The sequence below is a fragment of the Schistocerca piceifrons genome, chromosome 4 (genome assembly GCF_021461385.2).
Source record: "Schistocerca piceifrons isolate TAMUIC-IGC-003096 chromosome 4, iqSchPice1.1, whole genome shotgun sequence".
Lineage (NCBI taxonomy): Eukaryota > Metazoa > Arthropoda > Insecta > Orthoptera > Acrididae > Schistocerca > Schistocerca piceifrons.
Genome location: NC_060141.1, coordinates 425,514,416 through 425,802,773, shown reverse-complemented (window position 1 = coordinate 425,802,773; position 288,358 = coordinate 425,514,416). Strand labels below are relative to the sequence as shown.

The 288,358-nt window shown below is 42.6% G+C and overlaps 1 protein-coding gene across 1 annotated transcript; it reads right to left on the bottom strand.

The window, feature by feature from the left end:
- Positions 1-53,188: 53,188 nt before the first annotated feature.
- Positions 53,189-170,645, bottom strand: LOC124795889 (synaptotagmin-5). The gene is made up of 10 exons (XM_047259969.1): positions 170,470-170,645; positions 137,203-137,315; positions 117,427-117,509; positions 117,250-117,366; positions 109,354-109,464; positions 98,009-98,129; positions 82,623-82,822; positions 66,141-66,258; positions 61,126-61,280; positions 53,189-53,628 (listed from the first exon to the last, which is right to left on the bottom strand). The coding sequence occupies exons 1-10, from the start codon at positions 170,631-170,633 to the stop codon at positions 53,473-53,475; spliced, it is 1,338 nt and encodes a 445-aa protein (XP_047115925.1). The 5' UTR covers positions 170,634-170,645; the 3' UTR covers positions 53,189-53,472.
- Between the last annotated feature and the right edge of the window lie 117,713 nt (positions 170,646-288,358).

Sequence of the window (288,358 nt, the reverse complement as noted above, 5' to 3'; positions counted from 1 at the left end):
GATTTTTACCCTCTGTGCTGCCCTCCAGTACTAAATTGGTGATCCCTTAATGCCTCAAAATATGTCCTACCAACCGATCCCTTCTTCTAGTCAAGTTGTGCCACAAATTTCTCTTCTCCCCAGTTCTAGTCAATACCTCCTCATTAGTTATGTGATCTACCCATCTAAACTCCAGCATTCTTCTGTAGCACCACATTTCGAAAGCTTTTATTCTCTTTTTGTCTAAACTATTTATCGTCCACGTTTCACTTCCATACATGGCTACACTCCATACAAATACTTTAAGAAAAGACTTCCTGACACTTAAATCTACACTGGACATTAACAAATTTCTCTTCTTCAGAAACGCTTTCCTTGCCAATGCCAGTCTACGTTTTATATCCTCTCTACTTCGACCATCATCAGTTATTTTGCTCCCCAAATAGCAAAACTCCTTTACTACTTTAAGTGTATTATGTCCTAATCTAATTCCCTCAGCATCATCCGATTTAATTCGACTACATTCCATTATCCTCGTTTTGCTTTTGTTGATGTTCATCTTGTATCCTCCTTTCAAGACTCTGTCCATTCCGTTCAACTGCTCTTCCAGGTCCTTTGCTGTCTCTGACAGAATTACAATGTCATAGGCAAACCTCAAAGTTTTAATTTCTTCTCCATGGATTTTAATACCTACTCCGAATTTTTCTTTGTTACCTTTACTGCTTGCTCAATAGACAGATGGAATAACATTGGGGATAGGCTACAACCCTCTCTTACTCCGTTCCTAACCACTGCTTCCCTTTCATACCCCTCGACTCTTATAACTGCCATCTGGTTTCTGTACAAATTGTAAATAGCCTTTCGCTCCCTGTATTTTACTCCTGCCATCTTCAGAATTTGAGAGTATTCCAGTCAACATTGTCAAAAGCTTTCTCTAAGTCTACAAATGCTAGAAACGTAGGTTTGCCTTTCCTTAATCTATTTTCTAAGATCAGTCGTAGTGTCAATATTGCCTCACGTGTTTCAACATTTCTACGGAATCCAAACTGATCTTCCCCGAGGATGGCTTCTACCAGTTTTTCCGTTCGTCTGTAATGAATTCGTGTTAATATTCTCCAGCCGTGGCTTATTAAACTGATAGTTCGGTAATTTTCACATCTGTCAACACCTGCTTCCTTTGGGATTGGAGTTATTATATTCTTCTTGAAGTCTGAGGGTATTTCGCCTGTTTCATACATTTTGCTCACCATATGGTTGAGTTTTCTCAGGGCTGGCCCTCCCAAAGCTATCAGTAGTTCTAATGGAATGTTGTCTACTCCCGGGGCCTTGTTTCGACTTATGAAATGATAATTCATTAAGTATTTACATGAGAGCGCTGTAAGAGCGGCTACTTGTCTTTTTGACAACATTGCCAGTCTCTGAGCATGCGCACAAAATATATTAGTTGGCTGTGCAAGAGCCGTCAATGTTCTACGTATTATTGTCTACGATCGTTCGGGCTTCCACTCGCGCTTTTAGTGTCGTTTTCACACTAAGTACCGTACTATCCGTCGAATAATTTGCTGTGGCGTTGTTTTCCATCGTGAGTGCGGTGCATGTGCGTTTACTCTTCAAAAACCGATGCTGTTGCAGATAATTCACCTTGGATACAGCCCGAGATGAAATCTTCTCCGTCGCATCCACGTTTTCAATGGAGTGAATATTGCACATCAACACCTGACGTTGAGCTAAGTTTTGCTTGCACAGTTGTAGTTTGCTGATTAATATATCAGACATTGAGTAGCATAATATTACCAAAATTGTTTCGCTGCACTATCGCACACGCGTTTGGATGCCACTATATGTTTCGTCGTTCACTTTGTCGTGAGAATTGTTTTAGTCTTCGAGGTTTTGTTGGTTTTTCAAGTTCATCTTTTCCAGATGGCTCGATATACACTTAAAATTCATATAAACATTTTGACATAACAATCCATATTACAGTGGCTTACATCTAAAGCTGACATTCCACCCATTATTTGTATTAAACGTAGAAAATTATTAAATACTAAAACATTACAAAATTCCATTCTCAGTTACGTTTACTGGTTGATATAGTTTGTTAATTCAAAAAAAAAAATCCTTCATATATAAATACATATAACTTATTTATATTTCATGATATTGTGTTACTATATATGCATGTAGTGCATCCACATTTTATTTTGCAGTCATGCATATATCAGTTATGAGAGTTTAATATTTTCCTAGGGAGAAATAGAGAAAAACTTTTACATTGGGATTCTACATTGCACGTTGCTGGCTTAATTACACTTCGGCACTGCCTCCTTCGTTGAGGAGGGAATAAGGAATATTATTGTACAGGTTTATGGATTACTAAGGAAATGCTATTCATCCTTTCTTAAATCACTTATCAAGGAACTCCTTTTTCATGGAACCGAAATGTATTAACGACTCATGTACTATATACCATAGTGTTGCTTATATTTGTTTACATGTAGCCTTTTGTTTGTAACACAGAAGTTTTTGCGTTACCTCATGTTTATCTCTGTACAACTAGGCTACGTTTATATTCACATGTGACGCGGTAGGAATTGATTGGTATTATTTGAGGTCACATGCCTCCGTGTTTATGTGCACTTCGGAGTCTGTAGTTACGGGTAAATGTTTTGTAGTCGCACTGCGAAGATGTATATTCTTATTCTTCCTTTGTTTGATGACCAAGATATACACATAGACATACTAATAGCTAAATCATTTCTTTGAGGTGCAGCCCGTTTTTTTCATTTGATACCTATAACACCGGTCATAAATCTCTTCTTCTGTGCCATGCCGATGCACTGGTCGCTGCAATATAAAAAAACTTACAACCAGCTTAAAAACTAATTGTGTTTCATAGCTCATAGGCCACTAATACACTTGGTCATCACATTCGTTCACAGACGTTTTTCATATTTTCTTCTTATTTGTTTATATATTTATTCACTTGCATTTTCATACCTTTTATTCATTTACCCTGCAAAGTAAGTTACTTTGACATCTCCTACAGTATCTTATCTTTTGTTAGCTAACATGGCCTGTATGTTTGGTTGTAATGATTTCTTTTAATTCTTGTTACAATGTATGTATCTTAGTATTGACGCAACCTCACATGTTGATACAATATTATATTCTTTCGTTCCCTGATAGTGAATATAGTTGTTACGTGTTATTATTTATTTTGAAATTGAGTTTGATACTTGTGCAGCTTCGCAATTCTATTTGGTTGCGCCGTGAGTTAGCCTGTTGTGCTTGCACAAGGTCAATGTCTTTCCTAGTACTGACGTAAGCATGCATTGTTGAGCACACACAGCTGAGTCGTACACTGCTCCAGTTTGCATTTTGATTCACGTGAAGCTGTGATTTTACAGTTCCTTCTTGTCAAATGTTTGTCTTTGCTTACAAAACAAGAAAATTACTTAAGTTTATACATATTTCATTCAAAAATACACATAATAATTTTTTTTATAAAATTATGAAATTACTTATGAATATATTTTATGACATCTTGGGTTGTCGGGTGTTCTGCCGGATATCAGCGTCGTACTTGCACGATATTTCGGTCACGTAGCTCGAGACCTTCATCAGGTGCGACCTGAGACTGCACCTCGAGTGGACCTGGTCCAGTATTTATGCCTATGGCCTTCCCCCTCCACCAACGGCTGCAGGCGCTTCCTCTGTGGTCCGCGCCCATTGCCTGTGACCTGCTGGAGCGTTGCTGCTCCGTTTTCCGTCCGCTGCGGTTCTAGGTGTTCCCTCTGCGGTCCGCGCCCACCAAACCCGCTCCTGGGGGTTTCATCTACGGCCTGGAGTACCAGGCGTTCCCCCTGCGGTCCGCGCCCGCTCACCACGACCTGTTGGAGCGTTGCCGCTCCGTTTTTCGTCTGCTGCGGCTCTGGATGTTCCCTCTGCGGTCCGCGCCCACCAGTCCCACTTCTGGGTGTTCCATCTTCGGTCTGGTGCTCCTGGCAGTCTGTCAGGGGCTCGTTTACCATCTCCATGTCTCTGGTTCTTCTGTTTGTGTAGTGTTGCAGCTGGCCCCGTTGCTCCTTTAACAATTCCAGAGCCGGATCCCAGGCTCTGCTTAGCTGGTACCCTGTGTCACGATTCATAAGATCTTCAGCCATTTTAATCTCAATCGATTCTCTTATAACACTGTCCCAAAATCTGGGTGTTTGTGCTAGAATCTTGGTATCCTCATACTTCATGGCATGATCTAGTTCTAGACAGTGTTCAGCAATGGCTGACTTAGTCACCTGTCTTAATCTAGTGTGCCTCTGATGTTCTTTGCACCTGATCTCTACAGTTCTTGTCGTCTGGCCAATGTAGGACATGCCACATTGACAAGGTATATTGTAAATCCCTGGTTTTCGTAACCCCAGGTCGTCTTTGACACTCCCCAACAGTCCCCCGATCTTGTTGGATGGACAGAAAACACACTTGATATTGTGTTTACGCAGGATCCTACTGATTCTGGCAGAAATAGAGCCAACATAGGGCAGATATGCCACCTTCCTTGCATCATCTTGGTCTTCTTCAGGAACCTGTGGTATAGTGGCTGGTTGGAGTGCCCTCTCAATTTGTCTGTCCCTGTATCCATTCTTGGAGAAAACTGTTTTGAGACGTTCTATCTCTATGGGTAGATTCTCTTGGTCTGATAGGGCACGTGCTCTGTGGACCAAAGTCTTCAGAACCCCATTCTTCTGTGTAGGGTGGTGACAACTGCTGGCCTGCAGATATAAATCAGTGTGTGTAGGTTTTCGGTACACACTGTGGCCAATTGATCCATCTGCTTTCCTCTGGATTAGTACATCCAGAAATGACAGCTGGCCATTCTTCTCCATTTCCATGGTGAACTTGATATTAGGGTGGCATGAGTTAAGATGTTCAAGAACCTCATTGAGCCTGTCCATCCCATGTGGCCAGATCACGAAGGTGTCATCCACATACCTAAAGAAGCATGTGGGTTTAAATGTGGCTGTCTCCAATGCCTTCTCCTCAAAACTCTCCATAAACATGTTGGCAACTACAGGGGACAGTGGGCTGCCCATAGCTACACCTTCAGTTTGCTCGTAATATTGGTTTCTGTACAGGAAATACGTGGATGTCAGTGTATGACTGAACATGTCCAACAGAGCACCATCAAATTTCTCTGCAATCAGTTCTAGTGAGTCCTTCAGTGGGACCCTGGTGAACAGCGATACCACATCAAAACTAACCATGATGTCCGAATCTGTGATGTGCAGTTGTTTGAGGCGTTGCAGGAAATCTTCTGAGTTGCGGATGTGGTGAATACATTTCCCCACATATGGAGCCAGGAGACCTTTCAAGTACTTGGCTGTTGTGTACGTAGGTGCCCCAATATTACTGACAATAGGACGTAGGGGCACACCCTCCTTGTGTATTTTTGGCAGACCATACAGTCTAGGTGGCACTGGCGCTTTTTCCCGTAGTTGTCTGATGATCTTAACGGGCATCCCTGTTTCCTTCAAGAGAGCACTAGCCTTCTTGGCCACCTTGTCCATGGGGTCACACTCCAGAATTCTGTATGCAGGGTCCTCCAGAAGTTGGCGTACTTTCTCATCATAATCCACTCGCTGCAAGATGACAGTGGAGTTTCCTTTGTCTGCTGGCAGTACCACAATGCTGATGTCTTCCCGTAGTTTCTTGAGTGCAAGCCTCTCCTCGGTTGTGATGTTCGATTTCGGCGGCCTGGCCTTGGTGAGGGCCCTGCAGGTCTCTCGGCGGACTTCCTCTGCCACATTAGGTGAAAGTGTGGCTGCAACTTGCTCTACTGCACTGACGAAACCTGAAATGGGTACGTTTCTGGGGGTCGTAGCAAAGTTGAGACCCCTGCTGAGTACCTTTAAGGTTGTATCATCAAACTGTATGCCACTCAGATTCGTCACCGTGCGTGTCTCTTCCATCTGCTGTATCAGAATATCAAGAAGCTGGACAAGCTACGGCAGAACAAAGGGAAGATGCTGAGTTCTCTCAGTTTTTTGCTGAGGTGTCGAGATGGAGAAGTGGTACCAGTATTTGCCAGAATTAAACATCACATCAACTCCAGAGCGGCAAACAAGATAAAACGCAGTGCTAGCATGGCACTGGTGAGAGAGAGGATTCGAGATATGCGCCACAGATTAGATGTTGTGACCAGGGAGCTGTTACACATTCATCTGTACATGGCAGCCTCCTTAACAAGAGAAGATTGGGATTGGGTAGACCGTGCCTCCTGGTCTTTAGCTGAGTGTGCTAGAAGGAATGCCTCATCTTGCCAATCTGCAAAGTTTGACCGCATGAGCAAGAAAGCACAGCAGATGGAAGAGACACGCACGGTAACGAATCTGAGTGGCATACAGTTTGATGATACAACCTTAAAGGTACTCAGCAGGGGTCTCAACTTTGCTACGACCCCCAGAAACGTACCCATATCAGGTTTCGTCAGTGCAGTAGAGGAAGTTGCAGCCACACTTCCACCTAATGTGGCAGAGGAAGTCCGCCGAGAGACCTGCAGGGCCCTCACCAAGGCCAGGCCGCCGAAATCGAACATCACAACCGAGGAGAGGCTTGCACTCAAAAAACTACGGGAAGACAACAGCATTGTGGCACTGCCAGCAGACAAAGGGAACTCCACTGTCATCTTGCAGCGAGTGGATTATGATGAGAAAGTACGCCAACTTCTGGAGGACCCTGCATACAGAATTCTGGAGTGTGACCCCACGGACAAGGTGGCCAAGAAGACTAGTGCTCTCTTGAAGGAAACAGGGATGCCCGATAAGATCATCAGACAACTACGGGAAAAAGCGCCAGTGCCACCTAGACTGTATGGTCTGCCAAAAATACACAAGGAGGGTGTGCCCCTACGTCCTATTGTCAGTAATATTGGGGCACCTACGTACACAACAGCCAAGTACTTGAAAGGTCTCCTGGCTCCATATGTGGGGAAATGTATTCACCACATCCGCAACTCAGAAGATTTCCTGCAACGCCTCAAGCAACTGCACATCACAGATTCGGACATCATGGTTAGTTTTGATGTGGTATCGCTGTTCACCAGGGTCCCACTGAAGGGCTCACTAGAACTGATTGCAGAGAAATTTGATGGTGCTCTGTTGGACATGTTCAGTCATACACTGACATCCACGTATTTCCTGTACAGAAACCAATATTACGAGCAAACTGAAGGCGTAGCTATGGGCAGCCCACTGTCCCCTGTGGTTGCCAACATGTTTATGGAGAGTTTTGAGGAGAAGGCATTGGAGACAGCCACATTTAAACCCACATGCTTCTTTAGGTATGTGGATGACACCTTCGTGATCTGGCCACATGGGATGGACAGGCTCAATGAGTTTCTTGAACATCTTAACTCATGCCACCCTAATATCAAGTTCACCATGGAAATGGAGAAGAATGGCCAGCTGTCATTTCTGGATGTAATAGTCCAGAGGAAAGCAGATGGATCAATTGGCCACAGTGTGTACCGAAAACCTACACACACTGATTTATATTTGCAGGCCAGCAGTTGTCACCACCCTGCACAGAAGAATGGGGTTCTGAAGACTTTGGTCCACAGAGCACGTGCCCTATCAGACCAAGAGAATCTACCCATAGAGATAGAACGTCTCAAAACAGTTTTCTCCAAGAATGGATACAGGGACAGACAAATTGAGAGGGCACTCCGACCAGCCACTATACCACAGGTTCCTGAAGAAGACCAAGATGAAGCAAGGAAGGTGGCATATCTGCCCTATGTTGGCTCTATTTCTGCCAGAATCAGTAGGATCCTGCGTAAACACAATATCAAGTGTGTTTTCTGTCCATCCAACAAGATCGGGGGACTGTTGGGGAGTGTCAAAGACGACCTGGGGTTACGAAAACCAGGGATTTACAACATACCTTGTCAATGTGGCATGTCCTACATTGGCCAGACGACAAGAACTGTGGAGATCAGGTGCAAAGAACATCAGAGGCACACTAGATTAAGACAGGTGACTAAGTCAGCCATTGCTGAACACTGTCTAGAACTAGATCATGCCATGAAGTATGAGGATACCAAGATTCTGGCACAAACACCCAGATTTTGGGACAGTGTTATAAGAGAATCGATTGAGATTAAAATGGCTGAAGATCTTATGAATCGTGACACAGGGTACCAGCTAAGCAGAGCCTGGGATCCTGCTCTGGAATTGTTAAAGGAGCAATGGGGCCAGCTGCAACACTACACAAACAGAAGAACCAGAGACATGGAGATGGTAAACGAGCCCCTGACGGACTGCCAGGAGCACCAGACCGAAGATGGAACACCCAGAAGTGGGACTGGTGGGCGCGGACCGCAGAGGGAAAATCCAGAGCCGCAGCAGACGAAAAACGGAGCGGCACGCACGCACGCTTCTTCCTTACGAGTCTGCCCTGACCCGTGCAGGAGCAGGCTAAGCAGTCTTCTGCTATTCCTGCGTAAACCTTACATATTGGAACTACAGCCTCTCTTCATGGATTGGCCTCTAGGTATTCCTGGATGCGGATGTCCTGTCTCTGTTGCGGAAGTTTTCACTCCCGCAGCAGGTCAGGCCAACGTGTTGTTGGCCTGTGGTGTGCAGGGTGGCCCAGATCCCTGATGAGCCGGTTTTCGGACCGTTCGGTCCGCTCGTAGAACGTCCGCGCCGATTGCTTGAAGCGGTCGCGGAGGAGGGGGATTCCAGTCTGCTCGTGTAGCCGAGCGGTCGAATATAACCTCGGCAGGCGCAGAGCGAGCTTGAGCGCCCTGTTCTGCACCCTCTGCAGCTTGCTGATGTGTGTTTCGGCCGCGTTGCCCCACACCACAGCCGCATATTCCAGCACTGGACGTACCAGCGCCAGGTAAGCGTGATGCCGTGGTGGGGTGGCAGCGCAGACGAGGGATTGAGCAGAGGGGACAGGACGCGTAGGCGCCCTATTGCTCTGCCCCTGACGTCCTCGATGTGCGGCTTCCACGTCAGCTTATGGTCCAATGTGACCCCCAGGTAGCGGCCAGTCTTGCTCCATGGAACGGGGCTGCCCATGATGGTGACTGGTGGAAGATCAGGCGGCAGTGGTCTTCTCGTGAAGACCACCGCCTGGCTCTTCGCCGCGTTTTGCTTGAGGCGCCACTTGGTTGACCAGGCGCCAAGGGCCTCGCAACCTCTTTGGAGAAGACGGCGCATCTCGACCGCCTTCATGCTCCGCACGAACAGCGCAGTGTCGTCGGCATATAGTGCCAACTTCACCAGCGTCACGCGCGGAGCGTCGGCGGTGTATAGAGAGTACAATAAGGGCCCAAGGACGGACCCCTGCGGCACTCCAGCACGGATGTGTCGATGGGTGGATGTCCCATCGTCCAGTCTGACGTGGAAGGACCGCTCGGCTAGGTATGAGCGGAGGAGGACCCCGTGCGACGTCGGGACCCCGTGCACAAAAAGTTTGTACACGAGGCCGTCGTGCCACACGGAGTCGAATGCCCTGGAGACGTCCAGGAACACCGCCCCAAGGTATTCCCGAGTCTCCAGGGCGTGCATGGCTTCTTCTACCAGCCGCATCAGCTGGTGGACGGTGGAATGGCCCCTCCTAAAGCCGAACTGCTCATCGGGTATGATGCCTTCCGCAGACACGTGGCGGAGTAGTCATCTGGCGTACAGGCGCTCGAACACCTTCGAGAGCGCCGGCAGCAGGCTGATGGGCCTGTAGTTGGCGGCGTCCCATGGGTCCTTGTTCGCCTTGGGGATTGCCACCACCTCTGCATGTTTCCATACAGTGGGGTAGACCCCAGAGCGAAGGACCTGATTGAAGATGCCCGCCAGGAACGGGTATGCACCCGCCGGCAGGCTCCTCAGCAGATGGTTGGTGACGCCGTCAGCACCGCCAGCCTTCTTAGTGTTGAGCGCTGTAATCTGCGCGGCCACCTCCTCGTCGGAGATGGGGTCGATACCGTCCGCGTCGTCCCTGGCTTCCAGGAACACAGGGAGCTGCTCCTCAACCCGGTGGAGGTGTTCTTCGTCTACGTTGTCATCCACCGGGGTGAATGACAGCTCGAAGTGGTCCGCCAGGGCGCCTGCTTTGCCGTCCGGGTTGCAGACGACGTCTTATCCGACGAGCAGAGGCGGGACGCCGCTGCCTTCTGTGTAGAAAGGACTTCACAGTCCGCCACGCGCTGCCGTCCTCAGGGTTTAGGGAGGCGACGAAGTCCGCCCAGACGTTGTTCCTGTGCGCCTCAGCCGCCGTTTTGATGTGTCTCCGCATGCGGTTGAGGCGTCTTTTCGTTGCTGGTTGGCGGGTGAGCTGCCACTCCCTGAAGAGGCGGTTCTTCTCCCGTATTGTGTCCCGGATGGGAGGCGGCAGGTTACGGGAGAAGTCCCTGGTACGCTGTGGAGGGGGAGGGGAGGCCGCGTCGGCTGCTTGCAGCAGCTGGCGGGTGAAGAATTGAAGGGCGGCATCCGCCCCTACTGCCGCGGGGTCGGGTGACTCCGCCAGCGATGCCAGGACATTGTCCTGGAATTGGTCGCAATCCAGGCGCCGGTACGTCCGCCGACGTGGCGGGAGCGTGGCTCCAGCGATGTCGATTTCGTAGACCACCGGCAGGTGGTCGGACGACAACGCGCACTGCGTGGTGGCGGTCGTATGATGCCCGATTCCCTTGATAACAGCCACGTCGAGCACGTCAGACCGCCCCCTGGCCGGGAAGATGGTGTGTTCCCGTGGGCCCAGGACCAGGGCGCCATTCCTCTGGGCAGCGCGAAGAAGTCGGCGGCCACTGATGTTCGTGAGGCGGGAGTTCCATTCCGGGTGTTTCACGTTGAAGTCACCCGCAATGAAGGCCCTTCCCCCAAACGTCAGCAGCTCGTCGATGTCCGCCTCCTGGAGGTGTCCGCGCGGCGGCCTGTATGCGGCCACGAAGGTTATTTGCCCCGCAGCCGTGGTGACGTTCAGCCCAGTGGCTTCCAGGGTGGCCATGGCTGGGAGCTGTACCTGGTGGTGCCGGAGTGAGGCGCGGACATAGATGGCGGTACCCCCGCCCGCTGTCGGCCTGTCGTTCCGGTAGCAAACATAGTTTGCTACCTTCACGTGAACTCCTGGCTTGAGGTGAGTTTCGCAGATCAGACACAGGTCGATAGCCTCGTCCTGCATGAACTGACGAAACTCACCTTGTTGCGGAAACAGGCTGTTGGCGTTGAAGCCACAGATGGTCAGGCCACGGATAAGCGCATTATCCATGGTGTGGCTTCGCGGCGACGGTAGCGGTCTGGAGGGCCCCCGTTACGGCGGTGACGAGCACCGGCAGTTGTTGTAGCAAGGCAGAGAGGGAGCTCAACATTGCTCCCAGGTCTGCTGCTTCCAGTCCTGGTGTGGCAGCTGGAGACGCCGCACTCGCGGGTGCGAGGGCGGCGGGGCGTGGAGGAGTAGTCGCGTCCGACTGCCGGGCCGCATGCCTGGCAGCTTGAGGCGTGGCTGTGGTGGGGGGACGGGTTTGCCGTCCGCCCTGGTGTTGGTCGTCCTGGGTGCCGGCTGCCAGGTTAGGCGCCGTGATGGCCGGAAATTCCGCCTGCCGCCCCCTGAGGGCGTCAGAAGACTCCCCCTTGGTGGCAGAGGCAAAGCTGGTGCCTGGTTGCACCTTTCGTGCGGGTGCCGCACGTCCTTGCTGCCGTGGGCGACGCTTGAAGGCGGCGCAGCCTCTGTAGCTCGCCACATGTGGCTCGCTACAGTTGCAGCACTTGGGCGCCTCCTCCCTCTTCTTCGTGCAGTCCCGACTCTGGTGGGAGTCGGCGCACTTGACGCAGCGGGCCAGCATCGTGCAGTAGCGCGCCACGTGGTCAAGGCCTTGGCAGGAGAAGCACTGGGCGCGCCTCCCCTTGGCCTTGAGCGGCTCCACTTCCACACCGATCCTGGCCACCATCTGCAACTGAAAAATCTTCCGGTTTTCGAAGTTGTCCGGAAGGACAACCAAGAACAGCGGCATGGGTCTCCTCGTCCTGGGAGACTTCATGAGAGTGACCGAGCTGGCCATGTAGCCCAGCCCGGCTAGTTCTCTCTTGAGGTGCTCGGTCTCCATTTTCAGCGGAAGGTGACAGAAAACCACCTTCAGCTGCTTCACTGGCTCAGCATTGTGGGTGAAGCAGTGAAGCTTCTCTTCCTCAATGAGCCGCATGGCAGCTCGGTACTCCTCCATTGAGCTGATCGAGACTTTGTACAACTCCCGACCAGCACATTTGATCTTGGCGGAGGACACCGCCTTGAACTTCTCGAGGAAGGACTTGTACGTGTCCTTCCACGACACGGGTGCCCACCTCTTGGGTGCTTCAGTAGCATCCATGGCCTCTTGCTCGTCCGGTATGTCGACGAATGTGTTCGCTGTTGGCAGCGGTTGCACAGTCTCAAGCCGTGTGGCCCGAGCAGTGTGCCGCCGCTTTGGGACAACGAAGCCGTCGTTGGTCACCTGCTCTGCCTCAGAGGGGGCAGGTGCTTCCGGCATCTTCTTCTTCTGACTCCGCCTGAAAGCAGAATCAGAGATTGCGGAGGACTCGTCCTCCTCCGACGCTGCTGGCCTCTTTCTAGAGGGCTGCGTTGTGTCCATGTCTGTCACCTCGATCAGGTCGCCCAGGTTAGCCTCTGGGATCATGCTGTCACGTGGCAGGACGGTGACGTCTTCTGTCGTCACGCCTGGGGTACAGCGATCGGTGTATCTGTGGTCTCTTCACTGGAAGAGACTGGAGTGGCAGTCAGCAGTGCACCAGTTTCTTCTGTAACTGGGCCTGGTGGCGCAACACTCAACAGGGCCGCCGCTGGCAGAACAGTGTCGTCTTCCTTAGACACGGCTGGCAGGGCTCCCGTCGGTACTCTCTCCTCTTCGAATTCCACGTAACCGATTGACATCAGATGCTGTTGGAACCGGCGGTATGCTCGTTCGTAGAGATCGTGTTTGGGATGATTCCCGCCCTCCGATATTCCCTTCATAACGACGTACAGCTGCTCCGCCGTGAGCGGGCTAGTGCGCCTTGGGTGTGCCGTTGCGTAGTCACTCGTCGGTTGCTGCGTCGTCGTACGTGGGGGGCCGGACGGGGCCGCCGACGGGGCTGGCTCGGTCGCCCGGGCCAGTCCCGCCGGGCAGCGGTCCGCCGCACCCTGCGCCTGAGTAGCGTGGTCCTGCTCGCACGGTATGCTAACTCGGAATGCGTGACGGAGCGGCAACGCTCCAACAGGTCGTGGTGAGCGGGCGCGGACCGCAGGGGGAACGCCTGGTACCCCAGACCGTAGATGAAACCCCCAGGAGCGGGTTTGGTGGGCGCGGACCGCAGAGGGAACACCTAGAACCGCAACGGACGGAAAACGGAGCAGCAACGCTCCAGCAGGTCACAGGCAATGGGCGCGGACCACAGAGGAAGCGCCTGCAGCCGTTGGTGGAGGGAGAAGGCCATAGGCATAAATACTGGACCAGGTCCACTCGAGGAGCAGTCTCAGGTCGCACCTGATGAAGGTCTCCAGCTACGTGACCGAAATATCGTGCAAGTACGACGCTGATATCCGGCAGAACACCCGACAACCCAAGATGTCATTAGATCGCCGGGAAAGCCTGAAGAGTTACAATATATTTTATGACAAGAAAACTGCTGTGATATCGTGTCACTATTCGTGAAAAGCTTTTAAGTCTTTATGAGGGTGGAGACCTTTGTCTCTCCCTGTTCTTTCATATACCAACCTATAAGTTACAGGATAAGGTATCTTTGCAATATGATGTGGCCCTAAGTAAAGTAACTGCCAATTTTTATTTAACTTATCGATCTTCGTCGATTTGGGATGTGTTCTCAAGAGGACTCTTTGCCCTTCAAAAAACTGTGTAATTCGTTTTAATTTATATTCTCTTTCTGTATTCTGCTCTATTTTCCAGTGTAATTACTGCTTGTTATATTTTATCCTGTAAAGTTAACTCTTTAGTAGGTAATTTTGGTATGGGGGTTTCCCATTCGTCAGTCGGCTTTGTATTAAACATCAGTTCATTAGGAGTGAAACGTGTGGAAGAGTGGGGGAGATAGTTTACTATTTGCATAATTTGAGTCATGTATTTGATCCATCGTGAATGCTTAAGAGCGTATGTGCTCATAAATCTACTGAATTATTTAAACATCCTCTCCACGGGACTTGCTTCTGGGTGGAAAAAACTTATCAAGATGTGTTTAATGCCCTGTGCATTCATGAATTGCTCCCATTTTCTTCCTATGAAATAGGCTGCGTTGTCTGTTAATATTACTTTGGGTTTCCCTACCCTTCATAAGTAATCCCCTTCAATTTTCTTTATGATGCTACTGGCTGTCGTGGTTTTGATAGCATAACGTTTGATGCATTTTGTGAAAATATCATAAAGAGCTATTATGTATTTGACACCTTTTCCTCTGGGATATGGGCTTGCGATATCCAGAGAAACCATTTCCAGTGGAGGTTTGATTAATATGGGGTGTAGTTCTGTTACCTTTGACATATTGGATTGTTTTGTTCTTTGGCAAATAGCAAACTTTCTTAATATTTGTAAAACATGTCTTCGTAAATTAGGAAAGTAACAAAGTTTGGAAATCTTGTCTGTACATTTAGTTACTGCGTAGTGTCCCCATACTTCATGTGTATGTTTGATAAATTCGTCGATATATTCCTCTGGAAGGCATACACACCACTGGTTAGAACTTTCATGCTTCCGGTGAAACAAAACGCCTTTGTATAACTGATACCATTTACTTACCTTATGGTTTATATTCTGGTTAAGATTTTGTGTTACCTTTTTCCACCTATTGTCTTGATGTTGTATCGTTCCCATCTGTTTACAAAATTTTGTGTGGTCTGGTTTTTGTGTATTACTTTGCATCAGTTATGTTCGGATTTCTGAATCGTCTTCAGACAGTTCATTGAACTCGTCTAGTCCCAGCAGTAATCTGGATAGTGCATCTGCGATAATATTCTGACTGCCTTTTATGTATATTATTTTAAAATTGAATTCGTGTAGGTACAAACACCATCTCGCTAGTCTTCAGTGTGATAGGTTTCATGTTAAGAGAAAAGGTAATGACTGGTGATCACAATAGACTTTAGTGTTCTTACCCCAAAGAAAATACTCGAATTTCTTAAACGCCCAAATTACTGCTAAATTTTCCAGTTCTGATGCGGAATATGATCTTTCTGCCTCTTATAAAGTTCTGCTGGCAAAGCTAATGACTTTGGGTACCGTTTTTCCTTCTTCTTCTTGTATCTGGAACAAACATGCCCCCAGCCCTGAGATGAGGCGTCCGTACTTAAACAAAAATCCTGAGACATGTCACGGTGATTCAAAATGTTTGCTGGTATTAACGCATTTTTAATTTGGGTAAAGTCTTCCTGGTATCTCACATTCCATAGCCAAGGCTTATTTTTTTCTCAACATGCTAAGTATGGCATCGCTATTCATATGTTGCTGTGGTATAAATTTTCGAAAAAAAGAGGTTAATCCTAGACAAGCTTTCAATTGTTTTTTGTTCCTTGGGGGTGGGCAATTACGTATGGCATATAGTTTTTTTGAGTCTGGTCTGTTTTGATACTTGCTTTTTTTTCCAAAGTGAGGCCTAGATTTTTTAAGATTTGCTGTTACTTTGTAGTCTGTAAATCTCTGAAATACTTTTTCCATTACACTTATGTGTTCTGCCCACGTTGATGTGGCTCTTAACATATCGTCAACCTTACTGAGCAATTCTGGTCCTAAGACCCTGTCCAAAGCTGATATAAATATGTGTGCACTAATGTTTAAGCCAAAGGGCAGAGCTTGAAATTCATACCTCCTGCCATTGCAGACAATGCTGTGTATTTTCTACCCTCTTCACGTAACTTTATTTACCAGTAGGATTTTTTAAGATCGAGGGTGCTGAAATATTTGGTGTTATGAAATTTTAGTAAGTGTTCATCTAAATTATCTGGTTTTGTTCTTATTGGTACTAGGATTTTGATTATGCCTCTAGCGTCTAAAACTAGTCATATGATCCATCAGGTTTGCTAACTGGTGGTATTCAATATGGTGAAAATGATGGCTGTATGATTCCCCATTTACACATCCGACTGAGTTCCTGCTTAACTGCTTCACGCTTTGTTCACGGTATGGTGTAAGACATAACACAAAATGTTTCATGAGGATAGACATTAAGTTTATGTTCATAATCTTTGATTACTCCTGGATTCTTATTAAAATCATTTGCATATTTAAAAAGTAAGTCAGAAAGTTCTTGTCGTTGTGTAGTATCTAGATTTTGTTCTACTAATTCATGGTTAACTTCAGTGTCGGTATCGTGTTCGTTATCACATTTGTTCAAAAAATACATGGTGGGATATGAATACTGTACAGTGACATTGGGGCCTGGGTTTACTTTGACATACCTCTCTGGTGTGGTTATCAGGCTGATAGAAAATCTTTGGTCTTTCACAAAGAAATGGCACTTACCATTACCTATGTCTATTTGAGTTTTGTAAGTTCTAAATGTGTCCATGCCTATCAGGCAGTTGACTATAAGTTTGTCTACTATTATAAAATGACACTTCACATAAAATTGATCAGTTTGCACTGTGATAAGAGCTTGGTGTTTTACTAGTCTGGTTTTTCCTGCCAGTAGCAGTTTGTGCTTTGCAATTTTGTACTGGAGAAACAAGAAATTTATTCCGCCTTTTTAATTCAGTGAAAATTGCATCAGACATTAAATTAGTCGTGGATCCTGTATCAAGTATTAACTGTGTGTCTGTACCAAAAATTTTCACCCTGACTACTGCTTGCACTTGTTCTTCTGGTGTATTTTTCGTCGATTCTATTTCATGTTGGTACAGATCGTCTTTTATGTCTCCTTGCTCATCGAATCGTACGAAACATGTTTGAAAATCTGATTTGCCCCTACCTCTCGTAAAGTCAATAGTACGGGGCTCAACTATGACCGATTCAGGTTTTTCTGTAGTGTAGTCTGATCTACATCTGTGCATGGAACAATGTTCGTCAGTTGTACTATGTGATTGTTTCTCCAGTTTGTATCATTACCAGCTTGCGACATACTTTTTCGAGTGTTCACATGGCTGTTGTGAAATGTTGCTGTATTGTGATTTTGTTTGGCAAAGGTTGGCTGCGATATGGCATGTGGCATATTATTGTTGTTGCCGCGCGCCGGCCCTTATATACGTATACTGCGCTAGCCACCAAGCGGTGTTTGGTCCTTGGTGCGGCTGACTGTTTTTATTTACACGCACTGCATAGTTTTGAAAGGAGGGATTGAAATTAGCTTATGGCTGATAATCGTTCCTGTTATACAGAAAGTTTTGTTTAAATCTTTTGTTCCTGCCTTTTCCATTCCCACATTCCCATACCCATTACCGCGGTTAATGTATGCTTGTGGTTGCGCCTACCAACTTTGCTGTATGTTCGCGTCTGGCCTTTGTATTGACTATTCGAGTTATGTTGTTGTGGTGTTTGGCTGTCTGGCGCTCTATTTCTTATTACTCTCTCCTCATATATTAGGTCGATTGAGTCTAAAATGGATAGAAAATATTCTGTGTCGTGCTAAGGTGTAGTAACTAATTTTTCACGAATGTGTGATGGTAAAAGACTTTTTAAAATTTTTAAAACATGAGAAATAGGATTCGTCCAACAATGTGTTTTATTGAGATACTGCTCAAAATTCCCTCTCGAGCTACCATATTTGCTATTAAAAGGGACAGAGTTAAATACAACAGGATTCATCCTGTTACCTTCAATTGTAAACGTTGGAAATTGACAGTGTCTTAACAGACCTTACTCAGCAAATATAGTGCACAAGCTGTTTGCATTTTGTGCTGTGTTTACATAGTCGTCATAATTATTTACATTTCTCGTAGGTACTGGTTCTGGTGTTATGCCATTTAAACTTACTGTGTGATCTGTCATTACTACTGGCATTGTTTGTAGGATTTGCAATGATATGTGTGCATGCATTACTTTATGTTGTTGTCGCTGGCACTTTGTTTATGTGTACAGCTTGTGTCTCTGTAACACTTCCACCTAACTAGTTGCGTATCCTGTCCTCTGCAGCTTGCAAATTGGTGTTTACTTTGTCGATAATGTCATTTCTCTTTGCTGAATAACTTTTTCAACTACATCAGTGATTAATCTACATTTATTCACTGCCTTTCCCGCTACAGTACTGGTTTTGTCCAAAATAAAGTAAAGCAAAGTAAAGCTTGTGAAATTACATCAGATAGATTCTCACTAATTTTGTCTCTCATTTTTGGCACAGACTGATTCGATTTCAAGTGATTGAACTTTTAAAGTGAGTTCTTCAATTGCTGTTGGTATATTTTCGTAATCCTTATGCAGTTTGTTCACTATGGTAGTGATGTTCTTTACTATGGAGGTTCATTGTTTGTGTAGCTTCCGAGTTTGTGTGTGTGTGTGTCTTTAATAGTTTTTATTTGCTACTCTACTGTATCATTTTGCTCGTTAAGAGTCTAATTTATGTTTTATTTCCGCAATGTCATTGTTTACTTCGGAAAGTACATCTTGCTTTAGCTGTTTTTCCATGTCTTTAAATTTTACATTCATTTCCTCGTGAAAATTCTTTGTCAAATCTCTGAGCTGTTGTGTGACTGTATCCTGAAAATCTTTTAAAACTTGTGTCTGCTCTTGTTTTATGTTGTTTGTCTTGAGTGACTATGGTAAGGTTTTGCGACAAACTGTCAAATTTTGTATTTATGTCCGTACGCAAATTGGTGTTTGTATTTTTTGTTTCGGTTCTCAAGCTATCGAGTTTTTGAAGTATCACGGCAAGTGTGCTATTTTGGTTGCTATCTAAAGTACTTTGGTTGTTAACAACTGTACTTTGTAAATTAACATTCGGATTTCGTATGATGGGTGACGACAAAGTGTCGTCAAAAATCATGTTATCTTCGCTTTCTATGTTTTCCTGTGCGAGCAGAATGTTGCTTGAGGAGATACGTGATGTAGTTTCGTCTGTTGTCATCAACGTATCGTCAAAGTTAGAACTCTGTGAAAGCTCGTTAGCACTTGTTATTTCGGTTATGTTCAACTATTTAATACTTCTGAGTGTGGAAGACATGGCGCTGGTATTTCATACGTTCTGTCTTGCAATTGTACGCCACCTTGGTTCATTGCCTTTTCGCCATTGTAAACAATAATGGAAACTGATTTTTGTGCCATTTTGACTGAACATTAAAATTAAAAATTTGAAAAATAGGTAATTGAAATATATTACTTTTGGAAATTAAAAAAATACGATTTACGTGTCGTCAATTAATTCGCTACTTCTATGACGCACGAAATGTTATGACACAAATACTTCAAACTTCTCTCTCGCTAATCATTACCTAAAAATTCCTGAAAAATTCTCTACAATACATTTAGAAAGGAAAATTAGGGAAAAGGATGTCTAACTACGCAGGAGACGCTACCAAGCATAGCTAACCAAGCTGTTGCGTAGCGGTCCTACCTTTGCTGCGATGAAACAAGCAGCGTATTTTCAAAATTTTCCGTAAATTCCTGTTTCAGTTTTGATTCCCTTTTGAATTGGTTACTTTATCCACAAGAATTTTTGGTTCTGGTTGTTTTGTTCCTAGTCGTGATGTTGCACATGAAAATTTAAAAATAATTAGTACATGCAAAAAATTTCATACAATGTTATGAATAATTTTAAACAATTTACTTTATACGCGACTGGTTTCATGGCTTTCTCAATGTCATGCCAGTTGTGCAAATATATATTATTATTGTTATTGTTAATCGAATTAACGACAATATTATGAGATTTGGTGTGATATAAAATTTGAAATGAATAAATTGTCTTTTTGTCTCCATTTACAAATCTTGTAGATTGTAAGTCATTAGTGGCATGAACTTAAGTCGATTTTTGCGTTCTCTACGCCGTTGAGATTCACGCAGTTTAGCTATATGCGTCTTCTTCTGCCACAAGTACTTCTCATTTTTGACTGTGAATACAATACTGATTTGTATCGGACTTCCTCTTCAGATGCAGGCAGCTACAGTGACATGACGTTAGCATAAGACGTGGGAGAAAATAAAAACTTTCGTAGTTTTGCACTAGTAAGAATCCTTACACTTCATACTTTCACAAAAATTATTATTCAGATAACGCGATGTCTTCTACACGCTTCTCACAAGAATACGTCTTCTCCCTACCAGAACTAAAGACAGAGTCTTGTAAAAAATTGAAAAAAATTGCCATCATTAGTCATTCGCCTTCCGGAGTAGCAAAATACATCTTTGCCGACGCTTACAGTGGCCGCGCTAGTGTTTATTGTCATTGATTTTTTTTTTACTTTTATCGTAGCGTGTCGGGGCTTTTCCTTTCTACCTATACAGGGCTCCACGTCTTTTTACAAAAATTGTCCAATTCATAAACTGATGTTCAAACAGGGTTCAGAAAGTGAACTAGTTTCTTAAGCCCGGTCCACACGCAACGATCTGTCTGCGCAGACATCGGTGCAGATGTCTGTACATGCAAAAGATCGCTGCAAATGTGGTGTGTTCACACGACACAAACCCCAATCTACTACTCGCCCGCCATCTGCCGGTGTAGAAAAGAAATATCAGTGGCAAGCGACTACGCTTCCCGTAAACGTCAAACATTTAATTCAGTTATTTTGAAATATAGAAATGGAGGAAGTTCTGTTGTGGTCTGTGTTCGCAACTTGTGTTGCAAAAAACATTCAGACCAACCGCAGGAAACAGAGAAAGCGGGCAAAATGGTGTAGACAGTGGCTGCTAAAGCGAAAGCAGTTTTCTCACGTAAATTTACTGAGAGAGTTGCAGGACGAACCTAACGACTGGCGAAATTATTTGCGGATGGATGTCGAAACTTATAATTATCTCTTAAAGCTTGTAACCCTTCATATTATGAAAAAAAAAATACTTGTATGAGAAGGGCAATTTCTCCTCATGAACGGCTGGCGGTAACATTGACACTCCAATTTCATCTTCAATTGTACTCCTGCTTGGTCTTGGCGTTTCTTGATCACTAAGAAAGCCAAGCAGATCAAAATACCATAACGTTGGCTGGTATACTTGATCTACTCCTACAGCAGATCTAGATTTCTGAACTTTGGATAACTCAATTAGAGCATTGTGTGCTGCAGTCTTTTTGTCTCGGTCACTATATTCTTTACTTTTAATCTTCCACAAACATGGGTGGTTTCTACATATTTCAGTGAATTCACTTACAAACTCTCGAGAACACTGACGAGTATCAGCCAATTTAATGCCCTGTGCACACAAACACTAGACTGAGCAAACAGCTGTTTCGCGCCAGATTTGCGACGATCTCCTGTCCACACGCTCCAACTTGTCTGCGCAGATGTGGTTTGAACCCACAGATTTGAGAGGTTTCGCTCAAACCTCCAACTTCCAGGTTTGCACACACCTCAGGTTGGTGCAAATCTTCTGTCCACACGCAACGATCTGTCTGCGCAGATGTGTTGTGCGCAGACATTTGCGCAGACAGATCGTAACGTGTGGACGGGCCTTTAGCATTCAGGTCTTCAGCAGATGCAACACAGCTGTTGCTGCTAACGGGGAGACCAACCTATTCTCTAGTTGCATCAGCAGGACCCAAAGACACAGTGCCAAGTCCTAGGCTCTCAGGTTCTCAACTTTGTGTGATACTGAGAAGAGCCTTGCAGACCAGATCTGTCTTATGAGGTCGCACCAGCAGGTTGCAGCAGGCATGGTACTGTTGTGGTGAACCATCAGCTACCTAAATCCGCTGCAGCTGTGTGTGGTATGGCATTGTGTGTTGCGATTCCAGTTCATAGCAGCTGCAGATCGATAATGGTCACATTTCAAGAGATTTCAGCTGAAATCATGTTGGGCCAGTAGACCAATGTGGCCTAAATACAGCATGCAGGAGGCAAGATCAGCATCATTCAATGGACGACGTCTTGCTACTAACAAGGGAACCTCCCCATCGCACCCCCCTCAGATTTAGTTATAAGTTGGCACAGTGGATAGGCCTTGATAAACTGAACACAGATCAATTGAGAAAACAGGAAGAAGTTGTGTGGAACTATGAAAAAATAAGCAAAATATACAAACTGAGTAGTCCATGAGCGACATAGGCAATATGATGGAAACCATCAGCTCACGAGCGCCGTGGTCTCGTGGTAGCGTGAGCAGCTGCAGAATGAGAGGTCCATGGTTCAAGTCTTCCCTCGAGTGAAAGTTTTACTTTCTTTATTTTTGCATAGTTATTATCTGTCCGTTCGTTCATTGACATCTCTGTTCACTGTAATAAGTTTAGTGTCTGTGTTTTGCGACCGCACCACAAAACCGTGAGATTAGTATACGAAAGGACGTGCCTCTCCAATGGGAACCGAGAACATTTGATCACAAGGTCATAGCTCAACCGATTCCTCCACAGGGAAACACGTCTGATATATTCTATACGACACTGGTGACGGGATGTGCGTCACATGACAGGAATATGTTGTCGACCCACCTAACTTGTACACATGGCGAATGGGTAAAAAGATTCTTCTGCCTTGCCCGATTTAGGTTTTCTTGTGAATGTGGTAATCACTCCCAAAAAAGTGATGAAAACATAAGAGTTTGTCACTAAACTTTTCGCTCGATGGAAGATTTGAACCAAGGACCTTTCGTTCCGCAGCTGCTCACGTTACCACGAGACCACGGCGCTCCTGCATTTCCAGTGTCCTTGATGTTCCCTATCTTCCCATGAACTACTCAGTTTGTATATTTTGATAATTTTTTCACAGTTCCACACAACTTCTTCCTGTTTTCTCAATTGATCTGTGTTCAGTTTTTCAAGGCCTATCCACTGTGCCAACTTATAACTAAATCTGAGGGGGGTGCGATGGGGAGTATGGTACTATTACACCAGGAATTTGGATCAAAAATGTGTTTTCATTGTGGTGGTGGTCTGAAGGACTGGCATGGGACAGCATTCATGTGGTTTCAGTTAAAAAATGCAGACAAAAGTAATTTTAGATTTCACTATCATTGTTTATATACCCAATTGCTAACTACATGGTGAAGTGGATCATACATGTATGTAAATAAGTGAAGCATCAGTACAGTGAATGACCAAAATATGTTAGCAACATTTAAATTCATTTTCTTGCTGAGTAATTAAGGTCTTTCATAAAACATTGTTATTGCAATACAATCTCATATTTTCTGAATGAATCTTCTTTTACTATTCAGTTACTCAGAAACGTTAATTTTTAATTTTAATTTGTGAAAATCTATACAACTACAATAGCTAACTTTAGTTTAATTATTGTGAACCTATAAAAGAATGGTGCTGGAAGACATTTTAAGCCAGTGTGTGGAAATGTGGGTAAATAAACCACAGACAATGTTGTATAAATTACAAGTTAGAAACTGTACTGAGTCTTGTCTAAATTTTGCATCCAAGAGATTACTCAGTGACTCAGTGTCTGCTTTTAAAATTGACTGTGACGTTCTAACTACTCTCATCAACAGTGTTAATCTTCTGTATTGTATTGTATTTTTATTGATCCAGGCAATCATAGTATTGTACAGTTGTACATATGATATTGGACAGGTCAAGAGAACATATTTGCAAGTAATTTTTAATAAATTGATTTTACATTATTTTGAAATGAGTAAGCTAGCTATCTTTAATAAAATGGTAAATACAAATGTTGTATAATAAAATACAAACAGCCAATACAAATGTAATAGTGAAATAATCCAGTATATTTCATAGGCATGCACAGTATATAATAATCCGGTATATTTCATAGACATGCACAGTATATAATTTTCAGACCTGTTGTTTACAATTTTAACCCCTTTCAAAAAAATGATCAACTGCATAAAAGCAATGGTCCAAGAGATATTTTTTTAACTTATATGTGAAGGTTCTTGGGTTCTTTGTTGCTTTGATTTCATTTGGTAAATTATTTTACATTTGTATCCCAACATTTAAAACACTTTTTTGGTAGCAGGTAGTTCTGGACTAAATCATATGTAGGTCAGATTGCAGCTTTGTTGCATAGTTATGAATATCTCCATGGAATTTTAATGTGCAGTCATTGTTTAACAGGTATGACTTGACAAATGAGACGATATTATAAATGTAAGCAGAGGGCAGTGTTATAATGCCATTTGTTTTGAAATGTTGTCTGCATGATTCATTATGTCTTAGGTTACATATTATGTGTATTGACTTGTTTTGCATTTTGAAAATATATCTACCTCCAGGTGAGTTCCCCCAAAATATGATTCCATACTGTAATGTAGAGTGGAAGTAAGCATAATATACATGTATGAGAACAGATTTTGTGACTGATTTTTTGAGTATCCTTAAAATGTAACACACAGTTGATAGCTTTTTTGTGATGTAATTTGTGTGAGTCTCCCACTCTTTTCTTCAAGCCACATGCCAAGAAACGTGACGGAGTCCACACACATAAGCTCTTGGCTATTTAGAATCACATCGGACATTTCATGTTTTTGGGATGAGAGTCTGAAGTTGATGTAAGTTGTTTTCTGTGTATTTATAATCAGTTTGTTATTGTTGAACAATTTGCTGAGTGACGACATAAGTGGTTTAATTTTTTGGTTGTGGTCCTCTGTATCAGTACCTGTTATTAGTATACTCGTGTCATCGGAAAATAGTGTGGTATGTCCTGTAGCAAGCTTCGTGCTTATGTCATCAATGTATAGCAGTAACAGTATGGGTCCCAGGATTGATCCTTGTGGCACACCATATCTAATAGGCATTGTGTCAGAGGGGTGGACAGTAGATTGATGGGTGGTTGTATTCTTTTTTTTTTTTTTTCAAAATTAATTTCAACTTTTGAATTCTGTTTGACAGGTAAGATTCTAACCATTTGTTTGCAATTCCTCTTATACCTTTATTTGCTAACTTCTGAAGGAGTATGGTATGGTCAGTTACATCAAAGGCTTTGGATAAATCTGAAAATATACCAGTAGTGATTTCCTTATTATCCAGTGCTTTTAAGGTTTTGTTGAGATATTCATAAATTGCGGTGGTAGTTGTCTTTTGCTTTCTAAAACAATGCTGGTGTTTTGTTAATAAGGATAGTTTATTAGTAAAGTCTTCCAATCTGGTGTAACATAATTTTTCAAATATTTTTGAGAATGAGCTGAGTTGTGCTATGGGCCTGTAATTGGCTACATCATTTTTAGGGCCCTTTTTGTGAAGTGGGGTAATTTTAAAAGTCTTTAGTAGGTCAGGAAAAACTCCATTTGTAAAGGATGCATTTATTATGTGGGTTATGGGTTCTACAATGGATTCACCACATTTCTTTACAATTAAATCAGGAATGTTGTCAATGCCACTGGAGTACTTATTCTTTAGTCCTTTTATAGCTTAGCAATATTGGAGACTTTGTGAAGAAACATTGATGCCTGTACTGGTATGGTTTCTATTAGTGTTTGGTGTTGAGTATTTGGTCTGTGGCAGTTTTTCTTTATCAGGGTTTCTGCTATTTTGCTAAAATAGTCATTAAAACCATTTACTATTTTTTTGGGATCTGATGTGACTTCATCATTTAGGTTTAGTTTAAATGTTTTGTTTATAACATGCTGCTTACTGTTTGTTTCATTTTTTACAACTGTCCACAAGCCTTTCATTTTATTGTTAGATTCCTTTATAAATTTATCATTGTATAATTTTTTTGCTTGTTGGATTACTTTTCTGTAGATCCCAAAATAGGTCTTACAATATGACCTAAACTGATAATTGACTTCATGGTGTTTCATGTGATTTTTTAAAGTCACACTTTTTTTGGCTGGAAATCCTTATCCCTTTTGTTACCCATGAGTTTGTGTGTTTGTTTCCGATTTTCCGGGATTTCAGTGGAAATGCGGTATTGAAGTGGTGGAGAAATGTTTCATGGAAGGAATTAAATATTTAGCTTACATCATTTTTTTTATAGACCTCTGCCCAGTTTTCAGCCCTTAACAAATAGTTAAAAAGCCTTATATTATCATCATTAAATTGCCTTTGCATATTGTGGGATATTGTCCTATGTAATTTAAATTCGCCGTTAGTATTTGGGCTTCATGGTCACTGTAACCTGTGATGATGACTTCGATTGAGTGGTGTAGTTTGTCTGCGTTTATGAAAATCTGATCCAGAGCTGTTTTTGAATTTTTTGATTTTACTCCACTCAAACAATAACATTATAGCACACCAGTCGAGTATAGTATGTGGCTAGCTGTTTATCTATGCATAATTAAAGTAAATGAGTCTTGATCTGGCCAGAAACATCTCTTCATTCAGCAATCAAAGTGCAAGTAATGTGTTTGAACTGCAAATCTGGTGTTGACTACATCACTGGCAATAGCCTATTTTCAACCACTAACTTTCAGCCAGATTTGATGGAAGTGCAGCTACAGAATGCATATCTGTACAGGCTGAACAGAGTGGGGTGACTTACCTCACATCTGTGGTATGTCTTGCAAAGTGGTGTGAAAATGTCTGATGCAGTGTTACTGATCATGTTCAAGTCTAGAAAGCAATCTACTGTAATGCACTGCTTGATGTATGTTGATGCATTTGAAGTTCCAAAATTCTAGGTGACCTCCTCCTGTTGCAGAGGGAATTAACTTAAGCCACGGAGCCTTCAGTTGTTGTGAGAGTTGAGGCTATGGTTATGCATTTGATACCCCTCATACTGTGAAAAGTATATTGGAGACAATGAAACTGATATTGTCAATACATACTGACAGCATGTTACAGATGGGGCAGTTTCTTCAGGGTGATAGACCATTAACAGCTCCAGCTGTTGAGACTTGTTACACACTAGCACACTTAACTGCAGCCAGTCGCGGTGGCCGAGCGGTTTTAGGTGCTTCAGTCCAGAACCGCGCGACTACTACGGTCACAGGTTCGAATTCTGCCTTGGGCATGGATGTGTGTGATGTCCTTAGGTTAGTTAGGTTGAAGTAGTTCTAAGTTGTAGGGACTGATGGCCTCCAATGTTAAGTCCCATAGTGCTCAGAGCCATTTCAACTTAACTGCAAATAAGTAGTCACTTAATAATCTGAAAATAACTCCAATATATAAACATGAGGTCAGTGAAGTAATTTTGTCTGCTTATATAAAAGAACTGGATACCCTGCCTGTAAACTGAAAAGCAAGCAGTGCTCATGGTGGAGGTAGGTACCTTTCCTGGACGAATACTACAACTTACTGTACAGGATGACTGAGAGTTAATCACCTATATTGGTGTAGAACTGTGCGGGGAGATTTATACAGAATCTGTCCATAAGCATTAATGTGATGGGTTCTCAATAAGTACTACATTGCATTTTTTCCTGGAAGCAGGTCGATTTTATTGAGGATTCCAATACGCCACATCATTTCACACATTTTTGGCTAGAAAAACCTATTTTTCAACATAATCTCTGTTCAATGCAACAGCCTTAAGACACCTTACTGGGTGAGCCTGTTTCCCTACATGGAATGACTCTACTGCACAGTTTCAGAACCAACATCCTACTGGATTAATAACCTCCCTATCATCCACGTAGTGCTTCTCATGAAGTGCATCCTTCACTGGGCCAAACTTATGGAAGTTGGAAGACACGAGATCAAAGCTGTACAATGAATGAGGAAGAACAGTCTGTGGAAGACTTGTGAGCTCCTATTCGGTACAAAGACTTATGTGAATCCTTGAGTTGTCATGGAGAAGGAAAAAGTCGATTGTGTTTTTGTGGTGATGAAGGTGTTGAAGTGGTTTTTTCAGTTTCCTGAGAGTAGCACAATATACTTCAGAGTTGATTGTTCCACCATGAGGGAGGACGTCACACAGAATAACCCCTTCAGAGTCCCAGAAGACCATCATCATGACTTTACTGGGTGAGGATGCAGATTTTGACTTTTTCTTCAGAGGAGAGGTGGTGAGGTGAAAGACCATGACTTGCTGTTTTGTTTCCAATTCGAAGTGGTGAACCCATGTTTCATCACTTTTGATGAGCTTCAACAAAAAGTTGTCATGATCAGTCTCGACCTGCACAAGCAATTCCACCAAGTTGGTCCTTTATTGCTCTTTATGGTATTCTGTTAGGTGGCAAGGGATCCTGTGGTGCACACTGGGTACCCCAATTGGTGGACAAGTGTGTCAGCACTACCAACAGAGACATACAGTTGTGCAACAAGGTATTTGACTGTGATCCACTGATCACCTCGAATGAGAGTGTCTGCATATACACTGCAGGAGGCGCTGCTGGGTGAGGCCAGTCAGCATGCAGGAGATTGGACATGTTTGCATGACCTTTTTGTAATGATGAGTCACTTTGCCCAACAACTCACTGTGTCTTTGGCAAGTCTCCATAGACATTCTGCAAGTATCTATGAATATCAGTGATGCTCTGATTTTCCACCAAAAGAAACTCAATGACAGCTCTCTGCTAGGAAAGCAGTTCTGTTACAGATGCCATTTTCAAGGCTATGTATAGTGCTGTCACCTATCAGAACTTCATGAAACTAATGAACTGAAGTGGGAATATTCCAAGATGTCCTACAACAAACTCCATATTTTTCGATGGAAATAATACCTGTAACTCATATCTGTATTCCAAATAATTTTAATGCCCTTCCCCTCCCCAAGGCCCATGTGCATACTATCCCACCAGTGATTTATAAGGTGTGCAGCTGAAAGGTTGGTATAACTTTGTTAAAAATGCTGTGGTTGCTTCTTGTGACATGGTGAGAGAGGGAGAGGGGGAACACGTGTTCATGCTTCAGTTTACAGATATATGACAGAGGAAATCCAGCAAACTATCTTACCTCGTACATCTGCTTCCACCCCACACCATCTTCGAGCCCTTGGCACCTTCAGATAACAGTTTATATCTTAGTATGGCTCTATTGCACATAGGTGTGGTACACACCTTTAATATTTGTTCTTAATACATTTCATTTGAAAATAAACATTAATTTTATACATTGAAACAATACTTTTAATAATGTTGAGCTACTTACATTTCATATCATTGGATTTCGTTTTTCGTGGCCTTCTTACCACAAGTTCCTGCATGGGTATTCCAAAAAACCATGATTTGTATTATGGTTTACATTTTTTCTTCTTAAGCCTCTGTACAGTCAAGCAGAAGATTCTCTTTTTTTGGGTTGTGATGTAACTGTATCCATTTTACTCTTTCCTCCACCTTTTTGCAATATCAGTAATTTTTTGTAATAAAATTGTTATATTCTGCACTCTAAATTTACTTGCTGTACCACCCTGCCTCATAAATGTTTTACAGATAATTTTATATTTAATGTATACCTATAAAATTATTGCATTTATTACTGGCCTTCTATAAGAGATTGTTGTTTTGCTTTAATGTAAAATTATATTTCTTAACACCAGCAAGATGCAGTGCTCATGCACATGCATATAGCGCAGACTGCATACCAATATTTCCTTAACACATAAGCTTCCATATTGTTAAGTGGAAGTTTCTTTTTTAGTGACATTGTCTTAACTCATATTTGCTCTTCCTTCCCCATGTACTTGTAACAGTGATCCTTTGTAAACAGGACTCTCACTTCAGCATGCTCAATTACTCGTACATTACTACTCTGTCAGCTAATGTGTTAGAGATTTTATATGTAATGTATACCTGTAAATTTATTGCATTATTAGTAGCCTTGTAGAAGAAATTTTCATTCTTATGTGAATGGAAAATGTTACTTAATGCAAGTGAAGTATAGGTCTTACGCACATGTATTTAATGCCCTCCACATCCTGATTTTTCCTTATCACTTGATCCTGTACTTTGAACAATTGGGCTTTGTCTCTGGCGTGGTGAATACTTAACATTATGCAAATATTTTATTCTTTGAACTTCTGTTATAATTTTATGTAGACAAGAACTTTTACCAATCGATGAATACGTTTGTGCACTTATTCTGATGTATGTAAGTGTAATCCGGTAGCTGTCTTAGGCAATGGCACATGATGTTTCTGATTTTTATATAAATTTTATATGTGACAGGAGCCGCTCAGCTTCAGCTAATGTAATTTACCACCACGTGATGTAACAAGTGAATACACTTAACTCACAAATATTTTTCCATTATTAATACACTCCTGGAAATGGAAAAAAGAACACATTGACACCGGTGTGTCAGACCCACCATACTTGCTCCGGACACTGCGAGAGGGCTGTACAAGCAATGATCACACGCACGGCACAGCGGACACACCAAGAACCGCGGTGTTGGCCGTCGAATGGCGCTAGCTGCGCAGCATTTGTGCACCGCCACCGTCAGTGTCAGCCAGTTTGCTGTGGCATACGGAGCTCCATCGCAGTCTTCAACACTGGTAACATGCCGCGACAGCGTGGACATGAACCGTATGTGCAGTTGACGGACTTTGAGCGAGGGCGTATAGTGGGCATGCGGGAGGCCGGGTGGACGTACCGCCGAATTGCTCAACACGTGGGGCGTGACGTCTCCACAGTACATCGATGTTGTCGCCAGTGGTCGGCGGAAGGTGCACGTGCCCGTCGACCTGGGACCGGACCGCAGCAACGCACGGATGCACGCCAAGACCGTAGGATCCTACGCAGTGCCGTAGGGGACCGCACCGCCACTTCCCAGCAAATTAGGGACACTGTTGCTCCTGGGGTATTGGCGAGGACCATTCGCAACCGTCTCCATGAAGCTGGGCTACGGTCCCGCACACCGTTAGGCCGTCTTCCGCTCACGCCCCAACATCGTGCAGCCCGCCTCCAGTGGTGTCGCGACAGGCGTGAATGGAGGGACGAATGGAGACGTGTCGTCTTCAGCGATGAGAGTCGCTTCTGCCTTGGTGCCAATGATGGTCGTATGCGTGTTTGGCGCCGTGCAGGTGAGCGCCACAATCAGGACTGCATACGACCGAGGCACACAGGGCCAACACCCGGCATCATGGTGTGGGGAGCGATCTCCTACACTGGCCGTACACCACTGGTGATCGTCGAGGGGACACTGAACAGTGCACGGTACATCCAAACCGTCATCGAACCCATCGTTCTACCATTCCTAGACCGGCAAGGGAACTTGCTGTTCCAACAGGACAATGCACGTCCGCATGTGTCCCGTGCCACCCAACGTGCTCTAGAAGGTGTAAGTCAATTACCCTGGCCAGCAAGATCTCCGGATCTGTCCCCCATTGAGCATGTTTGGGACTGGATGAAGCGTCATCTCACGTGGTCTGCACGTCCAGCACGAACGCTGGTCCAACTGAGGCGCCAGGTGGAAATGGCATGGCAAGCCGTTCCACAGGACTACATCCAGCATCTCTACGATCGTCTCCATGGGAGAATAGCAGCCTGCATTGCTGCGAAAGGTGGATATACACTGTACTAGTGCCGACATTGTGCATGCTCTGTTGCCTGTGTCTATGTGCCTGTGGTTCTGTCAGTGTGATCATGTGATGTATCTGACCCCAGGAATGTGTCAATAAAGTTTCCCCTTCCTGGGACAATGAATTCACGGTGTTCTTATTTCAATTTCCAGGAGTGTATTTTGTTATATATGTAAAAATAGTTTGTAACCATTTATATACATTCCAGGACCCAATCCTGAAGAAGATATTTTTATAAATATCGAAACATAGGTCAAGGGTTAAATAAACCTTGGGTTTGCAACTGGTTGGCTGATTTTTTTTCAACCTCTTCATAAAAAGGTGATCTTTAAAGTGCCCCCCCCCCCCCCCCCCCCACACACACACCTACAAAAATTTATGACTATATGATTTTTTTTTAAGGACAGGACTATTAATGCAAATTATGCAATAGGTGAAGTAGAATATTAACAGTCAACTTTCACATTAGCTGATGTGTCCCACAGATGAACCAGATTACAAGCTCTGAGGATTTATTGATCAACTTGATTCTTGAGTCACTTGTGAAGTCAGATGAAAGGATGCTTACAGCAAGTGCTAGGATTTTTGGAGAGACTGGAGCAAACAGAAGAAAAAGTGGTTTCTTGGTAGTAACAAGATACCATAGACCCAGGGAGAAGTGAAGGGGGAGTTAAATGCTCTTGGTGAGAGCATATGTAGTCTACAAGAGGTCCTTATGATGAGTAAAGCAGATTACAGAAACTCTTAGACAACAGAGAATGGTTACCAAATGTTTGATCAGACTGAAAATGCTGTAGTCATAGTAATGACTACAGAAACAGAAACTGGGTATGATATGTATCTTACAAAATATTAGAAAATTTGTGTTACCTTTGGTTTTGGTCAGAGATTACGTAATGATGCTGGGAATCGATGGTGTGGAGAATGAATCCTTGCCATTACTGGCATCACTCGCTGGTCGCTAAAGAGTAATATAAAATTTTTAAACCCCTCTCATCCTTAGTTTCTGCTGAAGTACAGTCACGTTAATACAGAGATTTTTGTATACTTTGCAGTAATAAAATAATTAAGCATTAAAATAAAAAGGTAATTACATTGGGCAACAAAATAAAAAGTATGTGGGATATAATGAAGATAGAGACAGGTGGGGCCAAAAAGACCACTCTTTAAAAAAAGACCAGTCTTTAAAAATAACTTTAGTAAAATGGAAATGACACTTACATCTCCCAAAGAAGTAGCATCCATCATAAAATCCTTAAAATCAAAGTATTCTTGTGGGTATGATGACATATCAATGAAGTTAATCAAAGAGTGCTCATGCGAGTTGAGTTCTATCTTAAGTTATTTGTGTAATCAATCTATCAGTGGAACATTTCCAGACTGGCTAAAATATGCTGAAGTTAAGCCTCTTTACAAGAAGGGGGATAAAGAGATAACATAAAACTATCGAACAATTTCACTTTTGTCAGCTTTCTCAAAATTATTTGAAAAGATTGTGTACAAATGTCTCCTTAAGCATCTGACTGCAGATAATATATCGACCAAGTCACAGTTTGGATTTCTTAATGGTTCTGATATAGAGAAAGCTATTTACAATTACAGTGAGAGTAGATAATAAATCCGAGGCTACTGGCATTTTCTATGACCTGTCAAAAGCCTTTGACTGTGTGAACCACATCATTCTTTTAAGTAAGTTAGAATATTATGGTGTCAATGGCAGTGCTGTGAAATGGTTTGAGTCTTATCTAACTAACAGGAAACAAAGAGTGAGGTTACAAAATTCCTGTGCAGTAAGCAGTCAGTCTTCATCTGACTAGGAATTAATTACATGGGGTGCTACTCAAGGTTCCATGTTCGGTCCATTGTTTTTTCTTATGTACATTAATGACATATTGTCTGTTACATTGCCAGATGCTAAGTTTGTTTTGTTTGTAGATGATACAAACATTGCAATAAGTAGCAATTTGAGTACAAATTTAGAAATAGTTGCTAATAAAATGTTCACTGACAGTAGTAAATAGTTTACAGCTAATTCACTCTCATAAAACTTTGAAAAGATCCACTATATGCAGTTCAGAATCTGTAAGAGATTTCCTTCCAGCATGTGTATAACATATGAAGACAAGCCGATCAAAGAGGTTGACACTGTTAAATTTCTGAGATTACAAGTCAATAATAAATTCAGTTGGGAAGGACATACCACAGAACTGCTTAAGTGCCTATACGAGTCTGTATTTGCAGTGAGAATGATGTCAGGTGTAGGAGATATAAATATAAAAAAAAAACCTTGGATACTTTCATTCTATTATGTCATACGGGATCATTTCTGGGGTAAGTCATCAAAGCGAGCAAAACATTTTAGCATGAAAAGGCGTGTAATAAGAATAGTTTGCAGTGTAAATTGAAGAACATAATGTATAAACCCATTCAAGAAACTTTGTATTATAACCACTGCTTCTCAGTATATTTATTCCTTAATGAAATTTTTTGCAAGTGATATATATTTCCATCCAATAGCTCAATACATAATATCAATACTAGGAATAAGAACAATCTATACAAAAACCTAACATAACTTACCTTGGTACAAAAAGTGCCCCAATATTCAGGAACACACATTTTCAATAAATTGCCAGCAACCATTAAAAACTTGGTTTCAGATAAAGCGCAGTTCAAACAGAGTTTGAAAATCTTCTTGATAGACAACTCCTTCTACTCTGTAGATGAATATCTTAACAGAGGCTGTTAGGCCAGCTTAAGTAAAAATGTCTGTTAGATATCAGTTTTGACAGCACTTGATTACAACAGTCAAGATTAGGCATTTTGTGTGTGATAAATTTATTAATAGTGCACAACAATGTTTCATTGTGACAGCATATTAATTCTGTAAATATTAGCTATTCCAGTTTACTGTATTGTATTCACCTACTTTGACAATCTCCTGACAAATGACCAGGGTAGTTAATATTATATTAAAATGTTTTACATTATACTTTCTGACAGCTACACCCACGAGAATCATCTCATTCTTTGGGTCTATGGAATGAAAACCGAATCTAATCTAATCTAATCATGTACTGCATTCTTGTTGCATTCCTTCCAGTTCAGAAAGTCTATCAATTTAAACAAGCGATGGTCTTTAAAGGGATTCCATACTAATGACAGAGACTTAGTATGAGGCATTTTAGATGTTACCTGGAATGGCAGTGACGTGAGACAAGAATGCAATGCTTATATCAGATACAGCAAACAACTAACCTGCTGCCTTTTCCATCAATTCAGAGATTATCGTTTGTTGCAATAATATTCAAAAGATTTAATTTTATGATTACCTGTATGTCACCAGAAAGGGCACCCGAGGACCGTATCAGTTCTTTTATCTGCAATATGTATCCCATAAACTAAACTGGCTCATAGTGACATGACCATTTGTTAATGAAATTCTGTACATACTAACATTATTTATGCCTGTTTCTTATGTTTCATATTATTTTGAGTGGAGATACATTAAAAAAATAACCAATAAGGTACAAGAAAAGCTGTGGTACACTGAGATGGAGAAAAGATTATCGTGTAGCAGCAAAAAAAGCAAGTTAAAATTTTTGTGTACTTTTCATTACACTACCTTTATCAGTTTTTGAGAGCTTAGAAGAGCTCAAAGCACAGTTATTACTGATCAAGTAGGGAATAAAGTAAGTTCTGTATGACAATTAAGAATTGAACTAATTTGTGAGTGAAATCAGCCACTAATGCAACAATAAACAGAAGCACAGTCAGATTGTTCTTTCCTTGTTAACTGATTAACTGTTACTGCTGCAATAGTAAGAACTGGACAGTAGATTGCTGTATTAAATATCTTGATGTTACGTTTAGTTTGCTTTTATATTTTTGAATAAATCAAGATTATCATAAAGACTGTGAGACAACTAACACTGGATCATGATCATGATAGCAATGTCACATTGGAATCGAAATAGGAGAAACGAGAATGCATGTATTATTGCCTGTAGATCTGATTACTGAATTATTGAAAAAATTCGAGTCAGTATTTTCAGTTGTGACTGAAATAGCATAAGACCAGGAGGCTATGGGTATACAAATACCAGAGATTTCAGATGGCATGCAGAAGCCGGATGAGCTTGTATCTGAGCTTACTGCACTTTCAGAAAGACAGAATAAGATGACGAAAGATTTAACTGCTGTGATATCAAAACTAAAGAAAGTACATTTACAGAGGTGTAGCAGAAATTAACAAGTGAGGTTAGTGGGATAAAACTATCACAATCTGCACTCTGCCAAAATGTCATACTGCTTTCGAGCAGGATGAATAATTTTTCAATAGCACAAGGGAAAGTTTTGCAAGAGCAGTTTGAAATGCAGGGAAAACATTTGCACAACAACTCACCTGTGCATCCAAAAAAAATATTAAAATTGTGTAATTGTCCAATACCAGGGCACAAGAGATGCTGAAATTTTTTTTAACGGAAATTGAGGAAGAATATGACCATTTCAGTGATCCTGTAGCAACTGAACTGTAGAGTATTACGGAAAGATTAGATCAGGATTTACAAGATGTAAAGATGCTTGCTGTAAGAGGACAATTGGAAAATATAAAGAAAGATAAATAAATAATAAATAAATAAAGATATTGCAGAATTTACATACATTGTACGGGATGATTGGTCCTAAGTGTGTGCTTCAGAAAGTAATTCCATATCCGAACCAATGATATGTAGACTGCAACAAATGCCAACTGAGCAGGTGGATACACCGTTATACGATACTAGTTGCAATATAGGGGCCACTCTGCTATATGATGTGGTGCTTCTGGTAGAAAATGTAATCTGCCACAGGTAATTTCAAAATTTCTGTCAGAAAAGAAATCTACTCATCTCAAAGTGTCTATTAGCACATTTAACAGAGCCATGCCAAAATCTTGGTCTGATAGTAAAAAAATAGGCTTCATGAGTAGCTACATGCAGGGTGAAGAAGCAACCCTGACCACAGAAGCTGCAGAACCTATGATGAATTTGAAAAAAACATTTCAGGCATAGTACTGGTGAGATGGGTTACAAGAACAACTTTGTGAAGAAGTATTCAGCACCGAATCACTTCAAACACAGCAAGGGAGCATGCGCAAATATTTTGAAAAATACATCAATAAAACGATATTCTGGACAATCCCACGTTTCCATTGTGGGACAATCTCACATTTCATAGATATGTATTTAGAATACCGAAGGCAAAACTACTAGTATATATGCGTGAAAGTTACAATCCCTGAAACAAATGTAGATGAATTCACATTGGTATTGGATTCAAAAATCTGATGTAAGAAGGAATGAAATTTGCATCCGACGGTCATGATTCAGTGGAAATGATAATGAAAAAAAATGTTTCGAGTCTTGGTGATCATGCAGGTCACAAAAATGGATGAACTAATGTTCCGAGGGACCAGCACTATGAAAATGTGAATTACACACAAAATCAAAATAATGGCTTCAATAGTAGGTAGCAAAGAAAGCATGATAATCAGTACAACCTGGCTTATGCAAACAATAGTAACCACAACCCATGGCGGCAAACACCTCAGAGTGGATAAAGTAAAATGAATTGGTAAAATTCAGCTCAAGTATGAGAACTGGAAGATAGTAGAAATTGTTCCCCCATATCAGGTTTGGTAATTAATCTGGATCACGTCAAGCCCCAAAATGGCATCAACAGATAGGGTTGGGCTGGAAACCAAACAGTTCAGCTGGTTCGATACAAAGACTGATGTGACATCAGGGACAAACTTTATTCTAGTTGTGCAACATGTGATAGCACAATATAATGCCACAGTTAACAGTTACCATGTATATAAGTGCTACATTAAATACAATAGTGTTAGACATGGGTGCTGCCTCAATTGTTATTTCCATGGACTGATATAAGAGAATTTATGAAAGAATTTATGTACCCACTTTCTTGTTAACAGCTGCAAGATTCTGGGAGCAACAGGCACCAGATCTTGAAGTGTGAAGAGGCAGGTCCAGGCACCATTTAGATTAAGAAATGTAGCAATATCACACGTTCTCAGTACTGGGTTCTTTGGTAATGAACTGTATACTGGGGATGGAATTTCCCCTTGGAAAGGATGCAAAGATCAACCTTTCAGCCAGAGTATTCTGCTTGAATGTTGATGGTGTAGACGTAGAGGTAGAATTGCAAAGAACTACTGAAGCCTATGGTAAATATTGACGGGAGTAAAGATTCAAATAATAAGTAGTTGAATGGATTGTATAGCTAGGCAGCTACCTGAACCAGTTTCTGTGTTCAATATTAAGGAACACATAATCCTAAAAGCAATACAGTCTGCTTTATTAACTACTCAACAGTGCAATGATTCGAAGAGTATGTTGCTGAAATGTGCAAAAAGACCCATTTTAAGCCAAGATTTTTAAGTGTCACCTGAATGTCAGGCTGCATAACACCTTTTGTCGTGTCTCCTACTCCATACCATGGTCATAGACATCTGCTGTCACCAAGGAAATTTGAAAAATGTTAGAATGGGAAACCATTAAGCCATCTGCTAGTCCATATTTCAATCCACTACCCACGGTAATGAGATCAGGGGGTAATTTCTAGCTCGTAATTGATGCCAGAGAAATAAACAAAATTATGATATCTGTCTGGACTCAACCTTGAAAACACTGAAGAACATTTTCAAAGACTTCATGGTGTAAAGTACATAACAAGCACTGATTTGTGTCCTCATACTGGCAGATTCCTCCGGTATTGCGAAAATATACAGCCTTCATATACACACATCAAAAAAAGTTTTGCATCACCCCGGTTCCCAGAACTCCTGAAGATAAACATTGACTGTGAATATTGTGTCACAGACACAGTCCCTTTGACTGTTCAGAGATGTCACTAAACCTGCCCAAAGATGTAAAGAACCATGCATGAGCAGTGCCTATTAGACGGAGGGGGCCTGACAGCCGATCGGTTCCAGTCATTCCAACAGGAAGGAGGTACACGGCTGGAGTTGTCTATAGTTCAACCATGCCTAGACAGTCAATACCACAGTTTGATCGCGTCCACATTGTTACTTTGTGCCAGGAAGGGCTCTCAACAAGGGAAGTGTCCAGGTGTCTTGGAGTGAACCACAGCAATGTTGTTCGGACATGGAGGAGATACCGAGAGACAGGAACTGTCTATGACATGCCTCACTCAGGCCACCCAGAAGCTACTACTGCAGTGGATGACACTACCTACGGATTATGGCTCTGAGGAACCCTGACAGCATCATTATGTTGAATAATGCTTTTCGTGCAGCCAGAGGACATCGTGTTATGGCTCACACTGTGTGTAATAGGCTGCATGATGCGCAACTTCAGTCCCGACGACCATTGCAAGGTCCATCTTTGCAGCCATGACACCATGCAGTGCAGTACAGATGGGCCCAGCAACATGACGAATGGACAGCTCAGTATTGGCGTCATGTTCTCTTCACTGATGAGGGTCACATAAGCCTTTAACCAGACATCCTCTTTATTCTTGGTGATTCCCTCGACGTTCAGGCTGACGATTGTCAGGGTTGGCCCTGAAGAGGACCTGTTTTTGTTTTTGGCTTTTGATTGCATTGGTTTCTGGTGGTGGAAGGTTTGGCCGTTGTCCGATTGGGCAACGTTTCCGGGGAGCGCTGGCATTTTACTTTCTTCTATGTAGCATGTAAGTAAAATGCACACGTGGAGGGAGAATCAAATCCAGACGCCGTTTCCTAAGTTGCACCTTAGATGAGCCCCCCATCTACTATCCACTAAGAGAGGACCCACCAAGTGGCGTTTCTGGTGATTGGAAAACCTGGAGAATGCTTAACCGCATCAGAACTGGGGTGGCTCCTGTGAAATCTAATCTGATCAAATGCGGTTTGTTGGACGAAAATGTCAACAAATGTGACTGAGGCACTCGACAGTACATGGAACATCTCCTACAATGCCCTGCCTGCCCCTACAGATGCACCCTCGATGATCTGTGGCTGGCTAAAGAAGAAGCATTGGACACTGCCCAATACTGGGCCAACAAATTGTAGTTTCTGGACACGAAAAAGTAAGGTAAGTTCAACCGGACAATCGTCGGAGATGTGTTTGGAGGCAACCTGGTCAGGTTGAACACCTTAGACACACTGTCCAGTGAGTGAAGCAATCCCTGCTGATTTGGGGTGGCATTATGTGGGGCTGATGTATGCCACTGGTGATCATGGAAGGGGACGTAACGGATGTACAATATATGAATGCCATGCTCCGACCGATAGTGCAGCCATATCTGCAGCATATTGGCAAGGCATTCATCTTCATGGACAACAATTCGTGTCCCCATTGTGCACATCTTGTGAATGATTTCCTTCAGGATAACAACATCGTTTGACTAGGGTGGTCAGCATGTTCTCCAGACATCAACCCTATTGAACATGCCTGGGATAGATTGAAAAGGGCTGTTTATGGATGACGTTACCCACCAACCACTCCAAGGGATCTATGCCAAATTGCCATTAAGGAGTGGGGCCATCTGGGCCAACAGTGCCTTGATGAACTTGTGGATAGTATGCTACGACGAATACAGGCCTGAATCAGTGCAAGAGGACGTGCTACTGGGTATTAGAGGTACTGGTGTGTTCAGCAATCTGGAGCACCATCTCTGAAGGCCTCGCTGTATGGTGGTACAACATGCAATGGGTGGTTTTCATGAGCAATAAAAAGGGCAGAAATGATGTTTATGTTGATCTCTGTTCCAATTTTCTGTACAGGTTCCGGAACTCTCGGAACCGAGGTGATTTAAAACTTTTCTTTATGTTTGTATGTATGCCAAAGTTCTCATTTTATAGTGCTACTGTTTGCACTGACAGGCAGTGTGGGCATATTTATAGCCACACTAGATGTGGTCCTTGGTCTGGAGTTACATGCTAAGGTAGCTTTTTGTTGTTGATTGCTAACAGTGACACAACCATGGGGCGAAGAGGAGAAACTTCTCGAGAGAGTGTTAAATTTATTTCAAGAATCTAGCATGATGATCAGTCTTCAAAAGTCAAAGTTTGGCATGAGTGAGTAACATTTTTGGGTCACATAACTGAGACCCATGGGATCTTGCCAGATGAACAAAAGACCAGAGTGATAAAAACTTTCCTTTCAGAATGACTAAGAAACAACAGATTACCCTCATTTTACGGTTATTTTGTGTCTGACCAATTGCTCAATTGTAAGCCAGTGTTAAACATGTCATGGAAACAAGCCCCATGGCACTAGTCGAAGGCATATTAGGTGAATTTTGAAAACATAAAAGCTACTCTCATAAGCCTAAATATGCTTTACCATCCTGACATGTTAGTGGAATTCTGTTTTTCAACAAATGCATCACCTGTGGGCTTGGGGATGGTTCTTTTTCAACTACAGGAAATAAGTTGTAGGCCTACTGATTGCAAGTAACATCCGCTAGTCGTGTGTGTGTATATACATATATATATATATATATATATATAAAAACAAAGATGAGGTGACTTACCGAACAAAAGTGCTGGCAGGTCGATAGACACACAAACAAACACAAACACACACACAAAATTCAAGCTTTCGCAACAAACTGTTGCCTCATCAGGAAAGAGGGAAGGAGAGGGGAAGACGAAAGGAAGTGGGTTTTAAGGGAGAGGGTAAGGAGTCATTCCAATCCCGGGAGCGGAAAGACTTACCTTAGGGGGAAAAAAGGACAGGTATACACTCGCACACACGCACATATCCATCCACACATACAGACACAAGCAGACATATTTAAAGACCTTCCTTCCATTATATATATATATATATATATATATATATATATATATATATATATATATATATATTTTTCAAAACAAAGATGATGTGACTTACCCTACGAAAGTGCTGGCAGGTCGATAGAAACACAAACAGACACATACATACACACAAAATTCAAGCTTTCGCAACAAACTGTTGCCTCATCAGGAAAGAGGGAAGGAGAGGGAAAGACGAAAGGAAGTGGGTCTTAAGGGAGAGGGTAAGGATTCATTCCAATCCCGGGAGCGGAAAGACTTACCTTAGGGGGAAAAAAGGACGGGTATACACTCGCACACACACATATATCCATCCATATGTGTGGATGGACACGTGTGCATGCGCGAGCGCACACCCGTCCCTCCTCCCCCCTCCCCCCCCCCCCAAGGCGAGTCCTCCCGCTCCAGGGACCAGAACGACGCCCCCCCCAAACCCTCCCGCCCCCCCCCCCCCCCCCCCCCCCGATGAGGCAACAGCTTGCCGCGAAAGCCCGAACCCCGTGTGCATGCACGTGTCTGCCTGTGCCCCCAACGACCCGCCAGCACCCCTGCACGGCAAGTCACATCATCCTTGCTTTCAAACACATCCCCCCCGCGCGGAATGCTTCCCTCCACTATACATATATATATACTGGTCATTCCCACATAGATATATTTACGTGGAATGTTTCCCTCTATTATAATCATATATATATATATATATATATATATATATATATATATATATATATATATATATATATATATATATATATATATAAAAGGACGGGTATATATATATATGATTATAATAGAGGGAAACATTCCATGTAGGAAAAATATATCTAAAAGCAAAGATGATGTGACTTACCAAATGAAAGTGCTGGCAGGTCGACAGACACACAAACAAACACAAACATACACACAAAATTCAAGCTTTCGCAACAAACTGTTGCCTCATCAGGAAAGAGGGAAGGAGAGGGAAAGACGAAAGGATGTGGGTTTTAAGGGAGAGGGTAAGGAGTCATTCCAATCCCGGGAGCGGAAAGACTTACCTTAGGGGAAAAAAGGACGGGTATACACTCGCACACACACATATCCATCCACACCTATACAGACACAAGCAGACATATTTGAAGATATGTCTGCTTGTGTCTGTATATGTGTGGATGGATATGTGTGTGTGCGAGTGTATACCCGTCCTTTTTTCCCCCTAAGGTAAGTCTTCCCGCTCCCGGAATTGGAATGACTCCTTACCCTCTCCCTTAAAACCCACATCCTTTCGTCTTTCCCTCTCCTTCCCTCTTTCCTGATGAGGCAACAGTTTGTTGCGAAAGCTTGAATTTTGTGTGTATGTATGTGTCTGTTTGTGTTTCTATCAACCTGCCAGCGCTTTTGTATGGTAAGTCACATCATCTTTGTTTTTAAATATATTTTTCCCACGTGGAATGTTTCCCTCTGTTATATATATATACAGGGTGTTTCAAAAATGACCGGTATATTTGAAACGGCAATAAAAACTAAACGAGCAGCGATAGAAATACACCGTTTGTTGCAATATGCTTGGGGCAACAGTACATTTTCAGGCAGACAAACTTTCGAAATTACAGTAGTTACAATTTTCAACAACAGATGGCGCTGCAAGTGATGTGAAAGATATAGAAGACAACGCAGTCTGTGGGTGCGCCATTCTGTACATCGTCTTTCTGCTGTAAGCGTGTGCTGTTCACAACGTGCAAGTGTGCTGTAGACAACATGGCTTATTCCTTAGAACAGAGGATTTTTCTGGTGTTGGAACAAGACGAAGTTTTCAACGGAGGTTTAATGTAACCAAAGGACCGAAAAGCGATACAATAAAGGATCTGTTTGAAAAATTTCAACGGACTGGGTACGTGACAGATGAACATGCTGGAAAGGTAGGGCGACCGCGTACGGCAACCACAGAGGGCAACGCGCAGCTAGTGCAGCAGGTGATCCAACAGCGGCCTCGGGTTTCTGTTCGCCGTGTTGCAGCTGCGGTCCAAATGACGCCAACGTCCACATATCGTCTCATGCGCCAGAGTTTACACCTCTATCCATACAAAATTCAAACGCGACAACCCCATTGCTGCACGAGAGACATTCGCTAACGATATAGTGCACAGGGTTGATGACGGCGATATGCATGTGGGCAGCATTTGGTTTACTGACGAAGCTTATTTTTACCTGGACGGCTTCGTCAATAAACAGAACTGGCGCATATGGGGAACCGAAAAGCCCCATGTTGCAGTCCCATCGTCCCTGCATCCTCAAAAAGTACTGGTCTGGGCCGCCATTTCTTCCAAAGGAATCATTGGCCCATTTTTCAGATCCGAAACGATTACTGCATCACGCTATCTGGACATTCTTCGTGAATTTGTGGTGGTACAAACTGCCTTAGACAACACTGCGAACACCTCGTGGTTTATGCAAGATGGTGCCCGGCCACATCGCACGGCCGACGTCTTTAATTTCCTGAAGGAATATTTCGATGATCGTGTGATTGCTTTGGGCTATCCGAAACATACAGGAGGTGGCATGAATTGGCCTCCCTATTCGCCAGACATGAACCCCTGTGACTTCTTTCTGTGGGGACACTTGAAAGACCAGGTGTACCACCAGAAACCAGAAACAATTGAACAGCTGAAGCAGTACATCTCATCTGCATGTGAAGCCATTCCGCCAGACACGTTGTCAAAGGTTTCGGGTAATTTCATTCAGAGACTACGCCATATTATTGCTACGCATGGTGGATATGTGGAAAATATCGTACTATAGAGTTTCCCAGACTGCAGCGCCATCTGTTGTTGAAAATTGTAACTACTGTAATTTCTAAAGTTTGTCTGCCTGAAAATGCACTGTTGTCCCAAGCATATTGCAACAAAGGGTGTATTTCTATCGCTGCTCGTTTAGTTTTTATTGCCGTTTCAAATATACCGGTCATTTTTGAAACACCCTGTGTGTGTGTCTATATATATATATATATATAAAAACAAAGATGAGGTGACTTACCGAACAAAAGCGCTGGCGGGTCGATAGATACACAAACAAACACAAACATACACACAAAATTCAAGCTTTCGCAACAAACTGTTGCCTCATCAGGAAAGAGGGAAGGAGAGGGGAAGAGGAAAGGAAGTGGGTTTTAAGGGAGAGGGTAAGGAGTCATTCCAATCCCGGGAGCGGAAAGACTTACCTTAGGGGGAAAAAAGGACAGGTATACACTAGCACATACGCACATATCCATCCACACATACAGACACAAGCAGACATATGTCTGTATGTGTGGATGGATATGTGTGTATGTGCTAGTGTATACCTGTCCTTTTTTCCCCCTAAGGTAAGTCTTTCCGCTCCCGGGATTGGAATGACTCCTTACCCTCTCCCTTAAAACCCACTTCCTTTCGTCTTCCCCTCTCCTTCCCTCTTTCCTGATGAGGCAACAGTTTGTTGCGAAAGCTTGAATTTTGTGTGTATGTTTGTTTGTGTATCTATCGACCTGCCAGCGCTTTTGTTCGGTAAGTCACCTCATCTTTGTTTTTATATATAATTTTTCCCACGTGGAATGTTTCCTTCCATTATATATATATATATATATATATATATATTTTGCACAGCAAGCAGTGATATACAGTGACAGTATTAGATTCCATCACAGTTATGTGGTAATTCAGAAAGTTTCATTTCTTCCTGGATAGCAATCACATCAAGGTATATTGCGACCACCAGGCTTTAAGTATCTTGCTGAGTTGCAAATTAATACATGCTCATTTATTAAATGGATGTTAGCTCTACAAAATTACAGCTTCAAAATCATTTATGTAAAGGGTTAGGATAGTGTGATGGCAGACACATTACAGCAAAACAGTTTTGTGTACTTGGCAATTCCAAAGAATGTCAGCATCAGAGTAAAATCCTAGAGGAAAGGTGAGAGAGTTGATAAACTACATAACAAGTAGAAGAATGAGAATCTATGCAGTTACTACAAGTGATATGGTGCAGAAATATCAATGAATATGAAAGTGTCCTATTTATTGTCGCTTAGAACTGTAACAAAAGTTACTCATGCTTTTTAACTGCAAACATTTGATACCACTGGTTTCTATATTGTTAAATATTTATTGAAATTATAAGCTTAAATAAAACATTCATTTTGATGTTGTGACAACACTATAGATTTTGGTTTAGAACATTTTATGTGGAGTAGTTCTAACTGGACTGCTTATAAAAGATACTCAGTTCATTGTGATTAAGAAGGTTTGATATACAGGCTACTGATAAGATTGGGCACTTTCGTTTGTGTCTGAATTAATGTGTGACTAACAACATTTCAAATATTGGAAAATGACAATTCTTTTTGTAACACATTTTTGACAATCTTGTATTTATCTGTACAGTCCACCACACATTATAAGGTGACTTATCAAGTACAAATGTACACATATTCTTCTCTAATCCATCATATACGCCATACTTGTCTATGTGGTAAGTGAAAAAAAGTATTGTCAGCATTTCACAGGGAAGAGAAAGGACCTTGGAACCAAGTCTTTCCACCCTTTTTTGATTGTTGACAATTTTATTTGGTTATCCCTTAATTACAAAGTTCATAAATGAAAAATGGATCTTGTTTAGTTGCTTTGAAAATAGTTTATTTCAATATGTTGGACACACATCTTATAATAAACACTTAAAAATATAGAATACATAACACATACAGTATCTGACTGTAAATAGATAACTATGCAGATGCATTATAGACACATTTAGCTTTACATTCAGAAATGGTTCAACATTTTAAAAGGTTTATTAGGTGCAGTTGTATATCTTATTTCATTGTAAATACATTTGGTGTTAATTTCAGTTCTTTAATAGATCTATAAATATAAAATAAGTACATTCAACAGACGTTTAATCAGTTATCAAGTAGCTGGCAGCTGCCTGAAGTGTACTAAATAGAAAGTCACAAAGATTGTTTCTTTTTTTCATTTTCGTTTTTTTACAAACAAATATGTAACATGTTTTTGAGTTCTTTGGTTTATAATAGCATGAAAATATCACTGGCAACTATCTTAATATTTTTGATCCCTGAAAAGAGATGTACTGCTGACACTCACAAATAATAAATCCAAGCACTGAAGGTGAATTCAAGTACAGTGTATTAGTAATAATTTGTCACATTAGTTTCAGATTACAGTTTTAAATAACATGAACAACCAAATAAATAAAAAAACTTGTTCTCACTGGAAAGAGGTATGGTACCATATCATTGAAGAAGCTGATATGAACTATTTAAGTGTTTTTTAGCTTGCAGAACGGTGGTCCTTCTGCTTGCTGACAAACAGAAAAAGAAAAATATATCGTAAGAATAAAATACAAATAAATAAGTATTCTGTTACTGGGGTCAAGAAAGGAGCAAGGACCTGAAGAAACAGCAAGACCACAGTGGGCCCTTGTAACTGTTGACAATTTCTACTTTGCCCACTAACCTCATTTTAAACATTGACTGCTGGAAAACAAGAATTTTCCATGAACTTTGAAATGTTGCTGTCTCTTAAATTTCTGTGGTTTTTAAAGGTAAATACAGATTTTTTATACAAATTTATTTTAATGGTAATTCCTGATTAAATGATCCTGATTTCATACTTACCACTTAATTCAATCGTACATTGCACTAAATGAGCCTTTTTTGTTGCAGTGTTGACAGAATTCAATTAAATATTTTTAGGGATGTAATTTTTTATGTGTCAGAATCTGGTAGTGATGTTAAGGAGTGAATTGCAGATGACTTGCCATAGTTAGTTTTTAATGGTTTAAATATTTTGTGTGAAGTTAAAGGGCTAAAATAAGGATAGAAACAAACAAACAATACAGAAAAAGTAAGAGGATGTAAACTTTAAGCTGTACAGAAGGCAAAACTGAAACTACATAGAAATTAAAGCACTAGAGGTAGAGATGTTCCAAATTGTTTTCTTTTTATAGGAGTATAATAAATAAGGATAGGACAGAGAAGCAATAAAAGTACCATGAAAATGGAGATTATGATTGGAGTTGCAAGTACAGTAATGCTTATCTACATTGAGTAAGCAAACATACAGATTTTCAGGATATTATATATTCTGCAGTCAGTTTTTAGGAGAGAGAGAGGAGTACTTGTACTTTCTTGACTTCGGGTCAGCATTGCTGGGTAGAGTTGAGGAAAGATGATGGATAAAAATAGTTTTGTTTATAAGCTTAATATTGCATTTAATGATGGTGTGTCTCCTTGAGGTTTCCACATTAGTTGATCAGCATTCATTGATCTGGTTTTTGCTTTCTGAACGTGAAAAATGGATTAAAATATTTTTCTTGAATGATTTGACAGTATGTTGAAAGTTGTATGAGCTGTGGAAGTTTCTATACGTGAGTAGAACAGTCAAAAAAGTCAGACCTTAGTAACTGATGAACAGCATCCAGGCCAGCAATTTGAGATGTCAATTCCTTCACTTGCTACCTGCACATTTGAACATATAGCAAAAACAGTTGCAGTAAGTGTGGGCACAGTTAATATCATTATCAGTAAGAATCCCAAGCACAGGAAAACAAGTGCAAGATGGGTTCTGATAGAGTTAATGCAGCAGTGTACACTACCAAGACTCAAAGTGTGTACAGACTTGAAGAATACTATGAAGCAAAAGGGGAACCTTTTCTAAACAAGATTTTAATTTGTGATGAAACTTGGGTTACAATTTTGAACCAGAGTCCAAAACACAAAGTATGGAATGGAAACACACCAGCTCACCTGTCTGAAAGAAATTCTGAATGCAAGCATCAATGGGAAAAGTCATGTTGACCATTTTTTGGATGCCGAAGCTGTTGTCTTTTGTAATTATTTGGAAAATCAGCATACAGTAAATAGTGCCTACTATTCAGACATAGTGAGAAACAAAGTAAAGGCAGCAATGAGAGAGAACCTTGCAGATCTCAAAGAAAAGGCATGATATTGGTACATAAGAATGCTCACCCTCACACTGCCCAGCTGACCCAAGAAACAATTGAAAAAATGGATTGGGAGATACTACCTCATTCTCCCTACAATCAAGATTTGTCTCCTTTGAATTTTCATTTGTTTGGTCCTCTCAAGGAGGAATTATGTGGGAAAAAGTTCAGTAAATATGAGAAGGTCAAAGAATTTGTGGGAAAGTGGCTCAGAAAAAAGGACAAAGATTTCATTAAATCAGGTGAAAAAAAAAAAAAGATTCATCATTGGGGTACATGTAGTAGTACTGGTGGATATTATGTTCAGAAATAGTAAAAGTCTCTTGTAAAAATATATGGTTTTTTTCCTACATCACACACTTGATTACTGAATGTCCTTTATATATTTTGTAAAAAAAAAGAGGTTCTAGTACTGTGACCTTTCAGAGGAGCTTTTTTTAATATGTAGACATCTTAAAAAATTATTTTAACACTGCTTTTTCATCAGAGATATTGGTACAGCACACCTTTGCATACCATCACAAATCAAGATTCCTTCTGCTGACATTCATATTGTGTCATCTCTAAGAAAACATTACAATGTATGTTGAAAACTGTGAAGAATAAAATGTTAATTCAGTTAACTAAAGCATAGTCTGCAATGAAAATAGTGTAGATCATTTAGTGTCACTGTCAATGTATTTGTCTCATGGGCCCCTACCACCACGGCACAGTGCGTCCCCAGGTTGCAGATAGGAGATAAGGCCTTCAGATATGAAGGGTAGCTGCGAATACAAAAAAATAAGCAGTCGTGGACAGCCGATGGGGAGCAGGCGATGGCATGATGAACCATCCCTGTTTCTTCTTCTCTTACTATCAAATCTATTCATCAAGAATCAGCAATCATGTAGGCTGCGATGGGCGGGTCACGTAGCTTGAATGGATGAGGGCAGGGCAGTGCGCAGAGTACTGGTTGGGCACTTAGAGGGAAAACGTCCTGTGGGGAGACTGAGGTGTAGATAGGAGGACAATGTGAAGGCTGATTTAAGGAGCCTATGTATTGAAGGTGAATAGAAGGAAATAGCCCAAGACAGGGACAGGTGGCGAAAATATGTTGCTGCGGTAATAGACTCTCGAGTCCGGTATGACCAGTGAGTAAGTAAGTAAGTAAGTAAGTCAATGTATTTGAACATACCTCTTGTTTTCCATGCAACAATGTTACTGATGTGATTCACCTCTCCGTAGAAGGGTGCTGTAAGAGTACACTTTGCTCTGGGTAGTTGCCTTTGACTATAAAGCTTTCTCAATGGAATTTGTAATTTTTATAGTCAAATGAAAATAAATATAGTATTCACTTTCTTCATAGCAAATTTCAGTAAACATCACTAAACACACTGAATGACTAATCTATGAATAATTTGCTAGAACAACTATGTACATCAGTCTCAGTAAAATGTAAAACATGAAACCAATAAACTGAAATATTAAAGGAAAATGTGAGGCCATATTTTGTCACTTTTTCACATTTCTGGTCTGCTGTTTCAGTCATTCCATAACCCAATTGGAAGACTCATTGTGTAACAAGCAGAATAACATGTGCTGGCACCATTAATTTTTTGTGCATGAAAAAACTGAATTCATGACATAAATTTATATTATTATTTAAAAAGTTTGTTCTCCTAGTGTTCATGATAAATGATCTTTCATACAAGTATAGATGTTGAGCGTCCCTACACAAAATTCCTCAGTTTAAATCTTACAGTGGTAAAAAGCAAAGTATCACATAAAGTCTAAATTACTAGTTAATGACAATATAGTAGAGCCACAAGAAACAATAAATGAATAAAATAGTTCATGTATGACCACTTATTGTAGACATTTTATAGATATTTGTATCTCATATCTGGCATAACAAAAGATACTCATAGTCCTTGTAGTGCATAAATTAAAGTTAAACAGGAGAAAAAACATTGTATGTGTCAAAGAACATATATTTGCAACTGACAATATGTTCATTATGGAAGTATTCAATGGTAAGAAATAACATAGTTGGAAACTCATATAATACTGATTGCTTTAGATGAGCTCTGTGGCCATCCTGCATGTAGTTATAGCAGAGGATTAATTATTTACAACTTTTATGTATGTTAATGTGGAAATACAAAGAACGTACTACTCATAAATCTTAATTGTCTTAGAATAAAATCTGAACTGGAGAAAAGAATAATTAACAGATAATCAGAAATTTGCAACAAAAATGTTTCCATAGTGCTTACAGTAATTGTGGAATTATATTCATGTCTGCTGTATTGTTACAAATCTGACTTGGTCAGAGACAACACACACACACACACACACACACACACACACACACACACACACATATATATATATATATATATATATATATATATATATATATATATATATATATATATATATATTAATAGAGGGAAACATTCCACGTGGGAAAAATATATCTAAAAACAAAGATGATGTGACTTGCCAAACGAAAGCGCTGGCACGTCGATAGACACACAAACAAACACAAACATACACACAAAATTCAAGCTTTCGCAACAAACTGTTGCCTCATCAGGAAAGAGGGAAGGAGAGGGAAAGACAAAAGGATGTGGGTTTTATGGGTTTTAAGGGAGAGGGTAAGGAGTCATTCCAATCCCGGGAGCGGAAAGACTTACCTTAGGGGAAAAAAGGATGGGTATACACTCGCACACACACGCATATCCATCTACACATATACAGACATTTGTAAAGGCAAACTCTTTGCCTTTACAAATGTCTGCTTGTGTCTGTGTATGTGCGGATGGATATGTGTGTGTGCGCAAGTGTATACCCCTTCTTTCCCCCTAAGGTAAGTCTTTCCGCTCCCGGGATTGGAATGACTTCTTACCCTCTCCCTTAAAACCCACATCCTTTCGTCTTTCCCTCTCCTTCCCTCTTTCCTGGTGAGGCAACAGTTTGTTGCGAAAGCTTGAATTTCATGTGTATGTTTGTGTGTCTATCGACCTGCCAGCGCTTTCGTTCGGTAAGTCACATCATCTTTGTTTTTAGATATATTTTTCCCACGTGGAATGTTTGCGTGCAAGCCCACAATACACACACATACAAATGGTTGGGCTTGGAGGGAGGGGGGGGTGGGAGGTGGGAGAGAGGGAGGGAAGAGAGAGAGAGAGGGGGAGAGAGAGTGAGTGAGTTTGGGGCAATTGAAAGAATGAGGTAGAAAAGATTTGGGCTCTTTAAAAGATTTCATCAAAATGAAAGAACATAATGGCAATTTGAAAGGTCCTGAACAGATAAGGAAAACCATCAGCCTGACAATTTTTGTCAGTAAACGCTGTTCAGTTTCTTAAGTAAATAGTTGTATCAATTGAAACAAGGGTCTTTGAAGTGTGGTCAGCACAGTTTTGTAGCATTAGCAACTTATCACTTTTTAATAACAGCTCCTGCAATATTTTCAGTTTGCACATGTTTGTCAAGAATCATGTACCACTGCCAAATGGTCTTTTTTTATTGCTGCAATTTTTGATTGTTACTAATGGTAATCTTGTAAAAAATCTGTGTGAATATGTACATGAGATTCCATCTCATTCTATATAGCACCAAAAACACAAACTGGATCACAAATGGCATTATGTAGAATCCAAACACTGTTCAGAAGGTTCAACACATCAATAGTCTAATACTACAAAACATACAACACCTGTTGGAAGAATGTCACAACAAGACAGTAATGGTTCAGGCATCTACCAGTAATATTGTTCCAACAATTTTTAGACCTCCAGAAATTATATGTGGCATACTATTAGGATGGAATGTAACAAAATTGATATACTGGATCTTTAGAACAATTTTTAAATTTTACATATGAAGTTCTGTTCTTCAGTTCATTTTATGCATTATACATAGAGCAAAATGGAACACCATATATGTATCACAAGGATATTGTAATTATAAGACTTCCTGTGACCTAGGATGATCAGTAAGAACTGAGACTGGTAGTAATAATGAAGATTGTCATATTACATGAATGGGATACAACATGATTTTCAATATTTAGTAGGGTTTTATTGCTTTATGATGTTAAAGGAGAATGCTTAGGGGAATCCACAGAAAGGGCTGCTCAAATTGGTTGCTTGTGATAAGTGCTGTGGCTATGGTTTTGTTCACTGCATACAACCAGCTGTGTGAGAAGACTTGGGTGAAGGGTGTAAGTGATGATGAATGGCAGGTACAACCCACCGCTCATGTTCATCTATCTTCAGCTATGGTATACTCATGATTCTGCAGGTGAACTGACCACCTGAAGAGGCAAATGCAAGCAGTAGCAGATAATAATAATAGTAATATACAACTGTTGGTGCATTATATGAGTCTACAACCTGTACATTCAGTCAGAATGAGTCTTCATACATAGTCTGTAGTCTTATTTCACATTTATTTCAATTTTATTACCACAGGGATTTCTTTAGCACATACAATGAATATATTGACAGCTTATTTCCCAGTCCTAGGTCCGTGTCTGATGTCATTTATGTGACTAAATGTTGACCAATGTAAATTTTATTAGATTTACTGAAATACTATATTTAGGGCAATATTTTCTGTTATCCACTACTATAAAAGGCATGCAAGAAAGTAAATTTTCCTCAACAACAGCAATTTGTAACTGAGTAGTGCAATTTATTTTTGCACCCATGTGTTCCTACTCAATAATGCCAGGGGAACCATGAGAGAAATTGGAAGGTAAATAACACCTCAAATGAACAGTTTCAGTGAACAGGGACAGTGCAAAACAAAACCAAAACAAATGTTTAATTCAGTGAATCTCATGTTCTGTTTTCAAAGCTATTTATATGAAAAGAAGGAAGTTGTTTATCTTGATACATCTTAAAGGACTTAATTCATCTATTATCAACTCACAATTATCAATCAATACAACTTTCAGAAATGATGTAAAGTTTCTTGGAGATGCAGGTCTTGTCCTTAAACATCCTGGAAGATAACTGGAGTTTGTGTAACCAGTTGAAAGTGTTGGATGAGTGCAATCACAACATTAGGGTGGAACAAAATGCAGACCTAGTCGCAAAACACATTGGAAGGAGCTGGTCATCAAAAATTTTATGAATTTCCCTTTCTTGGCTGGCACAAGCCTGTCTCATTTCCTACCAATAATTAACTTTGACAAAACCCACAGGTAACATTCTCATGGGATCTTTGGTAACTGTTCTCTTCTGGGCTGTGGGCTCCCTTCATGCCATACTAGTGTGTCTCAGTTCTCAGGCTCATTGAGGTTCACTAAGCTGCAGCCAGCGTGCTGTTGCTGTCTTGCTAGCAACTGCCTCAGAGAAGAAGGCGCGATCCGTGGGGGATCCACAGTCACTGCCCAGCAATACACGTCCAAGCAGCTCACTAGGGCCCAGTAGACTGTCATGCAGCACCTGAAGACAAACGTTTATTACATTAACTGAGGTGGCAAAAGTCATGGGGTAGTAATATGCACATATACAGATGGCAGTAGTATCACGTACTCGAGGTACAAAAGGGCAGTGCATTGTTGGAACTATCATTTGTACTTAGGTGATTCATATGAAAAGGTTTCTGATGATGTGATCATGGCCACAGGATGGGAATTAACAGACTATGATCACAGAATGGTAGTTAGAGCTAGATGCATATGAGATTCTATTACAGAAACTTTTAGGGAATTCAATGTTCGGAGGTCCACAGCTTCAAGTGTATGCTTAAAAACTAAACTCCGCCCTAACAGGCTGTGAAGGCCCAAAGGTATTGACTGGCCAATGTGTCTTCCTCAGCCCACAGGTATCACTGCATGCGGATATGGAATGGCATGTGGTTAGCACACTGCTCTTCTGGCTGTATGTTAGTCTATGAGATTGGTTCAAGTGTGTGCTGAGAATACCAAATTTCAAGCATTACCTATCACCACAGGCAGTGCAGTGGTTGCGGGTCTTCACTTAACAACTGAGAGCAGCAGCATACGTGTAGAGTTGTCAGCGCTAACGGACAAGCAGCACTGCATGAAATAACCCCAGAAAAGAATGAGGGACATATGACAAACATATCCATTAAGACAATGTGGTAAAATGTGGCCTTAATGGGCTATAGCGGCAGATGACTGACAAGTGCCTTTGCTAACAGTGCGAAATCACCTGTGGCACCTCTCCAGGGATCATGACAGTATCAGTTGGACCCTAGATGACTGGAAAACTATGGCTTGGTCAGATGAGTCCCAATTTCAGTTGGTAAGAGCTGATGGTAGGTTTTGAGTGTGGCACAGTCCCCAGAAGCTGTAGAGACCCACATTGGTCAACAAGGCACTGTGTAACTGGTGTTGGCTCCATATGGTGGAGATTGTGTTTACATGTAATGAGCTGGGTCCTCTGATCCAACTGAACTGATCACTGACTGGTAATAATTTTGTTCGGCTGCTTGGACATCATTTTTAGCTACTCATGTTCCCAAACAATGATGCACCATGTCACCAGGCCACAATTCTGGACAGTCTGAGTTAATGATATGGCCACCCAGGTTGCCTGACATCAATCCTATCACACATTTATGGGATGTAATTGAGAGCTCAGTTTGTGCACAAAATCCTGCACTGGTGACACTTTCTCAGTTAAGGACAGCTACAGAGACAGCATAGTTCAGTATTTCTGTAGGGAACTTCCAATGACTTGTTGAATCCAGCCATGTCAAGTTCCTGCACTGCTCTGAAATCAAGCGAAATGCAAGAAATCAGTATCAAGCATCCTGATAGGCACAGAAAACTATTACACCCACATTGTCATTCCTAGATCATGCTAAATGTAGTTTCTAATCAGACACTGAAACGGCTAATGATGTTGTACTGTACAACCATATTTACAACATTAACGTAAATTTTGAACATACATATCAAGCCTTAGAACACAAAGGTTTACATTTACATTGTAAGTTAAATGTAGAATTAAATGTGTCAGTTCTTAATTGCAAAAACTGTCAACTTGATATTTGTCAATTACAGCACCACGTATGATGAATGGAAAACAGTGGTTTGAGTACACTGTATGTATTGTCAGCACAGAATCCAAATGTGCAGTAAAACTGGGGTGGGGGTGGAGAGTTCCCATTTGAATATACAAATTTGACCCATCCAATGCAGGAGGGGTGGTTAGGATGTGCCTTTAGTAGCACAGACAGATTCCCTTTACAAATTTTGTCTCAAGTTAAAACAAACCACTGTATAAGAATAAAAGCAGACCATGTATCAATCCCTGTGGTATACCCAATGTGATTATTTCTCATTCTAAAAATACTCTTTCATTGTGCACAGCTCCTGAGTTTCTTAATGTGACACTCTGCATCACTTTAGTTCGAGAGACAGAAAAACAGTTGCATACTAACAAGATTTATGATTCCATTATATTTGAGCTTCTATAGCATGACACTGTGAATTACACAAGCAAATGCTTTTGACAGCTGTTAGACAATACTAGTTATCAATCAGATGATCCCTTGTAGCTCTGGGAAACTATCAAACTACAGTTGATTTTTGCAGTGTTCTCCTGTCCAGTTGTGCAGGATAACCATAGAATATTTTCTCTAGATAAGTGATTTGCTATACTGCTGTTGCAGTTACCATCTGCTACAGCACTTATCAGTAGTTACTTAATGCAGATTCAAAACTGCAAAACTTAGTGATCTGTGGAACTCTTGTTCCATAGTAAGTATTAAGTAGAGGAGAATTAATTTTATTACTGATAGTATACTATAAATGAAAGTAGTAATGATTGATTACTGAAATCTATAATAATTGAATAAACAAGACTGCTAACTGACTGTGATATGATGGCATTTAAGAGAGTCAGAGGCTGCAGAAGGAAGAGAACTAGTGTGTGACAAAATAGGGAGAGGAAACAATGCAGATTTTTGCCGGTAGCATTTTGATCATTGGTTATTTATGTTTTAGGAGCATTATGTATTTCAGTTCTTAACAATTCTCGTAATGCAGCTGACACCCACAGAGACTACAGCTTGGAAAATAAAATAGCTACACATTTATAGCCTCTGAGAATGACTCCAGTGCAGAAGATGAAATGTGAGCCACCGAAACATACCTTAACCAGATATGAATCTACACGGTGGTGGGTCATAGTTCATGTGTGCCACCCCCAACCCCCTTCCTAAATTGGAATTGATGGCAATCCCAACAGAGTACTAGAAGCTTGTTCCCAACAGATAAGTTGCATTCTCAACTGCATATGTAATAACTCCCTGAAACAGGGAATTTTTCCTGATAGACTGAAATGTTCTTGTGCTAAGCAATTGCATAAAAAGGGATATAGGTCTCACTTCTGACAGCATTATCCAAAATTCTTGAAAAAGTAATGCATTCTAGATTAGCTTCACATACTTGTAAAAATAAAGTACTAACAAAGTATCAATTTTGTTTTCAGAAAGACTTTTCAACAGAAAATGCTGCGGGTCCCTTATTGTTCATAAAATATATTGATAACTTGCCACTCTATATTCACAAAGATGGAAAGCTAGTTGTTTTTGATGATGGTGCAGGTATAATCATCACACCCAGCAAACAAGAATTAGCTGAGGAAAGTGTAAGTAATGTCTTCCAGAAAATTGTTAAGTGGTTCTCTGCAAATGGACTCCCATTAAATTTCAATGAAACACAGTATACACAGTTCTGTACAGTAAATGGCATAACAGCATTAATAAATATAGAGTATGATAAACAGTTTCAACAGAATTCTGCAGCTAAGGCAGAATATTCCAAATTTTTGGGTGTGTGCATTAATGAGAGATTGAATATGAAGATATACATTGATGATCTACTGAAATGTTTGAGTTCAGCTACTTATGCCATTAGGATTATTGCAAATTTTGGTGATAAACATATCAGTAAATTAGCTTATTATGCCTATTTTCATTCAGTCCTTTCATGTAGCATCATACACTCCTGGAAATTGAAATAAGAACACCGTGAATTCATTGTCCCAGGAAGGGGAAACTTTATTGACACATTCCTGGGGTCAGATACATCACATGATCACACTGACAGAACCACAGGCACATAGACACAGGCAACAGAGCATGCACAATGTCGGCACTAGTACAGTGTATATCCACCTTTCGCAGCAATGCAGGCTGCTATTCTCCCATGGAGACGATCGTAGAGATGCTGGATGTAGTCCTGTGGAATGGCTTGCCATGCCATTTCCACCTGGCACCTCAGTTGGACCAGCGTTCGTGCTGGACGTGCAGACCGCGTGAGACGACGCTTCATCCAGTCCCAAACATGCTCAATGGGGAACAGATCCGGAGATCTTGCTGGCCAGGGTAGTTGACTTACACCTTCTAGAGCACGTTGGGTGGCACGGGATACATGCGGACGAGCATTGTCCTGTTGGAACAGCAAGTTCCCTTGCCGGTCTAGGAATGGTAGAACGATTGGTTCGATGACGGTTTGGATGTACCGTGCACTATTCAGTGTCCCCTCGACGCTCACCAGTGGTGTACGGCCAGTGTAGGAGATCGCTCCCCACACCATGATGCCGGGTTTGGCCCTGTGTGCCTCGGTCGTATGCAGTCCTGATTGTGGCGCTCACCTGCACGGCGCCAAACATGCATACGACCATCATTGGCACCAAGGCAGAAGCGACTCTCATCGCTGAAGACGACACGTCTCCATTCGTCCCTCCATTCACGCCTGTCGCGACACCACTGGAGGCGGGCTGCACGATGTAGGGGCGTGAGCGGAAGATGGCCTAACGGTGTGCGGGACCATAGCCCAGCTTCATGGAGACGGTTGCGAATGGTCCTCGCCGATACCCCAGGAGCAACAGTGTCCCTAATTTGCTGGGAAGTGGCGGTGCGGTCCCCTACGGCACTGCGTAGGATCTTACGGTCTTGGCGTGCACCCGTGCGTCGCTGCGGTCCGGTCCCAGGTCAACGGGTACGTGCACCTTCTGCCGACCACTGGCGACAACATCGATGTACTGTGGAGACCTCACGCCCCACGTGTTGAGCAATTCGGCGGTACGTCCACCCGGCCTCCCGCATGCCCACTATACGCCCTCGCTCAAAGTCCGTCAACTGCACATACGGTTCACGTCCACGCTGTCGCGGCATGCTACCAGTGTTAAGGACTGCGATGGAGCTCCGTATGCCACGGCAAACTGGCTGACACTGACGGCGGCGGTGCACAAATGCTGCGCAGCTAGCGCCATTCGACGGCCAACACCGCGGTTCCTGGTGTGTCCGCTGTGCCGTGCGTGTGATCATTGCTTGTACAGCCCTCTCGCAGTGTCCGGAGCAAGTATGGTGGGTCTGACACACCGGTGTCAATGTGTTCTTTTTTCCATTTCCAGGAGTGTATTTGGGGTAGTTTATCATTAAGGAGAAAGGATGCATTACACAAATGTGTGTTATCAGAATGTAAGCTGGAGCCCGACCAAGACAATATTGCAAGACATTTATTTACGGAAATAAGGACATTTACATTAGCTTCTAAATATATATGAAATTTGTTATTAATAACCCATCCAAATTCAAAAGCAATAGTAATGCACATAGCTACAACACTAGCAGAAAGACTGATCTTCACTATTCTATGTTAAATCTAAATTTGGCACAGAAAAGGGTGAATTATGCTGCCACAAAAGTTTTTTGTCACTTACCAAATAGCATCAAAAGTCTGACAGATAGTGAACCAGTATTTAAAAACAAATTAAAAGAATTTCTGAAAGACAACTCCTCCTACTGAATTTTGAGATATAAATTAGTAATCACAGTTATTTAAAAACATTGAGTTATGATATATAAAGAACTTTTATTAAACTGACATGTTCCACAATGTTACAAAGTGTTGTATTTATAATCTATGGAACAAGTACTAATCTATATCAATATAATCAAACCAAAAATATTTTTGAGTGAAAGTGTCACAGTACACTTTTATACAATTATATGAATTTTTAAATTTCTTCAGCTCATTTTTGGAGAGTAAAGCAGCATAAAAATGGCAAGGAATTCTAGAAAATTACAGACTGCAGCCCTGTGTTTGTAGTAGTGCTAAGTGAAATTTAAGGAAGGTAAATTCTCATTTCAATTTATTTTTGTGTAAGTTTTGAGGTTACTGATGTTGTGAAAGTTTCTTGCCATTACAGTTCTTAAATCAACTGCATGACACTTGTACTTCTAGAAATTTGGGACAAATGATTTTGAAGGGATGTACAGTATTTTCTGAAAAGCAAGCAGCAGTTGAGAATAGGATGAGACAGGTCTGTTGCCTCTCCATAATGTTATTCACTCACTATACTGAGCAAGCAATAAAGGATATCAAGGAGAAAAAATGTGAAAAAGAAATTATAATACAGGGAGAAGAAATAAAAAACCTGAGGTTCACCAATGACACTGTGACACAGTCAAAGGTGGCAGAGGACTTGGAAGATGAATCAAGGTGAGCAGATAATGTCTGAAAGAGAGGTTCTAAGATGGAGGAAAAACCAACAGTGATGGAATGTAGTTGGATTAATCAGGTGATGCTTACAGAATTAAGTTAGAAAATGAGACATGAGGCTCTAAAAGAAATAGGTGAATATTGTTATTTGGGAACAAAATTACTGATGATGGCCAAAGTGGAGAGGGTATAAAGTGCAGGGTGATAACAGCAAGGAAAAGATTTCTGGAAAATAGGAATTTGTTAACTATGAATATAAATTTAAATGTTGAGAAGCTTTTTCAAAGATATTTGTATATAGCATTGCCTTGCACAAAAGTGAAACATGGATGATAAGCAGTTCACAGAAGAAAAGAATATAAGCTTTTGAAATGTGATGCTACATAAGAAAGTTGAATACTGGATGGATATTCAAATAACTACTGAGGGAGTACTGAATGGAACTGAGGAAAAAGGAAATTTAGGGCACAGCTTGATTAAAGGAAGATGATGGATGAGAGGACACATCCTGAGACATCAAGGAACAGCCAATTTGGTAATGGAAAGAACTGTTGGCGGTAAAAATTGTAGAGGAAGACGATGGTTTGAGTAGAGTATGCAAGCTCAGATGGATGTAAGTGCAGTAGTTCTGCAGAAATGCAGAGGCTTTGACAGAACAGATTGATTCAAATGCATTTCAGAAGTGAAGAAATACTGCAGCTACCTGACTGCTTTGATCCATGGCTTACATGATTTCACGTGAAAAAGTGTAAATTGATTTTTGAAAGACTCATAGTTTGGAATCAATGCTGGTTTGCATGGAGAAGGTCATTAGTCCTACACCCTGCCCCCTTCTTCCTCCTGTTTCAATCTTACTAGCCATCACCCTCCACTTTTAATTTGGCTGGTTTTATGGAGGTCTTCACTTATCAGAAGTATGGCCATAAGAGGTATCAAGCAAAATTTGTGATTGGGTTGAGGATTTATTATTAGAGAGAATGCAGCGTATTAACTTGGATGGAGAGTCATCAAGAGATTTAGAAGTAAATTAAGATGTGCCCCTGGGAAGTGTGTTGTAACCCTTGTGTTCACAGTGTATGTTAAAGACCTTGTAAACAATATTAATACTAACCTCAGACTTTTCATAAATGATGCAGTTATGTATAATGAAATACTGGGAAACATCTGCACATGTATTCAGTCAGATCTTGAAAGACTTTAAAGTGGTTGAAGGATTGGAATTTGCTTCAAATGTTCAGAAATGTACAACTGCACAGATTGTAAATGTCAATGTAGATAAAATTGTGAATTTGCACCTAGTATTGGACCAAAGCTTAATAGCTGTGAGACAAAAATTAGCAAGTATCAGAGAGAAAATTCCAAGAAATTGTATTGCCCACAGATGTGGGACTATAAATCAATATAATGTCTAGAGGAGAACTGGTCACAGCACCAGTGGTTAGGAATATGTGCCTACCTGGATCTCAAGACTGCTTCGTGAAAGTGCCTCTCGACTGACGTCAAAAGTGAGTGCCTCGTTGAACACAGGGTTCACTGTGTTCCGGTGGACACCCGTCTTCTTCTTCTTGACACGCTTGCCACCTTGCACCAGTGCCACTTTCACGAAGGGGTCTGTTGGCAGGTTGAAGTGAACAACAAGTGAGTAACAGCAAGACAATACTTCCAACATTCTCCCCATGGGAGATGTGTCTTAAGTGGTAAGACAGTCTCAAAGGCTGTCCATGTGCCAAATTTATCAGTCAACACAGGTCAGTGCTCCTGATTACCCTTCCATGAAAGAGATGTCTACATATTAAAAGCTTCCTGTTGGTGTTTTGTGTACACTGAGACATTTGTTTGTAACCTGGAACATTAGTTCCCAATTTTGAGTTTGCTTTTCCCAAACTATTCTGTCATGGTATGATCTGATTCTTGCCCCCAACATTATGCCATGAGCAGAAAGGGCAATATGTAACCTACATCCAGAGACAGTCCCAGCTCATCTGCCAGTGGAATGAGAGAACTACCAATGAGCCTCCATCTGATGTTGAAGTTAGGTTGACTACTTAATCCAGGACTAAAAAGATAAAGTAAAGTCTGTGGCTCACAGCCCGTGACTGGGCTATTGCCCTGACTGCTGGTAGAGTGCAGTCTTTCATCACTGTGATACAAGGAGGGGGAGGGTGGTGCCCCGGCTACCTTTTACCTCTGAGAAAGATCCCAGTGTGCACTTGAAGCAGACTTCGTGGACCTGGGGCATCCTGGATGGATTGGAATGAGGAAAAATCCCCACCACTATGTAGTATTGAACTGGACCTCTGGGACTGGAGTCTACTGCTCTACCTCCTAGACCATCAGGATCTAGCCCTGATATTCAAAACTCAATTAGGATATTAATTTTGTTTGTGTATTTATAAGAAAAAAACATTTTATAAGATCTTTGTTTATTGACACACATAAACATCAAAACATTTAATCAGTCATTCAGTTTTGAAAATAACAAAAATATTTACAGAGATTTTACTACCAAAGCTATACTTTTTGCAAAATTGTTGACAATGTCACAAATTTCAATTCAGCATAATAGAGGGTCGAATAAAATGTGAGCCTCAAATGTTTGGAAGCCAGTCACTCATTCAAAATGGATCTGTTGCCCATGTTTATCTGCCAAACAAAACAAGTAATCCTGGCAGGACCTTTTGAGTACAAATTACTACTTATCCCTGTGCTCGACTGTGCACCACCCTGCTGCAGTGCACTCCTCGCACTTCTGTGTAGGGCTGCCTCTCCCTATGTTCAACATGTCTGTGTCCAAAGGAGACAACACAGCATTGCATTATGCATTACATACCCAAAAACATCTGAAAATGGAAAAAATGAAGGATGTTGTTGTGTAGTTGACACATGATTTGAATTTAATGAAGATGCAATTTATTTCACCATAAACTACAAAACAGAGAAGCAAAATTAACTGAAAGTCAGAAAGAGGAAGCCATATTTTCTCAAATTATACATAATGCACCACAATCAAATATCAAACCATAAACTGAGTATCCTGCAGAAGAATACACTACTATAATTGTTTAGCAGAGAAGAGTCTCTAGTATTTATTGTGAATATCTAAAGCATTACTTATCAAATATTCAGCATGCAATGTCCATGATGCCTTGGTCCACACAAAAGGCGTAATCATTCCTGCAGTTTTCTGTGGTTATGGACTAAAATTACACATGGATTTGTTATTGACTACAAAACCATACTTGCAGTATTGTGAAATAATATGAAGCAGATAAGTCTGATTGCCTTAAACAAATTAAATTTTGGACACGTATCGCCATAAATAAGAAAAAAAATTATGCAACACAGAATACATGCAAAAGGACTTAAAAACTTCTTATTGGTGCAGATAGTGAAGAACACATGATTTGCAGAAGCAACTACCCAAATTGGATGTCATAAACCAGTAGGTAATGGGAACCATCATAGTTCTGCTATGATTTCCCTAGTTGACTATGTAATTGACTTGAAAAACTGTGGTGTTGCATAGTGACATCATGTAAATAAAGAATTAACAACTATGTTTAAGAAGGATGCACAATTTATTTTATCATTTGTGAAAATTGGGTGCTCGAAAATTTTCTATGATCCATTGACTAATTTCAACAGTACTACGAATGTAGTATACAAGATGGTCCTAAACTGTATGTCAAAAATGTAAAGGTAGGTGGTGGGGACCTAAATAAGCAGATATCATATAGGAATGCATGTACGGTAATGACACATTACAGCACTAACTTCTACAGCAGTACAATTCACAGGAAACTGAAAAGGCAAATGACATCAGAAATTTATTAATAGTTTCCAAGAGGTGCTCGAAAGAGCAGCCACTAGTGATACATGATTCAAAGTGATGGCGCATGGATTGGCGTACATTAGAAAAGACATCAGGCATGTTGATCATGTGTCCAGCAGCAACAGACACGTGAGCAACTACATCTTCAGATATGACAGGTCTCTCGTACACCAGGCTTTCCATATGACCCCACAAGAGAAAATTCACGCAGGTTAAATCAGGAGAATGAGACTGCCCCATCCTATCTACTGCTGGCCATAGACAGAGTCCAGGTGATTCCTGACGTTTCGACTGAAGTGAGCTGGCGCTCCATCATGCTGGAACCACATTCGTCTGCAGACAGCTAGAGGAACATTGCCCAGATGTTCAGTAAAGACCCCCTGTAGGAAGTTGTTGTATGTGTGACCAGTTAAACGACTAGGTAGAATGTACGGTCCTATTAAGTTATTGTGCACAATGCCTGCACAAGTATTAATGGAAAACTTTTCTCGGCAGGCATGTCCTATTGAGCCATGTGGGTTGCCATAAGCCCACTGGTGACAATTAGGGATGTTCAACATATTCTATTGTGTAAAGGTAGCCTCATCAGTAGATAAAACATCTGGAGGGAAGGTTTTATTGTCTGCAGTCTGCTGTAGATACCAACGAGAAAAGTTGAGACATGGAAGACAATCATCAGGGGTCATTGGTTGCACTCTCTGTAAATGATGTGAATGCATTCTGTCTTCTTATAAATTCCTCAAGACATTTTGATGGCACCCACTCAATGCACGTCCTACAGCTCTCGAGCTTGTTGAAGGATTATCCTCTACTGTGTTTAATATCCTTCATCCACTGCAGAAGTTTGGCTGTATCTTCCACTGCCAGTTTCGCCCCTGGAAGCATAAAATGATCCACTCATGCGTAACTCCCGATGAAGACGTTCAAATGTTCGGTTATCCGGCAGATTCCTATCACGGAATCACTCACTGTACATGCTTTGAGCAGATAATCTATTTCCTTATGCAGCCCCAGACATGAAATGCTTGTTGGCCAGCTCCGCATTGGCGAAACAATGTATGCTGCTCGAGATTCGGGAACGAAGCCAGTGAAGTGCTTCTATACGCTGCAGTCATCAGGAATCTACCGACTCAAGGCAGCATTACTGCACGCACATTCCTATCAGACATTTTCTTATTTCGGTCCCCTCTACCTGCCGTTACTTTTTTGCCATATAATTTAGGACCACCATGTATACATACCAGAACAGGTAAATTTAGTATTTAAAGCTGCATCAACAGGTAGATCATTACAGGCAGATCATTAGCTCAGTTTAGGAAGAGAAGGTAGCAGCAAACAACTGTTATTTTAAGTAAAGAACTACATCAGCATTGGCCGGATTTATTAGGAGAAAACACCGAAAACTCAAACTGGGACGTCCAGATTGGGAATCAAAAATGACGGCTCTTGAATGTGAGTTTAACGTGCCTTACCTTCTGTAGAAATAATGACTGGAAATAAATGAAAATTAACGTTGCTGACACCAGGAGAAAGTGGGAAGGGACAGGAATTGGCTTTTAGGCAATACTTGAAAATGGTATTTTAATAGTTTTGTTCTACAAGATTGGAGACACGATCACAATTTCACTTTCTAATACTGCAATTCGTCGAAGGTCGTCTATGGCGTTTATTAAATACGTCAGAATTAGAGTAAATTTGGTCCATTTGTGATATTAATGATGCAGTGGATTGAAAAATTTGGCAGTGTCATCCATTGAGCAACATGCTCTGCCTCTACAGAAACCCCTCTAGTATTTCTTGTGAACACTTGTCAAATAATCAGGATGCAACTTCCATGATACAGTTGTGTAAAGTATAAACATAACATTTCTAAAAAACATCATTTTTGTGTGAACTGATGACAGTGTGTGATTTTGAATTTCATTCAGCTAACGTCTGACAGAGAGGAAATACAGGGCGAGTCCAAATTCTACTGCTGTACTTAGTCAGAGTTTAAGCAGAAATACTCGGTTGCCTGTGACTTGTTGCGAAATAATTCATTCCGTTTGTTACCCCAACTACTTATGCAACTGAATTGCGTTGATAATGAGAATACCTGCACACCTACACAACCGATGTACGGAGTCGGCTCGAAGACATAATTAGCCTCCTTTGCTATGAACTGAATTGAAGTGACTTAGTTATATGTGAACAACTCTTATGTTATATAAAGCATAGACAGTAGATACATCATTATACAATTATTAACATACTGTATATAAATATTATTGCAAGTTATTGCTTTTCTTGTACTCATCAAATAATTAATTTTGTTACAACACAGGTTACATACACTGCAAGTTATGTTGTGTGCCATACGCTACAATTTTGTTGTTACAATCATATTTACAATAAAAGATCATCTTCCTTTTCATCATATATAAATTCATTTGTGCTACAGAGTGCTTTTTCTTTCAGCCATGTCTCCATCACTATTTTAAACTTGTTTTGATATAATACCCTTGTGTCATGTATATTGTTGAAAAATATTTTGTCAGCATGTAAAAAAAAATGTTTAGAACTTTACTTAAACGAGTCTAAGGAATTCCAATAGGATAATGACAATGGAAATGTAGTGATTATTTATGTACTGGGATTACCAGAGGACGCCCGGGTGTCGTCGACGATTCTGAGGTTGCGAGCCTTCAGCACGACGACTGTGAGGCGCTCTGCAGATGGCAGGAAGGACAGCGACACCATCACCTCGCCCAGCTCCGCCTGTCGAGTACCGAAAATTAGCCCATGGATAATTACAGTACTACACTGAAGCGTCAAAGAACCTGGTATGGCATGCGTATTCAAATTCAGAGATACGTAAACAGGCAGAATACGGCGTTGCGGTTGGCAACACCTATATAAGACAACAAGTGTCTGGCGCAGTTTTTAGATCGGCTACTGCTGCTACAATGGCAGCTTATGAAGATTTAAGTGAGTTTGAACATGGTGTTATAGTCGGCGCACATGCGATGGGACACGTCTCCGAGGTAGCGATGAAGTGGGGATTTTTCCGTATGGCCATTTCACGAGTGTACTGTGAATATCAGAAGTTCGGCAGAACATCATATCTCCAACATCACTGCGACCGAATAAAGATTCTGCAAGAAGGGGACCAACGACGACTGAAGAGAATTGTTCAACGTGACAGAAGAGCAACCCTTCCGCAAATTGCTGGGCCATCAAAAAGTGCGAAACATTCAACGAGACATCATCGATATGGGCTTTCGGAGCCGAAGGCCACTTGTGTACCCTAGATGACTGCACAACACAAAGCTTTACGCTTCGCGTGGGCCAATCAACACCGAAATTGGACTCTTGATGATTGGAAACATGTTAACTGGTCGGACGAGTCTCGTTTCAAATTGTATCGAACGGATGGACGTGTATGGGTATGGGGACAACCTCATGAATTCATGGACCCTGCATGTGAGCAGGGGACTGTTCAAGCTGGTGGAGGCTCTGTAATAGAGCAGGGCATGTGCAGTTGGAGTGATATGGGACCCATGATATGTCTAGAGACGACTCAGAGATGACATGTACGTACACATCCTGTCTGATCATCTGCATCCATTCATGTCCATTGTACATTCTGGCGGACTTGGGCAATTCCAGCAGGACAATACGACGCCCCACACGTGCGGAATTGCTACAGAGTGGATGCAGGAACACTCTTCTGAGTTTAAACACTTCCGCTGGCCACCGAACTCTACAGACATGAACATTATTGAGCATATCTGGGATGCCTTGCAACGTGCTGTTCAGAAGAGATCTCCACCCCCTCGTACTCTTACGGACTTATGGGCAGCTCTGCAGGACTCACGGTGTCAATTCCCTCCAGTACTACTTCAGGCATTAGTCGAGTCCATCCCACGTCGTGTTGCGGCACTTCTGCGTGTTCGCGGGGGCCCTACACGATATTTGGCAGATGTGCCAGTTTCTTTGGCTCCTCAGTGTAGTAGCGGCCGCTTACTAAATGTGTGCCAGGGATTCCCAGGCGCAAGAGTTGTATACAGTGCGCTTCACAATTAGTAGCGAAGACTGACAAGGGTGAAAGTGTGCGAGGAAAATGGGGAAGGAGGGGGTCCATATGACAGGTCACTTGTATGGAAAGAGGTTGTCAAACCGGTCCTGCCTATATCAACATTTCCCTTCTCTCTCATGCCCTATACTCAAGCACTCAAAGCATATCTCAGCAAACTCAGCGCGGTTTTCTTATATAAATTGAACTAACGATTAAGTTGAAAACTGATGATTTATCTGTTGGCTATTCTAATCACAGATGTAGTGCAAACTTCATTTGCTTCCTTGTAGTTATATTACGAGGTCTTCTTTTGACTCAGTGTGATTCTGTATCGTGCTTTGCAGTTTCACGCATTACAAAGAAATCAAGCCTAAAGCTCTGTTTCCAGTTTTTAACTTAGTGATTAAAAAAAAAAAAAGCAGAAAACCTTCAAGACCAGGTATATACTCTTTACTAATAGGTTAATGGTGCTGTGCATACATCTTTAGTATTATTCTGCTAGAACATCGTCACTTGTGACTTGCCTACTTCTTATACAAAGCGTCGTGAACTAAATGTCACAAGATTTCTCATCTTGGATACTAACTTTCTTGAATGACTTTTTTATTTACAGCACCGCACGTTTCCTACACGATATACACGCTTAGATATTGTTTGGGTTACACTTGTTCTGTGTTCTTTTTTGTATACACTAAAACCAGCAGAATAATCCTCATTACAGTGGCAGTGTTTTTCCAAAATGTTTTATGTGGTTATAGAAGTCATTTTGAATTTTGATTTATTTAAGATTCTAAATAACGAATTTATGATTCCTTCATCCTTTAAAAACGGAATCTGTTATACACCTCACTTTACTAAAATATGTCACAAATGCAGCAATGCTCACGCACTTGGAGCTGCATTTGTGGCACTCCTTCCTCGTTGGAATGGGCAGTGGAACGCCTCTGCTCTCGGCAGTCCGCCCAGTGTTTCGACAGTCCGCCAGTTGTTGCCAAATCGTAATATTGTTTTGGGAAGATGGTAAATACTACGAATGGATTTTGGGAATCTGGTCTGCGGGAGTGTGTAAATTACGTCGGCGAAAATGAAGTCTCGGAACGCTGTGACTGTTTCCATGTCACGTACATCTTGGTCTGTTGCCGTTACGTGGATATATTGTATGTTAAGTGCGTGAAGTAGGAGGCGTTCACTGTTATTCGTCGTTCTGGAATTGCAGGCCGTGTGTTTCACACTATAAAGGCAAGCCACAGTTTATTTGCCTGGACGTCGCAGAATTTCTCGCAAATCTTCTGTGTCTAGACGTCCTCGAGGTGGCCAGTACACTGACATGAACGTTACAGTTCGCTGTGACACTCACGTCCACTGCGATGGCCTCCATCATGAGGACAGCCGCCGTAGGTGCAACATAGTGCCAATGCGAGTTTTGGGGCATATCGTATGTCACAGTGCCACCTCCCGCTGTAAGATTGTCATCGCTGTAGCGTGAATAATTGGCAACAATGGCACGGATACCAGGCTTGAGATGTGTTTCTGTGATCAAGCAGAGGTCTATTTCTTTCTCGTGTCGAAAGTGGCGGAATTCCAAAAGGTGAGCGTATCTGTTGGCGGTCCACGTTGAAATTGCAAATTGGTCAATTGGTCTATTCGTTGGCATAGGCTGATTGTGTAGTATCACGAGTTTGTTGTGTGCTGCTGATCGCTGCCCTAATTGCTGGAATCAGGAGACCTGTGGTCTGACGTCACACTACTCTAGTCGAGACCCACGATAAAGACAGGCTGTAGTATGTGCGTCACAGCATGTGACAGCAGGTCTTATGAGTGCAGCCGTCTCTGGTGGGCAGCAAGTAACTACTACAGACGAGTTTAATTATTATTAACTGTGTGTTTGAATCTATGCAACCTGTCAATAGTGCACAACGAAGTTAAGCCTTGTATATAAATGCACTTTTCACTCCCACCCCTGAGAGGGGTGGGCGGGCTGCTTGAGGGCTTGCATTGCCCTTTTCAGCCTTTTGCTGTACAAGTACATTCGTTTATTTATTAATTCAATATTTCTTGCAAAAGTGCATTTGGTCATGTTGACAGCATTGAGTATACAAAAATATATAATATACCAAGATGCAAAAATGTAAAATAATAAAATAATACAATAATACAAAAATATAAAATAAGTACAAAGATATTATGTAAAATAAGGTATATTAAAAATAAGTTAAGTTAGAAATTGAGTTTTAAATATTAAAGATTTTAAGTCATATTGAAATATAGTGTATATTTTATATATTATACAGTATTTTCCGTCATGATTATTCCGTAAATTCTCTTTGAATACTTTTGAATACTTTAGTGTATATAGAGGTTGTAGCATACGATAGAAGTACAGTAATTTTGATGTGTATGCTACTTTTAATGTTTAATTTATTATTTCTATGCTACTTTTTAAGTGTAACTTAGGTCTATGGTGTGTATTCTGGGGTTAGTTTCTGTGTCTTTGGGTCAGGTGTGGGGGAAGTGGGATGTCTTGTGTTAGTGGTTCCATGATGGGGGCGAGGTCTGGGTATTCTTGGCTGGTGTTGTGTGCTACTGTACGTGCTGGTTGGGTATATTAAATTTTGGTCTTGTTGTCAAAATGTCTTCCATCTCATTGACATATTTATTTCCCGTGGGACTTGCATGGAGCTGAGCATTCACGAAGTGTGATGGACAAGGCGACCAGTGCAACGTCACAAGTTCGTTGTGGGACCTGTATTTCTCATGGGCCCAGTACACTCCGCAGTGTGGCTCGCCGTGTCATACTGGTGACTGTTGTATTTTCTGGTGTGACCTATGTTGACGTCAGATATGAGGGTGCCAGGCCTGACTCGAACAAAAGGTTGTTTCATAGGGCTTTCTCATCGTTGTGGAGTCTGTGGTGCCACATCGCTGCATCTCTTGACGGCGGTTGCCGGTTTCTTGTCCTCCTCTAATGGTAGTAGAGCTCCCATGCGTCGACTGGCACCTTTCTGCAGCTGAGACCCCCTGTAGTTATCAGGTTGTTGGCCACCACAGTTGGCATACTTCGAAGATGGGAAGGGAAGGGGCAGTGACCGACTATCGTGGCCTTCTCTGCACATTGACAGTATGGTGCAATGTAGATGTACCTGCAAAAAAATCCTTGCATTGGTAGCGTTGCGTCGGGCACCTGGTGGCGCGCAGCTCTCTACTTTGACTACTAAGTGGCAAAGTATTCATCTGTAGCATTTTTCTGATTCTCTTCAGTATCCGCAAGAACAGCCACCACTACAGGAGTGACTTTCTGCTTCCCAGGAAGTTTTTGGCGTACAGTGGCGATGAAACCTTCTTCTGTCCCTCCGCTGGTATGAGATTGGGGAATTCCATGAGTGAGCGCCCTGATGAGCAGTGGACGTACCGTGGGGGAAGTTGTAACACAGAATTCCTTCCGCTCCAGCCACGCTGATTACCACGACGTAGTCCGCTGTGGACGTAAGGGCGAGTTTCGGTCTGTTCTGCCTGCTTGTTTCAGTGAGAAGTTGCGAGTACAGTTTTGTTCCATCCAGCTGTTCAGTTTCTCATAGCTCTCTGAATATGGAACCACAGTCGAAGGGAGCTTTTGGCGTTGTTGTTGGTGCTCTCCATGCTGTTGCTTGCAGCTCCTGTCTTCTGTAGCAAGATCCGCCCTGCAGAAGTTTTTAAACTGCAGAGGAGGAGGTATAGGTGCCGGTTACAACTTCGCGAGTGGATGGTCGTCGTAATATTTCGGTTCATTGGTGCATATCCTTTGAGAGGGCTACAATCGATTTCCTGCTCCATTCTGCCCAATGCGAGTTCTTGCCCCATCTGGAATGAGCTCGTCATTGATGGGAAAAATAAACACTTATCTTTAAACACTTATCTTCCTGCTTTCTTCCCTCAGTCGGCATGCTGTGTGACGGATGCCACAGTAACTATCTTACAGAGCTCTTAAAAAAATTGTATTACTTCCCCACACTTTCACCATTCAGCTTTTAGTGTTTATTATGGACTTTTGCATAAAATTCAGCCTTCTGATGATGAAGCCAGTCCAGGACACCATGTGGAAGTTTTCATTAGAGTTAAAAAAGTTGAGAGCAAAGTCATTTTTCCATTTGCATGAAGAAGTAAAAATCACACGGAACAAAATCTGGGCTGTAGGGTGGATGTTAAAAATTTCCCCATTTGAGCTGGCTTAACAATTCACATTCTTTTTCTTTTAGGGGAGGGTGTGGCCGAGAATTGTTGTTCAAGAACATGATACTGTGTCACTTGTTTTGAATGACTCTTCTCACATTTCGTAATGTGTCACAGTTGTTGTTGTTGTGATCTTTAGTCCAAAGACTGGTCTGTTGCAGCTCTCTAAGCCAGCCTATCCCGTGCATGACTCTTCACCTCTGTGTAAGTACTGCAACCTACATCCATTTCAACCTGCTTACTGTATCTGAGCCCTCTACAATTTTTACCCCAACACTTCCATCCATTACCAAACTATTGGTTGCTTGATGCCTCAGGATGTGTCCTATCAACCGATCCCTTCTCACCGGCATGTGTGGCCGAGCGGTTCTAGGCGCTTCAGTCCGGAACCGCGTGACTGCTACGGTCGCAGGTTTTAATCCTGCCTCGGGCATGGATGTGTGTGATGTCCTTAGATTAGTTAGTTTTAAGTAGTTTTAAGTAGTTAAGTAGTTTAAGTAGTTCTAGGGGACTGATGACCTCAGATGTTAAGTCCCATAGTGCACAGAGCAATTCTTTTTTGATCCCTTCTCTTAGTCAAGTTGTGTTGTAGATTAATTTAGTTCGATTCAGTACCTCCTTTTTTATTATTCGAGCTGGAGTCCGCGCAGAATATCGCGGCCGGTAGATATGCAAATGGCAGGGCATGCGTGGGGAGAGCGGTAGTGCTGGGGGTTATTGGGGCAGGCGTTGTAGGGAAAATGCCACGCGCTGGAGGGGGAGTGCCGTTCGAAACTGAAGCTAACACTCATATTTTTTGTAAATATTAACACTTTGCCGTCCGCACGTCTCGTAAAATTTTATTCACTTGGCGCCGGCAGCGCTAATTCGGATTACTTGGATTGTCGCCGGCCGCCTGTCACCTTTCCGTTGATGAAGAGCTTCAAACACATTGACTTTAGCGCGCTTTAATTTTTCCGGAAATCCTCTATTTTGCCGTATCGTTCCACAGACTCGAATTTTCTTTTCAAGTAACTTCTCTGTAAGTCTTGCACTGTTATAATAATTATCCATTTAGAGGTGATGCCACTTTCCATAAGAAGGTGTCAATAGTTCCATCACAGTTTTTGCTAAAGGTTGTCCAGGGCCAGTAGGTATCTTGAGTGAAGAAATGTATCCCGTTCTCGTATCACAAACATCCCAATGAGTATACCATATTCCGTAATTTTCGACGGATTGTAAACTTTAAAATTTAACTGTCCATGTCATGGTATCATTCCTTCATCAATTGAGATGTTTTGACTTAGATTAAACGTTTCTTTAAACTTTTTGGAAAAATAATCACTTACGAATTTCACTTTCAAAAGCCGGTTGGCATTATCCGGTTTATTGTTGTCGTCGGAAAAATGTGAAAATGAAAATATTTGTCTGAATCGGTTGCGGGATATCGTTTTGCAAAATATCGGTGTGTTTATTAACGGATTCGTTGACCAATAATCATCGATCCTTGCATTTTTTACAGTTCCCATAAGGATAGCAAGCCAAAACCATTTTCTAAGTTTGGGTCCCGTAACGTCGACAATTTTTTTTTTTTTTTAAATCCAGTTTCCTTCTATTGCAGTTTTGACTGTAAAACTTGTTGGTTTCGTTGCTAATATATTCAAATAGATCTTCCCAATATATAATTCTACAATATCCACAACACTGGGTATATCTTTGGGAAATATGTGTGGACCCGGAGATCCTTCAGATTTATTATTGGTCCTCACTAAATCACAGTCTGTCTTCTTCGTCTGATTCATCCGAATCAGTTGGCAACCGTAGCGTTCGCCGAACTCTTCTTGGACGTATTTCACTATCTTCAGACGATTCTGCTTTACTTTCATTTTTTTGATATCCGATGTCTTCTTCCCAATCGGCCAAGACGTCCGGAACGTCAGACAAGACGTTCGCGCATTCATCGTCAATAATCGTATCGTCTCTTTCGTCTGCCATGATGAAAGTGCACAAGTGCTTATAAAAACAAAAAAAACTTAAGTGAGGAACTGAGGAAAAGTAAGGTCAGTATATTAATAATAGCACATCCTTGGTACAAAATAAACATGTAATGTCTTCACTTAAGTTGTTTCAAAACCCATAGCATTTCTCATTTCAACAATTATCGAAGGTCCTTAAAAATACATTCTTTCATAGAAAAAGTCTGTAAGTTCATGGAATAACACGGTAGATAATGAAACTTGTATAATAACCATATGGAAAAATACTCTCCTATTTCTGTGCTATCAGTTGCCAAAATATCATTTTGGTATCTCAAACCATTTATGAAACATGAGGAATGTTGTGGATATTTCACTCTGGCTTTATTGCTGGCACGGTGCAATTGCAAATAAGTACATTACGTCAGATCAGTTTTCTCGAGTTTGGTAGTAAATAGAGACAACCACCCAACTCTGAAGAAAAATAAAATATGCTAGCTAAATTTAATATGCAGTAACATATTATATAATATAGACCAAATGCAAAATCATAGCGACCCCTGTTTTTCATTGCAAACATTTTCGAATTTCGCGCAGTGTCTTACTTCCGCATAAATGTCACAATATGACCATTAACGAAATAATGGGCACATCAAAATAAACCTCACATACAAAGCTACAAGTAAAATCAGAAATGAATTTTTTTATCAAATAGGGTCTGTAAAATCGTTTGAGAAATATAGCAGGGCGGGCGCCTCGATTCTGTAACTGCCGAAAGGTGGCAGTGTCGACCGCCCTTCCGAAGAAACGAGTGAACTCCCTCAGCGCTTTGGACGAAAATGGGTCACTGCGCATCGGCCACGGTATCCTGCGGGCACCCTTATCCACCTAATCTTCTGCATTCATATGTTGCACCACATTTCAAAAGCTTCTATTCTCTGCTTCTCTGAACTGCTTGTCTTTCAAGTTTCACTTCTACACAAGGCTACACTCCAACCTTCACAAAAGACCTCCTAACACTTACGTTTGCATTAGATGATAACAAATTCCGCTTTTACATAAATGTTTTTCTTGTTATTGCCAGACTGCATTTCATATCCTTCAGACTTCAGCTGTCATCAGTTACTTACACTATGTGATCAAAAGTATCCAGATGCCTGGCTAAAAATGACTTACAAGTTCGTGGCGCCCTCCACCGGTAATGCTGGAATTCACTATGGTATTAGCCTACCCTTAGCCTTTATGACAACTTTCACTCTCGCAGACATACGTTCAGTCAGGCGCTGGAAGGTTTCTTGGGGAATGGAAGCCCATTATTCACGCAGTGCTGCACTGAGGAGAAATATCGATGTCTGTCGGTGAGGCCTAGCACGAAGTCGGCGTTTCGAAACATCCCAAAGGTGTTCTATAGGATTCAGGTCAGGATTCTGTGCAGGCCAGTCTATTACAGACATGTTATTGTTGTGTAACCACTCTGCCACAGGCCGTGCATTATGAATGTGTTGAACGATGCAATCGCCATCCCCAAATTACTCTTCAAAAGCGGGAAGCAAGCAGGTGCTTAAAACATCAATGTAGGCTGTGGTGTGATAGTGCCACTCAAAACAACAAGGGGTGCAAGCCCCCTCCATCAAAAACGCGACCACACCATAACACCACCGTCTTCGCATTTAACTGTTGGCAGATGACGTTCACCGGGCATTCGCCATACCCACACCCTACCATTGGATAGCCACATTGTGTACCGTGAATTGTCACTCCACACAACGTTTTTCCGCTGTTCAACCGTCCAATGTTTATACTCCTTACACCAAGCGAGGCGTCGTTTGGCACTTACCAGTGTGATGTGTGGTTGATGAGCAGTCGCTCGATCATGAAATCCAAGTTTTCTCACCTCCCGCCTAACTGTCATAGTACTTGCAGTGGATCCTGATGCAGTTCGGAATTCCTATGGGATGGTCTGGATAGATGTCCCCCTATTACACATTGCGACCCTCTTCAACTGTCGGCGGTCTCTGTTAGTCAACAGACGAGGTCGGCCTGTACGCTTTTGTGCTGTACGCGTCCCTTCACGTTTCCACTTCACTATCACATCGGAAACAGTGGGCCTAGGAATGTTTAGGAGTGTGGAAATATCGCGTTCAGACGTCTGACTCAAGCGACACCCAATCACCTGACCACGTTCGAATTCCGTGAGTTCCGTGGAGCACTCCATTCTGCTCTCTCACGATGTCTACTGACTACATAGATCGCTGATATGGAGGAGTACCTGGCAGTAGGTGGCAGTACAATGCACCTAATATGAAAAAGGTATGGTTTTGGGAGTGTCCGGATACTTTTGATCACATAGTGTAGCTGCCCAAATAGTAAAACTTACATACATTTTCTAATCTAATTCACGTGATTTGATTCAAGTACATCCCCTTATTCTTTTTCTAATTTTGTTGATGTCCATTTCATATCTTTTCAAGACACAATCAATTCCTTTCAACAACTCTTCTAAGTCCTTCTCCATCTCTGACAGTATTACAATGTCATCGACAAACCTTAAAGCTTTTATTTCTTCTCCCTGAACTTAATTCCCTTTCCAAATTTCTCCCTGGTTCCCTTCGCAGCTTGCTTAATGTACAGATTGAACAACATTGCGGATGGGCTACAACCGCTTTAGTGCTAGTTGTGAGTAACCTTCTGCTCACTGTATTTCATCCTTGCTATCTTCAAGATTTCAAAGAATGTAGTTCAGTCAGTTCTGTCAAAAGTCTTCTCTAAATCTGCGAATCTTATAACGTACGTTTGCCCTTCTCAGCTTCGCCGTTATGACAAGTCGTAGCGTCTGTGTTGCCTGGCGTGTTCCAACATTTCTCTGGAATCCAAACTGATCCTCTCGAGGTCAGCTTCTACCAGTTTTGCTATCATTATGTAATTCGTGTCGTGTCAGTGTTTTGCAGCCACAACTTCTTGAAATGATAGTTCGGTAATTTTTCTTGTCAGCAGCTGCTTTCTTTGGAATTGGAATTATTTCATTCTTCCTGAAGTCTGAAGGTACTTCTCCTTTCTCATGTACAAGGTGGCGCAGGTAAAAATAGCCCCCCCCCCCCTCCTCTTTGAATGCGAGTGCAGAATTTTGACTTCTGAAACAGCCACAACAATGTAATTTTTATGCAATAATCGATTGTTAACATTCTTCTGCCAGTATTTCAGTTTATTTAATCAGTGAAGTTAGACATTTCTCTTCGTGGTCTGCGAAATTACTTTCTCGATAGAAGAAAGAATTGAAACTGTGTAAGCATGTGTGAAAACAGGTTCGATTAAGAAACCTCGCGAAATTTTCGGGGTGAAGTATCCGGAAAGCAAAGAGGCCAAGAAAGGGTCTGTATAAAAACTGGTGCACTTACGGATCTGCGCGAAATGTAAAACGACAAGGAGTTACTTCAGTTCGCACACAAGAAGTTATTGCAAAAATTCGCCGAAGAATTATTCAGAGCCCAAAGAAGTCTACACGTAAATTGGCCCAGTAGATATAAATAGGAGTTTACTAGCGGATATTGAAAAGTGTTAATCTGAAGCCATATCGTGTGACGGTTGTGCAGCAATTACAGGAGGATAACAGAAACGTGTAGATGACTGCACGTGGCTTTTGAATAACATCAACCATGGTTTGTTACACCCTTTCCATTACATCAAGGGTGATGAAGGACGACTTCACCTTTCAGGTCATGTGAATTCGCAGAACACGAGGTACTGAGTAACCTAACATTGTGTGTCAGCAACTGCTTCGTGATGGAAACATCGGTGTCAAGAAGACAATACCCTCAGCATGGTTGCATGTATGGAAATTTCTGATATGTTTTGTGTTCAATTCACTGGATGTTAAATACAATACTTATTTCAGTAAGATGAGGCAAGAAGCCACGTGTCTAAGGTATCCCTGGAACGAGTCCATGTTGTCTTTACCATGTTCGCCAGATGTAACAACATGTGATTTTTTTCCTGTGGGGACACTTGAAGAGCAAGGTCTATGAAACACATCCACATACAATGCAGGAACTGAAAGACAACATCAGCCGTGAAGTTACTGTCATCGATATCCGACTTTATACCGGGAGTATCTGAATATGCTTAGATGTGTACGGCTGTGTATTGATATTGCAGGGCATCACTTTCAACATTTTCTATAATTGTATTTTTCACTGTGTTTGTTATTGTAAATATATGTTAAGTCCATTTCAGCTCTTCGTTTCTGTAATTTCACTACATTTTCTTTATACTTACACGAGCTAGTTTTATCTGCACCACCTTCTCTTTTGTATACCAGGTGGAATACATTTGTCATGGCTTATTCTCCAGGGGATATCTGCAGTTCTGAGGTAATGTCGTCTCCTTCAGGGGTCTTGTTTCCACTTTGGTTTTTCAGTGGTCTGTCAACTTATTCTCTCAGTATCAAATCCTGATCTCATCTTCATCTACGACCTCTTTCTATAGTATTGTTTGTTTCCCCTGTATAGAGTCTCTACATATTCCCTCCACCATTCAGTTTTTCATTCTTTACTTAATACTGGTTTACCATCTGAGTTCTTGATACTCATACGGCTGATTCTTTTTCCTCTATTTTTCTATAAGCGACATATACCTTTCGCCTAGTTATACATGTTTCTACAGCCTTGCACTTGCCCTCTGGACATTCCTGTTAAGCCATTTTACACTTTCTGTCAATTTGATATTTTTAGACGTGTGAATTCCCTTTTATCCGGAACATTTTCTGCATTTTTACATTTTCTCCTATGGTCAATTAAATTCAGTTCCTCCTATGTTACTTACCAGGGCTAGTCTTGTAATCTATGTGATCCCATGCTGCCTTCACTGTTTCGTTTCTCAAAGCTGCCTGTTCATTTTCTACCGTATTTCTTTCCGTTGCTTCAGTCCAACGTCGCCTGCGGCTCTCTCTCATACTCTCAACAACCTCTGATTTTTTCAATTCATCCAGATCTCATCTTCTCAGTTTCCTTTTTGTAACGTTTTCAGTTTTAATTTTCAGATCATAAACAATAAGTTGTGGTCAAAGTCCATATTTACCCATGGAGATATCTTACAGCTTAAAATCTGGTTTCAAAACCACTGTCTCATAACTGTATAATGAAACTGAAACCTTCTAGTGTCCCCAAATCCCTTCCATGTATACAACCTTCTTTCATGATTCTTAAACTAAGTGTTAGCGATGATTAAATTTCTACAAGGAGGCTTCCTCTTTTATTCCTTTCCCCCAGTCGAAATTCTTCTATTATTTTGCTTTCTCTTAGATTTCCTACTGTCGAATTCCAGCTCGCCATCACAATTAAGTTTTCCTCTCAGTTAACTATCTGGGTAGTCTCCTATATATCAGTACACATTCTTTCAATCTCTTCATCATCTGTGGAAATAGTTGGCTCATAAACTTGTACAACTTTGGTGAGTGTTGACTTCGTGGCTACCTTGGCTGTAATGCAATGTTTATAGTAGCTCATCCGCATTTCTGTTTTCTTATCCATTATTTGAGCTACTCCTGCATTACCCCTCTTTGGTTATTTGCCGGTGTGGACGATCGGTTCTAGGTTCTTCAGTCTGGAACCGCGCGACAGCTACGGTCGCAGGTTCGAGTCCTACCTCGGGCATGGATGTGTGTGATGTCCTTAGGTTAGTTAGGTTTAAGTAGTTCTAAGTTCTAGGGGACTGATGACCGCAGTTGTTAAGTCTCATAGTGCTCAAAGCCATTTGAACCATTTTTGATTTGATTATTTGCTGATTACTCTGTACCACGCTGACTCGAAGTCCCGTTCTTGCTGCCACCGTGCTTCACCAATTTTCACTATTTCGAATCTCAATCTATGAATTTAACTTGCTGAATTTCCTAACCTGTTTACCAAATCAAGAAGTCTCACAGTCCACTATCAGACACACAAAATGTCATTTTTTCCTAATGATGAGATCTTTCTGAGTAGAACCCACCAAGAGGTTCCAATGAGGGATTATTTTACCTCCAGAATATTTTATCCAAGTGGATACTATCATCATTTAAACACACAGTAGAGCTGCTTGCCATCTTAAAAAATTACTGTTGTTTCCCCTTGCTTTCAGCCGTTTTCATTACCATCACAGCAAGGCTATGTTGGCTAAGGTTACAAGGCCAGATTCGTCAGTCAGCCAAATTGTTGACCTTACGGCAACTGAAAAGGCTGCCCATCTACAGGATCCACGGGTTAGTTTGGCTTCTCAACACATACCCCTCAATTGTGGTAGCTCTCACAGTATGGCAATCTGTACCGTTGAGGTATGCGAGCCCTCCTACCTCGGGAAGGGCCGTGGTTCATTTCACAGATAGGGTTCAGAACTTATTGTCCTTCCATGTTCCATAAAATCCACAAACAAGATTCTGTTAGCGTCCGGTGCGCCAGCGAGTAACGAGTATGACTTCAAGTCACGGCTAGTAGTCACTGAGGGCACTCTGAGAGCATGGACAACCTCTTCCATGATGTTTTACCTCTCATACGATGGTATCATGCCGTCATATTTTAAAAGGACAGTGTTCGTCCACATGTAGCACGTGCCTCTATAATCTGTCTGCGTGATGTTGAGGTACTCCCGTGGCTAAAAAGATCTCCAAATGTGATCCCAATACTACATTTGTGGACCAGCTTGGACGTCAACTCCGTTGCTGTGTCAGTACCAGCTTGCGTCAGGAGAGGCATCCAGGCCAGAAGGGGTGCCACACTATACTGATAAGTGGCCTCATACTTCCAAGGCCTTTGAAAATTTGACTCGAATGTATTATCACTGAATTAACATAACATACCCTCTCAACTTGTGAAATTACTTTTCCTCCTCTCCTTCTGTATGCTTCGTTTTTCTTGTCAGACAGTGTATCTTTAGTGGCAACTGCTGTTTGCCAGCAGTAACAAACATCCACCATCTGACGACGTGCGACAGTTGTCTCGAGAAAATATTGTAAGACACACAAAACGTGATTCGGCTGCAGACATGAGAGCCATATGCTGAAGATACCCGCTGAGAAAATCTGAGGACTCTTACGAATAATTAACAAGATTACTTGGTGTAATCGAAAGTATATTAAGAAATATTTTAATAACCTGGTGTAAGTATTCTCTAAATGTGTCATCATACTAAATCGCGTGCACTGATATAATACAGATGATAATGGAATCATAACTCTAAAAAAGTTTTGAACAGTACCTGCCAATTCGAAATTATTATCTCCTGTTCTTAGAAAAACTGATTTTTCTTTAGAAACTTTACAAGTTGTACTACCTTGGTGTGTATCGTAGATAAACTGTTATGCTTTCCGTCTTACTATTTAAAATACTTAGGGGACTAACGTAAAGCCGTTACCTTTGGGGTTTAGAAATGCCGATTGATGTAGAAGATTAATTTTTTAAAAAATTATCTTTTCCCCACAAGCCTGTGAAAATCAATCGGAATAGACTAGACATAATTAAGTGCAAACACTTCCATCCCATGTGCAAGGTGTATGAGACAGACGAAATACCCAGAGACTTCGAAGAGAACGTAATAATTCGAATTCCAAAGAAGCAGATGTTGACAGGTGTGACTATTACCGAACTATAAGTTTAATAACTCATGGCTGCAAAATAGCAATACCAATTCTCTACAGAAGAATAGAAAAACTAGTAGAAGCCGACCTCAGGGAAGATCAGTTCGGATTCCGGAGAAATTCAGGAACACGCGAGGCAAGAATGACCCTACGACTTATCTTAGGAGTTAGGTTAAAGAAAGGCAAACCTAGGTTTATAGCATTTGTAGATTTAGAGAACACTTTTTGCAATGTTGATTGCAGTTCTCTTTTTAAATTTCTAAAGTATCGTGGGTAAAATACAGGGAGAAAAACGTTATTTACAATTTGTACAGAAACCAAAAGGCAGTTATAAGAGTCAAGGGGCAGGAAGGGAAGCAGTAGTTGAGAAGGAAGTGAAACAGGGTTGTAGCCTATCACCGATGTTATTCAATCTGAGTAGGAAATAAAGTTCAGGTAGCAGAAATAAAAAATGAGTTTTGCCGATGACATTGTAATTCTGTCGGAGACAGCAAAGGACCCGTAAGAGCAGTTGAACGGAATCGACAGTGTCTTGAAAGGAGGATTTAAGATGGAAATCAACAAAAGCAAAAAAGGATACAGAAATGCAGTCGAATTAAATCAGGCGATGCTGAGGGAATTAGATTAGGAAACGAGGCACGTAAAGTAGTAAATGAATTTTGTTATTTGGGCATTAAAATAACCGACGATGGCAGGAGAGGATATAAAACGTAGACTGGCAATGGCAAGAAAAGCGTTTCTGAAGAAGAAAAATTTGTTAACATCGAATGTAGATTTAAGTGTCAGGAAGTCTTTTTGGAAATTATTTGTATGGACTGTAGCCATGTGTGGAGGAGAAACATTGACGATAAAGAGTTTAGACAAAAGAGAATAGAAGCTTTTGAAATGTGATGCTACAGAAGAATGCTGAAGAAGAGGAGGGTAACTAATGAGAAGGTACTAAATGGAAGTGGGGAGAAAAGGAATTTGTCGCGCAACCTGACTAGAAGAAGGGATTGGTTGATAGGACACATTGTGTGACATGAAGGAATCACCAATATAGTACTGGAGGGAAGTGTGAGGGGTAAGAATTGTAGAGGAAGACCAAGAGATGAATACAGTAAGCAAATTTGAAAGATGGAAATTCCAGAAGTTATTTGGACAAGAACAGGCTTGCACAGGACAGAGTAACATGGAGAGATGTATCAGACTAGTCTTCGGACTGAAGCCCACAACAACAACTATTATGGGTAGGTTAAAAATAGTAAAGCTGCTGTTGATTGAGGACACTACAATTGCTTAAGCTGCGGCCACTCTCTACCTTGGCGTCCTGGTCGGCGCAGGGCCCGAGCTGCCTCCAGAGGGTGAGCCTCTCGGAGAGGTCGACCTGCGCCAGCGGCAGCTGCACGCCGCCGATGCTGTGGTGGCGCGAGTACGCGTCGAAGTCATACAGGAGTACCTCCAGCGTGCGCCGCGGCAGCGCTGCCGGCGACACCTCGAACACGAAGTCCTCGTCGAACACTGCAACACCACGGTCGCCCGTCAGCCCCCTCGTCTAACTGTGGCGTTAGTTTCAGTCTGAACTCCTTTCTCGTTTTCTTTCTATCTCGGCTTTTATGCAGATTATGAAAGTATCACCAGGAGCCTGTTTTCAGAAATGAATATTCTCGAACTAATATAACGCTGGTCATTGAACCTCTAGTACCACGCGCCGCGGAATTTGAATCCTCACCAGACGTCATGGACGTCGAAGACCCCTAGAGCAGGGCTTCACAACATACGTGCTCGCGAAGCAAGCTGCGAGCAGCAAGGCGCGAGCACGGAGCAGCGCGAGCACGCTACCCCCACTACCGGACCAGAGCGGAGAGTGGGGAAAGTCACGTGGGGCACACAACAGCTGCCGCCAGTCAATGTAAATCCGCGGCCACCTGCAGGGATATCACTCACGAATTATTACTGCGACAAATGAAACAAATAAAGGAGAATGTACACATGCCACATAATTTTATTAGCTTAGTGTATGCCTCTACATTCGCATTAATTTGTGAACACAATAAAAGGTGTCACTGAAGTGTTGGATTCTCGGTTATCTTGTACATTTTGCCCTTTACAATTGCGTCTATGTTCAGAGTAATTGTTCTTGTGCATTTTAGGCGCAGCGTGCAGTTTAAATTTCGATCAGACAATGCGTTTCTCAGGCGCGTCTTGTTACATTTCATTGCAGAGAACAGTTGTTCACAAACATACGTGGAACCGAACATTAATATTATTGTAGCCGCCAGTTTGTGCAAACGAGGAAATCTATCCTGAGGGAAGTGTCTGTAGAATTCCAAAATGTTTTTCTTGTTCTGAAATTTGTCTCTGTATTCTCTGTCACACTGCAGGTCAATAATCTCTTGCTGCAGCTCAGGACGAATCTCTTAAATATTCGCTGAATATGGAGAGAACAGATCAAAATCACTGTCTAGTGCTGTCAGATCTTGAAAGCGCTGATCAACTAAACTATGTGAATAACGTTCACAGTCTTTGTGAACATCTTGCATGGATGATAATTTAAGAAAATGAGCTAGGTTTCCTGTTTCCAGCTGACTCATCCAAAGTGTCAATTTCATTTTAAAAGCTCGTATTCGATCTATGAAATGAGTAATTAGCAGATCTTTACCTTGTAGTAAAATGTTCAAAGCATTCAGATGGCTAGTTAAATCTGCTAAGAACGCGAGGTCACATTCAAACGTGCGCGCGCATTTCCCCTCCCTCCCCTCCCACTCTACTCAGCGACCTTGCACCTGCTCGCGAGCACGTGCCTGGGCAGACGCGAGTACTCACGCTCAAAACCGGCCAGTTGTTAAGCCCTGCCCTAGAGGTCTCTGCACCATCGCGCCGTAAGCCGTGGCGGCGCGCGCCTCCTGGCCCGCTTTTAGCGTGAGGGCGCCACAGTGGAACACGTGGTCCCAGCGGCCAATAGCGGCGCCCCCGATAGAATATTTAAGCGCCTGCCTCACCTGGATCCCTCCTCCTATCAACTTTGATCCTCCCCCCCCACCTCCTGTGTCCTTTCCTTCAGGCACCCTCCCTCCCCCCCTTTCCCTTCCCTTCTCTTTCCTTTCCCCCCCTCCCTCCTACCCTCTCCTCCGGGCTTCCCTCCCCCTTCCTCCCTCCCCCTCTCTCCTTTGCCCATGGCATCTCTGCTCTCCCCTCTCCCATTTCCCCTTCCTCCTCCTCCACCTCCTCTCTTGGCAGGTCCCCGGACTCGTACACGCTGAGTGGACATTCGCGCGCCGGAGATCATCGCCATCAGTGTCTCGTGAGTGCCGTCATGTTTAGTGTTCAGTGTTCCCGTCATACTCCATCGTTCACCTGTGCCATCGCCATCTTCAGTGTTAGTGCGTCGTGACAACAGTTTGTAGTGAATTATCGTCTAGTGTGAACGGCTCCGTGTTTGTCTTTATGTGTCTACTGTTTTATTACCCACCGTTATGTCACATTTGTGTATTCTTTCTGTTCTTTCTTTATCTCCTCTACGGCTGAAGAGCGGTGTACCATGCTGCTGACAGCCTGCCTGTTTGTACGGGTTTGAAAATAACAACAAAGAAAAAAAAAAAAACTGGATCCCTCATCTCCGCTCCATCCAATCCAAAGCCCACAACCGCCTCCAACTCCTCAAACTCCTCTCTGGCCGGACGTGGGGGTTGCTCCCCTCTACCATCCTCCACACCTACAAATCCTTAATCCGTCCCATCCTCTGTTATGCCAGTCCTGCCTGGATATCTGCCCCCCCCCCCCCAAATTCTATAAGTCCCTCCAGATCCTTGAGCGTCATGCACTCCGCCTCGCCTTCCGAATACGCCTCCCGTCCCCCACGCGGATCCTCTATGATCTCATTCCTTTGCCCCATCTGCTCCTATTCCTCGAACATATCCGCATCCTCTACACCTCCCGCCGTCTTGCACCCCCTCACCCCCTGGTTGCTCCTCTCCTCTCCCATCCCTGCTCCCTGCCACGTCTTCACCATTGTGTCCCCCCTACCCTCCATCTCTACACCCTACATCTCCTTTCCCAAGGTGGCTTCCGTCAACTCCCCCTCCCGGATGATGCCCTCTCTCCCTCCATTTATCCCTCCTATCAACTCTGATCCTCACTCCCCCTCCTTTCCTCTGTCCTTTCCCTGGGCTCCCTCTTCTCCCCCTTCTGTCCTGTTTTCTCCCCACTAAACCTCTCCCAACCTCCCTTCTCCCCCCCCCCCCAAGTCCTTTTGTATTCCCCTCCTCTGCCTACCCCATTCCCTGTCGTGTCTGCCCCCCAGCCCTCTTATGGGTCCTCCTCCTCCATCAGCTCCTTTCCCGGTTCTCCCCTTCGCTTTTACTCTCCTTTCCCCCCTTTTTTGTTTTCCCATCATCTGTCCAGTTTCCCCTCACCTGCTCTCGGCTGTGGTATGTCGCATTTGCCAACTTTTTCGTGCAGTGTTCCAATGACTATTCAGTGTTGTTCGTCTTTCTCGTGTTGCGAACAGAAACCATGCTGTCGCTAGGTGTGAATTTTATGTCTTTTGCGAACAGAATCCAGACTGTCGCCGTGTTTTTTAATTGTCTGTCTATTGTTTTACCTGTCTGCTTCGTATGTATTTTATTAGCTTCATCATCCCTCTGTTCTTTATTTTAAGTTCCACGATTTCTTCTCGCCATGTTACTCTTTAAGTCTCCGATTTTATCGCCTGTTTTTATTATTTATTCTCTTCATCTTTCTCACAAAGTCTGTAGACTGAAGAGCGGCATACTAAGCTGCTGCCAGCCCGCCCCCTTCGGGGGGAATTGAAATTCAATAAAGAAAAAAAAAAAAAAAAGCTCAGCTAGCCAGTCTAACCCTGCGTACGTCTCTGGACACATCGCCTCGTCTTAGACAGCTTATTTATTTTCTTGTTCAGTGTACGAGTGGACGTGCTTGTTAGGTTTTCTTGTGACTCCGTTGTTTCAGGCTTCTTGTTGTTCGTTCTGTCCTTCGTTGGTCGTGTCTGTCCTCTCCCATTGTGTTGTTGTTCGAGGGCCACTCTGTCCTGCCGTGCTTTCCGTCACTTCTCCCCTGCGACCGTTCCCGTCGCCGTGACAACAAAAACAGCAATACAATGAAAGCAACAAACGTCAGATTGGCATGAAAAGTGAAATTGACGATGATCATCTGGAATAGTGCAGAAATGCGGCTCTTTGCTAAACACTATGCAACGCCATTCATCAACAGTCCACGCTTCCCTTTCACGGCACCACTCCAAATGCAACCCTTTTGTTTTGCAAGTTAACGGCTGCCTAAGCATTGGACAGTAATATCCTAGTGTGGCACCTGCTAGTCTCCGGCCAATGATGTGGGATGACACAGAAAGTTGCAGGGAATCTATTATTTGTTCTCGGATGGCAGGCACAGATGTGCAAGGGTTACTTATGATGTGCTCAGTGCTCGTTACGGCGATCCTCCCTTGTGGAGGCCAGAACATAATGACGAATATGCCTACTCTCGTGTGCTGGCCAGTCTGTGGATGGTTTTTTCCATCTACCTCGGCGAATGCGGGTTGGTTCCCCTTATTCTGCCTCAGTTACTCTAAGTCGGCGATTGCTGCGCAAACACCATTTCCACGTACGCGTACACCATAATTATTCTACCACAGAAACATTTGGGGTTACACTCGTCTGGTATGAGACGTTCCCGGGAGGGGGGGGGGGGGGTCCACTGGGCACAATAACCCTAGGTTCGGTGTGGGGCGGCGGGGTGGGTGGACTGTTCTGGCCTGTGGTGGGCTACGGCCGGACGAAGCCTCTCCGTCGTTTCTAGGTCCTCGGTTTAATACATGCCTACCCTCATGTTCCCATGCAGCTCAACATCGGGCCACTGTCACATCCGAAAGCCCTCAAATCTGGATATTGCACCGTTTGAGCAGCTGGCCAAATGGAGACCCACAATGAGGTCCCTTTCAACCTCTGTCAGGTGCTGATCGTTATCAAGGGGTACAGGAAAACGGGCAACAGCACTTGACATATACGGCGGTTATGCATTCAAGGACTGGCACCACCCACCGGTGCTTGATTTCGGTGATCTGAAGAGAACCAGTGTATTCAACGAGGCAACGCCTTTGGCGACATCGTGTTGCTGTGCAATCACTAAGCCAGAACACAAGCGCACTTGGTGGCATTCGCCGGGTGTCGTTAACTGCACACAAAGCTTACAGGACAAATATCAATAATAGTTATGATAGCTACGAAAAACAAGAATGTGTGGCATGTGTATTGTCAGGAATAGCAACCAATAATTAAAATGGCTAGATGGGGTAATAAAATGTTGTAGAAACATCAGTTGGCAAAAAATATAGCATATTAATAAAAGAAAAAAAATCAAGTTGTAGTATAACGAACATTTTAGAGTACGAGTGACAACATATAGGCACCATTTTGCATAAAATAACTGCATAGTATATAAAAATTGTCAGCAAAGAGGATATATTTGTGTAAAACAGCAAACAGTACTGCCCTCTATGAGAAGAGGATAATTAACAACGACTATGTTTAACTTACGAAGCCACCTGTGTACGTTAGAGGGTCTATCACGTCCCTCAAGACCCAAAAAATGTGAAAGTGAGCGTCCTGTACTTGTGGACAGTAATCAGATAAGGAAATCGAACAGTTTTAGCTTATTACCATTTAGAGAAAAATGTGCGTTACGAACAAATTCACTCTGTTCACTGATAATTTTTTAGGTACTGTCTTTCTGCTGTTATTAACCTCTAATTCCTCGAATAATCTGAACAAACGATCCTTCGGTGCAACATGCAGAGTACGGAAATTGCTCTCGATGTCATAAACGCAGTTGGTGGGCTTTGCCAAATGCATCCCGATGGTAGTATTATTCTCTTACTGCATATGTTCCCCTGAAACGGTATGCTAAATAGGTGGCTCTCTACCTATTGTAGTATTGATCATAGTCGCCGCAATTTATTTTGTACATACCGGAATTAGAACACTATTCATAACTGTTGTTATATTTTTTTTTTAATTTGGTGAAGCAAGCTGTGCATGCAATTGCTAAGTGCGCTGGTGTTCTGCTGTTGTGATTGCACCGCAGTATGATGTTGAAGCGGTGTTTCCACTTTTAGGGATTTCACCCCTTTTTAGGACGAAACATATTGTATTTTGTGTGGTTCAGGGCTGTTTTATTTTAACAGGAATTTAGGGAAGTTTAGTGAAAAGTTGATCTTGAGATGGTAACCTTATTATTTATGATAGGCGCCACTTTACGTATTGCTTTATGGCCCCCACAGATATATTAAAAGGTATTCTCTCAAACCGTTATTGTGTGCAATCCGTCTAACGTTAAGTTAATACATTAGCTGTTCTGTTACAGTTGTTAAGGGCGACATCGGAATTTAGTCGTATTATACTTACAGTAATCGCATGAAAAGTCGATTGATTATAATGGCTGCGTAACAGGGTATCCACAAGTAGCACGAAAACTGTAGACAGTCTGTGGAAGACGTGTTTTGCAATTTCAATTTTTTGGTGACAAAAAGCAACGTGCAAAAAGCAGACGATGAATGGGATAATCAAGCTCTTATCGACGCCAAGCATTTTGGGGTTGAAGGTCAAGAATAAATAGAAAGAAAATTGGGAGCTTAAATTTATTGGTATAAGGCAATAAGGTTGAAAGTTCATCGTGACCATTTTACTTACGAAAATCTCGAAATGGTCATTAAATTTTTACTAGCAGTTCCACTTTCAAATGCTGAGGCAGGAGCATTATTCGGTGTTCTCAAAAATGTAAAAACAGATAAGGCAAATAGACTTAACAACGGAACCCTTAACGAGTAACTTCAAACACAAATGGGAATCCTAGAAAACAACTGCTCAGTTTTAGAGTCCAATAGCGTCACGTTAAATGCCACGAAAGGTGTAAAAGTAGTAGCTGAAAGCTTCTGATCTTGTAAATCTATAGAAGTTCTGAGTATTGTATTATAGATATTTTATGTTATTGAAAAGTGAAACAATGTGTTGTACTTTATTATAATTAAATGCCCTAAATTTAGAGATTTTAAAGATTTTGTAGGGTATTTTAGGGAAAATTCCGATAGAATCTAGGATAAAACTAAAATCGTTGCCGGCGCTGGTTGACAGTCCTATCAGTCGGTAGTTTGTGTATGAAGTCTTAACACGCTGGATGTCATTTTTTTTTTTATTATTATCATTTCTGGCCATACTGGATGTTTTCCACATTTGACTGAAATTAACGTCGCAATGTTAGCCTAATTGTTTTTATTTCATGAACTATCTTACCTTTTGATGTTCAGGTATGTTTATCTAGCCCATGTTCGATATTTGCGCATGTGTAACAGCATTGTCTGGTAAAATGTCAACATGTGTAGTTTATATTGCACATTTATTTGCATTAATATTTTTCATTCACAAAACAAATCTTAAGGTGGCCACTAAAGACCGAAATCGATAATAAACTGATGTATGTCTGCAGTCAAACACTGGGATTGAAGAGCATTAAAATAAACTTTCCTTGGATGGTTACTTCAATTCACGATGTCGCACCTCCTAATATGTTTTTCTCTTCCTTGAAAATAATTTACTTTCGCTTAAGAAGTCTGTGCCTGAAGTGAAAAATATGAGCCATAAACATTTAAATAGTCCGTGAGGGAATAGGAACGATTCATGTATCGATATGTAGTAACTAGAATCGAAACAATGAATTCCCGGAAATGACCAACAGACTGATTATCAATGTGGATTTGAACTAGCGGCTCTCGACGCTGTTTTAAGGCATAATGAGACAGAACCGCGTTTGTAACAGTACACTCGGCACTCAGAACTACGATGAATATACAGTGAACTTGAAGTGCAAGCACTCCATTGAGAGCGGTAAACATCACACATCCAGCGCGAAGTATTTTCATTCGTTATCGACGCTTGCAGCTACTTTCATTATTAAGGGAAGTTGTAAATACCCTTTGTTAATTTGTATACTGTTACGTCAAAAACAAACATTGTCGCTTCAAGGTGCCAATTACTGCAGCTGCAGTTACAAATATTTATACAGTTGTAGCAGCACTGTTTCAGAATCGCAAACGTGGGAGAACGATACACCATTTAGTACAGGTAAGAGTTTTCGAATGTTTTGAAAGTTAAGAGGTTCTCAGTTCACACGTTTCTGGACATCAGTTTGATGAATAAATGTTTTGTTTAACCCTCGAGCGAGTGCGCTTCCATTCAATATGCGAGCGGGCGCTTTTTTCTGTTTCTTACGTCTTGTTTGTACTTTTATTGATGTTTACATGGCTTTACGAATGACGAAAAACAGAACACGTATATTTGGGTTAGCAGAAGATCGTATTCCATGTCTTACGTGTCAAACACTAAATATCACATAGAGACGGTGCAATTTTGTAATAATCAACTATAAAACTTTACATTATTGTCAAAGTGAACAATGCACACACATTTCTTTGTAACATCTTTTCTGAGTCGATGTGTTTACAGATTTCACATGTGTATCTGATAGGCACATGCCGTTTGCAGACGAAATTGCGGCAAGAATCAACTTGATCGTAGATTTTATGTTTTTTGCACGTCCGCAGTTTACATGTCGTCCACGCTTCTTTGAAGAAGACTCTCCTACTTTTGCTACTTCGCTTCTTTGTAATTTCGAAGGAAAGGTGAAATGTCAGATGGTAGAGATGGAAACTTAGCTCTCTGTAGCAGATGTGGTTTCATTAGGGTATATTACAAGCCTTTCAAGAATATTCTTCTTGGGATTTTAGGATGCTTAGAGTTTGCATGGTAGATTATTTGGACATTGATACCTGCAATGTCCATCAGCTCAAAAAATATGGCCAAAGGCCATCTTCTCGTAATTCTTGCTACAGGATAGGAGGCACACTCTTGATCAACAATGTCAACTCCTTTTGTGGCTTCATAGTCCATAATGATTTCAGGCTTGTTAGTTTCTTTACTGATGGCTCCAGTATCATGCATCGTACATAGGAGAATCACAACTTTATTCTTTTTGGGTACGTAGGACACCAAAGTAATATTTTTTTGGTACGAAAATAAAGACTAATTTTGTACTCTATCTTTCTTTGGCAGGAGTTCTGGCGGAATCTCACGGTTATTTTTCCTCATTGTTCCAATGCATTTGAGTTTCCTGGTCAGTAAGGAGAGTGCTAGTGCGTAGCTGGTATACCAATTATCAAAATGGTTCAAATGGCTCTGAGCACAATGGGACTTCTTACATCTGAGGTCATCAGTACCCTAGAACTTAGAACTACTTAAACCTAACTAAACTAAGGACATTACAAACATCCATGCCCGAAGCAGGATTCGAACCTGCGACCGTAGTGGTCGCGCGGTTCCAGACTGAAGCGCCTAGAACCGCTCGGTCACAGCGGCCGGCACCAATTATCCATAGTCACATTCCTATTGCTTCCTTCAGTATGACTGGTAAGCCTGGTGACCACATCTGAAGGAGAGTTTGAAACAGCAAATGGGTCTTGAGATTGCTTGCCACAATATATCTCCAAGTTACTGGAGTAAAAAGTTTTCGCATCACAGAGAGCAAACATCTTTATTCCATATTTCGCTGGTTTATTTGGAATATACTGAATGAAGTTACAGCGTCCTCTAAATGCTTGTAACTTTTCATCCACGGTTACGAATTCGCTCACGTTGTGACTGTTTTTGCAGTTTCCAATAAACTCGTCAAGAATTGTTCTAATAGCGGCTAACTTGTCTGTTTCTTATCTCGCTTGTCGTGTTGTTTTATCACCAAATCTGAGATATCGTAATAGGAACAGAAAACGCTTGGAGCTTATCACAGCTCTAAGTATCAGCATGCCTGATCCATTAGTCGTCCAAAGTTCATTCACATTTGTATGGTTAGAATTCTTCGCTCCTAAGATGTATAACAATCCTAACAACGACATTATTTCATCTCTCGTCTAGTCTTTGGTACCGTTTTCTTTCACATATTTTACACAAGTCTTTTTATGTTGAATATACATGTTGGTACATTTGACAACCTCATCGATCATGTTAATGCTGATTATTTTAGTGAATGCACTTATATCATCCTTGACATCCCTGGCTATGGCTTTAGGTCCGGGAAGTATCTTGACAATGTTCTTACTTTTTGTCTTTGTTGCGGCTGCCCTGCAAGATTTTTTCTTCCACTTACACGTTTTGTCCCTTCCAATAGAATACTTATCATTTGAAACAGATTCGATGTCACTTTCTTTTGCTTCAGAGGCACATTCTTGCTCACTTGTTGAATCATGGTCACTCTGTGTGATCACTTCTTCTTCTTCGTCCTCATCTTCACAATCATCAAACTCGAAATTTGATACCAGAAAATCTGTATCCTCATTGAGTAGTCACTCAATCTCGGCGTCATTAAGGCATCTTTTAGTCCTACAAAAGCAAAAATAATTACAAAATATGTAAAACAATTAAGCACTATAACGTTAAGGTTTAGTATAGCACATAAACCGAAAAAAAATACTTACTGGTATCTGGCGGCGCACTTTGTGCGCCAACCACGCACAGGCGGAAGAAATATGAAATACCTCCACTTGTAACAATCACAGACAGAAACGATTGTTCACAGCAGAAGTCAAGACAACAATGAAGGAATAAACGAGAGAGAACACAGTGGTACCAGTGTATTATATTTCATAGAGATTTTTTAAAGAGTGTTAAGAGTCGTCATTGTTGTTGCTGACGTCACGTATCTTACATTGCCAGATCTTCTGTTTTTATTAATGCGAAGTTATTTCTGATGAAGAAATTAGTTCTGTGGTTGGATACCATTTCATAATCAATTGTACGTGCACTACTTTATTCACTCGAAATCAAAATTAAAATCCATCCTTATTTCACTAGTTAAAATTATTTTAAAAAACAGAAGTGACTAAACATGAACCATTTTTCATACAAAGCACCACAACCTCTTGTGATTATTATTCTTGTCATGACTTATTTTTTCTTTTTATGTACACTTGTTATAGCTTTTTTTACTACTACAGTATCATGGTATCTTTACATTCTGCTGACGATGTAAATAATTATACAGTGTTTGTGTATATTACTTCTGTGTTTTTACTTTTTATTATGTTGATACTGAAACGTGTGCCACTCTACGCAGTATTTTTCCAAAATATACGCGGTCTATAGTGGCCGCTATTAGGTCAATCTGTCAGCGTGTCAGAATGTAATAAGCACGTTTCCGTTGCTAGAATGTTAAGACAGTGCAGAATGCTTGAATTTAACAGCTGCGTGATCATAGGAGTTGCTATGGTTTGGGGTATCTGATACTTCAACGCTCCTGAAAGGGAAAGTAAAAATTTAACTTCCGTCGTCAACTAGATCATTAGGGGTGGAACACAAAATCGGATTATGGAGGGTTGGGGAACATGATCGGTCGTGTCCTTTCCATAGGAATCATCCTGGCATTTGCCTTAAGCGATTAGGGAACACTTGAATGTGAATGGCCGAAATGAGGTCTGACAGGCGTCCTCCCGAATGTTGTTCCAATGTGTTACCATTGCGCCACCTCGCTTTTTTCCAGTAGTGCGAAGTCAGTAAGTGACCTGTTGTGCTTTTTCCTGTGATTACTAATGGTTATTTCAGGTCAAGTGCATGTAAATTTCGTAAATTGTGATAGCGGTATTTTCGATTTGGTAGTTTACATTTGCTTTTACTTAATTGGCGATAGTGCTTAGGAGATCTTACAGTGACTCGTTTGGTAATGAATCAAGTTTCTGCTCCATTCTAAGGTAAAACGCTGACAATTTCTTTTTGGGAAGAGGTCCTTGTACCGGTGACAATATTTTCGTTCAGAGTGGCATCACTGGGAGAGTATTCACTGCTGTATGTGGATGTCGTGTTGTGTTTAATCGCTGCAGTTTGTTTTCACCCACCGTGTCACATTTGGATATAATTTCAACCTAACAACTCATGCCGTTGCTTGATGTGCAAGGAGGCGCTCAATAAAGTAATGCAACGCATTTTTTCTGTGAGCAGGTTGGTTTTATTCAGGATTCCAATCCACCCAGTTTTTCCCCACTCTTTTGGTTACATAACCCCATTTTTCAACATTGTCTCCGGTCAGAGCGACTGCCTGACGTCACCTTAGTGGGGGGCCTGTGTGCCCACATGGCACCATTCTGCTGGTCGACGTCACAGCCAACGTCTTGTTGCATCAATAACCTCCCCATCATCCGCGTACTGCTTCCCGCGGAGTGCATCCTTCATTGGGCAAACATCGACCACCTCGAATGAGGTTGCCCGCACATTCCAATACTGCAGCAGTCAAACCTGTGTGCAACCCAGTCCCGGATCTACGATATTTCCGAACCGGGGCAAAAACTTGATAGTGCTCCCCCCCCCCCCCCCCCTCCCTCAGACACACACTCGAGCGTTTGAGATAAGACGTCAAAAATTAAAAAATCGATTTTTCAAAAATGTTCATTTTTATAGCGTTATGTTATGTTAACCGGGGACCTAGAAACGACGGAGAGGGTCCGTCCCCGCCGCAGCCGCAGTGGTCCGCAACTTCACGACGACTACCGCAGTCCACTTCACACCTCCGCCGCCCCACACCGAACCCAGGGTTATTGTGCGGTTAGGCCCCCGGTGGAGCCCCCAGGGAACGTCTCACACCAGACGAGTGTAACCCCTACGTTTGCGTGGTAGCGTAACGGTGGTGTACGCGTACGTCGAGAACTTATTTGCGCAGCAATCGCCGACATAGTGTAGCTGAGGCGGAGTAAGGGGAACCAGCCCGCATTTGCCGAGGCATATGGAAAACCGCCTAAAAACCATCCACAGACTGGCCGACTCACTGGACCTCGACACAAATCCGCCGGGCGGATTCGCGCCGGGGACCAGGCGGTCCTTCCCGCCCGGAAAGCCGTGCGTTAGACCGCACGGCCAACCGGGCGGGTTTTATAGCGTACATCCTTCTGAAGAGTATGATATACAAACCATGCATGTTCGAGGAAATGTTGATTGGTTGGTTTAGACAGAAGGGGCCGAACAGCGAGGTCATCGGTCCCATCGGATTGGGGAAGGATGGGGAAAGAAATTGGCCGTGTCCTTTCAAAGGAACCATCACGGCATTTGCCTGAAGCGATTTAGGGAATCACCGGAAACCTAAATCACGATAGTCCGAACGCGGATTTGAACCGTAGTCCTCCCGAATGTGAGTCGTGTGTGCTAACCACTGCGGCACCTCGCTTTGTCGAGGAAATGTAAGACATGTTATTCGGTCTTAAGTGTGCCAAAGTGCAGTGCCACGCCTCTTCACACAGCATTCTTCTATCGCACGTCACTGTATTCCTCTCTGTAGAATTCAAACTTCTATATTTTGTAATGGAAGCGGTTGTGTATGTCTTCACGCTCGTTCGTGTGTTATGTCGTGAGGAAATCAATTTTAAAATAGAAGCTGAAACCGAGTCAGGTACGATTACATACAGTGATCAGCGTTCATACATCGAAATCGAATCCATATGTGGAAAGAATCCAACAAGAATGTATAACGCTTTGAGAGAAGTGTACGGGAATAGTGTGGTAGCAGTTGACCGTAGCACAGTAACAGCGTGGTCTGCTCGTTTCCGTGAAGATCGGGTAAGCGCTGAGGACAAGAAAAGAAGTGGGAGGCCATCAACTGCAACAGATTACACATCTCAGGTTATTGTTGATGACATTTCAAGAGAAGATAGACGAAAAATATGCAAGGAAAAAGGCAGATGAGCCCTGAATGTCTGGCACTTCAGTTTACAGAATATCGTCTGGAATGTTAAAAATGAGAAAAAATGCTGCCACACGAGTTACGCATGATTTGTGGGAAAAGCAGGAAGCAGATCGCAAAAGAATCACAGAAGAATTGCTACAATGCTATTGAACGGGTGGAGAAAAGTTTCTTAGAAAGACTGTTGCAGTTGATGTAACCTGGATAAGTGATTTTGAGCCAGAACTGAAGTTTGAGTCGTCACAATGGAAATGTCCCGACTCTCCAGGCTCGTAAAAATTCCACTGCGAACAATCAAAGGTGGACCTGATGATGATCTCTGCGTATGACATGAATGAAGTGAAAGCTGCAAATAGAGTGCCCAGGGGACGCTTGTAACAGGCGCACTCTAAAGCTGTTTCTGAAAAAATTTTTGCGCCCGGAAATTCGTCAAAGAACGCATGACATGCTTACGGCTGGTGGCTTTATTTAGCACGATAATGCAAGACTACATATTGCTCTACCAGTGAGTGACACGCTCGACAAACATGGATGGGAATTACTTCCGCACCCAATGTAATTGCTGACATAAATCCACCAGACTTTGTTTTGTTTCCAAAATTGAAGGAACAACTCCGTGGAAAACGTTTTGATACAATTGATGAAGCTTACAATGAAGTGATTCGAGCAATCAGACAGCTCAACAACGAAGGTACCCTACCCGGAATACAGAAGTTGCCAAAACGGTGGGAATCTGTCATAAGCAAGAAAGGAGAGTATACTGAAGACCTATAAAGGTATTTTGTAAAATAAATTATTTTCTTCAATTCTGTCTTATAGCGACAAGAACTTTTGAAATGATCCTCGTACTTCTGTTTTGTCATCTTTGACTGTTACTGTAGTTGCATGGGACTCCGACGAACTGGCGTTCCAGCACACACCAGCCATTATAATTGATTAACTCTGGCGTAGAGCTCACGTAGCATTGAGTGACGCACCTATAATTATGTCATGTAAGCTCAGTGTTACTGATGCCCAGCTGAGTTAGGGCCGTTGTCTCTGTCAGACGTGACTGCTCTGTGTGCGAAATTATGCACACTCTATACCTCTAAATCACCTGTACATTTGATCATGTATTTTTCCTACTGTGATGTATACTCACATTAAGTAAAATTTCCCTGATGTTGCATTTTTAACGGCAGGCTTTCTAATTGTAGGGACTAGCTTTCGCATCTGAATTTACAGCCGTCAACCCCCTGTTTACAGCATGTGGAAGAGCCGTGGGAACACACTAGACAATTATTCAATCTGCTCGCGAATGGGCGTGCATATAAGCTGACATTTTTCCAGCCTATTTCAAGAATGGGACAATAAGAAACTTCCGGCGACTTGGACTACTCGCTGACGTTATTCGTATTTTGAGCTGCCCGCCCGGATAAGCTCAGCGCGTTCGTTCAGGGGATTGACATCCTTTATACTAAAAAAACTGAAGTTCTCATCGGTATGATTTGATAATGTAATGCGACATTTGCATAGAACCACTGACGAAAAAACGACGAAGGAAGAGCTCGAAAGTAGGACGACGAAAAAAAAAAGAAGGGGGGTAGCCGCAAGTGTTAGTACGCCGCTTCCGGAATTCGGACAGGCAGCTTGGGATCTATATCGCCTGGCGGACTAACAGCTAGTGTGCGGTCAACTTGGATGTGGTTTTTAGGCTGTTTCCCACATCTGCCTACGTGAATAATGGACTGGTACCTACGTTCCGCCACAGTGACAGGATTCGCAAACATTTAGAAAACGTTCCCACACCTTCACATAGATAACACTACAGGCAGACAGTTGCACTACACAGATTACGTCTCGAGGAGCCACAGGAATGACAATAGGATGTGCAAGGTGTGTGCCTTGTCAATGAATGTAGCAGGAGGCAGACGCTGCACGCCGCACCTGGGTTGAGCGTCTTCTTGTGGATGCGCGTCTGCCAGACGTTCCCCCTGTCGGGCAGCAGGCGGATCTTGGCGTACGGATCGGCGGTGCCGCTGAAGTCCCTCGCCTGAAGGTCGTGCGCCTGCACCAATAACACAAAGCCAGAGCTGACAAGGCGTAAGAAACAAAATTACACATATATTTAGAAAGCAGGAATATATTCGTTAAAAGTGTAACAGGATGGATGAAAAGCCTATGTAGCGCTCCTCTAGCCAACACACTGCGTCTCAATTCCAGAGACCTTACAAGAATGAAAGAAGTCTCTGATGGGTGCAACACCAGTGGAAACTGCAGAGGAATTGATTGGTAGGATTCTAAGTGCTTGCCTCCTTATAAAACAGACAATGTTGTATTTGAGAGTATGTGGCAAACTGTAATGTGCCCTTGCACTGCACACATTGAGACTGACGGTGGTCCTTTACAGAAACTTAAGTTGCTGCCGTAAAGAGTAACTTTTTTGCCCTCAGTAAGAAACTAAATATTTATTTCCTATCATAATTGTCCTATGCCAACATGGGAAACATTTTAGGGCCGTTACCATCTATACAGTTTTCACCATGAAGGTTTGTGGACGTTTGCGGACCTGTGTAGGATGTTCCGCGTAACCCACACAGCCCTAATGTATCATAAGCAATTGAAGATATCGAAAAGTGGTGATCTGCTGTACTACAAGGGGCAGTCAAATGAAAATCGAACATCCGCCACAGCAGGAAAGTGCAGTGGTTCCATTCTAGTCACCACACATGTGAACACATTTATCTCACTGGGAGACGAGTCGACCAATTTCTATTTCATGGATCACGGTTGACGTTGAGGTATCCATAACCCCAATCACTATTGCACTTCCTCTTCCGACTGAAACTGATGTCCACTCATATCTTTCGTCAGGCCGCCAAAAATGTGAAAATCACATGGCGGAAAGGTCCGGACTGTACGTAGTTATGTTGCAGAATTTCCTAAACCAAATTGCTGAAGCCTAGCCTTCGTCCGATTGGCAGTGTGCCAACGGGCGTTATTGTCCAACAGGATTTCTTGGCGTTTTGACTTCACAGCGCGTCGCAGTTTCTGAAAAGTGTCATCATAGCGCTGCGCATTGATTGCGGTTCCACGCTCGAGGAACTCAACGAGATGAGGTCCCCTGCAGTCGAAGACAAAGGTCATCACGACCTTACGTGATGTCACCGTTTCGAGCCTGAGGGCAAACGGCAGAACCACCAGTGGAAACATCCCACATCTCCCCCGGAAAAGAAATTCAAAGCTGTTTACACAAGTTTCTGTAAGATCATGACGACCTCCTCCCTCGACTGCAGGAGCCCTCTGCTCGTCGACTTCCTCGAGCGTGGAACCACAAACAATGTGCAACGCTGTGAAGACACTTTGTAGAAGTTACGATGTGCCATTAAGTGAAAACTGTTGCACTATAACGCACGCTCCCACATTGCCAATTGGACAAAGGCTACGCTTCAGGAAACACTACAACATCCTCCGTACAGCCCAGATCGTTCCCAGTGCGATTTTCATATCTTTGATGACCTGAAAAAAGACTTGTGGGGATATCCGTTTCACTCGGACGACGAAGTGCAAGACGAAGTATGGCTGTGGATCCTTCAGCGGCCGACCGTGTTCTACGAAACTAGAATTGATCGTTTCGCCCCCTAGTGCGATAAATGTCTTAACGCTTGTGGTGATTACTTTCGAATGGAACCACTCCATTGTCTCGTTGTGGCGGGTGTTCGGTTTTCATTGGACTGACTCTCATATACTTGTTTATAACTTATTTATCCACTGAAGTATTAACCTTTTTAATTGAATTTCCTAATTTTTTTCTGTATTAGAAAGCCGCCACGAAGAAATATGCGGTTTTCAGTTTTTTTGGAATGACGCTTCTCACTGAAACAGTAAATGTACTCCAAGTGAGGTCGGCGCAGCACAGTTCCACATCACTCCAGTGGGAGCCGAAAAAAAAAGCAATGTCGTATGTGCCCAAAAACAGTGTTGTTCTGTTTAGTACCATGGTCACTGAAGGTACAGTTGATGAAGGAACCAATAAACTATATATTATCATGGACTAAACCATGACAAAGGGAGGGTGTGACATAGCCGAACAGACGTGCAGCAAATACTCTTGTGGCTCGTGTAACTGAAAAGTCGGACAGTGGCCGCATGGCTTGCTTTACTAAATATCGCTGGTATCAAGTCCAAATATTGTTTCAGTGTGATGCAGAAAACCCAAGAAAAACAAGGACGATATTTTGAAACAGCTGTTTCAGCAAGTTATGAAACGCCACTTAGTTGCAAGACTCCACATTCACGCGCTTCCAAATAACTTCAAAATATTTTTGGCGCCTTATAAATACGAAGGGCCCGTAAACAAAAAGATCGCTAAATTACGAGAGGCAGAAAAAAAGAACGTTGTAACTACAGTTCGCTGTTGTCAGTGTAAGATGTCCGCGTGCGGAAAGCATTCTTCCGTTGTCTGTGAACAGTGTGCATGTAACACTGTGGATGAGCTGGATGAACAAGATCGGTAAAATTTGTGTGTTCATAATAACATTAACAATACACATCTAATAAATAATCCGAATATGATACGATAAGTTAATATTTTTCAATACCATGCAAATTAAAGCAGTAGTTTTCCTAAAGAACGCGATGTCTGTTGATAGGAAAACAATGCGACTGCTGATGTTACAAGAAGTGACGCGGCCGCTCGAGGGTTAAAACCAAAATGAGGAAATTAAGAAATAAATTTTACTAGTCAATTTGCTTCATTAGTCATATCTGGCACATATTTTGTGCTTCATTCACGATGCTACATTTTATTGACCATATGCATAATAATAAAATGATGCAGAAAGTATTGTCGAAGTAAAATGCTTCCTGCACCGGATAGAACTGTTTTTTAATTTCCTGGAATCGGGAATTGCCATTAAGGCGTACCTACCATCGTATACCGTTAACAGCATAGCCCGCCGTTTTTCGTGATGAATGCTAATTTATATGTCGTTCTTAGGACAGAGAAGCATTTGTGAATCGAGCGAGCTGAGTGCGGCGTGGTGGGCTCGAAGGAGATAGTAAACTCACTTCAGAGAAGCACCTTACATTACAAGTTTTGTTTCGATTACTCTTGAGCTGACAGCTCTTCATGCGGAACATTTTAGCTGTAAAGAAAAGTTCCCTTCTTGAAGTTTAATGTCACTTCTGGGTTCTAAGTGTATTGGCCCGCGGCTGTCAGAACTTTTAAGACGTTCTCAAAAGCGTGAGTGTGACAGAGCAGATAGACTTCCCAGGAGATAAAATCTGCAGCGCTCCAGTTACTGCGCGTTAGACACAGGTAGGGAATGTTTTCTTCGTGATTTGTGGTTCACTCGTTCTATCCAGAAGGGAAGCGCTTACGCGTTTCTAGCCTCGATTGTCCAATATACTTTTGTAATCAAAGATAGCTTCATTGCTCAAACTTTCCCGGTGATTCGCTGTCACCTCGTAGAATCGGTGGTCCACGTCTTCCCAAAACGATATTTCGACGTCGTAATTCGCCGTATTCATCAGTTGGTTCCTGAAACTGGACCACCGACAGTACACCAGATTCTACGAGGTGACAAGAGTCGTTTCGCTTTTAATATGTAATGACTTTTAACATTTAAGAACCTCACCATTTATATACATCTACACACATCCACTCACGGGCGCGCAATCTCACTCAACCTCGAGTGCGACACGCGGGCGCGGTCGCCCTCTCTCTCTCTCTCTCTCTCCCACACCCACACCCACACAAACAGAGAGATAGATAGATATATATATAGAGAGAGAGAGAGAGAAGAGGGGGGGGGGGTGGCAGGGCTGGGGAAAAGGAATTAATAAGTTACAGTCTGCAGTCCATTGTTTTGTAGGTAACCCGTGTCACCATGGACAGTATTCGTTAAGGTAGACATTAAAGGTATGCGAAGCTCAGAGTAACGTTTAAAACCAGAAGCAGTGGATAGGTCAAATGTGTCAGGTTTCGTGCAAGGTAAGGCATGCTCACGAACATGTTATTTAATAATAAAAAAATCTGCTAAGCAAGCACTCACTGACAGGACTAGTTGACAGAAATCCTCGAAGTCAAATAATTATTCAGCATATTTAAATTGGTTAGTTATTGTATATTGTTTAAATAAAAAAGATTAGCGTGAATACCATCGACTTCGCTGAATTTTAGCGAGTGATTGGGTGTTCAGACGCTTAGACGAAGAAACAGTCTACATGTTCATAGAATATAGTTTTGAACAGAAATTACGTTTTAGCCGCAGTAGAAAATAATTTTAGTATGTGTTATTCGAATTTGTTACGGTGTTTGGTGAATTACATGAAATACTATTTTCTATTACATGTTTTGCTCCAAGACAGGTCTTCACACAGTGCTTTTCATGCCCTTCTGTCTTCTGCCGCTTCCTTCATTTACATTTAGCTTTCACCCCCCTTAATGTCATCCACTTTCTCGTATCTTCTCCTTCCTTTTATTCTTCTCCCACTAGCCAATCCTTCCAATGCATTCACCTTCCATCAGTCCCATCGCAACCTTGACCAAGCAAATTCTGCTCTCTCCCTCTCTCCTTTTTTTATTTTTTAATAAAGAAAGTGGTTCAACTGGCTCCAATTGCATTGATCTACGACTACATCCTCCAGTATTAATGTTTGGGAAACCGAGAGGCGAACTTATACCAATGAGCTAACAGCAGAAACGCAAATGCTCCTTTTGTTGGTCAGGGAATAACCTGCCTGAAGGCGCTAGAGCCAGCTGTTACCTTAGCTAAAAACAGCTGTTACCCCTGTTACCTTAATTATGGGCCTCTGTTGGTCATGTCGAGGTTGCTGTATGGTATCAGGCCTGCTGTAAGCACGTGGTGGCTAGCTTCCAAGTGTACGGACTCATAACTCGGAGTCATAAACCAGTTATCTTGTAGGCTTGGGAATGCTGAGCAAAGGCATTTAGGCAGGGGTTCGCATTACGGTAAAGGATAAGTAATAACTATCCGCCCCGCCCCACTCAAACAAAGTGGAGGGGACAACCGTTAATTTTTTTTGAGTCATAAGTCCTCTGACTGGTTTGATTTGACCTGCCACAAATTCCTCTCTTGAGCTAACATTTTCGCTCGGAGCAGCACTTGCAACTTAAGTCCCCAATAATTTCTTGTCTTGTCGGATGTATCACAATCTCTATCTTCTTCTATCTTCTCTATACCATAGAAGTTATTCCCTGATGTTTTAACAGATGGCTTAACATCCTGTCCTTTCTTCTTGTCAGTGTTTTCCATATATTCCTTTCCTCGCCGATTCTATGGAGAACCTCCTCATTACTTATCAGTCCAACGAATTTTCAACATTCTTCTGTAGCACGGAATCTCAAAAGCTACTATTATCTTCTATTTCAGTTTCTCCACGGTCCATGTCTCACTACCATACAATGCTGTGCTTCAAACGTACATTCTCAGAAATTTCTTCCTCAAATTTAGACTTATGTTTGATAGTAGTAGACTTCTCTTGCTCCTTCCGTCATGGGCTAGGTAGAAGAGTTACTTAACTTTATCTACTGCGTGATCACCAATTATGATGTTAAGTTTCTCGCTGTTCTCACTTTCTGTTATTTCTCATTACTTTCACCTTCCTTCGATTTACTCTCAATTCATATTCTGTACTCATTAGACTGCTCATTCCGCAATATCATCAGCGAATTTTAGCATTGAAACCTTTCACCTTGAATTTTAATCCCATTCGTGAACCTTCGTCTTATTTCCGTCATTACTTATTTGACGTATGAATTGAACAGTAGGGCGGAAAGACTACATTCCTGTTTTACACCCTTTTTAATCCGTAAATTTCGTTCGTGGTCTTCCACTCGTATTGTACCCTCTTGGTTCCTGTACATATTGTATATTACCTCTTTTTCTCCATAGTTTACCCCTATTTTTCTAAGGATTTCGAACTTCTTGCACCATTTGACATTGTCCAACGCTTTTTCCACGTAGACAAATGCCATGAACGTGTCATGATTTTTCTTCAGCATTGCTTCCATTATCAACCACAACGTCAGAGCTGTCTCTCTGATGTTAACGTTATTTATACTAAAAAAGGTAAGGAAACCTCCTGCGTGGCGATACACGAAGGGAGACGAGCGCACTTCGGTTGGTTTCGTGATGCCCTCGGAAATCAGTCACGCGGGATTGGCCGCCAGTACTTTCATCAGGGAAAAGTGGAATCCATAACCCCCCTCCGCCACCCCCCTTTTTCTTTAACAGTTCCCTTGTCATCAGTCGTAGATGCCTGTGACAGTTCATTTCCGATCAATAATACAGAACTCTGCATTTTCTCGTGTCTCCTCTTCGCAGTTAGCTCTGGTAGCTCTATAATTCTCGTAGGACTAGTATTTTCTGTGCAGTCCCTCTACACCTCTTACGTACTTCTTCCGTAGTTGTTTACGTTCAATATAGAAAATACCTGACTATTGAATTTCAGCGATGGCTTCTTGAGATTTCCACTTTTCTGAAGATTACCTCAATTAGCCGAGTCCAACAGTGTCCCTACGCAGAGGCACGTCAATTGTGTACGTTAACATTACAGCAGACATGTGTGTGTCGACAGATAGCAGCGCTTAAAGGTGACGTACAGAGCTTCCGGTCCATGTAAGAGTATCTTGCCAGGAAAACGGTGAAGGCGTCAAAGGCAGCGGAGGCAGGGGTAAAATACAGGGAGCGAAAGGCTATTTACAATTTCTACAGAAACCAGATGGCAGTTATAAGAGTCGAGGGGCATGAAAGGGAAGCAGTGGTTGGGCAGGGAGTGAGACAGGGTTGTAGCCTATCCCCGATGTTATTCAATCTGTATATTGAGGAAGCAGTGATGGAAACAAAAGAAAAATTCGGAGTAGGGATTAAAATCCATGGAGCAGAAATAAAAACTTTGAGGTTCGCCGATGACATTGTAATTCTGCCAGAGACAGCAAAGGACTTGGAAGAGCAGCTGAACGGAATGGACAGTGTCTTGAAAGGAGGATATAAGATGAACATCAACGAAATCAAAACGAGGATAATGGAATGTAGTCGAATTAAGTCGGGTGATGATGCGGGAATTAGATTAGGAAATGAGACACTTGAAGTAGTAAAGGAGTTTTGCTATTTGGGGAGCAAAATAACTGATGATGGTCGAAGTAGAGAGGATATAAAATGTAGACTGGCAATGGCAAGGAAAGCGTTTCTGAAGAAGAAAAATTTGTTAACATAGAGTATAGATATAAATGTCAGGAAGTCGTTTCTGAAAGTATTTGTATGGAGTGTAGCCATGCATGGAAGTGAAACGTGGACTATATATAGTTTAGACAAGAAGAGAATAGAAGCGTTCGAAATGTGGCGCTACAGAAGAATGCTGAAGATTAGATGGGTAGATCACATAAATAATGAGGAGGTATTGAATAGAATTGGGAAGAAGAGGAGCTTGTGGCACAACTTGACTAGAAGAAGGGATCGGTTGGTAGGACATGTTCTGAGACATCGAGGGATCACCAATTTAGCAATGGAAGGCAGAGTGGAGGGTAAAAATCGTAGAGGGAGACCAAGAGATGAATACACTAAGCAGATTCAGAGGGATGTAGGCTGCAGTAGGTACTGGGAGACGAAGAAGCTTGCACAGGATAGAGTAGCATGTAGAGCTGCATCAAACCCGACTCTGGACAGATCACAACAACAACAACAACAATGCCTCCATATACACAGCGAGAGTTTATATTGGTTGTTTTCGTGTTTGTCAAACCATACCTCGGCCAGCAAGGTCGCCGGATCTCTCCTCATTTGAGAACGTTTGGAGCATTATGGTCATTCATATTCAGTTCCAAGAATAAATAATAAAAAATGGTCGTGCGTTATGTGAAATGATTTGCCTAAAAGTACGAAATAAAATGGATTAGAGAAACATAGGACGTTCCTTTGAATGATGCTCGAAGTCGTGCACAGCAAATGAAGTGCCGGTTGAGAATGCACATTCCCCTGACATTTGTAGGATTCTTTAAATTTTTGAGACTGAGGCATCGTTGGAACCTTTTCGCACCTTCGGGCATAGATGATATTATGTCAAGGCCGCACAACAGCACAATGAACGGCCTACATAGTCTACCAGATAAATACCCCAAAGTACTCTTTAAAATTCTTTGATTTTAAATTAAACACTGAACTTCAAATTCTCAATCGGCTCCTCATTTGCTGTACATATTTCGAGCATCATTCGAAAGGTGGACAAATGTTGGTTTCGAGCATCATTCGAAAGACGCATCAAATGCTTGTCTAATTTATTTTGTTTCTTACTTGTAGACAAATCATTTCACAAAATGTCTGATTTTTTTTCAAAAACAAAAAAAATTGTTGTTTTTGCGTTTTGTTCAGAGAGTGTGATCTTTTTGACACCTGGTTTTCTTTCATAACATCTTTTGTTCTCGAATTGTACTGAATTAAGTCCTTGGTTTGAAGGAAGTCATTTTGACAGCTAAATACAACACTGCAACTTTCTCTGTGCGGAACAGCTAGGTGTGCTTTATGTCACCTCATTTGTCTCCCAAGAGTCTTCTGTTCTCGAAATGCCTTAACTTTAATACTTGATTCGAAGGAAACCTTTTTGACACTTAAATATCACTCCATTGCATTCTTTTACGCACAAAGTAGGTGGACCTTGAAGAGATATCATTTACATAGCTAGCAGCAGCTGGTCGTGAAATATTTCAATTGTGCCTCAAATCACTAATTAAATTATTCTTAATTGCCCTGATTACTTTCAAGCACTTAAACCCTTTTTTTGCTGGTCAATTTGCTACCTCAATTGTCTATTTCCCACTCATCGTTTGGCTATGGAAATTCGGACAAAAATCCGTTGCGTAATTTACAGGGTGTACTGTTCTCGCACCGCTCAAACATTTGACTAGAAACACAGGACATCCAAGAGACTTAGTTAGTATTTTACAACTAGACTTATTAAAAAATATTGTGTTTGGACAAATTTAGTTTTAGAAATATGGTACTCCACACCTAGTATAGTGAATTGTAATTGACCGCGAAAAGTTTACATAAATTTTAAATTCGAAAATTACACAAAAAGTACCAAGAAACGAACACTAATACTGTCATAATCTTTGATGAAACAGAAGATGCCCACATTAAGTGGCATGAAATGAATATCCAGATGTTACAGAAAGAAGAAAGGAAGGATGATTAAAATTTTGTCAACGTCGTGGTCATTTGAGACGGAACGAAAGCTCGGATTGGTCGACTGACAGAGAAAGAGGCTGTTTCGACAGTTTGAAGCATTACAAGCCTTCTGTGACCAATACAGTGAATAGATCATGAGAGCAAATCCTTTCTCTTCTGTACAAGATCTGTCTAGCTTCTGTTTGCCACGACGTTTCATTGCTTTCTGCCATATAACGTTGTCCACTAGAAATGCAGTTCGCTAAAGCAAGAACAACGCAATCGTGTTTCAAATGCGTATAACCAGACATCACAGTTATTACTTAGTAGATTTGTTATCTATTTGAAGCTTTATGGTCTCAAGGATTATGCTGTAATTGAAGGGTAACATTTAACAGAACCATTTCAATTTATTCATAACAGTGGTTACTCACAGTTTGGATTGTCTACGTGTAATGTATTTTTTACTTCTGAAGTTCATTATAGAAACTGGAAAACATTTCTAGTTTAATTTGCAGGAAGAATATATTTATTTCTCACCGGTTTTTGCCTGATGTTCACGCCTACGATTCGTTTAATTACAGAGCAGATATCTCTTCTCCGTGTGTTATCTTAAATGCACATCAAGACAATCTTTCTATTTTTGTGGTTAAAATCAAAGGCGGTTTGCTTGCAGAATGAATGAGACTGGTGAGTTTTGTTTCTCTTCCCTTTTTCAGAAAAGTTGAGGGATGCACTTAGAGAAGTCGTACTTCTTTGCAGTCTCATTGTTTCTTAGCCAGGCATCAATGCTTTTAATAAGGCTATATGATATGGAGCAAGGACATAGAATAAGACGTAGATAGAGGAATGCCAGATCTCTTTCGGAAACTTAAAATACAAACGAATGGCCTATGTTGGAGCATTGCGTTCTTGTGTGGGATTGTTATCAGGTTGAACTAGCAAGCGACATTGAGGGCATCCAACAAGAGCAGTGGGAAAGGTGATAAGCTTATTTGAATTTCTGGAGAATGTATCTACAATGTTGATAACATTGAACTAGGACTTCAAAAAAACGTGTAATATCTCGTGAAAATTGCTTATAATTTACCAAGAACAAATTTTAGAGCAAAACTTATAGATATTCTTTGGCCTACTACCGCAAGAGCCACGAAAATGAAAGCAGACAGTTAACAGTTCACACAGATGGTGATTATTTCCACATACTATCAATGCAGGGAATAATAACAAACGTTAATGTATGGTCTGCTACAATGTAGCCGGCCGCGTTTGGCCGAGCGGTTCTAGGCGCTACAGTCTGGAACTGCGCGACCGCTACGGTCGCAAGTTCGAATCCAGCCTCGGCCATGGATGTGTGTGATGTCCTTAGGTTAGTTAGGTTTAAGTAGTTCTAAGTTCTAGGGGACTGATGACCTCAGTAGTTGAGTCCCATAGTGCTCAGAGCCATTTGAATCATCTGCTACAATGTACCCTCTGCCACACATTTGGACGTGAGCTGAGAGTATAAATGTTGATGCAGAATTGCAACACATTTCCGCTGCGTGAGGGTTTAAATATGACAATTTGAATACATACTGCTGCGCGACAATTAAGTATAGGCACGGATTTGGGAAATTCCTGAAAATTTTGCGCAGCCATGACCGCAAGGTAGAAATTAATGTGTGTGTGAAATCTTATGGGACATAACTGCTGTCATCAGTCCCTACGCTTACACACTACTTAACCTAAATTATCCTAAGGACAAACACCCACAACCATGCCCTAGGGAGGACTCGAACCTCCGTCGGGATGAGCCGCACAGTCCATGACTGCAGCGCCTTAGACCGCTCGGCGGTAGAAGTTAAGGGACCGATGGACACATCGGGTAGTGGGCGCTGGCAATGTTGTTATAAAGCAAACAGTTCTGTGAGGCAGGTTTATGATACTTCTCGCAGACGAGAAAGCTCGTCCTGGCGGGCACTATAAACAAATGTGGCGACGGGTATGGAGTAATCAGGCCCAAAAGTTACACGAGGGACTGGAAGCTAAGATGCGGCACAGACAACATCAGAGAGAATGTTTGTTTCATATTCTAACAACGATTGCACGTGCTGGCGAACTCACCTCCAGAAGTCGCACCGTCAGGATTCCGGCTGCCGGGTCGTAGGCCAGCGCCATCTGGATGGAGCCCACTGGCTCCTCAGGCAGACTGGGAGACCTGGTTGTCAGTGCCTGCTGCAACACAAGCCACACCACTATAAGCACTGACGAGTCAGCGGACATTTCTGTAAAGCGTGTGTCGAAATGATAATATCAGGCCTAGTAACCGGTGCATCAGCATTAGCAAATAATAACGGCTGTTGAAAGGCGTCAGCTACCATGACTATATTCTGAATACTATATATCTCGGTTCCAAGTGCCTGTATATGGAGTACCTCTGGTGATGTTCACTAATTTTCCATGTTGCGGTATCGAAGACGTCTTCGTCGACCGCATCTGGCTCGCCTCGCGCCGCTCACAGTTACATTGGAGACGGCACTTTTAAATCTCCCGTCAGAGCGCCGCCAGGCGACCTCGCTCTTCATCGCCTGTTGTCTCCGAGGGGTGGCGCCACCAGTCGACGCTAAATTCACGTGGCATCATGCCCGCAACTCTGAGTGGACGGTGGGTCCTTTTAACCGTCCGCAGTTCAGAGCTTCCCCTTGAGAAGCTGCATCTACAGACTTTATCAACCTTAGTGTGGCAGGCTGTAGTGAGAACAATAACTCGACGCTTCTCGACGCTACTAATCTGTATGTGTCAGTGTCTCATCAGAGTGTATCAGCATTCAAGACTATTTGTTATCGTCGAGAACATTACTCTCTTTGTGTACAGGTTGTTACAGGAGCAACTGTCACTGTTCGTAGATCCGAGAGAAACTATCATTCGAAGCCAAAAAATCTCACAAACAAGGGCTCTAAAATGCGTGTCTTACGTACTGACAGCCTTACTACTTACTACTGACAGCCTTGGGAGAGCCAGTGCTGACAGAACTCTACCATCTGGTGAGCTAGATGTATGAGACAAGCGAAATACCCTCAGACTTCAAGAAGAATATAATAATTCAAATCCCAAAGAAAGCAGGTGTTGACAGATGTGAAAATTACCGAACTATCAGTTTAATAAGTCACAGATGCAAAATACTAAGGCGAATTCTTTACAGACGAATGGAAAAACTGATAGAAGCCGACCTCAGGGGAAGATCAGTTTGGATTCCGTAGAAATGATGGAACAGGTGAGGCGATACTGACCCTACGACTTATCGTAGAAGAAAGATTAAGGAAAGGTAAACCTACGTTTCTAGCATTTGTAGACTTAGAGAAAGCTTTTGACAATGTTGATTGGAATACTCTCTTGCAAATTCTGAAGGTTGCAGGGGTAAAATACAGCGTGCGAAAGGCTATTTACAATTTGTACAGAAAGCAGGTGGCAGTTATAAGAGTCGAGGGGTATGAAAGGGAAGCAGTGGTTGGGAAGGGAGTGAGACAGGGTTGTAGCCTATCCCCGATGTTATTCAATCTGTATATTGAGCAAGCAATAAAGGAAACAAAAGAAAAGTTCGGAGTAGGTATTAAAATCCATGGAGAAGAAATAAAAACTTTCAGGTTCGCCGATGACATTATAATTCTGCCAGAGACAGCAAAGGACTTGGAAGAGCAGCTGAACGGAATGGATAGTATTTTGAAATGAGGGTATAAGATGAACATCAACAAAAGCAAAACGAGGATAATGGAATGTAGTCGAATTAAGTCGGGTGATGCTGAGGGAATTAGATTAGGAAATGAGACACTTAAAGTAGTAAAGGAGTTCTGCTATTTAGGGAGCAAAATAACTGATGATGGCCGAAGTAGAGAGGATATAAAATGTAGACTGGCAATGGCAAGGAAAGCGTTTCTGAAGAGGAAAAATTTGTTAACATCGAGTATAGATTTAAGTGTCAGGAAGTCGTTTCTGAAAGTATTTGTATGGAGTGTAGCCATGTATGGAAGCGAAACGTGGACGATAAATAGTTTAGACAAGAAGAGAATTGAAGCTTTCGAAATGTGGTGCTACAGAAGAATGCTGAAGATTAGATGGGTAGATCACATAACTAATGAGGAGGTATTGAATAGAATTGGGGAGGAGTTTGTGGCACAACTTGACTAGAAGAAGGGATCGGTTGGTAGGACATGTTCTGAGACATCGAGGGATCACCAATTTAGTATTGGAGGGCAGCGTGGAGGGTAAAAATCGTAGAGGGAGACCAAGAGATGAATACACTAAGCAGATACAGAAGGATGTAGGCTGCAGTAGGTACCGGGAGATGAAGAAGCTTGCACAGGATAGAGTAGCATGGAGAGCTGCATCAAACCAGTCTCAGGACTGAAGACAACAACATCAACACAACGTACGTATGAGCACTACTTCAACTTCGATACTGTGAAACGAATGTCTTGTGCCGAAAGCTCTTGGCTATCCATATTTTGGGAGGGGTAGTGTGGACCAAGCCAAGAGGAGATAGTGAACTTGGGTCTAAAATGGGTGCCTTAAGAGCTATGAGGTCTTGTTCAGTGGAAGAGACGGGTTTCACGTTAGCGAAAATGAACAAGAGCTTATGGTTTTTAAGGTATGCGCTTTAGAGCCCACGTTTGCTGGCCATTTTTTCTTGTACTGGTCCGTACTACCACCTTTCAAAATATGGGCAGAAAAGAGCTTGCAGTAGAACAGACTTGTTTCACAGTAGCGAAGAGGAAGTATGCAGTTTGGAGCCCATGTTCACTAAACTTTCTTGCTCCGACTGATCGTTCCTGTCATATCGCTGAATACTGAATATTCCTCCTGGAACACCCTTTACATCTCAGCACCACAGAAGAAACTACAGCATTTCAAAGTTATGTATACCTCAATTATTAAGTGTACATATTGTAGATAAACCTATTAATGTGTTATCTTTTTGTCGATGGCTGATTACATTTGTTGACCACTTCCTCCACCGATACATCTCATTTCAACGTCTCTACAGTCTTTGAGAATGTGGCAATCTTACAATAGTAAGAAAGATAGAGTGAACACAGCATACGTCTTTGATAAGATATGTATACCATTTAGGTTTTCCTATATTTTCGGTCTGACACCTACAATTGCCAGACACTGAAAAAGTGATTTCGTGGGAGCGTGCGGAAAGGAAACAATAACTGGCGAATCATTAACGTTTTAGAGGGAAACCTGGTTTCTAAGAGCTGACTTTCAGAAATACGAGTTAAAAAGTATCTGCAGTGTTGTATACGAGGGGTGGTCATACGATTTTAATTTCCTCTTGAAAAAATCTAACTCCGACCATGATGTGGTGGAGATCATTGTTGTTGAAGTCTGCAGTTTGGCTGATCGAGAAACGTTCCACCTCGAAAATAACGCAATGGTTTCTTCAATCCAAGTAAAGAGGAAGAAGTCACTGTGTGGCATGCCAGGAAAACATGGGGCTTGAGGCAAAATTTATTAGTCCAAAGAAGCAGCATGTGTGACTCTGTCCTGTGTAGAATGAACTGGGGTATTGCTGTGGAGCAAAAAATACCTCCTTGGAGGTTTTGACAGCCTCTCTTTACATTGTCGGGAGATTTCGGTAGTACGCTTCTGTGGCGGCTAACCTATTATCAACATACCTTGTTAACACAATAATGTGACAGCATACCCTGTTAACACTGTAATGTAATAGTCTCCCCCTCCACCTCCTCCCGCTCCAAAAAAAAAAAAAAAAAAAAAAAAAAAAGAAGCATTCAGCATCATCTTGCTCGATGATGTCTGGGTCTTTGTCTTTCTCGGCAGTGATCGGTCATATTTTCACTGCCTGCTTTGCTCCTTTGTGTCAGTGAAGGAGTGACTCACTAAGATACTAGTACGTGGAGATTAAGTCAACTGAATTGCTCTGATGTTGCTGCAACGTTTTCGTTGCTGTCCGGGTTCGGCGTGCTTTATGGGAAGGCATCAGTAACCGCGACCTCTGTCGTATTCAGATGTGCAAGATGCTCAAGATGTTGAAAACTGATTCTTCACTGTTTTTCACTTTTTACACAGTCGACTAGTTTGTGGTACGCCGATCTTCGAGAACCGGGGACTGCATTTCTTATGCGATTCTCAGTCTTATACAGAGTAATGGTTTGCCACTTCATTCCTCGTTGTTCAGTCTTGTCTGCCTACACTAGAACCGTCTTCGCCTCTTAACCAGGGTGTTATATGGTGATGCACTGTTGCTGTACACTTTTACCATCGACTTTCGCAACGTTGTTCTTCTTCAAAGGCACAAAACGAATTACCACAAGATAATTTGTCAATGTGAGTGATCTCCTCGTCCAGGCCCTGAAGGCCTAAGGGATATCGACCGGCCGCCGTGTCATCCTCTGTCATTAGGCGTCATGCGGATGCGGTATGAAGGAGCATGTGGTTAGCACACTGCTCTCCCAGACGGTTTGCCGGGGCTATGTGATGTGTTATGTGTGTGTTTTCTCCTTGACGCTAATCTGCAACGTGTCGTCGGTGATCCACATATGCTTCAAAATGTTTAGCGAGAACTGGATTATCGCTTACATATTGCCTGTGTGACCAAGGCGGGTCGTATAGAAGACATATAAAAGTACAGGGTGTCCCACTCAAACCTCCCTGATTTCAAGGACCCAGCAGAGAAAAACCACAGTAAATATGACAATGAAAAATGCACCACATTGTAGGGCATCTCAAAGACTTTATATTATCACGCCAGAAGTGCCAAGTATCGTCGCCAGAGTGCATCGTGGTCACATGAAGTGAAAATGACGACGCCACAGCAGTGCGCGCAAGCAGTAGTGTGGTTTGCACAAACAAAATCGCCGATTACTGTGCAAAGAAATTATCGTTGTGTGCATGGATGTGATCCACCTGATATGAAAACGATTAAGGAATGGTATAGGAAGTTTCTGGCAACAGGAAGTGTTCTGAAACATTCTGGAAGTGTACATTTCAGAGTTTCAGAAGAGACGGTGGAGGACATCAGACAAACGTTTCTCAGAAGCCAACATAAGTCAATTCGTCAAGCATCTAGGCAACGTAATGTACCTCGATCAACATTGCATCGTGTACTTCACCAGCGTCTTCGTATGTATGCTTACAAAGTGCAAATTCTGCAACATCTGATGCTGAACGACAAACCACGCCGACAACAATTTGTTGTGGTTATGCTGCAGCATGTTGGTATGGATGCCAGCTTCCTGGAAAGATGTTTATTCTCAGATGAGGTAACCTTTCATCCATCAGGAGGGGCTAATAGGCATAATGTTCCGATTTGGGGTTCGCAAAATCCGCACGTTGTCATTGAACATGTTCGTGATATCCATAAAGTAATAAACTAAACATCTGGTGCGGGCTAATGCACGACAGGATTGTTGGACTATTCTTCTTTATGGAACAAACAGTGAATGGGTCAGTGTATCTGGTCATGTCAGAGCAGTTTGTGTATCCTCAGATACAAGACTTGCAACCCAACATCATTTTTCAACAAGATGGAGTCTCGTAGCATTGATCAACGGCTGCTCGCAAGTTCCTGGATAGGAAATTTACCAGTCGTTGGATCGGACGCGGAGGACCCATTGCCTGGCCACCACGTTCACCCAACGTTACGCCGCTTGATTTCTTCATGTGGGGATTCTTGAAGGACCACGTGTGTGCTACCAAGTGGACGATATTCCTACGTTGCGACATCGTATCACTAATGCGATTGCAACAATAACAGAGGAAATGTTACAAAGAACATGGCAAGAAACTGAATATAGACTCGATATTCTTTGTGCTACAAGTGGTTTACATGTCGAGGTGTATTGAGATGCTCTGTAATGTGGTGCATTTTTCATTGTCGTATCTACTGCGGTTTTTTTCCTGTGTCTTTGAAATCTGGGATATTTGAGTGGGGCACCCTGTATATAAAATTGTTTGTATTTCCTTTTCATTATTTGTAATTGTTTGTAATCATTACATCAATTTTTAACTGCCAGGCACTAGGTACGTTCAAAAAGTAACGGGAGTTTTGTAATTTCGCTTGTTATATTAGCCCCATATAGTATTAATTAATGATTTGCGTATGGTATAAGCATTTTGAATAATACTACGATGACGATAAAGAAGGAGAGCACATTGAACGCTCCAACTCATCATCAACTAATAAATAGTGGGAAGTGTGAAAGAAATAAACGATCGCCGAATCACAATCACACAAACCACTAATGATGTTGGCATACCCATTGGGTCATGCGATACATTTTTTTGCTTGTTTTGGATATGAAACGTGTGACAGCAAAATTTATTCCAAAATTGTTGACTTTCGAACAAAGACAGCGGTGAATGCAAGTTGCTCAGAGATCGCTAGATGAAGTCAACAATCTAGCAAACGTATTGAACCGTGTCGTAACAAGTGATGAGACACGGGTTTACGGATACAATGCGGAAAACCAGCGCTTAGTCGTCCTCGTAACAGCACTTCTGGATCGGCAAGACCGAACAAAAGCTCAAGTGCCGTCAAATGTGAAGGTTATCCTCACGATATTCTTCAATTTTAACGGCATAGTTCACCTTGAGTTGTTGCCACAAGGTCGAACGATCAATAAGCAATACTAGTTAGAGGTTCTGCGCAGTTTGTGTGAACGGATACGATAAAAAATGCGTGGATTTGTGACGAAGCAATTAATGGCTTTTGCACCACGAGAATACCCCTCCTCGAACTTGTTGCTTGTTCGTGAAGTTTTGGCAAAAAATAATACTGTAAAGATGTCCCAGTCTCCGTATTCGTCAGATGCTGCCTCACGTGAATTTCAAAAGTTCCCAGTAATAAAGAAAACCTTAAAGGGTTGTCGGTTTAGAAGCTCAGGTAAGCATAAAAACGCATCGCTGAGAGAGCATAAAGCTGTCCCAAATAGAAGAGTCCCAGAAGAGTTTCAGGGATTGGAAAAATACTGACAGAAGCGTATAATACCAAATGTTGATAATTTTGAAGGGCATAATATTGATGTAGAGGAATAAAAGAAATTGTTTCCAAAAATTTTCTACGCAAATAGTTCAGTCCGCGCCGTAGATTTTTCGTGAAAACGTCGGGATAAAATCATAACAATTATAGTAAGAATGAAAAATTAAAATATAATTTAATTATCGATCTCTTTAAGAGAATGGTTACACGAAGTTGTGTGTTGCTTATAAACAGACAAATAGTAAGTTTAGATTTTCGCTGCCCGCTGTATGTTCGATGACAGGCCGGCTACGTAATCACTTTACACCGTGTTTTCATTTCATTTTTGACGCTGCCGTAGTTCTGATCATTCGCTCGGCACCGGACATTCCTTTCGACGCGATCTTTACTCTCACTTGAGTTTTTTATCATTCGGAGCATATTTATGCGTCATATGAGCCAGCTTTCATTATTTTGTAATTTTCATTTTAATACTGACTTTCACTTGTACTAGGCTGATTTTCATTTTGTATTATCTCGCTTCGTCTCCTAGTAGTGCCCCGCAAGGTCTTCACAATGACACCGGAATCAGTAACTGAGCTAAATGCGTTTCCACGCTTAACGATTTATAACTTTACATATATTGAATTCGTAGCAATCACTCACATGCGCCTACACTTGTGCAGTAACCTCACAGGTAAAACAGTTACTGCGCCACAAGTACGTACGTACAGGACCTATATGCTGCGGGCTCAACCACTGTTTACGTATTATTAGTATCGTAATTATTAGCGATTCAAATCTGAAGTAATTTACATACACGAGTAATATCGACGCTTTCATGTGAAAAACGAAAAATTCCCTAATTTTTTGAACACATATCGTACTTCCGTTTCTGTCTAAAATACTCTGCAGACAGATTCACGACAGATTGTAGATGCCACAGCGGGACGCAAGGAAAGGGTGAGACTAGTACGACACGGGGTTACAGCAATCTCGGTTGCACAGAGCTGAACGCAGGTAGCGAGGGTTGGGGTTACCTTCTGGTAGAGGGAGGTGTCTATCTTGGTGTGGTCCAGCTTGGTGTGCATGGAGGAGACGCGTGGCCGCGCAGGCGCCGTGGCCAGCACCACGTGCTTGTCGCTGCGCGCCAGCGGCAGTGCCACCGCCCCCGCCTCCGCCCCCGCTACCGCCGCTGTGGGCGCCTCCGGCGTCACCGCTCCCGGCGTCGGCTGCTGCTGCTGTTGCTGTACGTGCTGCGGCGACAGCGGCAAGCCCTGCGGCGTGCACGGGCTCGACTCTGCAAAAGGCACACAGCTTTCATCATACGCGTTTAACGTCCAATACACGAGGGCTAGTCATATATCTTTAATTCTGAACGTCAGAGGTAGACTATCGTTAAGTGCAAAAAGGACAATTTTGAAGTTTTTATTGCAGGTGGCTCGTTTAAGTCGAACCGCCTTAGGGGTAAACTATTATATTTGTATGTTTCGCAGAAAAGAAATTTGGCATTGAGACACTATCGTACGTGCAACCGGAAACGAGCCGTAAACAATGGCAAGTGATGGTACGACAACTGAGCCGAATGCAGTCGGTCACGCTCCTTATCGTATTAGCTGCGACGACAGTTAATCTCTCAGTGACATATTACTTCCTTATTTTCATACGCATTGTTTATCAAGTGCAAATAGCAAATTGCAGTAGGTTCTGATGTCTGGAGCAGCATATTATGACGGACTCGAAGAATAAAATGGAGTCTGTTAGCGGCAGAAGTAAAAGAATCGTGGAATTAGCGCTAAATACAGCTAAGCAAATCTATAAATATTTCAATTACTTCGAGAACTAACATTCTATCACACAATCTCAATCCGGCCACCAACTGAGAACTGCCAGTCGGTATGAATAGATATTTCAGATTGCAAGATATTGTTGTTGTTGTTGTTGTGGTTTTCAGTCCTGAGACTGGTTTGATGCAGCTCTCCATGCTACTCTATCCTGTGCAAGCTTCTTCATCTCCCAGTACCTACTGCTGCCTACATCCTTCTGAATCTGCTTAGTGTGTTCATCTCTTGGTCTCCCTCTACGATTTTTACCCTCCACGCTGCCCTCCAATACTAAATTGGTGATCCCCTGATGCCTCAGAACATGTCCTACCAACCGATCGCTTCTTCTAGTCAAGTTGTGCCACAAACTCCTCTTCTCCCCAATAAGATATTATTCGTTGTAATGGAAAGTAACAAAGCTCTCACTGTACATTCCCCGATTTCCCGAGGATAATGACCTGGATGCTTTACCGCCAGTCGACGGTACTAACATCGTCAAAACTTCCTCTGACCCTTATACAACTACAGTAGCAATTCTTACTTCTGACAACAATGAATGACCGGAATAACCAGAACTGACGCCATTAGAATGCTTATCGTACAATCAACCAAAGGAGCACCTCTATTACACATAGCGTGTCATCTGTATCCAGCAAAATTCGTCATGTTTTTCATAATAATGCTATTTTGCTACTTTACTTAAGAAAATGGACTGCGATTGAACTGGGTGTTGTGACCTTGCCTTATGACGTCCTTATTGATGGGATTGATATGTTGTTAAGAAATGTAGTATCCCAGGTATACAATTTTCAGTTTTTTGGTTGGCCCTGTGTGATAAGCTGCCGAGAATTCTTCCGGGTTGTATGGCCGTGGTCCATGGAAGTCTTCTATCCCTGACGTTTCGTCCAAAGCTACGTTGGAAATCTTCGGAGGTGCTCCTGGTTGTACTGAGTCTCGCCGACTGATGAGTCGGACGTCAAAGGACGGCCTAAATACCGTGGAAAGTGGGCGTGGTCTGGATTTCAAGTGATAGCAGTGATGAACCTTGTCAAGGATAAAGTATAACTATCGATCATAGTACGTCAAAAATAAAAACTTGTCATCGATTCTGTAGCGCCACTGTCCATATATCGCTGCGTTTCATAGCTTCTTCTTTTCTATTAAAATTATCACCATGTTTATATATTTCGATGGCTTCTCTATATAGCCGTGGATAATAGTTCGTCATAGTACATAAAACTTCAGTTTCCGAAAATTTCACTACGTGATCACCCGACTGAAGAGCATGTTCCGCCACGGCTTACTTGTCTGTTTTCCCTAGTCGGCGAAGACTATTATGTTCCTTCAACCGTGTATTCTCTTCTTTGCAGAAAAAAAATGTGTGTGAAATCTTATGCTAAGATCATCAGTCCCTAAGCTTACACACTACTTAAATTATCCTAAGGACAAACATGCACACCCATGCCCGAGGGAGGACTCGAACCTCCGCCGTGACCAGCCGCACAGTCCATGACTCTTTGTAGATCCAGTCCACGCCCACTTTCCACGGTATTTAGGTCGTTCTTCGACGTCCGACTCGTCAGTTGACAAGACTCAGCACAGTCAGGAGCTTTGGACGAAACTTCAGGGATAGAAGAGTTCCATGGACCACGGCCATACAGCCATGAAGAATTCTTGGCAGCTGAAACATCCGGTCGTGAAAGCCTTCATTGTATCATGTGTTATAAATTCACGTAAATGTAGCTAAACCAACTTTCTTTAGACGGTAACACAATTACTCCTTCTTAAATTCAGCTAATGGTGATTTAATCATTTAGGTTGTATTAATTTGGTTGCTTCCTTGGTTTTTGAGGTCTCTGTATTTCCCACAGGTGGTAGCTGAGGATAATTGTATAGTGTTCGACCATGTAGACATCTCAGATCATGACGACATTGGCAAGAAACACTTCAGTAAAACAGATGATGAAGAGATCTAATCCAGTCGTACTGTGGCAGATGACTCTGGCGATGAAGTTCCCTTGAACTATGACGGTGTTCGGTCACATCGAGTGGCTGATAATACTGGTAATGGAGGCGAGGTAGCTTTTTTAAATGTTAAACTTAACGCTTAGGATGACATTAATACTCTCACCACATAATAAACGGAATTCGCAAGAGGCCGAAAGCGAGTGCTTCATCACAATAAGCGGAAAGGCAATACACTGACGCAACAAAAAATCCTAACACCAAGAAGGAGTTGTGCGATATAAACGAAAGTTTGTAGGCGTGTTCCTGCATCTGGAAAGATGATATTTATTCAGATTTCGCGCCAGTCGCATAAGAGTGGCACTAGTAGCGTCACTATGACGATGCAAATCAGGTTTGTTTTAAAAAACGCTGTCACGGTCGTGAGCGTTAGTTATCATTGAGATTGGACGTGGTGAGTAGATATTAGTCAAGAATAGCTTTAAGGCATCAGAGACGATATTATCAACATCACTGAGCTTGAAAGAGGCCGTGTAGAAGGGCTACAGGAAGATGGATGTTCCTTTTGCGATATTGCAGAAAGATTTCGCGGGAATGTAGCCACTGTACGTGATTGCTAGCAGCGGTGGTTACGATAATGTACGGTCGCAAGAAGAGGTGGCTCCGGACGACCACGTGGCACTACCGAGAGGGAAGACCGTCGTCTTCGGCGTGTGGCTCTGGTGCATCGTACAGCATCTACCGCAGCAATATGAGCAGCAGTTGGCACCACGATGACAGCGGATAGCTCGGAGTCAGACACCCTTTAGCGTGCAATCCACTGATGCCAAATTACACCATTTGCGACTTGAGTGGTGTCAAGCGAGAGTTCATTGAAGGTTAGGGCGGAGCTTCGTTGTGTTTTGTGTTCAAAGCTGGTTCTGCCTAGGTGCCAGTGATGGCCATGTGTTTGTGAGGAGGAGGCCGGTTGATGGCCCGCAACCGAACCGTGTGCGTGCTAGACAAGCTGGAACCTACATTACACGTGGAATTATGGTTTGGGGTGCCATTTCGTATGACAGCAGGAGCACTCTTGTGGATATCCCACGCAACCTGACTGCTAATTTGTACGTCAGTCTGGTGATTTGACCTGTTATGTTGCCATTCACGAACAGCATTGCAGGAGGTGTATTCCAACAGGATAATGCTCGCCCACATACCGCTGTTGTAACCCACCGAACTCTACAGAACGTCGACATGTTGCCTTGCCTGCTCTACCACCAAATCTGTCTCCAATGGAGCACATATGGGCCATCATCGGACGACAACTCCAGCGTCATCCACAAGCAACATTAACGGTCCCTGTATTGACCGACTAAGTGCAACATGCATGCAACTCCGTTCTAGAAGCTGACATCCGGCACCTGCACAACACAATTCATGCATGAAACCAGGAGTGCTAGATCTGCAAGGTTCGTAGGAGAGCTTCTGTGAAGTTTGGAAGGTAGGAGACGAGGTACTGGCCGAATTGAAGCTGTGAGGATGGGTCGTGAGTCGTGCTTGGGTAGCTCAGATGGTAGAGCACTTGCCTGCGAAAGGCAAAGGTCCCGAATTCGAGTCTCGATCCGGCACACACCGCACTGTTAATGACTTAAGGGGAGGTTTACTATCTTTTGGTTCAAACAATTGATTTTTTTGAAATTGCATTTTTGGATCGATAAATGTGTTTAGAATCCACCCCTAAAGCTGTTTTTCCGAATACAGAACGGAAATGTTTGTTAATCGCTGTTGAACAAAAAAAAAAAAAACATAAAAATAAAAAAAAAAAATGCACCTGCCTGAAACTGGCCTTTTTCACGCACCATTTTTTTTCTTTCGGAGGATGAGTTATTATTGTACCGGTGCTTGTAAGGAAACACACAAAATTCGAATGAAAGTTTGAACGCATGTGTTTGGAAGTTAGCCCCCAAGCGTTTGCATTCTGGTTCGAAGACTGTGGAGATTGCGACTTTTCTGGCGGTGAGCAGCTTCAGCGAAGGGTATTCAGCAATTCTGAAGAGCATGACAACGATGGACGTCACCCTGGGACTCTGTTCGACGCAGTTCGCCAAGCATTCGGACGACCACCGGATTCAAGCGGCCGAAAACCGCTTGTCACCGGCCGTACGAGCGGCTCTGCAGCAGCGCAGTATGACCCAGATCGATCAGAACGCCATCTGTGAGGAAGAGGAAGGACTAGTTTATGGATCCGGAATAGCAGATTGGACGTACGTTGCATAATATTGCATTTATATGTAGTCAAAACTTCAAACGCGTTTTTCTCGAAATGACGTTTCGTTTATCGCGCGGTATGGTAACTTCAAATCTACTGAACCGATTGGCATGATTCTTTGTTTCCAACGAAGCTAACTAAATTGTCTAGGAGTTGTACCACTTTTATTCCGATCCATTAACTATAAATATTTTTACTTGACCGATGAAGTCGAAAAATCGATGAAAAAACCCTATTTTTTTCAAATGGCCGCCATTTTGTTCCTATGGTCCTAATAGCTTAAGCGAGGTACAACTCCTAAAGACTCATATACTTCGCTAACGTCAACTCAATTTTGAGTTCAGGCGACCTGTGACATACCGCGCGTGGAGGTCTACATCGAAATTTTGTTTCGTTCCGACGGCACTTCCGCCTTTACCCTTCGACATTTCCGGTCGAAAAAAATCCAGTTTGTAGAGGAAATATCAATAAACATTTTGACCAAATGTGACATTGATATATATAACACATTCCGAGAAAAAATTCCCAAAAAACATGCTTTTTTCGGGCCAAAGATAGTAAACCTCCCCTTAAATATATTACGATCAACTTTACTAAGACACATACATAACCAAATATTTGAGGATGTACTACGTCTTATTTTTTCTGACCTGGATATAAAAACCGAACGAGGTGGTGCAGTGGTTAGCAATGGACTCGCATTCGGGAGGACGACGGTTCAAACCCCCGTTCCGGCTATCCTGATTTACGTCCCAAAAGTGAAACATGGCGGGTGTTCGGTGATGATTTGGGCAGCCATATCGTGGTACTCCATGGGTAGCATGGTTATTTCTGAAAGTCACATTACTGATTATGTGATCATTTTCGCTGATCAGGTTGCATTACATGGTACAATGTTTGCTCCCCAGTCTTGATGATGTGTTCCAAGACGATAGGACCCCTATTCACACAACTCGCATCATGGTCCAGGGCTGGTTTTATGAGCACGAGGATGAATTGTCGCACCTGTCTTGGCCACCACAGTCACCAGGTCTCAGTGTTAATGAGACTTGGTGATCTGGTGAGAGAAGGGTGCGTGATCTATAGCCACCTCCATCATCTTTACCTGAACTTGCTACTATTTTGCAGGAAGAATGGTATATGACTGCCTTTAAAACCATTCAGGACCGGTATTTATTCATTATTTATTCGTTCCGAGCCGATTAGAAGCTGGTTCGAATGCCAACGGTTTTCCTACACCATTTTAGGTATGGTAAAGTGTTGTGTTGTTGATGTTTCCCATATTTTTGTCCACAATCTGTGGGTTTGTAAGAACAGCATATAAACCTTATAATCGTTTCAAAACAATGTAGCATATAGTAAAGATAGCATTAAGAAAGCAACAGCAAATTTTATTTAAATTAACTGAAACTGGCAGTACTCACTGAAAGTAAATAAATGAAACTATTGCGCATAAATAGCCGAAGAGATTCACTACTCTTCGATTACACCATCGGTATAAAGTTACTGGAAACTGTAACAAGCGTAAAATACGCAGAAGTAGCCATCCGAAGAGACCTTAAATGGAATGATCACATAAAACAAATGGTCGAAAAAGCAAAAGTCAGTGTGAGATTCATTAGAAGAATATTACGGAAATAAGTTTCTTACGAGACACTAGTTTTATCGATTTTTGAGTATTTTTCATCAGTCTGGGAACCGTACCAAGTGGGATTAATGTTTAAGATACAGAGAAGATAGATCGAAGAGCGGCTTGTTTTGTTACGGCCTCGTTGGCGCGAGAGCGTTGTCAGAGATACTCAACAAACTCAAGTGGGAAAAGAAGCTTCAAGAGAGGCGCTCTGTCTCAAGTGGAGATTTACTGTTCAAATTTTGAGAAGAGTCGGGTAACAGATTAATGGCTTTCACATACGTCTCGCCGAGAAAGTTAGAGAAATTAGAGCACACGGAGCTTTATCGACAGACACTCTTCCCGCGCGCAATTCGTGAATGGAAAAGGAAATCAAGGGAAAGATAGGGTTCCATAACTAACCTCGACCATACACCGTAAGGTGCTTAGCGGAATACAACTGTAGATATAGAAAAGGGAGTACCAAGGCAGTACTGTCATTATTGAGATATACAATATCTTCAGTTATCATTCTGGGACTATTTAGGTAAACTGAATTGAAACTACTTGTACACTATCGTTACTGAGATTTCTTTCAATGTTATTGCTACCTGAATTTTCAAATCAATACGGCATTTGGCTATTTCTCTGAGTGCAACTTACTGACAGAGTCATGATGTGGTTATAAGTATGGCTCTTCAGTTGATCAGGAAACAATATTTCCCCTTGGACATGGTAGCGATAAGAGTTGATAAAAACCATATGTCAAAGGGCCTTTTTTGAGTTAAAAAGGCTTTTCCTGATTCGACCCAGTGTGATTCTAAATAAACTAGAGAATCTGCAAGAGAACTTTCGCGACAGTTGCCGTGGACTGGGGTGATTTTATTTCAACATCCACTCTGTTCCTACTTCCAGCGATATCCATTGAATCACCCCACCTTCAGGTAAGTGTGGAAGGAATGTTTAAGGATTAAGCTCCAATTGCACTTACCTGCAGCACATCAGTTCACTCTATCCCTGGATCTCCCTCTGATGATCACCAGCAGACTGAAAATAACTATTTCTAATAATCCTGGACGAACTCAACGCACTAAGTAAAAGCAGCCACGATTCTGTATATGAGTTCACAGTATTGAAGTAGATTGCGGGGATCACAGTTTGGCTGCAGTGCTCGAACTTCAAATAGTGTTCTCTGCTAAGTCCTTATATTTTTTAATTGAGATTGCCTCAGCACAAAGGTTTCTTTCTCCAAGACACCAATAATTCAGCAGTTTAGTATATTAGTGCCCGCGCAAATAAGACTTCTCTTCAAAATATTTCTCAATGTAATTCGATCTTGTCTATCCTGTTCTTCGCAGCAAGCCTTCTTATTATCAAAAGTAGATTTTTGAACCAGTTGATCAGGGGTCGTCCTCTAGTCCTTTTTCTTTCAGCTTCCTGTCCCGGAATAAGTTCTGGTATCCTTGTTTCCACCGGTTTCATTAATTGCCCATACCATTGCAATTTACTTCTACGAAATACATCACATATTCTAGCTTTCACTTCCATTCTCTTTAAAACTTCATTGTCCTTTATTTTTGCTAACTCTCTTCAGGCAGAATAATATCTTTGAAGTGTACTAATATTTCATGGAGCTGATATATGCTTCCATTTAACAATGTGGGGTTGACATTATTGACTTGTTTAAGGTAAGGGAAGGTGCGGTAAAGTGGGCACTATAAGAGAAATTGAATTTTCACCCAACTGTGGTTACTGATAGAAGCTTGCCGCTTACCCGCTTACGTATTTTGGATCTACATATTATAGGATATCACACTAAATACACTCCTGGAAATTGAAATAAGAACACCGTGAATTCATTGTCCCAGGAAGGGGAAACTTTATTGACACATTCCTGGGGTCAGATACATCACATGATCACACTGACAGAACCATAGGCACATAGACACAGGCAACAGAGCATGCACAATGTCGGCACTAGTACAGTGTATATCCACCTTTCGCAGCAATGCAGGCTGCTATTCTCCCATGGAGACGATCGTAGAGATACTGGATGTAGTCCTGTGGAACGGCTTGCCATGCCATTTCCACCTGGCGCCTCAGTTGGACCAGCGTTCGTGCTGGACGTGCAGACCGGGTGAGACGACGCTTCATCCAGTCCCAAACATGCTCAATGGGGGACAAATCCGGAGATCTTGCTGGCCAGGGTAGTTCTTACACCTTCTAGAGCACGTTGGGTGGCACGGGATACATGCGGACGTGCATTGTCCTGTTGGAACAGCAAGTTCCCTTGCCGGTCTAGGAATGGTAGAACGATGGGTTCGATGACGGTTTGGATGTACCGTGCACTATTCAGTGTCCCCTCGACGATCACCAGCGGTGTACGGCCAGTGTAGGAGATCGCTCCCCACACCATGATGCCGGGTGTTGGCCCTGTGTGCCTCGGTCGTATGCAGTCCTGATTGTGGTGCTCACCTGCACGGCGCCAAACACGCATACGACCATCATTGGCACCAAGGCAGAAGCGACTCTCATCGCTGAAGACGACACGTCTCCATTCGTCCCTCCATTCACGCCTGTCGCGACACCACTGGAGGCGAGCTGCACGATGTTGGGGCGTGAGCGGAAGACGGCCTAACGGTGTGCGGGACCATAGCCCAGCTTCATGGAGACGGTTGCGAATGGTCCTCGCCGATACCCCAGGAGCAACAGTGCCCCTAATTTGCTGGGAAGTGGCGGTGCGGTCCCCTACGGCACTGCGTAGGATCCTACGGTCTTGGCGTGCATCCGTGCGTCGCTGCGGTCCGGTCCCAGGTCGACGGGCACGTGCAACTTCCGCCGACCACTGGTGACAACATCGATGTACTGTGGAGACCTCACGCCCCACGTGTTGAGCAATTCGGCGGTACGTCCACCCGGCCTCCCGCATGCCCACTATACGCCCTCGCTCAAAGTCCGTCAACTGCACATACGGTTCACGTCCACGCTGTCGCGGCATGCTACCAGTGTTAAAGACTGCGATGGAACTCCGTATGCCACGGCAAACTGGCTGACACTGACGGCGGCGGTGCACAAATGCTGCGCAGCTAGCGCCATTCGACGGCCAACACCGCGGTTCCTGGTGTGTCCGCTGTGCCGTGCGTGTGATCATTGCTTGTACAGCCCTCTCGCAGTGTCCGGAGCAAGTATGGTGGGTCTGACACACCGGTGTCAATGTGTTCTTTTTTCCATTTCCAGGAGTGTATTCACAAGTAAAGAAACATGTAACGAATAGGACATACATGCATTTTTCTGAAGCCTTACACAGTGCTTACTTTTTCCAACCTAACGGTGTAAAGTGCTGACATACGTTGATATTCCGAAAGTGTGCAGCAACTTTCTTTCGGCTGAAGTAACAGCACCGGCTTGGCGTCTTCCTTTAAGTGCAGACACTTTGCAGTTCTTGGACTGACCTGTCAACTGGTTCATCCACATTATAAACGTAATGAGTAGGATGAAACTGTTTTCCATGCAGTGTTTTAAGGACATCAAAAAACTTATCTACGTTTATTTTATTAAAATATTATCCTCTAGCCTTTAGGGCAGGCTTCCTAAGACTTGCCTGACTTCTCCGACTGTTCGTTAAAACGAATTGGTATTTTGTTCTACTCTGCTAACTGGAATGCTAATCTGCATAGTTCGTTCATCGTAAATTCATAAAATCGCTTTTCCAGCTCAAAAAACATTATCAAGGATTTCTTGTTCTTGTTCTTCATTCAACACACTCTTAGCTTCTCATAATTTTTTTAGCACCTATTGCACTTCCGTTTTTTCCTGAAACTATTCTTTTCAGCTTATTACATGTAACATGAAATTCTTTGCTGCTGTAGAAGAAGGTATCATATCATTAATTACCGCTTCATTTGCGTTTTCATGCCAACAGGGTCCCAGGGTCGTTGCTCTGATTTCTGAACGTATTTTGTTGGCACCATGATGCCCTAGAAACTCAAAGAATACCAAGAGGCTGCAGCAGACCGTTTTCAAACTGATTTTTGTATTAGGCCAAATGTAACAGAACGAAGGTGGTTTTAAATAACATTAGTTAATCATCACAAACGGATAGAATGACGGATGATTGCTTCGCATGTAAAAGAACTAGGAATTCAGTCTGTAGTGTCATGTGTGATACATGAAAATACACTCCTGGAAATGGAAAAAAGAACACATTGACACCGGTGTGTCAGACCCACCATACTTGCTCCGGACACTGCGAGAGGGCTGTACAAGCAATGATCACACGCACGGCACAGCGGACACACCAGGAACCGCGGTGTTAGCCGTCGAATGGCGCTAGCTGCGCAGCATTTGTGCACCGCCGCCGTCAGTGTCAGCCAGTTTGCCGTGGCATACGGAGCTCCATCGCAGTCTTTAACACTGGTAGCATGCCGCGACAGCGTGGACGTGAACCGTATGTGCAGTTGACGGACTTTGAGCGAGGGCGTATAGTGGGCATGCGGGAGGCCGGGTGGACGTACCGCCGAATTGCTCAACACGTGGGGCGTGAGGTCTCCACAGTACATCGATGTCGTCGCCAGTGGTCGGCGGAAGGTGCACGTGCCCGTCGACCTGGGACCGGACCGCAGCGACGCACGGATGCACGCCAAGACTGTAGGATCCTACGCAGTGCCGTAGGGGACCGCACCGCCACTTCCCAGCAAATTAGGGACACTGTTGCTCCTGGGGTATCGGCGAGGACCATTCGCAACCGTCTCCATGAAGTTGGGCTACGGTCCCGCACACCGTTAGGCCGTCTTCCGCTCACGCCCCAACATCGTGCAGCCCGCCTCCAGTGGTGTCGCGACAGGCGTGAATGGAGGGACGAATGGAGACGTGTCGTCTTCAGCGATGAGAGTCGCTTCTGCCTTGGTGCCAATGATGGTCGTATGCGTGTTTGGCGCCGTGCAGGTGAGCGCCACAATCAGGACTGCATACGACCGAGGCACACAGGGCCAACATCCGGCATCATGGTGTGGGGAGCGATCTCCTACACTGGCCGTACATCACTGGTGATCGTCGAGGGGACACTGAATAGTGCACGGTACATCCAAACCGTCATCGAACCCATCGTTCTACCATTCCTAGACCGGCAAGGGAACTTGCTGTTCCAACAGGACAATGTACGTCCGCATGTATCCCGTGCCACCCAACGTGCTCTAGAAGGTGTAAGTCAACTACCCTGGCCAGCAAGATCTCCGGATCTGTCCCCCATTGAGCATGTTTGGGACTGGATGAAGCGTCGTCTCACGCGGTCTGCACGTCCAGCACGAACGCTGGTCCAACTGAGGCGCCAGGTGGAAATGGCATGGCAAGCCGTTCCACTGGACTACATCCAGCATCTCTACGATCGTCTCCATGGGAGAATAGCAGCCTGCATTGCTGCGAAAGGTGGATATACACTGTACTAGTGCCGACATTGTGCATGCTCTGTTGCCTGTGTCTATGTACCTGTGGTTCTGTCAGTGTGATCATGTGATGTATCTGACCCCAGGAATGTGTCAATAAAGTTTCCCCTTCCTGGGACAATGAATTCACGGTGTTCTTATTTCAATTTCCAGGAGTGTAACTAATTCTTATTGGGGTAAACAGACTGAAAGTGAAATGCTTGGGAAAGTGGACACCTTGGCTACTTTTCTCAACGGGTAGTATGGACACTTTTGCCGATCGAACACGATGTCGGCATTAGTGATCCAGAGATGAAACTATTAAACCGAAAGAAACAACGGGGAACTACATTTGCAAGAGAAAAGACGTTGGTTAAACACTGGCATTGCAAAGAGAATTTAGTTAAACATTGATATTGCAAAGAGAATTACTGTATGCGTAAGTGAGGTAATAAGAATAAATAAATGACTGAGGGAGCAAGAATAATATATATGACTTGCCTTCCGTCAGACGACTGAAAATCAGAAAGTTTTTACCAAAAAGAAAGGAGTCAGGGTCCATTTCTTCTGTCAAACCGAGTGACCAGAATGATGGTGTGTATTAGAACTAGTTTGACCACTTCTCGGCAGGCAGCAGCACTGTTCGGGGCAGAAAAGGATATGCAGTGGGGTCTTCCCCCTCCGGTTACCTTATCCATCCGTTCCCCACATCAGAACTCATTCAGGAAATGTAATGTAGTCGCAAAATCTAATTTTTAAACCAGTTCTTAACAACTAATCAACACAAAATTTAGCACGCTATCTTACTGAAAACAGACATAGGAGAACCCTGGCTTCAGTTTTTCTTGCAGTGTGCTCTCTTGCAATTAAATGAAAGCCTGTATGTTTTGTTCCATACGTGTTTCACTTCTTTTTATTTACTCCTACGAAGTATGTTCAGTGGCGTGTAATACTTGTTTATTTTATGTATACAATAACTGCATGTATAATGTTTCCACATATGTTATTATATTACAGTTTTTTTCCCTTCTCTTATTGTAAGGCAAGTAGCAGGTCTGGAATCATTACACGACATAGTTAATAAGTACATAAATCAAATATGTATCACAGGCCACTGAAGGTGGTTCATAAATACAAGGAAATGAAACGCGTATGGCACAAAACAAACAGCTTTTCACTTTGTAGCATGGGCGAACCACATCTCCAAGAATAATAGGAGCAACTAAGGAATGACAGAAAAGAAAAAAATTAAAATATAAGTTCTGTACTACGCAACAGCACCCAGCCAAGTGTAAAGTTTAAAAAAAGTCGAAACATTACCTGTGCAGTGTTTGTTACAAAACAGTCTTCAAATGGCTCTTACAGACTTTCTGACTTTCGCACTGTTGCTATCTCACATTATGAACCTTGTAAGGATGCAGCAAATAGCAATAAATATTTTCAGCATACATCCACAAGGCTTGAAGACTTGTGGTGACATACGGCAGATTTTAAACTGAAACTGAAGTACTTTTTTCTGGCAAGCTTCCTCTATTTCCTGTAAGGCACACTTCATTGTTTTCTGGCAACGTAACCCACTCGAATGGGTTGAGCAGTAGACAGTAATATCCTCTTCAGGTCCACGTAATTTCCGCTTCTCTTCATGTCGTCCATCAAATTGTATCTCCTCCGTTCTCTCAGTCTCCTCCCACGAACCAGACCTTCCGAAGTGTCCGTGAGCAAGCACTTCCGCTCAACGAATGTCCCAAGCAGTTCTTCTTTCTTTCTTACGAAAATAACAAGGCCAGATAAACGTGAAAAATATCAAAAATATCGTACAATCAGATTGACAGCTGATGCATCGAAATTGCCGACCAGAATAACATACAAAAGAGTCAAAAGTAAAATTATGGATAATTTACATGACGATCAGCCAAGGTAAAAGTACCAGTAAGACGGTTCTGATGTTACGCTAGATAATGGAAGCAAAACACAATAATTATTGACACCTTAATAAGATTTGTCGAGCTGGAGATAGCATTCCCTTCGACACTGGAACGTTCTGTAAGACGTGTGAAATCCTCAGAAAATAGGTAAACACTGCAGGAAAGACAGATAAAAAATAATATGTTCAGTAGGTGATCAGGAGTATTCTGGTACCACTGTGTAACCTGAAATAGACCTCTACACGTCACCAGAGGAGGACTCGCCAGTGTAAAAGGAGGCGGCGACTATTATGTTGTCTGTAGAGCAACAATAGCAGACTTATTCGATCAGGAGAGCACAGTAACTTCAGACGTGAACTAGTCACTGGATGAAGCTGCCCAAGACCGTCGTTGGTGATGTGATTGTGAAGTGAAAACATGAAGGCACAACCGTGGCCAAAGGAAACGTGGCAGACTTCATGTACTAACTGACAAGGACCGTCATCCATTTTAGTGGGTATTTGTAATGTATCGCATGAAATTAACTGAAGCAAGTGACTCACGAGGTCCAAAGCGCTACCTGCATTACAGCTAGCACAATCATTGTGTGTAGGGATGAAAAAGAATGGGGAACAATGAAACTTCCTGGCAGAATTAAAACTGTGTGCCGGACCGAGATTCGAACTCTGAGCAACCCAAGCGCGACTCACGACTGGTCCTCAGAGCTTCAATTCTGCCAGTAACTCGTCTCCTACCTTCCAAACTTCACAGAAGCTCTTCTGGGAACCTTAGGAACGTAGGAGACGCGGTACTGGCAGAATTGAAGCTGTGAGGACGGGTCGTGAGTCGTGCTTGGGTAGCTCAGTTGTAAGAGCACTTTCCCACGAAAGGCAAAGATCCCGAGTTCGAATCTCGGTCCAGCGTACAGTTTTAATTCTGCCAGGAAGTTTCATATCAGCGCACACTCTGCTGCAGAGTGAAAACCTCATTCTGGAATGGGGAACAATGGTCGAGCAGTTTCTCGTAAGTCATACTTCTGTGCAATCATTGCTAAGCGACGCTCGAAGTGTTGCAAAGAGCAACGCTACTGGACCGTGGACTACTTGAGACGAGTGATTTGCAGTGATGAGTTATGCCATACCCTATGGCTATCCGATGGAAGGGTTTGGTTTGGCGAATGACTGGAATTTACCTACTATTATGTGTCGCGCCAGCAGTGAAGTACAGAGGAGGCAGTGTTACGGTGTGATGGTGTTTTTCGTGGTTAAGTGTGGTCCCCTTACTGTACTCAAGAAAACGCTGAATGTGAAAGGATGTGAACACAATTCTACAGCATTGTGTATTGCGTGTAGCAGAGGAGACGATGATTGATGGTATCAACAAGACAATACCCACTGTCAAAAAGCAGCTTCTGTAAGGAAAAGATATGTGGACAATAACATTCCTGAAACGGACTGGCCTCAGCTCTTGAGGAGTGGGCTGCCACTCCTCCATATATTTCCAGCGTCTTATTGAAAGTGTCTCCAACAGAGTTCAAGCCGTCATAACGGCGAAGGCTGGACACACCCCATATTATAGGAGTACAGATACTTTCGATCAGGCAGTGTACGAGAGCCAAGAGGCAACAATAAGAATGGAAGATCAAGAGACAAATAGTCACAATAACAAATGCGTGGGGCAGGATATAGTCTTTCTCCTCTACTACTCATTTTTGTGTCAGGGAAGCAATGAAGGAAATATAAGAAACATACAAAAGAGGGATTAAAATTCGGACAGAAACGATATCAGTGATGAAATTCTCAGATCATTTCGATATGCTGTGTGAAAGCGAGGAAGAATTATAGAACCAGTTCAATGGAATGCATAGGCTACTGACCACAGAAGAGGGACTGAGAGTAAACTAAACAACGACAACGAGTTGAGGAGTAGCAGAAATGAGATCAGCGTCAAACTTGATATTAAAATAGAGGATTACGAAGTAGCTGAAGTGAAGAGATTCATCTGCCTTCGAAGAAAAACAGCAGGTGACAGATGAAGCAAGGAGGATCTAAGAAGTAGATGGGCTTTGATCCCCTTTTCAAAAGAAATCTAGTAGCAAAAATAGATCTTAATTTCAGAATTTTTTTCTGAGACTGTAGGCCATTTGTAAGTAGGCAGTTTAGGTGTTTATGTTGGTAACGCCACGTATCGCTCTATATGAAAATCACTGACTGTGCTGTGTGCAGTCTGTGGCTGGTTTGCATTGTTGGAATTTGCTATTGTAGTGTTGGGCAGTTGGATGTGAACAGCGCGTAGCGTTGCGCAGTTGGAGGTGAGCCGCCAGCAGTGGTGGATGTGGAGAGAGAGATGGTGGAGTTTTGAGAGCGGATGATCTGGACATGTGTCCATCAGAGACAGTAAATTTGTAAGACTGTATGTCATGAACTGTTATATATATGCTATGACTTTTGAACACTATTAAGGTAAATACATTGTTTGTTCTCTATCAAAATCTTTCAATTGCTAACTATATGCATATCAGTAGTCAGTGCCTTCAGTAGTTTGAATCTTTTATTTAGCTGCCAGTAGTGGCGCTCGCTGTATTGCAGTAGTTCGAGTAATTAAGATTTTTGTGAGGTAAGTGATTCATGAAAGGTATAGGTTATTGTTAGTCAGGGCCATTGTTTTGTAGAGATTATTGAAAGTCAGATTGCGTTGCGCTAAACATATTGTGTGTCAGTTTAGTGTTGATCAGAATAGGTAAAGAGCGATATGTCTGAGTTCGTTCTGTTCTGCTCAGCTGTTTGAAAATCAAATAATGTAAGAGGTTTATCAGCACAGCAATTCATAAATTTTTCTAAGGGGACGTTTCACAATTAATGAAATCGTGATTGCAAACTGTGGGAGAACCATAAAAGGAGATAGTCGAATTGTTTCAGATGTTGTGTTACGGAAATAGGATTGGAATTAAATTGTATAAAAAGGAACGAGGAATTTCTCCGCATCACCAGGGAGGAGAGGAATACTTGTAAACCCCTGACTAGAAGGAAGGACAGTGTTAATGGATGTGTGTTAAGCCATCAGTGAATAATTTCCATGGTACTGGAGGGAGGCGTAAAGGAGAAAACTCTAGAGGCAGAGTACGTCCAAGAAATAATTGAAGATGTTGGGTGGAAGTGCTACCCTACGATTAAGAGAGCTGCACAGGAAAGATTATCCTGGGCGGACGCATAAAATTATCCAGAATGCTTACGAAAATAAATGAATTATTTAAAAAAAGGCAGCGTTGATGTAAAGACGACAGGGACTTGCTTACGTGATACAACCAAGCTTAGGTGGGTATTCTGTTGTTTTACCAAATAAATCCAAACAGCTTTTAGGATGGTTCCTATTATTAGGCCAAGACCGACACTTGCACCTTCAATTATTTATTATTAGTCTTTTAAAATGAAGTAAATGACTATGGTATGTGTTTATTACGTTATTATTATTATTATTACTTTTAGTTCAAGTCATGTATGAACTGCTTTAAGCGTCGGCCATTTATTGTTTTTCCTTAATTTTTTCTGGATGGTCTTTCTTGCATCCCTGCTGCCAGTTACTTCCCGTCTCCTTGGAGAGCTTTCGGGCTTTCAATCCCTTTATTTCATTTCCTATATTCTGTTCTGTTTTTTTACGGTGTCTAGTGTAATGACCATTTCTGCCATATCGTCCTGTACGTCTCTCAGCTAATTCATTCTTGCTTTCAAAGTATTCCTGGATTCTCTTTGTCGTTCTCCTCGGTGCCATGGTTTTGACACGATCATAGATACTCAGTCCTCTCTTCTTAAAGGATGCTGCGAGTTCGTCAGTATTTTCATATAGTTCCCTGTTTTATCGTAATTCGTATTCTTGTCCGTCTTTCTTGGGCGCTGGGATCTTGCTCAGAACTTTCTTCACTTCGTTTCCATGTTCTGTAGCAAGCGTTCCATCTAATTCTAAATTTCTGGTTTTATCATTGAATTGTACTGCCTGAGTTTTACATTGAATGAGATCGATTTTTTTTTGTTCTAAACGTTTTACCATAATTGGTGCGATATTTCTATCTTCTTTGCTCTCTACTTTAATGGCATAGTTGGTAACTCTGCTGGTGTTATCCATCCCGTAAACATTTACATTTCTGCACTCCCTTATCTGTTCAGAATTTGGATACTCACATTCTTGTTGGCTAGTTTTGTTGTGCATCATTAGTTCTGTCTTTTCATAAGATATTTACAACGAGGTGATAAGTCATTGGATATCTCCTAATATCGTATGGGACCGTATTTTTCCTTGCGTAGTGCAGCAACTGGACGTGGCACGGGCTCAACAAGTCACTGGTAGTCAGAAGTATTGAGACATGCGACATCTATAGCTATCCATAATTGCGAAAGTGTTGTCGGTGCAGGATTTTGTAGACGAACTAACCTCTCGATTATGTCCCATTAATGTTCGATGGCATTAATGTCGGTCAATATGGACGGCCAAATCATTCGTTCGAATTGTCCGGAATGTTCTTTAAACCAGTCGCGAACAATTTTGTCAAATGATTTGGTGCAATGTCATCGTTGTTTGGGAACATGACGTCGATGAATGGCTGCAAATAATCTCCAAGCAGGCGAATAACCATTTCGAGTCAATGATCGGTTCAGCTGGACCGGAGGAACCGGTTCATTCCACGTAAACACCGACCACACCATTATGGATCTACTACCAGCTTGCAAAATGCCTTGTTGACAACTTGGGTCCATGGCTTCGTGAGGTATGCGCCACACTCGGACCCTACCATCAGCTCTTACCAACTAAAATTAGGTCAGCTGACCATGCCACGGTTCTCCAGTTTATATCTAGAGTCAAACCGATACGCTCACGAATGGAGGAGGGGCCCTGCAGGCGATGTCGTGCTGTCAGCAAAGACACTCGCGTCGGTCGTCTGTTGCCATAGCCTATTAACGCCACATTTCGCCGCACTCTCCTAACGGATACGTCCCACATAGATTTCTGCGATTATTTCATACAGCGTTGCTTGTTTGTTAGCACTGACAACTCTACGCAAACGCCGCTGCACTCGGTCGTTAAGTCGGGTTGTCCGTGGCACGTGGTAATGCCTGAAATTTGGTATTATCGGCACAACGTTTGACACTGTGGACGGCGGAAGACTGAATTCACTCCAGATTTCCGAAACAGAATGTCGCATGTTCTAGCCCCAACTACCATTCTAAGTTCAAATCTGTTAACTGCCAACTTGGGGCTATAATCACATCGGAAATTTTTTCACATGAGTCACATGAGTACAAATGACAGCTCCGCCAATGCACTTTTATGCCTTGTGTGCGCAATACTGTAGCCATTTGTATATGAGCATATCGCTATCCCATGAGTTTTGACACCTCACTGTATAGCCCTATATTTTCAACGATCTCATGAAGGATTCCAGTCGCTGCCTTAGCTATTTCTGTTATTATTGTTGCTGTCATTTTCATTTTTTTTCATTCTGCAAATTCATACAATTTGTTGTTCAGATGTAGCTCCTTTTCTAAATTTTGGATTTTTTTACTGTGTAAGTTGTCATTGACACATGAGTCTAACTGAAAAGAAATCTAATCAATAAATTTGTGTATTCTTTCCTACTGAAGAAAAGTTGTCCATCTTTATTGAGTGAATTGATCTGACACACACTGATACTGTAGTTGATTCTAACTTTTCGTCCACCTCACATCTGCAGTGCAATTTGTTTTATCGAAGAACAGAAAAGTGCATGTTGTGGATAGTGGAAGCGATTAACAGAGAAAGTGTGAATGGAGCAAGCGAAGGTCTGAGCCCTCCCGCCGGAGGTTCGAGTGAGCTCCCTCGGGCATGGGAGTGTGTGTTGTTCTTAGCATAAGTTAGTTTAATTAGTATGTAAGTCTAGGGACCGATGACCCCAGTAGTTTGGTCCCTTAAGAATTCACGCACATTTGAACATTTTTGAAGATTTGAGTATTTTATTTTTTGAGCAAACGCACAACGCCTTATAGAGCCTACCTCCAGACGTGTCCTGTATGATGTCGCTGGGGCAGAAGCTGTTCTGCCGGTGCAGGCTGGGCGGCACCCAGAACTTGTCGCCCTCTCCAGTGTCCTCCACCAGCGCCTCCTCACTGGAACGCAACACACGTGGCGCAAATGAAAGCTCTCTGCACATGAAAACACACAAATTATCTTACATTTCACAGTCATTTGGTGCGAGACAAGGGAAAAAAATTAACGAGGCAGGCATGAGAAAGTGGTAATGTCGGAAACTTTCTCCTAGTAAGTAGAAGTAGATGAAGCAGCTCAGCAACAGTGTTCCACCTACATGTGGTGCTTGTCTCCTTTTACTCAGTCATATACATATATGTAACACTCACACACAATGAGAGTTTCTCATGTGTACAGGAACTACAAATAATTTGTAGAAAAAAGTCCTCTTATTTTTCTTTGGCCAGTTATTTAGTCTATAGTTAAGTTCAAAGTATCCGCCCCGGTAGCTGAGTGGTCAGCGCGACAGCATGTCAGTCCTAAGGGCCCGGGTTCGATTCACGGCTGGGTCAGAGATTTTCTCAAATCGAAAGACTTGCACCCGGCGAACGGTCTACCCGGCGGGAGGCCCTAGTCACATGACATTTACGTTTTATTTAACTTCAAAGTAGAAAAACTTAATAATGAAATACTGTCTACTGTCTTCATAGCATCGTTATTATTAGTATGTACTCTTTTATATTTTTTACTAAGCTTGCTATTATATGTTTTGGATTTATTTGAGTCGAGGTACTTCACCTCGATTTTGTTATGATAAACTGATATATTTAACTTGAAAGAGTTTTTTTACATTTGTCTTTGATTTTTTATTTTCTTTATTGGTTTAAAGATTTTAATTATTTCACTTATTTAGTGAAACTTCTTGAGAAAAGTTAATAGAAGAGTTAGTATGTACATTTAGAAGGCACAGCTTCATCGTGAGATCTTAGGTTGTTATGAGAGTTCTTCATTGCCATATCAACACGTAATAAACACGTATCTATGAAATTTGATCATTTAGTATGTCTCTGACACCTAGTTTTGCCAGAAATTAGAATTATATTAATACCTTCAGCTGCTGATGGGTGTTTATATATGTCAACAGGGACAGGTGAAAATGTGTGCCCCGACCGGGACACGAACCCGAGATCTACTGCTTACATGGCAAACGCTCTATCTATCTGAGCCACCGAGGGCACAGAGGATAGTGCGACTGCAGGAACTATCCCGAGCAAGCCTCCCGCGAGACCCACATTGTCACCTTGTATGTCCACACACTACATTCGTAGTGTCCCACCCCAACACACTCATTATTCGTGGAAGACATTCTTACCACGTCCCGTAAGAGTTCGGGGAATATGTGTGCATCCGCACAGAAGAAGGAGGTCATGTCCGAAAGAACAGACATCATATCCATATAAGTATATAGTTTTGCCAGATCCAGTTTGCAGTAAATCTGGACTTGGGGAGAAATGGTTTAAAAAATCGGCGGGATAAGGACCTAAAAGTATGACATGGTGCTCCACTACAAACTGTTAACGAAGGTCTGAGCATGCAGTTTAGGTTCCCAGATACGTGAGTGGCTTCGTATGCAACAGAACCCAGTATGTTGTCCTCAACGACGAGTGATCGTCAGAGACCAGGGTATCGTCAGGAGTGGCTCAGGGAAGTGTGATGGGACCGGGAAGGTGTCGAAGTTGAGTGACCGTAGAGGATACAAAATGACTTAGAAAAAGTTCCTGGATGGTGTGATGAATGTCTTGCTCTAAATGTAGAAACATGTAAGTTTAATCAAATGAGTAGGAAACGCACGATGTTCTAATACAACAAATATAGTGTGCTACTTTGCACAGTCACGTCGATTAAATATCTGAGCGTGGAGCTGCAAAGCGATGTAAAATGGAACGAGCACCTGAGGGTGGTGGTAGGGAAGGCGAGTGGTGAACTTCAATTTATTCGGAGAATTCTAGAAAAGCGTAGCTCACCTATAAAGGAGACCACGTACAGAACACTAGAGCGACCATTCTTGACTATCGTTCGAGGAAATTGTTACCACTAGGTTCGATCAACACGCGAGTGTTAAGGAAACGCTTCGTGAACTTAAATATGAATCACTGGACGGAAGACGATGTTATTTTCACGAAACTCTGTTGAGAAAATTTAGAGAACCAGTAGTTTAACCTGACTGCAGAATGAGTCTACTGCCGCCAACGTACAAGCAGATTTGAGATGCTGCAGTTCGGACTGATTAATCATACTTTCTGATACACTGGAATGAAACGATGGAATTCCGTGAATTACATGACGGGAAGAAATTTCGACAGGTGCTACAGTGCTGCAAATTTAACATACCTAGATCACACTGTATAGAGGAGCTCGACGTTCGGTGGGTCTGTGAGCTACCGATAACGGTTTTTTCGTAGTAAGACGACACGAAACTCTTGAGTATATTCCTTTTTCGGTATTGACACGATTATGTATCTATATATGAACCAAGTTATGTCTGATAGTGGATCTCAGCTGCACGAAGAACCAGTCTTTTCTTTCCTGTTGTTCCTAATCGTCAAGTGTTTAACTAAAACGAAAGCCGGTCCAGTTGTCGTCTCCACAAATTTTAATACTTGCAGTTGACATATTGATTAAAATATTAATTTGAGTGTAAGACACATATAAGCTAGCTGTGATATCCTTAATGACAATTTCTTGTATAGATACGTAATTATTATAATACCTTACCGTACATTGTGGATCAACGTCGAAAAATAGTTATAACTGTACCCAACAAAAATAAATATTTCAGTTACAGGAAGCAGTGGTTATTAGCGTTATTAGTAGGGTGTCTGGAGTGCACAGAATGAGGAAACGGATTTTATAATTTCGTTCAGAAAGGGATTTTCTTGATGCTTGTTCCATAGCGCTTGTACAGGGTAAAACATTTTACAAAATCAGAAGAATAAGTGTGGTGTGGGATGACTTGCCAAGAGCTTTTTTTGGGTTCTGTACCTCGAGCGTTAAAAACGGAGCCCTCATAAGGTTATTTTTCGTGTATGCGCCTGTGTATCTCTCCGACTGTTCAAATTTGAGATCTGTGGTCCGTTGGCGATATAATGAACGTTAGCTTCTAAGTCAGTGCAGTCAAAAGATACGGCCATTTAAGTTAAATATTTTGATACTTGCAAATTCACTCATCAGAACGTATAAGACTCTTCCCTGAAATTTGGCAAGCAGAAAAGTTTCTCAGTGCAAGTAAAGTAAAAAATCCGAAATTGTTAATCTGCAATTATATGATACGATTTTTTTTTTTTTTTTTTTTTTTTTTTTTGTAGCCGGCTATATGTCTGTACCCCCGTCTGCTAAGACCCCTTTTTCTCAGGAATTGTTAGACGTATCAATTTGAAATTTATGTCATATGTTAAGGTCTATAGTCCTTTGGTCGTGTAAAAATGTTAAGCTTCTAAGTGAATGCAACCAAAAGATACGCCCTTTTGTCTCACCTCATTAAAACCTATAATGTACTTCCCACTGACGCACAATCACGAAATTTTGCAAGAAGAAATGTTTCACAGTACACATAAAGGAGAAGAATCAGAAAATTATTAATTTGCAATTACATCACACTAGAAAATATTTCTTTTGTCATTTGTAATGCAACTTCAAACATGAAATTAAAACATTCTCGAATGTCTTGCAATCCCTGGGACCGATATCCTGGCAAGAGCCATGTCGTTAATAGGCAAAAAATCATTCTAGATTCCAGGAATGGATGAACTGTCTATACACATAATTAAGTTTGTACGGAACCCTCAGTGCGCTAGACTTACTTACACCTGACCAATTGTTTTTCTGAAACGACCACAAAGTGTCTTTAGTTAATAAAAGCGAATATCACTTGCGATGCAACCCTGGAAAGCAGTTTGTAGTACACAACACCTTCGTAGTGTCACGAGGTAAATAATATTACCTTTTGAAGACATGTACAAGCTTTTACTTTGTTAAGCTTCAACCATCAATCTATTGTTTTGTGAAGTTAATATAAAGGAAAAAGATATTCAGTATGTATATTCGATGAGGGAGCTAATAACATTCGAGCAAAAATGCATACATGCACTATACCTATACCCGACTGTTTGTTTTGGTGTACGGTGGTTACAATATCCGACTGGCCATCCTAATTTAGGTTTGATTTCCGTACGTAGTTTTAGGCAAATGCCGTATGCTAAGGTGGATTGGCTCTAGTTTAATATATTGAAGATATTTTGTTCGTTTCTCACGTAAAGCAAGAGTTTTAATTCGCACCAAAAACATTCTTCTCCTCTGGCAATGCCAAGCGAAAAACGCCGTGCATCACAGTTGTTAGCAACCCGCTTTAAACAAAATGATGTCACCCGTCCATCGATTAGGGTGAAGTCGGTTTAGATTAGACAGTGACAGGAGCAGATGTTGCACGAAATGATATCTTTGTGTCTTGCATGCACGCAAATTTTGTTTTTGTATCATTATTGAAAAATCAGAAAAAAAACCTTTAAGTGTTAGTGAATGGTGGTTTCGAGAAATCCATCCGGTACTACACAGTTCCATATCACACATACTTCTTTTCTTATCATCCAGATCTTTTCGTCTTTATAGAACAGGATTGTGAATGACCAAATTAATTTCGTCATAACGTTTGCCGTCATTCAGACTTATCAAAAATATACAGGTATTTTACTTTATGATAACAAAAACATAGACGCACAGACATGAACGCCCAGTTGTATGTTAAGATGGTCAGACCTTGAATTTTATACATTCACATATATTAGTAATAGCGCCGAATATGTTATCGAATGATTGCTATTAATTATTTTAATAAACACTAGTTTTGAATCAACTACATGCGGCTGTAAAGGCTGACAATCGATTGCTAACGATTGTAGTTGTGGGTATTGATGTACGGCAGTTGCATAAAAAGAGCGGGCTTAAGTTTCATTTCAGAAATTAAAAAATTGCTTTTCTATTGTGTATACACTCTAAACGACCTTATAGTAAAGCTAATAACCACTCCACCATGTAAATGAAAGATCTACTTTTGTTGGGTACAGTTATAACTATTTTTCGACATTGATCCACAACACATGGTAGGCCGTTGCATTGATTATGTATCTAAAAAAGAAATTGTCACTTCTAGCTTATACGTATCTTACAGTCAAGTTAACGTTTTAGTCAGTATGTCAACCGCAGGCATTAAAATTTGTGGAGACGACAAGTGGACTGACATATCCACTTTCGAAAAAGCCACCAGCGATCAGGCACGCCAAACAGTTGTCGCTGTCATAGCGCCTGACAGGACTGTGGGAGAACCCAAATTATTTGCTCCGGGGCCTCCAACGATTCGTAACAGAGTGTGTAAAGCATGTAAGGCAGGATTTCTTATGTCTATTCCGCTAACGGATAATTGCTTCTAGTACGGGTCCAGCACGTGCTCGTTAAGACTCTTTTGAATAGCTTAGTTTTATGTACCTCTCTTTGTGAGCTACAGAAAAGTAGCGTTAGCTCCGTAAAATTTGGCTTGTTTGATAAATGGTACATAACTTTTCCAGTCTTTTCTGAATGTGTTGTATGAGGTTAGATTTTCCATACAGATTGAAAATCACCCTGTGTGGATGTATATATAAAGGGTAGTCAAATGAAAACGAGACAGTAAGTAAAAAAATTAGGAAACTCTTTAGTATTTCAAAACTAACGGCCATAACTGTTAACACATTTATCCCACTGTAAGACAAAAAGATCAGTGCCTTCGTGGAAAAAGTGTGCGGTTATCTATGTAACCATGATTGCACCCAGACGTGCACCTCTTCGTCCGAAGTAAACCTACGGCCATGAAAGTCTTTCTTCAGGATTTAAAAAATATGGAAATCGCAAGGGAAGAGATCGGGACTGGAGTATGTGTAAGGGCTTCCCAGCGAAAGTCCTGCAGCGTGCTGAAATCAACCTTGGCAACATGTGGGCGGGTAAATGTGTTAGCAATTATGTCGATTATTTTTAAAGTAATAAATTTTCCAACTGTCTCGTTTTCATTTGAGTGCTCTTTCTTTCCATCTGTTCCGTTTTCATTTGACTGCGCCTTTTAATACAAAAGGTGCTAGGGGTATACGTGCACATATATTTATTGGTCGCTAAGATCAGTGTACTGAACAATATGAAATCAGTATTTATTTCATTTGCAGACTAATAATTATAGCTGGTAGGAGTAATATGTTTTTAGATTGGTTAGTACCTCCAAATACATGTGAAAAGAGGAAGTCATTAATGCTTATTTTCGCTTGACAGCAGGTCAAGTGTTGAAGTGTGGATGTGAGGACGCAAAACGGTTAGTCTATACTGAGAGGTATAGTCAGCTTAAGTGGTACAGTTACGACGTCAGATAGTAAATTATGTTACGTGTTTGCGGAAAGACTATTAGACACAGAGAAAATACAACCGTCACACTGAAGTGGGCACATATTGAGGTACCAATGACCGCAACATCTAAAAAATGGCTCTGAGCACTATGGGACTTAACATCTATGGTCATCAGTCCCCTAGAACGGAGAACTACTTAAAGCTAACTAACCTAAGGACATCACACACATCCATGCCCGAGGCAGGATTCGAACCTGCGACCCTAACGGTCACGCGGTTCCAGACTGAAGCGCCTAGAACCGCACGGCCACACCGGCCGGCGACCGCAACATCTGCACTTATAATCTCTAACACCGTGTGTTAGAATCTAATCAGTATGTGATTTTACTTGTACAGTTTAACCATACCCAATTATGCACGTTTGTATAGTTGAGTGAATGCTGTTGATCTTTCTGTCCTTTATTAAGAATTACTCATAAGCGCTCACTCCTCTTCTTCGTTTAGAAGTCACCAATCCTCTGTAAACCAGTTTCATTTTATCCACATGTATTTCGGAGTCTTAGCACTGCTGTATTTAAAAGTTCATTATCTGTGGTCGAAAATTATACGTGTGGTAGACGTATGTAAATGTCATACTATATCATAGCTGTGTAACATAATAATACACTACGTTTTGATTGCACGAGTTCCTGGTAATCCTCGAAATCAATGGTTTAAATAGATACTTGGAAACGAGACGATTATTCTTTCACATTGCAATGCATGGCTCATGACGGAATAGATGGGACACGCAGAAAATATCAAAAAGACAGGAAAATATCAAGGTTTAACTAATCGACGTCGAGGTCATTAGGAACAGATTCGACAAGGATGGAAAGGAAAATTTTTAGTGTGATTTGCAACAGATCCACCCCAGCATTTGATTTATTGGTTTATGGAAACTACAGAAAACGTAAATCAGTATGGCTGAACGTTGATACTTGAAACCTGTTTCTCTTGAATCCGACTGTAGCATCTTAACAGGATGGGGTAACAAATCTGAGGGACAGAGAGAGAGAGAGAGAGAGAGAGAGAGAGAGAGAGAGAGAGAGAGAAACACTGATGATTGACAAGGCCAAGATGGGCCTCCACGGGCAGTGGTGAGCGCGAAATGTTGAGCGCGTGCTGTGTATGTACTGAAATTCCGTGGCAACCCTTGCAACCTCAAACGAAACAACTTCGTTATCTACCACTGCGGTCTGCAGTCATCGAAATATTTCGTTCATCTGCTGCCACAGCTCCCCGGCAATGACCACTGCTCGTGATCGCTGCGGCGGTTTTCTCGATCTCTCTGCTGCCCTAGTCACGATCCCTATTGAAGACCGCATGAACGAACCCGAGTTATCCCATCAAAGATACCCGCCTCTGTGTGATATTCGATGAAAACTTAGAGAATTTTGATAACTAAAATCACGATGTTGATGATTGCTACACTACCGGGGCAAACTCGCCATTTGTTATAAGCACACTTGAAACTTCTAATTTGTTGGGCCGATTTGATTGTGACGTCAGAGAGTTTAGATGCTATCAGGGATGGTATGTTGCGTGCCTACCTGACTTCTGTTTTCGAAGAAATCCACAATGAAAACTGGTGTCAAATAATGGACAGTTCCCTACTAATGTAGCACAACAATAACGCTAAAATGAGTAATGTTTATCTCCAACTCAGCCAGTGTCTTAAAGTACGTCAAAGTTTTCAGGTAAAAAGATCAAAACGTAACTCCACAAACTAAAGATTTCCTTTGTAATATCCAGCTAATTAGCTTGTTACCGAAAGGCAGTACTGTAGTAATAAAAAAATTGTTACACGCTGTCAGTAAACAAACAGATTTGGTAGCCGTGGACTTTCCGCATGAGAGCGAACACTAATTAATCAAATTTAGCTGCGTGGTGCATAATTCATGTTGACATTGTGCATGGGATTGGACACGCGGCCGCAACACAGGTGGAAATGTCTGCATGTGGGGAATGAAGTGCGCAAAATTTCAAGATGAATAGTGTTTTTTTTTCTTTTTTTCCCTGGCTTTGTGGTTACAATTTGACATTATTTTCGATAGATACTCTTGTAAAAACTAACGCATACAACGCGAACCGTCAAGAATATGCGGACTGGTTTCCTTTTATAAATTTCAACGTTACTCGCAGCTTCTTGTCAGGAATTACAGTGATACTACTATGCTCACTATTACTTTGTTTGTCACTTTTTAGGTAATTGATTACTGATACTTGTCTCGCGTACTACAATTAGTGTCTGAAAGCATTCACTTTCTTCGACATATTAATGTCAAATGATGGCTTTTAGAAACAAGAAAGTCCCTTTGTCTCCTCAGCCGTCTTGATGACTGTTGTGCGCTAGACGGCTGTAGGTGAGGCAACAACGATCAGCTTTAGTGCGTCTACATAAATACTCTGGAAACCGCAGTGAAGTGCACGGTAGAGGATAATCAGCATTGTACCACACGTTAGGATTTCTTCCAGTAAAATCTCGTACGGAGTGTGGGACGACGATTGCTTAAATGCGTCTTTGAACGCTGCAATTAATCTGATTTTATCTTCACGGTCATTAGGGCGCAGTACATAGGAGGCTTATTATATTTGTAGACTCTTCACTTAATACTCTTTTTTGAAGCTTTGTAAGTTGGTTTTTGCGGGGGTACTTGGCGTCTATCTTCAAGCGTCTACCAGTTCATGTTTTTCAGCATATCCGTGACGCAAGCAATCCTGTGACCATTCGTGCTGCATTTCTTTGAATATGTCCAACATCCCATGTCAACCTACTTGGTACAGACCCCAAAAAGCTGAGCGATGTTTTAGATGGGACGCTCAATAGTTTTATAAACAGCCTCCCCTGAAGACTGCATCTTCCCAGTGTTAAACGAATTAACCGAAGTCTGCTACCTACTCTAACTATGGTTAAGCCGATGTGATCGTTGCATTTCATATCCCTAGGAATTGTTACACCGAAGTATTTGTATGAACTGACAGATTCCAATTATCATTTATTGGTATTGAAATCAAAGGATACTAACTTTTTGCGTTTTGAAATAAACAGTTTCACAATTTTGCACATTTAAAGGAAAGTACTAGTTTTTACACCACTTTGAAATCTCATCAATATGTGACTTAAAATTTAGGCCCTTTTTTAAGATGGTTCTTCATTATAGATAACTGCATCGTCAATGTTTCCTGACATATCATTAACAAACAATAGGAACAGCAAGAGCCCCAAAATACTTCTCTGAGAAACGTTTGAACTTTCTACTTTTGTCGATGACCTTACCCACGATATGCTGCATCTCCACTACCAAGAAATCCTCAATCTAGCCACAGTTCTGTTAGATATTTGGTATGATTTTACTTTTGGTAACAAAAGCTGGTATAATACCGAGACAAATGCTTTTTGGAAGCCACTAGATACTGTAACAATCAGATGCGCTTGAGCCATGGGTTTCAGAATGTTTTGCGACAGAAGAACACGTTGGTTTTCGCATGACAAATATTTTCAGAATCATTGCTCATTGGCATGGGGGAGATCATTCTTTTCAAGAATTTTAAAATCAGAATATGTTATCGGATTCTGGAACAGGTGGATGTCAATGAGATAGGACGGTAGTTTTGTGGGTCACTTTTTCTAAGCTTCTTGTAGACAGGTGTGACCTGTGCTTCTCCCAATCGATGGACACCGTTTTTTATTTGAGCCATCTCGGTTAAAATGAAAGCTCAACTGCAAAGTCTGTATGGATCCGTCAGGAATTCCGTCGGGCCCAGGAAACTTTTCCAAGTTTTGCATTTTCAGTTTTTTCTCAATACCATTGGCTGTAATACCTAGGGCACTCAGCTTTGAAATGGTGCGATAATTAAGCTGGGGAAATAGGCCAGTACTTACTGTTTCCTCCTGTATAAAGAAGCATTTGAAAACAATGTTTAGCGCTTTTGCTTTTTATAAGCTTGCAGGCTTTCATGGCCATTGTCATGTGTGATAAAATCGTTAGAGCCATTAGGCTGCATCATACTCCTTTTCAGACTTTTTCAATGCTCGTCGTTTCGATCACTCTGCTGGGATCTTCTTCAGCTTTATACTAGTGTCCCTGAATAGCTGAACAGGACACCAGTGGAGTCCTGAAGAAGATCTCTGCAGAGGGATCGAAACGTCGAGAGTGAAAATGCTATGTTGGGACTCATCACTCTCTCTTACAGCAATCAGTCATATATCACTGTCCAGTGGGCGGCCTACACGTTGAACTACAGGGTCCTTTTCACCAGACGAAAGCCTGAAGGCTTGAACTGCCCGCTGGGCTAGCAGGCGGCAACAAGTCTGCCACAGGAGATCGCTGGCTTCACGGACTTACTTGCCTCTGCAGAATCACATGGACAAAAATACGCCCGGCAATATCCTGGTGCCTCCACGGTATTTAGGGTGGCGTTCGGCATTGCCAGGCCAATTCATTCCTGATGAACTCTCTGGACCAAACTGCGACCGCAGTAGCAGTTCTTCAGTTCAGAGTCTCGCCTAGAAAGCATCATATCTTCAGGATTTCCAATGCCCATTAACCGGAAGAAAAATTCCAGTACGTGGAGCAATCAGTTCAATCACTGAGTTCTGCCGAGACGTGGCCTCTTCAGTGTGGACTACTGTGGACGTTGGTATTCTGCTGGGACAATGTTGTGTGTTGCTGAACTTTCAATTCTTAGTGAATCCAGGGCTTGACTTTGTAATTCATGTTAGTCCTCAGACAATCAATTTTACGTTGTGACTTTTGGTGAGAGTCACACGTATTCCACGTGAGAGCCTTGAGTTTTTATGTTTATTAATAAACCTGCTATTCATTGTACACCTGGGTTTTACTTCATGGGAACCTCCGTCAGCTCTGTGCATATCAGATAAAATCCGAGCAGTAATATGATGCGGCCTCACGATTCAGAAGATTTTTATCATCAGTTTTGTTTTTTGTTTGCTACCTTCAGTTTCGGTTCCTGAATCATTCATAAGGGTCTGACAGTAACTATAGAGCTACTGACAGCTTTTACATACGCCCAGAATTGATAAGAGATATTGCGATGAGTTTGTGTTACAGTCGTCATTGAAGGCTTGGCGCAGTGCTTTCTGACAGCCAAATGAATTTCGGTCAACATCTATCTGTATCTCTATGCTTCGTTTCACGCCTGTTACGCAGAAGTCGCTGTTTCTTTAAAAGTCTCATTACAGTGATTATATACCAACGGGGGTCCCTTACATGATTAACTGTTCTAACAGGTAAATATTTATCCACTGCTAGGTCACTTATTCGTTCAAACTTACAGCACAATTCCTCTACATACTTCTGCCCAGAAGTAAATTTTTCGAGATTCTCTTTGAAATAAGACAGTACTATGTCTTCATGTACTTAACTGGACCTCTGAATATTTCTACTTGTTTTAATTGCTTTTTGTATTTTATTTGTAATTGGAGAGAAATTTTGCGTTATAGAAGACACAGTTTGATTTGTTTTGCGTTATCTAAATATCTCTCATCGCTTTCTGTGCTATATGCAGTGGGTTTTTATTTATTTACTTTGTTATTAATCATTGCTACAGCTGCCCTATGGCTACCGACGACAGTTTCAATATGGAAATCCTCAAAGTGGGTATCATTGTTACCATTAGATTTGTGGATTTCTGAATTATCTGTCCCAAGTAGCTTATCTCTCATCGAACTAGATTTGTAAGTACATTCAGGACTTCCTTGCAGATACAACTCAGCACGACGCTCTTAACGGAACAAAACTGAGAGATGTAAAGCCAACGTAAGGAGTACCCAAAGAAAATGTGAAAAAAAGTCGTATGGTATTGTTGGCGGGGACAGCCCAAATGACAGGTTTAGTCGCCTAATAGGACAGAGTTTTTTTCCTTCGCACGCAGTATCACATTTCCTTCCCGATGTGAGAATTGGTTGTTTAAGTGTATCCGATAAGTGTGTGTTAACTATGATATCAAGGTTGTATTGAATGATGATGAGAGAAGGGAGTGGGTGAAAACTGGACCTAATACATAGCCTAGTCCTCTCGAATAGCACCTAGGGAGCCACCGAGTACCATTCCCTGTCTTCATGAGACTCTGGTGTGAGTTTTGGAATTTAATCCAGGGCATTGGCGCAAAGACTAGTGATCGGGGACTTCTCGCCACCATCCCTCCACCTCTTTGCAGTACAGGCAAAGGGAAAGCAGCCACCAGCACGTGGCGTATCAGGCGGTTACCCATCCGAGCACTGGTCTCGCTTAAAGTCGCTTAACTTCAGTGTCCTGATAAGAAGCAGTGTATTCAACGAGGCAAAGCCGTTGGTCAGGAAGTTTGATAAGACCATTGCTCTTGACAACGCAATAAATGCTCTTGTGGATTACAACCGAAGCTCCATGGGGCTGTTTACAGGTGATGTGGTTCTCTATAAGAAGGTAAAAACGCCAAAAGACTGCAGCGAATTGCAAGGAATCAGCAGAGGATCGATGATTTGTACAGGGGCGAAAATTTGACGCTTAACGTACATAAATGCAATGTCTTGCGCAGATATAGGTGAAAAAGTCAACTCTTGCCCGATTACAATACTGGTAACAAATCTCAGGAAATGGTAACTACTGTAAAATACCTATCACAGTAGATCTAAGGTTCCTGTTTTTCGTAAAAAAATACATCTCCACTTCCCATTCGCCTATCCCTTATGTGCACGTTTAGACTTACCACAAAACTCTCACTTCCATCAGTTTAAGGTTTTCACCATCTTTCTGCGTCTAATAAATATTATGAACACTACTGTTTTTAGGACTGATTTAAACGCTACGCCTTTGTTGCGAATTCTTTGGCAATTCATTTGTTGGGGCCATTCCTTTAGGTTTCACACGAACACTTCGGGGTCTCCTACAGCTGTGATTATCTGGACTGGATGGAGACGCCGAAGCTAGGAAGGACTTGCGCGCACTCCACGTACAGACAGCCACATACATGGGTGACGTGTGATGTACACCTTGGTCTCATCACAGAGTCGTGGGGTTGGGTAGGTGTAGACGGAAGCTACGTTGATAGCGCCGGAGAATAACTGTTTTATGAATGCAGTGTAAAGATATACGAGGAAGCAATTATGGATGACTTGCTAACAAACAGGCGCCACACTACAACGTAAATCTCACACTAAGTACGATTTTGCAAAGTTAAATAATTTTTGAAGCTATTTTGAGAATAGATAACATACTGAAAGTTCTGTGAAATATGATAAGTTATTTTGCCAAATAGCTACCACGAAACTGATTACATTTTGAAAGTCGTTTATTGGGCCACTCCATTACCTATTAAAAACAAACTTATCATCAGATGACTGCAGTACATTAATGATATGAATTACTGATCATCTGTTGGGTAGTTTTCAGTCTGAGTAGAAAGTAGTTTTAAAGGAAAGAGATTGGAAATGAAAACGCAGGTAATAGCTATACTCAAAGTAAAAATCGAGAGAATACGTATAACAGCCATTTACTTAGTAGGCTATGTTATAGTTCCCTTCTCCAAACTGTTGGAAACCCATGAAGCATAAAATAATGAAACTTTGCCAATTTTTTCATAACATCTACTTTTATCAGCACAGCCACAGAATGTTGAAGCTTAAAATACAGAGTGGGGTATCATGTATGCGTGCAAGGTTGTAGTGTCTCTGTGTATGGGATGAAGGCTTTGGCTCAGGTACAAAAGGAGAGAAGGAACTGCCTGAGTCAGCTCAGCAGAATAGGGTACAACTACGGCGAGCATGAAACAATAATCCGACACACTGGAATGAAATTTTCACTCTTATATTAAAAGTCCTGGCAGATTAAAGCTGTGTGCTGCATCGGACTCGAACTCGGGACCTTTGTCTTTCGCGAACAATTGCTCTACCGACTTCTCTTTTTGTTCGTTGTTTTTGGTCGTAGTGGAGGTCACATGACATCCGTTGAAGCTCGCTGTTGATCCTTCCACTCGTTTTTTTTTTTTTTTTTTTTTTATTACAGAGGCCAGTCAGCCCTCTAACCGAACATCGACTGAGCTATCCAAGCACGACTCACAACCCATCCTCACAGCTTTACTTCTGCCAGTACCTCGCCTCCTACCTTCCAGACTTCACAGAAGCTTTTCTGCTACGCTTGCAAGACTAGCACTCGTGCTTGTATAGCTCAGTCGGTAGAGCACTTGCCCGCGAAAAGCAAAGGTCCTGAGTTCGAGTCTTGGTGCAGCACAGTTTTAATCTGCTCGGAAGTTAAGTTTCATCCGCCAAACTGGTTGGCACCTTAAGAACGACTTCCATCCATTTGCGAAGAGATGTGGTCGACGTGGCTTTCGCAGAATTGACTTTGTGGTGGAATGGCTACATCTAAAGCTGAAAGAATAAGGCGTGGCTTTCCGTTAAAATCTGTTATGTGGGAATGTGGGGAAGTACTAAGAACGATGCATCTCATGAAGTGTCAGTTATGTCCCAAAACATGCTCATTTGAAGACCTGCCGGTGACAACGCTAAATGCAATAGACATGTAAATATTTTGTTACGTCCTTGTATTATTGTATGCTTAGGATGTAATATGGTTCTTAACTTCCTCGCGGATTAAAGCATCCACCAGTACCTCTCTCAAACTCCCCTGCAGAATAAAACTTCATCCTGGGAATGGTCCCCTAGGCTCTGGTTAAATCAATTCCCTTCAGTATTCTTTCTTCCAGGAGTGCTAATCATGCAAGGCATGCAGGACGTCTATGTGAAGTTTGGGAGGTAAGAAAGATACCGACGAAAGTAATGCTACGAGGACGGTTGGTGAGTCTTACGTAGGTTTTACCTTCTTTTTCTCTTATGTAGCTTTTTAATTAATCGTTTGTCCGCCTTCGGTGGCTGAGTGATCAGCGCGTCAGAATGTCACTCCTAAGGGCCCGGGTTCGATTCCCGGCTGGGTCGGAGATTTTCTAACGCTCAGGGACAAGGTGTTGTGTTGTCCTAATCATCATCATTTCGTCCCCATCGAGACGCAAGTCGCCGAAGTGGCGTCAAATCGGAAGACTTGCACCAGGCGAACTGTCTACCCGACGGGAGGCCCTAGTCACACGACATTTTATTTTTTTATTAATCATTTACTTGCTTAATGGAAATAATTTGAAGGATGTGCTGATAATAGTTAAGCTTTGTGCAAACAGTTGTACTGCGCTCAAGGTCAGTCTATTTCAGCACTATGAATGAATTTAAATTAAAAAAGAATAAAAAGAAAGCGTAGTCGTTAGAACAGTTGCCCTCGAAAAGCGAATGTTCCAGTTTCGAGTCCCGGTCCGGCGCACAGTTTTAATCTATGAGAACGTTTCAAATTAGTGCACAATGCACTGCAGAATGAAAATTCATTCTGATAATTTTTCGCTGTTGTACCATCAGTACTGTGTTCTAGTAATTTCGTTCTGCGTTATACACACGTTGTGTTTGTCTACACCTTTCAAGATGCGAATATAAAAAGTTTCGGAAAAAATGACCGTAAATCCTATAAATTAATTGATTATTACACAGAATACGACCTTGAACGTTCAGAAAATGAAAATGTACTCAATACTTCCAAGCAGGAGTTGCAAATATCAGGTAAGGTTTCTGTGATTTGATCACAATAAATGTCTGTAATAGGCAACTTAATCTCATTTCTAGCAAAATCGAAAAAAGGAAATATCCACTTTTTAAGGAACAATGTTTCACTGTTCTTGTAGATTACTAGTGATCGAATTATTTCGACCCGTTTAAGTTCTAGAAAAAACAAACATTTCGAAGAACATGAATGAAGACGAGATTTTCAGTGTAAAAATAACTTCATTATTTCAAGGGCTTTTCTTAGGAACAGAGGAAAGCTAGACATGAGAAATGGTTTTTCGATGTCACTGCTCAGGCAAGATGTGGCAGTGATGTATAGAAAAGACTCAGAAACATTGTTTCGCTCCATTTCACAAACAATTTCGTCAGATCCCAGTGGTTTATGCCGAAAATGACAGCGCCTTCGCCGCTTTACGTTTATTGATGCGTATTTACGTCGCTTCTCCTCTTGCTGGTCGTGCCTGTCATAACTGCTACACCACGGCGTCTCAAACAAGCCTCAAGACTATTTCACTTCCCGTCTCCTACCATCCCCCGTCAGCTGCTCTCTGCGCCCTCGTGTGCGCCCACTCCGTTCTTCCCCATTCGCCTCTCACATTCTCTGTCCCTCGCGCGCCACCTATGAAGAATCCCCGCCCCCCTCCTCCGAAGGATGTGAGAGAGATGAGAGGAAGTAGTGGACGAAACGAAAAGGCAACTTGTGGAGTTAGGTGTTAGAGAGAGAGGGAGAGCGGTAGAATAATGAAAACAGAAGGCGCTCGTCTTCTCAGAAGAGCGACACGCGTGGATGGAGGCGCAGATGGGGAGGGGGGGGGGGGGGCTGAGGCAATCCGCGGCGGCTGATATATTGGCGTCTGGTGGCCGCTGAAGACGTCGCGCCAGCGCTCGATACGGGCCAGCGAGCTGCGAACAGCGTGGGCGGAAGGCGGAGTGGGGTCGGCGACACGCCGGCCTCAGGCGGACAGCCGGCCGACTCCCCGCCGTATCGCATTTCATCTCACATTATTACGCCATTTCATCTGTCTCTCTCCACATGTTTGGCATGGGAATGCCACATACAATTTTAATTGCTCGCTCCTATTCATGTGAGTATACCAACGGTTCCCTGTCTAACAGGGAAAATGTCTTTCTGCAGTTTCCAATAATCGTCAGTCTAGCGAGCCTTTCGGCACGGGAGTACCGATTGTGGCTTCGAATGCCAAAAGCTGAGGAGGAGAAATGTTATGCTATTGGCAGTGTATTGAAGATGTCAATATCTTGAGTCTGTATTTGCGTGACTTCTTGCTTCCATGGGAAGCTTCTTGTATTCGTTCTATGAGCGAAAAATGGTTTTTACTTCATAAACATTTTTGTGGACTTCACACACAACGTGTTTTTAGTTTTCTATGCTTTTTTTGTTGAAAAAGCATGGCATTATCTCGAAGTTTCAACCTTTCTTCTCCGTAGACACTGATGCAACACAGCATTCAATCTGGAAACGCCTGTGAGGCACTACATGTGTCGTAAATTCGAAAGTATTTGCGATTCAAAGTACTGGCTGACGCATTGAAAGTGAAAAACCGAACAAGTGCGAGAAGAACTCCACTCTTATGGTTCCATGCAAACTCGCTACGTACATAAGTAATAACAATAATTTCGTGTGCCTCAATGGCCTGGTGCAAGTCTTTCTATTAGATTCTATTTCGGCAACTTGCGTGTCCCTAATCTACCCACTTATGTACGATTTAATTGGAATTCGAACTATATGTTGTTTCCAGCGACTTCTCACATCGTTAAGAGGTGAAGGCTGGAATGAATGGCTTGACGAGAAATCAACTGTCTCTTAATAAAGTTTTGAATTTGAAGCTTAAATTTATCTTTAGAACGAGACTGGCTAAAACTAAGACTGATTCAGTGCCGCAACCTATAGACCTGAAGACTGTCCAGCTATAAGTTTTTAAGAAAGAATTTGCGGGTATCAAAATATGCGACATATACGGCCGTATCTTTCGACTGCATTGCCTTAGAAGCTTAAATTATTTACACCAGCAAATGACCGTAGACCTTAGTATTTTACATAAATTTCAACTCGATACCTGTGCCCGTTCCTGAGAAGAAATTCTCTTAACCGTCGGACAGCAGACACAGACAACAAACATCCTATAGTTGTTCCGTTTTTACCGATTAAGGTATGGAACCCTCAAAATGAACTCCAACATGAAATGTTACTATATTTGACACAATACGTTTCATTTGTACAGAAATGCACCATTATTTCGCAGGACACAACAGTGAGATTATTTTATAATTTGCAGAACAAAAGTCTACACCATTATAACGGATGAAGCAGAATTGGCACATTAGAAAGCTACAGCGCGATTCCTTGCGCACTAACTGCATAAAGATGTCTCTAACAAAATTTTGTACTTTGCATATTTTCGGTAGAAAATGGACGTCAAGAAAAGCAAACTTGGCAACACCGTATCTTCGTTCAGCATTGTTTGGCTGTCCTGCCCAGTTAGTGGTGTGGGTAGAGTTTTGCGTCAGAACCACCGAGCTTGAGAGTTGGATTCTGGCTCTACACGTAATTTTTTTTTATTTCTAATTTTCGTCTGTGTGATACTGTACCTGCTTTCTTAATCGTTATACAACACCTCCGACGGGTCACATTCAAAACATGTGCGACTATTTATACTAAAACAAAAATGCGATGAAATCGTTTTTATTATTCCACTTTTAAAGACGTATTTTGCTTTTAAACGTCTACTCACACTTTTCTACATCCTACGCCTTCATGCCTTCCGACCCATTATTAAGATTGCTTTCCTTTTTCTTCGTTATAGGTGATCTTGCTCTATCACTGTTTCTTTTATCTTAGATAGTTACCCTGGAACCATTCAAATCGCATAGCTACATCCCTTAAATATATTGCTTCGCTGTACTTAATCAATCACATTCGAACCCAGTTTTCGGTGTATTATCATGCATTCTATCGATCAATACTAACTACAGTATCATGCTTATCACTTTCATATTCATTACATTTCCTTAGGATATTCCGATACCAGTGGGACTGAGAACTTGCTTCATAGGTAATTACCAAACCCCATTACTATTTTTATTCTCATCATGACTTAACGACCAATTATGACTTCCAGCTTTCATTCTGTTATTATTATTATTAATACTGGCTCCATCGATGGATACCTGGAGAAATCTCGTTTATTACCACAAGGGAAACAGCGTAATCGGAAACTTATGCTTTTTGAGAGTGGCAGTGTTAAGTATAATATTGCAGAACAAAAGCTGTTTTTGCACGAGTCGTAAATCACTCACACAAACCATTTCCAAGGTCACTCACACAAACCATTTCCAAGGTGTTCTGAAAATCTTCACACTGTTAACTTTGTCAAGGAATGCTCTGCTACTTAACATTCGGTATGTAAAGGGAGATGATAATCTAACAGTGATGGGTGATTGAAATGCTGTTGTAGAGGAAAGAGTTACGGGAGAATGTGGGCTTAGTGGTAAGAATGAGAGGGCAGAAAGACTAACTGATTTCTGCAATAAATTACAGTTAATAATTGCGAATATTCTGTTCCCAAGTCACAAGATGGGGAGTTATGCTTGGAAATGGCCATACTGCAGGATGCCAGTGGGATTACTCGGTGGTCAGACAGAGATTCCGAAATGAGATATTGGATTGTATGGCGCACTCAGTAGCAGATATACGCTCAGGTAACAATTCAATAATGACGAAGAGCAAACTGAAGTTTAAGAGAATCGTCTGGAAGAACCAGTGTGGAAGGAAGTGGGATACTAAAGTACTGGAGAATGATGAGACGCGTTTGAAGTTGCGATAAGGAAGACCAGAGAACGGAGCTCAGTTGAAGAGAACATCTCTAAAAGAGCAATCACAGATGCTGGATAAGCAAAAATAGGTGCAAGGAAAGTAACTGCGAATAAACCTTGGGTTACAGGAGAAGTAATGCACTTGATCGACGAAAGAACGAAGAGCAGAACTGTTCAGCGAAAGACAGTCGTACAGAAAAATAACTCACTTAGGAATGAAATACAGAGGAAGTACAGAAAGGTCAAAGTGAAATCGAAAAATAAATGATCGTCGGAAGGACTTACTCGGCATGTAGAGAGATCAGCACAACCTTTTGTGGAATGAAAACCATGGGTGGCAACATTCAGAGTTACATGGGAATAACACAGTTAAACGCAAAGGAGAGAGCAGGTAGGTGGAAAGAGTACTTTGAAGGTATCTTTGAGGGAGAAGAGTTTTCCGTTGACGTGGCAGAAGAAGAAAATGGAGTTGATATGGGGGAGATAGGGGATTCAGTGTTAGAGTCCGAAAGTAAAAGAGCCGTGGAAGACTTGAGATCAAATGAGGCAAAAGGGATAGATAACATTCCATTGGAATTTCTAAAATCGCTGGGGGAAGCGACATACAAAGGACTGTTCAAGTCGGTGTACAGATTATATGAGACGGGTGACATGCCATCGGTCTCAGGCGACGTACCATCAGACAGCCGGAAAAAAAACATTATCCAAACAGTTCCGAAGATAGCAAGAGCTGATAACTGCGAGAACTATCGTACAACCAGCTTAACAGCTCATGCATCCAGGTTGCTGACAAGAATAATATACAGAAGAATGGAAGAGAAAAGGAGGATGTATTAGGATACCAACAGTTTGACTTTAGGGAAGGTAAAGACATCAGAGAGCCAGTCCTGACGTTGCGCTTGATAATAGAATGAAAACAAATCAAGATACGCTTATAGGCTTTGTCGAAATGGAAAAAGCGTTCGACAGTGTAAAATGGGGTAAGATGTTCGAGATTTTGAGACAAATAGTAAGCTGTAAGGGAAGACGGATAATATGCAGTATGTACAAGAACTGAAAATGGAAAATAAGACTGGAAGACCAAGAACGAAGTGCTCGGATTGAAAAGGGTGTCAGACAGGGATGCAGTCCTTCGCACCTACTGTTCAATCTATACATAGTAGAAGCAATGGCAGATATAAATAAAAGGTTCAAGAGCGGGATTAAATTTCAGGGCGAGAGGATATTAAAGACAAGAGTCGGTGAAGACATTGGTATCCTCAATGAAGGCGAAGATGAATTACAGAATCTCTTGAGTATAATGAACAATCTAATGAGTGCAGATTAAGGATTGTCAGTAAAAGGAAGAAAGACGAAAGTAATGGAAAGTAGCAGTAATGAGAACAGCGAGGAGCTTAACATAAAAACTGGACTCACGAAGTAGACGAAATTAAGGAATTCTAGTATCTTGGAAGCAAAATAACCCGTAATGGACGAAGCAAGGAGGACATAAAAAAGCAGAATAGCACAGGCAAAGAGGGCGTTCTTGAACAAAAGATCCCACTAGATCAAATTTGGCCTTAATTTGAGGAAGAAATTTCTGAGAATGTACTTTTGGGGCACAGCATTGATGGCAGTGAATCACGGACGGTGGGAAAACCGGAAGAAAAGAGAAACGGAGGGAAGAGTTGTTAAGAAAGTGACACACAGTTAACGTACTTTGCCGTACAATCGTACGCATATCCTATTTTCTTCTTAAGTTTTTCGTAAAACAGCTTGGGCAGTAGTATGGTGTGCACAAACGCCGAATACGTCGACATGCTTTTTGCCCTTGGTGCATCTGATTACATGGCTGGGGTGAATATACTGCTAGGTCGACGTCATTCTGAGAAAAATGTTTCGCCATTTGGAGCTTCGCCTTCGAGAGACAGACCCACTCCGTTCACCATCTATGAACAGAAGTTATCCAAGGACTAGTCGTAATCCACGTAACGAAAAAGCTGTTGTAGAAGCCATACACCAAGAACTCCAGCGAGGTACACTTGAGGTAGCAAGTCAACTGCATGTCTCGCAACACATGGTCGTCGACGTGTTGCACGATGTACGGTCTGCATTCCTATCACTACACGTTACCGCCGCACCAGCATCCTGAGCGCCACTTTCTGCAGATGCCTTTTAAGTGAATGCTTCCAACAGCAACCCGTAGCCAACGCTGATTTTATAAAACTTGTAATATGGTCTGATGAAACTGTGTTCAAACATGGGGATATTTCCGATATGCGTAACTGCATTGGCATGAAGTTAACCCACGCGTCACAGGAAATCGTGGATATCAGATCCGTCTTAGCGTCAATTTACCAGTGCGAATAGTGGGAGACAATATTTGGGTCCTTCGTTGTTGGAGGACCGGTTGAGTAAGCGAAGGTATTACGCAATTCTCACAGCAGTTTGCCTGAAGCACTAAAAGATATTTTACTCCATGTTCGGCAGATGTTGTGGCGACAACACGGTGGCACACCAGCACACTTTGGAATAAATGTAGAATGCTGTTTAAGCAGAGCATTTGCGGGGAAATCGATCGGTGGTGGAGGTTCTGTTTACGGCCTCCCTGTTCGCCTGACCTAGATCCTCTGGATTTTGTAATACGCCAAACCATCTTCAGCCCGAAAAAAGCGCTTCACTTGTTTGTATCGTCTCAACTTATTATCGATTTTTATGTGCTAGAAGAATGTTTATACAGTTTTCTTACATTTTTGTGTTAAAATGTTGTAGATATGTGACACTTGTTCGTCGAGAAAAGCTGTGTCCTGTCAAATCAGCGAGTTTGCAACGCCCAACCGACAGTTGAATCGCGGCGTGTGGCAAAGATAACTACGACGCAGCTGGCCACAACGAACGTTTGGCGGCGACTGCAAAGAAGAAACACGTTTCGCTAAAGAGAGAATTAACGTGATATGTTTGTTCGCAGAGAATGGTTCTTGGCTTGTCCTTTTAGAATTTTAGTAGTATCCGAGTAGAATCCGGGTGTCGTTCGAGTAGTGAGTCTCGAGAGATATTATCTCGAGAGTGTGATTAGATCGGCTGACCCGTACGATACATGAACTAGTCTGCAATGCGGATGGAACTCAAATATGTTCAAAGCACTTCTAAGTCGTTTAGGAAGGTATTTTGAGAAGATTATCGGCTTATGTAGGGAATGATTACTTCGCCGATTTTTGGTAGAGTGTAGATTCACCAGGTATAGGAAAAGCCCCGATTTACTGAAGTGTGAGATTAGTCTCTCCGAGATGTGATTAATGGTGCGCTGCGCTGCTTAATAGCCACGCAATGGTAGGCGAACTGTATTTCAATATTTTTGTGAGATTTTCCGTTGGATGGTGTATGTGACGAGACGTGTTCACGCGAAGCGATTTCGTTGGTTTGTGGTTGAGGATTAAATCACGCACTAAGGGGTACTAGCGTTGCAATATATCATTGTGGTTATATAGGTGTGCGCAGGCATAAGGTCTAGTGACTTGGCGATATTTGGGTTAGGATTTAATGTGTGACTTCGGCGTGAGCGTCGCAATGTAGTAAATTCCGGAAATCTCGTTGGATGCACTGAATGTGTAGTCTGTATTAAAGAGAACGGTCGTCCTATGCAATAGTTATTCATTGAGAGACAATCTGAAGTTTATTGAGAAAGAGATAGCTTTTCCCTTTGGCCCAAAACGACAACTCAAGAACCATTTAAAGAGAACACGCTAATTCGATCTGAAAGAGTTCATCGAGTGCTGAGTTTTGAATTTTAAATTTTAGTGGGCTGCAAAATTCAACTCCTGAAATGACTGAGTTTTGTCTGATTATACAGCCGAAAAGTGGCGGTGACACTCAGGTATTTTGTTTTATTTTTTTAATTAAATTTCCGCTTAGTGATATTTTTAATAGATTACCAGCACTCGAAAAATAAAACGCTGACCTGTACCTGTAGTTCATCTTCATCTACATCTACATCTACATGGATACTCTGCAAATCACATTTAAATTCCTGGCAGAGGGTTCATCGAACCACCTTCACACTTCTCTATTATTCCAATCTCGTATAGCGCGCGGAAAGAACGAACACCTATATCTTTTCGTTTGAGCTCTGATTCCCCTTATTTTATTGTGGTGACCGTTTCTCCCTATGTTGGTCGGTGTCAATAAAATATTTTCACATTCGGAGGAGAAAGTTGGTGATTAGAATTTCGTGAGAAGATTCTGTCGCAACGAAAAACGCCTTTGTTTTAACGATGTCCAGCCCAAATCCTGTATCATTTCAGTGACACTCTCTCCCATATTTCTCAATAATACAAAACGTGCTGCCCTTATTTGAAGGCCGGCCGGAGTGGCAGAGCGGTTCTAGGCGCTTCAGTCTGGAACCGCGCGACCGCTACGGTCGCAGGTTCGAATCCTGCCTCGGGCATTACTGTGTGTGATGTCCTTAGGTTAGTTAGGTTTAAGTAGTTCTAAGTTCTAGGGGACTGATGACCTTAGATGTTAAGTCCCATAGTGCTCAGAGCCATTTTTTAACCTTATTTGAACTCTTTCGATGTTGATTTAATTTCAGCAAATAAAGAAAACAGTTAAAACTGAAAAAGTCAGTAACCGACTTATCTTTTATCCGCAAAATTATTACAAGAAAAAATAATATAAGGCTTATTTGAAAGCACACTAATATCTGGAATATATCTTTTCGGAATAAAGTAAATCCAAAGGCCAATAAAGTAAAAGACTGGAATACTGGTAAAAGCAAAATTCAAAGAAATTAAAGAAAAGGAATAGTATTTTTCAATGAACGACTTGTAACGAAAAGAAAGATAATTAATCCTTAGATAAGGAAAGAAAGTTTGGTGTTATGGAAAAGTGATTAATTATAAATGAAAAGTTAGTCCATTTAATTCTGAAAGATTGAGATTAACGATACAGTTTATTATAACAAAATTTCAACAGAGTCAAGGATATTGTTGTAGCAAGGTGCTACTTAAAGAGGTTATCGTTGATTGACAACGAGACATAAACAATATAAAATTATATCTTTTCTTTGTGAATGTATTCTCCAATATAGGTTGCTGTTATTGGTGAAGCAAATACATCATTCGTACTCACCGTAGACTCTCGCATTTAGTATTTTTCTTACGACTGATACTAGTTTTGTTCGTATTTTATCTTTCGAGCCTAGTTAACCCAGATAGTTCAAAATGGTTCAAATGGCTCTAAGCACTATGGGACTTAACATCTGAGGTCATCAGTCCCCTAGACTGATACGTTATTGTAATTAATATCCAGATAGCTATCACTGACGCCATTATACCACGAAGTGTTATTGTGTCCATCCTTTCGTACATAGTGATTTCCTAGTGAGCGACAGTGTAATTTACAGCATGAGAAGCTGAATATAAAATCATACGTGACGTCGTCGTATTAGTACAGACGATTATTTCAAGACACACATATTACGTCATTGAATGTAGGCAAGGTCTTGTCAGGACAACTTATATTACGAGAGTGCGCTACACTGGCCGACGTTGCTTTTCACCTACGCATTGCAGTGCTGATAGCGCTTGTTCATACAGTATGTCTCCTACGATTGAAACATAGTACAAAGTTGACGTTAGTGGTATCCAAAGGGTAGCGCAGTACAATTTCTTCCTTAGGGGCGCTAGAAGGAGCTCGTAACACGCCTATATACTGCTCTTATAACAGTGGAAGACTCAAAGAATCTTAATCCAGCGGATCACTAAAGTTTCAGATGCAGAGAGGTCACTTTGAGCATCTGCTCTGAGGACTATGTATGTTTTGTGAAGGACGTGCCGTCACTGACAGTATGTTTAACATGTTATAGCTGCCCGAATGAGATTTCCACTCTGCAGCGGAGTGTGCGCTGATACGAAACTTCCTGGCAGATTAAAACTGTGTGCCGAACCGAGACTCGAAGTCGGGACCTCTGCCTTTCGCGGGCAAGTGCTCTACCAACTGAGCTACTCAAGCACGACCCACGCCCCGTCCTCACAGCTTTACTTCTGCCAGTATCTCGTCCCCTACCTTCCAAACTTTACAGAAATGTCATCCTGGAAACATCCCCCAGGCTGCGACTAAGCCATGTCTCCGCAATATCGTTTCTTTCAGGAGTGCTAGTTCTGCAAGGTTCGCAGGAGAGCTTCTGTAAAGTTTGGAAGGTAGGGGACGAGATACTGGCAGAAGTAAAGCTGTGAGGACGGGGCGTGAGTCGTGCTTGGGTAGCTCAGTTGTTAGAGCACCTGCCCGCGAAAGGCAAAGGTCCCGAGTTCGAGTCTCGGTCGGGCACACAGTTTTAGTCTGCCAGGAAGTTTCGTGTTATACCTGGCTGTTCTTACTGTATATGTGCTATAACTACACGTTGATAGGCTTTCTTGGTATGGCACGTAGAATATTTCTGACATGTCTAATTAATAGATAGTATGTTCAAAACTCGTAAAAAACTTGTGGTAGGATATGTATCATACAAGGTGCAGCATTTTTTGAGCTGATCAGAATTAGAAAGTACAAAAAAACTATAAGCAAACCCGGAACCGACCTCTCGAATTCTAGTATGCTATCGAAGACCTGTACCTACTGCGATAACTGTAGATCATATATGCCGGGAATTTAATGAAAATACTTACCGTACATGTAATTACAATGTTGCCAAGCAGGCTTTCTTTGAGATCCATTTTCTAAAGAAAATATGTACGGGACGAAACTTTTGTTACAGACTTTTTTCTACCTTTAGTATCCAAGGAATCTCACAAAGTGCGCGAATTTTGGTCCACCCTCTGCTATCAGTATATACAATATCTGATCGAATTTATGAGGAAACCTGTGTTTAATGTGGAATTGCGCAAGTCAACTGTTGGTGATGCGATTGTGAAGTGGAAAAGCGAAGGAACAGCCACACCTAAACCAAGACCATGTAGATCTCATGTACTGACGGACTGGGACCGTCGAGTATTCCAGAAGATAGTTGTAAAAACCGCGTGAAATCAGCGAAAAATTATAAAGTGCTACCAGCAGTCCAGATAGTATAATGATTGTGCATATGGAGCTAAAAAGACTGGAGCAGAATGGTCGAGCAGCTCCTTGCAAGCCACACATTTCTGTAATCAAAGCCGAGATTGTGCAAGGAGCGACGACACTGGACAGTGGACGACTGGAAACGAGTGATCTGGAATGATAATTTACTCCATACCCTGTGACAGTTCTATGCAAGAGTTCGGGTTTAGCGAATGCCAGGAGAACATTACTTGCCACTACGTATAGCGCCAACAGTGAACTGTGGCAAGGTAGTTTTACAGTATGGGGGTGTTTTTCGTAGTTAGGGTGTTGTCCACTTGTTGCGCTTAAGAAGACGCTAAATGCGGAAGGATATAAACACATTTTATAGCACTGTATAAAGCGAACAGTAGAGGAAAAAGTCGGGCCTGATGTATTAACCGTTCTCTGCTAGCGTGGCGAGTAGACTTTCGTGGACTCTGCTCAAACGTTTGCCGAATTCTTTACATCGTGTCATCAGAAGTGCGAGGTCGACCTAGACTCTCTAATTTGCACAAGCCTCCTGTCTCTTCAAATTGACGCTACCAACGATAAATGTTTTTGGGTGCAGGCGGATCAGTGCCAAAACGTCGACGCTACACCGAAATCACTGACTCACTCTTTGCAAACTGCAGCACACAAAACGTCTTCTGTTGAGCGGATACCATCTTACTTCTGACTGGCTGCAAACTGAGAAGACGCACTTACTGACATCTAATGGCGATTTCCAGAAACTCTAGGCCACATCTATTCAAACATCACACATTTCCTGGCTGGCATGTGCCATGTTTCGTAATTATTACCATCCAAAATCAGGTCATTATTTTTGGAACATCCTGTATTTATTCATTGTGGATATATTTGGATAATATGTCTAAGCTGCCTTACATTATAAAGCTGAATGGTTGCTAACACAGTCAGTTCGACCAACGTGATGGCTAGAACCGGTTATAAATTCGTGACCAGTTGTAAGGTGTCTATAGGCTTTTAGACGCCACTGATCAATCTCATGTTCGGTATCGTGTACAGGATTCACAATTTTTATTGAAAGTAAATTAATTATTTAATGACAGCAAAAATACATCTATATTTTTCCCTAGTTCTGTGTAAGTAATTACACTAATTGCCATTGAAATTGCTACACCACGAAGATGACGGGCCACAGACGTGAAATTTAACCGACAGGAAGAAGATGCTGTGATATGCAAATGATTAGCTTTTCAGAGCATTCACACAATGTTGGTGCCGGTGGCGACACCTACAACGTGCTGACATGACGAAAGTTTCCAACCGATTTCTCATACACAAACAGCAGTTGACCGGCGTTGCCTGGTGAAACGCTGTTGTGATGCCTCGTGTGAGGAGGAGAAATGCGTACCATCACGTTTCCGACTTTCATAAGGGTCAGATTGTAGCCTATCGCGATTGCGGTTTATCGTATGGCGACATTGCTGCTCGGTTGGTCGAGATTCAATGACTGTTAGCACAATATGGAATCGGTGGGTTCAGGAGGGTAATAATGAACGCCGTGCTGGATCTCAACGGCCTCGTATCACTAGCAGTCGAGATGACAGGCATCTTATCCGCATGGCTGTAACGGATCGTGCAGCCACGTCTCGATCCCTGAGTCAACAGATGGGGACGTTTGCAAGACAACAACCATTTGAACGAACAGTTCGACGACGTTTGCAGCAGCATGGACTATCAGCTCGGAGGCCGTGCCTGCGGTTACCCTTGACGCTGCATCACAGACAGGAGGGGCTGCGATGGTGTACTCAACGACGAACCTGGGTGCACGAATGGCAAAACGTCATTTTTTCGGATGAATCCAAGTTCTGTTTACAGCATCCGTGTTTGGCGTCATCGCGGTGAACGCACATTGGAAGCGTGTATTCGTCATCGCCATATTGGCGTACCACCCAGCGTGATGGTATGGGGTGCCATTGGTTACACGTCTCGGTCACCTCTTGTTCGCCCTGACGGCACTTTGAACAGTGGACGTTACATTTCAGATGTGTTACGACCCATGGCTCTAGCCTTCATTCGATCCCTGCGAAACCCTACATTTCAGCAGGACAATGCACGACCGCATGTTGCAGGTCCTGTACGGGCCTTTCTGGATACAGAAAATGTTCGACTGCTGCCCTGGCCAGCACATTCTCCAGATCCCTCACCAGTTGAAAACGTCTGGTCAATGGTGGCCGAGCAACTGGTTCGTCACAATAGGCCAGTCACTACTCTTGATGAACTGTGGTATCGTGTTGAAGCTGCATGGGCAGCTGTACCTGTACACGCCATCCAAGCTCTGTTTGACTCAATGCCCAGGCGTATCAAGGCCGTTATTACTGCCATAGGTGGTTGTTCTGGGTACTGATTTCTCACGATCTATGCACCCAAATTATGTGAAAATGTAACCACATGTCAGTTCCAGTATAATATATTTGTCCAATGAGTACCCGTTTATCATCTGCATTTCTTCTTGGTGTAGCAATTTTAATGGCCAGTAGTGTATGATGAATCTGCATACGTGGTTTAGCAATGAATTAACACTTGAAGAGTCTGTCTTTAACACTGGTGTTATACAAGAGGTATCATTGCAAAAGAATAGTCCGCCCCGATAGCTGAGTGGTCAGGGTGACGGATTGCCGTCCTATGGGCCCGGGTTCGATTCCCAGCTGGGTCGTAGATTCTCTACGCACAGGGAATGGGTGTTGTGTTGTCTTCATCATCATTTAATCCACATCCGGCCCGCAGGTCGCCCAATGTGGCGTCGAATGTAATAAGACCTGCACCAAGGCGGCCGGACCTGCGCCGCAAGGGGCCTCTGGGCCAATGACGCCAATCGCTCATTTCCCTTTCATTGCGAAAGAATTATTATTGTAAGAAAAGGTGACCAAAGTGTCTCAAATCTGTTCTTAATTTAATAGCAGAAAATCCTAAATTACTTGAAGAGACATTGGAAATACTTTTCTGAGAATCATTCTGTACTGTCACAACATTTATTATGTTACTTCATCTTTACCCTGAAATGGTAATGGGGGAAATCTGTAATTTATTCAGGGAAAAGAGGGCGCCACTCAATAAAAAATTATTCTACTGGTCGGATAAAGAACCCGGTACGCACCAGTCGAAAAAGGACACGCCGAAGGCAAATTGCGGAAGATGCCAGGGGGCCAGATAGGTCGATATATTGCTTCTGTGGGTCTCTTTGCTGCTAAGCCTAATGTGAGGCACTTCAACAGCTGCCGGGATATAATGAAAAATTTTGGTTGTGAGTGTAGACGTTGATCATGCAAAGGTCTTATTTCTGAGCACCTACTTCAGTCCTGCTGAGGTGCGACCACATTCACAACAGACATTGCTGCTATTTAATTCATGCAGCATGAAAACCGCGAGTTGCTCGACACCAATGCACCAGTCACAAACTGCCTAGTAATGAAATACACTGGCATAGCCAAGTAACAGTCGGACTGAAACATTAATGTCCTGTTTGCCTCAGCCATTATGACCAACGAGGTTATCAGTCACGGATCTGAGACCTCGTCTCCGCGGAGTTACGAAGCGTGTTGTAACACCACAGCAAGATAATTTATAAAATCTGTTACTTGAATTTTGAGAACGCACCGGTTGATTAACAACTGTGATAGAACTATATTTATTGTATAAAGGATTCTCGGACTTCTTGCAGCGTCATTTCTGGGTGAAAAGATGGACAACCATCAACTGTATGATGGAATGAAAATGAAAATTTGTGCCGGACCAGGACTCGAAACCGGATTTCCTGCTTGTCACGAACTGTCGCCTTACCATTTGGCTATCCGAGCACGACATACTGCCATCATAATTCAGAATAACACGGACACTGCAATATCCTTTTCTGTTTCAGACTGCTGCCACCCCAAAGTTATGACACTATAATTGCCTGTCGAAGTACTGTTTTATCCGTGTATGTTGACGATCAACTGATTGACAACAGTAATTGTATTTAAATGCATTATGCAATATGAGACACAATTAAAAATGTTTACCAAATGTTTAGTATGACAGTCTTCTTCTACTCATTGCATTGTATTATGACAGCCTTCAGTTAATTTCATATTCCTTGTTACAAATAAGTACCGCATTTGAGGAAGAACCCTCTCTGTAATGCGAATTAACGAATCCATGTTACTTCTCTGTCAAAATTCAAGCCATAGCAGCTGGTCGGATCGAGCTGCGAACGCCCATTAGTTGTCAGTACTGGAAGACAAATAACAAAACATCCTCTAACCCCGCAGCGACCGCACTGCTCCTGAGGTAACAGGCCAACTTCACGTAACTCGTGGCTGAATCTATCAGCCTCAATTAAGCACATCTTAAAGATATATTACCGCCTCTGTAAGTATTTTTGTTTGTTATAAGCAGGAAAGCTACACTCTTAAGAAGCTCGTAACGTTAGTTAACGTTGTAGGGATAAAACTAGCGATAACCACGGCTGAAGTCAGATGATAAACTGATCGTTTGTAGACGTCAGTAGCGTTCACATACTTGTCGTCAGGAGCGCTGTGAAATGCCTTCTTCTTGCTGCAGCGCGGAGATCTGTGACCTTAATTTTGTCGGTGCTTTTTGCTTTGCCTAGTTTATTCGTTCGCTTGGTTATCAAGCAAAACTTGATTGCATACGTTCTGCGTTAGTGAATACATTGCATTTTCTTGGTGAAGGCACGCGATTTATCAGAATAAAATGTTACTCCAAAACCACACAGTCGTTTGTGTCTGATTCTCGCTGCGATCAGAAGGCAATATGGGATTCGCAAGCCTAGCGAGCCGCTGACTTGCGACAGTGGTGACCCGGACGTCTTTGGATTCGGATCTTGGTTACTAGATGTCCGCCAGAAAAATGTATACACACTTTAAGGAACGAAAGGTATTACTTACGTGTTTATTTTACATTTAATAATTGACCACACATGTTGTACAACCTTCAGTTTAGCTCATGGTTACTTTAAATGTTCAAAATGTTCACCGTTGGCAGCTATACACATGACAAAACGACGAGCGGTTGCCCCAACTACGACAGTCAATGTTACAGTGGAGATCGCTGGACATGTCTCTGTAATCTCCTGGCGAAGTTCCTCCAGCGTGCGTGGCTTACATCGATAGTCGTTATCTTTCACAGTTCTCCACAAGTAAAAATCCACAGGCGTTAGATCTGGCGACCGTGGAGGGAACTCAATGGGCCCTCTTCGTTCAATCCAATGCCACGGACAATTGCCATCTAGGAAAGCTCGTACGGCTAGGTGACTGTGGTGGCGCCCTGTCCTGTTGGTAGAAGACCTCTTCATCAGCTCCATAAAGTCACGTATTCCTGGCAAATTTGATGTGCGTAACATTTCCAGATACACTTCTCCAGTGACATTAGCATCAAAGAAGAAGGATCCTACTAAGCCCTTAGATGATAGTCCACACCACACATGAACCGCTGTCCTCTTTATCCACATAAACATGCGGATTTTCCGGTGTCCAGTGCACAGTGTTATGCCGATTCCCGGTTCCATTATGTTTAAATTGTGCCTCGTCACTCCACACTATCTTCATCACAAATTGTTCGCCATCAGTTACCATTTGCCGATAGCATTCGAAAAATTGCGTTCGGCAATCAGGATCGTCATCATTAATCGCGTGCAATAATCGTGGAATGTAAACTTGTACTGCTAACCCCCAATTCACGTACACATTGCATAGCAGACTTCTGTAGAGAATTACCAAACGTTTCCAACATGAGAGCCGACGAAGGAGGACTTGTAGCTGTACACTGTCTTCCTGCTCTTCCTTTGTGAATATCACAAATCATTCCGTGCAATTCAAACTTGTCAATGATGCGTTTAATTGTTAGGTGGGTTGGCGGTTCTGTTTCAAACTCCCGCCTCCACTGAGGTTACACTTCAACGGCATTACCAAACTTGAAAAACCACTTCACATTACATTTTCGTTGCTCGAATGTCAAGCGTGCTCCAGTTATCTTGTTTTCTCAATACCGAGATGAAAGTGCTAACAGCTATTGAGCCAAAGACTATAGTACAACACAGTCGTAACTCAAATCAGACAACAATATCGATACCTCTGTAGAGCCTGACAAACTGTGTATACATTTTTCTGGTGGACTCTGTATTATAAGTACGGCTGAGAACCGCGGGCCGTACGAACGCCTCATTCGGTCTTCATGCAGCTCGTGGCCCATAGTTCGATGGCAACTGCTCTAAAGTACGGATCATTTAATATGATCTGCTGGGCTCAGTCTTTTTCGTTATATAAATTCATTGGTGCAAGGGTACCTAGTGATAGCCTTAAGTCATCTAACAGTGCTCACGCACTTACCTCTCGTCGATGTGGCCCTTCTCGGCGGCCTCCAGCAGGTTCTTCTCGAACCAGTTGAGGCGGTACCTGCGCGAGCAGGCGACGTACAGCAAGCCACCCACGAGCGTGACCAGCAACACAGACACCAGGCCGTACACCGCCAGGTAGGACGCCTCGCTGTGCATCGCCGCGGGGTCCGCCATCTGCAACAGCGCGCCAGCCGTACCTCAGCTCACGTGTGGATCAACAGCCACCTAACGCCACGGCTGTTACCTAACTACGATACAGCGGTGGAAACCAGCATAAAGGTAGGATTCTTGCGAAAGTAATAGCACGATGTCTCTAGCATACTGTACCGAATTTATTATGAAAGTAGTAGATACATGTAAGATGTAAACAACTACGACAAATTACATAATTTCTTTCATAACACGAGTAACAAAGTAAGGCGTTTGCATTTCCTATGTGGAAACTGGTACAAGGCACTCACTGTCCTGCTCTGTTATTGCACTGTTAGTACTTTGTCCAACCTCCGCTCTTCCTAATTACTTCAATAATTCTATTCGACATTGATTTTGTTAGGATTTGTAGTTCTTGCAGTGAAATTGTCGCCCAATCTTGTTGTATCACATTTTTCAGGTCACATACGGTCTCAAATTCCCTTCCATTGCGACAAACACAACTTGCATGTATTTCCCAACGGTTTTCCACAAGTTTCAGGCCAGGACAACACGTCAATATCTTTTGGTTGTAGAAGAAGCATACACTGAAGCATTATCTTGTTGAAACATCAGACTTTCGTTCCCAAGGTCCTTATACATTCTAATCAAGTCTTTCTCTAGCATCTCAGCATATGTAATTAGTTTTCAGCCTTATACGAAGGGCTTATTTCAATGGTGGTACAAGTCCATTACCTCCACTTTTCTGTCTATAATGCTTCTGAAATTAATGAGCCAAACAAACAGAAACAAAGGTTCATCTCTAGCAAGAAGCCATGTGCTTAAATATTTCTGGTATCTCAACTGCAGATTTTTCAGCGCTCATTTAATTCTGGGACTCTGTATCTCAATATGAACAAAAATGGACTTGTACCACTACTGAAATAATCCCTTCATATATAGCATGTATATGTGTCCAACATCTCCTCCTAAACCCCAAAACAGCACACTTCATGAGTATCAACACTGTGGGGATTACAGGATTTTAGCTATCATAGGAGGGCAGACATTTGCAGAGGACGTGATTTTTCCGTGTGGAACGAACTGGCACCAGTATTCTAGGTGTTTACCGGCCCGGTAGCTCAGCGTGTTCGGTCACAGGGCAAGCTTATCCTCTGTAATAAAAAACTGAGTAAAGGAATCAACGATCAAATTGGATGGATATCATGTGATGTCCGCCAAGACCAAACGCAACGAACAGTACCGAACAAAAAATAAAATAAAATGGCGGTAGCTTCTGTGATTAGTAATCAAAACGACCTCTGTCCCGGGTTAGAAACCCACCACAGCTTAAATTTTGATTCACAATCTGCATTGGTGGCCGAAAAATTCCGGCATAAGAAGTCACCATCATTCTGCCAATGGCATTGTCTAAGAAGGCGGAAGAGCGGACAGAGTTTTGAGGCACTCTCTTGCCCTTGGGGTGGGAAATTGCCCTTAAAGGCGGAAGAATCAGAAATGACCAACGGCATGAGGATGCAGAAGGCAATGGAAGCCACTGAATTAAAGACACATAAAGTGTATCCACATGACATGTGGCCTGTAATTAAAAAGTGTAATGATGGTTTCTTCATTGGCAAAAGATTCCAGAATGGTCACCCATTCGGATCTCTGGGAGGGGACTGCCAAGATGGAAATGACCATGAGAAAAACACTGAATAACCGACGAAAGTCTGGAAGTGGAATGTCAGAAGCTTGAACGTGGTAGGGAAGTTAGAAAATCTAAAAAGGGAAGTGCAAAGGCTCAATCTAGAAACCGTACGGGTCACCGAAGTGAAGTGGAAAGAAGACAAGGATATCTGGTCAGATAGTGTAGGGTAACATCAACAGCAGCAGAAAATGGCATAACTGGAGTGGGATTCGTTATGAATAAGAAGGTAGGGTAGAGAGTATGTTACTGTGAACATTTCAGTGATAGGGTTGTTCTTATCAGAATCGACAGCAAATCAACACCAACAACGATACTTCAGGCATATACGACGACTCGCAAGCTGAAGATGAACAGATACAGGAAGTATATGAGGATACTGAAAGAGTAATACAGATCATGAAGGGAGATAAAAGTCTAATAGTCATGGGGGACTGCAATGCAGTTGTGGGGGAAGGAGCAGAAGAAAAGGTTACAGGAGGATAAAGGATTGGGACAAGGAATGAGAGAGGAGAAAGACTAATTGAGTTCTGTAATAAATTTCAGCTAGTAATAACGAATACGCTGTTCAAGAATCACAAGAGGAGGAAAAGGCAGGGCGATACGGCAAGATTTCAGTTGGGTCACGTTATGGTCAGGCAGAGGTTCCGAAATCAGATACTGGATTGTAAGGTGTATCAAGGAGCAGAAATAGACTCAGATCACAATGTGGTAGGGATGAAGAGTAGGCTGAAGTTTAAGAGGTTAGTCAGGAAGAATCAATACGCAAAGAAGTAGGATATGGAAGTACTTAGGAATGACGAGATACGCTTGAAGGTCTCTAAGGTTATAGATACGGCAATGAGGAATAGCACAGTAGGCAGTACAGTTGAAAGAGGAATGGAAATCTCTAAAATGGGCAATCACAGATGTTGGAAAGAAAAACATAGGTACAAATAAGATAACGGCAAAGAAACCATAGGTAACAGAAGAAATATATCAGTTAATCGATAAAAGAAGCAAGTAAAAAAAGTTCACGGAAATTCAGGAATACAGAAATACAAGTGACTGAGGAATGAAATAAACAGAAAGTGCATGGAAGCTAAATAGCTGCATGAAAAATGTGAAGAAATTGAAAAAGAAGTGATTGTCAGAAGAACTGACTCAGCATATTGGAAAGACAAAACACCCTTCGGCGAAATTAAAAGCAAGGCTGGTAACACTGAGAGTGCATTGGGTATTACACTATTAAATGCAGAGGAGAGAGCGGATAGGTGTAAAGAGTACATTGAAGGCTTCAGTGAGGGAGAAGATTTGTCTAATGTGATATAAGAACAAACAGGAGTTATTTTAGAAAAAATAGCGGATCCAGTTTTAGAATCAGAATGTAAGAGAGCTTTGGAGGACAATCAGCGTAACAGTTCAAAGATGCTTACAAGAATAATATACAGAAGAAAAGAAAAAATATTGAGAGTGTTTCAGATGACGATCAGTTTGGCTTTAGGAAAGGTAAAGGTACCAGATAAGCAATTCTGATGTTGTGGCTGATAATGAAAGGAAGACTAAAGAAAAATCAAGTCACAGTCATAAGATTTATCGACCTAGAAAAACAGATCGAGACTGTAAAATGATGCAGGATGTTCGGAATCCCAAGAAAAATTGGCGTAAGCTACAGGAGAGACAGTTAATATACAATATGTACAAGAGCCAAGAGGGAATAATAAGAGTGGATGACCAAGAACAAAGTGCTCAGATTAAAGACGGTGTAAGACAAGGATGCAGTCTTTCACCACTACTGTGCAATCTGTATGTCAAAGAAGCAGAGATGGAAATAATAGAAAGTTTCAGAAGTGGAATCAAAATTTAAGGAGAGAGGATATCGATAACAAGATTTTCTGATGTCATTGCTATCCTGAGTGAAAGTGAAGAAGAATTACAGGATCTGCTGAATGGAATGAACAGTCTAATGGGTATAGAATATGGATCGAGAGTAAATGGAAGAAAGACAAAAGTAATGAGAAGTAGCAGAAATGAGAACAGTGAGGAACTTAATATCAGGATTGATGGTCACAAAGTAGATAAACTGAAGGAACTGTGCTACCTAGACAGCAAAATAATCAATGGTGGATGGAGCAAGGAGGACATCAAAGGCCTACTTGCACTGGCAAAAAGGGCCTACCTGGTTAAGAGAAGTCTACTGGTATCAAACACAGGCCTTAATTTGAGGAAGAAATTACTAAGAATGTGCATTTGGAGCACAGCATTGTATGGATGTGAAACATGTATTGTTGGAAAACAAGAACAGAAGAGAATCGAAACATTCGAGATTTGGTGCTACAGACGAATGCAGCCCTGCCTAACAAGTGTTGCATGCGAGTAGTATCAGGTTGCCTTATCGATATGCTTTGCAGGGTGATCTACATGTCAGCGGGAAGAAACGTTTTCCCAGCCCCATCACATTAGGCTGCTCTGCTCAACATGTGTGTTGTGTGGGAACAGTACTGACCTGATTTGCAAGATGGCCTACATGTCTGGGGCAAGAAACAGTTTTTCAGCCCTCACTCACAGGCTGCCCTATATGACAGATGAGAGCATAATTGGCTTGAGTTATTGACCTGTTTTTCTGGGGCTACATGCACGGATGGGCATGTCTGGAGAAAATCGAGATGGACATAGGAAGTGATGCACAGAGAGACAGGGCTGGAGGGGATGGATGGGGAGAGAGCGGGATTGGTGTGATGAACAGAGAGAGGGGAGCAGGAAGGAATGGGCAGAGAGGGGATGGATGAGTTGAATGGACAGATGGGAAGTGGTGGATGCAGAGAGAGGGTGGAGGAGACGTGTGTTTGCAATGGTAGGCATCCTGCTGTGTTGGATTTCCTCCTGAGAGGCGGCAGGACAAGGGTACACTGTGTATATGCGTGCCTTATGTGTTACCTACAATACAGTCATCGCTCAATATGAAAGAGTATACGCCCAGTAGAATTTATGATTCGCTTATAAAATACCTTTCTCCTCTTAGAGACACACGTTCCTAAGGTTTTCTCGTTGTAAACCATTTTATCAGTTTAATGCAGTAGGTGATATGCAGATGAAGCACACCTGACACCTGGTTAGTAGATCCTGCTAGTTTGTTGAAATCCCTCATCCCATGGCTGTCGAATACTAAACGACCACAGGAAGCGTCAGCAAACATTGTAATTGGTGGAGACTACAATACAGGAACTGAAAGGGAGAGGATAAATATCATGTTATGCCGGAGAGATTAATGTCAGTGGCAACCACGCTAAGACGTTTTGCAAGGTTTAACGGTTAAAGAGACTTGAACCCTTTCTACAAACACAAAGTTATTGACAAGTACGCATGGTCCGCCAGAGGACCTATAACTATAGTTGACTGTTTCCTAGTAAACCAGAAAACAGCTATTTTGTTTCAGGATGTGTGTGGATACAGATGTTATGAAGTGAATATGTCCAATTAATACTGTAAGCAAAGATTGCCTTAATGCAGGGATGGTATAAAAAACAAAAAAAAAGAAACTGCTCAGAGCAACCAAGATACACTGAAGCGCCAAAGAAACTGGTGTAGGCATGCGTATTCAAATACAAAGATATATAAACAAGCAGAATACGCCTATGTAAGACAACAAGTGTCTGGCGCAGTTGTTAGATGAGTTACTGCTGCTACAGTGGCAGGTTATCAAGATTTAACTGAGTTTGAACGTGATGTTACAGTCGGCGCACGAGCGATGGGACACAGCACCTCCGAGGTAGCGATGAACTGGGGATTTTCCCGTACGACCATTTCACGAGTGTACTGTGAATATCAGGAATCCGGCAAAACGTCAAATCTCCAACATCGCTGCGGCCAGAAAAAGGTCCTGCAGGAACGGGACCATCGACGACTGAAGTGAATCGTTCAACGTGACAGAAGTGCAACCCTTCCGCAAATTGCTACAGATTTCAGTGCGGGACCATCAACAAGTGTCAGCGTGCGAACCATTCAACGAAACATTATCGACATGGGCTTTCTGAGCCGTCGGCCCAGTCGTGTACCCTCGATGACTGCACGACACAAAGTCTTACGCCTCGCCTGAGCCTCTCAACACCAACATTGGACTTTCGATGACTGGAAACATGTTGCCTGGTCGAGTCTGTTTCAAATTGTATCGAGCGAATGGACATGTACGGGTATGGAGTCAACCTCATGAACCCATAGACCTTGCATGATGGAGGCTCTGTAATGGTGTGTGGCGTGTGCAGTTGGAGTGATATGGGACCCCTGATACGTCTAGATACGACTCCGACAGGTGACAGGTATGTAAGCATCCTGTCTGATCGCGTGCATCCATGCATGTCCATTGTGCATTCTGACGGACTTGGGCAATTCCAGCAGGACAATGCGACACAGCACACGTCCAGAATTGTTACAGAGTGGCTCCAGGAGCACTCTTCTGAGTTTAAACACTTCCGCTGGCTACCAAACTCCCAAGACATGAACGACGATATTGAGCATAGCTGGATGCCTTGCAACGTGCTTTTCAGAAGAGATCTCCACCCTCTCGAACCCTTACGGATTTATGGACAGCCCTGCAGGAATCATGGTGTCGGTTCCCTCCAGCATCACTTCAGACACAAGTCGAGTCCATGCCACGTCCTGTTGCGGCACATCTTTGTGCTTGGGGGGGGGGGGGGGACTACAAGATATTAGGCAGATATACCAGTTTCTTTGGCTCTTCAGTATAGATAAATACAATATACTTACTAGGACGGGAGTTCTATCAAGAATCTACACCAAAGATGAATGGACAAAATAACGGGTAGACTCCTAGAAGCAGACAGTACTGTACGTTAATGGGCATTAATTAAGAACGTAATAGGAATTGCAGCCAGTGAATCGTTACGTAAAACAAAACAAAGGAAAACGAGGAAAAGACACATCTTTTGGACTAAAGAAATTGAGGGGAAATTTGGAATAAAGAGAAAACTATATATAATATATCTATAGCACCCAGCTCAGTACAATAAGGAAACATATAAGAAGAAATTAGGAAAAGTGATGAAGTTAAGCATAAAGTCGCATAAAGATGAGCAGCGTAACTCTATAGCCTGGACTGAAAACACACTTGCGTGTAAAATAAGATGTTAATGCAGTAACGAACGAATACCGTCCCAGTTATTGCAAAAATTTGTGGACTGAAGAAACCAACATATAAAATGAGGTAGCCGTAGAATCAAATACAGATGACCAAAAATTAGAGCATGATGTCAGATATGCCGGCAACATAAAGGTAGTAGGATGTGATGATGTAATTAGCGAATTGATAAAATACTCTTCAGTAGAATCTAAAACAAGATCCTTAGATTTCCGAATGTTTGCTGGATAAGGAAGGAAATGCCCATCGAAGGGAAGATATCACTTATAAAACCAATGTCAAGTAGTGCAACAGATCAAATCCCGAAAATTATAGAGGAATGCCGTTACTGAACTGGACGTATAAGGTATATGCTATAATAATAACTCACACACTGAAGCGCAAAATGGAGTTCATTCTGTCAGAGGATTAAAACGAAAATTATACAGACAATACATTTGAACACCAACAAATTATAAACATAATGAATACAATATTGAAACACACATCCATTTTATAGATTATATACTCCTAAAGACTTTCGGTAAAATCAACAGACAACTATTGTGGGATTACATCTTTTACAAGTAATGCAGGAGATCTAAAACAATGTAAGAATCCAAGTAAATGGTGATAATGAGAACAGAGGATACAAATGAAGAGTTCGACAAGGCTGCAGTCTTTCGCCACTGCTCTTTAATATATACATAGAGGAAATAATAAGGTAATGGGTAATAAAACTACTGAATAAGACGTACGATTTTAACCAACAAGTTTATACAGAGTGATACTAAAGTAACTGTATAAGCTTCGTGGTTGTAATGAATGGATCAAAAACTTAAATAAAGTTTTGTCGGAAACTGCTTATTTCCGAGTTATGATGCATATTGTCATTTCTGTTAGGCATTATATCATGGACCAGTATAGGCTTTTGGTGTGTCGTATTCGCCTACATATCTCCGCGCGGGGTAGCCACGCGGTCCGAGGCGCCTTTCTACGGTTCGCGCAGCTCCCGCCGTCAGAGGTTCGAGTCCTCCCTCGGGCATGGGTGTGTCTGTTGTCCTTAGTGTAAGTTAGTTTACGTTAGATTAAGAAGCAGTTTAGTCCCATAGGAACTTACCACAAATTTCCAATTTTTCGTCTACATATCGACTGATGTTGCTTTGTGAACGGTGCCGCTGCAAATTTCAGTCGGGAGGCAAGAGAATATCGCGAAGTTGCTTGTCCAGATAAGTGGACAGCTCGTGCAGGACGAGTTGCTTTGCCCGCCAGATCTCCGGATCGTAACACTGGACTTCTGCTATTGCGGCCGTCTCAAGGAACACGCGTTTGGTGTTGCAATTGAGAATGTAGCACAACTTCAGTAGCGAACTGAAAATAGCTGTGCAGCTGTGCAGAATAAGATGAACGGAGACTGCAACATTCGGAGAGCGATAAGAAGTCCAGCACGTCACTCTCTTTGTCTACGTGGACATCACTTTGATCATGTCCTGGTGTAAATGTACAGCACGTAGGTGATTTGAATTTCGGATGTCTTCGTGTCATTGCTTTCTGTGAAGAATTAATTTTGTGTCATTGTGTTGCACTTGTTATCCCTACTCTGTAGCGTAACTGAGATAAAGCAATTTCGGACAAAACTTTATTGACTTCTACTCCTATTTTCATGCATACACTACACCCCGAAATGTATACGTATAATGACGATGCTGTTTGCAAATTATTAGGTTTTAGCCTCGAATTGTGAAGATGGACTATGGAGAGCTGTCTATGAACTACTAAAACGTGTCAGGTGTATATCACGTCAATGTCAATATAAAAAACGTAATCCATATCTTCCTCTGCAAAAAATCCAGCCTGGACAAAAATAGTAATAGAAGACGAGTTCATAGATCAAGTAGATAGATTTAAATTTTTGGTAACATGTTAACGCTCACATGAGACCTATATCAAGAAGAAGACGAGTTCATAGAGCAAGTAGATTTAAATTTTTGGTAACATGTTAACGCTCACATGAGACCTATATCAAGAAGACAGAACTGATGAGCTTCCTAAACAGTACCATTAGAAGATGTCTTCGAAATAAAGTAAGAAGATAAATTTACCTTAAATTTTATAAAGATACGTCAGTCTAACATTGCGTTATGGCTATTCTGGGTAATTAAAAAAAAGTTAAAATAAGATTACAGGGCTATGAAAGGAAGTTCCTCAGGAACATAGGGAACTTAGCAGGATACACAAAGTTAGATTACAAAGGAAACACGAATATTGGAAAGAAAATTGAAAATATTTGGTATTAATGAAAAGTGTGAAGAAAATAGACAAAAATTGCTATCCCATCTGTCGCGAAAGGAGGAGCCGAGATTACTTCTACATTTTTGGCAATATATTCTGCAAAGTAAAAAATGCTTTGCAAGACCAGCAAAAAGATGGAAGAACCAAGTGTTTCTGTAACAGGCTGAGCAAAGCCAAAAGCATGACAGAAGAAGAAGAAGAATGTTACTGAGAGAAAACGTGATGTTATCAGAAAGCTTCTAATTCTTGAGCAAGCCTAGCAGTCGCTGAGCAGTATTGAGCACGTACTGGGAATCTCTCGGCTTTTGTGGACTGTGGAAGACAGCCTAGCAGGTACCGGAGGACACTTGTTGCCCACAGGGCTCGTGGGAACGCCCCCAGTCGCCGACTCTAGCTTTGGTGACAGCAGAGATCACATTCCAAGCCGCTGCCATGTATTGAGTCAGATTCAAATGAACGTAAAATCACTGCGCTAGTCAAAATTCAAATCGAATGGTGCATATCTAATTCACTCTTGCATGATAGGTTTCACATAGGACTCCAGAATAAGAAGTCAGTTTACTGAAGCGATGGCTGTAATGGGTTACCTCTCTTGACCAATTAAGAGTTACAGGGTGAGGATAGATAGAACATTGAGACTGAAAGTCGGTGATACGCTATGTGACCAAAAGTATCCGGACACCCGGCTGAAAATGACTTACAAGTTCGTGGCGCCCTCCATCGGTAATGCTGGAATTCAATATGGTGTTGGCCCACCCTTAGCCTTGATAACAGCTTCCACTTGCTTGATGACAGCATACGTTCAGTCAACTGCTGGAAGGTTTCTTGGGGAATGGCTGCCTATTCTTCACCAAGCGCTGCACTGAGCAGAGATATCGATGTCGTTGGGTGAGGCCTGGCACAAAGTCGGCGCTCGAAAACATCCCCCAAAGGTGTTCTGTAGGATTCAGGTCAGGACTTTGTGCAGGCCAGTCCATTACAGGGTTGTTATTGTCGTTTATACACTCCGCCACAGGCCCTGCATTATGAACAGGTACTCGATCGTGTTGAAAGATGCAGTCGCCATCCCCGAATTGCTCTTCAACAGTGGGAAGCAAGAAGGTGCTTAAAACATGAATGTAGGCCTGTGCTGAGATAGTGCCACGCAAAACAACGAGTGCAAGCCCCCTCAATGAAAAACACGAACACACCACAACACCACCGCCTTCGAATTTTACTGTTGGCACTACACACGCTGGCAGATGAGAGATTTAGGTTACACCAGTATAAAAGCTGAAATTGTATTGGATATCACATTCATTTTTACTTGCATCTATGAACAATTCCTACATAAATACTCGTTGTCTTCCTTTGATTGACTACTGCCCTAAGTAATTTTTAAAAAGTTCTTACTTAAGCTCTTTAGTTAGGTATTAGCGATGCCAGAAGTAGAAATTACCGTAAGAAAGAAATTACTGTAAGGCTGTGCAGTTCTCTCCTACTTGCTCTGCAGAATATTTTCGAATGGCCTTAATGTAATTTCGCCTTTGGTGTTCAACGCCTTGGGCCGTTCCTTTGTGAGGCGTTCGGGAGCGGCCATTGGAGAGTTAGAAGGAGAAATTCTTGGCAGCTGCAGCAGCACCGTTATATGTGAATCCTTGTAGGAAACTTTGTTCGCATTCCTAATCTAGATGAAAACCTGGAATACTAGTGGAAACAGTCTCAGTTACCGACATGTACCTGATAAGAGCGGGGGACACGAGGGTGTTTAGTACTTTTTTGTCAACGGTCAGGTACTAGTATCAAATTCTGAAGACATAATACCTAGCTCTGTTAGAATTAAATAAAGTGACGGAACAGTGCAATATTGAAATTTCGCTGAATAAAATAGAATCTATGACATTTTTGGTCCATCTCCAATCTGCTACAAGTAATTATGAATAACGAATTCATTAAAAATGCCAGACAGTTTACGCCCATTGCCTGCACTCTCTCACGTCTTGAAGAATTCGATATTGGAAAGAATACTGAAAAACTTAACAAAATGGGAGCTAAATAAGTTGAACAATAAGAAACAAAGTAAGTAGAAAACAATTGTACGAGAGTACGGCGTTACCAGCAAGTTTATAAGCTCCGGAACTACTGGTCTCAGCTAGCAAGGGCAAAAGTGAAGTCGAAACCACCGAAATGCGATTTCTCCGATCATTTGTTGGGGAGACAAAGATAATTATGCAGAAAAATGAAGACAGTCAGCATTTACGGTTTAAATGACAGAATCTTCGAATATCATTAAAATGGAAGATTTCACAAATATACGACGGGCGTTCAAGAAGTAATGCAGTACATTTTTTTTCTGAGAGCAGGTTGGTTTAATTCAGGATTCCAATACACCGTATTATTCCCCACTCTTTCGGTTACAAAACCCTGTTTTCAACATAATCTCCGTTCAATGTGGTGGCCTTACGGCACCTTGCTAGGAGAGCCTGTATGTGCGCATGGTACAACTCTACTAGTTGACGTCGGAGCCAAAGTCTTGTTGCATAATGACCTCCCCATCATCCACGTACTGCTTCTTGCGGAGAGGATCTTTCATCGGGCCAAACAGATAGAAGTCGGAATGTGCGAATCCGGGCTTTAGGGTGGATGAGGAAGAATAGTCACCGGCCGATGTGGCCGAGCGGTTCTGGGCACTACAGTCTGGAACCGCGCGACCGCTACGGTCGCAGGTTCGAATCCTGCCTCGGGCATGGATGTGTGTAATGTCCGTAGATTAGTTAGGTTTAAGTACTTCTAAGTTCTAGGGGACTGATGACCTCAGATGTTAAGTCCCATAGTGCTCAGAGCCATTTGAACCATTTGAAGAACAGTCCAATGAAGTTTCGTGAGCTCCTCTGGGGTGCGCAGACTTGTGTGAGGCCTTGGATTGTCATCGAGGAGTTCATTTGAATTTTTGTGGCGACGAACATGCTGAAGTCGATTCTTCAGTTAGCTAAGGGTTGCACAGTACACTTCAGAGTTGATCTTTGCGCCATGAGGGAGGACATCAAACAGAATAACCCCTTCAGAGTCCCAAAAGACCGTCGCCATGACTCTACCGGCTGAGGTTGCGGATTTGAACTTTTTCTTCGAAGGAGAAGTGGCGAGGTGCTACACCATGGACTGCCGTTTTGTTTTCGGTTCCAAGTGATGAAACTTATGATTCACGGTCTGTGGCGATGATCGACAAAAACTATCACTATCAGCTTCGCTCGTAACATACAAGCAATTCCGCATAGATTGTCCCTTATTGCTGTTTATTATTTTTCTTAGGCTGTGAGGAACCCACCGGGAGCACATCTTTGAGTACGTCAACTGGTGGTCGAGTGTGTCAGCACTACCAACAGAGGCGTCTAGTTTTAGCAGCGAAATTATAGATCGTGATCCGCCGATCACCTCGAATGAGAGTGTCCGCACGTTCCAACGTTTCAGGAGTCACAGCTGTGTGCGGCCGGCCGGCACGCGGGAGATCGGACAGATTTGTGCGCCCTTGTTGCGATGAACTCATAGGAGTATAAATTACCTAATAGTCAAACATATGAATCATCATATAAAGAAATTTGAAATGCTACAAATCCACAGCTAAATGAAAACATTGTCTGTCACAACGGTGGAGGTGAGAGTGATATAATACCGACAACATGACGAATTCAGGTGGCAAATAGACAAGGAATGTGCTGTAATTGTAAAGACATACGTGCAGTCAACACATCGATCGACGTAAATGATGAACAAAATTTGAATTACAGACATTATCGATGTTTGTGTTCAATAACATTAAATTCATTTGAAGAAGAAAGAACACCTACACAACTACCCGTTATTTCTTGTATTTTACGGCGCTCTGGGGGACTAAGTGTATGTTACAAAGACGTGAATATGTTAGTGAACATAAATGTAACTGAACGTGAATACATTCTCGTAGAAATAGTACCCAATTATCTAACTATATTTTAGTATTTGACACTGTGAATTGGTGTTTATGATACATATTTTGAGCACATACAGTGTAATGGTTATTGCCGTATGAATTTCTTGCCTCTTGCCATATGTATTGTAGTTGACATAAAAAGCAGTCCACACTTTGATGAATAACACCAGATTTTGCCACAATAAGAATCTAATCTATATGTAGCAAAAAGTCCAAAAATTTCACATCACCCATTTTGTATGATATTTCCTTTAATTGTAGTGTGCGTTAATGAAATATTTTATTGTGTTATTATTGCAGAAACGTGGACTGTTGTAAGATGAAAAGCGCAGTAAGGAGGATTCAGTTAAAAGAATTTCAGCCTCGTTGAACCCACGTCGCTTTCTAACTCAGTTGCGACAGCAAGTAATTCAAAGATGTAATTGACTGTTCAGTAATTTTTTTCCACGGACGTTTTCAGCGTTTCTCATCGCCTCGTCTTTCAGCTGTATCCAACGCAAAAAAAAAAAAAAATAAAAAATAATAGATAGAAACGTGAATGTCGACGAGAGCACAATAAACAAAGATAACTGAGAAAGATACAAAGAACTTATAAAGATATTTACATTAAAAATGAAGAAATTCATCCAGCTGTATTTAAGGTGTCGATTTTATTTTGGCAAGTAGTTTCAACGTTGTAACAACGTCATCTTCAGGTCCATACACTTATTGACGTCAACTGCGTGCGACTGATACTTCATACTAAATACTATCCACCTTCCACACGGAGCATGTCCATATATCACCACTGACTTCTAGTATCAGCCGCACGCAGTTGACGTCAACAAGTGTATGGGGCTGAAGATGACGTTGTTACAACGTTGAAACTAGTTGCCAAAATAAAATCGACACCTTAAATACAGCTGGAGGAATTTATTCATTTTTAATATAAATTTATAGCAGCTGACGTCCCACTGTCCTCCATGTCAACTATGGATGTACGAAGATTATAAAGATATCGTTGATCACTTTGATACCCCACTTGTCCACCTACAATTCTTCGTTTGGATATGAAAATATGGACAAAAATCTATCGAATGATTTGTAGGGAGTCTTATTTTCGCTCCGCTCAAACGTTTGACCAAAAAAACCAGTTTCATTTTTTTTGGGTAAGTAAAACGGAGGTCACCGTATTTATCCTATCACTATCATCGCACTTGCCGGCATATTTTGCTAATAGTGATTTAATGTCTCAATTGTGTTCGACGTTTACGTACTCATTATTACTTCTGAAGGCTTGAATTTATTTCAGTTCTTTCAGTTTATTGCATTACTTTTATGCAGTGACCACTATATATTTGTGACTGGTATAGGAGTAACTAAAATAGGAAACAATCGTTAAACGAATTTTTTTCTGTCTAGGAAGTGCATCAAATTCTTTTCGGAGAGTTTCGGCGAAATAAGCTTACAGAAGCTAAACCACATTTTTACTGCACAAAAATATATTGTCCTTGGTTCACCTTCTGTGCAATGTGTACAAGATTTAATACCGACTTAGTGATTCACTACAAAGTGACAACACGTAATGTGCTACACCACGAATACTTTATCGAACGCTATCACACTCTTACTCCAATATATGCATGCCTGTGGAATAAGTTGATTAATATTTCATTGCTTTGCGAGTTTATTTTCAGTACAGAAATAAGATACACCTCCAGATGAAGAATACGTTATAGCTGTTGATTGATCCTAACGTAATTGGAACTTTTCAAATGGAGATGTCAACACAGCTTGCCAGAGGACGTGCTAGCGTACCTTTCACCATCTATCGGAATTTGGAAAAGTCAATTCATTGGCATGAGGGATGTGGGAGCATCATACAGGCAGACAGCATAGACAGTTGGCTGTAGTGCAATGACTGCAGAACGTGAGGTGACGAGATGAACTCAGGAAGACTGGCTAGAAGAGTGGGTTCGAGTCCTTCCAGAAGGACTACACTACGAGGGGATCATGCGATTTTTCCAATGGCTGTGTGGTATGGACAGATAACAACAACAGCCAAAATCCGGGCAGAGGATACGGGCAGAGTGTCACTAACAACTTCTATAACAGACTACTGGAAGCTGTGTTGCCGCGCGGAGTGGCTGCACGGTTATAGGCGCCATGTCACTGACTGCGCGGCCCCTGCCGTCGGAGGTTTGAGTCCTCCCTCGGGTATGGCTGTGTGTGTTGTTCTTAGCATAAGTTAGTTTAAGTAGTGTGTAAGTCTAGGGACCGATGACCTCAGCAGTTTGGTCCCTTAGAAACTCCCAGACATTTGAATATTTGAAGCTGTGTTCTGAGTTGTCAAGCCTCCTTTACCGCTCATACCTTACTACAGGCAGCAGAGACTTGAATGGCGTAGAGCCAGGGTCAAATGAGATATTAATCCTTAACATATCAAGGGGGTCCTCAAGGGACGCCAGACAGCGATTTCTGGTGACACTGCTGCAACTGTAAGAACCAGTTTATTCTTGATTTTTATATGTGTTCTGCACCTGATTAAGTTGTGTATTACATTATTACGAGTGGCGTTCAATAGGTAACGAAACACATTTTTTCTGACAGTAGGTTAGTTTTACTCAGGATTCGAATACACCACATCATTCCCCGCACATTTGGTAACAAAATTATATTTTTCAACTTTACTCTGTTCATTGCAACGGCCTCATCCCACTGTACTGGGAGGCTTGTATGCCCGCATGGCACCGCTCTACTGGTTGACGTCAGAGCCAGTTTCTTACTGCATCCGTAACCCTTCTATCATCCACTTACTGCTTCCCGTAGAGTACATCTTTCAGAGGACCAAACTGATGGAAATCGGCAGATGCGACATCTGGGCTATTGGGTGGATGAGGAAGGACAACAGTCCAGTGAAATTTTGTTATCTCCTCTCGGATGTGCAGAGGCTTGCGTTGTCGTGGTAAATTTCATTTGCGGTTTTGTGGTGACGAACACGCTGAAGCCGCGTCTTCAGATTCGTTGCAAGGAACGTAGCTGTGTGCGGCCGACCGGCACACAGGAGATCGGACACGTTTGCGCGACTTTGTTGCAGTGATGACAGTCGCCACACCGTGCTTTTGTTCACTCCCAGATCTCTATAGGCCATCTGCAAGCGCTTATGAACATCTGCTATGTTTGGTTTTCCGCCAAAAGAAACTCAGTGATACTTGGCACGCACTTCCGTCACAGAAGCCATTTTGAAGGCTATGTATACTGCTGCGAACCATCGGAACTTCATTAACTGAAGCGGGAGTATTGCACGATATCTCGCAACAAATTCTGCATTTCTTGCAACCGAAACTGACAGAGAAAAAATGTGTTGTATTACTTATTGAATGCCCCTGGAAGATCTATGAAGCGTTCGTCACAAAAAAACCAACACTACGGTCTTGGCAAGAGACCGCTTACGATACATATTTTGGATTTATTTCTTCGTTATTTCGAAAATGACCCGCAAGCAATTCTCAGATGATGAAATTATTCGGATGCTGGGTGAATGTGATCTCAGTGACCCCGAAGATATTTAAAACAAACTTGATGAGCACTTTATTCTAGAATAACATGGACTAGAATCGGAAGATAACTTTGAAGTGAGTTCAGAAAAGAGTGGCTCTGTCAGAGGAAGTTCTGGTGTGGATGCCGATGAAGGAGATGAGAGTATTGCAAATTCAGGACGAAAATGGGCAAGTTCGGTGTCTCCTTGACTCGCTGTCGTTAACATAAAATTGTCAAAGGATGTCAAAGGCCAACGAATGCAAGTGACCTTGCACTCACAATGTCCGATATTTTCAATATTACATGATCAAATTGTAGATACTATATGCACATTTACCAATAATGAAGCATCACTTGTTCTTCAGCATTACAATGGAATTGGTGCTCTGAACAGAATAAGTATTAGGACAGATGTAGCTACTGCAAAACTGCAGCTCTTCGCTGCTGAAAGGAATCAATTTCTGAAGTGTAGACAACGGAAGAAAACATACGTCTTACAGCTTTTACTATGGAATCGATTTGCGCATATTTTCTAGTTTGTCAGGTCTGACGATAAAGCAAAACATCAGTAATGCATATTTAAGTTAGTTATAATTTTCTACATCCAAAGAACCTAAACTGAGAAACCTTCTACACTACTATGCTGAGAAGTTAAGAAACGAACATGGGGTCTCCAGATGTTCCCAGCTTGATAAACAAAGTTGACGACTTAGGCTTGGTACGTTAAGGTTTGCCAGCAATTTGTGGTGTTCAGTGCTGAATGTAGCTTTTGTTTGTCACTGTCAGATCTATGCCAACGTGCACGTAGATGTCTTCGTTATCGGCACAGGAAGCAGCGGTTCTATAGACTCACACCTATCCAACTCCTGGAGGTACGGTATGAGGAGCTATCGGATGTGACAATACGACTGATTTAATAATTGTTGAAGGGAGGCTGAGTTTGCCGGTATGTGGCCTCAGTGGTACACGATGTTGTGATATCCTTTCAAGGGACCAAATAGAATATACAACCAGGGTATGCAAGTTCACATCACAAACGCACTAAGAATATACAGTGCCCAGTCACATTAATCTGAGCACCGCGTATGTTCGACGTCAATGTGCAGCAACCAGACGGTAGCTGACCACACTAGCAGTGGAGGGTATATAAAGGAAGACGGGGGGGGGGGGGGGGGGGGGGGACACGAAAAACAGTAAGCACTGCAGTCGCTTTCGTAATATGTAAAAAGAGCGATTTATCTGAGGTCTGAAAGGGCATGATCATTGGCTTTTGGGCCAAGAGTGGAAGCATTTCAAAAAATGGTTCAAATGGCTCTGAGCACTATGCGACTTAACTTCTGAGGTCATCAGTCGCCTAGAACTTAGAACTAATTAAACCTAACTAACCTAAGGACATCATACACATCCATGCCCGAGGCAGGATTCGAACCTGCGACCGTAGCGGAAGCATTTCCTAAATGGCTAAGTTTCTAAACTGTTCGTATGCTGCCATTGTTAAAGTATATCATGGTAAAATGGTGCAATCAGAACACGGCGTCAATGTGGTGCACCATGGGCCGTAGATGACAAGGAGTGAACGAGAACTGTGGAGATGTGTACGGGCAAACAGACGTGGAACTATTGAGCAGCTGACCACGCAGATGAAGCAAGCGGCTACCAACAATGTCTCCCCAACGACCGTTCAGCGTACGTTGCTAAATGCGGACCTCCGTAGCAGGCGCCTGCCACGTCCGCCCACACTGACTGCTGTTCATCGGCGATGAAGGTTGGAACTTGAGCGACAGTACCACATCTAGACATCGACTTACTGACGACAGGTAGTCTTTTCAAATGAATCACGTTTTATGCTCCATCGACGTGGAACATCTGAAAGTAAATAGCCTGCAACAATAGTCGGAAGGGTTCATGCCAGAGGAGGAATGTTTTCGCGACACTCCCTGGGTGACCTCGTCATTCTGGAAGGAACAGTGGATCAACATAAGTATGCATCTATTCTTGGGGACAAGCCCACCACTACATGCAGTTTGATTTTTTCAGCACGATGTCATCTACCAGCAGGACAATGCAACGTGTCACAGCTCGTAGTGTACGCATGTCGTTCGAAGAGCACCAGGATAGGTTTACCGTACTGCCCCGGTCACGAAACTCCCCGGGTTTAAAACCGGTCGAGAATCTATTGGACCGCCTCAATCGGTCTGTTCACGCCGTGTATCCTCAACCGAGAAACCAAGCGCAGCTGGGCATGGCACTGGAACTGGAATGGCTGCACACCCCTGTCGCTACCTTCCAGAGCCTCAACGACTTCCCTTTTGCACGTCTCGCAGCAGTCCGCTCTGTAAAAGTTAGTTATTCGGGCTTTTGGCAGGTGGTCACATTAATGCCACTGGGAAGTGTACAAATTCTTGACTGACTTGCCAAGTCCTCCGATTTTTCAGCCACACAGCATGTCTGGGATGCTACGGGAAGGTGTGTACTTACAAGGCAGCCCCCAGACAGCAACATAACATGATCTGCAACAGCATGTGTTTCTGGCTCGGCGTGCAATTCCCCAAAATAATCGGAGGGTGTTTACGCTTGCCACAAAGACTAAGAGAGTGTATTCATGGACATCAATTCCGAGTGGAATTAAAGTTTAATCATTTAATATCACAAAGTTAGATAATAAATTATCTGACTGGTGCTACGTGATGTAGCACTTTCAGTTCCGTAATTTACACTACTGGCCATTAAAATTGCTACACTAAGAAGAAATGCAGATGATAAACGGGTATTCATTGGACGAATATGTTATACTAGAACTGACATGTGATTACATTTTCAAGCAATTTAGGTGCATAGGTCCTGAGAAATCAGTACCCAGAACAACCACCTCTGGCCGTAATAACGGCCTTGATACGCCTGGGCATTGAGTCAAACAGAGCTTGGATGGCGTGTACATGTACAGTTGGCCATGCAGCTTCAACACGATACCACAGTTCATCAAGAGTAGTGAGTGGCGTATTGTGACGAGGCAGTTGCTCGGCCACCATTGACCAGACGTTTTCAATTGGTGAGAGATCTGGAGAATGTGCTGGCCACTGCAGCAGTCGAACATTTTCTATATCCAGAAAGGCACGTACAGGACCAGCAACATGCGGTCGTGCATTATCCTGCCGAAATGTAGGGTTTCGCAGGGATCGAATGAAGGGTAGAGCCACGGGTCGTAACACATCTGAAATGTAACGTCCACTGTTCAAAGTGCCGTCAATGCGAACAAGAGGTGACCGAGACGTGTAACCAATGGCACCCCATATCATCACGCCGGGTGATAACGCCAGTGTGGCGATGACGAATACACGCTTCCAAAGTGCGTCACCGCGATGTCGCCAAACACGGATGCGACGATCATGATGCTGTAAACAGAACCTGGATTCATCCGAAAAAATGACGTTTTGCCATTCGTGCACCCAGGTTCGTCGTTGAGTACACCATCGCAGGGCTCCTGTCTGTGTCAAGGGTAAGCGCAGCCATGGTCTCCGAGCTGACAGTCCATGCTGCTGCAAACGTCGTCGAACTGTTCGTTCAGATGGTTGTTGTCTAACAAACGTCCCCATCTGTTGACTCAGGGATCGAGACGTGGCTGCACGATCCGTTACAGCCATGCGGATAAGATGCCTGTCATCTCGACTGCTACTGATACGAGGCCATTGGGATCCAGCACGGCGTTCCGTATTACCCTCCTGAACCCACCGATTCCATATCCTGCTAACAGTCATTGGATCTCGACCAACGCGAGCAGCAATGTCGCGATACGACAAACCGCAATCGCGATAGGCTACAATTCGACCTTTATCAAAGTCGGAAACGTGATGGTACGCATTTCTCCTCCTTACACGAGGCATCACAGCAACGTTTCACCAGGCAACGCCGGTCAACTGCTGTTTGTGTATGAGAAATCGGTTGGAAACTTTCCTCATGTCAGCACCTTGTAGGTGTCGCCACCGGCACCAACCTTGTGTGAATGCTCTGAAAAGCTAATCATTTGCATATCATAGCATCTTCTTGGTGTCGGTTAAATTTCGCGTCTGTAGCACGTCATCTTCGTGGTGTAGCAATTTTAATTGCCAGTAGTGTAATAGTTTATCTTCTCTCAAACGATCTCGAAGAAAAATAGAGTAAAAGAAGAATATATCCATCATTACACTAGCTCACTACGTGTTACCTAATCTTGACTTTTTAGAGACGATCAGTATGAAGACGCAATCACATAATGTTCGTGTTCCTTTGCGAGGTACAGAATTGGCAGGCAGCTTCCCTCGCGATCAAACACTCTAGTGTAGTCCTTGGGGCTGAAAATATGATTACGAAAAACCGACGGAACGCAGGTAACGGCGCTAATTGCACAGGACTGCGCTGACAGGGCTTTGATCAGCGACGCTTACGCGCCGGCAGGCGCTGTCAACATTAGCGGCTGCGGGTCCAGGAAGCGGCGCCGGCGCCGACGGTGGCGCCTCGCTGATATTTCAGTTCTCTTTGTCTGGCACACAAAGGCGCGCGCATCCGCCAAGCGCCACTTGCTCCGCGCCCCGCTCCTCGCCCGTTTACGGCGACCGCCTACACCGCAATCTCGCCGGTTCCCCGGGCGCGGCCGCACAGGGAAGCCAAATCCCTCCCACAGTCGAGTCAGCAGCACACTAGCCTGTGTTTACCAGCCAGCGCCGCGCTTTTGCGTCAGATTGGCATCGATACGGGCTCTTCTTGGAACTGAACCGAATTCACCGAAGAGCGACGGAACGCTTGCGTTGCATCTTCAAAGGCCAAACGTGCCTCGCAGAATATCAGAAAAGGTATGCGGTGGTCTACATTAATATTCACAGGTGCTGTAACAGAGCTGAAAAGTGATATAGAAGGAAAACTTATTAACATAGCTGTTCCGTCCTATTTTCCTGGATATCTTGCAGCGTAAGATTTGCGCTTAAAAGGTTATTATGGTTCAAATGGCTCTGAGCACTATGGGACTAACATCTGAGGTCATCAGTCCCGTAGACTTAGAACTACTTAAACATAACTAACCTAACGACATCGCACACATCCATGCCCGAGGCAGGATTCGAACCTGCGACCGTAGCAGCAGCGCGGTTCCCGACTGAAGCGCCTAGAACCGCTCGGCCACAGCGGCCGGCTTAATGCCCCAGGCGTTTCACATATTCTCGCTCCACTTGAGTGCAACATACAGAACGTGCATACTACCATGTAAAACAGTCAGAAATGTCCGTATTTGGGATGATGATCTACTAATGCGGAACATCGGGTTGAATGTCTGTTATGTCCTCAAAGCATTGCCTGTTCATGTAAATTTGTCCGCTGTGTCGTTTTGTGGTAACTCCGTCTCGTTACACGTGTTGAATTTTTCCGGGACGAACTTCGCATGGAGAATAGGCCTATCTCGAACACTTGATTTCGCGATATTGTTCCGCTGAGATTTGCGACAGAACAACACTGAGACACTACAGTCGCACTGCCGCCACTTTAACACTGAACACTGCCTGCTCACGAATCACTGGTCCAATCCGTTGTTGCCGGCCGGTGTGGCCGTGCGGTTAAAGGCGCTTCAGTCTGGAACCGCGTGACCGCTACGGTCGCAGGTTCGAATCCTGCCTCGGGCATGGATGTGTGTGATGTCCTTAGGTTAGTTAGGTTTAAGTAGTTCTAAGTTCTAGGGGACTGATGACCACAGAAGTTAAGTCCCATAGTGCTCAGAGCCATTTGAACCAATCCGTTGTTTACAGTTGTCGGTTCAAGCTGGCACGTTATTTAATGCGCTCTGACGTCGCTTATACACCATAATAAAACTACTCTCTAAATTCTTTGGATGAATGTTGTAAAATAAAAAAAAGAACGCTTACTATGTCGTACGCGACGACAAATTGGCTGTTTGTGGAAAAGTAAAACCTGTACGGAAACGCCTAGTTTGGGCGCTGCGGTGTGTTGAACTTTGAGAACAGCGTCATCAAATCTCCTTCGAATTTTGTTTGGTGTTCTACTTAGTTATAACAGACATTAGTGTAAAGCTCACACATGGCCTACTCCCGGGGAAAAAAGAAATTTTTAAAAATTCGTAGGTAGGGAGCTGTGATCCAACAAAGTTAGAGAACGGTTCCAGTTTGATGATGGGACGGTACACTACGTTTCGTGCACGCCCATAGCTCCTACTCTGTCCTCTTCTCTCTCCCATTCCTTAGCTTCGTACACTACCCTCCCTCTCTCCTCCGATGAATGCCTTTTTCTTTTTCAAAAAATGGTTCAAATGGCTCTGAGCACTATGGGACTTAACTTCTGAGGTCATCAGTCCCCTAGAACTTAGAACTACTTAAACCTAACTAACCTAAGGACAACACACACATCCATGCCCGAGGCAGGATTCGAACCTGCGACCGTAGCGGTCGCGCAGTTCCAGACTGTAGCACCTAGAACCGCTTGGCCACTCCAGCCAGCTTTTCTTTTTCAATCATCAGTTTGCTGACAGGTTTGATGCGGCCTGACACATTGCTCTCTTGTGTCAGCCTCTTCATCTCATTGGCAGATAATCAACACTTTCTTATATAAGCGGCAAAAAGTAGGCGACAGTTCCCATTCTCAATCTCCTTTACACGGCTGAGACACACACAGGTCACCTGTTCCGATCTATCTATTCCAGTTTGTTGACGACACTGCTTTCCTCGCCCTCCCACCAACTGTCCAGGCTTCTGCAAGGCCTCTCCCTATACAACTCAATAAAGCCTGGTACGTCAAAAGAAGCCCTGATATACCCCAGGGAATAATTAAACTCGTCGTTTCTATCCCCATGATTGTCACCTAGTCTTTTGCTCCTTTTTCCTGGCCTTTATCCTGTACCTGCCTTGAATCGCCTTGTTAATTATTGGATTTGGAAATGTTAGCGTTAGAGGGCCGCCGGTTGCCCTTTTTTCGCCACCCCTTCCCCCCAGAAAGGAATTTGTGCACTCCATCTGTCTGTGTATAGCGTTAGGCCACGTGAAAGTCTCAGAATGTTTACGAAATGTTTGCGATTCGTGTAACTGAGGCGTGACGTGGGTACCAGCCAGATATTTATGCAGTCGGATGTGGGAAAGCGTCAGAAATCCACATCCAGGCTGGCCGGGACACAGTCCCCACTTGGTAATCCGTTGGGCAATTCGGCCAGGGACAGACGCGCCTTCCCGGATCCCGGAAGTTGTGTGCTAACGCGAGCGGCTATCCAGCCAGTTCGATTCCCACGTAGTCATCCATAGCTAATCCTTCCATCTTACCAGCAATCTAAAATATGTACAGGGTGTTTCAATGTCTCCTCAACAAACGTCAGGGGCCGATAGTTGACATCATGGGGAACAACTTTTGTTGGAGACAAAGTGCTTTTTGACGCTTCCGGGCGACGCTAGGCATCCTTTTGCCTCTGAGAGGCGGCAGTACGTAGGCACTGTGCGACGTTTGTATGCTTCGCGTGAAAGGCGGAATGCCGAGCAAAACTGAAGTTGCTAATTCGCTTCTAAAATATGTTTCTCCGGCTCTATACTCTCTTTCTTACTGTTTTCTTGTTGAGAATCCGTCTATCAAACATACTTCGAGCATGCAGCAGGTCGTCGTTCAATACCTTCCACGATATTTCAGCTGGGCTCCTGGCAGTCTTCCTCGTGTGAACCATCGAAGACTGAAGAAGATGTCCTTGGTTCCGCAATATATAGCGCGCTCTGAGAATTCCGCTCACGCGTCAAAATAAATTTAGTAGACCGAGCACAGTATCTGGTGGTAACACCCTCGCTGGTGGAACCTCAGAACTCAGCTGTCCCCTACATTACCGCTCGCCCCGGCGTAATTCATACTAACATCCGATTCACTGTGGAAATAGAGAAACAACGTTATCTGTCTTTCTTGGATGTCTGTGTTAGACAGAAGAATAATGGCTCTCTCGGGTATTCATTTTATCGTAAGCCCACTCATACTGATTTGTATTTACAAGCGCCGAGTTGTCATCACCTGTCGGACAGTCTCAGATTTAGAAAGTTCGCCAAAAGAGCTCGCCCACCTAAAGATTGTGTTCAGGGATAACGGAGATCCTTCACGGCATAATAACATTGCGCTGTCAGTTAAAACTAAGATCTAGGAAGTGGATAAAGAGGAGAACTCTGTGGCAAAATCTTTAGCTTTTCTTTCTTTTGCGGGCAACATTTCGTTTAAGATAATAGGAATCCTCCATAAATTTCAGGTGAAAGTGGTTTTCCGCCCACCTTCTAAAACTGCAGATCCTCCCGGGCGGGTGAAGGACGATTTGTTACTGCGAACGGTCGGAATCTGCCTCTGCGGTATGACTTACATATGGCAGACCACACGTACCGTGAAGGAACGTTCCATTGAGCATCGACGCTGCACTCGCCTTTTGCAACTGAGCAAGTCCGCTATTGTCGAACATTGTATTTCCAATTGACGTACGATGAAACATAATAAAATAATAATTTTCAGCACAGCGCTATCTTGTTGGGACCCCATTATTAAAGAACTCTTGGAAAAATGCCTGGCGCAATACCTGATGAACCGTGATTACGTCACCCAGTTGGACAGTGCGTGGAGCCCTGTCATCTCCACGAGTTGCTCCAGTCGAAGACGGTAGAGTACGCCGACGGCCGCGGCGAACAGTAATGCAGGGGATTGCTGAGTCCCACAGTTCCACTAGCGAGGGTAACGTGGCCCGTCTTTCAAATTGATTCTGACGCATGCGCGGATTATTCATTGAGCGCTGTATGTTGCGGAACGGTGGACGTCTTCGTCAGTTTTCAGTGGCTCATCTTGGAATGACTGGTAGGCGCCCAATCGAAATATCGTGGAAAGTGTTGAACGACGATCGACTGCATGCCCGAATTCTGTTTGAAATTTCAGTTCGTCGGAAACATTTTAAAATTCATATGTCTATCGATTTACTGCGATAGATAGTACGTAGATGCAGCACACCTGTTTAATATACTCCGCTAGTTCGGTGAAATCTCGTCGTCCCAGGGTGGGCGAACATTGAAGGAAGGCTAACATTTCCAGAAAGTCCCAGCGAACATTTTGCCTAACAAACGTTCTTCCTCATGACGTGACCTGTCACGCCTAGGCTTTTGGCACAAAGATTTTGAAACAGTGTTTATACAGGATGCTTCAGCTGCCCTTACAGCTGGGTTTTATGCAACCTACAATGCCTCCAAATACCACATGCAACATTTTCGTATTCCTTCGCTAGCTACATGGAAACTATAAGTCCTACAGAAAAAATGAACAGGACATTTTGTAGGTAATTTAATATAGTTAAATTTTCTGCTAGAGGCCATATTTTTCGAAATATTCAAGAAAAATGTACGAAAGTGACCTTTTAACGCGTTTTTCTTGAATAACTCGAAAATCGCACCTCCAGCAAAAACGTATCCCATTACGAAAATTAACTATAAAATTTCCTACAAATAGGTCCTGTTCATTATTTCTATAGGACTAATAGTCTGCATGTAGCGAGCTAGAGAGTATGGAAATCTTGTGGCATTATTTGAAGGTGTTGTGGGCTGCATAAAACCCAGAGCTAGGGACAGCTCAATCACGCTGTATATTCCGCAAGTCATTGTACAGTGCATGGCAAAGTTTATATTGTACCAGTATCATTCATTTTCTGTCTTATTCCATTCATGTATCGATCAAAAGAAAAATGACCGTCTATTCGCCTCTGTTCACACCCTGACCTCTCGTATTCTCATGATCCCAACGAGAGACATACGATGGTGGCAACGAAATTGTCGCACAGTCGAAGAACACTATAAATTTACACAAGAAGGTTTCACGAGAACTCCTTTGCAGATTGCTATTTAGGTTTCCTGACCATTTCTGTTACATTTTCTTGAGAACTGCACCGACCTCTGACGATCCTAACAACGATGTCTGTCAAGATGCTCACTTCATACAGATCCTAAATGCTGAAACAATGCTCTTCCATAAAGTCCAAGTCTTTCATTCGCCGTCCCTAATACTGACTATATGTGAATGCCGAAATTATATCGCTGCTTTGTATTGTACCTAAAGTCCGTCCCGGTAGCTGAGTGGTCAGCGTGACAGACTGTCAATCCTAAGGGCCCGGGTTCGATTCCCGGCTGGGTCGGAGATTTTCTCCGCTCAGGGACTGGGTGTTGTGTTGTCCTAATCATCATCATTTCATCCCCATCGACGCGCAGGTCGCCGAAGTGGCGTCAAATCGAAAGACCTGCACCAGGCGAACGGTCTACCCGACGGCAGACCCTAGCCACACGACATTTCCATTGTACCTAAATATTTATAAGTGTGGTGTCTCTTCCTTCGGACACATCCGAGAGAACAGGAGGTACTCATATAAATATATGCACCTTGACAGCAATTAACAATCATTCACTGCAGATTCGGTCTTCGTCCCATTTCTTGCGTGAATCAGCGTGAGGCTGAGAGCAATGAAGGTAATTTACAGGGGGCGCTACGTGTGTAGTGTGCGACAAGTTGGCAATTTGAGCCGGACGGGAAGCTTACTCGAATAGCCGAAGCGATTAAGGCGATCGCTCGCGTAAAGCGGGATATGTGGGCTCGAGCCCCGGTCAGACACTTCCCGCTATTGAATTTATTTCTGTGACCTAAAATTTATAGGATATTACGTGGCCAATGCGTTCACCGCAGATCCTGTAATCGGATAATACATGGTTCTTTGTTACGCCCGTTATCTTAGATTTACCAACATTTAAAGTGGCCTGCATTTCATTATAGGCAATGGAAATTTTGTCGAAATCTTTTTGGAGTTTCTTACGATCGTCGACAGATCTGTTCACAACAGCGTCGATAGCGTGTAATCTTACCGTGTCACTGATTCCGTCCGATAAGTCATTAATGTTTGGCTCTGAGCACTATGGGACTTAACTTTTGAGGTCATCAGTCTCCTAGAACTTAGAACTACTTAAACCCAACTAACCTAAGAACGTCACACACATCCATGCCCGAGGCAGGATTCGAACCTGCGACCGTAGCGGTCGCGCGGTTCCAGACTGTAGCGCCTAGAAGCGCTCGGCTACTCCGGCCGGCGTTAAGGTTTATTGAGAATATTAGTGCTCGTATTGCGCTCCGGGAAGGCGAATCCGAACCTACTTCCGTTTTTATTGAATATTTGCTTTTTCGTATGACATTGTGGGTTCTGTTAGCCAAATATTCCTCGAGCCAACCATATATCGGCGAAGATATTCTGTGTGACCTTTCCTTGGTGAGTAGTCGATATGGCATGGTATCGAACAATAACGAAAACGTTATCTATGTTTATATGTGGTGTCTGTTCTTTCGGACTTGCCCGAAAAAAGTCACCATTTTGATCCTGCAGCCGGCCGCGGTGGTCTAGCGGTTCTAGGCGCGCAGTCCGGAGCCGCGCGACTGCTACGGTCGCAGGTTCGAATCCTGCCTCGGGCATGGATGTTTGTGATGTCCTTAGGTTAGTTAGGTTTAAGTAGTTCTAAGTTCTAGGGGACTGATGACCACAGATGTTAAGTCCCATAGTGCTCAGAGCCATTTGAACCATTTTGATCCTGCAGCTACTGTGAGTCAAGAGACAAGGGAATCAGTGACATTAGCTGCGAGCGCGTACTGATTTAAATCAGCGTAAAAAGTTGAAAATTTGTGCCAGACCTGGGTCTTCTGCTTACTAGGCAAATACGCTGACACTTCGCTATCCAGACACAGTGGCCATCGCTCGAAGTGGTTCAAATATTTAACATACGTCTTTAAGCTGAGCTGCTTGCCAAAATAAATATCAAAGAATTTAGTGTATTCTTTTTCGTCCATTCATTTACTCACAAGCACTTTTTCTAATGATTTCGTAGGAACTTATGCTTGTTTTGTGTTTGATCTAAGTTTATAGACAGTTTATTTGCAGAGAACAAGTTGGCAATTGTGGATATATACAGGGTGAACATTAATAAAACCAACAATCTGCCGGGGGCGGATACCTGACAGGAAATGGGAAAAAAGGTCGTACGAGCATGTGTCCGGAAATGGACGGTGTGCCTGCAACGACAAGAAGTCGTCGCGAAACATACTACATAGCTGCATCGCATTCACGTCACAACAGATGTTCGAGGTGGTCTTCAGGGATTTTCACGTGATAGGGAAAGTAGCGATTGTCATGCAGGATACACATAATCGTACTTTGGCTTACACCATGTTGGCGGGCCACTTGCTTGGAGTTTGTACTAGGGTTCGTCTCAAGATCCTGTAGAACCCGGTCCTCCAAATCTGGTGTATGCACAGTCCGCCACTTTCCTGCATGTTCGTCTGTCTAAAAGGGCCCGTGATCACACAGACGCTCAGAAAGGCTTCAAATGTTGTATGATACAGTTGGTGTCTATGAGGGTACTTGTTTCGGTTTAGCCATGTTGCCTCTCGACCATTTCCATCTGCTTGACCGTACACAAACGCCATCTCGGCTTGTTCCCGACATGAATACCGGACAATTCTGCTGCTTACAGTAACGCTGCGTCAATCACACAGCCTCCAACACACAAAGAACACAAAGTATATGCTCGGAAGAACTGTCATTCGTCAGCGCCATGGCTTGAGTGTCGTCGACAAAGAGAACGACAATGAAAGAAAAATACCAGCGTCAGTTGCATGAAGGCACTAAATAATACAATGGTGACAAGTGAAAATTCGTGCCGGTCCGGGACTCGAACCCGGATTTCCCGCATAATGGGAGCAGTCGCCTTAACGGCTTTGGCTATCCGAACACGCTTCTCGTCCAACACAAATTCCCAGCTTACCGGACACTACGTTCTTAGCACCCCCGCTCCCCCCCCCCCCCCCCCTCCCCGTGTCCATTCTCCTCATTGCTCGCAGCATCTCGCATGATTCCCACAAGAGGTCAGACGTAGGGTGCGCCCACACTGATCATGAAATGCCATCATGGCTAAGATATTGCTATTATATGTGCAATGTCTGTTTTTAGGATTTGTCCGAGAGAATAGACACCACACATATAATAATAAAGAGGTTTCTGCTGCTTTTGTATATGAGGCATATCATTTATATATAACAAGCCAGAAAAAAACCATAAGTGAACGATTACATCTGGTAGGGTAAGCTGAAATCTTAGTAGACGAACAACAATCAACTGCAACTTGGCTACAGCACGTTGCGTGCCATATCCAGTGCGCCTCATGCATATGAGCTGTTAACGACGCATAAAAAAGGAGACGTACTTCAACAAAAAATAGTCCTGTTTCTATCTACATTTTCATAGATACTCGGCAAGCCACTGTACGGAGCGTGGCGGAGCGTACCCCGTACCACAACTAGTCATTTTCCCTCCTGTTCCACTCGGAAATAAAGCGAGGAAAAAACGAATGTTTATTTACCTCTGTTTGAGCCCTAATTTCGCATATCGTATCTTCTCTTCGTGGCGGCAGTAGAATCACTCGGTAGTCAGTTTCAAATGCCTGTTGTCTATATTTTCTCAGTAGTGTTCCTCGAAAGGAACGTCGCCTTTCCTCCAGGGATTCCCATTTGAGTTACCGAAGCATCTCCGTAACACGTTTTGTTCGAACCTACTGGTAACAAATCTAGCAGTCCACTTTTGAATTTCTTTGATGTCCTCATTCAACTAGAACTGATACGATCCGAAACACTCGATCAGTACTCAAGAATAGGTCGCACCAGCGTCATATATGCGGTCCCCTTTACAGATGAACCATGTTGTTATGGGGATCTTCAGTCGAGAGACTGGTTTGATGCAGCTCTCCACCCTATTCTATCCTGTGCAAGCTTTTTCATCTCCAGGTACCTACTGCAACCTACAGCCTTCTGAATCTGCCTAGTGTATTCATCTCTTGGTCTCCCTCTACGATATTTATCCTCCACGTTGCTCTGCCATACTAAATTGGTGATCCCTTGATGCTTCAGAACATTTCCTACCAACGATCCCTTCTTCTACTCAAGTTGTGCCACAAATTCCTCTTCTCCCCAGTTCTATTCAGTACCTTCTCATTAGTTACGTGATCTACCCATCTAATCTTCAACATTTTTCTGTAGCATCACATTTCGAAAGCTTCTATTCTCTTGTCTAAACTATTTATCGTCCATGTTTCACTTCCATAGAGGGTTGCACTACATACAAAAACTTTCAGAAAAGACTTAAACCTACATTCGATTTTAACAAATTTTTCTTCTTCGGAAACGCTTTCCTTACCATTGCCAGTCTACATTTTACATCCTCTCTACTTCGACCATCATCAGTTCTTTTCTTCCCCAAACAGCAAAACTCATCTACTACTTAAAGCGTCTCATTTCCTAATCTAATTCCCACAGCATCACCTGATTTAATTCGACTACATTCCATTATCCTCGTTTTGCTTTTGTTTATGTCCATCTTATATCCTCCTTTCAAGACACTGTCCATTCCCTTCAGCTGCTCTTCCAGGTCCTTTGCTGTCTCTGACAGAATTACAATGTCATCGACAAGCATCAAAGTTTTTATTTCTTCTCCATGGATTTTAGTTCCTACTCCAAATTTTTATTTTGTTTCCTTTACAGCTTGCTCAACACACAAATTGAATTACATCGGGGATAAGCTACAACCCTATCTCACTCACTTCCCAACCACTGCTTCCCTTTCATGTCCCTCGACTCTTATAATTGCCATCTGGTTTCTGTACAAATTGTAAATAGCCCTTTGCTCTCTGTATTTGACCCCTGCCACCTTCAGAATTTGAAAAAGAGAATTCCAGTCAACATTGTCAAAAGCTTTCCCTAAGTCTACAAATCCTAGAAACGTTAGGTTTGCCTTTCCTTAATCTATCTTCTAAGATAACTCCTAGGGTCAGTATTGCCTCATGTGTTCAAACATTTCTACGAAATCCAAACTGATCTTTCCCGAGGTCGGCTTCTACCAGTTTTTTCATTCGTCTATAAGGAATTCTTGTTAGTAGTTTGCAGCCGTGACTTATTAAACTGATCTTTCAGTAATTTTCACACCTGTCAGCACCTGCTTTCTTTGGGATTGGAATTATTATATTCTTTTTGGTGTCTGAAGGTATTTCGACTGTCTCATGCATCTTGCTCACCAGATGGAAGAGTTTTGTCATGCTGGCTCTCCCAAGGCTATCAGTAGCTCTATGGAATGTTGTCTACTCCCGGGGCCTTGTTTCGACTTACGTCTTTCAGTGTTCTGTAAAACTCTTCACGCAATATCATATCTACATTTCATCTTCATCTATGTCCTCTTCCATTTACATTATATCGCCCTTGTATAAATCCTCTGTATACTCCTTCTACCTTTCTGGTTTCCCTTCTTTGCTTAGAACTGGTTTTCCATGTGAGCTATTGACATTCATACAAGTGGTTCTCTTTTCTCCAAAAGTCTCTTTAATTTTGCTGTAGGCAGTATCTATCTTACCCCTAGTGAGATATGCCTCTACATCCTTACATTTGTCCTCTAGCCATCCCTGCTTAGCCATTTTGCACTTCCTGTTGATCTCATTTTTTTGGAGACGTTTGTATTCCTTTTTGCCTGCTTCATTTAGTGCATTTTTATATTTTCTCCTTTCATCAAATAAATTCAATATATCGTCTGTTACCCAAGGATTTCTACTAGCCCTCGTATTTTCACCTATTTGATCCTTTACTGCCTTCACTATTTCATCTCTCAAAGATACCCATTCTTCTTCTATTGCATTTCTTTCCACCGTATTTGTCAATCGTTCCCTAATGCTCATACAGAAACTCTCTACACCCTTCGGTTGTTTCAGTTTATCCACGTCCTATCTCCTTAAAGTACCAACTTTTTCCAGTTTCTTCAGTTTTAATCTACAGTTCACAACCAGTAGATTGTGGTCAGTGTTACATCTGCCCCTGGAAATATCTTACAGTTTAAAACCTGGCTCCTAAATCTCTGACTTAACACTGCATAATCTGTCTGAAACCTTCCAATGTCTCCAGGCCTCTTCCACGTATACAACATTCTTTCATGATTCTTAAACTAAGTGTTAGCTATGATTAAGTTATGCTCTATGCAAAATTCTAGCAGGCAGCTTCCTCTTTCATTCCTTACCTCCATTCCACATTCACCTTCTACTTTTCCTTCCCTTCCTCTTTCCTACTATCGAATTCCAGTCCCCCATGACTATTAAATTTTCGTCTTCCTTCACTATCTGAATAATTTCTTTTATCTCAACATACATTTCTTCAATCTCTTCGTCATCTACAGAGCTAGTTGGCATATAAACTTGCACTACCGTGGTAGGCCTGGGCTTCGTGTCTGTCTTGGCTACAATAATGCGTTCACTATGAAAGTATGAACCATACTTTCCTAAAATTCTCCCAATAAACCGAAGTCGACCATTCGTCTTCCCTACCACAGCCCTCACATGCTCGTTGCATTTCATATCGCTTTGCAATGTTATGCCCAATGATCTATCGACCTTCAAAGTATGCTGTGGGGTTTTCAAACATCCTGTAAAGCAAGAGGTTATGTACAAGGTACTTGTAAGTCTGTTTTAGAGCCCCAAGATTCCAAGATTCACCTCTACCTGCAAAGGTCCGTCGTGAGTTGGTAGAAATATCGGCTCTTGCTATACAATTTCTTACGGTATGATGCCATGTGGTTTCCGAAACTAGATGCGGAAGCCTGTATACTTTATTTAGTTAATTTTTTTGCCTGTTACGTCTATAATAATAACGACAACTTTCTACGGCAAATGTCCTCTGCGAACACATGGCTGCATGGTGGCCATTTTCATAACTGAATTTTCAGTGACCTTGAACTACAATAAAATTTAACAATTGTAGCTGACATCATACATTAACACTACTCAGATGTTTATCCACGGAGTAAAAGGAATGTCAAGCAGAAATGATTTGCGTTTTCTCCTGCCTGTGAGATACTACCGCTGCAGCTTTATCTCGTCTCCAGGACTCAGGTGAGCTACTTCGCTGACTGAGTGGCACGGCGTTTCTTTTGGGACTTGTGGAATGTAATACAGTAGAGCAACACTAAGGCGGGAGGGCTATATAGGAACGGCAGCCACTCAGGTTAGTGACATGGTGACCTCTTGCTTTCCTGAGTAGGTGTTCGTTTGTCTCCATACGGATCCATCGCCCTCGGGTTGCAGTAGCCGTGTTACACCACTTCTTCGCCAAGAATCCCTGCCGCTAGAGCCACTTGGCTACGATTAATCTGTTCGTGCGAGAGCTTAGCAAACGCCAGCAGCTAGATAAGAGGATGGAACTTTGCGTCCCCTGCTTAAGCCACCCTGCACTACAGCAAGGATTTGACGAGCGGAAGGTGTGATTAAGAACGTGATGGGAAAATTTAATAAAAGGCTCCTCTTCAGCAAGTACTTCCTGTCTTGAGTGCCGGCACGGATTAGAAACTTTTCTCGGCTTGATGTAATTACTTTGCGTGTCGAGGGAAATATCGAGTCACGCTGTCCGACAACTTTTCACAGTGCTTCGTAGAAACACGGGAAAGTTGAAGTATGTCAACAAGTTGACATCAGGGTCGTTAGAGGTGGACGCAGTCGTCCACAGTGGGAAAAAGGAAACGACGTAGCCTACACGCATCCACTCGGGGGCTGCTGGCAATAACAGTGGAACTGACGGCCAATAATAGTAACAAACAAATACGACAATGAAGCAACCGTCACAGGCAAAAGTATCGAATTGCGTATGTGTTTTATGGTAGGAATAAAACGGCCTTTCTAGGTATATGTTCATCAGCTGAAAACTGCTCCTGTCGGCGCAAAAAAAAGAGAGTATATTCCCATTTATTTGAAAAACTGTGACTGAAAAGTGGGGTATCAGCTGCCTCTTTCTACCTTCCTCAGCACCTTTAAAAATTTTCCCAAGAATTTTGGCATGCTGACATACTCGATATACAAATCACTTCTCGCTCCCGCAACTTTCCCTAACTGTGATTAGCTCACACCCACTGGCCCATCCCGGCCGGAGTGGCCGAGTGGTTCTAGCCGCTTCAGTCTGGAGCCGCGCGACCGCTACGGTCGCAGGTTCGAATCCTGCCTCGGGCATGGATGTGTGTGATGTCCTTAGGTTGGTTAGGTTTAAGTAGTTCTAAGTTCTAGGGGACTGATGACCTCAGCTGTTAAGTCCCATAGTGCTCAAAGCCATTTTGAACCAGTGGCCCATCGCTGTAAGTCGGTGATACTTCCACCCACCCATTCAGCACAACGCACTGTCATTACCTCCTGTGTCACAGCCACAGTCACAGTGTCCTTCGTTCTGCCCTACTACTGCAGACGCTTCTCAGTGTGACTGTCTCGATTTTGCTCTCTCTTACTGCTGGTATCTGATTCTTCCTTCCAATTGGTGCGGTCTATCCTCACTGTCAGTATTTATCGCTTTCTCATCGTTATCAAAGACTCTGTCTCTCATCATCATTGGCTCTCAACCGCATCTGTTTCCTCTTTCTCTTTATTCCTCTTCCACAGGCAACACCCCCTTCACTCTCTCCATAACACTGTTTTATCTCTTTCACCTATGTCCCACTACCACTGTGTCCCTTTCTTTCTCTCAGACGCACAGGTCCTCAATTAAACATTGCAATATTCCATGGAGACTTGAAATTGAGTTTCTCTGTTGGATATATCAGATGGGGAGCGAAGCTGCAAGCGCCGGCATCATCAATGCAAGCCATCCAAGGGTCAGTTGACCGAATCGCTGGAGAAAAGTGCTGTCAGTGAAAGGTCGTTGAGTTTTTCGAGGGTTGAAGACTAGCTCGTGGCTTGTGGCCTTCAGAAAAGGAAAATTCCATCCACGAAACGATCCGATTCTTCATCAGATTCCTTCGACCTTTTTCTTGTGGACAGCGATAATGACCTGGACACCAGACTGGAGCGATGCAACGTGTTCTTTAGATGATGAAAAGTTCTTTCGAGGAGAAATGTGATTTAAATGTGTCATGTGCCAAATGAGGACATACCTGGATTGCTCTGGGGCTGAAGAAGCCATTTAAATTTGCGGTTTCTGTAAATCGTTTTTAATTCGCTGTTCCTTTAAAATGCGCAAATAAATAAACGGCTCTTCATAGGTGATTCTACTGCTTTGTAAAGTTTTATCGAGCTTTAATAAAATATTTTAAAAGATTTTTGTGACTTTTTTGGACCGGGCCTATATATGCACCATATTTTAATGCTATTTTACAAACTTTTTGTGAATCTTCCTTTGCGACAGAAATAATTGATATTATTCATTGTTTCGCCCTATATCATTTGTTATAGTTGTTAGTGAAGGCAAAAATCTAGAATTTTCCAAAAATAAGGTACCTTTGCTCGAACAGTTCGTGGGTGTACTGCCGGTCCGTAGTTTCCAACGGGCACAATATTTCGGCGATCAGACATGTCGCCATCGTCAGGTGCGCTGACGAACTGAGCTCCTGAGGGCGGGCGGCCGTCCTAAATCCCCTTCCCCGGCGAGGCGTTGTCTCCGCGGCCACGGCCGCGCGTCGGCGGTCGCTGAGAGGCTGCCGTCGGCGTGTGTGGTGGCGTCGGTGTAACTGCCTCGTCCGCCCTGGGCGCTCGTTCGTTTTCTTTGCTGAGCCACTTTTTAATTAGACTCAGTGCTGGTTCCCACGCCTTGCTGAGGTTATAGCCGCAATCTCTGTTGATGAGTCCGTCCCTGGTACGAATTTCGATAGCCTCTCTAACGACGCTGTCCCAGTATTTAGATGTCTGTGCCAAGAGCCTGGTATGTTGGTAGTCTATTTCGCGATTTTCGGACAAACAGTTCTCTGCGACTGCCGACTTGTTGGGGTACGTAAGTCAAGTGTGCCTCTGATGTTCTCGGCAACGATTTTCGATGGTGCGCACTGTCTGTCCAATGTAAGTCTTCCCACACTCACAGGGAATCTGGTGTATGCCGGCCTTCCGCAAACCGAGATCGTCTTTGACACTTCCCAATACGCCAGGTGAAGTTGAAGAATCACAAGGTGCCTTTAAGTCAAAAATAAGAAATGATACTCATATTTACACCCTTTCCTCTAATCATTAGGATTACATAATGAATTGTGTAATTTTGTTGTTGAAGTTGTCAAAGAAAATGAAAAATGGAACAATGAACATAAATTTTTACAGTCCTTACTATTTTCCTCTCTGGAGAAGAATAAGGGGTAAAGGCGCCTTGGGCACTTTTGGTGGTTCAATCATGGAAACGTTTCGTTGCGCTATTTCAACTACAGCAGTGTTCCAGTTCTGCTCGAACAGCAGATAAATATTACTGCCCTTATATCAGCAACTGGACGGCTGAAAAGGAATTAGAAGTACGCGTAGCAGATAAACAGAGTTAGTTATGTGACTATGAAAACAAGCTGCAAGTGTTCTGCTGTACTTATTTATCTTTAGTTATAGTTTCTGGAAATTTCAGCAATAAGTTCAATTGAGTATGAGATTCAAAACAAAGTTTTACATTATATTGGTCGAAATAAATATTAAATTACGCACGAAGTGGAAGTATTTATTAGTTACATATCTAGGAAAGGTGGACAGCGGTATCATTTGATATGCATCTACTACTTATTATGCACTGAATATTGTGCAACCTAATTACAAATATAGAATTACAACATAGATCGGGTTAATATGTAGAATAATTTACCCAGAATCTAGCTCCAAAACACACACTTGGTAGGTACCCTCAGCTTTAAACAGACGACCTCAAACTGGTCGCAGAAGACACAAGATGGAACTGTGAATGTGCGACTTGTTTCTTCCGAGTATATTTCTTTTTGATCCACCAGCCTGCTTACAACATCAAGGCATTTATTATTTCAAAGCTTATCTAAGTTTATATCAGTCGTATATATTTTAATATACATTATTTTAAACTTTATTATTGTGGGTCCATACAGACTTCCCTGTACGGAGTGAGTAGTGAGCAGTCGGCCGATTTTCTCCTCACGAGTTAAAAGGCATTGGCAAGATATTTAAATGTTTTGTGAACAAAACCATTTAGAACGCTTAATATATAGCTTCATTTATCAAATCGTTTCGGTTTCCGCCATCATTTGATCAAAACTTAAAAGTTGTGAAACAGCATTCATGGTCAATCAGCATGTTGTTCTACCCCTTGGTTTAAAAGTTACAGGTTCCGATCTGATTGATGATAGCAGTAACCGAAACGACTTCACAAAAAAAAGGCATATATTAAGCGATGTAGATGGTTTTTATTCACAAAATATCCACAATAATCGCGAACTCATTCAGGAAATTTATTTCCTTTGGTGATAAGAAACTCAATGCTTACACATTTTGCTAAGGACTGTACATTAGCAATGAAATAAACATCATTTGCAACGTTACTGCGATGATATAGTCACACGATCCTTGAGAAAACTCTTGAATCGGAAGCAGCCTACTGTAAAATTTTGCGGTGGATAACACTAGGGATCATTAAGTATGAAATACGGTTCGAGGCAGATCAAGGACAGTAGTTTATTAAACGAGAAGCGCCGTGCGTTGATGTGTTTGATTTGTTTTTACTAACAATAAAGGCTACAGCATTCGCTTTCAGTTTAGCTAATGTTACCGTCAAACGGCGCCATTCTTAGGTATACGGCGTGTCTCAGAAGGAATGATCAATATTCAGGGATATGAAAGGAACATTCATTCTAAGCAAAGAGTCTAATCAACATGGCTCTAAGATGCATACCTGAAGAGTTACTGGCACGTCTTCATCTTCGATACTATGAAACAAATCTCTTCTTTCTGCAAGCTCTTTGCCTTTCATATTTTGGGGGTTTGTACACAACAGCGCTTGCAGTCTTGGAGGAGGGGAGCTTAACACACCAGTCATTCAGTCACCTCACAGCAAGTAGTTGAAGTGTTTACTATAAGTGTGTCAGTATTGCCACACATATATAGCAAAAATGAACGTAACAAAAACAAGAAAAAATTATCTATTACACATGGGTTCTAAGATACATACATTAAGAGCTATGAAACTTGTTCAGAAGAAGAGATATGTTTACAGCAGCGATTATGAAGAAGTGTGCATTTTAGTGGCCATGTTTACTATACATTTTTGCCTGTGATATCCCTGAATATGGATCATTTCTCCTGGGACATCCTATATAGATCCATTTGCTCGAGGACCTGCTGTAAATGTAAACTAACAGCGACGTATTGTGCCATTATCATCACTGGGGAACATTTCGAAGTCCCAGTTCGTTAATCCGCGCTATTGCAGCGCGTCTCGTTCTGAAATTCTGTTGATAACAAGATGTAAATGTCCACAGTTTGGTCAGGTAGATGAAGATTGAGAGTGGCGGACGTAGTATGATGACCAATGCGTCCTGCAGTGAGCAGAATCTAATATGAAACCTCTCTGCAGGTCTCATACAGCGAAAGCATGCCACGATGTTGATGGTCATTCGTCAGTCGGATGGGCACCTGAATCATCGATAGTCTCTTAGTGCTATCTGGGATACTTAGTTCCACTCCTTTCCTTTTCTTCCATCGTTATCAGCAACAGAAACACAGCACAATCACACGATGCATTCACACTCTTGTGTCACTTTCTTTCTAGGGGTCTTACGTTTCTTCAGAATTCTTCCAAAGAATCTACCCGCCTTCCCAGAATAAGACATATCCCCACTCAGAATCGAGCAGGATGGATCTCTCTAGGTAATTGAAGACTAGCGATTATCAGTGGTGCCGATATCAACCAGAATATAGTATTTTCACTTACCTCCAGTTATTGTACCACATTATTCTATGATGAGGGTCAATTTCCTGGTTATTCACAAAATAATTATCATTTGCAGATCTACCTGCATTTAGAAACTATTTCGTGAAGATGTAATCTCTCTGTATGCAACTACACCGTCTGCGAATTATCTCTAAATCCTCATCAACAATTAACAAATAGATGTCGTCAGTACCATTCCAGTATCATTCATTTAGCCTAGGGACCGTTACGCATACAGAGTTAGAAAACGGAAGGAACGACTGTGGTACACAAAGTACCCTCCGGCACACATCGCTAGGTTGTGACCCTGTCAGCACGTTGTCGGCTCTATTACTGTTAAATTAGGCGTCGCGACATTTATCCGGCCATTGCACGGCGTTACTGCGTCGTAGCGTGCAGTCGCCGGCTGTCAAAGTGGCCATAGGTATGGCTTCACCGCAGCCGCCAGCAAATTTCCGCATCGGCTCTCTCTTCCTGTTGCGGTTAACGGCGGCCGAGCGCTAATCTGATCATGGTAATTTCATTCCTTCCGCTCCGGTAGCAAACCGCTTGTCGCCCGCTAATTCCCCGACAAGTTCGAAGCCATCAGGAAGCTTCTGATATCAGGCAACCGCGTTTGCAAAAATAGTTCCCGCAAAGGCTAGCAACGTTTGTTGGTGCTGTGGGCTTGCATTAACGCTGAAAGGAGACCCCAAACTAAGTGCATCTACATTTTACAAGGATACTGGACATGTATTCTATAAACAAGAAAGGAAAACACATACTATCTGAGGCATTTGACAGTGCAAATAACAACAGTCTTTTGGATAAAGTTAAAGTTTATTCCTTTGATTATGTTGTTCACTTTATATTCAAATGGCGGCAAGCAAAGTGAGCAAAGTGTCATGTCAGATAGCTCATGCAGCTTCCATGATACATTTTCTTGTGAGTGGGGATAAATTACTACTGGCGTGGCGTTCCACACAGTTCGATTCTGAGACCACTCCAACCTATAAAAAACGATCTTACACAGATAATGAAGAAACAGAGCTCTTTGTTAATAATGCAAACATAATAACCAAACTCAACAGAGATGGATCAACAAAGCGAACAATAAATGCAATATTCAAAAGTATTATTGATTGGTTCTCGGTAAATGTTCTATTACTTAACTAGGAAAAAGTACCTATCGTTCAATGTTGTAAAAGACCAGATACATCGTCATCAATAACAATGCAGGAAATAACAATGAAGGAAATATGAAAAACTGGTGGTTCAAAACTCCTGGGTGCGCATATTGATCAGAACTTAAACTGGAAATTACGTATTATAGTTTTCTCAAACGCTTGAGTTCGGCAACATTCGCACTACGTTCTAATTTTGGTGGTGAAAGCATTGGAAAATTAGCTTATTTTGTACACTGTTTTTCGTTGACGCCATATGGAGTAATTTTCTGTGACAATTTCGTACGTAGACACAAAGTACCCATTGCATAGAAAAGTGTTGCAAGATGTCCATCTACGAATTTAGGTGGAAACTTAAAAAGAAGTTTACTAAATAGGCTTCAAAACATGTTTACCGCTTTATGAACTTTATTGAGAAGACTCAGGCACAACTTAAATAAGATAGTAGCAATCATAAACAACATAACAAGTTAGTAACTTTGGTTTCTAGGAGATACACAAACACAGTTAGTAGCGTATGGTGCGCAGAAGTGCAGTGGGTCTGCCACTAAGTTCAAATCTCGAATTTTCGAAGAAAGTAGGAAAAAGATAAATGTCTGGATCTCGCTCTTCAACAGAGTACGAGAAGCTAAAGCCGTCTTGAGCTAGCGATAAAATTTTAAACAGACCTGAAGTGAAGATCAAAGTAATACACTCTAAAGCAAAAACAACGACGCACCACGAAGGAATTATCCGAATAGGACAGAAACCAGTAGATGCGATGTACATATACAGACAAACACATGATTACAATTTCGGAAAAATTGGATGGTTTAGTGAAGAGAAAGAACTTCACAAATTGAGCAAGTCAATGACGCGTTGGTCCACATTTGGTCTTTATGCAACCAGTTATTCGGTTGGGAGCTGATTGGCGATGTTTTTGGATGTCTTCCTGAGGGATATCGTGCCAAATTCTGTCCAACTGGCGCTTTGGATCGTCAAAATCCCGAGCTGGTTGGAGGGCACTGCCAATTATGTTCCAAATGTTATAGATTGGGATGAAATCCGGCAACATTTCTGGACATGGTTGGCTTTGGCAAACATGGATATTAGCAACAGAAACTCTTGTCGTATGCGAGCGAGTATTATCGTGCTGAAATGTAAGCCCAGGGTGGTTTGCCATGAAGGCCAACAAAACGAGGCGTAGCGTATCAACGACGCACTGCTGTGGCATAAGGGCGCCGCGAATAGCAACCAAAGGGGTCCTGCGATGAAAATAATTGGAACGCCAGGCCCAGACTCCTGGTTGTCAGGCCGTATGGGGGACGACAGTCAGTTTGGTATCCCGCCGCTGTCTGGGGCGTCTTCAGCCATGTCTTCGCTGCCCATCGGGGCTCAGTTCGAAGCGGGACTCATCACTGAAGACAATTCTACTCCAGTCAACAGGCCGAAAATCCGCCGCACCACTGCAAACGGGTCTGTTCGTGAAGAGAGGTCAATGGTAGACGACATAAGGGGCGCCGCGAGCACAGCCTCCTTCCTGTGAGCCACCTGCTAATGGTCCTCGTGGTCACTAAAGGGCCAGTTGCACGTCGGGTCGATGATAATGATGAATCTGGAGCTCTGAGTGTCTCTCTGACGATCGCTCGATGCTTACTTTCTGCCATCTCGCTAGGTCGACCACTTCCATATTCACCCAATTTTCATTCATGGTTTACCGATTCCAGCCAACATCAACGAATAGTGGCAATACTCCCATTCAAAAGTCGAATCTCTGATTGTGCCAACCGGCTTTCTTGACCCCAATTGCACATCCTCTCTCAAATTTTGTCATCTGCATATATTGTTCACGCGCCCGTCTAGGAGGCATGGTTATTGTCCAACTGAGTTTATGCCCCCATATCGACATGTCGCCTGTTTTCTATCGTTGCCAACTGCCTAGTGAAATTGCACTACAGCGTCACACATTCGTCCATCACGGCCTAAGTTTACAATTTTACCTGTATGAATATAAATTTGTGACCAACTTGCGTATCTCATTCACGGTGCACCGCTTTTTTTTGTTTTAGAGTGTAGTGTATGTATATACACTCCCAGAACTCCTGAAGATAGACGTTGACTGTGGATATTGTATCGCAGACACAATCCATTTGACTGTTCAGAGATTTCTTTAAATCCGCCCAAAGATGTAAACAACCTTGCATGAGCAGCCGATCAGTTCCAATGATTCCACCAGGAAGGAGGTACACGGCTCGTGTTATCTGTAGTTAAACCAAGTATAGACGGTCAATACAGTGGTTCAATCGCGTCCGCATTGTTACTTTGTGCTAGGAAGGGCTCTGAACAGGGGAAGTGCCCAGGCGTCTCAGAGTGAACCAAAGCGATGTTGTTCGGACATGGAGGAGTCACAAGAGAGACAGGAACTGTCGATGACATGCCTCGCTCAGGTCGCCCAAGGTCTACTAATGCAGTGGATGACCGCTACCTACGGATTATGGCTCGCAGAAACACTGACAGCAACGCCACCATGTGGAATAATGCTTTTCGTGCAGCCACAGGACGTCGTGTTACGACTCAAACTGCGCGCAATAGGCTGCGTGATGCGCAACTTCACTCCCGACGTCCATAGCGAGGTCCATCTTTGCAACCACGACACCATGCAGCGCGGTAGAGATGGGCCCAACAACATGCCGAATGGACCGCACAGAATTGGCATCACTTTCTCTTCGCAGACGAGTGTCGCATATGCCTTCAACCAGAAAATCGTCGGAGATGTGTTTGGAGGCAACCCGGTCAGGCTGAACGACTGAGACACACTGTCCAGTTAGTGCGGCGTCGTGGAGGTCCCTGCTATTTTGAGGTGCCATTAGTGGGGCCGACATAAGCCGCTGGTGGTCATGGAAGGCGCCGTAACGGCTGTACGATACATGAATGCCGTCCTCCGACCGATAGTTCAACCATATCGGCAGCATATTGGCGAGGCATTCGTCTTCATCGACGACAGTTCGCGCCCCATCGTGCACATCTTGTGAATGACTTCCTTCAGGATAACGATATCGCTCGACTAGAGTGGCCAGCATGTTTTCCAGACACGAACCCTATCGTACATGCCTGGGATAGATTGAAACGGGTTGTTTGTGGACGACGTGATCCACCAACGACTCTGAGGGATCTACGCCGAATGGCTGTTGCGGAGTGGGAAATCTGTACCAACAGTGCCTTGATGAACTTGTGGATAGTATGTCACGATGAATACAGGCATGCATCAATGCAAGAGGACGTGCTGCTGGGTATTGGAGGTACCGGTGTGTTCAGCACTCTGCATCACAATCTCTGGACGTCTCGCTGTATGGTGGTACAACATGCAATGCGTAGTTTTCATGAGCAATAAAAAGGGCGGAATTGATGTTTATGCTGATCTCTGTTCCAATTTTCTGTACAGGTTCCGGAACTCTCGGAACCGAGGCGATGCAAAACTGTTTTTTGATGTGTGTATATACTACACTCTGAGATGCAGAGTGAGTCACTAACTATTGCCACCTAGAATAACTCTTGAAAGTATGATAGTAGCTGAAAACTTTGTGAGATAAATGTTGCATGGGACAACGGGAGACATAATATCACGTTGGTTTTTTGTTGCTATGTGGGGTCGCCTCAGAGATATGAAGGTCATTTTTTTTTAAATGGGATGCTATAATTTGGTACTTATTTTCTGATAGCGGCAATGGAGATAAATCCAATGATGTGTAACAGTAAGCTCTTTGAAGATCAAGGAGGGTAAAAAAGGTGAACTTTCATTTACAGAAGGTGTTCGAAGTGATGACCATTGGTGTCAATGCAGTGCTGTAATCTGTACGAAACAGACAGACAAACAAGTAAGCCACCTAACAAAAACTTGTTATATTGCGTATTAGCGTGGATTGTACGACAAAAAGGCTTTCTAAGAAAATAAACAGCTAATAATATCCAAAAATTGTAAAATTAAAACTAAAGTAAGATTCATGAAAAGATATAATTGGAGCATACCCCAGTGTGGAAGCAAATCATGCACAGTGGAGAGATCTGAAATGAAACCATTAGTCTGTGAAACGAGCACTTGAAATGCAGTGATACATGAGGCTATGAAGATGAAGTGGACTGGTTGAGCCAGGAATGAAGAAGTCTGGTAACGTGTCACCGAGAATAAATTTCAAACGAAGAACACAATGACAGGGCGCATAATACCATATGAAAACCTGATGAAAACAGCAATTAAATGGAGGTAGAGGGAAATAGTCGCAGAGGGAGGCTACTATGAGTACATAAGCATTAGTTTTCACAGAATTTTTTTCAAGAGGGGACGATGTTCTGTAATTGGTAATCTTTGTGTAACTGATGCCGTTGGTTTGAGAGTGTATATTACCCTAAGAACTTAATTTGATAGGAATGTCATAAAACGATTTATATCTTAAATAATTAGTAATATCCATTTAATGTTTTTAGGTAGAATACTTTGATAGAAAAGTGGTAAGCTAACTTCATTGGTAGAAGCTATGTATACAGCATGGATTCCGGAAACAGCGCTCGTGTGAGACCCGACTCGCTTTATTTGTTCATGAGACCCAGAAAATATTAGATACAGGCTACCAGGTAGATGCCATTTTCCTTGACTTCCGGAAGGCGTTCGATACAGTTCCGCACTGTCGCCTGATAAACAAAGTAAGAGCCTACGGAATATCAGTCCAGCTGTGTGGCGGGATTGAAGAGTTTTTAGCAGACAGAACACAGCATGTTGTTCTCAATGGAGAGACGTCTACAGACATTAAAGTAACCTCTGGCGTACCACAGGGGAGTGTTATGGGACCATTGTTTTTCACAATATACGTAAATGACCTAGTAGATACTGTCTAAAGTTCCATGCGGCTTTTCACGGATGATGCTGTAGTATACAGAGAAATTGCAGCATTAGAAAATTGTAGCGAAATGCAGGAAGATCTGCAGCGGATAGGCACTTGGTGCAGGAAGTGGAAACTGACCCTTAACATAGACAAATGTAATGTATTGCGAATACATAGAAAGAAGGATCCTTTTTTGTATGATTATATGATAGCGGAACAAACACTGGTAGCAGTTACTTCTGTAAAATATCTTGGAGTATGCGTACGGAACGATTTGAAGGGGAATGATCATATAAAATTAATTGTTGGTAAGGCGGGTGCCAGGATGAGATTCACTGGGAGAGTCCTTAGAAAATGTAGTCCATCAACAAAGGAGGTGGCTTACAAAACACTCGTTCGGCCTATACTTGAGTATTGCTCATAAGTGTGGGATCCGTACCAGGTCGGGTTGACAGGAGATAGAGAAGATCCAAAGAAGAGCGGCGCGTTTCGTCACAGGGTTATTTGGTAAGCGTGATAGCGTTACAGAGATGTTTAGCAAACTCAAGTGGCAGACTCTTCAAGAGAGGCGCTCTGCATCGCGGTGTAGCTTGCTGACCAGGTTTCGAGAGGGTGCGTTGAGGTATGAAGATATTGCTTCCCCCTACTTATACTTCCCGAGGAGATCACGAATGTAAAATTAGAGAGATTGGAGCGCACACGGAGGCTTTCCGGCAGTTGTTCTTCCCGCGAACCACACGCGAGTGGAACAGGAAAGGGAGGTAATGACAGTGGCACCTAAAGTGCCCTCCGCCACACACCGTTCGATGGCTTGCGGAGTATAAATGTAGGTGTAAATGTAAATTCCTACTACTAGTGTTTCTAACGTTTTGATAAGGATCTCATGTCCGAAAATGTAGGATTTGGATATAAACTAAGTTTGAAGTTCTGATCAGTTTCAAATCTCTCGGTTCACACACGGTACTTTATAGTAGGGCTGCACAAAGCATGTATGGAGAACGTTTCCCGGATCGCCTCAGTCCATGACACACTATTTTCTTCCGACTATATCAACAGCAGTGAGATGCGTACGCTCGTAACTCTGAGGGTTTACTGTAGTGCTTCATCGACGCCCTTCAGGGTTTGTGGACCATGTGTGTGGAAGCATGGATCGCAGCTACAGCCTCTGCAACGGATAGCAGTGTCGCCACGTGGAGCAGCCCTGTACATCTCACAGATCAGAGTCGATTGTCTCCGCAGAGTGCGCAACGTGAAGCTGGAGGTTTGAAAGTGATCCGATCTTCAAACTTATTTTGCATCAGACCGGTACATTCCCGGGTTCCTTATCGAAACTTTGTCTACTAAGTCCCCTCAACAACCTCCAGAAGCCTATAATAGGATTTGAGAAACATTGTGTATGCCTTTATGTCTAAATGAATAAAAATCAGTATGAAAGCTCATCATTTGAGAACGGCTCGACTGATTTATTGTTGTGTTCATCATTGTCTGGGTAAGTTTTGCATGAAAGAGGTGTTTTGGAAGATTTCCCGGAAATGTCGGAAATTTGGACGGCATTTTTGAATGAAAATCTCAAATAAGTGTGACGGTCGGTTTGGTAGTTCTGCTGTCACATGTTTTCATAACAAAAACAAAATGACGTTCAGTTTGACAGTTCTGCTGTGGTCAAATTCTGCCTTGAATATTGATATTTTGCCAAAAAAGAATACAAGTGAAAGCGATATTTCAGTGTGTTCTCGGTGGCGATCGTATCTTTAGTGTGTTGCAAAGATCGAATTTATGTCAGTTCGTGGTAATTAGGTGTGTTGCAAACATTTGATTTCAGTTCATGGAAAAATGACACTAGTGAGTGATTGACCGACAAACAACGCATAGTCTAACCGCAGGAAATACAGATGTGTTACGCAATAAAACGTTTTTGTAAAACGGTCTGCGAGAAAAAACCTACTAAGCTATGCTGTGAAAGTGCGTGGTTTTCGCAGTCACTTTTGACAGATAACGGAGATGTGTCTATGACTAACTTCATAAACCAACCTGTTCGTATATTAAAACCATGCGAAATACTACCTTTAAAGCTGAGCCGTGGCAGGGTTGCGACGTTGCCTTCCGAATTCCTGGCGCCACTAGCTCGATCTGTCGTGTGATGTCCCTCTCGCTTGAGGCTACTAAGATCTTTGCTCGAGGTTGTTGTGGGGACGGGGCGTATTGTTGTCTGGCGAGTGGGGGAGCGGTGACGGAGCGAGGAGAAAGGTGAGTAAGGCGAGCACTTGCTCAAGCGTCCAGGGCCCGGAGTCCGGCTAGCGGTTGCTGGGCGTATTCGTGGGCCGATTTGAATCCAGCTTTGGGACGTGGCACACCGATGAGAGAGTTGAAGCCAGTTTTACTGTGCTGAATTCCAGGCCCACTTTGAAACCGGCAAGTTTCAGCTTCGATTCGTGAACTTCAGTTAATTTTTGGATTTTAGAGGTCTTAACTGTTATTTTCTTATTGGTACCTATAGATCTGTTGCGATCTTTGCGGTTTCTTCAAATGGTTCAAATGGCTCTGAGCACTATGGGACTTAACTTCTGAGATCATCAGTCCCCTAGAACTTAGAACTACTTAAACCTAACTAACTTAAGGACATCACAAACATCCATGCCCGAGGTGGATTCGAACCTGCGACCGTAGCGGTCGCGTGGTTCCAGACTGAAGCGCGTAGAACCGCTCGGCCACCCCGGTCGGCTGCGGTTCCTTAGCTGATGTATTTCACCACCAATTAGCTCCTTGAACTGTGGCTGTTGTTTGCTTTTCCTGTGTCGATACTGGCACTGGTTCTCTGCTAACAGGATAGGTTAAACTGTATGAGCTGATGGAGTTTCCTGAGTTGGAACGATAACGTGTTTCTTCTATGCTGTGGCCAGACTCCCCCTCGATAGGCAGTACCTAAATGGTTGAGTTTTAGCCGACCTCCCTGCCAAACGTCTTCGAACACCAGATAAGTACCTTTCTATTGTAATATGGCCCGGTGCCGATTTCGATATACTTTTGGGCATTGCAGATGTCAATGTTTTGTTAATTATACTGGCTTAGGAGCAGCATGGGTCTCGAAATTTGCAATTGCTGGAGCTATGTAATTGGGATTAACAGTCAGTTTTCTCTCTGGCGTTTCGCCACCGTTGAAGAGGCGGTATCTTGCAGTGACGCTGGTATGTCGTTTGACTAGTTATTGTTGCTTTAACGTAATTAACCGTGCTGTGTTAATATTTCTTTTGCCAGTTTTTACCCAACGAAAAGGTCCTTGGAAGGCCGGTCCTCTCGTTGGAACCGTTCTTGGCCATCCTGCGTGATGTAGTCTTGTGCTCCTTGTGTATAAGCCTTCTGGTGTACCCGTTGTGAGGCGAAAATTCAAACTCTTGGTTACTTAACTGGAGCAGTTATTCATTTGGTAGTCTTAAAAAACTGAAGCTGTTATTAAAGAAGGTCTGACTGTTTTCTATTGGATAATTATACTTAACTGAAGCTGTTATTTAAGAAGGCCTACCTGCTTTCTGTTTGGTAATTGTAGCTAATTGTAGCTAACTGAAGCTGTTATTGTTGAAAGTTTTCCTGTCCCCTTTTAATTAAATTAAGAAGTATTCATAAACTTTTTAGTTGGAACTCTTATTAATCATGGCCTACCTGTTTAAAATACCTTGTTATTGAGAGCTGATATCTTCCTCAATCTGTGTTGTAACTAACTGAAATTGTGATTGCCAAAAGTCTACCTGTTTCAGAGGTATTTATGGCAATAAGATAGTAACTGGAAATGGCACATGGCGTGGGTCCTAATTTTTCGCCTTACAGACCTTTATCCATAATTATAGGTCTCAAAAAGCTACTGTTCTCACTGATCCAGCAGCTGGAAAGGTCTCTCTCATACCATGTATACTACTGAATTCATTTTGACTTCTCTTCCCAATCAAGGGTCCATTTGCAGTAACAATAAATAAAGTTAGAGAGAGGAGGGAGGTAGAGAGGGACAGAGAAGGGGGAAGAAAACAGACATAAAGAGGGGGGACGAGGATGTGGACAGAGAGATGAGGGAGGATGAGATGAACAGAGAGCGACTGGGAAATATACAGGGAGCGAGGCAGTGGGAGGAGGAGGACAAAGGTAGGGGGGGGGGGGGAGAGGGGTAGAGGAGATTAGGACATATATACAATAGCCATACATATTTAACAACTGCGAACCATTGCTGGGTTCGTTACTTATTAATATAAATATGAAAACCATTATTAATATAGATACACTGAATCGCCAGAGAAACTGGTATAGGCATTCGTATTCAAATAGCTATGTAAACAGGCAGAATACGGCGCTGCGGTCGGCAACGCCTATGTAACACAACAGGAGTCTGGTGCAGCTGTTAGATCGGTTACTGCTGCTACAATGGCAGGTTATTAAGATTTTAGTGAGTTTGAACGTGGTGTTATAGTCGGCTCACGAGTGATGGGACACAGCATTTCCCAGGTAGCGATGAAGTGGGATTTTTCCGTATGACCATTTCATGAGTGTATCGAGAATATCAGGAATCCAGTAAAACATCAAACGTCAGACATCGCTGTGGCAGGAAAAAGGTCCTGCAAGGACGGGACCAGCGAAGACTGAAGAGATACGTTCAACGTGACAGAAGTGTAACCATTTCAGTGTTGGGCCATCAACAAGCGTCAGCGTGCTAGCCATTCAACGAAACATCATCGAGATGGGCTTTGGGAGCCGAAGGCCCACTCGTGTACCCTTGATGACTGCACGACACAAAACTATACGCCTCAGCTGTGCCCGTCAACACCGACATTGGGCTGTTGATGACTGGAATCATGTTGGCTGGTGCGACGAGTCTCGTTTCAAATTGTATCGAGCGGATGGACGTGTATGGGTACGGCGACAACCTCAAGAATTCATGGACCCTGCAAGTCAGCAGGGGACTGTTCAAGCTAGTGGAGGCTGTGTAATGGTGTGGGGTCTGTGCAGTTGGACTGAGATGGGACCGTTGATACGTCCAGATACGACTGACAGGTGACACGTACTTAAGCATCCTGTCTGATCACCTGCATGCATTCATGTCCATTGTGCATTCCGACGTTCTTGGGCAATTTCAGCAGGACAATGTGACATCGCACCCGTCCAGAAATACAACAGAGTGGCTCCAGGAACACTCTTCTCGGTTTAAACACTTCTGCTGGCCACCAAGCTCCCCATACATGAACATTATTGTGCACATCTGGGATGCCTTACAACGTGGTGTTCAAAGGATCTCCACACCCGCTTACTCTTATAGATTTATGGACAACCCTCCAGGATTAATGGTGTCAACTCCTTATAGCACTACTTCAAACATTAGTAGAGTCCATGCCACGACGTGTTGCGGCACTTCTGAGTGCTCGCGGGGGCTCTACACGGTATTGGGCGGGTGTACCAGTTTCTTTGGCTCTTCAGTGAATGAAAGCTATATCAATAAGGAAGCTAAACTTTGAGTTTAGGAACTGAAATTATATTAATCTCGTGATTAATTTCAGGCTATTAAACGAGTTGCTCACAAGAAATATTTTCGATAATACATCAGTAATGTCGGCTTCTCACTGAAAATTAAAAATCTGAAAAAAAAAATTCAGAACGACGGAGGAGATCCTCTTGGGATGTGTTACGTGTCAGTTTTTCTCTTAAACTGTCACGGAACATATTGCAGAATACTATATGCTAATCCCCCCGATATATGTAGTTATTTTTTTTACGCTGCTCCATGAACGCAGACGTTAGTCAGTCCTGGCAGTGACTGTCCTGGTTATTGCCTTCCTTTCGCTTGTCTTTTATTACGTTAAGGGACTGCATAATTGAGAGGCTGTGAACTGCAGGCAAATAATAAGTGTTTTCTTAAAAGAAAGGAGCGTAGTCGTAAATTTGTTAGACTGGGACTGAGCTTCGGCTTCAGGTAGCCAACACAGCATTCGCGTTCCACATCCGACACATCTCGATTGTTTCACGGGGACAGATATCTGCCAAAGAAAAAATGCAGCATTGTTCGAAGAACCCTTTTAGAAAGATAAAAATGAAGCCAGAGAGGAGCGTGAGAACCGACGTTGCCTCAGTAGCCACACTTTCATTGTGCGTTATGGTGAGGGTTCTGGTGTCATACCTATTACCCGTGTTATTTCTGTAATCAATTATCCACTCTTGCAGTCACTGGTCGTATCTGAGAAATACTCATAACTATGCTTTTTATGCTTTTACCGAATTGTGTCAAGGCTAGATTTTGTAATAATAATATTGTCCTATTACTAAACGTTCATTCATTAATATCAATCGGTAAATGACACGCTGACATTTACGATAATAAACCAGACTGTTATAGTGATTACTTGTTTCTGTTGTAGGTAGATGATCCCTTCTTTCATTAATATTTATGCGCGTGGTGTGGTACCCATATTTCCAAGCTTGTTTGGCCCCTCCGGTATCATTTCAGTAACTCTTCTGTTTGCGCGATATTATCATTTTCTTAAAATTAATTTGCATTAGAGTAAGGGTGTTTCCCTTCTCTGATCACCAGAGATTGAACTATAGCATGTAGGGGGTATGCTACAACCGAGACCCCTCAAATGCAACTAAAAAAAAAAAAAAAAACCAGGACAAAAAGCCAAATTAATTCTTTTCAATGTGGGAAAACGGAAATAAACTTTAAGAAAGCCACAGCGTTTCCTACTGCATTCTGAAACGCTGAGTGTGCTATTTCGTATGACTGCAGACAACCGTAGTTAGCTACAGAACATTCACGTGTATTGTTACGTAGTTCGAAATTTAGAGCTTTTCTTGCCACTATTAAAAAATCATTATGATATTTGTGTGGGATCCGAGTGACAAACAAATTGTTTCACAAGCAGATCATTTCTTTTTCTCGTCAGCCGAACATACTTCGCTGTAATGTTTTCTTGGCTGCGATAAGGCTCTCTCTATCCCAGCGGACGAATATTTATTTTGTTTATTTATTTACACGTCAAGCTCCGTAGGACCAAATTGAGGAGCAAATCTCCAAGATCACAGAACGTGTCAGTACATGAAATTATAACATAAAAGTAATAACAGATAAAATTAAAATGTCCAAAAAAAGTCAACCCATAAGTTTAAGTAAACGCAACCAATAGTATAACATAAGAATCAGCTTGATTTTTCAAGGAACTCAACAGAATAGGTGTGACCCATGAGGAAACATTCAGTTTCGATTTGAATACGCTTGGATTACTACTAAGATTTTTGAACTCATGTGGTAGCTTATTGAAAATGGATGCAGCAGTACACTGCACACCTTTCTGCACAAGTTACGGAAGTCCGATCCAAATCAGGTTGGATTTCTGCCGAGTATTAACTGTATGAAAACTGCTTATTCTTGGGAATAAGCTGATATTGTTAACAAGAAACGACATTAAAGAATATATATATTGAGAGGAAAATTTAAAAACACCCAGACTAGTGAACAGGGGTCGATAACAGGTTCGCGAACTTACACCACTTATTGCTCGAACCGCCTGTTTCTGAGCTAAAAATATCTTTTAGGAATGGGAAGAGTTACTCCAAAATATAATACCATACGACATAAGGGAATGAAAATAAGCAAAGTAGACTAATTTTCGTGTCGAACGATCATTTCAGATACCGTTCTGAACGTTGGCTTTCCACGACAGTTTACTATCTATCTGAACACCTAGAAATTTGAACTGTTCAGTTTCACTAATCATATGCCCATTCTGTGAAATTAAAACTTCGTGTTTTTGTTGAATTGTGTGTTTGAAACTGTAAAAACTGAGTCTTACTGTGATTTACCCTTAGTTTATTTTCTACAGGCCATGGCTTAGGTCATGAACTGCACTATTTGAAACCGAGCCAATGTTGCACACAACATCCTTTGCTACCATGCTAGTGTCATCAGTAAACAAAAATATTTTAGTTACCCGTAATACTGGAGGACATATCGATTATCGATTATGTAAATAAGGAACAGGAATGGTCTGGTCCCAACACTGTTCCCTGGGGCACCCCCCCCCCCCCCTCCCATTTGACCGTACCCCACCCAGACCCCACATCACAGTGTCACAGTGTGACACCTTCCGCTGTCTGTTGTCAAAGTAAGAGGTGAACTAATTGTGAGCTACTCCCTGTATTCCTTATTGGTCCAACTTCTGGAGCAATATTTTGTGATCAACAATAAAACGCCTTTGTTACATCAAAAAATATGCCTAGCGTTCGAAACCTTTTGTTTAACCCATCCATACCTCACAGAGAAAAGAGGCTATAGCGTTTCCAGTTCTTAAACGAGTTTGTACATTTGACAGCAAATTATGTGATGTAAAATGATCAGTTATCCTTACATACACAGCCTTTTGAATAACTTTAGCAAACACTGATGCCATAGAAATTGGTCTAAAATTGTCTTCATTATCCCTTTCTCCGTTTTTATAAAGCGGCTTTACAACTAAGTACTTTAATCGTTCAGGAAACTGATCATTCCTAAAGGAAAAATTACAAATATGGCTAAATACAGGGCTAACATGTGCAACACAGTTCTGTACAAATATCTGATTTATCAGTAACAGAAACATTCTTACTACGAACTGACTTTATATTGTCGACCTTGTGCTGCTGACCAGACACTTCCTTCACAACTGACCATATTGTTTTAATTTTATCCTGTGAGTTAGCCATTCTGTTTGCGTACCACATACTCTTTGCTTTCCTAATAAAATTTTTACGCACCTTACAATACTGTTCGTAATGGGCTGCTGTACCTGGATTGTGACTTCTTCTAACATTTTGATATAATTCTCACTTTGTTCTACATGATATGCTTATCCCAATAGTCAGCCACCCAGGCTGCCTCTTACTGCTAGTTCCTCATTTAGAACGTTCTAATAGAAAGCAACTCTCAAAGAGCATGAGAAATGTGTTAAGGAAAGCATTATATTTGTCATCTATGTTATCGACACTATAAACATCCTGCCACTCTTGTTCCTTGACGATGTTTAAAAAACTCTATTGCCGTTGGATTAACTTTCCTATATAGTTTGTAATTATGTGACATTTTAGTAAAGAAGCATTTTAGTGTTAAAATTCGTGCGTCATGGTCTGAAAGACCATTCACCCTTTTACTAACAGAATGCCTATTTAGTAATGAAGAATGAGTAAAAATATTTATGGCTGTGCTACTGTTCACCTGCACCCTAGCTGGAAAAAACACAGTCTGCATCAGGTCATATGAGTTTAGGAGATCTACCAACATCCTTATTCTTGCACAATCATAAACAAAATTAATGCTGAAGTCTCTACATATAACTAATTTCTGGTACTTCCTATAAAATCAATCAAGAATCTTCTCTAGTTTCAGCAAAAATGCTCTGAAGTCAGACTTAGGGCACCTATAAACAAAAAAAGTTAGAAGTTTAGTTTCACTAAATTCAACTTCCGCTGCGCAACATTCAAATATCTGTTCAGTACAATGACTTGATAAGTCTATGGACTCAAATGGAATACTGTTTTTTTACGTACATGGCCACTCCCCCACTTCGCAAGGAACTCCTTGAAAAACTGTCAGATAATCTGCATCCTAGTAAAGGAAGCCTCTGAATTGTCAAATTATTTAGGTGATGCTCCGATATACCAATAATTTCAGAGTAAACATCTATAAGCACTTGACTAACTTTATCTCTAATACCTCTTATATTTCGATGAAATATACTAATTCCTTCTCTACTTGGAAACATGACGTCCGCTGAAGGTGATTCATTAGAGGGACTTCCTTTAAGCGGGTATATCTGTCAGCTGACTTCATTCTAAAAAAGGTGCAGCTCTAACACCAACTACTGCAGGAATTTTTCCATGAGTAATCTCACCACCACCCACTGCACTGTCACCTACAAGCTTTGCCAGCCTCCCGTTCCCAAACATACTGAGGTATGCATTCTTCAGTAACGCGGTGGTGAGATATTCCAATTCCACATCGAGTAGCTCCGGTTCCCGTAAGTTCCTCGATTTATCCTTTCGAGATTTTGACACCTCGCTTTTGTCGCGGATGGTGATTTGAATCCAGACGTACTAAAGGAAAATGTGAATGAATTTCCGTGTACTGAGACCCAAACTGCCTTCTTCTCTCCTGAAGACTAGCACGTCAAAGAAGTGTAGTCTGCCGTTTAACACCTAGTCCACTGTGAAATGAATCTTCGGATTAATGTCATCGAGATGTAGTGAAAGCGACCTGGTTCATCTCTGATAATTTTCCACAACATAAACGCATCATCCACGTAACGTAATCGTGTAATAGGTTTTATGTTGGCAGTCCCTGATCTCTGTCCTTCGAATTTTTCGTACAGAAAATTGGTAATACCGGGCGTAAGGGAATCCCCATAGCCACACCATCCATCTGTTCGTAAAACTCATCGCTCCATTTTAAATAATGGGTCGTGAAACTAAATTTAAACTTATCTGCAATGTGACCCGCCCGCTTAACAGCGGAATCATATTTTTTCTGTTTAGCCAGTAAGTTTATCTGGATCATCCCATTCCACAGCAACAGCTCAGGCGGGTGGTATTGTCACTTGGAAAAGACTGGAACGGGCAATAACTCTGTCTCTCCTTATTTCAGTTTCTTTCAATGTTTTTCTTAAAAAAAAAAAAACAAACAAGTCCTCCTTCTCAGCTCTGTGAATAACACGCTTTTAGTGGTGTGGCAATTTTCTACAAAGAACAACACTAAATATATTCTGAAAATTGAGAAACAATTTTAATTCTGCGGTAGTACATCAAAGGCCTTGCATTAGCGTTGACTTTCAGAAATGGCTCTGAGCACTATGGGACTGAACATCTGAGGTCATCAGTCCCCTAGAACTTAGAACTACTTAAACCTAACTAACTTAAGGACATCACACACATCCATGCCCGAGGCAGGATTCGAACCTGCGACCGTAGCGGTCGCTCGGTTCCAGACTGCACCGCCTAGAACCGCACGGCCACCCAGGCCGGCTACACCTGGGTTTTACTTCATGGGAACCTCGGCCACACCGGCCGGCTGACTTTCAGAACACACACCCTACACGGGTTTGGTTTCTGACGGTGGAATTGCGTTTACCGTCATGAATTTTGCTGACATTTTAAAAGCTCACCCCAAAGTGGATCCTTTTAAAATGGTTAAATTCAAATTAAGTTCCTGAAACGGAAAAAAACACATGTAGTACTACACGCCCACGTTACATTAAAAACATGAAAAAATTCCGAATGAAATATAACTGACCTGGATAGAGGTTATTATAGTTCACGATAGTTTAAACTTGTGAAATACTCAATACTTGCGTTCTTCATAATGAAGAGCGCGACTTCTCGAGCATTTGGTATTTTAATGCCCTGTATGTAGTGGGATAACTGTAAATGATAGGTTTCAACTTTATTTTGAAATTATTTTACGTTGTTGTTGTTGTTGTGGTCTTCAGTCCTGAGACTGGTTTGATGCAGCTCTCCATGCTACTTATTTTACGTAAATATGTATATTAATAAAGCAAGGAAAAAGCACGCAGTAATAGATACTTCAATGTTTATGAAACATGAAATTGCAATATCTGTGTAATATTAAGGCTGTCTGAAAAACTAGATACATGTAAAAAACAAAAATGTCTCCAAAAATACGTGTCGAATCTTAAAGACACTTTGCGCAATATGCTTCCTCAACACCTTGTATGCATTGATAACGTTAAGTGTACTGCTCACGCTTTCTTGAGTGGTTCCAAAATGACAGTACAAATAAAGTTAAGCAGACCATCAGCCAGCGGGAATGACTTCCAGAGTGCAGGACTGTATAAACTTGAATGTAAAGTTTTTGATGCAGTATGCACAGGTATGGCGTGTAAAAGTTTTAAAACACTCTACAATGAAGACATCAGATGTCGGAAGTATGATAAAAACGATCCCACATTTACAGAGTTCTTAAAGCACCGAAAGCACTATCCAACCAACATAGAACAATATGTGAGAATCGTCAGGATAAACAACCGCAACAAATCCACATCCCAACGCATGATATCTACCATATCCAGAAAGCTATCGCGGGTATAAACAGGCGATAAACAGGCACAGACACGAGCACAAAATTCTCTGCTAACCTTGATAAAAGAAATATTTAAAAAAAATAAAAAAGACTCATGTATAGACCGAACTGCGCTGAAATATATATTCACTCAATGGCTCACATGCGCGGGCGCGCGCGTACGCACCCACATGCGCTCAAAACTACAGATATCACAAACTCACATACGACTGTTGGCAGTAACGTTCAGTACATGGCAGCAACAATGGAAATATAGCATGCAGTAAACGACTCTTCATACTTCGTGCTGTGCTAATGAAAAATAAAACGACAGAAATCAGAAGAACAGCTATAAATCTGGAACAAGTACACGTGTAGAAAAGCATCTAAAAAGGTTGAAGTAGGAATTTGAACTTACCTTACGTTATAGAATATTAGAAATTGGCAGAGCTGTTGCTAAACCCTATGTACAGTATTCCGTCTGTAAAACAAAATAGCGTACACAAAAACGCGTATATATTTCTGGCCACTGATGATGTTTCTCGAAAAATAGGTTCAAACGGCTCTGAGCACTATGGGACTTATCTGCTGAGGTCATCAGTCCCCTAGAACCTAGAACTACTTAAACCTAACTAACCTAAGGCCATAACACACATCGATGCCCGAGGAAGGATTCGAACCGGCCACCGTAGCGGTCGCGCGGTTCCAGACTGTAGCACCTAGAACTGCTCGGCCACTCCGGCCGGCTCGAAAAATGGGGTTTTGTAGATGGACCAAAATTCCAACATAGTGTGCACCAACTGAGAAAAGTTAGAGACGTGGCCAACAGTTTAGTCGAAAAGGCTGCGACGCAACAGGAGTGTGCGCAGAAAGTGTCACAGTGATGGTGCTCGTGAGAAGCGTGCTGGTGTGAGCGCCAGCTTACCTCGCCAGGAGAAGGTGGGCTGCGACTGGCAGAGCGGGCGCGCGGCTCCTGCGGGACACGATCGGCGCCGCAGCTTCCGCTCTTATCGGGCCTTCCTCTCACAGAGGATGCCGCGCAGGTAGCCGTGTCTCACCACACAACACTCAGTTTTGCACGAAAAGCCTGCAGCGTCGTGTAGGAGCGACAAGGATGATGCTGGCGAACAATGGCAGACCAACGGACGTATAATCGTATGCCACGAACATTCGGATCGGAAACTACAAAATATTGCATTTCTGTCGTTGTACGAAGAAGAAGTGAATATTCTGTACACCGTGTGGTTGTATTGTTGGTGTAGAGCAACGTACGTGCGGACTTTATGAAAACGTCATATAAATGTAATTTCGTCACTCTTAATTATTCATTCTGCTTAACTCATCCCATTCGCTTTTGCTTATAAAGTTCACACGAGACTTCTACCTCTTCACAGGGTGATCAGGCCGCAGTTTGTGTGCAAGTTACAGTTTCTACTGTGAGCAGTGTAACCGATGACGCAGAATCGTTCTGACGGTTGATGTTGATAACTACAACTGACACTTCGCCCGTCACTTTCTGACATTTCAGGATGTAGTCCCCAGAAATTTTGTTTTGAGGATTTTATTGCGAGAAAATCTCTTTCTCTCTGTCTCCCAGCATACGCAGTCTAAAGATTATCTTAGTTGCTTATTATCCACATTCGAACTAAGCTTTCAGAAACTAAACTTTCAAAACTGGCACCACACTTGTGGAAAAGAACTCGATGAATAAGCGAGCAGTAGAAGTAACAGGAAATCCCTCTTTTAGTCGCTGATTTTCCCTCTGACGCGTTTTGTTTCTGGCAACTGCCGAAGTAAAGTAACACTGAAATAAGAAAATGTCTTGCGATGTGTGTAGCTACACATAAAAAACAGTACAACACAGCGCAACATTGTACAAAACGTATGTTACAATCGGAAATAAAATATGCAGAAATAATCTTTGGCGAAAGAAACAGTTTATCGTTACTTTGAAGGTGACATGCGATTTGGCCGTCGAATATACGACAGTATGCTACATTGAGGAACCCAGATGTAAAATGGTGCACTAGAAGGTAAGCGATAGTATAACGAAAGTAGGCGTACGTATTACGGTTTTAAGAAAACTAATCAAATCTGCATCATATATTTCACAAATATTAGTGAGATTTACTGTAGATTGTACATACAAGTCGAAACATTTTCAGTAAAAGTACGGGAAGAGAAAATACTTTGTTTTTGTATTAAAGATATTACAAGAAATCATATTTATGATTGACCCTCAAAAAGATTCCATCTGAGGTCTTTGCAGCAGCGTATAAGCAACGTAGCGCTACTCCGATGCGGGTATATGAATACCGACATGTAGGTAAGGGATTAGTGCGGCATTCGTATCTTTCCGGCGTGCGTGCGGTAAATGCGAAAACGTTAACTATGGGGACGTTATTAGCCAATGCGTCCAAACGGGACAAACGTGCTGTTATTCTTTTCTTGGCTGACGAAGCAGAAACACCGGCAGACATCAGTCTAAGAATGAAGAATTTGTATAAAGCGACATATCTGTCGAAAACCACCATTGTGGAATGGAGATGATTGCCTCACTGCTCACGGCAATTTTACGTGATTGGCATACAGATTCTAGACTGTAAGGCCTGCGAATGGAAGCTTTTTGATCGCCGCTTATATTGCACTGTATTAAGAAGCACACTGCGCAAATAGTCACGCCCAGGAGACATCACGCTAATACCGTATAAAGTCTCACTGTCGCATTGTTAATTCCGCCAGTTAGAAGAGACTCCACAATTTTCTTCAGGTATGCTGCACCTAGCTGAATCCATTCGTTTATGGTCAGATTCTGTAGAGCTACCAAACTGGGTGACTGTTCGTTGCTATAGTCCCAGAAATTTTCGGTGCGATTGAGATCGGGTAGTTTCGAGGGAAAGTTAGGGTGCGATAAGGCGCCTGACTGTTTCTCAAATCGTGAACGTGTACTTGCAGAACTGTGAACATCACTGGTGTTACCTTGAAAGACAGAGTACTGGTCACCGAGAAAAATGAAATAAACGCCCTGGTTCAGGTACGAGAAGGCACTATGGGACTGAACATCTGAGGTCATCAGTCCCCTAGAACTTAGAACTACTTAAACATAACTAACCTAAGGACATCACACACATCCATGCCCGAGGCAGGATTCGAACCTGCGACCGTAGCGGTCGCGCGGTTCCAGACTGTAGCGCCTAGAAGCGCTCGGCCACACCGGCCGGCCACGGCACGAAAACCATCCCCGGAATATCGACTAGACTCATCGCATACTGCGAGTTAAACGCCACATTGGCCGTTACTGTAGTCGAACTTTGCACTATACGCCTCCAGTCGTCAAATGCCCAGTTTGTGTGTTGCCTGGTCAGCTGAAGACGTACAGTTTTATGTATCATTTTGGGCAACAGCCGTGTGTGTGCTCCCCAACTCCAGACGTCCATTTCAGGCACTTCCTTCACGTCGCAGGTTCAGATGCTGCTGCACTCACTGACAGCAGAAATGCTCGTCAGGTTTGAAACGGTTTGACATTCACGAGGATTGACACTCGTTTCCGGTCCCTGTAGGATAGTATCTTCTTATTACGCCGGTTTTTTCCGCCGTTTGGCATCCCCGAGAGTGGTACAAAAGTCGTTGTAGACGCATTCTACAATCCGTGTCGATACACCAAGAAATCGAGTATTTTCGTTCAAGATGTGGTCAAGTGAACGTTCAAACGCGGTAGTTCCTTTCTATTATTCTGTTACGTCTCCACCCGAATCCATGTTACTGCGCGTATTCCATGCAACTGACAGGCATATCAACACCAATTCACTGCCACGACTTACGTCACTGATGGAGGGCAACATGATCACCTGGTACCAGTTCAACATCATTTACAACACTCCAAAGCAACCAGTGTGCTCTATATTTTTTAGGTGAGCTTATTAACTAGAAACGATAACGGTCTAACGATCGGTGATCTAACGGAAAATCTAATGTTTTCTTTCTCTCAGTCGGTGGATCATTCTCTCTGGGACTTGAATAACTACTCCAACCTTGAAAACCTACCTTCCTTTGTTCCTTAAGGAAGAGACTAGTATTTCAGAAGTTTAGGCCTTTTTTATGTTTCTATGTATTTAGAATTCCACCTTTTCATGGTAAGTACGCTTCAGCCTTGTTTTCCCTCGTCGTTTTATGAAACGTAACGTTACGTTGTTAAATTGTTGCAAGCGCAATAAATCTGTTGATTTAGACAACTGTTGGGGTCTATTACAGACCTACTATTTTGCAGTGCGTCAAAGAACTAGTCGGTACTGAGGTACGGTTTAGGTTACACCTCCTTATTAGACAATGAGACAATGAACGTTAATTTTTTCATATATATGTCGTACAGCGAAGTGTTGCGGAATTTTCTGCTACGAATGTGAGAAGTAATGGTTCCTCCAAACTTAATAATTTCACACTTAGCGATACTCGCTCCATATCAGAGAGCCATCAGTTCCTTTGTTAGGCTCATATTAGCGAATACATACACAGGCACGAGGAACGAAGCAAACACAGACATTACTGACACCGGCTTCACGTCAGGTCATGGGCAGCACGCACATATGCGTGCGTTACATTTGCAGTACCCCATGATACGAGTCCACCATGTAAAAGTTACGGCAGATTAAGCACGCCCTACGTTAAATTAATAACCGCACGGAATGAGCCAGCAGCTTTCATCTGGACTGCAATAGCGTCCTTTTAGTCAAGGTCCCTTCTTGGCACGATTGTTGATACCACTTCCAGAAGGATTTCTAAAACACAGCTAAATAGCAACTGTACATTCGCTTCGTGCGTATCCAAGCGTACAACAGCTACGGTCAATTAGTAACGCTGCCAGGTTCTCGAACAACTACAATGTTCTCCTTTCATGATAGAATGCACATTTAAATTTGAGACGTCCCAGTTTGTTGTTACTGAAGGTCAACATCTACATTTACATGTAGACTCTAGAAACCACTGAGAAGAACGTTGAAGAGGGCATTTCTCATTGTACAAGGCACGAAGATATCTTCCATTCAGTTGACGGATGGAGAGCGGGATGAATGGTTACTTAGATGCCTCTCTGCACCCCGTAATTTGTTTAATTCTATCTTTGTTGTTCCTAAGATATGCAGAGGGTTGTGGCATGCTCGTATATATAGGTTCCTCACTTAATACTGGTTTCTGAAACTTTGTAGCTGTTTTCTCGAGGTAGTTGGCGTCCATCTTCAAGAATCGGACAGTTTAGTTTCTCGAGTATCTCACTGACACTCTCCCGTGAGTCAAACAAACCTGTGACCATTCGTGCTGCTCTTCTCTGTGTACGGTCAATACCTTGTGTTACTCCTATTTTGCACGGGTCTCACAAGCTTTAATAATACTCTAGAATGGTTCATTTACGTGTTTTGTAAGCGATCTCCTTCGCAGACTCATTGCATTTTCCCCGTATCCTAACGAAGAACTGAAATCTACACCTGATTTAATTCGTCTGAGCCTATGTGGTCATCCCAGTTAATATCTCTACAAATTGATAGACTCTGGTATGTGTACTGTTGACTCTAATCAATTGTGACTCATTGAAATTGTAGTCATAGGATACTTCGTTTTTGCATTTTGTGAACTTAATTGTGGGTCCGAAATGAGATTTTCTGGGGCACGCCTGAGGCTGCGTCTAGCATCTATCTCATTTTTTAAATTGAGTATGGAAATCTGAGGTTTCATGTGGACATTCTGTATTTCCTATGAATTCGTTACATAACTTTACGTCCACTTCCTACAAACCTTAGCGTGTGGGGTGATGATAGATACCGTTGTCGAAACACGGTTTAATTAGGTTAGTGGATTTGTGTTCCTGTGTACATTTTGAAATGAATAGTGGAGAAATGGCAAGCATGACGGAATTTGATTCCCGTGGACTATTGTCGCTCCAGATTTATACGAATAGTGGACGTTCCCAAAGGCGATCCACTTATTTCGTGTATTCCAAAGCTTAAATTTCAGTAGGACTAAGCCTGTTACCTCTCGACCATAATGTCGAAGGTCGTAGGTAGTAGAGTGTTCCCTAATCTGTGTGTGGATAATTTGATATCAGAACATGGCAGATTGGTGATACAAAAATAGGGAGCAGGTGCTGTTGTTACTGTTGTTATTGTTTTGTTCTTCAGCCAGAAGGCTGGTCTGCATCAGCTCTCCACGCCATCCTTTGAAAGTCTTTATCTCTACACGTTTACTAGTCTTTATCCATTGGAGCTTGCTTTCTCTAATGTCACTTTGGCCAACCTCTACAAGTTCACGCTCCACACTTCCCTCTATCACCGAAAAACATTCCTTGACACTTCAGGATGCGTCCTAAAAGCTTATCCCTTCTTTAGAGTAAAGTTTTGTCTTTAAGCTCTTTTCTCCCAAATTCAGTACACCAAATTTTCGTTAGTTGCATGATCTATCCATTCGATCTTCAGCATTATTCTGTAACACTCTATATCAAAAACTTCTTTTCTCCTCTTGTCAGCACTCTTTATCTTTCATGGTCCACTACCAAATAATGCTACACTCTATACAAATAACTAAAAAAAATTAAAATCTTCTAACATATGTAGTACATTTTTATTGGTTTTATTATTATTATTATTATCGTATGCATCAATTACAGTAATACACATTTAGCAAAACAAAGAAATATATATATAAAAATGAACATGTGAAATTATATGTAGTACATAAGTTTTAAAACGGCTCAGACTACACTCGGATGTTGCCGGACTCGATCCAGCGGAGTGCCTCGTGGGATGCTTGATGGAGCTTCTCAATGCCACCAGAGAAGCGTCTGATTGGACAGTCATTCACAATGTGGCTCATTGTTTGGGTGTCACCACAGTAAAACACACTGTCACTTGAAAAGCCTCACTTGTGCATGTTGTATTTGCACCTACCCTCTTCGGTCCGATATCTGTTTAACTGCACACACACCTCCCTTGGTTGGTGGAAGCCTGGGACTGGAACTGTTGGATTGTCTACAAGTTCGTGGTTTCGGGTTCTTGTAGCTTGCCACTCACGTTTCCACTCTGCGTCCTGGTCGAATACCGTGGATAGCTTTTGGACTCTCATTTCATATGCTGGTCTTTAGATTTGAGGCGTTTCCTGGGCAGTGATAGCAAATAGTCATGAAAAGGGATCGAGTTGTTTTCAGAAACTTGCTGACAGAGGTTGTAAAGAGCAGCCTTTCGACGGAGGTCTCGTGGACAGACGTTTGAAAGCACTGGTAGCCAGCAAGTAGGCGTAGGCCGGACTGTACCACTAATTACTCTCATAACTGAGTTCAGTTGGACGTCTACTTTGACTACGTGGGCGCTTCGGAGCCAAACTGGTGCACAGTATTCTGCTTCAGAGCATACCAGTGCCAGGGATGTTCAAAATGTTCAAATGTGTGTGAAACCTTATGGGACTTAACTGCTAAGGTCATCAGCCCCTAAGCTTACACACAACTTAACCTAAATTGTCCTAAGGACAAACACACATACCCATGCCCGAGGGAGGACTCGAACCTCCGCCGGGACCAGCCGCACAGTCCATGACTGCAGCGCCCTAGACCGCTCGGCTAATCCCACGCGGCTGCAAGGCATGCTCCTCGGAGAACTGATGTGGTTGCTCCCCATGTACTGCCTGCCAGCTTTCTCATAAGGTTCACTCGTGTTTGTATGTTCTTGGCCAAGTTGGAAAGGTGTTTTTGGTATGTTAAAGTTCTGTCCAGAGTGACTCCCAGGTATTTTGGGCCTTCGTTGTATCTGACTGTGCCAAGAGGGCCGAACTGTGGACTGATCTTTGCTGATGAAAGGATATTAGAGAGGTGGAACAGGCTTACCTCGGTTTTAGAAACATTTGGTCTCAGTCACCATGTCTCAGTTTTATTAGTTGTTAATAATTATATTTCTCTTTTTCAGAAAAACGGTACTCGTTATTGGCTGCCTACACCTCGTCAGTTATTTTACGGCCTAAGTAGCAAACCACACCTATTACATTTGATGACTCATATTCTAAATTAATTCCCTCACTGCCGCATGATTTGATTCGAGTACACTACACTATTTTGTTTTGTTTTCTTAATGTTAATCTCATAACCTCTTTTCAAGTGACTACTCATTGCATGTGATTGGCCTTTCAAGAGCTTCGCTGATAGAATTGTAATCTCTCCAGTAAGCATTAAAATTTTTTCCTTCATTTTTCGGGAGTGTATCCGGGCTACTATTAACTCTTGTACGGATATTTAGGGTGATAACCTTTACTTTTCAGCCATACTCATAGTGAGTCGCTTGCAAGATCTTTAAACCACGTTACGCTGTGGAGTAAACACGCATGCTTCATAGACAACACTGTTGGTAACGATAGCGTGAGTCAGCGATTAAACTCTACGCCTCTAAGAGTAAAACAAGGCAAGCACAGAGCCGGCGAAATCACAGTGGTTACGAAGTATTAGGTTGATTATTGTGGATGGCATATGTCTGAATGCCAAGCAGTGAAGACTTAGAACAACATTTCCATGGAGAGGATAGGCGCGAAATGAGGGGTTTCCATGATTTGTCGGGCTGGAAACGCTCGTCTCGGTTGAGCAGGTTGCCCGCTAATTGTATTTCCACAGCCTCCCTGACCACTGAATCCTAGCATGATGAGGCTGTGGCCAGTATTTTAATTTCCCGTAATCCACGGAATGGCGAGTGGAAACACAACGTTCGGCCACTGCAGATTTGTTGGGCTGTAGTAGACGAATGTATCGCTGGTGTTCAATTAAAGTTCTATTACAGTGGGTATTGTTTGTCCTATGTACCTCTTACCACACTCGCAGAAAATTTGGTATATACGTGCCTTTCGTACAAGCACATCATCCTTCACAGATCTCAGAAGATCGGCCGTCTTGGCCGGTAGGAGGAGGATCACAGCCACGTTATGCTTCCTCATTATTCTTGCAATGTTTGGCGAAATATATCCCACATTGGGTAGGAAGGCTGTAGACTTTACATTCTTCTTTCTTGCTATTCTTTTGTTTGGTCTGGAGTTTTCGCTTGCAGAGCTCCCTTAATTTGATGTTTTATACATCCATTCTTTCGAAATATTTCTTCAAACTGTATCAGTTCACTCTGTGGTCTGTCACTACATGAGCCTTGTGTACTAAAAGTTTTAAGTTTTTTTTAAGCTTTTAGCCTATCAATAAAATCTTCTGAATTACGGATATTATGTTCACATTTACCTACAAAAGGTCTCAACAACGAAGCTAAATATGTGGCCAACCAATAAGTATGTGCGTCCGTGTTACTCAGTATTGGGCTAAACGTCAATGCTTTTAGAATTTGCCCCAAGCGTAGTTTGAGTTTCATTTTCTTTTGAACATTTATTTTGGTTCTGTGGTACTTGCTGGACGTCGTTATCGACACAGAGCTGTGACCCTTCAGTCTGTTCGTAACTTCCTTAGGTATAGAGCTGGAGTTCAGAAGTGAATCAGTTTTTTTTGAATACGTGCAGTGGGGTCCTCGTCAGTCTTACGATATGTTGTCCTCAAGTAAGTCATACATTTTCAAGTAGACGCCTCTTGGCAACAAAGCAGTGGCATTAACTTTGTTTGCACGAAGAATCGTTCCGGAGCTTCGAAAGTGCAGCTCTATCAGACGAGGATATGTTGCTTTTCTGTGGACGGGATCTTATTACTTCTCGCAATGCTTCACGCCTTACTTCTTCAGCAATGTCGACAGGTAGTGTTCTGATGGCTTCTACACTTCTTCCCATAAAAGCTGTTGGTGACAAGGGTCTCGGTGTAGGAACAAAATTAAAGGTCTTTTCTAAAACAGTCATCGTCGAGTTATCCAGACCCTTATTCGTTGGATTTTGAACTGAATATTTAAAAGATGTTTCTCACTGAGAGAAAGTAACCAGGCGTTCAAACTCTGCATCTGGCGTTGCACTGGAGTTTTGATGGATCCTGTCCGATTTTATCCAAGTTAGGCCGTCAGTCCATTCTCAGCTAAGAGGAAGACACTACTGCTTTGTCGAGGTGTAAGTGAAACAGCACTTCCGGCACCAAATCCAAACTCCGACGAGTATATCTGATTCTTTGTGTAACCAGTGCTAAGCTTGCTTTCCCAGTAATCTTATTAGCGGTGGTAGTCTTAAGGAAATGTACTACTTTCGCACATTTAGGTATAATATCACGACTGCGACATCAAGAAACACATTAAAGCTTTTAGTTCTTCTCCATGAAATGTAATTTCTTATCCAAATTTGATCTCCGTTTCAAAATGGTTCAAATGGCTCTGAGCACTATGGGACTTAACATCTGAGGTCATCAGTCCCCTAGAACTTCGAACTACTTAAACCTAACTAACCTAAGGACATCACACACATCCATGCCCGAGGCAGGATTCGAACCTGCGACCGTAGCGGTCGTGCGGTTCCAGACTGAAGCGCCTAGAACTGCTCGGCCACACTGGCCGGCTGATCTCCGTTTCACCTACTACTTGCTGTATGCAGAGATTAACTAACATATGCGATAGGCTACAACCTTATCTCCATTGCCCTCTCAGATACTGCTTCCCTTTTGTAGTAACCACAACCAACAGCGGGAACGCCTTGGGCTGCGGATCAGAGCCGCCAGGCGGGGAAGCCGCCGGCGGTGGAGCACGCACCACCGGGTAAACACAGGACGAGTCGGACGACAGGCCAACGACAACTGACAACAACCGACCACGACCGACTATGAGCGGCACAACAAGGAAGAGATAAACAACGGAGGCTTGTGGAAACCACAACACCAAACGTAAATCCACTCGGAACCAGAGCCAAGCAAATGTCAACAACGAGCAGCGACCAGAACGCGGTACCGCCGAGAGAGAAACGAAATCCAGAGCGAGTACCAGACTGGCTGGACTAGGACAGAGCGGGTCACTATATACGAAACCGGAGGGAGCGGCTGTTGGCCGCTGTCTGCACGTGGCTTAGCGGTGGTGCCCTCGCTGCGCGGAATAGCCGCCGCGGAGGCGGAGCTCTCTATGGGCTGACCACATCCATTTGTTCTGCCGCGTGTTCGACTTCCGCGGCGGAAGGTACTAGACCTTTCATGTCCTTGGACTTTAATAATCGCTGTCTGGTTTCTGCAAAAGTGTAAATAGCCTTTGGTTTCTTATATTTTATCCCTGATAACTTCAGAATAACTCATTTTCATCCAAATTTACGAATGCTATACATGTAGATTTGCTTTGTTTATCCCGAGTTCAGAGATAAGTCGTAGGGTCATATAGATTTCTGTGTTCCTACTAAACGTCCCCAGGTTTACTACAAACAGTCGTTCCATCCTGTTGTAGATAAAAGGTGTTAGTGTTTTGATAGTATTGATTTATTAAACCAGTGGCTCGGTAGCATCCCTTTCAGCACTTGTCTGTTTTGGCACTGGAATTATTGCATTCGGGAAGCGCATAAGCAGAAATAGTTAACAGTAATACAGATCATTAACAAAAATTCTTAGACAATAAATCTTGTGCATTTGATCCTGGAGTGGACAAGTAGTCATCATTTGACGATAATCTTTGAGGGCTTTGTGCATTTTCGTCGTAGGAACGTCATACATTAATCTTGTCTGGAATATAGAATGACACAACGTCTGAGTATCGTCGACTATCAAGTGATTGATTGTCAGTTTAATTTTCTACTATAGCTCGTCCTACATTTAAATCCTTCTGGCGCAGTATTCATAGATGCATGACAATGTATTCCTACTGAGGAATAAGATCTAAAAAACCATAACTTTGGAATAATTACGGCCTAGATTATCAACGATATGAATACAATACTGATCGCGTAACTGGAGATGATTGTGTTAACTGCGAAAATCATTCTGTTCTCCGAAAATGTTTTACTGAAAGAAGATAAATGCCTTTAATACAGGAGTTTTGTAATGTTCTGGCAGTCTTTATGTAACACCGAAAATGTCAGCTGAGCTTACAGAACACGTGCTTAATGAGTGGGCGGTGCTAAAATTTCAGCTAAAGAATACCTTTGGCTTTGAGATTATTTTTCGATATTAGCTTTGTTCTGTTAAAGCTATGAGTCAAAACAGCATGTTGTAACAAAGTGATGGAGTTAATTAAGAAAGTGTAGGTCGTTGATTTTGTTTGAACCGGGTGGGAATTAAACTCTACTTGCTGTCGTTGTCGAGCCGTCACTACATGTCACAGGATAAAAACGTTTACTCTGTCTCGTGTCCAAAAATGAATACGTACGGTATTGACTGCTCTGTGTCCAGTAATCGGATGATAAACGTTATTCTCCTAAGCAGGGAACACTCGAAGTAGGTCCCCGCATTTGGTTCTGGAAGTTTTTTTTACATCTTACGATAGATCAATGCGAGAGTTATTCTGGAATTATATAAACTTGTAGAAAGTAAAAAATTAAAAGACCATCATATTAACAAATATAATAACACGAAACTGGTAAGAATAGTAATGTGTCTTATGGGTAACTAGTAGCCTCACCCTCTCTTTACAGAGTCGAACTCCCATGTAATTCGGGTGCAGTTAGTCATGCTTTTTTGACCTTTAACGTTAAGATAGCTCTTAATGAGTAGATTATGACAGAAGTATAAGTGTTTAAATTCGGTCAATAATTATATGAAATACTGAAAATTAAATTTATGTTTCCCCTTGACGCCATCCGATAGGCAACCTGCAAGTGGTAATGGGTGACCGTAACCGTATAATAATATAATTGCTTGACAAGCGAAAAAGCATCCAGAAGTGAGGAAGAAACGAAATGTAGCTTCACATGTTAAGAAGATATGTGATGTTATTTCAGTGATTACGAAATTGAGTCAAATTTGCAAAGAACGTAGAACTACGAGCTCACTGATGCATGCACTGATTCGACTGGGAAGGATGACATAAACCCGTTGTATCCCCTCCTGGTGCAAGCCGGCCCACGACTGTTCCTACTGGTCCCCAATATCCTGGATACTGCCACTGGGACAGAGTTGATGTCCTTGGTGGTCTCACACAAGTTCTATCGGGGACAGATGTAGGGACCTTTAAGGCCACGAGAGTCTACAAACCGGTATCGAGTAAGACCGGAGCGCACCGGCCCACGGGGAATCGCTGGTAGAACACACACAAACACACACACAACAGGGACGACTGACGACGGAGCCCATATGGCGAAATAACGAGACCAGAGAGCAAAACCAAATTGGATACCAAGACGGAGCAATTGTCAGCGACCAGAGCTACGATGAGCAGATTATAGTGCTGTGGTGGCGACAGCAGCGCTCGCATATTATAGAGGCGCCTCCTAGCGGCTTTCATCTACGTCCATGCCGTCTGGTGGGCTGTCAAAACTGTAGAACCGGGATACCAGATTCCTGTTCTCCACTCCTCACCCGAAATGGGCGTATAGGGCCTGAATCCCGTCTTTAGTGGGCAAGTGGCCGTGGTTGTCCATTTGGTCCTGAAAAAACTGGCATTTGCTCAGAGGGCACTTGACGCCTGCATCGCACAACGTAGAAAAATGGGTACGTAAATTACGCATCTGGTCTTGGCGCGTAGTACCCGTAACAATTAAGTCATCAAGGTAATTGGTACAAGCTGGGATGGATATGGTTAACTGTTCCAGGTATCTCTAGAAGATCGCTGAAGCAGAAGAGATCCCAAAATGCAAGCGCATGTATTTGTATAAGCCAAAAGGTGTATTGATAACAATGCTTTGCGATTCCTCATCTAGTGGAATCTGTAACTAAGGATCAGCAAGGTCTGTTTTAGAAAAACATTCACCCCACAAGCTGTGAGAGGAGGTCATCTTGATGTGATATGGGGTAGGTTTCCGCGAGAGCTTCGGCATCCATTGTCGACTTAAAATCTCCACAAAGCTCGAGGCTTGTGCATTGTGGACCACGACCAGGAGTTTGGCCGAAGCACTAGTTTTGACCGTTTCTATGACCTCAGCGTCGTGAAGACGATGGAGTCCGAGCTTAACGGCCGTCCGTAAGGAGACTCGAAAAGGACATGTTCGACAGAAATGGAGCACCGTATCTAGAAGTAAAGAAATATGTGCCCCAAAATTGGTGGCGCACTCAAATAGAGGCGTGAAAGAGGCACAAAGGTCATAAAGTTCCTGGAAGGGGACTGTGTCCAAGACGACCAAACCGAAAATGTTGCCACTGAATGACTGTTGACAACATGAATTGTTATTGGCCATCTTGTATGTTGTCGTAGTGGTGACTCGACCTCTGAGGGGAATAGAGCTGTCACCAATGCAACCACCTTGCGAGAGGGCGGAGGCGACGCCAGGAAACCCAGACGAGCGTATGTTGGGAGACTGATCACGAAAACCGTCGCTCCCGCTTGGAAACGAACATCCTGACGGCCAATTGTGAGATCAATAAGCAACTTCGGGGTGCAAGGATTTCGCTGGGGATAGATAGCCTGAAATTCATGCATGTTAGGAGTGGAGTTTGAGTGACCTGATGTCTGACAACACACAGTTCGGAGATGGCCATTCTTCCCACAATGTATGCAGTGCGCCCAGCGATCAATTCAGTCTGCGCATAGGTGCCTCATAAAAGTCTGGATAAGAAGGCAGACCACGCTGTATGCGGCGACGTGGCTGAACTGGCTGCTCAGAGGTCAATGACACGTCCGAAAGTTATGAATCACGACGCCGCCGTCGGGAAGAAGGCTTGAGAGAATTCCATTCTCGTGGCGGTGGTTGAACTACTGAAGTCGTTTCTTCACTTTCCTGAGGGTAGCACAATACAATTCAGAGTTGATCGTTGCACCATAAGGGAGGACATCTAACAGAATAACCCGTTCAGTGTACCTGAAGACCGTCACCCTGAATTTTCCCACCTAAAGGTGCGCCATTCAACTTCTTAGGAGGAGGGATGGTGTGACGCCCTTCTCTGGTTGCCATTTTGGTTCTGTCTCGAAGTGATGACCCCATGATTCATCGCCTGTGACTATGTTCGACAAAAACTTCTCAAGCTCAGCCTCGTAACGCGCAAGAAATTATTCACAGTTGGTCCTTCGTTGCTCTTTATGGTCTGCTGCTAGGTGCCGAGGAGCCCAGTGGACAAACACCTTTGAGTACCCAGACTGGTGGACGAGTGTGTCAGCACTATTGACAGAGACCTCCAGTTGTGCTGCGAGGGGTTTGATTGTGATACATCGATCACATCGAATGAGAGTGTTCGGACATTCCAACAGTGCGGGAGTCACACCTGTGAGCGGCCAGCCGGCACGTGGCAGATACCTTCTTCCCTGTCATGCCTCGGTAGACGTTCTGCAAAATACTCTGGTTTTTCAGCCAAAACAAACTCAGTAGCAACTCTCTACCTATAGCGCCCCCTTCTGTAGGAACTTCATGAAACTATAGGGGGTGAAATGGTTATATTCGATGATGTACAAATTCCACATTTTTCCTACCTAAATTGGCCGAGGAAAGAAAGTGTTGCTTTAGTTACTGGACGCCCCTCATACATCCCCAACGTGACACCCATGGCGGGACATAACATGTTCACAATTATAATCCTGTCTGTGGGGACATGTTAGGATAAATGTGTATGCTGTGAAGATCATAAACCTTGGTTATCACAGACAGCGGACTGTTGATGCTTGTGCTCGTATTCCGGTACATTTGTTGATTAAAATCCATGATGAAGAGGATGACAAAAACATTAGAACGTCATTATTGGACTGAAAAAATAGCATCAGTGTGTCTACAGTCTTTGCTTATAATCTAATGGAGAAGACGACTGGAACGAATTCAGTTATTATATCGAAAAAGAGATACAGGTATTACATATCAAAGTAAGAAATGTTGTGTTCATTCCAAATTGTGTGCCTCCGAGCAGTGAGCGAAACAATACTTCTTGTAGTTTAGAACAAAATAAATGACACTTGAGAAAGGATGGAACAGTGAGAGTTTCATAAGAAATCTGAATTACAAGAAAGCCAAGATTTTTGAATCGAGAATTATTGAAAGCAGGGTAGTGATGAATGGTTTCATCATTCGTCAATTAAAGAAGTCTCTTAGTCTGAAATGAAGGGTTAAGAGCATAAAACTCTTAGATGAGACGTGGACAGGAATAAATAAGAATATAAGAAAAAATAATAGGTTTCAAAGATCACGATATAGTAGAAAGTTAACAGCCATAAGACCGAACAGGAAACTTGGGACGTCTATGTAAAAACTTTAAGAGGAAAGTGGTTATGTTCTGGTGAGGATTGTCCTGTTGGGCAATGGATGTATTAGTAGGAGCAAAATTTGGAAGCTAATAAGAAACCTTTGAAGATATTGTACAGCTTATAAAGGACGCTGGTGTGACGAGTGTTCCGAGAAGAACGGCATCAATCAAAAGGATCGCTGACGATAAAATAAATGTATTATTTGAACCAGCAGACATCGGAATCCAAACGTCGCATTATTGTTGTAATTTGTGGCGTCTGCATTCAGACTCGTGAATGAACCACTGACGGCCAGCAAGGCGCAAAGAATTTATACAATAATATGAGGAAGTATGCAATTTTTTTTATTTCGGGATAAGAATCGAAACGAAACTGGTCGTTACGGTTATGTAGCTAAAGAAATGAAATTTCGCCTCACTAAATAACGAAGAATTTATTTGGATCTAAAATGATACTGTAGGCGTCTAAGACTGTGATTACATCGCTGTTGATGATATACTAACTTGCTTTTTGTCTTTCCAAAGAATATTAAAATATCAAAACAAAATACTTGATAATTCTCAAATGAACATTTGTGTGGGGTTTCGTTATATCTAAATTAAAATTTGCTTATACTGTTCGTACCTGTCATTACCATAAGATGTTAGAAATATAGTTCTGGATTAGCGAAAAAAACGAAGTAAGAAAATTTTTGACCTCTTTATTAAAGGTCTTATCCCTATAAAAAAAAGCTATACGAAGATGTTTATTAGTGTGGAGTTCCGTAATAATAGCTTGAAGAATTTCTTTGTTGCGTGCCTCTGTGTGATGGAGATTGTCCTAATGCTTTTTAAGGACTGGGTAGCTGTTGTCGGTGTAAAACAGGACTGGGTATAGACATAAGCGATACAACAACTGCGGAACGTGTTGACGGAGTAAATGAAAGCTAGGTACACTCATAGACACCACAAAGCTAAAGAATCAGACGTTGAATATGAAGTACCCTCAGCGGTCTAGGAAATATAAGAGAGCATTATTTAATCTTACTTACATGTGTGCACAGATGTTACTGCGATAACCGAGCAGCGTGTATTTGGAGTACTGAAATGTTTAACCGCCACCTTGAGCAAAGCCAATATTATTTTCCGTCCCGTTAAACTCCGTCGCTAAGCTACAGTGCTCGGCGGCGCTATTCATATTCAAAGAGCTCGAATCTGAACAAACGTTTTTAAGAGTCAAACTCACGAAGCTGTTCAAATTCTGGTATACTTGAAATATGTTTCCACTATTTGATTTCCAATTTCACCTATTACACAGCACAAGATGTAAAAAGTAAATGTACGACAGAATTAGCAATATTTTAGATTGTAATCTTCTTTGTGTATGTATATGGGCGAGGCCATAAAGAAATGGTTGCTTGTCATAATTTAAGGCTTGTCTGAAGTATAAATAAGCGCATAATATTGTGGCGAAATTGGATGAAGATCAGGAATAAAATTCACGAAGCGAAAGATTGATAATAATAGTAAAGAAACCAGACTACAATTCTAAGAGACGAATGACATGAAAGGAGGACAGTGGTTGAGAAAGGACTGAGACAGCGTTGTTATTCAGCCTGTACATAGAGTAATACGTAAAGGAAACTAAGGCGCGACAACTGGAAAACGAATCAAAGTTCAGGGAGAAGAAAAGTAGATCAAGTAACAGAACGTTGCAGAATTACATCACACGTTGCTTAAGGAACAAGATTCTGAAATGACGCTAAAAGTAGTAGATGAGTTTTGCTATTTGACCAGTAAAATAGCTCACGATGACAGAAGTCAAGAGAACATAAAATACAAATTGTCAATAGCAATTTTTTAAGAAGAGAAATATTTTTACGTCGTGGATATTTAAGTGTTAGGAAGTCTTATCTGAAAGTATTGGTCTGGACTGTGGCTTTATGTGGGAGTGAACCACGAATAATAAACAATATAGACAAGAAGAGAAGTTTCTTAAAAGTGTGTAAAAGAATGATGTAATTGAGATAGGTAGCTCGGATAACCAATTAAGCAGTACCTAATCTAGTCGATCTGAAAAGATATTTAAGGCACAACTCGATTAAAAAAGAAGGAACAGATTAACAGGTCACATCCTGAGGCATCAAAAAGTAGATACTCTGGTTATGGAGGAAAGTGTGATAATACAAATTCTAGAGGGAGCTCACAGTTTGCCTGCAGTGCTGGTTCTACTGGGTGTGGTTTAAATTTCTTTGAAGAGATGATGAGGCTTGTACAGGGTAGACTAGTTTGGAAACAAACCACGTAAGTGTCTAGACTGCTCAGCATCAACGATACAGACAGAGATAGCGGGCAAAATTTAATCTGATACTCTGGGAAAGTATGTATCAGAACGGCAAAGACCTACCGTGGTGTAGTAACAAAATTCGGTAAATGCTCAAAACAGTGTGTGTTGCATTCTCGCTTCAAAAAAGGACACACAAATATCGAAAGAGAAAAGCTACAGAAATTCGAAATGTTTAATGATGGTCTGCTGCGGAATTCTTGGACATATTTTATGTTCAGATATTTCTTTCCACAAATCAATATGAATTTAAAAAGTATCTCTCGGGCGAAACTCAGCTTTCCTTTTTCTCGTACGATATCTTACAAACCTCGAGTGAAGGACAACAGGCAGCTTCCACTTTCCTACGTTTCCGCAAAGTGTTTGACATAGTGTAACATTACGGACTGTTAACGAAAGTATCAGAATATTGATTACATTGTCAGATATCTGACTGGTTCGAAGGTCTTTTAAGTAATAGAAACCAATGCGTTATCGTGGACGGCAAGTGTCCATAGGAGGTAAAAGTATCGTCAGGAGTGCCCCAGAGAAGTACGATAGTAAAGCTCCTATTCTCTACATACATGAACAAACTGACGGATAGGGTGAACAGCAATCTGCAGTTGTTTGCTGATAACGCTGTAGTGTATGGGAATGTGTCGTCGTTGAGTGACTGTAGGAGAGTGTAGGATGCCTTAGAATTTCTATGTGGTATGATCATGGTAGCTTGATCTAAATGTAACAAAACGTAAAGCAATGCAAGCGAGGAGAAAAAACAATACTATAATATCTGAAAAAAAAATGTTAGTGAAGTACTTTTTTACACAGTCATGTTGATTAAATATGTAGGCATAACATTGAAGAACGACATCAAATAGAACAGTCACGTAAGGTCGTAAAAAGCCGAATGTCAACTTCTGTTTATATGGATAATTCTGATAAACTGTAGCACATCTCTCTAAAGCAGACCATCTGTAGAACACAGATGCAAACCATTTTTGAGCACTGCTCGAGCTCTGGGCTCCCCACCCGTTCGGATTGAAGGAAGAACGTCGAAGCAATTCAGGGTCATGCTACTAGATTTGTTACTGGTAGGTAAGGAAATGACTAGGATTGGGACAACATATCGCACGCCATGCACCACATGGTAGCTTCCAGGGTATGCATGTAGATGTAGATGTAGATGTAGAAAGGAATAACACCCACTCCCATCTGGCAGGCTGCCTTAATGTGAGAGTGGTCGCATTATAATTCTACTAGTCAGCCTTTGCTCCACACCACAAGAAGAAAACTGTTATTGTAGTTGACTATGATACTTGTCAAGTGAGTATTTATTAGTTTTTGTGTTATTGCGCCCTGAAGGCTGAAACAGTGGACTTAAGAGTATGGTATTTAAGTTGACCATGGAACATGCTGTCATACTGCAGCACACCACCATGGGAAATTTTTATTTACTGTAGTGCATGTTTCTGCTGTTGGAGAACTACATACATGTTTTTCATGGTGCATCGTCTCTTGTGCAAAGAACAAGGCACAGTGGCATCATATTCCAAATCTACATGTGCACCTAATGAAGATAAAATAGTTTTAATTGAAATCAAATATTTCTTTTAGATTGATAAGGAAGGTATAGCCTTTCTTTCATTTACAACAACCATTACTGCTCTTCAGTGCATGCAATTGTGTGTATCATAATAAAAATGGCAATTTTATTTTGATCCCATCTTCATCATACTTATAACAATAATGTGTGTGTTTGTGTGTGTGTGTGTGTGTGTGTGTGTGTGTGTGTACATGTATATGATGCAATTATGGAGGTACCCTTTCAAGGCATATTATATATTTATAGCCATATGTATGTTAGTATATGTGTATGAATGCATACCTGAGATCTTATCTCAAACCCCTAGATCGATATCAACCACATTTGACACACAAACAGCAAACAAGTATTCATTCTGTGAACTTTATAGCCTTCTAGCTCAACTAGGAGTCGATATATGGGCAAAAACGTTTTTTTTAGCCCATTCCATGTAGGCTGCCCTGCAAGACAGGTGTGTTACATGGAAACACTATCTACTTATTTCATCGACCTACTTTGCATGGCAGGCAGGCAAAATACAGTTTTCAAGCCCCTGAAATGCAGGCTGCCCTCCATGACAAGGATGTTGTTTTGGAGTAGTATTGGATAGCTGTATTGACTTGCTTTGTGTGTCAGCCTACACATCAGGTGCATCAAATGGTTTTCCAACTCCTGACCTCTAGGCTATCCTGCATGACAGGCATGTTGTGTTGGAGTAGTGACTTGCTTTGCATGTCAGCCTATACGTTAGGGACAACAAACGATTTTCAAGCATCTGGCATGTAGGCTGCTCTGCATGATGGTCGTTTGTGGGGGTAGTATTGGCTTTCCTTATCGACTTGTTTTTCAGCAGCTGCATGTGCAGGTGGATACAGCTGAGGGAAAGTTGAGGCAGATAGAGGAGGAGATGGACAGGGAGAGAGGAGAGGAGAGGAGGAGATGGACAGAGGAATGAGGAGGAAATGGACAAAAAGAGGGGAAGGAGAAGCTGGAGACACAAGGTGGGGAGAGGAGAGGGTCAGTTGGGGGTGGGAGGATGAGTTGTACAGAGAGACTGGAGAGGGAGAAGTTGACGCAAAGAAGGGGAAGAGGAGATGTGTGTAATACAGGTTTATGTTTTGAATGCATACACTGACGAAGCCAAAGGGAATAAGCTTGTACAAACAATTCATCCATCATTTCTATGATCGTGTAGGTTGTATCAGGAAGCTGAAAAAACGTACGATTCTCAGACTTCTAACCAAGGGAATGTTACGAAATGTGCGACATTTACAGAGAATCGCTCCTGTCAGTAGGGGAGCTTCGAAAGATACTTATTAACTTCATGTTTATTTGTCTCTCAGAATTGACCTTTACTGAAAGTGTGTGGGCTATGGCAGCTGTTCATAATTCTGTGCTGCAGGGCACACCAATTATCATCCAAAATTTCGTTAGTAAGTTACTAAGCGTCCGTCGCTAAGTCGTTATGTTGATCTACATTTTTCTTTCAGATTTAGTGCCAGAAGCTTTTCTTCCAGCTTTGTCTACTGCTGATTTATTCTAAGCTCTGGTACTATTTCGTATTGTTGATTGATGTTGGTGAGTCTACACCTACATCTATACTCGGCAAGCCACGGTATGGTGCATGGCTGTATCACTACTAGGCCTTTCCTTTCCTTCTCCACTAGGAGATAAAGCAAGGGGAAAACGACTGGCTATATGCCTCTGTATGCGACGTAATTTATCTTATTTTATCTTTGTGGTATTTACGTGAAATAAATGTTGGTGGCAGTAGGATCATTCTGCAGTCAGCTTCAAATGCCGTTTCTCTAAATTTTCTCAATAATGTTCCTCGAAAAGGATGTCACTTTCCCTCCAGGGATTCCCATTTGTGTTCCCAAAGGATTAGCGTGTTGTTTGAATCTACTGGTAACAAATCTGGAATTGCTGCGATGTTTTCTTTTAATCCGACCTGATGCAAATCCCAGACATTCGAGCAGTCCTCAAGAATAGGTCGCACAGCACATATGCTGTCTCCTTTACAGATGAACCACACTTTTCTAAATTTCTCCGAACAAACCGAAGTCGACTATTCGATTCCCTACAGCAATCCTCACATGCTCGTTCCATTTAATATCACTTTGCAGATATTTAAACCACGTGACTGTGTCAGGCTTGTTGTTGTGAGCTTCAGTCTGAATACTGTTTTGATACAGTTCTCCATGTTAGTCTATCCTGTGCCACTTCTCATTTGTGTATACCTGCTGAAACCTACATCAATCAGAATGTGCTTACAGTAGTGAAGCTTTAGGCCAACTCTACCCTCCATTATCAATTCATCTCTGCCTTGATGCCTCAGAATGTGTCCTATGAAACTGTCTCTTTTTCCAGTCGAAATCTCCGATAAAGATCTTTTCTGTATACTCTTATAGCTGTATCAACGAATGGTACGTAATTGCAACTAACAACTGTTACTGTGCGTTAAACTTAATGTCCATCACTGCACCAGTTCCAGCAGCATTCCATTTTCGAGTAGCGCCATACTGTAGTTCATCTTACGTCACCCAAATGCGCAAACCATATTGTGCTGGCGTTTAGATTAGTCCTAGACACAGTTTTGTGCATTTCACTCGCTTTCAAATCACGGAAGGCAGTAGTCGATACGCGTTGTGAATTTTGGTTAAACAGAATAATGATGAAACACGATGAGGAAAAGCAAGCAAATATATTCTAAGGAAAATGCTACAAATTTCTGGCGTACAGAAGTAATCTGAATGGGAGGATGGGATGTTACGGACAGTCGATGTCATTAGTGACTGAGCACGGATGTGCTTTGGTCACAGCTGGAGAAGTGAATCGACCATAAACTTATTTAAAGAAACCACCTCGCATTCGTGTGAAGTGAATTAGAGGTTACAGTAAACATAAATCTAGAACACTGGACTCAGATTTGTGGTTCACTCCTGCGGAAATGGCTCCTTCACCATTTCACTCACTTGACTGAAGAAACTGCAGTATGTAGCATTACACTGTTGAAAGAAAATTCACAGAACTAGGGGAGTCGCACGGCAATAAACAAAGCTGTCTGTTATTCTTACGTACATACTAACTTTTTTACGGCATCATAATTTTCGTTTTCTCTGAATTCTGATGATGGATGGCAAAGTGCCACAGTTGAAAGGAATGTATCACAGAAATGAAACAGGAAGTTCCTTAAATGGTCACACAACGGAATATTCGCCTGAGCCATCAATTATCCCACGCTTCTATTGGGGTACTTGTAGAAGTGCCAGAACAGAGAAAATCAAATACAGCAACAATACTTACTTCTAATTTCTTCTTGCTCTTTGTCCTATGAAGGGTCTACCGCTCCTGAAACATGAAAGAAACAAATTATTCATAACTTTTTCAGATTAAATGCTAAGAAGGACATATTTTACAAGGAAATTTAAAGTAAGTGTGTATTTACTTTAACTGATAGTAATTATAGCTACAAAAAATTCAGTAGCAGTGTCATCATACCTTTAAGGATTCTTGTTAATTTGTAGCTAAAGTTCGCTAAAGTACTATATTTTCAGCTTGATTATACAATTCAACTTCGTTTCATTTCAACGTTACATGTTAACTTATATCATGAAATAAATCTTCACATATTTTACATAATATTTTGTTTCTATTTGAAATTAAATGTGCTCTATTACTAATACGCAACCGTTGCCAGCTTATTTTTCACTGTTATCAGGACATAAAATCATCTTATTTATTTGCTTGAAAATCTTAATCTGTAATTTTGACATTTCGTATGTCATCTCACTCCAGTTCCAGTTGCCTTATAACAGAGGAAAACCTAACGACAACCGTGGTCAAAACTTGGGGTGATGACAGGTTTTAATTTAGTTATAGGAAAGTAAATTCCAGACAAAGAATGTAGAAGCGTATTTGCTTTTAAGTATAAAGAGTAAACTCGGTCTTACTCAACATGCGCAGCGTATGCGTGTTGCTATCGACTGCAGGCAATGTTGCAGTTGTTTTTAGTGCCTAGTTGCAATTTCTTAGGAAGCCATGAAAGACGTTCATTAAATAGTAACCTTTCACAATATTAATTTCAGGCGAGTTCTGAGTTGCTAAGCTGCTGCAAAGACATTCTGAATCCAGGTTCTGATTTTTTAAAGTGTAATACAGTCTTTGGCCTATAAAGTGAAGGTATTTCTCTGGCAACACTCTTCGAAGGGAGAGAGGGCTTTATTCGTTTTGGTCCTGTTTCCGCCTTACTATGGGACGACTGGCGTTGCTTGCTTTTCGGCACTTGGTGGAGCTGGCTTATGGACGATGTGTACTTGACTTTATGTTACATAACAATAGCCATTCTCGAGCTATATTCTGCGAGGATTACGGTTAGTCCTCCACATGCTAGAGCTGCTTGGCGTAATACTTCGTTTTCAACGCTTTCAACTCTGTAGAGGTAATGGGTGGTTATAGTTAAACTGATAGTGTTTCGAGTGCCGTAGTGAGGGCTGTGTATATTGCACGACGCGAAACATCGTAGGTATGTTCATCAATCGGTGCACTCGCGGAGTATGCTAAAAAACAAGTCACCGATAACCACTGAGAATGATACCGATTCACGTACTGTCTGTACGTAGCATTGCGTGAGGGACCGATCTTCCTCTTCGTCCTCCAACGATTGCCATGGCCGCCTGGTGAATGACCTCTCATCTAGTAACGGTCAATCCATGTTGGCCCCAGCATTGATATAACCGACCGTCACGTGTACGCCCTGTCAGGTGCTGCTCCGTCTCCACCATCTTGTCGTCCCATCGGGCCTTCTAGGAATTCCGACCCGCCACCACCACCAAAGAAGGAGAATATCCTTCCCATCGTTTACAATCCCACAAACTACATTAAACTGAACACTGAACTGCAACGCCTTATTGGGGGCCAACAGCGGGCAGTATACCAGAAATACCATGTCAAGAACCTGCTTGACACCATGAATGATTATCTCCAAGTCCTCACCTCTGTGAAGTCCAGGGCAATGGACTATCACACTCATCAGGCTTCTGGCGACAGTAGAACAAAAATAGTCATCAAAGACCTTGTGAAGTTACAGAAACAGACGTCAGGTATGAATTACTCCATCTCAAGTTCCTAGATATTTTGGTCCACCAGTACAACAAGAGGGATCCTGAGACCCGGAAAATAATCCCTACGCCCACCCATGTTGTCTCCCTTATTAGAGGACGTCGAACGCATGTACAAAATCAGGTATCTCATGTGCACCAAGGTGCATATTCAATCATATGAAGGCCACAATGGCCCCTCCATCTGCCGTAGGTGTCAACATTCGCATCACACTGGAAATTATTGTTCAGTGCCTTTTTGGTGTTTCAAGTGTGCTGGCTCACATCCATCAGAGGACTGCAAATTCTCAGCCTCAGAAAAATCCACATTTGCCCTCTATTTGGGCACCTCTCACGATCCGCTTCATCTGGCTTCCTGGAAGGGTTATCCTATGTACTAGAAGCGTATGTAGTCTTCCTGTCCTCCACGAAGGAAACCAAGGACGCATCGACCACTCCCTCCATCACGGGACTCCACCCATTTCCCCGTCTTATGGGGTAAATCCGACGACCGTCCTACCACTTTACTCACGCGCCTGACGCTTCTGCGACACTGGAGCCCCTTCCAGCTGCATCCCCTACGACAACATTCACTGCTGTAGCTCAGTCTCCTCATGCTCATTCGTCTTCTGTGACGCATACCAACACCTACCAAGCTGAAAATTGTCTGTGGCGTCCTCTCGCCCACCTGCTGGTGCCACAACTCTTCCTTTCAGCGCCTTCACCACCAGCTACAATGCCAACCCCTTCCCATTGGAGGGTCAAGCAGCCCACCCAGGATGTTCCTCCAGTGGTGGAGACAGATGATTCTTTCAGGGATGACATGTGAGAGATCCTCCACATTCATGAAATGGCTCAAAAGATCCCTCAGTCGGAGGAGGGGCTCGCTACAGTCATCGCCTTTGTTGACGTGGTCGGCCAGATTTTGTTGTAATGGCGAATCACTACCACACAACCATCAGCCCCCTCTGGATCTAGTTGTCTATATTTTTAATGCTAATGGCCTTGAAGGTACGAAGACTGAACTGAACGCTTTCCTCTATGACGACTTGTGTCAGAAACCCACCTGAAACCAGCCGACTATTTTCGTCTCTGCAACAAGGTTTGCTATCTCACTCACTGGATCCATCTCCAAGGTGGGGGCATGGCAGTGTTTCTGCATAAGTCTCTCATCCATAATCATGAGGTTCTCCAGCCACTCTAACATATAGAGGCTACGGCAGTCACTGTTTCCATCTGCCTTGGTGCTATAACTTCTGCCGCAGTTTATTTGAGCGCTAACCTACCACTTCTTGAAGCTAATCTCCATGACTTGACATCATTTTGACAAACTCATTGCTGGGGCAGATCTCAATGCCAAGCATCCAGCTTGGCATTCTCGCATTGCTAATCCCAAGGGCAGACTTCTCCTTGAATCCTTGACCTAGAAGATCCGTTAGCACTGTTGGTCTATGGCCCCCACGCTTCCACCCATATACCAGTCTGCTCTGATGCCAGCCAGACATTCTGGTTCAAATAGCTCTGAGCACTATGGGACTTAACTGCTGAGGTCATCAGTCCCCTAGAACTTAGAACTACTTAAACCTAACTAACCTATGGACATCACACACATCCATGCCCGAGGCAGGATTCGAACCTGCGACCGTAGCGGTCACGCGGTTCCAGACTGAAGCGCCTAGAACCGCTCGGCCACACCGGCCGGCCCCAGACATTCTGGATGTGGCCATTTTCAAGAACATTGGGGTGCAGTTTTCGTTGGAAACACTCCACCCACTGGCCTCTGATCACAACCCCATCCTCCTGCACCTTACTGACGTTGCTCTGTCTTTAGACATCTGTTCTACCTTGACCATCACAGATTGGGAAAAAAATTGCAGGATCCTTAACAACACCAGTCGGCAACATCTCGACCTGACAACATCTGCCAATCTGGTTAGTGCTGTTGATTACCTAACCACAAAAATCCAAAAGCTGATATAGGTCTCTACTTCGATTATCCCAAGGGCTTTAACCTAACTCGATGACTTGCCTCCCCTCTTAGGCAAACTCAAAATCCAGAAGAACTGCTACACAGGTGGTGGAAGCAGTTTCGTGATCCTTGGGATAAGCATTGCCTGAAGTGCCTCCAGCATTAATTCTGGCACCGCCTTCCTCCTCCAACATAAATCCCAATGGGCTTTTGGGCTTTTGTCTGAGCCCTGCGGCACTCCACAGTGAAGACCAACCATCCCATCTGCACATTGGATGGCTTAACTTATGATGCCCTGTGTGTGGTAGAAACTCTGGCCGATGCATTTGAGGCTCATGTAGGACCTCATGCCTGATGAACTCCAAGATGAACACGATACTATAGCGCCTGTAGCCGCTTTCAGACAAAGAACTCCTCTGTCTGCTCCTCACCTTTTGTCCCCAGCGTAAATCCAACGGATCCTCCGGTGGAAGTGTGGGTAGTCGGCTCCAGTTTTGGATGGTATCTTAAATGAACACCTACACTGGCTCCCACGCAAGTCACTGGTCTTATTTACCAGCATCCTGAACCACTGTCTTACAACTGGCGTTTTTCTCCCACAGTGGAAGCAGGCCAGAATGATTGCCATCCCCAAGCTGTCAAAGGATCCTATGGCCCCTACTAACAACAGACCCATTAGCCTTCTGAATACCATGACCAAGGTTCTAGAATCTTTTATCCTCCACCACATTTCCCAGTCTCTGGCAGTGGCTGGGACCATCTGTCTGGAAGAGTTTGGATTCACTTCCCATCTGTCAGCCAAACTCCAAGTCCGTCAGATCATGGAACTTGTCAGCAAGGGCTTTAACTCCTTCATGTAGACACTAGCAGTTACCCTGGCCATGCAAAATACATATGACAAGGTCTGGCAGGACAATCTTGTGTACAAAATGCTGACACAGACGACCATCCACGACATCTATGTGAAGATCAGGCATAATTTCCTCCATGACAGTACTTTCTTGGTTACTGAGGAAGGTCAACGCTCCAGCTTACATGTCAATGGGTACCCCTCAGGGCTCTGTGTTGTCTCTCATCCTTTTCAACATTTATGTTAACCATATGCCAGTCCTCCCACACTGCCATCCTGCGCAATATGCTGATGACATGACGCTCTATACCACCAGCTGCAACACAGACCAGCTCATTGCTCACCTCCAGAGGTAGGTGGATAAGACAGTGACATGATGTTGCTCCAACAAGATTGTCCTCAGTGCCGATGCCTAGGTGTCTGGATGGCTAACAAACTGCTCTTCCATCGCCATGCAGAATATGTAACTCAAAATGGACTCAAGTTGATAAAAGCGTTGTACCCAATGTTCACCAACTGAGAATTGACTCTCGACACCAAGCTCTGGCTGTACTGGATTGTTGTCCACCCTTTCCTCACCTATGGCTTCACTACGTGGGCTACAATTAGTGTCTCCCAGATGCAGACACTCCAGCGCCTACAGAATAACGTGCTTCAGTGGAGCCTGCATGCCCCTCCCCGCACGAGGGTAGTAATCCTCCGCGAGGAAACGGACATGGCCACGTCCTAGCGAGAGAAGGCCAAGTAGAAGCCCTACAGACACGGTCGCTGGCTTACAAAACATTAGCACAACGCCTCGCCAGCACTGTCACCGTCACCCTCTTCCTCTCACCATCCTTGAGGACTCCGATTATAACCATGGCTAACAATAGCACTGTTGCGGCCGCTAATGAAGCATTAGTGTTGACTTGACCACTAGATGGGTATTGACCATCATGATCCACCACCGTTGATAAGTCATGTAGTTCGCAGTTAGTTAATCTTTGCCTGCGAGCTGAACTTTCACCATTGGAAGAAGGTATGAGACTTAAAGTCCCAGCGCCACACCTTCAACGTGCACTCCAGTGATGTCTTTGGAATGACATCATTGTCGAATGGAACAGTTTTACGATCCACCAAGACAGTAAGACCGTTAGCCACCAGTGAAGCTGTATTTCAACCTCTCATAAAAAGTAAAAGAAAGCTGCGGTCGCGCTAGTAGGCCTGGAATAGAAGAGGGCACTAGAAGAGCAGCAGTGATATTAACGATAACAGTGACTTATGAACTCGTGCGATTAGCTTGCATGGGAATTGTATCTATCAAAGGACATTGATTATTTTGCAAGTCGCCAATTGCCTGCGACCCATCATGTAGAAACGAAAGTTAAGTATCGTCAATTTAGTTACTTTAATAAACTCCGTTAATGTGATTTGCTGGTATGTTGTCTAGTTATCCAAGAAAACAGTTTCCTAGGCACCCAATAAGAAATGAATGGACAGGACCCCAAACTTAAGATATGGCCACACAAAAAAATATTTGCCTCAGCCATCAATTATCCAATGCTTCGATTGGGTTGCCTGTGGAAGCGCCAGAACAGAGAAAAATCAAATTCAGCTGCAATACTTTTAATTTCTTCTTGCTCTTTGTCCTATGAAGAGTCTACCGCTCCTGAAACATTAAAGAAACAAGTTATTTATAGCTTTTTTCAAATTGAATACTAACGACGACAGATTACAAGCAAATTTGAGTTACTGGCAGTAATTAGAACTACAAAAAAAAAGGCAGTAGCAATGTCATCACACCTTTAAGGATTCTTGTTAATTTGCAGTTAAAGTTCTCTAAAGTACTCCAGCTTCATGTTGGAATTCAACTTCTTTCTATTTGCAATGTTAACTTCGATCGTTAAATAAGTCCGCACGTATTTTGCATAACATTTTGTTTCCATTTGAAATTAGACACACTCTGTTACTAATACACAACCCGTTGCTAACTTATTTTTCGCTTTTATCAGGACATAATTTCATCCTATTTATTTAAGGGAAAAATTTAATATATAGTTCTGAAATTTCGTGTGTCATCTCATGCCTTGCAGCAGAGGAAAATATAACGATAACCGTGGTCAATACCTGGGGATGAGAACTGTTTTTAATCTAGTTATAGCAAACCACGTTCCAGACAGAGTATGTAGACGTGTATTTTCTTCTGAGTATAGAGTAAATTCGATCTTAGTCGACATCTGCAGCCTGTGCATATCGCTATCTATCGCAGGCGACGGTCCAGTTGTTTTTAGTGCCTAGTGGCAATTTCTTAGGAAGCCATAAGAAGGGTTCATTAAATAGTAATCTTTCATATGCCCACCCAGTTAACAGTGCAGTCTAACGTACTGCTTTCCGAGCGAGGGGTTCTGAACCACTGAGGGCTACGGCGGGGACGAAGCCACTCCGTCGTTTCTAGATCCCCAGTTCCACACAATACAATACAATACAATACAACCTTTCATATTATTCATTTCACTCGTTTTCTGAGTCACTAACCTGCTGCAAAGACATTTTGGATTGAGGTTCTTATTTAAGTGTAACACAGTCCTTGACCGATAAAGTGAAGGTATATTTCTGGCAGCACTGTAAGAAGGGAAAGAAGGCTTTATTCGTTTTGTTTCTGTTTCCGCCTTACTATGGGACGACTGGCGTTCCTTGCTTTTCGGCACTCGGTGGAGCTGGTTTATGGACGATTTGTGCTTGAGTTAATGCTACGTAACAATGGCCGTTCTCAGGCTACATTCGGCGAGTACTACGGTGAGACCACCGCATGCACGAGCTGCTTGGTGTAATTCTTTGTTTACAACGCTTGCAAGTCTGTAGATGTACTGGTTGGTTATAGTTAAACTGATAGTGTTCCAAGTGCTGCAGTGAAGGCTGTATATATTGCAGAACGCGCAACATCGTAGGTATGTTCATTAATTGGTGCACTCGCGAAGTACGCTGGAAAATAAATAAATAAATAAAAAGAGTCCACTATCTCCCATCAGGTGAAAATATGGAGCTGTAAGCAGTCAGTATGTGGTTTGGATGAAGAAAGATGAGAACTACCAAATACATGTCAGCGGTTGTTCTGGCACGTTTAGCAGGAAACGGCCACAATTTACGACACGTGTCCAATATGCTCACCCGTCTCAGCAAAGTGCTGCATCTGTAACGCGGCATAGTCGACAGTTGATCACAGCATATCCGGTGTAAGAAGAGTGGTATGTCGAAGTATGGTGTCCTTCAGATCAGGAAGAGCCTGTTACATCACTTACAGAAACGATCTTTCACATAACTCCACAACCAAAAGTCACATGGATTTTGTTAGGGGGTTTTGGAAGGCCAAATTGCCTAAAGATGACGTGATTCTTACCAGGTTTCTCAAAGCAAATTTTTCACTTGGCAAGTGACATGTGATATCGCCACATATTTCATGAAAATGGTGGTGTGGGCATAGTTGTGTTCTTGCAAAGCTAGATTCAAATGTTACACACCGAGGTCCTTATAAAGTGAAGATGTCGCTTTCATCTAAAAGGCCAACGACGTGTCATCTTCTTGAAGGAAAACGGACCGAGAATGAGGAGGCTTGTGAAATCACAACGCACAGTCACATAAGCTGAGTGCAGTGGATGTTCCTGCACAACATGTAACGGAGTAGAACCCCATATGTGACAGTTGTGTGCATTCACGGCATCGTACAGAGTAAAATGTGTCTCGTTCGTCAAAAGAATATTCTCCAGCCACACGTCATCAATTTTCCTACGTTATAAAAAACGAAGGGCAAAGTCACAGCGTTGTAGCTAATCACAGGGCTTGATCTGGTGCCAATTCTGAATCTCGCAGGGACATCGGAGTAAAATGCGCTGCAAAATCTTTTGAACAGTTGACCACGGTAGAGACAATTCCCACAACACAGCTCGAGAGCTGGTTGAAGAATTTGGGGCATATGCTACACGTTCGGTTGTAGCTACAGCAGCTTGATCAACAACTGCCGTGGGAATTGAACGCCTCTCTCTCTCTGCTGCACCACTGCACCACCTGATTTACCTTTTTCTTCAAATTTCTTGATAATAATCTTCAACCCATTTATTGACACTGGGCTCTTCCCAGCCGTTCTTTTCGGCGACATTCCCGCAATGCAGCGCTGCTATTGCTGCCGTTTTGATAAAACAAATTTACCAGGAGTGCTCCGTCCTTCTTGTCAATAGAAATTGCGTTTCGTAGGAAAACTTCAAAAGCCTTAAACCTTTACAACAACAATCACTTCAGAAAAGAAATCAAGACGCAACGCCAAGCTCAAACAGCACACTGACGTCAACACAGCAAACAGTTCACATTCTGACTGCTTACAGCGCCATATTTTCACCTGGTATTAAAAGCGGAAATATTTTTTTTCCAGCATAATCTGCTAGCGCACTGACTGATGAACATGCCTATGGTGTTTCAGCGTCCTGTCATTTGTACTGCTCGCACTACAGCACTCGGAGAGGCGTAAGTTTAATTATAAGCACTCGATACCCTCTGTGGTGTTAAGACTTAACTTACGTCGTTAAAGAGATAGACCCTGTTCGATGTTCGCGGTACAATATTGTTTCACTTGTTCGTCTGTGAGTTTAGCGTAGTAGCTTCGTTACATTCCCTTAAAGTGCGTATGGAGTTTCTTTTGTCCTTATTTTCGTACATCGTGGACTTGTATAGCATGTGGTCCACCACGGGAGAAGTCATGCTTGTGATTGATCGTTGATTTGCTTATTAATAATCAGGAATTTCACTAAAGCATCTTCGATTTATTTTTCTCCCCATTCACTTTTGAAGTCTGCCCAATATTTGGATGGCACTCCAAGGGGCCCGGGTTCGATTCCCGGCTAAAACAGGAGATTTTCTCCGCTCAGAGACTGGGTGTTGTGTTGTCCTCATCACCATCTCATCCCCATCTCCGACGCGCAAGTCGCCCAATGTGGCGTCGAATGAAATAAGTACTTGCCCTCGGCGGCCGAACTTCCCCGAATGGGGAACTCTCAGCCCGCTATGCCGTACGCTCATTTCAATTTGGATGGCACACACGCTCTTGTATTCACTCTTGCGACTGTGTTTGATTTGAGCACGCACTTTACACTGAATTCTGCCTCTAGCGGAATTATTAGCCAAAGTGAAAGCAAATGATCAACAGGAATATTTTTAATTCTTTGATCGTCTTTACAGCTTGCAAGGTAAGTCAGCTTTAGAATACAAGACTTCATATTGTTCAGGATTATGTTCGGTGTGACTGTTATATTTAACAAAGTTTCGACAGTAATTGCGTGGAAAATAGCATTGTCCACCAAATACGTAATGACGATACAATTTTCAGACCTTGCAGCTGTCTCCTGTCACATTTGGTGAAACAGTCCCTGCATAAAAACCCTCAGTTCTGCCAGTCCCTCAACTTATCTTCGCTTTTTCTCAATCCCTATGTTTTCCCCATCTGTTGTATGAATGGAATATGGCAGCCTTAATTCGCTTTCACCAGATGAGCAATGGGAAAATTTCGGTGTTTCTGTGTTCGCTAACAAGTTCTGATTTCTACGACTGCATTTATTTTTAGATCATTTATTATGTTTCTTTGTGTGCACTCTTGCTGTTCTTTCAGTTTGCAGCGAATGCGATGAGTAATTTTTATATACATTTCACGAGGATTTCGTGTTAAAATTACAGCTTCAAGATGTGACATATGTTCTCGTGACGGTCATGCGCCCACTTTATGAACTTTAAAATGATGAACAGTGCTGATACGGACGCTGGATAAATATTTAATAATCACCAGATGTAAGGCAACTGGTTTATTGACGAATTTCGAATATACTCATCGTCAGAATATCAAGTCAGGGAGGAGAACCTGATGCAGGCAGAACTGGTCATGTCAATGTGACACATACCACATAGATGAATGGGTGCAGCCAAAGTTTTTGTACCAACTAGTTACACTACTTGATAAAAATGAGCTCGAGTATTTTGTTCCTGCAGACGAAATCCTCCTGTTTGCAGTTACTCGTATTTTCGTCGGTGCTTCCCTTTACGTTTCAGCTTAAATATCTCCAATCAGTTGCTGTAGATGGCAATGTGATTTCGACGCGCAGGTCAGGAAGCTTGAAGACAGTGGTGTCTCCTGGCAGTGTCTTTCGCAGGAAGGCGGAGAGCGGGGCGTCTGCAGCAGCCTTTGCTTTCGGTAGCCTCTCGTCTTAACGAGCTGCCGGCGTTAATGAGCAGGCGAACCGCGGTCGCGCGCCTCCTCAGCACGTGACGTCACAGCGCTGGCCTGCACACTGAGTGTGGCTGTCTGTGGAGACAAATGACAGTCATGCGTCCGCTCCTCATCTGTCATCGCCGTTCTGCTGTTACTCCCTGAGCAGTTGTTCTGAACAGCGCATTGACGGAAAGCAAAGTGACGAATTCTATGGATGTTTGAGTCTTCATTGCCGGCCGCTGTGGCCGTGCGGTTTTAGGCGCTTCAGTCTGGAACCGCGCGATCGCTACGGTCGCAGGTTCGAATCCTGCCTCGGGCATGGATGTGTGTGATGTCTTTATGTTAGTTAGGTTTAAGTAGTTCTACGTTCTAGGGGACTGCTGACCTCAGAAGTTAAGTCCCATAGTGCTCAGAGCCTTTTGAACCATTTTTTGAGTCTTCATTCATTGGCAGGGCATCAACAAAATCTCTTCCTGTGGCAGCCCCAAGATCAAGCCAACCTCATTCCTGAATTGTCTTGTGGCACACAGTTATGCAGTGGTCTAACAAGAAATTTTAAAGTTACTATTGTTGGGTGATTTCAACAAGTCACTGATGTGGAAGTATATAGAACTAAGAAATACTGAGTCTGAGCGTTCTCAGATAAGTAGTTTTCCCAAAAATCGCTATTTGTCATATTTTACATTCGGCAGGATTTAAGGCTACAAAGGCGAAATTTCCAGAACACTTTGATGTAAAAATTTGATGTGGAAGGTTACATAATATTATCTTTAATACTCTTAGCGTTGTTAAATGAAATGTAAATTATATAATGTTAAGACAGAGATTTAGAAAGCAAGTTTTAAATTTTAGGACGTTTGCAGGGGCAGATGTGGACTCTGACCACAATTTATTGGTTATGAACTGTAGACTAAAACTGAAGAAACTGCAAAAAGGTAGGAATTTAAGGAGATGGGATCTGGATAAACTGAAAGAAACAGAGGTTGTGGCGAGTTTCAGAGAGAGCATTAGGGGACGATTGATAAGAACGGGAGAAAGAAATACAGTAGAAGAATGGGTAGCTTTGAGAGATGGAGTAGTAAAAGCAGCAGAGGATCAAGTAGATAAAAAGACGAGGGCTAGTAGAAATCCTTGGATAACAGAAGAGATATTGAATTTAATTGTTGAAAGGAGAAAATATAAAAATGCAGTGAATGAAGCAGGCAGAAAGGAATACAAAGTCTCAAATTGAGATCGACGGGAAGCGCAAAATGACTAAGCAGGGATGGATAGAGGACAAATGAAAGGATGTACAGGCATATATCACTAGGGGTAAGATAGATGCTTCCTACAGGAAAATTAGAGATCCTTGGAGAAAAGAGAACGACTTATATCAATGTCAAGAACACAGATGGAAAACCATTTCTAAACAAAGAAGGGATGGCAGATATAGAGAGCTATACAAGGGCGATGTACTGGAGGGTAATATTATGGAAATGGAAAATGGCGTAGATGAAGATGGAATGGGAGATATGATCCTGCGTGAAGAGTTTGACAGATCACTGAAACACCGGAGTCGAAAAGAGGCGCCGGGAGTAGACAACATTCCATTAGAAATACTGTACCCTTGGGAGAGCCAGCCATGACAAAACTCAAACTGGTGAGCAAGATGTATGAGACATGTGAATAACGTCAGATTTCAAGAATAATATAATAATTTCAATCCCAAAGAAATCAGATGTTGACAGATGTGAAAATTACCGAACTATCAGTTTAATAAGTCACGGATGCAAAATAATAACACGAATTCTCTACAGACGAATGGAAAAACTGGTAGAAGCTGACCTTGGGGAAGATCAGTTTTGTTTCCGTATAAATGTTGAAACACGTGAGGTAATACTGACCCTACGATTTACCTTAGAAGATAGGTCAAGGAAAGGCAAACTTACGTTTCTAGCATTTTTAGACTTACAGAAAGCTTTTGACACTGTTGACTGGAATACTCTCTTTCAAATTCTGAAGGTGGCAGGGGTCAAATACAGGGAACGAAAAGATATTTACAATTTGTACAGAAACCAGATGGCAGTTATAAAAGCCGTAGCCATGAAAGGGAAGCAGTGGTTGGAAAGGGAATGAGACAGAGTTGTAGCCTATCACCGATCTTATTCAGTCTGTATATTGAGCAAGCAATAAAGAAAACAAAAGACAAATTAGGAGTAGGGATTAAATCCCATGGAGAAGAAATATAAACTTTGAGGTTTGTCGATGACATTGTAATTCTGTCAGAGACAGCAAAGGATCTAGAAGGGCAGCTGAACGAAACGGACAGTGTCTTGAAAGGAGGATATAAGATGAACATCAACAAAAACAAAACGAGGATAATGGAATGTATTCGAATTAAATCAGGTGATGCTGAGGGAATTAGAGTAGGAAATGAGACACTTAAAGTAGTAGATGAATTTTGCTATTTGGGGAGCAAAATAACTGATGATGGTAGAGAGGATATAAAATGTAGACTGGCAATGGCAAGGAAAGCGTTTCTGAAGAAGAGAAATTTCTCAACATCGAGTATAGATTTAAGTGTCAGGAAGTCGTTTCTGAAAGTATTTTGTGGGGTGTAGCCCTGTATGAAAGTGAAAAATGGACGATAAATAGTTTGGACAAGAAGGGAATAGAGGCTTTCGAAATGTGGTGCTACAGAAGATTGCTGAAAATTAGATGGGTAGATCACATAACTGATGAGGAGGTACTGAATAGAATTGAGGAGAAGAGGAATTTGTGGCACAACTTGATTAGAAGGAGGGATCGGTTGGTAGGACATGTTCTGAGGCATCAAGGAATCACCATTTTAGTTTTGGAGGGCAGTGTGGAGGGTAAAAATCGTAGAAGGAGACCAAGAGATGAATACACTAAGCAGATTCAGAAGGATGTAGGTTGCAGTAGTTACTTGGAGATGAAGAAGCTTGCACAGGGTAGGGTAGTATGGAGTGCTGCATTAGACCAGTCTTTGGACTGAAGACCACAAAAACAATAATTTAACTGTAAATTTCAGAGGGGGAGGGAAGTTAAAGCGGTTATGATTTATTGCAATGACTCATCACCGGTAGTGAAGTCAACTCAAACGGTTTTCCTCGTCTGCTTACCTGTATTACTTTTCATTTATTAAATTGCGGCATCTTTAGCTACGCACGCACACGACACAGCTCGGAAGTACCTAAAGTAATATGACTACGTTGTGCGAAAGGACTGTGAATGTAAGTAAAAATGAAAATAAAAATGTGCTTTTCCCCTAAAAGACAAGACTCTAGGCCACATAATAAGTAATTGCGTTGGCAGTGTATTTGTGTGTGGACAGTCTACTCATGTTATGTTTTCTCGCTGCATTAGGCAGCTTGACGCAAGTCTCCTCACATTTCTGGTATCGGAAATCCTAATAGTTAAACAAAGTTGTAGACTGATTGTACTGGAAAGATAACTTACAAGTCACAGTAAAGAAAAAATCAGATTTCACGTAGTATGGAATATTAGAAACTGGTTTCTGGCTTATATTTTAGTCCAGTAATGATAGTTTTGTGGTTACTTTTGCTGGTCCCACATTTGATACCAAATTATATAGCGACATGCTTTGCTGGGTGAACACTAAGCTCCAACTGCATAGGGATCCTAGTGTCCTATCAGCCATTTTTAGTGATTTCTGGATGGCACACTGCTGAAATTTGTGGAGTTGGGATGCAGTTATAAAAGGTGAAAGTGGCTAAAAGTTAACAAGATACATTAAAACAAAGGCTGCCATTATTAATTTGTGTTCTCCACGAAAGAAGGCACTATATCTTCACTTGACGTAGTTATTTATTTCGTGTTGTTCTGACATGCAGTTCCGTGCAGTGTACCAGATTTTTGCTAGGCATCTGAGTGGCCTTTTGCCTATAATGGAAAGCCGGCGTTCCTTGGATGCTTTCAGTGTAACCCAACCACATTGGACGGTGAGAGGCTCTTGAACCGCAGTGTGCCAGGTCGCTTCGTTCCTTTGTCCATTTAACTTCGCTCGCGGGAGATCTGGTATCCACGCCTTTATTTACACTAAAACCTCTGTAAGAGAAAATAGATTGGACTAGCTTATCCATGGCTTCAGGTTTGTCGCTGGGCGAGCTTTGAAGAAGGTACATTGGTTAATAAGGGTATTATGGCTGCGTTGTTAAAGGGTTAATTGGAATATACGCATTGCTAAAGGTGCGTTTATGTGGGCTATGTTTACGGCTATGCTGCAACATGGCTGGAGTACACGGAAGTACAGCGGTATGGGGAAGCAGCATTGCTGATGGTTCAAGCTCTTGTAGGTAATTGCCGAGTTATGATTGAGGTGTTGCTATTGTTGCCAGTGTTGCCCCCAAAAGTGAATAACATTTTGTGTGGCTGGGCCCTTTATACCTCTGCCCTTGTAAGTGTCTCCCTCTTATTCAAGCCTTGCTTCCGATAGCGCTGCAGCCCTAAGTCACGTTATCTAACCCGTCTAAGAATATTATTCTGCTTCAGTTCGAAATATCGCGTGCGTATATACAGGCAGTCGATTTGTTTGTTATCTAGAGGAATGTAAAAGAGGGCATAAGAGAGATCTATTAATTTCATTGAGCATACACCTTAGCAGACAGATCAACAAGTGCTATCACCGATTGTTGCACGATGAATTACTAGCCCTATTGGAGAACGTTATTCTTGCACAAAGACAACGAGTTTTGTTCATGCACGAAAGGGCACCACTGCATTTTCAGTGGATCTTACAACAATAGCTCACTGCAACGTTTCGTGTGCAATAGATTTGTCGAGGCAATCTGGTAGTATGGCCTCCCTTTCCGGGATCCGAATCCGTTGTGTTCTGGCTATCGGAACATTTAAAGGTACTGGTGTAAGCCCAACCTATCGGCAACATGCAGAAGTTACAGGAGCATCTTACCTATGAACGTGATGCAGTCCGAAAATAGCCGGGCGTCTTTGAAAGAGTGCATGATTTGGTACGAAGAATGGCTGAAGCATGGGTCAGTATGCGTGTTAACTAAATGCCTTCAGCATGTACTACTACGTAACAGACACATGGGAATGAGAGGTCTGGTTGGCCCAGATTTTAACAGGTACTGGTTTCCGCACATGTCATTATTGGAAAGTTCTTCTAATATTAAACAATATTGTCTCCTGTAGGGATATGCTAACCTTTTGTTTAAAACATCCTGTATGTGCACGTGAGGGACTGAAGCGCACGGGGACGCCTTAAAAATTGACGATATGCCCGTCTGCAATGAATGGACAGTAGGGTATCGCTCGCTGTTTGCATGTTCGAATCGTCACAGTTGCCATAGCGGCCGACGCCAACGCTGTAATCTGGACGAGTGGCATCGCGTTGGGCTATCGTACCTCAGGTACTTCGCGCTGTGCTGTGCGGTGCTGCGGTCACTAATGGACGCCGTGCGTGACGTCCGCGTTGATGGTCTCCGATGGCAGCTGACAGGGGCACGGTAGGCAACCGGGAGGCACACAACCTCGTGACTTCCCCCACATTTGCGTTACCCGGCGGAAGTAACAGGTGTATCTTTGTTGCAGAACACGGGTATTATTTTCAGCAACAAGTATTTTCCAAAGCTATTAAATTCTTAGATTTACGTAATTTTTGAGAACATTTCTCTTGGAATACAACGGATTTCTTTTATTACTTAAACATGAACATGAACAGCCACGACCGCAAGAAACTTACTCTTTTGAGGCTACCGGTTTCGATCTGTTTTAGACCGTTTTCAGACGTCACACCATGATGGTAGACGGTGGCTTCGAGTGGAGCAGGTGCTAGGGCTGCGTTCATGGAGTCATAGCGTTTGCTGTTAGCATTCGTGGTGTCGCAACGTCTACCATCAAGGTGTGAGGTCTCAAGATGGTCTAAAACAGATCGAAACCGGTAATCTCATAAAAAAGATGTTTCTTGTGGTCGTGACTGTTCATGTTCATGTTCATGTTTAAGTATTACCTTTACATTTAATTTCCGATATGTTGTGGAACCGATTCTGCTTTAAAATACTTCTCATTGTTTGTTAAGTGTGGATTTCTCATTTTATCTTGCTTTTCACTTTTCTAATCAGGACATCGTTTTCGTAGAATTTCATAGGGGTCGCTATGTAGGTAAATTTCCCGGACTTGTGAAATACACTAATGTTCAGATTGATTCAGCTGCCCCTGTCGATGTCGATTTATGCAACCTGCACAATGTCTTATCAGGTTCGGTATCCAGACAGGCGACAGCCATGTAATCGATGTAAGTTCCCTCTTAAGCTTTGGGCAACTGTTAGAAAACGGGATCATACTGTACAAAATTAAAGAGAGGATTGGCTATGAGTTACACTGTATTTTAGGACAAAGATATAATTCACTACTGCAATAATTAACCACGTCTCTCGAGTCTTTGTGTAATTAGTGGTGTAGTAGTTAATCTTTCGTAAATTGTCCAGAAACGTTATCTTATACAGTATGTTTCACCATCAGCAACAACGAAATTATCAGGAGATATCAAAATGGGAAGTGTGGAAGTAAAACGATTCCGGTATATAACCCAGTGAAAAGATTAATATGTGAATCATGGCTTTACTGTGCTAAAGTAGTTTCATAAACAAAATTTATACAATAAGTCTAAGATGTCTTCTTATACTTTACCAGATATTCTGTGGTATTTTGCCATGTGCTTCACATATCCAGAGCAAACTGGCCAACAACATCGTTCTGCCTATGGGGCTACATAACACGACATCTTTAGGGGCAGCTGAATTACCCTGTGTATTTTCAGAGGAAATTGTGTACATAACTTTTATTTAAAATTATATATAGGAATGAATTATATATATGTAAGTGAGAAATAATTTATGTAATTGTTTAAGTGCCCTGATATCATAGTTAACACTAACTACAAAAAAGAAAAAGAAACCGCATATGTTCACAGAAAAGCATTTTTTTTCTCGAAATCGGTTTTAACAGAAAACCTGTACATCGTTGTTTAAGAAAATTGTGTAGCCTATGTGCGTCTGAAGTATTGTGTAAAAATTTGAAGAAAATCGTTCAAGAATCGTGTAAAATTTTGAAGTAAACCGGTCAACCGGACAACAACTTATCGACACTTTTCCTAACAACATATCTCCATGATTCCGTTTTATGATACATAGTAAATATTTAGGTCATGCGTGTCCAAATGTTTATTAGAGAATCGTGTAAAAATTTGAAGTAAATCCGACAAGAACTTTTCGAGATATACTGGTGCCCAAAATTAAAGCAACAAATGGAAATGTGTGCAAGGTTCCGCTTATTTTGCCACAAAACAATAGGAACAGGTGATAGTACAGTAGAAACAATGTAAATAATACAGAACGTAAACAACTGCAACATGCATAACGGAGACAAAAATCTTCTTAGCTTTTTCCAGCTTAATTAATTTACACACACACACACACACACACATTCCGTCCGACAACTGATTAAAGTGCTCAGTATGGCGCGTGACCACCTCCGGCAGCAATAGAGGTCTGACGACGGAGGATGCCCCGAATGATGTCATCAATCTCTTTTTGAGGCAATTATTCCCATTCTTCTTGCAGAGCTGCACGCAAGTCTTGAAGAGTGGTTGGTGGACGCTGATGTGAAGCATCCCGTCTCCCTACTGCATCCAGGATATACTCTACAGCATTCAAACCTGGAGATCGAGCAGGTCACGCGATGCGTGCATTATCTTCCATTTCCAAGAAAACATCAACCACCCATGCTTTATGAGGTCGAGCGTTATAGTCCATCAGTAAGAACTCTAAGCCCGCGGCAGCTCGCAACAACTGCACATGACGTCCCAAGATCTCTTCACGATACCTTACAGCAGTTAAACTTAGCCGATTTCCCCAGACAATTTCATGAAGAGGTATTAGAGAGGTCAACATAATCCCTGCCCACACGATTAGAGATCCTCCTCGACATCGATCTCTTTCCACACTATTTGGGTCCAGAAATCGTGTTCCACGTTCCCTCCTGATGCGAATCCGTCGAGAACCGCTCTCCAGACCAAATCGAAACTCATCCGTGAAAGGAACATTGGCCCGCTGTTCGACTGTCAGGTGACATGTTGACGAATCCGCTCTAGACGTTCCCTCCTGTGAAGACGTCAGAGGTACACATACAGCAGATCTCCAACGATAACGGCCACTCTACCGAAGTCTTCTGCACGTCGTTTGTTGCGGTACAACACGTTCATTGGATGTTGCGAGGTGGGATGCCAGTTTCCGTGCAGAACTGGATGTTTTATCGGGTACTAAGGCGCTATCGTCGTGCCTTTTCAGCAAAATAACGTTTCTCTCTTTGTGACATCACACGTGGTCGGCCCTGCCCTGGTTTTTACGATACAGGTTCGGTCTCCGTAAACTGTCACCATAATCGAGAAACAACAGAAAAATTCACATTAAACCATCAGGACACATCAGTTTCCGATTGTTCTGCTTCCATTCGTCCTATGCCCTGCACCGCAGAGAGCCTGGTAGGCGTCTTCCCTGTGCCATACTACACCGTCTGTGACTTGTACACAGCGATGGTGGATGAGAGACTACCCGGAAAACATTATCCCAGGTGGTAGGTGCCATGACGTCATCGTTGGTGTGGTTGTCCGTTGGCTGGAATGCCGTCTTCCATGGAGAACATGATTCTACGGGCATCTGTTGACAGTTTGCATGATTGTGTAGTGAATTAGACACAGGGCGGAGAAACAGCGGTTTGTTGCTTCAATTTTGGCCGCTAGTGTATCTGCTAATAACGTTTCCTCTTTATAAATTATATATATTTATGAATCATATGTGTTAAAAATTATATAGTCAATGTCCGTTCAAATGTTTATCGTGTAAAAGATGTTCAAATGTGTGTGAATTCCTAAGGGACCAACCTGCAGAGGTCATCGGTCTCTAAACTTACACAATACTTAAACGAACTTAAACTAACTTATACTAGGTTCGCCCGGTTAGCCGTGCGGTCTAACGCACAGCTTTTCTGGAGGGAAGGCGTGCGGGTCCCCGGGACGAATCCGCCTGGAGGATTAGTGTCGATGTCCGGTGTGCCGGCCAGACTGTGGGTGGTTTTTAAGGCGGTTTTCCATCTACCTCGGCGAATGCAGGCTGGTTCCCCTTATTCCGCCTCAGCTACACTATGTCGGCTATTGCTGCGCAAACACTTTCTTCACGTACGCGTACACTATAATTACTCTACCACGCAAACATTGGGGCTACACTCGTCTGGTGTGAGACGTCCGCACAATAACCCTGGGTTCGGTGTGGGGCGGCGGTGGGGTGAGTGGACTACTGTGGCCTGTTGTGGGGTTGTGAACCACTGAGAGCTACGGTGAGGACGAAGCCTCTGCGTCGTTTCTAGGTCCCCAGTTCCATACAATACAACACAATACAAACGTATACTTAGAACAACACACACATCCATGCCCGAGGGAGGACTCGAATCTCCGGTGGGAGGGACCGCGCAATTCGTGGCATGGCGCCTCAAACCACGCAGCCACTCCGCGCGGCTTCGTGTAAAAATTTGAAGTAAATCACCCAAAAACTTTTCGACATTATTGGTAAAAGGTTTCCCTCATTATATATATATATATAAATTTATAGCCTAGGCGCTTTCCGAGATTTTTTTGTACCCACTTTAGTCAACGTCTTGCCTTTATATAGTTGCGTAGATAATGGCTAAGAAAGCCTACAACTTAGACATAAGTGCATTACTTCTTGCAACGCTCCTCTCGGTGCAGCCAGAGCTTCGGGCAGGAAAAATGCGAACAGCAACAGCTGCCACAAGAGGACTGTAAACACACCTCATGGACAACAGGTAGGAAGGTATTCACTGTTGAAAACGGTCATCCACAAGACGTATTCTGTGCAGACGTCTGACACCTGTAACAGTAGCGTAAGGACGTAGGTATCGTAAGAATCATCTCTGCGGATCTGCACAACCAGAGTTGCATTTTGGAATGAATGTGTGGATATGCGAGTGTCCGTCTCAAAATACGTCTTCCCGCACAAACGCTGCCTCGCCCGAAGGCGTCGCTTTCGCTGATGTAGTGTAGGCTGATTGCGCAAATCACTTTATCACAATTTTAAAATATCTACGTTGTCGCTTTGTAAGCTATACAGGGATTCATAACACCATTGAGCTGCAGTCTTTTATTGTTTTCTGTAGTTTATATTAGTACGTGTAAATTCTGACTTCTGTACTGAACACAATTATTGTGCCGTTGCTCTTCACGGAATATAATTATTGTGCCATTGCTCTTCACGAAGAAGCCAGGCGTTAATGCAACTGACTGTAAGACTACGATATTACAGTGCCTGTGTTATTCTGGATTACGATGTAAAGTTCCTTCGGAAATACATCATGTCCGAAGGAACTTTGCGTAGTTATGCGGAATAACACAGGCCTGCAATATTGTGTTTATCCACCGACGACGGGAGAGCGACTTTCAAGCAAAATGTCTCCCCTGTACAAGAATATACCTAATGGATGCACGAGTACGGGTTGTAGACAAGTGTTTGACGACAAATGGAAGTTTTGATCTGCCCGCAACACGTGTTCGGGTAGCCAAATGGTAAGGTTACCGCTCGCGATGTGAGGCAAATCGGGAACAAATTTTTCCGTCGTGATTCCATTATAGCCGGCCGAAGTGGCCGTGCGGTTAAAGGCGCTGCAGTCAACCGCAAGACCGCTACGGTCGCAGGTTCGAATCCTGCCTCGGGCATGGATGTTTGTGATGTCCTTAGGTTAGTTAGGTTTAACTAGTTCTAAGTTCTAGGGGACTAATGACCTCAGCAGTTGAGTCCCATAGTGCTCAGAGCCATTTGAACCATTTTGAACCATTCCATTATACAGCTGATGGTAGTCCACTTGCGCAATTACACAGTTCGCCGTCGGTGGCTAAGGGGCGCGGACACAGCTGTTTACGTCCTCGCCGCGGCGTGTGCCTCACGGTTGTTTATTTCACAGCGGTATTCGCGCGTGTTACTGTCACCGACGAAATGGCCCATTCTCACCGTAAAACCACACTGAATTTCACCTTTCCGAGCTAATATGCGTGACCAAAAGCTAGCGCCGTCGAACAATTCCTACGTAATGAAGATTCCTCGTGAAGATATGATCGGAATACACCTTCATTGTTATTGATCTGGTTTACACCAAAATGACAAACGACGCAGCTTGCCACAGTATCTTAGAACGGACGGAAGATGGCCTCAGATACCAGCAATCGGACGGCCACATCGGAACATACGGACCTGAGATTATGCACGATTCGTATCTTCGAACTTCCGTTCGAAATGCCGACAGAAGACGTGACAGCGGCGACAGCGGCACAGCGCCCTTATGGAACAATACTCGGGCATGTAGCATAGAAATGGGCACATTTCACTACGTACCCAGTTTTGGAGTACGGCAAGTCCGCACTGGGATAAGGAAACACGTCCCGTTCTACCTCTTCATTGACGATTGCTGTGTCATTGTCACATACGATAGGCACTGTACTGAATGTGGTAAAGAAGGACCTTTGGGTAGTGTAATGAATTCCTTCATCGCAGACTTACGCAGCTGCGGACCGACGAAGCTTCTGCCCCTTCCGGCTATGACATCCATTTCACGCCATGACAGTGCGACCCGAAGCCCTTCAGACGTCTGCACAGCAACTGCCACGCGACCTTTGACACCCTGTAGAGACCGAACCAGACGAGGCCGCCCATCTACAATAACAACCAGCCCCTCCCCTGGAGAACCCGGTGCCTGACGAAGATCTTGACATACTCGATGCCCTGGTTGTGTCTATTGCCGTCTTCGTTCCTGTACGTCACGACTCCATCCCGTCGTCCGACTCTGAACCACACTCGCGCAATAACGGTCACCAAAACGACGTGAGAAGAGGATGACATCGACGGCAGAGTCGGAGTCGTGCTTCCAAGACGAAACTGTCACACGCCCACCACATGCCTCCCAGGAGGAGGTTGCATGCACAGCTGCCGCACCCATTCCCATCACGGTCAGGACATTTTAGTGAGTCATGCCGAAACACAGCAACGCCCTGGAGACCCAAACCGCAACGTTCCCCACGCCGCCAGTACGGACATCCTGATGCTAACGGCTCTTCCTGCATCAGCACTGACCGAACTTGATTGCCCCGTTTCGAGGGCGGACGACGTTGTTGCTGTACCTCCAGTCGAAGAACTGCCACAGGCCGTCCCGGTGAAACAGTCATGATCAGGAGACATACGTTGCTTAAAACCCTGTTAGATTCGTTCTTTCCGACATAAGCGAAAGGGCAACATGCTACCGATGCTGGCGTACAGAATTGCCACCATCAATTTAAATATGATCGCTTGCTATGTTAAACTCTTATTGTTCGTGACACATTACGAGCAGCGGACATTTACATTGCCCTGTTCCAAGAGTTACGGACGGAGACCTGGCCGGATTTTTATGGTGACACGCATACATCAGCCCCGCCGCCAACCGATATATCGGAGAAGCGATTATCGTGTGCGACGACGTTGCAGTAGAACACGTCACCTACCTCCAGCCATCAGGGGCCTATCAGTAACAGTACACGGGATCAAACAGGTGGATGTCTATGCGCCATACGACACAGATCAACGAAGAGAGCGCTCGCAGTTTTATTGTGAAACAATGACACAGGTTTTTCTGGGGCGATAAGAGCACCCCTTATCTCGCAAGGAATGACCCACGTCCAAATTTTATCACCTGTCACGAATTCCGTTACTTAGTACGTCGGCTCAATCTGGTAAACACCTGGGAGGTGGTACAGGCGATCCCTGCGATATACATACGTCACGAGACACTCGGCCAGCCGACTGGATCGCGTCTACGTGACATCCTCGCTCGCTTTCGGACCTTCTGAACTCGGACCTTCACAGACCATACTGTTTGCACCATCAACCTCCGACGACAAACAATATGGCGCAGTCAACGTCCATGGAACTTTTACGTTGCCTGCTTACAGGAAATGGAATGTCGGCAAATGTTTACGGCCACATAGTACCTGCGAAAGACGCATCACGGAGGTACCAATATACACACAATGCTATGCAATTATAGAGACGCTATCGCCATTGCAACAGTCTGTAGACTGAAGGGAACCACGTTTTCCGTCGATTTCGATCAGGCATTCGATCGTGTGAATCACATCTTCTTCAGCTCTTTACGTACGTACGACTGAAGTTAGGGAACCACATTCTCAACGGTATCACTGGTCCTTTGGTCGACGAACTCGCACCTAATTCATGTCAACCGCCGATCGCCACGGCCCCCATTGCACCAGCGCTATCACATATTAAACTTTTCCTTCTGGAGTACAGTTATGTCTACATCTACATCCGTACTCCGCAAGCTACCTGACGGTGTGTGGCGGAGGGTACCTTGAGTACCTCTATCGGTTCTCCCTTCTATTCCAGTCTTGTAATTTTCGTGGAAAGAAAGATTGTCGGTATGCCTCAGTGTGGGCTCTAATCTCTCTAATTTTATCCTCATGGTCTCTTCGCGAGATATACGTAGGAGGGAGCTATATACTGCTTGACTCCTCGTTGAAGGTAAGTTCTCGAAACTTCAACAAAAGCCCGTACCGAGCTACTGAGCGTCTCTCTTGCAGAATCTTCCAATGGAGTTTATCTATCATCTCCGTAACGCTTTCGCGATTACTAAATGATCCTGTAACGAAGCGCGCTGCTCTCCGTTGGATCTTCTCTATCTCTTCTATCAACCCTATCTGGTACGGATCCCACACCGGTGAGCAGTATTCAAGCAGTGGGCGAACAAGTGTGCCGGCCGGAGTGGCCGTGCGGTTCTAGGCGCTACAGTCTGGACCCGAGCGACCGCTACGGTCGCAGGTTCGAATCCTGCCTCGGGCATGGATGTGTGTGATGTCCTTAGGTTAGTTAGGTTTAATTAGTTCTAAGTTCTAGGCGACTGATGACCTCAGAAGTTAAGCTGCATAGTGCTCAGAGCCATTTGAACAATTTTTGTACCGAACAAGTGTACTGTAACCTACTTCCTTTGTTTTCGGATTGCATTTCCTTAGAATTCTTCCAATGAATCTCAGTCTAGCATCTGCATTACCGACGATTAATTTTATATGGTCATTCCATTTTAAATCACTCCTAATGCCTACTCCCAGATAATTTATGGAATTAACTGCTTCCATGAAGACTTCCCTTGCATTAGTGCTCTCACTATGCGAGATATTTATCACTTCTTGATGCGGGCTCGCCACGGGGTGCTGTCGGAGAACGTCATCCGCAGGTAGCGCGCAGTTCATCTACCGTACTTCGCCACAGAAACGAGTGCCACCTGGCGGACAGTCCCCTCTGCCTGACGTGTACTGGGGACGAAACAGATGAACACCGTCTACTCTGCGGCGCGCCGATGGACGTATGGTTCCTTCTCCAGCAGATACTGGCCCCTTATCTCCGGGTGACAACGCACGTGATCGTCTCCAGTACGCTCCTCTGTCTGGACGAGACGTATTTTTCACCGTGAAAGATGCATGCTGTCACCTGGATAAAGAGCATGGTCGTAATTTATCTTTTCAGAAATGAACCCAGGAACGTGATCGAATTTGGACGTTTTCGCTAACACGACACCACGTAATGAGACGACAAGTTAAATACCATTCCATCTTTGCTAACTATCTAAGGAGCATTTTCTCCAACCCGCCCCGGAGTTGGAACCTCCCCGGTGAGCGGGTCTGATAGGTTAAGCTACATTTCCAAGACCCTCGAAGACTCCGCGTTCGCTTTCCGAAGGCATGTCCCCAACTGGCGTCATCAAAACCAGCGGTATCGCCGATTCGTCTCGCACACCGGAAGCATCTTTAAATAATTTTTTTTGCTTGTTGCCTTAAGTAAAATTTTGTTATTCTTTTTATACTGTATAACTAAAAAACGACCCACACGTGTCTGTTTCCTTAATTGCCTCTATTTTTTAATTTATGCTCAATGGATAAACGTTAATTTTAAAGTAAGTACTGATTCATGTAAGAATTATGATTATTTTTTTGATATAAATAAATTTGTTTTGTAATCAGCATTCCTGAGGTACTGAGTTTTGTAATGCTGGAAAATTTTTCTTGTAAAATTTAATTGCAAATAAAAAAGAAGCAGTTTAAAGAAATAACAAAAAATAAAAAAGAAAAAGAAAAAAGAGACGTATTGCCGTGGGGAACGAATATGCAGACTCTCCGATGTTCGAATCACGTTGCCGCCAAACAGTTCTTCCCGAGTAAAAGCATTAAATTGCAACTAATTTACTTCTCCAGAATTCCGTATTTCTTTCTGTCCCTGTTACCTTTACTTAAACATTAAGACATAACATGAACTACTTACAGATGTAAATGACCACTTAGTTTCGTCTATGATGCAAATAAAGCCAACAGAAAATAATACTGAATACAGTAATATCGTCTCTATCCAATGAGGTAGAAAAAAATAGATAGGCTGATCAAAACAAAATAGTGGTAAGGCGGTAAGGCGACCGCTCGTAATAAGCGTGAAATCCGAGTTCCAGTCCAAGTCCGGCACAAATTTTCATTGTTGGCATTCCATTCTTCAGCTGATGGTTGTCCTTATTCGCAACTGCGGATATATTTTGTAACGGCTGTAGCCTCCGCAGTGCCTGTTCCTTTGGATATGCATGCACGTCCTAAGTAACTTTGCATCGTAATAAAATAACACAGGCACGGCAATATCGTATTTCTTTGCCGATACCGGGCGAGCGATTTTCAAGTACAACGTCTCACCTGTACGGGAATATAAGTAATGGATGTACGAGTACAGGTTGTAGACGCAAGGTTGACGACCTATGGAAGTTTGGGTCTGGCCGTGAGTTGTGCTGCACGTCTAGACAAATGGTAAGCGGTAAATCCAAGTTAGAGTCCCTGTCCGGCATAAACTTTCATTGTCGTCATTCCATTATACAGCTAATGGTAGCTCATATTTGCAATTGCGAATACATTTCATGACTGTAAAATTCGTTCTATCAGCGAATGGATAATTACAGTTGATATCCCTCCGAAAGACTGAAGAGGTTTAATGGCTCAATAGTCCTTCCATAATTCCTATTCGGGTCGTCACTTGTTATGACCCCCCCCCCCCCCTCCACCACTCAAGCCCCGGTGAAAAATAGAGGAAACGTAGAGAAGAAAGTGTTTCAGAAAGGATCATGCGGTTTCAAACAGAAACTTGAAATTACGTAGCGAAACTAAAAGTTAACTTCAGTGACAGTTGTAAGTCGTCGATTCATGTGTTTGCCGATAAGAAGTCTCTGTCTACCTCGTGCAGCTAGCCGATAAGAAGTCTCCGGTTCCCTTCTGTATCTAGCTCGCGCACTCGTTCGCTCCCAGTTCAGGAATCACATACCTGGATATGTTGAACATCTTGATTTTTCCACAGTTCTGAGAACATTCCGGATATGTCCTTTTTCAGCCGGATGGAGTACCATCTCACTGGCACCTGCATGCAGAAGCAATTGTTAGCAATGCGCAACCTCAACGATTGATCGTTCGTAAGATGCCTGAGAATCTGACACTGCACTATTGGTCTCTAAGGTCATCTAATGGTATGTGATTTATTTATGAGGTTTTGTGGACTTCAGCTATATGCCTCCCCTTCCAATAGAGTTGGGTAGATTGCGATGCTGCAGAGTGACACCAGTGCAAGCAGCAGTTCCAGACATGTTCGCAAAAGTAGAGGATGCGTGTAGCTTTCATCTGAATTTTTCTTGAGCCTCCGATGGTGGGCACATTTCTGCATAGTAAATGAAAACTTTGTACTTACACAAATATCAAAAGCACCTCAACGTTTTATATGCACCGACGTAGAAGATACGCCCTTATAAAAACGGATAGGTCTTTTCAAAACAAAGACTTTGTAGTCCCTCCTCATAATTTTCTTTTGTGTCATCAGTGCCGTGGCCCGCCACGAATTCCTCTCCTGCGCTGACCTTTTCATGTCAGAGTAGCACTTGCATCCTACGTCCTCAATTATTTGTTGGACGTCTTCCAGTCTCTGTCTACTGCCACGGACATCTCCCTCTAGCACCAAGCAAGTTACTTCGTGGTGTCGTAATGAGCCGTGCCGCGCTTGGTATCTCGCGTCACGCTCTCGCACTCGCCATCTACCATATGTCCAGAGAAGAGAGCGCGGGGCGTTGCAGGAGTGGGTCGAGAGAACGAGAGTGGTTGGGGCACTGACCGGTGTGGTGCGCAGAGAGAGAAGAAGTGGGTTAACGGAGACAGTGACGGTCGAGTCGGTCAGTGTTGTGGCTGTGTGGGCCTCTTCTGTAGATACGTGGGTTCGTTGCCTGGTGTTGCTCGAGTATGCGGAGCGTGCTTCGTTGACGATGGAGAAGGCAACATAAACGGATTGAGCTGGGGCCGTCCGGTCAGCAGGAAGACGTGCGCCGCTAGTCTGTCCGTCGGACATCGTTTCGGAAAGCAGTTTAATCCCGAGCAAATGGGAGCACGTTTGGCCTCAGGAAGCTTCTTCGTCTCCACCGTCACCTTTCTGCATTACGCCGAGTGAATAACTTCGAGAACATTATTCCTTGTAAATGGTTATGTTCGGCGCTAAGCCGTCTGATACGGCACAGTTGTGCACGCGTCTGTATTGCTTCCCAAATGGACGTTTGCAGTAGCATCAGCAAGGCCTGTCTTCCGTTTAATCTTGAAACTGTTGACTCCGTGTCACCAAGAGTTTGACGGTAACAACATTAACGGTCGAATTGCAGTCACTGCTCAGCTTGCCTAACTTGAAGTGGTACTGACGTACATATTTTCCGAGTGTTAGATCTAGAGTTTCCTTTTTTAAAAGAGAAACCGTTGATATGTGGATTGTGTATTTTAGCCGATTGTTTGGGCTCAGGAGGTGTTTCCTGTGTACCTTAGATTTTATGAGATCTTGCTGGCAGTTATATTTTGGTAACGGTCGTAAACATGGTTTGGTCTTAATTGCGAGCTGCCTGTGGCTACTCGAGTTCTGTTCGCTTCTGCCAGAGCCCAAGTTTTGTCGCTGTTTGGTTGTTATGCATGCCGCCTTACGCAAATTTGTACAAAATAGTTAACAGATGGTTTAAGCCTTTGACTGAACAATTTTCTTGTGGTGCCTTTTTGGCTGGCCAGCGCTGATGTCACCATTTTAGTCTGTGAACTTTGACAAGAACTGATAAGGATTTCCGGCCTGTAGTGCAATTCTCAGCTGTTAAAATTTCGAAACGAACTGCTCCTGCCCCAGGCCGTGATCTCACCTTTTGGATGCATGTGGCGCCGATCTTTAAGCTGACCTTTATTTAATGAGTTAGTATATTTCGAAATAGTTATTATTCTGTTCTGCCTTTATCACGTGCGACTGTTACGTAAATTCTGTCATTGCGGTGTCCCGTAATGCCTATAGTCGGAGCCTCGTCGTTGAAAATATCTTTGACACATTAAATTAGGTCGGAAATCATTGTTTTGTTCTGGTCTGGAGCTTAAGAAAACTTGTCGATCTTTGGGTTTTCATTGTTCGTTGTCACTTAAAGCTAATTGGACCTCGGGACTTGCCCCGCAATGGCTGTAAATGTTCATGTATAAGATCTGTTGATATTTATGTTTTAGAGAGGCAGAGCCTAGGTACTGGGGTCACTTTAAGACGTCTCGAAACTTTGCGCAATGTCGGGCCTTGTTATTAGCCATTGAGCGGCTTACTCGCAAGAAGAGTTTACTTATGTACATATTTTTCCTATTCTTGCTACGTGGTTTGCTAACTTTGGTAACTTGTTTTGACCAATAAGGTTTTCAGTGATTTTCCTTTTGCAAATGTCAAGAACACTAGTTGCTCACACAAGTGTTAACCTTTTGAATAATTTTCCTTTAATAATTGTTTTAAATGAAAGCATTGACTTCGTGATTTGATGTGAAACACATTTGATTGATGTATGTTTAATAAATGTGTTGTAAAACTTTTTGGTGCCACGCTTGATGTTCAGTACCCCTTTGATTCACTCCTTCCGAACCCAAGGCAACGCAGGCACGGCAAGCAATGCATCACGTAGCATATCTCCCACCATCTTCTCCCTTCTTCTTGTCCATGTGTTCCACGTTCTTTTCTTCGGCGATTCTGCGGAGAACCTCATCATTCCTTATCTTACCAGACCACGTAATTTTTGACTCGCTTCTACAGCATTACGTCTCATACTCCTCGATTCTTCTTTTTCCGTTGTTCCCACAGTCCTTAATTAGTACCACACGTTAATGCATTCCAGATGCACATTCTCAGAAATTTATGCCTCAAATTAAGACCAATATTTGAAATAGTAGACTTCTTTAGGCCTAATTTTTTATGTACTTCTTGCTGCTTACGTCATATGTTAGTTTGATTCTAAGGTAGCAGAATTGCTCAACTTTGCTTACTTCATGGTTACTACTTTTGATGTTAATTTTATCGGTAATCTTATTTCTTCTGCTTCTTATTACATTCGCCTTTCTGCGAGCCGCTCTTAAGCCATAGTCGGTACTCATTAGACCGTTCATTCCATTCGAAAGGTTCTATAATATTCTTCTTCACTCTCACTAAAGATAGCAATGTCATCAGCGTGTCTTTTCACAGCTATCCTTTCGCCCTGAAGTTTATTCCACTACTGAAGCTTTCTTCCATTTCCGACACTACTTCTTCTATGTAAAGATTGAACATTGTCGGTTGAAGACTGCATCCCTGTCTCATCCCTTTTTTAATCTGAACACTTCGTTCTTGGTCTCCCATTCTTATTGTTCACTTTTGGTTCATGTAAATATCTTGACGGGAAAAAATCGCAACAGTAAAAGGTAATTAATGTAGAGCAATGAAATTTCAGGAATACATTTTACTAGATAACATATTTAAGTAATTAACACTGCAAGGTCACAGCTTAATGTACGAGTAAACGCGAGATAAACCAATGCAAATGTGAAATGCTGGTACATTTATAACCAGTGTAACAACCAGAATGTTGAATGTAAGCATACAAATGTACATGTAGTGTGTTTTACAGGTGCCCGATGTCACTCTATGGGATGGAGTTCCATGTCTGTTGAGCCTGGTCGGTCAGTACAGAGACAGTTAACGTGGATGACGCTGGAGTTGTCGTCTGATGGTGTCCCATATGTGATCGAATGGAGACAGATCTGTGATCGACCAGGCCAAGGCAGCATGTCGACACTTTTTAGAACGTTTTTAAATATTTGTACAACAGCGGTGTGTGAGCTAGCGTTATCCCGTTGGAAAACACTCCCGAGAATGCTGTTCATGAATGGCAGTACAACACGTCGAATCACCAGACTGATGTTCAAATTTGCATGCAGTGTGCGTGGGATAACCATGGGAGTGCTTCCGCTGTCATACGAAATCGCACCACATATCATAACTGCAGGTGAAGGTATAGTGTGTCTAGACGCAGACAGGTTGGTTGCAGGCTCTCAGCTGGCCTCCTTCTAACCAACACAAAGCCATCTCTGGCACCGAGGCAGAACCAGCTTTCATCAGAAAACACAACAGACCACCACACTGTCCACCAATGAGCTCTCGCTTGACGTCACTCAAGTCGAAAATGACAGTGGTTTGGGGTCAGTGGAAAGTGCGTTACCGGGTGTCTGTCTCAGAGATGTCTTTGAAGTAACCGATTTGTAACAGTTCGTTGTGCACAACTGCTGCTCAAATTGCTGCTGCAAATGCAGTAGGGGTACGATGCGCCAGAGCCATACGCCGAACACGATGGTCTTCCCTCTCGGTAGTGCCGCGTGGCCGTCCGCAGCCTGGTCTTCTCGCGGCCGTATGTTCTCGTGACAACCGCTACCAGCAATCAGTTCAGTGGCTACATTCCTGTCAACTCTGTCTGCAGTATCGCAGAAGGAACATCGAGCTTCACGTAGCCCTAATACACGACCTCCTTTAAACTCAATGAGTTGTTCATAATTGCATCTTTGTCACCTTAAAGGCATTCTAGACTAAAATCAGCTCACAACGTCCAATCTCAAGGGTAACTAACGCTCACGATATTTATAGCATATATTTAAAGCAAACCTCATTTGCATCCTCATAATGGCGCTACTAACGCCGCACTTATCCGACTGATTTGAAATTTGATTAGACATTATCTTTCAGATGTGGAAACACCCTATCAACTTTCTTTTATATCGCACAACTACTTCTTGGTGTTTCGATTCTTAAAAAAAAAAAAAAAATAGCTCTGAGCACTATGGGACTTAATATCTGTGGTCATCAGTTCCCTAGAACTTAGAACTACTTAAACCTAGCTAACCTAAGGACATCACACACATCCATGCCCGAAGCAGGATTCGAACCTGCGACCGTAGCAGTCGCGCGGTTCCGGACTGCGCGCCTAGAACCGCTAGACCACCGCGGCCGGCTTCGATTCTTTTCCCGTCAGTGTATTACACATATTGTGTATTACTCGTCTTTTCCTATAACATACTACTGTCTGTCTCGGAAAAACACCGTTGTACATTGTCTAACGCTCTTTCTGGGTCGACGAATCCTATGAGCGAATCATGATTATTCGTAAGTCTTGCTTCCATTATCTAGCGCAACATAAGAACCGCCTCTGTCGTGTTTTTACTTTTATAAAGCGAAAATAATCGTCATCTAACAGATCCTCGCTTTTCATTTCAGTTTTTCTGTATACTATTTCCGTCAGCAGTTTCGATGCGTGAGTTCTTAAGATGATTGTACCACAGTTCTCGCCCTTATCTATCCCTGCCACCTTCGGTATAGTGGGGATGATAGTTCTCCGAAAGTCAGTGGGTATATTTTCAGATTCATAGATTCTACACACAAACTCGAATAGACATTTGGTTTCCACTACCTCCAACGAATTTAGAAATTTCGAAAGAATGTTACCTACGCCAAGTTCACAAAACTCTGTTAAACTCTGACTCTGACACTGGATCCACTATATCTTCCGCATCGACTTTCCTTTCTCTTTATGTCACGTTATCAGACAGGTCCTCCCAATTGTAGAGGCCTTCAGTGTACTCTTTCCGCCAGTCTGCTCTCTCCCCCGCGTTTTACGGTGGAATTACGATAGTTCTCTTATTGTTCCACCCTTACTTTTAATTTCAACGAAGTTTGTTTCAACTTTTGTAGATGCTGAACCTGCCCTTACTACAACCATTTCTATTTCGATTTCTTCACATTTTTCCTGTAGCCATTTCACCGTGGCTTTCCGCAGTTCCTACTTTTTTCATTTGTAAGTGACTTATATTGTTATATTGCTGTCTTTCTCTGAACAATCTTTGTACTCATCAGTAAACACTTCCGGTCTAAGTTGCCGTGGTCGATCTGTAGAACTTCTTCTCCCTGACGTTTCGTTCTCAACTACGGAGAACATCTTCAGAGGTGAGTCAATGGCTAGCTGCTAGGAGCTGGGGCCGCCGCTTATATGGATATCGTAGGGGGCGCCACCGCACGTCACGTGGCATCGATGTGCACCTATCTCTGGCTATCGTCTGTTCTCTCGATTGCAGGCAATCGATTGTCACGTGATTGATGCAACGTCGACCGCCATATCTTATCCAATTATAATCCTTCTTCTTTACGATTAAAATTGTATTGATGTTTGTGGACTTCAATTGCCTCTCTATACATACGTGTATAAGGAGAAAATATAAAAATGCAGTAAGTGAAACAGGCAAAAAGGAATACAAACGTCTCAAAAATGAGATCGACAGGAAGTGCAAAATGGCTAAGCAGGGATGGCTAGAGGACAAATGTAAGGATGTAGAGGCCTATCTCACTAGGGGTAAGATAGATACCGCCTACAGGAAAATTAAAGAGACCTTTGGAGATAAGAGAACGACTTGTATGAATATCAAGAGCTCAGATGGAAACCCAGTTCTAAGCAAAGAAGGGAAAGCAGAAAGGTGGAAGGAGTATATAGAGGGTCTATACAAAGGCGATGTACTTGAGGACAATATTATGGAAATGGAAGAGGATGTAGATGAAGATGAAATGGGAGATACAATACTGCCTGAAGAGTTTGACAGAGCACTGAAAGACCTGAGTCGAAACAAGGCCCCCGGAGTAGACAATATTCCATTGGAACTACTGACGACCGTGGGAGAGCCAGTCCTGACAAAACTCTACCATCTGGTGAGCAAGATGTATGAAACAGGCGAAATACCCACAGACTTCAAGAAGAATATAATAATTCCAATCCCAAAGAAAGCAGGTGTTGACAGATGTGAAAATTACCGAACTATCAGCTTAATAAGTCACAGCTGCAAAATACTAACACGAATTCTTTACAGACGAATGGAAAAACTAGTAGAAGCCAACCTCGGGGAAGATCAGTTTGGATTCCGTAGAAACACTGGAACACGTGAGGCAATACTGACCTTACGACTTATCATAGAAGAAAGATTAAGGAAAGGCAAACCTACGTTTCTAGCATTTGTAGACTTAGAGAAAGCTTTTGACAATGTTGACTGGAATACTCTCTTTCAAATTCTAAAGGTGGCAGGGGTAAAATACAGGGAGCGAAAGGCTATTTACAATTTGTACAGAAACCAGATAGCAGTTATAAGAGTCGAGGGACATGAAAGGGAAGCAGTGGTTGGGAAGGGAGTGAGACAGGGTTGTAGCCTCTCCCCGATGTTGTTCAATCTGTATATTGAGCAAGCAGTAAAGAAAACAAAAGAAAAATTCGGAGTAGGTATTAAAATCCATGGAGAAGAAATAAAAACTTTGATGTTCGCCGATGACATTGTAATTCTGTCACAGACAGCAAAGGACTTGGAAGAGCAGTTGAATGGAATGGACAGTGTCTTGAAAGGAGGATATAAGATGAACATCAACAAAAGCAAAACAAGGATAATGGAATGTAGTCGAATTAAGTCGGGTGATGCTGAGGGAATTAGATTAGGAAATGATGCACTTAAAGTAGTAAAGGAGTTTTGCTATTTGGGGAGCAAAATAACTGATGATGGTCGAAGTAGAGAGGATATAAAATGTAGGCTGGCAATGGCAAGGAAAGCGTTTCTGAAGAAGAGAAATTTTTTAACATCGAGTATTGATTTAAGTGTCAGGAAGTCATTTCTGAAAGTATTCGTATGGAGTGTAGCCATGTATGGAAGTGAAACATGGACGATAAATAGTTTGGACGAGAAGAGAATAGAAGCTTTCGAAATGTGGTGCTACAGAAGAATGCAGAAGATTAGATGGGTAGATCACATAACTAATGAGGAAGTATTGAATAGGATTGGGGAGAAGAGAAGTTTGTGGCACAACTTGACCAGAAGAAGGGATCGGTTGGTAGGACATGTTCTGAGGCATCAATGGATCACCAATTTAGTATTGGAGGGCAGCGTGGAGGGTAAAAATCGTAGAGGGAGACCAAGAGATGAATACACTAAGCAGATTCAGAAGGATGTAGGTTGCAGTAGGTACTGGGAGATGAAAAAGCTTGCACAGGATAGAGTAGCATGGAGAGCTGCATCAAACCAGTCTCAGGACTGAAGACCACAACAACAACAACAACAACAACATACGTGTATAATAGTGCGACGTCCTCGCTAGCACGTTTGTTTCACAAAATTTTATTTCGTGATCTCCATCCTTAAAAACATGTTCTGCTACTGCCGATTTGTCGATATGTCCCAAGCGACAGTTTCTTTTGTGCTCCGTCAACCGTGTATTGATGCTTCTTTTTGTAGTTCCTATGTAAATCCTGCGACAACTACACGGAATTTTATATACCCCTGGGGTGGCTAGGGGGTGACGAGCATCTTTTGTTGATCTTAGGCGCTCACTAATTTTCTTAGTAGGTCTAAAAATGGCCCCTACCTGAAACTTGGCTAGTACTTTCCCAATGCGATCCGTGATATTATGGATGAACGGAAGAAATACTTTTCCAGCTGATGGTTGTTGCTGTCTCCTATTTTTAGGCATTTTTCTATTTGGGTGAAGTGCTCGGTTAATCTCGTTTTTCGTATAACCATTTTTCGCAAAGGCCATTCGTAAATGATTTAGTTCTTCTTGTAAGTAGCCTGGTTCACAAATATTATTGGCCCTATCCACTAGTGTTTTTATGACCCCCCTCTTTTGCCTAGGGTGGTGGTTTGAGTTCTTATGGAGGTAGCGATCAGTATGTGTACCTTTCCTGTAGACCTTATGGCCTAAGGTCCCATCCGCCCGTTTGATAACTGATAGATCCAAGAAGTTAAGTTGTCCATTCTTCTCCTTCTCCATAGTAAATTTAATCTTTGGGTTGATGCTATTTAAGTGTACCAGGAAATCATTCAAGTCTTCTTCCTCATGATTCCATATTACAAAGGTATCATACACATTCCGATACCACTTTGAGGGGCTTTCTTTGGCCGACTGCAGTGCTTGATGTTCAAAATATTCCATGAATAAATTCGCAATTGCGGGACTTAGGGGGCTTCCCATGGCTACCCCATCGATCTGTTCATAAAATTCACCATTGTACTGAAAATAGGTCGAGGACAGACAGTGTTGGAACAAGGCTACTATATCAGTAGGGAACATAGCGGCTATACGGGAGAGAGCTTAATCAACTGGAACCATCGTGAACAAAGACACTATATCAATACTGACAAGGATGTCATTAGGACCGACAGTAATTTCCCTCAATTTCTCAATGAAGTGTAGAGAGTTTTTAATATGACTCTCAGTTTTGCCTATGTAAGGTTGTAACAAAGAGGCAAGGTGTCTGGCTAGTTCTTGGGTAGGAGCTCCAATTGCGCTGACTATTGGTCTCAGAGGAACATCAGGCTTATGTATCTTTGGTAATCCATATAATCTCGGAGGATAAGCCTACGTTTTACAAAGATACTTTTTAACTTCTGTAGGAATGGAAGACTGTTTTATCAGACGATTGGTGGTATTCAGCGCATTCGTTGTGGGATCCTTTTTCAACTTCTTGTGTGTGCTGGGTTCCAGGAGATCACTGATCTTCTTGTGATAATCCTCAGTATTCATTAAAGCAGTAACATTTCCCTTGTCAGCGGCAACTATAATAACATTCTTGTCTG

Coding starts and splice junctions, on each gene's coding strand:
- LOC124795889 (XM_047259969.1), bottom strand. CDS start 170,633: ATGCACAGCGAGGCGTCCTACCTGGCGGTGTACGGCCTGGTGTCTGTG. Junction 98,130..109,353: donor TGACGGTGCGACTTCTGGAG/GTGAGTTCGCCA, acceptor TTATTGGTGCAG/GCGCACGACCTTCAGGCGAG. Junction 53,629..61,125: donor GAAGCAGTCTTGAGATCCAG/GTAGGCACATAT, acceptor GTTTGTCTTCAG/GTGCTGCATGACAGTCTACT.